The sequence below is a fragment of the Colletotrichum aenigma genome (assembly GCF_013390185.1).
Source record: "Colletotrichum aenigma strain Cg56 chromosome Unknown KSG_Cg56_contig02, whole genome shotgun sequence".
Classification (NCBI taxonomy): Eukaryota; Fungi; Ascomycota; class Sordariomycetes; order Glomerellales; family Glomerellaceae; genus Colletotrichum; species Colletotrichum aenigma.
The window spans coordinates 3,478,184-3,737,363 of NW_023500908.1; the positions used below are offsets into that span (position 1 = coordinate 3,478,184).

General features: G+C 53.1%; 79 protein-coding genes across 79 annotated transcripts; 39 read left to right on the forward strand and 40 right to left on the reverse strand.

Moving 5' to 3' along the window:
• Nucleotides 1-1,431: 1,431 nt before the first annotated feature.
• On the reverse strand, nucleotides 1,432-3,816 carry CGCA056_v002991 (uncharacterized protein; the record flags this gene model as incomplete). Its single annotated transcript, XM_037318248.1, has 3 exons — nucleotides 1,432-2,603; nucleotides 2,654-3,424; nucleotides 3,621-3,816. The coding sequence occupies 3 exons, from the start codon at nucleotides 3,814-3,816 to the stop codon at nucleotides 1,432-1,434; spliced, it is 2,139 nt and encodes a 712-aa protein (XP_037184255.1).
• Nucleotides 3,817-4,336: 520 nt separating this feature from the next.
• Nucleotides 4,337-6,559, reverse strand: CGCA056_v002992 (uncharacterized protein; the record flags this gene model as incomplete). Its single annotated transcript, XM_037318249.1, has 3 exons — nucleotides 4,337-5,462; nucleotides 5,606-6,186; nucleotides 6,344-6,559. The coding sequence occupies 3 exons, from the start codon at nucleotides 6,557-6,559 to the stop codon at nucleotides 4,337-4,339; spliced, it is 1,923 nt and encodes a 640-aa protein (XP_037184254.1).
• A 1,348-nt stretch (nucleotides 6,560-7,907) lies between these two features.
• On the forward strand, nucleotides 7,908-11,073 carry ustP-2 (Peptidase S41 family protein ustP; the record flags this gene model as incomplete). The annotated part of the gene is made up of 6 exons (XM_037318250.1): nucleotides 7,908-8,058; nucleotides 8,112-8,501; nucleotides 8,564-9,600; nucleotides 9,659-9,787; nucleotides 9,850-10,441; nucleotides 11,057-11,073. The coding sequence occupies 6 exons, from the start codon at nucleotides 7,908-7,910 to the stop codon at nucleotides 11,071-11,073; spliced, it is 2,316 nt and encodes a 771-aa protein (XP_037184253.1).
• A 56-nt stretch (nucleotides 11,074-11,129) lies between these two features.
• Nucleotides 11,130-12,302, reverse strand: CGCA056_v002994 (uncharacterized protein; the record flags this gene model as incomplete). The annotated part of the gene is made up of 3 exons (XM_037318251.1): nucleotides 11,130-11,134; nucleotides 11,211-12,065; nucleotides 12,155-12,302. The coding sequence occupies 3 exons, from the start codon at nucleotides 12,300-12,302 to the stop codon at nucleotides 11,130-11,132; spliced, it is 1,008 nt and encodes a 335-aa protein (XP_037184252.1).
• Nucleotides 12,303-12,813: 511 nt separating this feature from the next.
• On the reverse strand, nucleotides 12,814-16,742 carry SEC31 (Protein transport protein SEC31; the record flags this gene model as incomplete). Its single annotated transcript, XM_037318252.1, has 3 exons — nucleotides 12,814-12,858; nucleotides 12,913-16,477; nucleotides 16,534-16,742. 3 exons carry the CDS (start codon nucleotides 16,740-16,742, stop codon nucleotides 12,814-12,816), a joined length of 3,819 nt encoding a protein of 1,272 aa, XP_037184251.1.
• Nucleotides 16,743-17,301: 559 nt separating this feature from the next.
• Nucleotides 17,302-17,805, forward strand: Ppie (Peptidyl-prolyl cis-trans isomerase E; the record flags this gene model as incomplete). The annotated part of the gene is made up of 2 exons (XM_037318253.1): nucleotides 17,302-17,622; nucleotides 17,671-17,805. 2 exons carry the CDS (start codon nucleotides 17,302-17,304, stop codon nucleotides 17,803-17,805), a joined length of 456 nt encoding a protein of 151 aa, XP_037184250.1.
• Nucleotides 17,806-18,067: 262 nt separating this feature from the next.
• CGCA056_v002997 (uncharacterized protein) lies at nucleotides 18,068-18,579 on the reverse strand (the record flags this gene model as incomplete). The annotated part of the gene is made up of 4 exons (XM_037318254.1): nucleotides 18,068-18,201; nucleotides 18,258-18,320; nucleotides 18,436-18,451; nucleotides 18,517-18,579. 4 exons carry the CDS (start codon nucleotides 18,577-18,579, stop codon nucleotides 18,068-18,070), a joined length of 276 nt encoding a protein of 91 aa, XP_037184249.1.
• A 356-nt stretch (nucleotides 18,580-18,935) lies between these two features.
• cox12 (Cytochrome c oxidase subunit 6B) lies at nucleotides 18,936-19,467 on the forward strand (the record flags this gene model as incomplete). The annotated part of the gene is made up of 5 exons (XM_037318255.1): nucleotides 18,936-18,984; nucleotides 19,056-19,103; nucleotides 19,155-19,267; nucleotides 19,320-19,383; nucleotides 19,433-19,467. 5 exons carry the CDS (start codon nucleotides 18,936-18,938, stop codon nucleotides 19,465-19,467), a joined length of 309 nt encoding a protein of 102 aa, XP_037184258.1.
• Nucleotides 19,468-19,772: 305 nt separating this feature from the next.
• sde2 (Telomere maintenance protein SDE2) lies at nucleotides 19,773-20,639 on the reverse strand (the record flags this gene model as incomplete). Its single annotated transcript, XM_037318256.1, has 1 exon — nucleotides 19,773-20,639. One exon carries the CDS (start codon nucleotides 20,637-20,639, stop codon nucleotides 19,773-19,775), a length of 867 nt encoding a protein of 288 aa, XP_037184257.1.
• Nucleotides 20,640-21,141: 502 nt separating this feature from the next.
• CGCA056_v003000 (40S ribosomal protein S10-A) lies at nucleotides 21,142-21,824 on the forward strand (the record flags this gene model as incomplete). Its single annotated transcript, XM_037318257.1, has 3 exons — nucleotides 21,142-21,180; nucleotides 21,267-21,682; nucleotides 21,782-21,824. 3 exons carry the CDS (start codon nucleotides 21,142-21,144, stop codon nucleotides 21,822-21,824), a joined length of 498 nt encoding a protein of 165 aa, XP_037182875.1.
• Nucleotides 21,825-24,923: 3,099 nt separating this feature from the next.
• Nucleotides 24,924-26,549, forward strand: ARD1 (D-arabinitol dehydrogenase 1; the record flags this gene model as incomplete). Its single annotated transcript, XM_037318258.1, has 8 exons — nucleotides 24,924-24,958; nucleotides 25,085-25,188; nucleotides 25,265-25,413; nucleotides 25,477-25,581; nucleotides 25,650-25,853; nucleotides 25,927-26,192; nucleotides 26,245-26,342; nucleotides 26,392-26,549. The coding sequence occupies 8 exons, from the start codon at nucleotides 24,924-24,926 to the stop codon at nucleotides 26,547-26,549; spliced, it is 1,119 nt and encodes a 372-aa protein (XP_037182876.1).
• A 2,258-nt stretch (nucleotides 26,550-28,807) lies between these two features.
• Nucleotides 28,808-29,647, forward strand: CGCA056_v003002 (uncharacterized protein; the record flags this gene model as incomplete). Its single annotated transcript, XM_037318259.1, has 2 exons — nucleotides 28,808-28,887; nucleotides 28,966-29,647. The coding sequence occupies 2 exons, from the start codon at nucleotides 28,808-28,810 to the stop codon at nucleotides 29,645-29,647; spliced, it is 762 nt and encodes a 253-aa protein (XP_037182873.1).
• Nucleotides 29,648-32,478: 2,831 nt separating this feature from the next.
• On the forward strand, nucleotides 32,479-36,132 carry mug30 (putative E3 ubiquitin-protein ligase mug30; the record flags this gene model as incomplete). Its single annotated transcript, XM_037318260.1, has 2 exons — nucleotides 32,479-35,161; nucleotides 35,210-36,132. The coding sequence occupies 2 exons, from the start codon at nucleotides 32,479-32,481 to the stop codon at nucleotides 36,130-36,132; spliced, it is 3,606 nt and encodes a 1,201-aa protein (XP_037182874.1).
• A 402-nt stretch (nucleotides 36,133-36,534) lies between these two features.
• CGCA056_v003004 (uncharacterized protein) lies at nucleotides 36,535-37,353 on the reverse strand (the record flags this gene model as incomplete). Its single annotated transcript, XM_037318261.1, has 3 exons — nucleotides 36,535-36,976; nucleotides 37,060-37,166; nucleotides 37,315-37,353. 3 exons carry the CDS (start codon nucleotides 37,351-37,353, stop codon nucleotides 36,535-36,537), a joined length of 588 nt encoding a protein of 195 aa, XP_037182879.1.
• Nucleotides 37,354-37,845: 492 nt separating this feature from the next.
• CGCA056_v003005 (Genetic interactor of prohibitins 3) lies at nucleotides 37,846-39,880 on the forward strand (the record flags this gene model as incomplete). Its single annotated transcript, XM_037318262.1, has 2 exons — nucleotides 37,846-38,185; nucleotides 38,235-39,880. 2 exons carry the CDS (start codon nucleotides 37,846-37,848, stop codon nucleotides 39,878-39,880), a joined length of 1,986 nt encoding a protein of 661 aa, XP_037182880.1.
• Nucleotides 39,881-40,640: 760 nt separating this feature from the next.
• YPI1 (Type 1 phosphatases regulator YPI1) lies at nucleotides 40,641-41,221 on the forward strand (the record flags this gene model as incomplete). The annotated part of the gene is made up of 2 exons (XM_037318263.1): nucleotides 40,641-40,839; nucleotides 40,896-41,221. 2 exons carry the CDS (start codon nucleotides 40,641-40,643, stop codon nucleotides 41,219-41,221), a joined length of 525 nt encoding a protein of 174 aa, XP_037182877.1.
• A 520-nt stretch (nucleotides 41,222-41,741) lies between these two features.
• On the forward strand, nucleotides 41,742-42,728 carry CGCA056_v003007 (putative urease accessory protein ureG-like; the record flags this gene model as incomplete). Its single annotated transcript, XM_037318264.1, has 2 exons — nucleotides 41,742-41,929; nucleotides 42,089-42,728. The coding sequence occupies 2 exons, from the start codon at nucleotides 41,742-41,744 to the stop codon at nucleotides 42,726-42,728; spliced, it is 828 nt and encodes a 275-aa protein (XP_037182878.1).
• A 197-nt stretch (nucleotides 42,729-42,925) lies between these two features.
• On the reverse strand, nucleotides 42,926-45,471 carry tsr1 (Ribosome biogenesis protein tsr1; the record flags this gene model as incomplete). Its single annotated transcript, XM_037318265.1, has 2 exons — nucleotides 42,926-45,261; nucleotides 45,363-45,471. 2 exons carry the CDS (start codon nucleotides 45,469-45,471, stop codon nucleotides 42,926-42,928), a joined length of 2,445 nt encoding a protein of 814 aa, XP_037182881.1.
• A 417-nt stretch (nucleotides 45,472-45,888) lies between these two features.
• On the forward strand, nucleotides 45,889-47,620 carry utp7 (putative U3 small nucleolar RNA-associated protein 7; the record flags this gene model as incomplete). The annotated part of the gene is made up of 2 exons (XM_037318266.1): nucleotides 45,889-46,599; nucleotides 46,649-47,620. 2 exons carry the CDS (start codon nucleotides 45,889-45,891, stop codon nucleotides 47,618-47,620), a joined length of 1,683 nt encoding a protein of 560 aa, XP_037182882.1.
• A 354-nt stretch (nucleotides 47,621-47,974) lies between these two features.
• CGCA056_v003010 (Peptidyl-tRNA hydrolase 2) lies at nucleotides 47,975-48,750 on the reverse strand (the record flags this gene model as incomplete). The annotated part of the gene is made up of 2 exons (XM_037318267.1): nucleotides 47,975-48,300; nucleotides 48,369-48,750. The coding sequence occupies 2 exons, from the start codon at nucleotides 48,748-48,750 to the stop codon at nucleotides 47,975-47,977; spliced, it is 708 nt and encodes a 235-aa protein (XP_037183795.1).
• A 694-nt stretch (nucleotides 48,751-49,444) lies between these two features.
• nrk1 (Nicotinamide riboside kinase) lies at nucleotides 49,445-50,330 on the forward strand (the record flags this gene model as incomplete). Its single annotated transcript, XM_037318268.1, has 3 exons — nucleotides 49,445-49,584; nucleotides 49,637-49,742; nucleotides 49,794-50,330. The coding sequence occupies 3 exons, from the start codon at nucleotides 49,445-49,447 to the stop codon at nucleotides 50,328-50,330; spliced, it is 783 nt and encodes a 260-aa protein (XP_037183794.1).
• A 111-nt stretch (nucleotides 50,331-50,441) lies between these two features.
• On the reverse strand, nucleotides 50,442-52,657 carry gla-1-1 (Glucoamylase; the record flags this gene model as incomplete). The annotated part of the gene is made up of 6 exons (XM_037318269.1): nucleotides 50,442-51,520; nucleotides 51,584-51,715; nucleotides 51,766-51,839; nucleotides 51,890-52,037; nucleotides 52,085-52,306; nucleotides 52,363-52,657. The coding sequence occupies 6 exons, from the start codon at nucleotides 52,655-52,657 to the stop codon at nucleotides 50,442-50,444; spliced, it is 1,950 nt and encodes a 649-aa protein (XP_037183797.1).
• A 2,319-nt stretch (nucleotides 52,658-54,976) lies between these two features.
• Nucleotides 54,977-56,993, forward strand: snu66 (U4/U6.U5 tri-snRNP-associated protein snu66; the record flags this gene model as incomplete). Its single annotated transcript, XM_037318270.1, has 2 exons — nucleotides 54,977-55,802; nucleotides 55,861-56,993. 2 exons carry the CDS (start codon nucleotides 54,977-54,979, stop codon nucleotides 56,991-56,993), a joined length of 1,959 nt encoding a protein of 652 aa, XP_037183796.1.
• Nucleotides 56,994-57,275: 282 nt separating this feature from the next.
• On the reverse strand, nucleotides 57,276-57,926 carry CGCA056_v003014 (uncharacterized protein; the record flags this gene model as incomplete). Its single annotated transcript, XM_037318271.1, has 1 exon — nucleotides 57,276-57,926. The coding sequence occupies one exon, from the start codon at nucleotides 57,924-57,926 to the stop codon at nucleotides 57,276-57,278; it is 651 nt and encodes a 216-aa protein (XP_037183791.1).
• A 1,349-nt stretch (nucleotides 57,927-59,275) lies between these two features.
• CGCA056_v003015 (uncharacterized protein) lies at nucleotides 59,276-62,994 on the reverse strand (the record flags this gene model as incomplete). The annotated part of the gene is made up of 4 exons (XM_037318272.1): nucleotides 59,276-59,627; nucleotides 60,161-60,989; nucleotides 61,096-62,055; nucleotides 62,172-62,994. 4 exons carry the CDS (start codon nucleotides 62,992-62,994, stop codon nucleotides 59,276-59,278), a joined length of 2,964 nt encoding a protein of 987 aa, XP_037183790.1.
• Nucleotides 62,995-64,041: 1,047 nt separating this feature from the next.
• On the forward strand, nucleotides 64,042-65,206 carry CGCA056_v003016 (Ornithine carbamoyltransferase; the record flags this gene model as incomplete). Its single annotated transcript, XM_037318273.1, has 3 exons — nucleotides 64,042-64,371; nucleotides 64,425-65,115; nucleotides 65,166-65,206. 3 exons carry the CDS (start codon nucleotides 64,042-64,044, stop codon nucleotides 65,204-65,206), a joined length of 1,062 nt encoding a protein of 353 aa, XP_037183793.1.
• Nucleotides 65,207-65,347: 141 nt separating this feature from the next.
• CGCA056_v003017 (Acetolactate synthase small subunit) lies at nucleotides 65,348-66,351 on the reverse strand (the record flags this gene model as incomplete). The annotated part of the gene is made up of 2 exons (XM_037318274.1): nucleotides 65,348-65,528; nucleotides 65,579-66,351. The coding sequence occupies 2 exons, from the start codon at nucleotides 66,349-66,351 to the stop codon at nucleotides 65,348-65,350; spliced, it is 954 nt and encodes a 317-aa protein (XP_037183792.1).
• A 1,402-nt stretch (nucleotides 66,352-67,753) lies between these two features.
• Nucleotides 67,754-69,738, forward strand: CGCA056_v003018 (Uncharacterized protein; the record flags this gene model as incomplete). Its single annotated transcript, XM_037318275.1, has 8 exons — nucleotides 67,754-67,955; nucleotides 68,011-68,246; nucleotides 68,423-68,444; nucleotides 68,498-68,550; nucleotides 68,601-68,765; nucleotides 68,812-69,020; nucleotides 69,074-69,659; nucleotides 69,715-69,738. 8 exons carry the CDS (start codon nucleotides 67,754-67,756, stop codon nucleotides 69,736-69,738), a joined length of 1,497 nt encoding a protein of 498 aa, XP_037183799.1.
• A 1,619-nt stretch (nucleotides 69,739-71,357) lies between these two features.
• On the forward strand, nucleotides 71,358-72,391 carry TRAPPC13 (Trafficking protein particle complex subunit 13; the record flags this gene model as incomplete). The annotated part of the gene is made up of 2 exons (XM_037318276.1): nucleotides 71,358-71,428; nucleotides 71,482-72,391. The coding sequence occupies 2 exons, from the start codon at nucleotides 71,358-71,360 to the stop codon at nucleotides 72,389-72,391; spliced, it is 981 nt and encodes a 326-aa protein (XP_037183798.1).
• A 17,558-nt stretch (nucleotides 72,392-89,949) lies between these two features.
• On the forward strand, nucleotides 89,950-90,623 carry CGCA056_v003020 (uncharacterized protein; the record flags this gene model as incomplete). The annotated part of the gene is made up of 3 exons (XM_037318277.1): nucleotides 89,950-90,012; nucleotides 90,237-90,411; nucleotides 90,571-90,623. The coding sequence occupies 3 exons, from the start codon at nucleotides 89,950-89,952 to the stop codon at nucleotides 90,621-90,623; spliced, it is 291 nt and encodes a 96-aa protein (XP_037182783.1).
• A 1,292-nt stretch (nucleotides 90,624-91,915) lies between these two features.
• Nucleotides 91,916-95,478, forward strand: CGCA056_v003021 (DENN domain-containing protein; the record flags this gene model as incomplete). The annotated part of the gene is made up of 3 exons (XM_037318278.1): nucleotides 91,916-92,615; nucleotides 92,697-94,991; nucleotides 95,042-95,478. The coding sequence occupies 3 exons, from the start codon at nucleotides 91,916-91,918 to the stop codon at nucleotides 95,476-95,478; spliced, it is 3,432 nt and encodes a 1,143-aa protein (XP_037182784.1).
• A 794-nt stretch (nucleotides 95,479-96,272) lies between these two features.
• Nucleotides 96,273-97,381, reverse strand: CGCA056_v003022 (putative vesicular-fusion protein sec17-like protein; the record flags this gene model as incomplete). Its single annotated transcript, XM_037318279.1, has 4 exons — nucleotides 96,273-96,687; nucleotides 96,746-97,052; nucleotides 97,119-97,242; nucleotides 97,349-97,381. 4 exons carry the CDS (start codon nucleotides 97,379-97,381, stop codon nucleotides 96,273-96,275), a joined length of 879 nt encoding a protein of 292 aa, XP_037182785.1.
• Nucleotides 97,382-97,914: 533 nt separating this feature from the next.
• CGCA056_v003023 (Glutamyl-tRNA(Gln) amidotransferase subunit F) lies at nucleotides 97,915-98,478 on the forward strand (the record flags this gene model as incomplete). The annotated part of the gene is made up of 1 exon (XM_037318280.1): nucleotides 97,915-98,478. One exon carries the CDS (start codon nucleotides 97,915-97,917, stop codon nucleotides 98,476-98,478), a length of 564 nt encoding a protein of 187 aa, XP_037182786.1.
• A 220-nt stretch (nucleotides 98,479-98,698) lies between these two features.
• Nucleotides 98,699-101,311, reverse strand: CGCA056_v003024 (uncharacterized protein; the record flags this gene model as incomplete). Its single annotated transcript, XM_037318281.1, has 3 exons — nucleotides 98,699-99,414; nucleotides 99,465-100,313; nucleotides 100,360-101,311. The coding sequence occupies 3 exons, from the start codon at nucleotides 101,309-101,311 to the stop codon at nucleotides 98,699-98,701; spliced, it is 2,517 nt and encodes an 838-aa protein (XP_037182787.1).
• A 2,041-nt stretch (nucleotides 101,312-103,352) lies between these two features.
• Nucleotides 103,353-105,169, reverse strand: POLI (DNA polymerase iota; the record flags this gene model as incomplete). The annotated part of the gene is made up of 3 exons (XM_037318282.1): nucleotides 103,353-104,671; nucleotides 104,728-105,025; nucleotides 105,110-105,169. The coding sequence occupies 3 exons, from the start codon at nucleotides 105,167-105,169 to the stop codon at nucleotides 103,353-103,355; spliced, it is 1,677 nt and encodes a 558-aa protein (XP_037182788.1).
• A 3,285-nt stretch (nucleotides 105,170-108,454) lies between these two features.
• On the reverse strand, nucleotides 108,455-109,561 carry rhoA-0 (GTP-binding protein rhoA; the record flags this gene model as incomplete). Its single annotated transcript, XM_037318283.1, has 5 exons — nucleotides 108,455-108,613; nucleotides 108,706-108,840; nucleotides 108,927-109,124; nucleotides 109,305-109,332; nucleotides 109,494-109,561. The coding sequence occupies 5 exons, from the start codon at nucleotides 109,559-109,561 to the stop codon at nucleotides 108,455-108,457; spliced, it is 588 nt and encodes a 195-aa protein (XP_037182789.1).
• A 2,706-nt stretch (nucleotides 109,562-112,267) lies between these two features.
• Nucleotides 112,268-112,999, forward strand: CGCA056_v003027 (uncharacterized protein; the record flags this gene model as incomplete). Its single annotated transcript, XM_037318284.1, has 3 exons — nucleotides 112,268-112,417; nucleotides 112,645-112,833; nucleotides 112,961-112,999. 3 exons carry the CDS (start codon nucleotides 112,268-112,270, stop codon nucleotides 112,997-112,999), a joined length of 378 nt encoding a protein of 125 aa, XP_037182790.1.
• An 832-nt stretch (nucleotides 113,000-113,831) lies between these two features.
• Nucleotides 113,832-115,032, forward strand: CGCA056_v003028 (54S ribosomal protein L40; the record flags this gene model as incomplete). The annotated part of the gene is made up of 2 exons (XM_037318285.1): nucleotides 113,832-114,269; nucleotides 114,328-115,032. 2 exons carry the CDS (start codon nucleotides 113,832-113,834, stop codon nucleotides 115,030-115,032), a joined length of 1,143 nt encoding a protein of 380 aa, XP_037182781.1.
• A 167-nt stretch (nucleotides 115,033-115,199) lies between these two features.
• Nucleotides 115,200-119,510, reverse strand: IKI3 (Elongator complex protein 1; the record flags this gene model as incomplete). Its single annotated transcript, XM_037318286.1, has 4 exons — nucleotides 115,200-117,205; nucleotides 117,254-118,030; nucleotides 118,081-119,021; nucleotides 119,329-119,510. 4 exons carry the CDS (start codon nucleotides 119,508-119,510, stop codon nucleotides 115,200-115,202), a joined length of 3,906 nt encoding a protein of 1,301 aa, XP_037182782.1.
• Nucleotides 119,511-120,957: 1,447 nt separating this feature from the next.
• CGCA056_v003030 (uncharacterized protein) lies at nucleotides 120,958-122,088 on the forward strand (the record flags this gene model as incomplete). Its single annotated transcript, XM_037318287.1, has 1 exon — nucleotides 120,958-122,088. The coding sequence occupies one exon, from the start codon at nucleotides 120,958-120,960 to the stop codon at nucleotides 122,086-122,088; it is 1,131 nt and encodes a 376-aa protein (XP_037183724.1).
• Nucleotides 122,089-129,650: 7,562 nt separating this feature from the next.
• On the forward strand, nucleotides 129,651-130,359 carry mpr1 (Multistep phosphorelay regulator 1; the record flags this gene model as incomplete). The annotated part of the gene is made up of 3 exons (XM_037318288.1): nucleotides 129,651-129,671; nucleotides 129,757-129,929; nucleotides 130,101-130,359. The coding sequence occupies 3 exons, from the start codon at nucleotides 129,651-129,653 to the stop codon at nucleotides 130,357-130,359; spliced, it is 453 nt and encodes a 150-aa protein (XP_037183723.1).
• Nucleotides 130,360-131,701: 1,342 nt separating this feature from the next.
• Nucleotides 131,702-132,427, forward strand: CGCA056_v003032 (Uncharacterized protein; the record flags this gene model as incomplete). The annotated part of the gene is made up of 1 exon (XM_037318289.1): nucleotides 131,702-132,427. One exon carries the CDS (start codon nucleotides 131,702-131,704, stop codon nucleotides 132,425-132,427), a length of 726 nt encoding a protein of 241 aa, XP_037183722.1.
• A 1,169-nt stretch (nucleotides 132,428-133,596) lies between these two features.
• On the forward strand, nucleotides 133,597-135,177 carry CGCA056_v003033 (uncharacterized protein; the record flags this gene model as incomplete). Its single annotated transcript, XM_037318290.1, has 3 exons — nucleotides 133,597-134,386; nucleotides 134,449-134,658; nucleotides 134,717-135,177. The coding sequence occupies 3 exons, from the start codon at nucleotides 133,597-133,599 to the stop codon at nucleotides 135,175-135,177; spliced, it is 1,461 nt and encodes a 486-aa protein (XP_037183721.1).
• A 1,402-nt stretch (nucleotides 135,178-136,579) lies between these two features.
• On the reverse strand, nucleotides 136,580-137,094 carry CGCA056_v003034 (uncharacterized protein; the record flags this gene model as incomplete). The annotated part of the gene is made up of 2 exons (XM_037318291.1): nucleotides 136,580-136,669; nucleotides 136,930-137,094. 2 exons carry the CDS (start codon nucleotides 137,092-137,094, stop codon nucleotides 136,580-136,582), a joined length of 255 nt encoding a protein of 84 aa, XP_037183728.1.
• A 2,525-nt stretch (nucleotides 137,095-139,619) lies between these two features.
• On the reverse strand, nucleotides 139,620-141,878 carry HSPA12A-2 (Heat shock 70 kDa protein 12A; the record flags this gene model as incomplete). The annotated part of the gene is made up of 5 exons (XM_037318292.1): nucleotides 139,620-139,952; nucleotides 140,027-140,555; nucleotides 140,606-140,857; nucleotides 140,906-141,505; nucleotides 141,676-141,878. 5 exons carry the CDS (start codon nucleotides 141,876-141,878, stop codon nucleotides 139,620-139,622), a joined length of 1,917 nt encoding a protein of 638 aa, XP_037183727.1.
• A 4,892-nt stretch (nucleotides 141,879-146,770) lies between these two features.
• pit1 (Sporulation protein kinase pit1) lies at nucleotides 146,771-149,132 on the reverse strand (the record flags this gene model as incomplete). Its single annotated transcript, XM_037318293.1, has 2 exons — nucleotides 146,771-148,954; nucleotides 149,016-149,132. The coding sequence occupies 2 exons, from the start codon at nucleotides 149,130-149,132 to the stop codon at nucleotides 146,771-146,773; spliced, it is 2,301 nt and encodes a 766-aa protein (XP_037183726.1).
• Nucleotides 149,133-154,758: 5,626 nt separating this feature from the next.
• On the reverse strand, nucleotides 154,759-155,246 carry CGCA056_v003037 (uncharacterized protein; the record flags this gene model as incomplete). Its single annotated transcript, XM_037318294.1, has 2 exons — nucleotides 154,759-154,875; nucleotides 155,142-155,246. 2 exons carry the CDS (start codon nucleotides 155,244-155,246, stop codon nucleotides 154,759-154,761), a joined length of 222 nt encoding a protein of 73 aa, XP_037183725.1.
• Nucleotides 155,247-158,318: 3,072 nt separating this feature from the next.
• On the forward strand, nucleotides 158,319-160,803 carry ADE4 (Amidophosphoribosyltransferase; the record flags this gene model as incomplete). The annotated part of the gene is made up of 12 exons (XM_037318295.1): nucleotides 158,319-158,427; nucleotides 158,498-158,687; nucleotides 158,745-158,755; nucleotides 158,917-158,974; nucleotides 159,029-159,472; nucleotides 159,580-159,801; nucleotides 159,863-159,874; nucleotides 159,930-159,954; nucleotides 160,006-160,092; nucleotides 160,150-160,241; nucleotides 160,296-160,712; nucleotides 160,770-160,803. 12 exons carry the CDS (start codon nucleotides 158,319-158,321, stop codon nucleotides 160,801-160,803), a joined length of 1,701 nt encoding a protein of 566 aa, XP_037183720.1.
• Nucleotides 160,804-165,942: 5,139 nt separating this feature from the next.
• On the forward strand, nucleotides 165,943-167,325 carry CGCA056_v003039 (uncharacterized protein; the record flags this gene model as incomplete). The annotated part of the gene is made up of 5 exons (XM_037318296.1): nucleotides 165,943-166,034; nucleotides 166,112-166,346; nucleotides 166,404-166,565; nucleotides 166,616-167,128; nucleotides 167,185-167,325. The coding sequence occupies 5 exons, from the start codon at nucleotides 165,943-165,945 to the stop codon at nucleotides 167,323-167,325; spliced, it is 1,143 nt and encodes a 380-aa protein (XP_037183719.1).
• An 890-nt stretch (nucleotides 167,326-168,215) lies between these two features.
• Nucleotides 168,216-169,811, reverse strand: CGCA056_v003040 ([Pyruvate dehydrogenase (acetyl-transferring)] kinase; the record flags this gene model as incomplete). Its single annotated transcript, XM_037318297.1, has 4 exons — nucleotides 168,216-168,279; nucleotides 168,338-169,323; nucleotides 169,391-169,539; nucleotides 169,697-169,811. The coding sequence occupies 4 exons, from the start codon at nucleotides 169,809-169,811 to the stop codon at nucleotides 168,216-168,218; spliced, it is 1,314 nt and encodes a 437-aa protein (XP_037182720.1).
• Nucleotides 169,812-171,734: 1,923 nt separating this feature from the next.
• On the forward strand, nucleotides 171,735-172,943 carry CGCA056_v003041 (uncharacterized protein; the record flags this gene model as incomplete). The annotated part of the gene is made up of 3 exons (XM_037318298.1): nucleotides 171,735-172,538; nucleotides 172,588-172,667; nucleotides 172,718-172,943. The coding sequence occupies 3 exons, from the start codon at nucleotides 171,735-171,737 to the stop codon at nucleotides 172,941-172,943; spliced, it is 1,110 nt and encodes a 369-aa protein (XP_037182721.1).
• Nucleotides 172,944-173,327: 384 nt separating this feature from the next.
• Nucleotides 173,328-174,383, reverse strand: TOXD-1 (Protein TOXD; the record flags this gene model as incomplete). Its single annotated transcript, XM_037318299.1, has 1 exon — nucleotides 173,328-174,383. The coding sequence occupies one exon, from the start codon at nucleotides 174,381-174,383 to the stop codon at nucleotides 173,328-173,330; it is 1,056 nt and encodes a 351-aa protein (XP_037182718.1).
• A 920-nt stretch (nucleotides 174,384-175,303) lies between these two features.
• Nucleotides 175,304-176,318, forward strand: cctT-1 (Short-chain dehydrogenase cctT; the record flags this gene model as incomplete). Its single annotated transcript, XM_037318300.1, has 3 exons — nucleotides 175,304-175,341; nucleotides 175,404-175,636; nucleotides 175,690-176,318. 3 exons carry the CDS (start codon nucleotides 175,304-175,306, stop codon nucleotides 176,316-176,318), a joined length of 900 nt encoding a protein of 299 aa, XP_037182719.1.
• A 224-nt stretch (nucleotides 176,319-176,542) lies between these two features.
• On the reverse strand, nucleotides 176,543-177,967 carry CGCA056_v003044 (uncharacterized protein; the record flags this gene model as incomplete). The annotated part of the gene is made up of 1 exon (XM_037318301.1): nucleotides 176,543-177,967. One exon carries the CDS (start codon nucleotides 177,965-177,967, stop codon nucleotides 176,543-176,545), a length of 1,425 nt encoding a protein of 474 aa, XP_037182716.1.
• Nucleotides 177,968-178,784: 817 nt separating this feature from the next.
• On the reverse strand, nucleotides 178,785-181,004 carry CGCA056_v003045 (LysM domain-containing protein; the record flags this gene model as incomplete). Its single annotated transcript, XM_037318302.1, has 4 exons — nucleotides 178,785-179,127; nucleotides 179,185-179,281; nucleotides 179,376-180,778; nucleotides 180,859-181,004. 4 exons carry the CDS (start codon nucleotides 181,002-181,004, stop codon nucleotides 178,785-178,787), a joined length of 1,989 nt encoding a protein of 662 aa, XP_037182717.1.
• Nucleotides 181,005-182,255: 1,251 nt separating this feature from the next.
• Nucleotides 182,256-187,450, forward strand: CGCA056_v003046 (putative chitinase 10; the record flags this gene model as incomplete). Its single annotated transcript, XM_037318303.1, has 8 exons — nucleotides 182,256-182,270; nucleotides 182,477-182,649; nucleotides 182,702-183,130; nucleotides 183,189-183,252; nucleotides 183,308-186,422; nucleotides 186,479-186,870; nucleotides 186,933-187,157; nucleotides 187,220-187,450. The coding sequence occupies 8 exons, from the start codon at nucleotides 182,256-182,258 to the stop codon at nucleotides 187,448-187,450; spliced, it is 4,644 nt and encodes a 1,547-aa protein (XP_037182714.1).
• A 1,935-nt stretch (nucleotides 187,451-189,385) lies between these two features.
• On the forward strand, nucleotides 189,386-191,777 carry ywtG-0 (putative metabolite transport protein YwtG; the record flags this gene model as incomplete). Its single annotated transcript, XM_037318304.1, has 5 exons — nucleotides 189,386-189,782; nucleotides 189,872-190,007; nucleotides 190,062-190,312; nucleotides 190,377-190,808; nucleotides 191,065-191,777. 5 exons carry the CDS (start codon nucleotides 189,386-189,388, stop codon nucleotides 191,775-191,777), a joined length of 1,929 nt encoding a protein of 642 aa, XP_037182715.1.
• Nucleotides 191,778-192,369: 592 nt separating this feature from the next.
• On the reverse strand, nucleotides 192,370-193,203 carry CGCA056_v003048 (uncharacterized protein; the record flags this gene model as incomplete). Its single annotated transcript, XM_037318305.1, has 1 exon — nucleotides 192,370-193,203. The coding sequence occupies one exon, from the start codon at nucleotides 193,201-193,203 to the stop codon at nucleotides 192,370-192,372; it is 834 nt and encodes a 277-aa protein (XP_037182712.1).
• Nucleotides 193,204-193,853: 650 nt separating this feature from the next.
• CGCA056_v003049 (uncharacterized protein) lies at nucleotides 193,854-195,854 on the reverse strand (the record flags this gene model as incomplete). The annotated part of the gene is made up of 4 exons (XM_037318306.1): nucleotides 193,854-194,788; nucleotides 194,835-194,937; nucleotides 194,991-195,484; nucleotides 195,539-195,854. The coding sequence occupies 4 exons, from the start codon at nucleotides 195,852-195,854 to the stop codon at nucleotides 193,854-193,856; spliced, it is 1,848 nt and encodes a 615-aa protein (XP_037182713.1).
• A 2,681-nt stretch (nucleotides 195,855-198,535) lies between these two features.
• Nucleotides 198,536-200,396, reverse strand: DPL1 (Sphingosine-1-phosphate lyase; the record flags this gene model as incomplete). Its single annotated transcript, XM_037318307.1, has 3 exons — nucleotides 198,536-199,529; nucleotides 199,580-200,185; nucleotides 200,296-200,396. 3 exons carry the CDS (start codon nucleotides 200,394-200,396, stop codon nucleotides 198,536-198,538), a joined length of 1,701 nt encoding a protein of 566 aa, XP_037183658.1.
• Nucleotides 200,397-202,391: 1,995 nt separating this feature from the next.
• On the reverse strand, nucleotides 202,392-203,438 carry CGCA056_v003051 (putative alpha-1,2-galactosyltransferase; the record flags this gene model as incomplete). Its single annotated transcript, XM_037318308.1, has 3 exons — nucleotides 202,392-202,607; nucleotides 202,663-203,087; nucleotides 203,144-203,438. 3 exons carry the CDS (start codon nucleotides 203,436-203,438, stop codon nucleotides 202,392-202,394), a joined length of 936 nt encoding a protein of 311 aa, XP_037183657.1.
• A 1,146-nt stretch (nucleotides 203,439-204,584) lies between these two features.
• Nucleotides 204,585-205,562, reverse strand: march4 (E3 ubiquitin-protein ligase MARCH4; the record flags this gene model as incomplete). Its single annotated transcript, XM_037318309.1, has 1 exon — nucleotides 204,585-205,562. One exon carries the CDS (start codon nucleotides 205,560-205,562, stop codon nucleotides 204,585-204,587), a length of 978 nt encoding a protein of 325 aa, XP_037183660.1.
• A 635-nt stretch (nucleotides 205,563-206,197) lies between these two features.
• On the forward strand, nucleotides 206,198-207,265 carry pca-2 (putative proteasome subunit alpha type-2; the record flags this gene model as incomplete). Its single annotated transcript, XM_037318310.1, has 5 exons — nucleotides 206,198-206,241; nucleotides 206,291-206,310; nucleotides 206,398-206,439; nucleotides 206,498-207,094; nucleotides 207,147-207,265. The coding sequence occupies 5 exons, from the start codon at nucleotides 206,198-206,200 to the stop codon at nucleotides 207,263-207,265; spliced, it is 822 nt and encodes a 273-aa protein (XP_037183659.1).
• Nucleotides 207,266-209,861: 2,596 nt separating this feature from the next.
• On the forward strand, nucleotides 209,862-214,479 carry DCL-2 (Dicer-like protein 2; the record flags this gene model as incomplete). The annotated part of the gene is made up of 6 exons (XM_037318311.1): nucleotides 209,862-210,128; nucleotides 210,183-210,211; nucleotides 210,268-210,316; nucleotides 210,365-210,617; nucleotides 210,667-213,117; nucleotides 213,167-214,479. 6 exons carry the CDS (start codon nucleotides 209,862-209,864, stop codon nucleotides 214,477-214,479), a joined length of 4,362 nt encoding a protein of 1,453 aa, XP_037183662.1.
• Nucleotides 214,480-215,049: 570 nt separating this feature from the next.
• On the reverse strand, nucleotides 215,050-216,220 carry CGCA056_v003055 (uncharacterized protein; the record flags this gene model as incomplete). Its single annotated transcript, XM_037318312.1, has 5 exons — nucleotides 215,050-215,208; nucleotides 215,256-215,368; nucleotides 215,430-215,521; nucleotides 215,580-215,775; nucleotides 215,827-216,220. 5 exons carry the CDS (start codon nucleotides 216,218-216,220, stop codon nucleotides 215,050-215,052), a joined length of 954 nt encoding a protein of 317 aa, XP_037183661.1.
• Nucleotides 216,221-217,412: 1,192 nt separating this feature from the next.
• CGCA056_v003056 (uncharacterized protein) lies at nucleotides 217,413-218,537 on the forward strand (the record flags this gene model as incomplete). Its single annotated transcript, XM_037318313.1, has 5 exons — nucleotides 217,413-217,725; nucleotides 217,876-217,946; nucleotides 218,028-218,062; nucleotides 218,116-218,374; nucleotides 218,424-218,537. The coding sequence occupies 5 exons, from the start codon at nucleotides 217,413-217,415 to the stop codon at nucleotides 218,535-218,537; spliced, it is 792 nt and encodes a 263-aa protein (XP_037183664.1).
• Nucleotides 218,538-219,175: 638 nt separating this feature from the next.
• Nucleotides 219,176-220,427, reverse strand: CGCA056_v003057 (uncharacterized protein; the record flags this gene model as incomplete). Its single annotated transcript, XM_037318314.1, has 4 exons — nucleotides 219,176-219,711; nucleotides 219,760-219,770; nucleotides 219,843-219,860; nucleotides 219,916-220,427. The coding sequence occupies 4 exons, from the start codon at nucleotides 220,425-220,427 to the stop codon at nucleotides 219,176-219,178; spliced, it is 1,077 nt and encodes a 358-aa protein (XP_037183663.1).
• Nucleotides 220,428-221,044: 617 nt separating this feature from the next.
• On the reverse strand, nucleotides 221,045-222,244 carry CGCA056_v003058 (uncharacterized protein; the record flags this gene model as incomplete). The annotated part of the gene is made up of 5 exons (XM_037318315.1): nucleotides 221,045-221,191; nucleotides 221,242-221,521; nucleotides 221,575-221,645; nucleotides 221,715-221,779; nucleotides 221,839-222,244. The coding sequence occupies 5 exons, from the start codon at nucleotides 222,242-222,244 to the stop codon at nucleotides 221,045-221,047; spliced, it is 969 nt and encodes a 322-aa protein (XP_037183666.1).
• Nucleotides 222,245-223,489: 1,245 nt separating this feature from the next.
• Nucleotides 223,490-225,989, forward strand: sat1 (the record flags this gene model as incomplete). Its single annotated transcript, XM_037318316.1, has 2 exons — nucleotides 223,490-224,021; nucleotides 224,068-225,989. The coding sequence occupies 2 exons, from the start codon at nucleotides 223,490-223,492 to the stop codon at nucleotides 225,987-225,989; spliced, it is 2,454 nt and encodes an 817-aa protein (XP_037183665.1).
• A 956-nt stretch (nucleotides 225,990-226,945) lies between these two features.
• MAPKBP1 (Mitogen-activated protein kinase-binding protein 1) lies at nucleotides 226,946-229,948 on the reverse strand (the record flags this gene model as incomplete). The annotated part of the gene is made up of 1 exon (XM_037318317.1): nucleotides 226,946-229,948. The coding sequence occupies one exon, from the start codon at nucleotides 229,946-229,948 to the stop codon at nucleotides 226,946-226,948; it is 3,003 nt and encodes a 1,000-aa protein (XP_037182640.1).
• A 2,425-nt stretch (nucleotides 229,949-232,373) lies between these two features.
• On the reverse strand, nucleotides 232,374-234,162 carry CGCA056_v003061 (Cytochrome P450 52A13; the record flags this gene model as incomplete). Its single annotated transcript, XM_037318318.1, has 5 exons — nucleotides 232,374-232,516; nucleotides 232,577-233,277; nucleotides 233,325-233,393; nucleotides 233,450-233,927; nucleotides 233,997-234,162. The coding sequence occupies 5 exons, from the start codon at nucleotides 234,160-234,162 to the stop codon at nucleotides 232,374-232,376; spliced, it is 1,557 nt and encodes a 518-aa protein (XP_037182641.1).
• A 5,582-nt stretch (nucleotides 234,163-239,744) lies between these two features.
• On the forward strand, nucleotides 239,745-240,854 carry adh-11 (Alcohol dehydrogenase 1; the record flags this gene model as incomplete). The annotated part of the gene is made up of 2 exons (XM_037318319.1): nucleotides 239,745-239,802; nucleotides 239,854-240,854. The coding sequence occupies 2 exons, from the start codon at nucleotides 239,745-239,747 to the stop codon at nucleotides 240,852-240,854; spliced, it is 1,059 nt and encodes a 352-aa protein (XP_037182642.1).
• Nucleotides 240,855-241,625: 771 nt separating this feature from the next.
• Nucleotides 241,626-243,314, reverse strand: arp-3 (Actin-related protein 3; the record flags this gene model as incomplete). The annotated part of the gene is made up of 7 exons (XM_037318320.1): nucleotides 241,626-241,691; nucleotides 241,745-242,578; nucleotides 242,644-242,730; nucleotides 242,780-242,826; nucleotides 242,885-243,112; nucleotides 243,169-243,191; nucleotides 243,280-243,314. The coding sequence occupies 7 exons, from the start codon at nucleotides 243,312-243,314 to the stop codon at nucleotides 241,626-241,628; spliced, it is 1,320 nt and encodes a 439-aa protein (XP_037182643.1).
• A 1,074-nt stretch (nucleotides 243,315-244,388) lies between these two features.
• Nucleotides 244,389-246,246, forward strand: TASP1 (Threonine aspartase 1; the record flags this gene model as incomplete). The annotated part of the gene is made up of 3 exons (XM_037318321.1): nucleotides 244,389-244,645; nucleotides 244,690-244,889; nucleotides 244,943-246,246. 3 exons carry the CDS (start codon nucleotides 244,389-244,391, stop codon nucleotides 246,244-246,246), a joined length of 1,761 nt encoding a protein of 586 aa, XP_037182636.1.
• A 454-nt stretch (nucleotides 246,247-246,700) lies between these two features.
• On the reverse strand, nucleotides 246,701-247,789 carry tfb4 (General transcription and DNA repair factor IIH subunit tfb4; the record flags this gene model as incomplete). The annotated part of the gene is made up of 1 exon (XM_037318322.1): nucleotides 246,701-247,789. One exon carries the CDS (start codon nucleotides 247,787-247,789, stop codon nucleotides 246,701-246,703), a length of 1,089 nt encoding a protein of 362 aa, XP_037182637.1.
• A 1,930-nt stretch (nucleotides 247,790-249,719) lies between these two features.
• rng3 (Ring assembly protein 3) lies at nucleotides 249,720-251,916 on the forward strand (the record flags this gene model as incomplete). Its single annotated transcript, XM_037318323.1, has 2 exons — nucleotides 249,720-250,466; nucleotides 250,540-251,916. 2 exons carry the CDS (start codon nucleotides 249,720-249,722, stop codon nucleotides 251,914-251,916), a joined length of 2,124 nt encoding a protein of 707 aa, XP_037182638.1.
• Nucleotides 251,917-252,115: 199 nt separating this feature from the next.
• TRM2 (tRNA (uracil(54)-C(5))-methyltransferase) lies at nucleotides 252,116-252,622 on the reverse strand (the record flags this gene model as incomplete). The annotated part of the gene is made up of 1 exon (XM_037318324.1): nucleotides 252,116-252,622. One exon carries the CDS (start codon nucleotides 252,620-252,622, stop codon nucleotides 252,116-252,118), a length of 507 nt encoding a protein of 168 aa, XP_037182639.1.
• Nucleotides 252,623-254,693: 2,071 nt separating this feature from the next.
• Nucleotides 254,694-256,736, forward strand: CGCA056_v003068 (Glutathione hydrolase proenzyme; the record flags this gene model as incomplete). The annotated part of the gene is made up of 7 exons (XM_037318325.1): nucleotides 254,694-254,697; nucleotides 254,766-254,944; nucleotides 255,000-255,263; nucleotides 255,314-255,473; nucleotides 255,531-255,579; nucleotides 255,627-256,220; nucleotides 256,274-256,736. 7 exons carry the CDS (start codon nucleotides 254,694-254,696, stop codon nucleotides 256,734-256,736), a joined length of 1,713 nt encoding a protein of 570 aa, XP_037182644.1.
• Nucleotides 256,737-256,866: 130 nt separating this feature from the next.
• Nucleotides 256,867-258,672, reverse strand: alg-11 (GDP-Man:Man(3)GlcNAc(2)-PP-Dol alpha-1,2-mannosyltransferase; the record flags this gene model as incomplete). Its single annotated transcript, XM_037318326.1, has 4 exons — nucleotides 256,867-257,042; nucleotides 257,092-258,079; nucleotides 258,132-258,267; nucleotides 258,317-258,672. 4 exons carry the CDS (start codon nucleotides 258,670-258,672, stop codon nucleotides 256,867-256,869), a joined length of 1,656 nt encoding a protein of 551 aa, XP_037182645.1.
• Nucleotides 258,673-259,180: the final 508 nt, after the last annotated feature.

Sequence of the window (259,180 nt, forward strand, 5' to 3'; positions counted from 1 at the left end):
ACTCTTCACACTAAGCACGCGTCTTGATAAGCAATGTCTGAAGGCATTGGAGAACGGCGCCTGTGTCCGCCGAGCTCGTATCAACTCAGATTGGGAACCTTACCGCTTGACTCTTGATTCGCATGACTCTGCGGGTCGGCGCGCTTCCAGCTATAAGTGGAAATATGAAATACGATATTGTAGATGGGATCTTATATGCACGGTATGAAGTCGTGAACAAAATGAGATGAGCAAAAGACTTACGAGCAACCCCGCAATCAGCTTCTTTCTTCGTGACTAGACGGCGAAAACATGCTTCTCTTTTATCGCTGTGTCACTTTCATGTGCCGAGCCGCTCATAAATGCCCAGCTGCATACTCCCAGATGCTGACATTAGGATCTTGACACCCGTCGTAATGTGGCGGCGGACAGTCCCAAGGATTCGTTAACCTCAGTCACTCTTGTCTTTCCAGTCGTAATCTTGCGGCTGACACCGGTAGCCACATGCCTTCATCACCAACAGGAACGGGAGCATGAATGGTTTGGCTGCCATGGGGTTTAGTAGATTTCTTTGGTTGTTATCGTCAAGAGCAAAGTTCATCACCCCTGAAGTTTGGTCGTGGATCCATGAGTATGAGGATCGCGTCCCGCCGTCTGATCGGTCGCCGGTGAAGATGGGGTCCGATGGGAGTGTATTTGAGGGTTCATATTTCACCATGAGATCACGCAAGATTGATGCTTTTTGGCCATGTTACAGAAACTTAGGACCTTATGAAAGTTGTGTTGTCAACTGTGATGGGCTTGTGTGTCGGCCCTACGTCAGGAAGCCTCTAGAAGCCGTCCTGGTTGAGTCAATTTGCAACGATGAAGTCACGGTGCTTGGCTGTCGATATCTCTCTCTCTCTTGTGCCTATTTTCTCTAATTGATATCAGTAGTCATTTATCACAAAGCTCGTATTTATTTGTTCCCCGTCTTGGCAATAAGCCTCGATCAATTTCAACACTTACATGGGGAGTCAGTTGCACCTATTTCGACTGTTGAGGCACCTGTGGGCAGCTGCCGTAGTGATCTGTGCGCCTGGGCCGCCCAGTCGTCTTCTAACCTCGAGGACTCTGCGCCCTCCTGACTAGTTCTCCTCCATACACCAACAACCCATTTGCTACTCTGCCTCGATAACACCAATTGCAACACCCTCGTTTGGTCGGTAGAGCTACGCAAAACCGCATTTGTACGCCAGATGCCGCGTTTGCTGCGATGCGTACGCGTGTGACAGGGTGAACCCAACAGGTCGCACTGCTGGCGAACGCACATGCCCTTGGCGGCCCTCTCTCGAGCGACATTTCTAGAGGTAGCGTGGAAGAAGTAAACCACCGGTTTCTGGATTTGAGGTTTTACCTCGTATATCCCGTCCTCGACCATAAACGATGAGAGCAAATAGGAAGCCGCACGAATCATATCAGCAAGAAATCCTCCCCGGTCCTGGCGTCGAGATCGTCCCTCAACGCCTCGTCGTCTTGCCCGCAGGCCCGTCGGAATTGATTCCAATCCTCGTTGCAAATATCCCGGAACGAAACAGCACCAACTCTTGACAGATTGTTGCCGTTTCGCTCTACCAATATACCGACTCCAAAATGCTGTTCATCCACGATATCTTCGTCCTCGAGATAGTCTTTGTTTCGCAGTTTATCACCCAACCTATCGATAAAGTGCCTCGAAGCCGCCAGAAGAAGGAAACAGCAGGGGGTCTCGTTCTGTGAGGGCGCGACGTCAGGATGCGCTGCGAAAACCACTTGCTTTGCACCAGGTTCGCCAATGGTGAACTCCCACTGCCCACTCTTCGGGACGGCTCGAACGTTGCCCCTGCAAATGTGTCCCCGAAGAGCGATTGCCTTGGACCGGAGGGTCGAGGCCTCGTCCATGTTCGGCTTGTCACCCCTCACCGGGCTCTCAGTCTTAGGGCCATGGCCATGGGAACGCTTCGCTCTGGAAACGGTAAGCTTAAGTTTAGCGTCCATGTTCTTGGTCTCCTCCCGCCAGATCCTCTTATACTCGCCCTCGATCCGACCCCAGACAGCCTTCTCAAACTGGAACTCGAGATTACCCCCCTGGTGGCTCATCACTTTGTAACATCGCGGCGGGTCGTGGACTCTTGGAGGGATCTGGATCGTCCCCTGGAGACGAGTCCACGACCACGACGGGGCCTCATTCGACACGTCCGGGTAAGATGACATCCCCGGATCCGTCACCCGCCACGCGAGCTGCTCCTCGATTCGCGTCGACCACAAGCCGTACGCGTACTCCTCGCCCAGCGCGTCTCTGACAAGCTTTGCGACGCCCCATATCGCGGGGTTTCTATCGCTCGACTTCGTGAGGTTGCAGGCGGTGTAGGTGCGGACCGCGCTCTCCCAGAATTTCTCGAGAGACCCCTCGGAGGTGTCCACCAGCGGGCGGACCGTGATAGCGGCATCCTGGAGGCGTTGGCGCCAGTACCGGTCCACACCTGCTCTGGTGTCGAGGGAGGCGGGGAGCCCGTCGGGCAGGATCTCGCAGGCGGACTTGGTGGCACAGTCCCAGAATATTTGCTGGTGGCCGAACTGAATGAGACGGAGTGAGAGCATTCGCTCTTATTCCCTAGTTGTCAGATAGGTTTTATGCTTGGGAAGGGAGACATACCCTGAAAGACCCATCCGCGAGTGTAGAGATGGCATCCCAGCAGGTTCTGGTCCCAGAGGTCCGAAGGAAGGATCCTCCAGCTTCTACCGCCAAACCTCGGAGACACGCCTATCGGGATATAGCGCGTAGGGGTTACAGCAGGCGCTGGTCTTCGCCTTTGAAACAGGCCACCCATCTCGTCTTCTGACGGAGCAGCTGCTGGCCGTCGCTGTCGAAAAAGACCACCGGTGTGGTCTGGCGACACAGCCGCCGCAAGGTTACAAAAGGAGTTGCGGTACACCTTGTGCATGAGCTTCGACTCCACGTTCCAGTCGTCTTTGCTATCTTGAATGATGCAGACCGAGTCGATCCAGACATACCGCTGTTTCAATAGCCATGTTATCTTGAGCGCCTGCGCGAAGTTGACGTTGCCGCAGATGTCCTGCCCGTGAGGTGCCGTCTCCCACGGGATGCCCGTCGTGGTGAACTCCTCCATGTCCTTCTCGGTGAGCTGCACGAACTTGCCCTTTCCCCAGCAGTGGCTCAGCGTCATGTATGGCCCCTTGACGCCCATTTCCTTGGTATCGACAAGCTTAACATGTTTCGGCGGCCAGGTCTTCTCCGTGCCGACGTCGAGGACGCGTGTCGGGATGAAGTCAAGGCTGCCGTGGCGGCGTTTGCAGTTCGGGTGGTCATTGGCGCACCTACTCACCCACTCAGCCATTTGCGTCACCGATTCTTCGGAGTCTGTTCCCGCGCCCAAGCTGTTTTCGTTGGGAATGAAGCCCAGATCTGTGAAGTGCGTTCAGTTTTTGGGTATAGGGGCTTCACCAACAAGGTCGCGACATGCCTTCTTCTGGGAACAGATCGAAGCGAAGCTCCGGGAGGTCCTCGCTCTTGGCCTTTCCCTTTTCCCGGCCCGGGACCGGACGGAATGTGATTGAAAAAAAGCTGCTCGCGTCCCTCATCCGAGCAGCCTCGCGCGTACTCCATCTATACAGCGCCGGCGTCCCGTTCGCGTTATCGAACCATGACTTCAAGTCTTGCGTAGCGTGAGCCAGTCTCTCGCAGAAGACGCATCCTGATTCTGCCGCGTCCTTGAAGTCGACAAAGTCGGAGTGGTGATAACCCCAGAGTTTCTCCGACTCCAGGACGTTCCGTTGGCAGAAGTCGCAGATTCCCATGACGGGTCGCTATCAATTACTGTAAGGACTGCGCCGGCGTATGTGGTGATGTTGCTGATTGGTGAGGAGACTAGTCCGAGACGCAGACTGTTGTCTGCGAAGATGTCAGCATAGCCAACCCAAACCCTGGCCAAGCGGGGGCTGGGAACGTTTTAAAATAACGGGCTAGGATATGTGTGCGTCTGCGGGCTGACCACAGCCGCAATCAAGCTGCCTAAAAAGATCGACCACTTCCTCTAGAGACCTCCACCGTCACATGATGTTCTGACTGAACTATTCCCGGGGTGGCTACATGTGGAAAACACAGAAAACCGAGACTTCGAGTTTTAGATGAAGGTCATCAATTATGGAAAAGACTGATTTCGTACATACATAATGTACGTATCGACACTTATGTGAATTGTGTGCTATTGATATTGACATGGTTAAGCAGACAAGCTTTCTGATGAAGGAACAACGACAAGAATTATCTAATATTCTGATATCTCTGGTGATTACATACACACTCGTCATTCTCATTTCAGACGAATGCCTGAGTAGATGCTCTCGAGAGCTTCTTCTTCTTGGGGGCCGTCACATTCGCCGCGTCTGCCACTGCATCTGTAGGCATAATGACAGGCCCGGCGGAATCAAATCTGAACGCATCAGATATGACAGGAAGTTTGAACTCGGCACCACGTAGCCTCTTGAACTCCTGCCTCTTCAAAGCAGAAGACCTGAAACCTCCGTCGCTCTTTTGCGGGATGAACGGCTTCATGTTCTGATCAGACATTTGACCTTCTCGTCCACTCTTTGCGAGTTGAAAGGTCCCGCGGCGTTTCATCCCTTCGAGGCCGAACTCTACCAAGTTACATTTCTCGGCCACGTTGCCCTGCTCATCGACCCTGACACTATCAAAGTCGAGCTGTGCGTGCGCCCACCTCAGATCCTCGTGGTAGTGCCGCGCATACTCGTGGAACGCTTCGGAGTAGGCCCTGAGTGGCCGGTGGCCTAGGGGCACCATCACCACGAAACCGCAGGCCGCATGAAGCATCTCCTCGAGACTGCGGTGCGGCACGTGAGTCGGCGCCGGATCCGGCCCCGCCTTCCTCTTCACGCCGGACACGACCGGCGCTGACTGTGTTCTGAGGGGTTGCTGCCTCGCCGACGTCTTCGTCGGGTTGCGAAGGAGCCTGTCGAGGGCCTCATACGGTATGCCCAGGCCATAGTTGTAGTGCGTCACCGCCGCGATCACCTTGAATCCCAGGTCTCGCCTCTCCGGCGGCTGCTCCTCGACGCGCCTCATCCCGGCGCGGAAGAAGCTCACGATGTTGACCGGCAGGACGTCTGCCAACGGCGAGAATACGCTCTCCGCTGACTGCGCCTGGTGTTCATTGTCAAGGCGGAGACGCGCGAGGCTGACATTGCCTTCGGCCTGTTTCACGAGTTTGCCTTGTAGTTCCGTGAGAGCTTTGCCGTTTTCCGTGGCCGCGAGCTGTCGGCCCAGCCGGGAATGCGGAGGGAGCTTGTCTGGGGTTGAGCTGCCCAGACCTAGGTCTCCTTGTTCGGTCTCGAGATCGTGGTTGATGAACTGCTCGACCCGGCCGTTGTCGTTGAGGTTCAGATCAATGTGGCCATAAGGCTGGACGAAGTTGTCGGAATCGCCGCTTCACAACAGCAGCCAGCGTTAGCTTTGCTTCAGCGGTGACGTGAAGGAACAGATGTGCGTGTAGCACAATCTGGATTGTCCAAAAACCCAAAGACACAGTTCAAGGACGAAAGGACCAGGTTGACGCTGCAACTTACATACCATTTTTCGCAAGCCTCTTCATTGTACACGCAATCTTCGCAGAGAGTATATGTATTCTCGTGCTGCACCCCCTTCCCGTCACAGCTCTCGCATCCCCAAAAGAGGTTTAAACTCTCCTTCTGGCAAAAGTCGCACGTTGCTGACAGCGGAAATTCCTCGAGGCATGAGATGCGCGAGGTGAGGAACACCCTGAGCCCCCTGGTTGCCAGGTGGGACAGCTCGTCCTCGAGGAAGAGGTCAACGGCGGGGTAGCATCTATCGAAGTCGTCGATGATGAGGAACTTGTTCTCAAGCATGTCGAGGCGCAGGCAGAGCGCCTCCCGCACCAGCCGGATGCGGTGCCGGTCGCGGTGGCCGTGTTTCCAGGCCTCCAAGTACAGCTGATACTTCGCATTCGCCATGTCGCCGTCGACGTCGGCGTACTTGGCGGACAGCTGGAGGAACACGCTGGTGAGGACATCCTCGACGAAGGCGGTGCCGCTCGATGTCACGTCCGCCCCGATGAAGATGGAGGCCACGGCTTCCGTGTCTTCGTTATAACTTTCCTCCAACCTCTTCGTTACGACGGCGGACAAATTCGTCTGAGAGACAATGCAAATGGTCAGCGGGCAGATCTTAAAAACGGCGACATCTGGCACAAGTCATAAAGCCAGTCACGAGGTGATAGAAAGATCTGTGTCGCCCATGCGTGACGCGAAACTTCAACTACAACACCAATACCCGTCCCAACATGCTCACCTTGCCCGAGCCTGGTCCTCCTACGCAACGCAGCATCCACTGATACTCTGGGTTCTGCCAGCTCCCGAAGACATCGCTCTCCAGTAACCCGTTCCACAGCGGCTTCCATGTATCCGGCCCGAGCTCTGGACGTTCGCTCAACGCAGGATGCAGAACTTTGCGCTCATTGAACGGATTCCGCCTCGTAGGAGGTGTCTCTTCGCCCAGATTGTCCATTTCTGAGTGAAATTTTTACGAACGATAATTCCCGGCTTTTCTGAAGGTCGAGGGTCTGCTATTATTCCGTACCTTAGTTGGGTATACGTATCCGAATCAGCAGGGCTTCTCGAAGGTTGCAAGTTGGATTAAACTCTTGATTAGGAATGAGGGCGAAAGCCACCAGAATCAAGAAACGCCCGGGTACAACTACCGACGAATCGCACTCTTTCTCCATGACGGTAGGCACGCGGTTGCTGACTGCGGAGCATTCCGTAAGGCTACGGGTTGTGGAGGTACGAATATCCCTTGTACGGATAGTTGTTGCCTATCGCTGCGGGAGGGTGGTCACATTTCAATCCTTCATGCATGCACATACCAGGGGCTGCGCATCTCGTAAACACCAAATCCGTTAGTCTCACGAATCTTATTGCTCGCGAGAGGCTCGATGCCTTCAACCCCTGCATGTCTCATCCTTGGCTCTCTCCCGCACCTCATTCTTTTCGTCTTCATGTTCGAATGTCCTGCAGCATTGTGGAGAAAACACCAGGCAACCAGATCGGTGCTGGTAGCGCGGTATTTTTGAGTTATCTTGCAGGCTAACCGAGCCTACGAAAAATCGGCTCAGCCAGAATGGCGGGAGGGGAAGACTTTAGCTGGGCTGATTTGGCATTTTGATCCAGAATTTTCGAGGCTTCGTGCAGGTCGCCTCAGCCGCAGATCTTCCCAGCGGTGCCAAGAAGTCCGTCGAAGCCAGAATCTTACTCCTTTAGCGGCCTCAAACCATGAATTTTTCAGCACTTCATAGAAGTTGGAGGCACGGGATGCTCAACCTATCACATGGTCTGCGGCAATCGCGGGGAGACAGAGCCGTTTCATGCCACTGGCGCTACCATGTTGGCGATATCTTCAAACTCCAAACATATATGTCTGGTTGAATGGGTTGGCAAGCTGGTTGCCAGACCTTCTCCAAGAGCAACCCGGGGTGTTCACGTGGTCAGCTAAGCTTTCTTGTGGTGATGCAATGAGATGCAGCCACAAACAGGGTTGTGAGATTAACGGCCTAGACACCATGGCCCAGCCCGCCTCTTAAGTCGAGTCGGTATCAAAGCTGGTGCCTGGTCGCAAAATCGACACCCTGATCATGACAACACAGCCAGGGTGGGCTCGACAGGGGCTAACGGGCCTGGAAAGGCACATCAGCCGCAGCGTCAGCATGATCCATGGCTTGCTTGTCTTCTGATGAGGAAGAGACAGCGTGCCAGACGCTGGTGAAAAAGCTGCCACTCCCTCCACGTCGTAGGAGAGGCTCTTGAATGATGCTCTCTTGCCAAGGTCCATCCTCAACGCGCTCCATTCAACGCCCACGATGTTGCTGGGACACTTCACCGTGCTGCTGAGCCTTTGCTGCGGTCTTGCCATTGCACGTCCGTCGGCTCGACCGAGAGAACTTCCACGCCGCCAAGATGGGCCTGAGCAGACGCCCATGTGCGGACGCATCATCGATGCCGTCAACAAAGGTGAGACGAGTAGAGAGCTGCAGCGTAGGCATGGACTGTGCTGATTTAGATAGGACAACGCTACTTCTACGCCGCCGATGCGTACGAGTGCCTGACCAGTGTCCCGTTCCACGAGGCAATGGCTCTTCGCTTTATCGACTACTACAACACCACGATGCAGTTCCAGAGCACCCTAGCGTACCTCAAAGATCCGCCGGAAGGCTATCAACAGCCTGCGTTTGACCTTATGCAGGGGTTGGAAGATCTGAAGAAGAATGTTACGGCGGGCGTCTTTAAGAACCAGTACGATTTCGAGGCCACCTTACAGTACCTCGTCTACTCGGTCCATGATGCCCACGTCGATCTGTTCGCGGGCGTGCTTTCCGCCTTCTCCTTCGCCAGCCCGTGGCCTCTCGTCACGGCATCCATCGATGGGAAGGAGATCCCAAAGGTCTACTTTGCAAGTACGGATAACCAGTTCCAGCCTGTTATGACAAGCTTCTGATGGCTAACCTTGATAAAACAGGCGACGTTATTAATCGCAGGAATAACATCACCAAAGGCATTGAACCCTACATCTCCGCTGTGTCCCATATCAACGGCCGACCAGCAATGGATTTTTTGACCGATTTTGCGGCTCTACAGTCCGTGGGCATGCTTGAACCCCATGCCGATTGGAACGAACTCATGGACAGCCCGGTCCAGGACATCCATGGGGTCTACAGCATCTTCGCCGGCGAAAGCACCTTTTATCCCGGCAAGACTTTGAACTTCACATGTGAAGATCAGACAGTTTGGGAGACTTCCTGGGCCGCCATCTATAATAACCCCGAGTTCACCGGTCCCCTAACGACAGGGGGCGACTTTTATAACTTCTTCGTCCTCGGATTACTGCCTGCATCCTACGAAGAGGTCCCACTCCCAGTAGTGTTTGGAGGACAGCCCTCTGGCAATGCGTCTGTGGAAGAAGTATCAAATGTCGCCAATGGAACCGGAGAGGCCGGAGCGACCGATAACTGGAACCAGGCAAGTTACGGTGCCTTTCCGAAAGACCCAGACATCGTCCAATTCGACCTGGGTCTCTACGGTGGCGGCATCATCACTGGGTACTTCTACGATGATATATCCACCGGAGTGATCAGCATCCCCCATTTCGAACAGTACGACTGGGACTTTGGCAATTTCAGCCAGTCGCTCGCGGACTTCATGGACGGTGCTAAGGCAAGGGGACTCGCACACATCATTGTCGATGTGCAGAAGAACTATGGCGGCTCTACCGGCATCGCATTGCTACTCTTCCGGGAACTCTTCCCAGGAGTCGACCCGTTCACGGGAAGTCAGCGACGTAGCCACGAGCTGGGCAACGTTCTGGGCTCGTCCACGACAAGCATCTACGAGCGGTGGGCGGTTGGTAACGAGACGCAGAGGGATGATGCCCTGGCTCTCATGGCGGACGAGTGGGTAATCACAACAAAAGTCAACGCCGACACGGGAGTCAACTTCACCTCTTGGGAGGAGTATCAAGGTCCCAGACAGGAGAAGGATGAAAACTTCTCTCTCGTGGTAAGTCGTTGACTGGCGTGGCGCTTCGCACGTGGACTGCACTAATCGTTCATCGCAGGAAGAATATGACATCAAGAACCCGAACTTCCACGCTGCTGCACTTGACGGATGGATTCTGAATCGCTACTTGGACGAAGACGATGCGGAAAGGAAAGAAGCTGTGTGGGCCCCTGAAGATGTGGTTATCGTAAGTTCGAATGTGTCAGCCCCTTACTCAATGGTCTTTTATCTCACACCCAATCCCCCTAGCTCACCGACGGAACCTGCTCCTCCGCCTGTGCCATCTTCGTCGAACTCGCAACAACTCAGGGCGGCGCCCGGACTGTCGTCGTGGGCGGCGCGCCTAAGCCAGGCCCGATGCAAGCGGCCAGCGGAACTCGCGGCATGCGCATGTACTACAGCGACGACCTAGACATCGACATCTCGTGGGCTAGAAATCTGAACGAGACGGCAAATGCCCGTCTGCCCGCCAACAGAAACGAGACAGGCATCTACATCAACTACGCCGGCTTCAACCTCCGCGACCAGCTGCGCGAGGACGATGTCTCCACCCCTCTCCAGTTCCGCTACGCCGCGGCCGACTGCAGGTTGTACTTCACCCTCGATAACGTGTACAACATGTCGGCTCTGTGGCACGACGTCGCGCGCGCCGCCTTCGAAGACCCCGGCCTCTGCGTGGAGGGCTCGACGGGGTATACGTCCAGGACCGCCAACGGCGCGCCCAAGGCCCCTCCCAGCCGTTCTCCCGTCCGCGTACCCTCGCCGGAGTCGGCGACAGCCTTCACCACCGACTATGATCCTATTTCCTACGACGGCCTACCGGCTGGCCAGCCTAGGACAGGTAATAATGTGGAGTTGAAGGTCTGCGATCCGAACGTCCAAGGCCAATGCCCGGGCGGGCAGTGCAAGACGTTCCCTACGAGCTGCAGTGACGGACGAGTCCGGGTCAGTGTCTGTACCAACAGCTGTGCAGCGTTCTCGGTGTGTGAGGGCAACTTAAAATGCGATATGAGCAGCAGCCGGCCGACCACAGAGTCAAAACAGCAATTGGACCCGTCTGGCGATTTTGTAACTTCGTCACAAACGTTCGGGTTCTGCCCGCGTACCGACGTACAGTTATGCGGAACGAAGAACCCTGACCCAGCGGCTCAAGATACAACAACTACAAAGTCCACGGGAACCAAACGAGGCAAATTCACTCCGAAGGTAAAGGGAGGCAGTGTATGACGTGTTTGATCTCTGACTCTTCAAATGGGACTCGAAAGCTTCTTTAGCTGTCGTTCAAAAAGCGACTGCCGATCCAATAATAATAGTACGGCCATTATAGACTCACGCATAATACATTGATCTGTTCGCTTCGTGCCTCTACTTTGCTCTCCCCGATCGTGAGGCTTTGCTGCCCGGTACATTATTGTTGGAAAATTGGTAATGTGAGCAAATTAATCACTACGTTTAGACATCAAGCGTCTATAGGTTGTTGTGACCTTCCGTGACTCAAACTGCGGGCTTCAAATGTAGTATTGACCATGCTAAGCTATGGATGTTAATACCCCTCCATGGATGCCGTCCTCAACCACGGAACCAAGAGCAGATTCCGAGCACAAAAATACAGACAAGGATATCGCTCCGGACCGTGACAAAAATCTGACCATATCGCAGCAACGTCTCAGCGTACGTCTTGATATTACCCGGCAAGAATGAGACGATGGTCCAGGCGATCCCACTAGGCGGCGCGCGGCCCCTGTCGATGAAGAATCTCGTAGTCAGAAGAATAGCCTCGGCCGTAGCAAACATCCAAAAGAACACTTCCCGGCCCTTTTCCATACTATTCACATCCGTGACCGCCTCGTCGCTGCCGACGGGGTAGCTGTACGCCAGCGCGGTACGCTCGCGCTCGGCCTTGGCGCCGGTGAAAGTTGTAGAAAGAGCAATGTAGAGACCGAGAGAGATGGCGAAGACGGCGTGCAGGATGCGCCAGAGGTACGCGGAGCTGGCGTCCGCTTGCTGCTGAGGGGTCTGCATGCCGGGCATGCCAGGCATACCAGGGAATCCGGGCGGGAAACCCTGTGCTCCTGCACCACCCGGGAAACCTGGGATTCCACCAGCGCCGCCTGCGCCTGCCATCATCTGTGAAAGCATCTTCATCAAGGGGTCGTCCTCGGCGCCGGGCATGCCACCAGCGGCCGCGAACGGGTTCATGGGCGGGGGGCCTCCAGCTCCGGGGCCGGGACGGTCGAAGCCAAGCATCATCTGTCGCAGCTGATCTTCGCTCATCGAGTTGGGGTCGATAGGGGGTCCTGAAGGACGCGGGGTGGTGGCAGGCTGGTAGAAGTGTTGCGAGATGTCGATTTCCTCGGGGTCGGCGTGGTCGGCGGTCGCTGGCTTGGGCAGAGAGGGAGCTGGCGAGGCGGAGGGAGCGGGAGAATCTGCCGTCGAGGAGGCATCTGGGGATGGGACGGGATCATCTGCTTTCAATCTCAGTACGGAGTCACAGGAAAAGAGGGAACGGCAGGGAGCTCTGCAAGCTACTGCTTCAAACAGGGTCGAATAGTACCTCGCTGGAAGCCTCCACCGAGACCGGTGATCTTGTTCAATCTGGCTGTGCCGCCAGCACGAATCTTAGCTTCGCGCTTTGCCTTACGGAGGCGTGCTTGTTCTGCCGCGCGTGCTGCAGCCGCATCTTCAGGCGTCGTGTCCGCCATTTTGCTGTCGTTTGGAGTGTTTGGACGTGGGAAGGGTGAGGGTGTGACGTGTGACGTGAATGGATAATTTGGTGGTGGCACAATGACCTGCGCTTATCTTATCGGAGACAGGGCCAACTCACCAGCAACCCCTTTGAACGACGACGGTTGTACATAATAGAGTATATGAACCCATATGAAAAGCAATCGCTCTAGAACAGGAAGAAAAAAAATTGATTATCTCATGTTTAAATCACCGTGCTCTGGAAACTACATGTTCTACAGTCCTACTATCATCGTCACAGCTGCTATCTTTGTAGTCGTCTTCGTTGTCTCCGTCGTCTTTACTGTTGCCAATTTAATCCTTTGCGGGTTTAGTACGAAATGACATGAGAACGTCGAGGATCTCGTCATATTCAGGCATTTAAACACAATTTCTTCATTCGTTTTAATTCTAATGTATACGTAAAAGTTGCAACTGGCTATCATCAACTACCCATTCCTGACGCCACCAGCACTTCAATCAAGGCATTTATGGAGTGGCCTTGCTCATGCTGATCAATCGCTTGACACCCACCTGACGTTCCTGTTAGCTTTTTGATCTCATCAACATCTTCCGAGGTGTACTTACCATCCAGTTGCCGCATTCGTCAGTCTTCTCCTTCTGAATCTCAACTTGAATCTTGTGGGCCACCTCGTAGTTCTTCTCGTTGAGAGCCTCGGCCAGAGCCGCAAGCTGGTCGATAGTGTCGGGCTTGACGAGCTCCTCGTTGTTAAGGTGGTCGAACAGAAGGTTGAGACGCTTCTGGGTATCCTTGACCTGGGCGGCAAATGATGCAGGCGCCCGCGATGCCACACGCTGCATGTCTGAGTTCATGATGTCTACGAGACGCTGGGCATGGTCCGGGATGTGAGACCTATCACCAGCGGGATGCCTCGGCTTCGGCGGGAGAGCAGCTGCCTTCGGGGGAGGAGCAGTGACGATGGCAGCAGGGGGAGGTCCGCCAGCAGGGGGAGGTCCGCCAGCAGGGGGAGGTCCGCCAGCAGCGGGAGGAGGTCCCGTAGGAGGCCTGGATGCGGCGGGCGGAGGAGCAGTAGCACCCGCTGGAGGAGCCCCGTAAGGCGACGGCGTATACTGGTTCTGAGGTGTGCCCGCCTGGGGCGGCGGAGCGTACGGGTTCCTAGGAGGCGGCTGGCTACCCGGAGGTGGTGCTGATCCCATGGGTGGATGACTGATCTGAGGCTGTGCCGACGCCGCGGGGGCGTAGCGGTTAGATGGAGGGGCGCCAGACGGGGGCGGGTTGTACGGGGACGGGCCACGAGCAGCAGGCGGCGGCATCATGGAAGGCGGTGCGCCAGCCTGGGGCGGGGGAGGTGCGTATGCATTTGACGCCGCTGATGTCGGCCTAGGCGGTGCCTGGAATGCCTGAGGAGGGCCGGCAAGAGGAGACGTAACGCGAGGAGGGGCAGGTCCCTTAGGAGGAGGTGGTGGAGGAGTTGAGCCGGTGCGGCCGTAGGGGCTCTGAGGAGGAGCGCTGCCATGGGTCGCCTGGCCCGGGAAAGGGGCCGTGATGGGTGCCACGCTGGGCGTGGTCTTACGGGTAGGCACCTTGGTGACTAGAGGCACATCGTTCCAGCTCTCCTTAGGGCGGAAACTGGATGTGGGCGTTGAGTTTCGTGGAGGCGGGGGCACGGAGCCGAAGTTGCTAGGAGGTGGTCTGTAACCAGTAGGCGGCGCTCCGTATTGCTGAGCGGCCGGAGGCTGGTAAGCTTGTCCCGGCGCGTACGGTGATTGAGTGGGAGCCGGGTTGTAGTTGATGGACGGGGTAGGGGCATATGGGTTTGACGCCGCAGCCGATACAGAAGAACCAACCAAGGGGGGTCCAGGGGGAGCATAAGCGTTCGACGCTGCAGCAGGCACAGAAGAACCAGCGTAGGTAGGTCCAGCCGGAGCAACAGGCTGATAGGCCGGGGTGGCTATCGCGTTGTTCACTGCGGGAGTCTGTCCAAGACGACGGCCAGCAGCCGCAGCGGCCTTGGGGGCGGCTTGGGTAGCAGCACCCTTCTGAGTCGCAAGTCTCAGGCGGTTTCTGGAGATCTCTGCCGCGGGGTAGTTATCAGGCAACAGGTCCAGATACTTCTGCGCGACAGCAAGTTGGCCGTGAGCGGCGATGATATCGGCATACTCCGTGTACTTCTCGTACAGGGCAGACAGCTTCCAGTCCGCGCTTTGGCTCTTTTCTGTATCCTGGAACTTGGTGACTTGGCGGAAGATGGTGACCTTCTCAATGAAGTGCTGGAGAGACCGAGCATGGACAGAGAAGGTTGAATCATCACTAGGCTCCTTGACACCAGCTTGCTCAGCCTCCTCGAGCTCGTTGATCCAGATCGAGACGACCTTCTCGAGCTTGGAACCGACGAGGTAGCAGAACGAGGCATCCTTGCGAGAACCGCTTTCAAGAATGCGGTCTCCCAGAGCGTCGCAAAGATCAGGGAACTCCTTGGGGTCGGAGAAAGTGCACAGAATAGCCATTGTCTCCTTCCAGTTCTCAAGGTCCGCGTTGTACACGACATCCCACAGGTTCTTGGCGATGACAGACCCCAACAGACGGACGTAGCTAGGGACGCCATCCTTGCTGGCCAAGTAAGCAGATTGCACCTTGTCCACCAACGGCTGGCCGCCGCAGTTAGCGATCAAAAATGCATCAGCCCAGCGCTGCTCCTTCAGAGAGATTTCGGTAGCCTTGGCGAAGTTACCGAGCATCAGAGCCTTGGTGATGGACTTCTCAACCGCAGTATCGGTGTCAGCGAGGAGGTGGAAGGGGCTATCGGTCTTGGCTCCCTTGTTGGCCGACAAGTTGGACAGGAAGTCTTCGCCGTCGCCCTCGCCATCGCCCCACATGTTGTCGTCGTCCTTCGCCTCTTTCTTCTCCTCAGCGACTTCTTCGGACTTATCCTCCTCATCCTTGGAAACTCCGTTGGTGATCTCCTCCTCGGTGAAACCAAGATACTCGATGATGCGCTTTCGGGGGTTCTCGGCAGTAAGAGTCTCCATGACAAGCCAATCGGCCTTTTCCTCCTCGCTTTTGGCATCTTCCTTCCGAGACTCACAAAGGCTGACAATGTCACCAGACTGGAGGGCCTCCTCAAACTTCTCAGTTGCAGTTCCCACAGCAGTGTCGACAGCAAACTGCGAAATGGAGATCTTGGAGGTTCGCTGGGCAGCGTTTTGCTTGAAAATGATGAGCTTGCCGCCAAAGCCAAAGTTGGCACCAATCGGGCGCTCGAACCACTTGGGCGCCTTGCTCAAGGAGAAGGAAGCCTCCTGGGGCTGAGTCTGCGCGCTTGTGAAAAAGTCCTCGCCATCCAGGTTGTTTTGTGTCGCAGCCTGGGTGGTTGAGGGGTTGGTGTTCTGGAGGGTCTGAATGGCGATCTTGCCATCGAAGCCTGCAGTAGCAGACAGGTTGGCGTTCGAGGGGTTGAAGCGGGTGAGGAAAGTCCAGTTTGTAACCTCGGGGAACTCTCCATATCGGTCACCGGTCTGGGGGTTCCAGACCAAGGTCCTGTTGTCTTTGCCACAAGAAATCAACAGATCGCTGTCCTGCTGGCACCAAGACAGAGACAGAACGCCCTGCTCGTGTCCCTGAAGCGTACGCTCTGGCGCATTGGAGTTTCTGAGGTCCCACAGGAAGATGAGGGGGGCAGTGTCATCATATGTGGAGGTCAGAAGCTTGGTCGAGTTGTTGGGGTCCCAAGCGATCGCGCTGACGGGTTTCCTGTTGTTGTTGAGCGTCAGGGAGGCCTTCTTCGTCTTCAAGTCCCAGACGGTGACGAATCCACCGGATCCTCCAGTGGCCAGAATATGCGCAACCTTGCGGTTCCATGCTACGCACTCCAGGTCGTCTGAGCGAGCGGCAGCGGTGCCGAGTCTGAAGGGGTTGGAAACATCGTTGACGTCCCAGATGAAGAGCTCTCCCTTTGCGCCGGCGGTTGCGAGAATTTGAGGTCGATGGGGGTTGAACTGGAGTGACTTGATCGCACCGGAGTGCTTGGTCGTTCGGGACATGTGGGCATCGTCGTCGCCATCGATGAGCTTCTCGGCATCCCATAGGTCGAGGGAGCCATTCTCCAGAGCGCCGGCGATAATACCCCGCGGGTGGTCGGAGTCGGGAGGTCCCCAGGTGATATCGTAGAATCTAGGGATGCCCCGTGAGTGACGAACTTGGTTAGGTTGGACGTCGGCGATGCCTACCTCGAGTCGGTGTTAATGCTGGCTACCGGCTGCAGCTCAAGGCCCTGCTCTTGGTTGTCGAGGTTGAGGTCCCACAGCTCGAGCTTGGTCTCATCAGAGAAATCGGCATCGACAGCTCCTGCTCTGGTACCGGTGATCAAGAGAGGCTTAGATGGGTCGGGGGACCAGGCGAAGGCCGCGGTCCTCGGGATCTCGCGAAGGCGAACCATGGTTGCGAGAATCACTCAGTCCCCAGGACTGCACTCGGAGGGAGGGGAGAATCGTAGCAAAGAAAAGGGTCTACCAGTCGAGGCAACTCAAGCACGACTACAAAGTGGCATTGGCTGAATACAAGTAGACAAAAATCTGGAGGGGGTGGCCCAGATACAGACGTGGTGAAGAAACGCAGCCTAGCCTTGCGAGAAAGGTGGCTGTTGCCGTGGATTATGGACTGCAGGTAATAGCACGCTGGCCTCTATCCTTGGGTTATGATGCCAGATTGCAGCCCACATCCAGGTTCAAGCTCCCCCAAAACGTAGGCTCCACGTCCACCCAGGACCGTGCACCTGTCGCCTGCCTTACACTGGCATTAGAAAAATTGCGTCACGTGCATTCAGCAGAGCTCATGTCTGGCTCGGCCAATGGTGAGTGAACCAGAGCTATTGCACTGAAACCCCGCCAAACACACGAATCGCTCTCAGTGAGGCTGCTAGCCGCTTCTGAATTTCACGATAATTTGATCTTGACCGCGCCAACTTACCGAAACACCACGGAAAATAATTAGCAACGATGACGGACGCCTCGCGCTGGAAGGCCACTGTATTTGTGGGTGGCCTAGCTTCTGCAGTCACAGCCTCCAATGTTCACGACGCGTTCATACCGTTCGGTGAGATCGCAGACGTATCGCTCCCCAAGAACGACAAGCCGAACTCAACAGAGCCTCATAGAGGATTCGCCTATGTTGAGTACGAGGACGCCGAGGACGCAAAAGAAGCAATCGACAACATGGACCAGTCGGAATTTTTCGGGAGAGTCCTCAAAGTTTCAGCCGCAAAGGTACCAAAGAGTGCCGACGAAGGTCTCGGTAGCAAGAAGGCGCTTTGGGAACAAGTACGTCACCACCCGCTTGAGTCATATCGATACTGACTGCGCTCATAGGAATCATGGTTGGCTGAGAATGCTGTGAGTGAAGAGGACAGACTCGCCTCAGAGCAGGCGCAGGTTGAAGTGCGTGGGGATGACCCCATGCAGGGTCTGGAGGGGCTTGATGTCGCGGGACCGAGGCCGGAGTGAGGGGGATTTGAAGTTTGACTTGGGTCTCTTTTTTGTTTCTCTTTGGCATAGCGATGGCGTTCACACGGTTGCGAATGTACAAATGGACCTGGCCTTCTCCCCGAGACTGGGACGAGAAGCACAATTGAGAAAGGAAAATGAAAACAGCGTCTCTAGTGCCTTTGGATCTGTCTGTCGTCGTTGACATATACAAATGTTTCCCCCCTCTAATCACACATCGACACTGTGGTCAACCGTCTCCCCTCATTATCCCGTTCACCATCTAGTGGTGCTCCCTGGCCTCGGCGGCATCGGCGGCGGCCTTGTTCTGGCGCTTGATGCGGATGGTGCTGTCGGTCATGAAGTGGCGACCGATGGAGTAGGTAGCAGCGGCCAGGGCGAAACCAACGACGACACCTGGTTACGTCAACAATAGTCCGGGCTGGCATCTTCATATTCCGGGTCTGACATACCGAGGGGGATCAACTCGGGGGGGATCTGGCGGAGCTTGCGCAGTCTCTGGGAGACGGTGTGGCCTACGGCAATTCATGTCAGCGCTCGCATTCGGTGTCGCAAGGGCGGTCGCAGTCGTCGATGTTCATGTCCGATATCGTGGAAGGCTTCAATGGCTGGGGCCGGGGGTGGACATACCAACTTGGTCCTCGGCCTGAGGGAAAACGTCACAATTAGCTACGGCGGTCCGTTTGGAGACAGCGGGTTTTTTTAACATACAGGAACCGGGGACCTCATGCGCATGGTAGGGCGGAAAGCACGGAGACCGAGAGTAGGACGCATTTTGACGGTTTTTGTGTTTTTTGAGGGGAGATTTTCGGGTTTTCGGTACAGCTGAGGGAGCAGTCGTTCGCTGATCGGGATTGGATCTCGAAATGAGTGTTTAGAAGTTGAGCCGGCTACCATCAGTCTGGTCTGATGTTAGGCGGGAGCTCGGCCCACCTTTGCAATGCCTGAGGCCCGATTGGCGCATGTCAGGCATCCACACCCGTTCTCGCCCGTCACCATTCACCACCTGATTCTTGGTGCAGAAACGACCTTCAATTGATCTCACTGCAACAACACCAATCGCACGTCGCTGCCCACTCTGCTCCATCACCGAACCGACTTCCAGTCAATTGCACCTCCACGCAGTCAAAATGGCCGACGATCAGGAACTCGTTACCAAGCCCTTCAAGTTCGTCACTGGTACGTCGTGAAATATCCCTCGTCCCCCCCAGCATGGCCTGATCTTTTTCCGAGGCTAACGTAACTTGTAGCCGGTATGTGCCCTCCGACCGACCCCACGATACCCGCGATGCGACCGCGTCAATTGACATCGGCCACTATGGACGAATCCCTAACCTGAGCTTGTATAGGCACCGATGCCCGCTTCCCGAACATGAACCAGACCAAGCACTGCTGGCAGAACTACGTCGACTACCACAAGTGCATCAACGCCAAGGGCGAGGACTTCGCCCCCTGCCGCCAGGTCCGACTATCTTGAAGTGCTGCTGGAGGAATCGACAACTAACGTTTTGTAGTTCTGGCTCGGCTACCGCTCCCTCTGCCCCTCCGGCTGGTACCAGCGCTGGGATGAGCAGCGCGGTCAGTACCAAATCCCGATATCAAGGAACCTCGTGCTGACAAAGAACAGAGGCCGGCAACTTCCCCGTCAACCTGAACGCATAAGCGATATTGGAGTAGGCTGTACGCAAGTTAGACGGAGGAGCCGGGCGACTGTATTACTTCCAGATGGATTGAGACATCAAATAGAGCATCGGAGGATGTGTCGTGCGACGAGGCTAAAAGCGCACACAGGCGCTGAATGTGAATTCGTGACAGACTGTCTGTAATGCCCGTCCATTATTGTCATTTTATCAAAAACGCAAGCTCGCTGCCTTCCCGTAACTGATCTCCCGGAACTCCGTTCGCCTCCGATGGCGCAAACTCATTGCAAATATGTACTCTCAATGAAAATGAGAGAACACTTGGTTTCACTTGGCCTTTCCCTTGCCCTTAGGATCTTGCTCATCCTCATCGGAGCTCATAAACTCATCGTCTTCGTCAAAGCCGAAAAATGTTCTGGGCTTATCCTTGGAGGTCTTTGCCGGTTCTGATGGAGGCGTGGATTCCTTGGAGCTGCCGCCCTCTTCATCCTCTTCATCGCTCGTCATGGCCTCGTCCGTCTCCTCAGAGCCGGTAGACACTTGCGATGTGCCGAGCAGATTGTCCTTGTAGTTGCCAGCCTTCATCGCGGCGAGGACGGCCTCACGAGTCCTCTCATTTGCCTCTTCTTTGTCTTCGACCCACTTGCCGTCCAGCCGACCCTTGCCGCCGTTCCTGATTTCATCCTCACGCTTCTCTGACATTTCGACGATTTGCTCCCATCTTTCGCGGCGCTTCTCCTTTTCCTTCTTCTCCATCTCCGGCTTAATGGCGAGGTATTCCGCCAGAGCCTTTGCTTCAGTCACGGTGCGTAGACGTCGGCCATCCAAATTTCTGCTTGAGTTGTTGGCGTCTCCCTGGTTGCGCTTCTTCTTGGATGACATGCGACCTCCGGCAGCTCTCAGCTGGGATCCGAAACCACCCTTGCCACCACATAGCGGCAGCGACAGGCGCAGAGAGACGAAGTCATCTGATTCAGACGAGAGGAGGTCGGCAACTTGAGCTGTGGAGGACGGCGATAACTCCTTGTTTGATACAGTCGTCAAGATCAGGCGGTTTTCAGTCGCGGGCAGGCGCTCATTCAGTTGCTGGCGCAAATCCGATAGAGTAGTTGAAGAAGGCACAGGAAGCACCAAAGTTGACGGGCCTAGGCCAGCGAACGTGCTGACGAAGACGTTGATGTTCTTCACGGCCATCTCGAAGCGTTGACGTTGTTGACGTCGTGGTTGTCGGTATCGTCGATGTAATGGGGCTGCGATGTGACGAACACGCGAGGCGATGAAATGCGATGTTCACCTGGTGACGCTACGCTTATCAGCGATAAGGCCGGGGGTATGGGATTTGGCGCGGAGGGAAGAGACGGAAAAAAAGAAAGGAAAAAAGGTGGCTCAACGCTCAAGCCACAGTAGATTTCTCGGCAGCGGGGGAGGAGCACCGGCCATCGAGGGACCTCAGAGCACCAAGTACAGTGGGCAAACACCTAACCGTCCACTGGAGCGACTCGCCCAGCACGTGACAAGGCCCACCCGATCCAGCAATTGCGACCAGTGTGCCCGAAAAGACAAGTGGGGCCCACACAAACGAGGGCTTGATTTCGAAAATTCAAGAGCGACTGTCGCTGTTGTACGTTCTATATTCCTGCCACCACGACTTCACCCTTCCCAACATCGACCAGCAAGCGACCCGACAACCGCCACGATGTTGATTCCCAAGGCCGACCGCAAGAAGATCCACGAGGTTAGAATTACCATTTCGCCGGCGCGCGAGGAGAATTGCACGCCGTAAGCTCGTCGACGAGAATGCTGACGATGGAAATTTAACAGTACCTCTTCCGCGAGGGTGTCCTCGTCGCGAAGAAGGACTACAACCTCCCCAAGCACCCCGATATCGACACCAAGAACCTCTTCGTCGTCAAGGCTTGCCAGTCCCTCACCTCCCGCGGCTATGTCAAGACCCAGTTCTCTTGGCAATACTACTACTACACCCTGACCCCCGAGGGTCTCGACTACCTCCGCGAGTGGCTTCACCTCCCCGCTGAGATCGTTCCTGCCACCCACATCAAGCAGCAGCGCTCCCACGCTCCTCCCCGCGGCATGCTCGGCGAGGGCGAGCGCGAGAGAAGGCCCTTCGGCGGCCGTGGCCGTGGCGAGCGCGGTGACCGTGAGGGTGGCTACCGCCGCCGTGATGCTGGCGAGGGCGGCAAGGAGGGTGGTGCCCCTGGTGGATTCGAGCCCCAGTTGTAAGCATTCCCCCTATGCACTGGCGATTCGATCTCGCCTGGACTTTGTCGGCGCATTCCAACAATCTCGAAGACAGTCTGCTAACTGACTACTTGTAGCCGTGGTGGCTTTGGCCGTGGCCGTGGCGCTCCCCCCTCGTAAGAGGTCTCTTTCCTATCGGCTTTTACTCTCGAGACGCATTGGCAAAACAAAAAAAGGCACCGACATGTACTCTAAAAAGTGGATGGCCGGAACAGTCGCGCGTCTGTCAACGTCACAGACTACGGGGGAAACATCGTGGGAGTTTGGAGGTTAGATCCTCGGAAATCGTTTGCATCAAAAGGTCATGAATTGCAGCCTGCGGCTTGTGCTGCTTCCTCCAAACCGTGAAACGCCACAATTTGTGTCTCTTTTCTTTGCAAACGCTGTGATGAGCCAGCGGTGTCTGCCGGTCGAGCACGTGGGGGTGGTGCTGAAATCTCGAGAGGTCACGTTTGAAACCTCTGGTATGCATGTCAAGGGGAATGAATGGGAAAAGAAAAAAGAAACGAGGACTCCTGGTTTTTTTTATGGGTGTTCTCGGAGTCGGGCTGGAAACGAAAGGGATCGGTCTGGCCTTTGGGAATGTTGAGAGCGGCTCTCCTGCGGTAAGCATCGACGCCAACGCCGACGCCGACGCAGACGCACGTAGGAAATAGCTTCAGCAAGCTGCCCTCACGAATGAACGTATCGTATACTGCACTTTTTGAGACAGCCCCTGTAAAGAAGCAATGCGCGATGTAGCCGTGTGGTAGCCAACCTGCTTTGACGCCGTGAATCTGTCGCCAGCCCTGCCCAGAAGCGGCAAGTGTGGTAGAGCAGGTGTGCTCGAGTAGGAATGCCGAGGAGTGTTGGGCATGCTTCGACGAAGTGGCGGTGACTGCTGCTGAAGCTGGGCCGCTGCTGCGCGAATCTCATGACTGCCAGGTCTTCCGATGCTCTTGCAAGAGTCTCATTCGTGCCCCGCGTAAGTTCGGGAAGCGATTACCATCTCCACACCTTTATTTGCTGTCTTGTCTCAGCGAGCGAGATGCGAAAGATTGGCTTGGAAGGGACGAGGGGATGCCTTCCTCAACGCACTAACTGGTTTACCAACTGTCAACTGCTAACCTCACGTCGGGTTGCAGCATGTCTGTCTCGCCTTCCTGACCTCCCCTGCCTCCTGCTGTTTGACTTTCGTGCATGTAAACCAGTTTCCGGACACTGTTGCCTCGATACCCCCGAGCCGCGGGATGAGAAGGAGGGATGAAGATAGGGGTGGCTGTGGCTGATCCAGGAAGTATCGCCTTACTTTGCATGCAAGTCACCTCAGAGTCCTTTCCACGGCCATCTCCAATCACACACCACCTTCCAAATACACAATTGACCACCCTCCGAATACTCCGTAAGCGACGAATCTTTTTAGAACTCATTGACAAGTCGATCAGATGAACATTCAACATCATTTGCAGGCCATAGGACTTTGTGGCACAGCATAACTGCCATGGCCCGATTTAAGCTTATGAACCACTGAACCACCGAACGCAAAATTCCGCGTCGCACAAAACGGTGGAAAGTCATACCAGAGCCTCGAGATGCCATCCGTATCCGTGCCATCCCACCCGCTCGCGCCAACCCGGTACGTAAGCCAGCTCCAGGTGGAGGGAGCGTCTCCACGCCAAGGGCCGGACACGGAGAGGGCCAGCAAACCGGGGAACGGCCGGAAGAGGGCCACCACACCAGGGTAGCGCGTGGACAGAGCCAGCCTGAGGGATTGTCGCGGGCGCGGGCATGGAAGCGGCAACGCGGTCGAGGCCAGGGGGCTAGTGTGTAAGTTCAATGTCATGTGCCGTGAAGTGTCACCACGTTCTCACACTCCCTGAAGCTTACGGGAGGGTGGTTTTGTTGAGGCGAGCTGCCTGCCACTCCTCTGCTGGTCAGTCTCTCGGGGGGGATGGCGGATGTGCGAGATAAGCACCCCGCGGGCGGTGGCCAAGTGGAGCTTGCCAGTCGCAACGCAATGGAATACCAGAGGAGAAGCTTTGAGGTGGTCTTTTTTTCGCTGATGGTGGTGTCAGTTTTTCTCGCTCACTCTCTCGGAGTTGCAAATTGAGTCCAGAGGACCAGGGCCCCGTTCACCCCCTCTTTCCCTTTCCGATGCATCTTGTCCGTCTCGCGATCGTCTGACTGGCTGGAGAGCACATTGTCGACCCCATCGAGGTGGGATGAGCTGCTGCCAGACATCGGACTGCCTGGCATCTGTCGAGTGGGGTTTGGGCGCGTCGCCAGCCATTCTCGTTCTGCCCCTCACTTCATAGCTCAATGTGTTCCAAACTTCTGTTCACTTCTCCCTGCGCTCGCTGCGGCGTTACAACTGAGCTGCCCTCCGCAGTCAAGCAACCTGCCCCTCCCCAATTTTTCAAGGCCAGCAAGTTCTGGTTGCCAGTGGCAGCCCTGCTTGATGACGCCGAGTGCGCAGCTAGTGCTGGCGGGGAGCTCCCAAGGCGGGGCAACAGGGGTGAATAGCACGGTGACGGGCATTACAATGGGACTCTGCCTTGACCTTCCTTCATCCACTGTCGCCCATGCAATTCTTCCTTCACCGATTCAATGAATTGGCCAGAGTATACCGGGTCTCGCCACGGGCATGGCATGCCGCTTCGTGTATGTACTATGATCATAAGGTGGCCGGGTGGTACGTGGAGCTGGACGAGGGGCCGAAGGCGATGCATGCGCAGACGCGGAGGTGGATATGTGGATTGTGGATGCGGGATGCAGCTAGAAGGCATCCCACTACTTCTACCTCATGGCGCAAAGCGTAGGTACCACAGCATATTGGCCCTTTTACTCCAAAAAGTACATTCGGTGTAGACTGGCGAGCCTCGCCGGCTCGATCCCAGGGAGCGTCGAGATGTCGGAACCCTGAACTCAGACACGCAGACCATGGACCCTGGCTTGCCTGCCCCCTCTCCATCCCAGATGCGCCCATTCCCCGCGCTGCCCAGAACGCGGGCTTGTTGATGACGCTGCTATATAAGAAGCTGCTGCCACCTCCTCAATTACTTAGAAGTCACCTTCAAGCTCCTATTCACTGTTCCCCTCCTCTTCGGTCGTGAGCTTTTTCTGTACGTTGGTGCTCTCCTCCCCCTAGCTAGCCCTAGCCCTTCGTACTTACACGTCGATTCCAACTTCGAGCAGCTAATCTCTCCAGAAACCCAATCACAACCCAACACAGCCTTCACAATGTCGAACCTCCCCAAGCAGATGAAGGCTCTCCGGTATGCTTCTTTCCCAGATCGATGAACAGTTTCTCGAGCTCTCGACGACCCCTCGCGTCCCTTGCAGCTTGGCTCACTGAGCATCATTTTACCCCTCCATCGGCGATCGGCTGACCCCTCACCCAGATACGAGAAGCCTGAGGATTGGTCAATTGTCCAGGTTCCTCTCCCAGAGCTCCGCGAGAATGACGTTCTGGTCAAGGTTCGGGCTTGCGGTGTTTGTGGTACTGGTAAGTGGTTTTGCGCATGTCCCCCACCCCAAATGCATGGTTTTTTGGCGCCATTGAGGACCCGCGGAACTAACAGTCGGCCACAGACTTGGTAAGATTTTCTCGCCGAACCTCGAGACTCGATATTTACAGGCGTCGCAGCACATCCACGAGGGCGAGTTCATCGCCAAGTTCCCCTTGATCCCTGGCCACGAGACCGTCGGTGTTGTCGCCGCTGTTGGACCCGTACGTACCTTGCCAAAATGATTGAGCAATCCTCAAAGACTCACACTAAGACGCCACAAACAGAAAGTCAAGGACTTCAAGGTTGGCGACCGCGTCGCTGCCGACAACTCCGAGCTCTGCAATGAGTGCTTCTACTGCCGCCGCGGAGAGCTGCTGCTCTGCGAGAAGGTACGGCCCCACTTTCCCACTTACACGGCACCGGAACCCGCACACTGACATTCTTCCCACCCCTCCAGTTCGAGGCCCACGGTGTCACCATGAACGGTGGCTTCGCCGAATACTGCGCATACCCCGCAGGCAAGGTCTTCAAGATTCACAACCTCAATGATGTCGATGCCACCCTCCTCGAGCCCGCTTCCTGCGCCTGCCATGGCCTGGACAAGATCCGCCCCCGCCTGGGATCCAGCGTTCTGATGTTCGGCGCCGGTCCCACCGGTCTTGTAAGTCCGCTCGGACGGAGCTCCGTGACAACCCGGCCGAGCTTTTGTTCCTGACTTTTTGTGTGCGTGATAGATGCTTGCCCAGCTCATGCGCCACAACGGTGGCTGCAACGTCACCATCGCCGCTCCCCAGGGTCTCAAGATGGACCTCGCCAAGAGCCTCGACGCCGCCGACCACTACATTGAGCTCTCCCGCAAGGAGCCTGAGGCACAGTTCGCCCAGCTCAAGAAGGACCACCCGTACGGCTTCGACGTCGTCGTTGAGGCCACTGGTTCCGTCAAGATTCTCGAGGACGCTATTAACTACGTCCGTCGCGGCGGCAAGCTCGTCGTCTACGGGTAAGTGTCTTGGGGTGTGTTCCCTCGTTACAACTACTGACCATACGCTTAGTGTCTACTCCGACTCCGCCCGTGTCTCTTGGCCCCCTTCCAAGATCTTCGGCGACGAGATCACCATTCTCGGATCCTTCTCCGAGACCTACATGTTCCGTAAGTGTACTATCACTCTTTTCTATGAGTCCTACTAACAAAACCCCAGCCGCCACCATCGACTACCTCGACTCCGGCAAGGTCCGCACCAAGGGCATCGTCAACAAGACCTTCAAGCTCGAGCAGTTCGGCGAGGCTCTCGAGTCTATCCGCAACAAGAGCGCCATCAAGGCTGCTATCGTCTTCGACGATGCCACCGGAGTGTAAGCTTGTGCGAGTCGCATGCCACTAAGCACGAATGCATAAAACACAAGCACAGAAAAAAAACACATACGCCAAATACCATTTACCCTTCGTGGAGTGTCGTTGTTGCCCTGCTGTTGTTCACGCACGCGTTTCAAAAAAAACAAGAAAAGGTCTCTTTATCTGGCTCATCTCATAACGTTACCTTACTTAGACAAGCATCGGATCGGAGTCAGGGGCCGAGGTTGGTGGGACGGTTGTAGGGCAGGTGGGCGGGCGGGCGGGCGGTTGATGTTGTTGTTGTTGAACCGGAGGTCGTGGCGCAGTGAGGTGTTTGTTGTGAATGATTGATGATGTTGATGGAGGGGTGGGTTCATGGTTACGGGCGGTTGCGGAGTTGAGAGAGGATTCTGAAAGCTGGCGACGGTGACAAAAGTATGGTTGTTGTTAGTCTTTCATTCTATAGTCGAATGGCTCTCGAGAGAATTGATGAGCGATAAACACTGCCTGGCCAATTGTCTTGTTGATTTTATGAGAGTGATAATAGGATCTTGGTTTGTAGGCAGTTTCGTCGTCTTCGTCGTCTTCGTCGTCCCTTGTGTTGAGATCACCGTCACCAAAATTCTTACTAGTACTGCCCTCTATTACGTACGACACACGGCCCAGGGCTTAATCTGAAGTATCGGCGCCATGAACCTGTTTCTGCACCAAGCTGCCCGCACCATATCCAATGACTGTACCGATCGCCTCCCGATCGAGACCTGCTTCTGGAATTCCACTCGTAGGCCCCATCTTCCATCTCTTCTCAACATAGTGCAAAAGCACATTGCAGGCTTTCAATGGCCGTTTCCCGTCCACCCAAGCCAGATTGACTTTTTGGCCCCAAGTTCACCTTCCAAGGAACAAAAGCAAAAGATGACGAGAATCTACGCAACTCTACTCCGCATGGCAGCCATCCAGTCTTGCTGAATGCCAACACACACCCATTAAACCACCGCCCAATCTTTCCCCGCCTCGAATAGCGAAACCCCGCCATCCCTACCATAAGTCTTGCCTTACTTGCGTTGATACTGCGTGACATCGCCAATCGATGATCCTCCCGCGCCTCCTCTGGCGACGGCCATCCACCCATAGAGTTTGAACCGACGAAGAAAAGCACATGCACACAACATCTTCCAACGAAGCGTACCGAGATTCGACATGCCTTCCCCGCACAACGGGGTGCGTCACCGAAGGACCATGCATAGCCCACCCAATACGTTGGCCAAATTATGCTTCACTTCTAGCTCTCACCTATTAACCCACTTTTTTTTTCTTAAGTCAGGTCAATTCTCCCCGACGGCTGAGTTGCAGGCCGGAGATATCCATCGTATCGGTACACAGCCTCCCCCCTCAGGATGTTTCGCTCTCTCTTTTGCTCTGCCGCTGACACTGCTTCTGCTGTAAGTCTGCCGCTGAGACTGCCGCCGGCCGAGGCGCGGGTCCGGGGTTCGAGGCTGTAGAGGAGGAAGAAAGGGCGGGTAAACAACAAGCGACAATGCTTCCCGAAACGGGACGTCCGAGCGAACGTAGCAGAGGCAAGGCAAGGTTGGGCTCGTCGCCTGCTTGCTTAATGGAGTCGTAGGTGAACAGTCAGCTGTGCGAGTGCGGGTGCGGTTGCGGGTGCGGTGCGTGAGCTGGCTCCTGCCTGCCGTTGGTCGCTTGGCGGGTCTTCTCTGCCGTAATGGTGTTTCAACGCACAGGGAATTGCCGTTTGGGGATTTGGGGGAGGAGGATCTGGTAGGTGCTCGGTCGACGATCGATCTGGCCCGCCGCATAAGCGACCGGTCCCCGTTTGTTTACCTACTGCTACCGCCACATCAATATTTGTTGGATTGAATTTTTTTGGATTGTCTTCGTCCCATAATATTGCTTCCCGGGACCCTGCCTGTCTCTGTTTGGGTGGCAGGGTAGCTATGCGAAAAGCTATGCGAACCAGCGCGTTGTGGAGGTGGGTTGTTGGAGACAGACTGCAAGTTCCGAGGCACAAAGCAAGCTGTGGCAGCTTCCGGCACATGGCAGCTGAAGCTGCATGTGTTCTGGCGTCGCTGGAACAATGACCGCCACATAATTGGGATGATAGTATATAAGCTTCGTGTTCCTCTAGCTGTCTGTTTGTTCTGGAACCAAGCAATTAGCAGCAATCTCAATCAACAATCAGCAAGCACTTATACTCTATTACATCAGTCCGTCGTCATCACTCTCAAGAGCCCACATACCAACAAACAGACCAATCAATCAACATGGATGCCATTACCCAAGCTATCTTGAACCGCTCCAAGCTGGAGGTGGAGCTGATCAAGATCTCCCAGCCGACGGAGGAGTAAGCCAAATCTTCCTTCAATCGCGAAGTTCGCGTCAGATTCGTTTGTCGCGGTCGTGCTGATTATGAATTCTGCAGTTCCTTCGTCATGACCATCGAGAGCAAGGTCACGGGTACTGGACCGATGGGCGCCACCATGCAGCCCATGACCGTCGACATGATGTACAACGGCGGCGTCTTTGGCAAGCTGGACCTGCCCGAGGTCAAGACCAAGTCAAGCGGCACGCTAGTTGTTGTCACAGACCAGACTATCAAGATCATCGACCGCAACGCTTTCATGGCCTTCGTCAAGGCCATCATGTGCGACGATGAGTTGATCCTGAGACTCGACAACGGTGACTGCACGATCAAGGCGCTTGGTCTGTCAGCAAAGGTCAAGTACGCCAAGGACGTGCACATCGTGGGTATGAAGGGTCCCAAGATCGCCCAGGTCAACTCATCGCCTCGCGGCAGCGGATTTGCCAACACGATGAAGGTCTACAACCCTAGCCCGCTCGAGATTGATCACGGCATTAGCATGTTCGAGCTGCGCAACCAGGACAGCGGCGAGGTTCTGGCAGAGCTGAAGGGAGATCTAAAGATTGTCCGGGGCGAGTTCGAAGTTACAATGGAGGGCACCCTGAAGAAGGGGACCAAGCCGTCCGACAAGGCGGTGATGGTTGGTCTCGGCACACAGGAGAAGAACTGGTGCGATGAGACGATCAAGAACATCAACTGCCCGTTCTCGATAACCCCGCAATTCTCTCAGATGCTTCAGTAGATAGTCGGCGAGAGATGCCGTCGAGTAGAGACCGCTGATTTTATGAGCGAATGAGAATACGACCATTTTCAGATTCAGCGTTGTGGACTTATTGCTGTGACCGCGATCGTGATACCTGTGCCTGGCGCTCGGCCAAGCTGTCAACCAAAATCGAAATGTTAAAGAGACCGCCTATTTTTCCTGTGCTAGAGCGACTACTTTCCCTGTGGCTATACTCTAATTACTCCACCACCGTCGATATCGTCGTCGTCGTCGTCGTCGCTTCTATTGTTATCGTCGTTATCGTCGTCCTCGTCCTCGTCCTTGTCCTCATCGTCGCTATCGCTACTATCGCTTTCGATAGTAATAGTCAAGTGTACAGGAAACATAGCCGCGCAGACACAGTAAAATCAGGCGATCTCATGTTAAAACCAGGCCAACGGCCCCAGTCCGTGGCCGTGGTCATGGTCACGAGCAACAATCGGTCGCGTTGCGTTCTGTCTTTGTGCCCTCGTTCGCAAACAGCATTCACAGCCGGCGAGCATTGCGTAGTGACCTGACAGACGACGCTTGACGTCAGCGGGGAACAATCATGGCCGGGGCTCTTTGAAGCTTTCCCAACGGACGTGGAAGACCCCAGTCGACGAGCGGTGACGGGCATTTTCTGGGCTTGGGATGTTGAAAAGCATATTCGCGGGTGAGGCAGGTTGCTGAAACGGCCGAGGCAGTGTGTTGCGCGAAAGATGTCCGTAGCTGCTGGGGATGAAGTTGAAGGTGTAAGAGCAAGGACCCAATCGGCGCCAGTCATCAGGACGAAACGGGGACCCACGACAGGCAGGAGGACACTGGAGCTTGGCGCAGCTCTCGGGAAGGAATTGGGGCAAGAGGAACAAACCGGCCGTCCTCCGGCTTGCGGGGAAGTGCGACCTTGGGCCGCTAGCGTGCAGCGCACCGAGTGCTAGCGGGAGGTAAGGCGCGCCGCAGCGAGAGGCCCCCCTGCAGACGGAATTGCAGGTCTCGGCGGTGGTTTAGGTTGGGGTTGCACTGAGCGATGCCCCTCGCCGGGTTGGGGCCCGGGGGAGGACCTGCTGGGAGAATGGGACCAATGCTTGGAGCCCAGAGGATGAGGCGAAGCAACCTTCCGCAGGTCAGGTCGCCTTGAGTCCCGAAGATCCCTGCTAAGGTGGTAGACCAGGACCCTGATTAACAGAAAAAAAACATTTGAGGGTGACAAGGGGGCACGATATGGAAATTGCAGCATTTCTTATCGCTCCACAGGGTCCAGACTTTTTTTCTTCTTCCTGTCGACGTTGACAGACGCGGTTCGCGTGGTGTTTGGTGTTTCTGGAGACTCTAATTACACGAGGGTGTTTAGCAGTTCATGCGATGTATGCAAGGCGCTCCAAGAAAGGGACGGGCCTGCCCAGGCACCTCGTTAATGAGGCATCAGGGCCCCATTGTGTGTGATGTTGTTGTGGTGCTAGGGATGTGACAGGGAGGTTCATTGGGAGCTGCGCACAGCCAGCCAGCCACGCTGAGTCCCGGGGGTGGGGGGGGCGGTTGGGTAATATCTCGGCCCAGGTGTTGCGATGATTCGCTCGCCTTAGGGACCTCGCGCCCAGCATCTGAATACGAGATGATGCGCCTGGCTGGGGCACCTTACCAGAACATTTCACCTTTTTCGCCCAGCAGCAGTTAGCAGCCAGCAGGGAGTAGGCAATCCAGGGCCAACTGTGTCTTGTATCGGGAGACTGCCGCGTCTTCGGATGTCCATTGTCCAGCTCAGGACCCGGGCTGCTCTGTGTCTGATGCCCTGCACACTGCATAAAGCCGTCATCTCACGGGGGCGACTCGGACGAGGGACGGGAAGCTCGATGGAAGGACTCTGTGAGCATCGTCAGGTAGAAGAAGGAGAAGCAACAACAACACTACATCCGAATGGATGCATGCACTTAGATGCAACACACTGACTGCACTGTCACTGTCACCGTCTGGCCTGATGCCTGCGTGCGCCGCGCAAATTGTTGGCTGGGACACTAAAGGGGTCAGTTCCATTAGCTGCCCTGCCTAAGTGCTCTGGTCCTGCAGTAGCCAACAACAAACAAACGACTCCAACGATGTGTTTAAGCACTCTCTGCAGAATAAGGTCACTTGGCCGTCCGCGATGGCGCTTCTAATCATGTTATGGCCTTCAAGCTAATTCCAGCCCGTTGCAGCAATCCTGTAGCTGGCGCATCGGGAAATTCCTCCTTGCCTTTGCGCCTGCAGCAAAGATCCCTACTTGTATCGCAAACCATCTTCCTCCTGCAGAGCGGCCTGTCTCAGCCGACCTGACGATCCGACGTTGACTTACACACACAACAATATTAGACGAGACAAGAAGCAGGTGCAGAGCCTCCCTGTTGCGACCTTTGCCTGGCTATTACTACGTATTACATCCCTACTCCGCCAGCCATTTAGGAATGCCTACCGACTGAAGGCGCACATTCGGCAGCTCCAGCTCCAGCTCTTCAGCTGCTCCTCCTCCTCCCCCGTCCCGAACATCCCATCCCACTTTTACGTCCAGGTCATCTGCCTGTTGCCGTTCCACGTCTTGCCTGTGTGCGCGTGTTCCGCAGGTCAGGTCCCAGTCAGTTTGCAGTGTCCTTCCCAAGTTCCTGCCTACCTGGCTTGAATGCTTGGTTGGTTTTAACAATTTAATGAAAACCTTGCCTTCCCTGTCCTGTTTCGTTTATTCGTCCCTTCGTTTATACACCCAGCCCGCTGCGCGCATGCCGATTTGCTGCTTGCAGAGGCCCCAATGCTCCTGCCGTCGCAGACATTAGACGACGATCTGGACCTCGCCCGCAAATATGGCTCCTTGGTCGCAACGTCATGCTCCACCTCCTCGTCCTCCTCCTCTCCGTCGACCTTCAGCCGATGTTATCTCTCGGATACACAGCCCCTCCTCTTTAACTGCACCGCCTGGCCAGCTGGGACGACTGCCAGACTATGTGCTTTTGGATAATCCCCAACTGCATGCCGCCGACGAGAGCTCTTCCGAATCCGACTTCCACCCCAGACGTCCGCGTCGACCGACCCATTCCCGATCCATGAGCCACCCCTTTCCAGCGCTGTTCTCCAAAAAGAAGCGCCCTGAACCCACGACCTACGAGACCGACTCCGACTCCGATGATGCGCCCGTCATGACCAAGCCATTGGGGAACACGCAGAAAAACACACACAAGCGCGGTGGTGCCAATGGCAGCAGAGATGGCGGCAGCAGAGACTTTGCTACAGGCAACTGCATGACTTGCGGTTCCCTCGTGCGCTGGCCGCGCGACCTGAGGGTCTTCAAATGCACCGTGTGCCTCACCATTAATGACCTCCCTCCCGATCACCAAGCGAGGGCCAACGCTGGTCCCAAATGGCTTCAGCGCCCGTCCCAGGATTCAACCTCGCCCCAGAAGCAACCTCCCCGCCCTGCCGACCGATACGAGGCCAGGCCCATTTCCCTCGACCAGACTAAGAGACTGATCCGGCAATGCATTCGCAACCACTTGACGAGGGCCATTAGGAGGACCTCGAGCTTTGAAGATGAGCGCCGCGAAGTTCTCGAGAAGCACCTGGCCCCTAGCCACGCGGACAATGGCGACCGCCCATGCACCTCGCGACAAATGGGCCCCGGAGTTCACAGGCGGCAGAACAGTCACGACGACAGACCAGCCTACCTTTTCCCAGAACAGCCCACGCTGCACCCAAACCCGCAACGAGTGCCCCCACCGTCCAGATCCTTCTCCTCTTCATATCCGGAACGGCCCCCCTCCATGCGGCAACTCGCGGCCGAGGCTAGTGGACCCCGGCCGGCGGACCCGAGATGTTGGCAAGCTGATGATCCGAAGAGAATCTTCAAGCCTCTTGAGGACTACATCATGACCTGCTTCAACTCATTCCATTGTGTGAATTCGTCCTTCTTGTCTCGTCGCCCAGCCCCGGCAGTTCGGTCAGGGAGTGAGTCTGCTCAAAGACGACCCTCCCTTCCACGACCCGAGCCGAGGCATCCGGAACAGTACAGCGAGACCCCCATCATTGGCCTCGATCCTAAACTGCTTCTGCTAGGAGACTTTGCCGAGAACGGAACATGGTGGACAGGCAGTCAGAGTCAGAGTCAAAGTGGGGCACGGCATAAGAGGTCGGCTTCACATCGAATTGATGAGACGCCGTCTTTCGTCACGCCTCGCTCTGCGCAGGTCGAGTGGAACGAAGTCGCTGAATGGTATCGAACGATACTCAACGCAGCTGAGTCTTGGATGGCCGTCTATGAAGAGATGAACCGAGAGGCAGGGGCCGGTGCTGAGCCGGGGACGCCAGTACCAGACCCTTTGTCGGCCACGGAACTACGAGCTTTGGAGTCTCAGCTACTTCACGGACAGGAGCATACTCATAGAGCACTCCTGAAAGCCACGGAGAATCTGTTGAAACGACCCGGTCGCCCTATGACAGACCCCGAGGACCTGCGATTCCTCCTCATCGTCTTGGAAAACCCGCTCCTTCACGGCGAGCCAAACACTTTCCAGGGACAAGGGCGTCGGAAGGAGACAAGAAGACCGGACGTGCCCAAGCATGAAGGCTCGGCTGTGAAGACTGGACCTGTTTCGGGTCAGCATTCCGTCATCATCAAACGAATTCTAGGCTTGATATCAAACTCGTCAAACACCTGTCAGAATCATCTGATTACGTGGTTCGCACGGTATACAGAGTCCAGATTTATCAAAGCCAAAGACTTGGCCGCTGGCTTCTTGACATACAGGCTCATTCGACAGAATGAGAAGAAACAGGAAGTCAGGGTGGACATCACCGCTGGGTTGATTCCGAACATGAGTGCAGGTCACCACTCAGCCGCCTCGCTTCACGCGGCGCTTGGAACTCAAAATGCTCCATCGAAAAAGCAAAAGGAGCAACCAAAGAAGATGGTTTACAACGAAGACTGGCAGGTCAAGGCTGCCGCGCGGGTCTTGGCTCTCATATTTGCGGCCAATAACATGACGCATATCCGACGGCCAGATCAGACGGCAAGCACTTCCAGTAGCACCACCCACCGAGGCGGTATTCAGGCGCACGGGCAAATCATTCCGACGAGCGACTTTTACAACACCATGATTGACTACACCGACCTAGTGGCCGAATTCGAGGCCTGGGAATCGAAACGGGGCCGGTTTTCTTTCTGCCAGTACCCGTTCCTGTTGAGTATGTGGGCGAAGTCTCAGATTCTAGAGCATGATGCCCGCAGACAGCAAATGACCAAAGCTCGGGATGCCTTCTTTGATAGCATAATGACGCGGCGGGCTGTCACTCAGTTTCTAGTGCTCGATGTTCGAAGAGAGTGCCTTGTGGATGACAGCCTGAAGGCGGTGAGCGAAGTCATTGGAAGCGGTAGCGAAGACATCAAGAAGGGGTTGCGCATCGTTTTCAAGGGCGAGGAGGGCCTCGATGCCGGCGGTCTGAAGAAAGAATGGTTTCTACTCCTCGTCCGGGAGGTTTTTAACCCTGACCATGGTAAGTTCTGCCCTGTATCTTTCCAGAACTTGTCTGACATGTGCGTAGGCATGTTCATCTACGACGAGGACTCCCAGTTCTGCTATTTCAACCCCAACTCCTTCGAGACCTCTGACCAGTACTTCCTGGTTGGCGTCGTGATGGGTCTGGCCATCTACAACTCGACTATCCTGGACGTGGCATTGCCACCTTTCGCTTTCCGCAAGCTTCTTGCGTCTGCGCCTAGCTCTTCAACCGGGCCTTCCGCCCATCCGCGACCAAGTATGAATTACACCCTGGAGGATCTCGCAGAATACCGTCCACGACTAGCGGCGGGACTACGGCAATTGCTAGAGTTTGACGGCGATGTTGAGGAGACTTTCCAGCTCGACTTTGTTGTCGATGTTGAGAAATACGGGATCATTACTCAAGTACCTCTCTGCCCAGGCGGAGAGAGAAAGGCAGTGACCAACGCCAACAAGTGGGAGTACGTGAATCTCTATGTTCGGTACCTGCTTGAGACAGCAGTCACGCGCCAATTCGAGCCTTTCAAGCGTGGTTTCTACACTGTCTGTGGAGGCAACGCCTTGTCACTGTTCAGACCGGAAGAAATTGAATTGCTGGTGAGAGGTTCAGACACAGCACTCGACGTGGATGCTCTCAGAGGTGTGGCCGAATACGACAATTGGGGGACCAAAACTCCTGACGGTGTCGAGCCGGTCGTTGGCTGGTTTTGGGAAACCTTCAAGGAGGCGACACCAGACGAACAGAGGAAGCTGCTTTCCTTTATTACGGGCACTGATCGAGTGCCGGCAATGGGAGCTGCTCTGCTTCCCATCAAGATAACGTGTTTGGGCGAAGATGAGAACAGATATCCCATTGCTCGAACATGCTTTAACATGTTGTCCTTGCGGCGCTACGGGTCTAGGGAAAGATTGGAACAAATGTTATGGACTGCTGTCCACGAGAGCGAGGGCTTTGGACTGAAATAATTGTATCACGCGTCAACGACACAGAAATCATTAGCATCCGGAGTTACAGACAACGGCTCTGAAGCCGTCTGAGGGTATTGAAATGCATCTAGATAGGGTGGCAGCAAGATTCGCACCGGCTCGCAGCCTGTCGGGTTTCTTTTTGGTTTGGCTTTGGCCTTTTCTTGGATGTACATGGGTGTAAGCCCTCATTACCTTGTAATGAACAAAATAAGACTTTTCTTTTGTCGTCACTCCCGATCTCCATGCGTCCATAGCACAGTGACCAGAGCCGGCCCTAATGGCAGGTGTATGTCAATCATGAAGCTGTCCATGGAGCCTCCGATCCATGTAGAGATTCTTTTTGGTACATTTTGTACATGGTATTCATACATTTTCCTCCTCGCACCGTCGTTCGTGGGCTTATGCGGCAACCTCGGCACGCGCCTTGTCCAACATCGCCTTCTGCTTCTTCGCCTCCTCGCGGATCTTTGCATTGGCGACCCGATCCTTCTCTGCCTTCACGCGCAACTTCTCCACCTCTTCCATCTCCCGCAGCTCCTCTTCGGTCGGAGTTACGGGAGTGGCCTCAGCCTCGGCGATGAAGCGCTCCAGAATCTCTTCGGAGCGCTTGTCCTTGATGTCGAGCTTGACGACACGCTCGTTCTCTGTGGGTTCTGGGGCTTTGCTTCCGTCCATGGCGGAAGAGGGGTTCTGGGGTAGCGTTGCGGGGTCGATGGGTGCGCCCTTGCTGAAGTAGATGTGCATCATGGCGGCGCCCTCGTTTGTGGCTTTGCGGTTCACGATCATGGGGACGGCGGGGTTGTGGTACTTCAAGCGACGGAGCATGTTCTGCCAGAACTTTCTGTACTGCGGTATCAGCATCTGTTCGTAGGAGCCGTCCCATGCGCCGGTGAGCATGGAGGGGTGCGGTGAGGGTTGACGGACCTGGGCCCCATGTGGCCGCCTTCCATGGTCTTGGCGAACTCCATGTGTATCCTTGTGACATTGGGAGGGAGGATGGCGGCGCCGGGGCCGTGGCGTACCGAAAGGATCTGCAAGAGGTTTTCGTGTCAATTGGAGCCATCCGGGAATCGTGAATCGGGTTCTCGAGCGATCATATGTACCTTCTATTCAGACTGTTAGCTTCATGTTGAAGTCGTTTTGCGCAGGAGTAAGAATCCTCAAAATTTCAACACTTACAGCTCTGAGAGCATGCCATCTCTTTCCTACGTTGACCATCTTGGCGGCTGTCTGAGAAGTCTCCAGATATCTGACTACCCAGAGGAACTACTGCTTCACCCACTTCAGGACCTCGATCTCTTAGTCGCGTGGTCGAGATGCTGGAAAATTGCTGCGACCCTTGCGTTGAAACGGGCCGGGATTATCCGGATAAGAAAAAAAGTTGGGGTGCTTATCGCGCAAGCTTGGACCGGGATCTACAGGAATTTTTGAGCTGGGGGGTCGAATGCGAGAATCTTAGCGGGAAACACTCCAAATTCGTTAATACATGCAACTTTTTCTGGGTGATTGCTTTCCTGGACGAGTATGCATCGCGCGCTGTCGTCAAGGTGGCTTCGTAGCGCGCTGAGCATTGGCGACCGGGCCGCTCTGGCTGAGGTGCCAGTGTACCTCTGCCCAAGCCTCAGCGTAGCTAGCACGCGACACACTTTTGCGCCGGCAGATGCGCATCGAAGGCTTCCCTACAGGCAGCAAAGATGTGTGCATAACGAGATGGTCCCTGCGACCGAGCTCACGCCCGAACAAATTCTCGCGAAAACGCCGGCCGACGAGTCTGCGCACGTCCTGGCCAAGAACCTGCCCTTGATATGCAGTGGGTGCGGGGCACTCAGCCAAACGGCTGAGCCTGGACAGGCTGGTTACTACGATCTGAAAAGGAGGGCGGTACGAGAGTATGTCATCATGGAGGAAGAGAAGGCTGGGAGGGAAGCGCAAGAGGAGGACGCGGTTGTTGAAGCGGCACTGCAGAATCTGGGCGAGGAGAAGCTCAAGGAGCTGGGACTTGATCCTCGCTCTTTGCGCTATGGGGAGGAATTGGAGTCGAACAGGCCCGGTATGTGTCGCTTGGAAGCTTGAGATGGACACATGCTAACGCAACGTAGTCAAAGGACCGACGTCTTGGAGAGTGCCGCTCTGCGACCGATGCCATAGGCTCGTCCACCACCACGAGGGCGAACCCATCTACCACCCGAGCATAGACTCCCTACGCGAGACGATCGAAGAGTCGCCGTTCAAGAAGAACTACATCTACCACATCATCGATGCCGCCGACTTTCCCATGTCGTTCATCCCGAAGCTGCACATGCTCCTCGACGCCAACCTCAAGCATCGCAACCGTAGAAACAAGGCGGGCCGGTACTACAGGGATCGCATGTTCAACATAGACTTTGTCATTACCCGGTCGGATCTGCTCGCGCCACAGGCGGAGATGGTGGACAGGATGATACCGTACATGCGCGAGGTGCTGCGCCGCTCCTTGGGCAAGTTCGGAAAGCTCGTCACCCTCGGTAACGTGAGCTGTGTCAGCGCGAAGAGGGGATGGTGGACCAAGCCGCTCAAGGACAAGATTTATAAACGCGGCGGGGCTGGGTGGATGGTTGGTAAGGTCAATGTCGGGAAAAGCCAGCTGTTCGATGCTGTGTTTCCTAAGGGTACCACCGCCGACATCTCCCTGAAAACACCGATCAACATTTCCCTCTTCGCGAAAGAGGAGGACGGTCCGAATGAGCGCTACGTGACGGAAGATGTGGAAGACGACATGCGCCTGGACGAGACGTCCATGTTGCCGCCCGTTCGGCCAGAGACCAACTACCCCGAGATGCCTACGGTTTCAACTCTCCCTGGTACTACGGCATCTCCCATCCGTATACCCTTCGGCAACGGAAAAGGCGAGCTGATTGATCTTCCTGGTGTTGCTCGTTCGAACTTGGAGAACTACGTGAAGCCTGAACACAGGTCGTCCCTGGTCATGGAGTCAAGAATCAAGCCGCAGCAGCATAGCCTAAACACTAAACAGTCTCTCATCCTCGGCGGCGGTCTGATTCGCATCACCCCGAAGACTCCCGGTCTGGTCTTCCTTGCATACAACTTCACACCTCTCCCGGAACACAAGACCTCCACCGAAAAGGCCATCGAGTTCCAAGCGGAGACGCGAGAGGCGCCCCTCAAGGTGGAAAAGCTCACAATCCAAGGAACCGGCGAGACAATCAAGCTTGCCGGAACCTTCAAGCTCAACCATGATGTGACCAAGGAGCGCTCTGGCCCTCTGACTCGCAAGGAGGTTGGCAACATGAAGGTCGAGGACCTCCCGTGGCGTGTCCTGGCCACCGACATCCTCATCGAAGGCTGCGGCTGGATCGAGATCGTGGCACAGGTGCGGACGAGGCACTTGTTCGACGGGATGTCCTCCTTCCCCGAGCAATCAGAGCCGGAGTCTCTGGAGGAGACTGAACCCGAACCTGAACCTGAGGCCGTTGATCCGTTTCTCAAGATGGAGCAGGCGGCAGAGCAGCATGCTGTGTCAAAGGAAAAGCCCAAGACCGCCGCCGAGCCCGAAGAGCCGGAGCCGAATTGGCCCGTCGTCGAGGTCTATTCCCCCGAGGGCAAGTTCATTGGCGAGCGTCTTCCCATGAACGCGTGGCTGATCAACAAGCCGCCCAAGAAGGACATCAAGGCCCGTCCTCGTAAGAGTATGAAGGGTGCGAAGAAGGCGGCGAAGCAGGCCAAGAGGGCTGCTGCTGCGTCGTAGCGCTGTGTATTTGTAGCATATTCTGTACATCATCACTCCATGTACATTATCGAAGACATGAATAATGAAAGTTGATTGTATGATTGACGTGTTTGTTGGAAATGGGATGTGTGACCAAGTGACGAGAATAGAGACCATATGGGTCATAGATAGTTTGGCCGTGCCGGCATAGGAAACACAGGCGACTACATCGACTGTCTGATATCAGCAAATCTCACCATGACATCAACTGCTCTCGAAATCAGCGATTGTGTTTCCGAAATTCATTTGGCCTGCTTTCAATCCCAATGACGAATAAAAGCAACTGCTAACATACCGGCCCGGACCGTTGACACCCCCGGTTCCGGAAGTTGACGACCCGGCGTGCCATCGGGCGGCTGGACCGGGTGTACCTCCGATGTGGGGCTCCTGAATGACGTGGGGTACCATGGACTTTCAGCTGCATGCCAGAAAAATAACAAAAAAGCATCCCACCTTCTTTCGCAGGCCAATGTTCTAGAGCCTCCCCCCAACACCAATTACAAACCACGACGACCCCTGAATATCTTCGATCCTCCTCACCGCGACAGATCCACGCAGCTTTTGACTCTCGGGCACGAAACCGCAGCTACACTACGACTCAGTGCTGCAGCGCACTCTGCCATTCGACAAATTTCCGCGGGGTAATCTGGCTAAGGATTTATTGGTGCGGAACGCCTCAATTAACGGTACACGACCAACCACACACACCGACTTCTCTTTCTGTCACCACACAGCGAACATGGCGGCCGTGCAAGATCCTCAACAGCGCTCGACTCCTGGCCCGTCGCAAACGCAGACGGAGACGACGAATACCCAGAGCCGGACTGGTACGCAGGCGATCTTGCGACTAAGAGGTGCGCATGCGCCCTCCAGGCCGTCGGTGAGGTGGGCGGAGGACGTTGTCGACAACGAGGGTCTTGGACGCAAGAGTTCAAAAGGTAAGCCTGCGCGGCCTTTCTCTGCGCAATCCCAATCGCTGATAGTTTGAAAATAGTATGCTGTATCTACCACCGTCCCAAAGGTGTCGACGAATCTAGCGATGAGTCGTCTTCCGATTCCTCTTCAGACTCAGATTCCGACTCTGACGGCGGTGGCAGGAGGAGGGTACCTTCGGCCGACCACAAGGGCAAGGGGAAGAGTAACAAGAAGAAGAATCACGACTGTGACGATCATGATGGCCATAGCCATGGCAGGAAATCTGATCGCGACGGCAAACAGAAGAGAAGGCCGAGTCCCAACGCGTATGAGAGGGTGCCGAAGCCGCCCAAGCCCAGAGACGAGGCGGGCGAGGGAAGCAAGGAGCCGCAGTCAAAGGCTTGACTGAAGTGTTCATGATTACACTATTTTGCATGCATTAGTTGGCGTTGGGTTGGTTCTTATGACTTACAGGCACACCGCCCCTGGTGAGGGCGAGCGAGATTAAGAGGATACGCTAGAAGTATTCACGTAGAGGCTTCTGAGTCTACCTAGTACACGAAGTTGAGGTGGTTTACAAGGGTTCCCGCCAACATACGGGTGTAGCTTCATGAAAGATCCTATGACCTCCTGTTCCGTCTGATCGCAAATAGGCACATGGCATTATTCATGCTGGTCGCAAGGGCGACGGGCGCTGTCAGGCTATCCCCGCAGCATGGCCGGCGGCGGCCGTGGGGAAAATCGCATCCCACTTCGTCCACTGAGATAGGTACCTTTATCGATAAGCTCACTGACCCCGCGACCCTTAAACCTCCCACAACCCCTCCAGTTGAAGCTGTCCGGACGAACTCATCCTTCTTCAAGTCGTAGTATACCCAACTTTCCGCATCTCTCTTGTCTTCTGTACCATCCAATTGCACCCAACATGTCTCACACGCACTCCCACGACGGCCCTGCCGGTCACTCCCACTCCCACGACGGAGGCTTCAATGCCCAGGAGCACGGCCACTCCCATGAGATCCTCGACGGTCCTGGAAGCTACCTTGGTCGCGAAATGCCCATTGTCGAGGGCAGAACCTGGGCCGACAGAGCTTTCACCATCGGCATTGGAGGGTAAGTCAAGCTGCGCAGCTTGGGTGATTCTGGAGCTTGAAAACCGCTCAGCACCTTTCCGTTCCTGGAAATAATGATGGGACTCCTCTCCAGCCATCCACACCAATGAGCTGTTCCATTGAAATGTACAAGAGCTCGCGCGTGCTAACCAAGCTCCAGACCCGTCGGCTCCGGCAAGACTGCCCTGATGCTCGCCCTCTGCAACGCCCTCCGCGAAAAGTATAACATCGCCGCCGTCACAAACGACATCTTCACCCGCGAGGACGCCGAGTTCCTCACCCGCCACAAGGCCCTTCCCGCCCCGCGCATCCGCGCCATCGAGACCGGCGGCTGCCCTCACGCCGCCGTGCGCGAGGACATCTCTGCCAACCTCGCCGCCCTTGAGGACCTGCACCGCGAGTTCGATACCGATCTGCTGCTGATCGAGTCCGGAGGCGACAACCTGGCGGCTAATTACTCGCGCGAGCTAGCGGACTACATCATCTACGTTATCGATGTGTCTGGAGGCGACAAGATCCCCCGCAAGGGCGGCCCGGGTATCACCCAGAGTGATCTGCTGATTGTGAACAAGACGGACCTGGCGGAGATTGTCGGTGCGGACCTTGGTGTCATGGAGAGGGACGCGCGCAAGATGCGCGAGGGAGGCCCAACTGTGTTCGCGCAAGTGAAGAAGAACGTTGGCGTTGATCACATTGTCAACCTCATCATCAGCGCGTGGAAGGCTGCCGGAGCGGAGGAGCAGCGTAAGTCGGTTGGTGGACCCAGGCCGACGGAGGGACTGGACACTCTCAATGCGTAAAAAGGGGGGGGACAAGGAGCGTGGAAAGTTGATCATTCATTCGGCCTGTCGAAAGGGGGTGAAAAGTAATATGAACCTTGAACTCCGGCATTGGCATCAGGCTTGTATCTACAGCCGACGTTACTGCTAATATCTATATTTTTCCCGGAGCCTTTTTTGATATATCCATGTCATGAGCTTTTTTTTAATTTGTTCCTTCATTCCATCATCACATCACCCTCCTCGGACTGGCCAGCACCAGCCTCGAGAAGAGGTCCCTCAATGGGAATAGCGTTACGAGGCCACACACGCTTGTAAAGACTGACACCGATGGAGTCCTGCGGGTTGATGCGGCCATCGAACGTCGCCTTGAAGTATCCGTGGGTGCCAAGGGGCTCCTTGACGAAACCGCTGCGGCCGCGCTTCGTCCACAGCGGCAAAGCCTTGAACCACTCAACGTCCTCACGGTTGAAGAACATATAGCGGATCGTGACGATCTTCTTGTGGATGTGATACGGATGACCGGTGAGAATGACACGCTTGGCAATGACGCGGTTCGTCGAAGGCGGCAGAGCGGTACCCGTGGCGATGAGGGTGAGTCCGATGGTCGACTCGTTCTCCGCCTCTTCCGAGCCCTCGGCCACAGGCTCGGAGCGCTTGAAGAAGAGCACTGGCACGGCACCCCATGTGATGGGACCCATGAATGTGGCAACGGCGGACTGGCCTGGGTGAAGATACCGGCAGAACTTGTGCACGTCGTTGGGGGTGTTGCCCGGCTGGGAGAAGACGGGCTTGACAGTGAAGCGGCGAGGTCCGCACTGCACAATGAGCTCCTCCTTGGCCTTGATGGAGCGGTGGTAGTCGGCGCTGAGGTTGATGAGGTAGTTGACAGCCGTCTTCTTCTGCTCGTGGCGCAGGAGAGAGAAGAGAGTAACTGGCCGGCTTGGGTCGTAGGACTTCTCGAATGTCGTCGGAACGCCCCTGAGGTGAACGCGGACGCGCGTACCAGGAGCAACACCACCAACGAGAGCCTCGCGGGTGGTGCGGGAGCGGGAAGCCTGGTAGTCGGGGATCCGGAGCAGCTTGCGCCATTCTTCCGGCTCGAAAGCCTTGTCCTCGTCCTGAACCCACTCACTCGTGCGCAGGGACTTGAGACCTCTGTATCTTTGGAGACGCTCACGAGCGAGCACGTTGGGGTGCAGCTCGATCTCGTCGGGGAACTCCTTGTCTTCTTCGACTTCATCGCTCTTCCTGGCACGGTAGGCCGCCAGGCCCTTGGCGTCCTCCTCCTCATCAGGCTCGATGAACATTTCTGACTTGCCGCCGTATTCTGAGGGGGCAGCCTCGGTGGGCTCCTTTGGCGCGTAGCCCTCGAAGCCGTCTTCAGGGCGGGCTTCATCCTCCTCGCTGTTCTCATCCTGCATCTCGAAATCCTCCATGTCCGATCCATCGTCGGACACGTCGTCACCGAGGTACCACGCCGCTTGGTAGTTGGACGTTCCCTTGGGAACTCTGGTCTTTAGCCTGTTATTCTCCTCTCCATCGTCGTCGGAGAAGTAGTGGTGGTCGTCAAGCAACACGCCCTTCTTGATCGTGGGAGGTTCGTTGTCCTCCATCTCATCATCATCCATCACAGCGTCGGGCGCCAGCTCAGCCAGGTCATCCTGGTCTTCATCGGGGGTATCAAGAACTTTCTCCGCCTCCTCTTCCTCCACCGCCATTTCGCCCTTCTTAGTCTGCTTCGGCAAAGGCGCAGAAGTGATCTTTTCGATCTGGAATGTGCCGTAGTCGCCAAGCTGGATCAAACGGTTGGCCTTCAGGCCTCTTCCTCTCACGATACCAGTAACAACGGTCGAGTCAAGGCCCGAGTTGGGGAACTTGATCTCCTCGGCCAATAGCCAACTCCTGTCCTCGCGCCACCTGACGCCCTTCGGTGTGGTGTTGCAGAGAGAGCGCATGAGGTTGGAGCATTCTTGCCTGTTCTCCAGGCTGTAAAGCTTCTCCTGCTCAGGGTGAAAGTGGGTGATGTATGACTTGAGAGAGGCGAGAGTCGACGTCTTCTGCTTCGCCGGCTCAATCTTGTCCAAGCCGTAGACAACGGTGAAGAGCGTTGACAGACCCTGGCTCTCCAGACCACGCAGCATCAGCTCACCGAGGTCGTCCACCTCGACATCAGCCGAGAGCATGACAACCACGAAGTCGGCGACCCGAGTGGCGTCCAGAACAGCATTCAGGTCGCGCTTGAGGGGGATATACTGCAACTTCTGCTTGAAGCGGTCGACCGGAACTCGGAACGGCGTCTCCAACACCTCGACCTCGATGTCCAGACTGCTGTTCAATTGCTTGATGGCGGTCGCGGCGTTGCCGTCCTTGCACAGGGGCACAACAGCGACAGTCCTGGGGGCTCCATCTTTTCCGGCAAAAATCGACGTCTCCTCCAAATGCTCCTTGCGCTTCGCGATCTGGCGCTGCTTGGCCTGGTTTCTTCGGTCGAACTTGGACATGACTTGCTGGTGGGGTGTCTTTCGCTGGCCGCGCTCGCCTCCGAGTCTGCCTGTAGAGGGACAGTCAGTTTCTTATATGTTCTTGCGACAAAACACACCACTCGAGCGCTCCGAAGTTTTGTGCGGGGAGAAATATTGGGGATTGGCAAACCTTTGGCGGCGTCCCTCAGCGCACCCTTGGATGCATGCTTGCCTGACTTGAAGGACTTGTTGACTTGCTTGGTGGTTGGTCGATGAGAGTGACTCACCGAGGCAGACATGTTGCCGTCGCCTCCAGCCTTGAATCGAAAAGGTAATGAAGCCAGTTTGGGCGCAAGTTGCTCGCACGACGACTGAGAAAATCGGTGTGACAGCACTTAAAGCGACCCGGAGTTTGGACTCGAATTTCGGTTTTGCGCCTGTGATGGCGGGGTTGTTCAAAAAATTCCAGTGCACTTGTGTGCTATCGATAAGCCCCATTTAAAAATGTCTGCGCCAATTGGGTGCCGTCACCGACAGTGGAATGTCAGTGCGAGGAAAGAGTTCCGATAAGATAAAGAAATTTTGCTGGACCGCCCGGTACAGGGTGCAAAAGTTGCTGCTGCTGATCTCTCAATTCCGGGTCTCGCGTTTTTTATCACCCCCGTGACGGCATCTGCACGAGACACGCGCATCCGACCACGACGGCGTCGCCCAACATGGAGATCGACAGCGCAGAAACGAAGACGATATCTCGGAACAACACACACGACAATGGCGCCGTCCAGGTGAAGCAGCGTACGGCCCTCGTCCCGCGAGAGGAACGCGAGAAGCGCGAGAAGCTCGAGAGGATCCGCCGGCAGAGGGAGGCGAACAAGGCGTACGGCCGCGGCAAGAGCGTGAATGTTAAGAACATCAAGGACAAGAAGCTGCGCACCAACCTGTCGCGACTCGAGAACAAGTACCGCGATGCCGCCAACAAGGCCAAGGATGCCGAGATCCTGCTCGAGAACACCGGCGGGTTCCTCGAGGCCGAGACGGAGCTTGAGAGGACGTACAAGGTTCGCCAGGACGACATTAGCGAAGGAGTTGCTGTTTTGACGGCCCAGAAGCGCTTTGAGCTGAAGCTTGAGGAACTTGGGCCGTATCTGGGCGAGTACACTCGCAACGGAAGGGAGCTGCTGCTGGCTGGTCGCAAGGGTCACGTCGCGACGTTCGACTGGAGGGAAGGCAAGCTGGGTTGTGAGATCCAGCTTGGTGAGACGATTAGGGATGTGCGATGGCTTCACAACAACCAGTTCTTCGCTGCTGCGCAGAAGAAGTATACCTACATCTACGACAGGAATGGTGTCGAGATCCACTGCTTGAGGAAACATACGGAGGTCACGCATATGGAATTCCTTCCCTACCACTTCCTCCTCGGTACAGTAGTAAGTACAGCTGACGACTTGTTTCTCTGGACCTTGCTAATTGTCATAGGCGGCGACTGGCTGGCTCAAGTACCAGGACGTTTCCACCGGCAACATCGTCGCCGAGTATCCCACCAAACTCGGCCCTCCGACATCGTTGACCCAGAACCCTTGGAACGCCGTTCTCCATGTCGGTCATCAGAACGGTACGGTCACTTTGTGGTCGCCCAACCAGTCAGAGCCTCTCGTCAAGCTGCTGGCTCACAGAGGCCCTGTGAGGTCAATGGCCATCGACAGGGAAGGTCGCTACATGGTCTCGACCGGTCAGGACTGCAAGATGGCCGTCTGGGATATCAGAATGTTCAAGGAGGTGAACAGCTACTTCACAAGGCAACCCGCGTCATCGGTGGCCATTTCCGACACCGGTCTTACGGCTGTTGGCTGGGGAACCCAAACCAGCATCTGGAAGGATCTTTTCAACAAGAACGAGCTCGTCCAGCAGAAGGTGCAGAGCCCCTATATGGCGTGGGGTGGCGAGGGCAAGCGCATGGAGCGGGTGAGGTGGTGCCCGTTCGAGGATGTTCTCGGCATGGGTCACGATGAGGGTTTCTCGTCCATCATCGTCCCTGGCGCCGGAGAGGCCAACTTCGACGCCCTGGAGGTCAACCCATTCGAGACCGCCAAGCAGAGACAGGAGGCCGAAGTCAAGGGCCTGCTGAACAAGCTCCAGCCCGAGATGATTGCCCTGGATCCCAACTACATTGGCAACATCGACCTGAGGTCGGAGAAGCAGCGTCGGGAGGAGAAGGACTTGGACTCCAAGCCCCTGTCAATCGAAGAGGAGATCCGCAAGAGGGCGAGAGGCAAGGGCGGCGCTTTGAGCAAGTACCTGAGGAAGCAGCGCAAGAAGAACGTCTTCGACGAGAAGAGAATGAAGGTGGATGCGATCTGGGAGGAGCGACAGAAGGCGAGAGAAAGGAAGCACCAGGAGGTCGAGGCGGATCTAGGCCCGGCGCTGTCGAGATTTGCGCGCAAGGAATAATGGGCGGTCTATGTAAAAGTGAAAAGTTGGACCGGGAGTTGGTTGCATGTAAGAGGCGTTTAGGCATTTGCTCCCTTAGTGAACATGAATACCCGACAGTGGGACGATTTATTGTACCGAACACGCTCAAGATTGACTGGCAGTGATGAGTTCTTCGTGATTGAAACGTTCACCAAATTGGACTTTTTAATCATCGATGAGATAGCTAATGCCCACATGCCATGTGAAATACAATCAAGCCCATCGCCAACTTTTGTATACCGTACGCCATTACGCTCATTTCATGTATGTTCCCTGAAGTCTATGTTTCGTGCCAAGTCTTGATATCCCTATACGGATTCCTTCCATTTTCGTTTACAGCAGCTTAAGGTGGCTGGTGACCTGGTCGACAAGGCTCTTCGGCGCAGGACCGACGCCGAGCACGGTCAAGCTACCGGCCTCGATCTGCGTGCGGCCTGCGTCGGCAATGACCTCGGCGGTGATGCCCAAGCTGCGCGCCTTGCCCATGAGCTCGAGCATCTCGTTCTGGTCCTTAATCTGGACAGCAATCTTGGCCTGGCCGAGGCGCTCCCAGCGGGAAAGGATCTTGGCGGCAGCAGAAGATGGGTCGCGAGTGGCGGCCTTCGAGAGGGACTTGTAGCATGCGAGGGTCGCGTGGGAGGCTTGCGCCGCCATCTTGCCTGTAGGAACAATGGTTTGTAAGCTTCGAGATACAAGCAGGGGTCTTGCTCTTTGGGGAGGAACGTACCCTTGGTCATTCCCAGATCCGTCCTGACAACAAGCACAAGCTTGCACTCCTCGTTCGAATCAGCAAGCGGTGCCTTCTCCGGGTTCGGCTTCTTGGCCTTCTTCTCAGCAGTGTTGCGCTGGCGCAGACCATCACGGACGTCGGCGGCCTCGGCATTGGACCAGTTAGGCGCGTGATCGAGGATGGTATCGTCCTCGTCGATATCAGATTCCTCGCTCTCGATGGGATCCTCCTTGTTGGCGCGAGCTTCGGCGCGCAGCTCAGGGGAGATGAGGTAGCCGCGGATCGTGTAGACACCGAGCATGAAGCCTGAAAGGAAGGCAACGAGGGTTGTCGTGATGACGGCAGCGCTCTGCCCCGTGGTGGCGTCGTGGATGGCCATTGTTGGCGTTCTTGGTTTTCTCGAGATGGGGGAGCGACGCTGGGAGACGACGACGACGACGATGGGAGACGGGACGCTGGGAGATAACGGCGCTGGGAGACGGCGGAAAGTTGGGATGAACTTGAGCTTTTTTTGTGGGCAGATGCACTTGGAGATGCTGCTGCAGTGAACAGCGCTGTGCCTGGCCGGATGACGCACGTCAGGGGCTTGCCTGCTGCCCCGTGTGTGGCTGAAACCCCCCTGGACTACCTGGACAGCTGCCAGGGAGCCCTTCAGCGGTTGTCTCCACCGTTGAATCTCTGGCCGTGCGAGGGAGGGGTCATGGTGGGGGTTGATTCGGAGATCTGAGCTACTGCAAGTCGTAATCTTGGATGAAGACTTGGCTCTATCCATCTCCCGCTTACACATGTACGAGGCGGTCTGTCTAGACTGCGATATTTGGGTGTACCGGCGGTTACATTCACTTGGTAGGTCTTACTATTTATCTGCCAAGAGCCTTATTGTCTCTTTTCATAAGAAACCGCTTGCTTCCTCTGTCAGCAAGTCTACTGTCCGTCGTCGTTAGTATGTACACATGTCGCGTGACATAGGGAAGATAGGCGGCAAAAGATAGACAGTCTCTTCTAAATAAGTCTACGTCAGAGTGCCTTGGCTAACCGTTATCAAGATTCTCGTATCAGATAGATCCTTCACGATGAGCGAGGGCAATAACGTGGTAATAGGCCTCAGCGGCTGCTCTTCAAGCGGCAAGACGACGCTAGCTCGCTTGCTGCGAGATATTTTCCCCAACACCTTTATCCTCCACGAAGATGACTTTTACAAGCCGGAGTCTGAGTAAGTAAAATCTGATGTCTGATATCGTTATCTGACTGACATAATCCGGTAGGCTCCCCACGAAGAATGGGCTCCTCGACTGGGACTGCCCTGAGGCCATCTCAGTGCCTGACATGAATAAGGCCCTTACTCATATCCGTGAAAATGGGACATTTCCAGTGAGTTGCGATAAGAGTTGTGGCTCTCAAGTATACTTACGGTTTGAATAGCCTTTCGTAGACTCCAAGGAGGACCAAAACTCTGTCGGAAAGTGCCCAGTCTCTGATGAAAAGATTGCTGCCATGAAAGCAAGGGTCAGCCGTTGGCTGGAACCAGGCCAGCCCGGACACGCCATCTTCACCGAGGGCAAGTTGAGAGTTTGCCTTTTCGACGGCTTCCTTCTGTACTGCAAGGAAATGGAGACTACGATGAGCCTTATCGACATCAAGCTATTTCTTCTGGTCAGCCGAGCCAAGGCACAACAACGGCGCGAGGCCCGCGATGGCTATGTCACTCTGGAAGGTTTCTGGAAGGACCCGCCTGGTTATGTTGACAAGATTGTTTGGCCTAATTATGTTGAAGCGCACCAGTGGTTGTTTGAAGAGGGCAATGTGGAGGGTAGGCTGAACGAGAAGGTTTTGCAAGAAAAGGATATCAAGGCCCAGCTCGGTAAGGGTCTAGATATCGACATGGAGACGACTTTGGAATGGACCATCGAGATCATCATTACAGAACTCGAGCGGAGGGCGACAGAGAAGGCCGAGTAATAAAGTTTTACTGCTCATATACTTATTCCCGACTATGTACAGGGGTTCCGTTTGTACCTATGATCCAAACCCAAATATGCCAAGCTAGGCCGAAGTTCAAGTACACGTTGATCACTGCCAGGTATCAGACTTCGTCGCCGCTGTGGTGCACGAGGGAACGATGTAAATATGGTTAGGGTCGGCCTCCCAGGTCACAGTACCATCGCTGGCGACATTGATGTACTTGTACTGGATAGCCTGTCCGGCCTGCAGTTCGATCGTCACAGACCACACAGGGTTGGCAGACGTGTATCCTGAAGCACTAAGAGAAATAGCGCTGCCTGGGCTCCAGTTGCCAAGCTGGGCAGTGTTTCCAACAATCTTGATCGTCTGGCCGAACTGCGTGACGACTCTCTCGTTGAAAGTGACGAGCACCGAGCCGGGACAAGATGTAGCAGTTGGAGTAGGACCAGTTGTCGTTGCCGTGGGCGGCACACCAGTGCCTGGAGTCTGGTTGGCAGGGAAAGAGGTTGCGGCGGCGCTCGTATAGGAGCCAACGATGGAAGTGGCCGCGCAGGTGCCAGGAACAGAAGTAGCACTGCCAACCCAGCCAGGAGGGATGACAGCGGCACGTCTCTGGGCAGCTGTCAAAAACGCGGCGTACGACCAGGTAAGATCGTCTGCTGAGAGGGGTTGTCCGTTGCTTCGGGAGAACTGCTCGGCAAGAGAGCCATTGGTCTGGGCATATGTTGCGACCACGTTCATGAAGCCATCAGCGTAGGCGCTCACCGCATTGATCAGCGATGTGTACGTCGAGGTTCCTGATGCGTAGGTGCCAGGAGCTACAGAGCCGAGCTGGTCTCTGAAGAAGGCCAGGGAAGTCTGGGTCACCGTGATGGAGCCTTGTTGTTTCCAGACATAGAGAGCGTCGTAGAGTTGCTCGGCAGCAGCCAATGTGTTGAGATACCAGGGGTTACCGCCGTAGTAGCTATCTTCGGGATAGCGGCCGACAGCGATGGCAGCCGACTGAGCGATGCCGTTGTTGATGGTGTAGATGGTGCGGAAGGAGTCAACTACAACCTTGTGGCTAGCCAAAGCCTTGTCACTACATGGCTGGAAGGTAGCAGCATCACAGGCGGCCGCCGGGTCGAAGTTGTGGATGGAGGCCAGGATAACGTTGGCATCTCTGCCGGATCTGCCATTGCCGTTGACTGTTCGGGTTGTGTGTGTCAGTAGCCACCGCTAACGGCCGGAATTCGGGACGTTCAGCTTACTGTTGGCAACCATGAAGTTACCCGATGGAGACCAGAATCTTCCCAGGAAGCACAGAACCTGAGGAGCAATGGCATCGCAGGAGTTACAAGAAAGGCCCAATGACTTGGCAAGTGCGCTGCCCTCTACGAGAGCTGCGTCCAATGTTAGCGACGAGCAATCGATGGGCCTTAGATCTACCTACCCCGATGTTGGCTGGCAACTGTGAAGAACGAGCTTCCCTGAACCTCCTCCCAGAGATCAAAGCCGGTCTGGTTCCTAGAAGTGGATCAGCACCGAGCATAGGAGACAGCACCTTCACCTCTTACCAGTACTGAGCGACATAGTTCAGGTCATTGCGAATGACGGGCCAAAGAACAGACGAAGCGGTCGAGGAGTATCCGTTCTTAACCAACCACTTGGCGTAACCGATGATTGCGATTGCACGAAGAGCCGGCCCATCCCTCTGAGGCCGTCCTAAAAGCTGTCAGTATGTAATGTGTTTTAAAGTTTCTCTGGCGTACCCCAAGCCCCCGTGTAAGGGGTCAAATTCACTTCAAACTTGGGCTCGCCAAGGCCGGAACCGTCGCTCAAGCTTCCTGAAGGGTTCGACACACCCTGGAGGCGGGCTTGAGAGGCAATGTAATTCTGGATGTTGGTCTGCAGGTTTGCATCGTAACTGTTGGTGAAGATGTCAACCACAGCCTTGAACACGAGGCCAGCGTCTCTAGTCCAGGTGTAGAAGTCTATGAGGATTAGCTTGACTTTGCAAAAACCCTGAGGAGACCAGGCTTTCACTTACACGGAGGATCGGTCTTGTCTGGGGAGGCAATGACGATACCAGAGCTCACACCGGCTGCATGGCACCCATTGGGACCGATGTTGCAAAGCAACTGAGCAAGGGCAATTGGGGTTTCCGTGGCGATGAAGGAGTCAATATCTCTCTTCATCACACTCGCCCCAGGGTATCCGAAGATGGTCTGGGTGGCGATGGAGCCGAGAAGAAGGGCAGAAGTGAACAGCTTCATGATGGGCGGGGTGATTTCGGTTGTGTTGATTGTCAGTGCCCCTGACATGACATGTTGAAGGGCAACCATGGTGACTATATATCCCGCCGAGGGGCACGACAATGGTATCTGTCCGGGGTGGTTCGATCTGATGTGCCTTGAAGGCCCGAATGCCAGAGTATCACCGAGCTGTCAAGTTGGCCTGCATTAGCCTCTTGATCCAATATTGCCCCCTTCCAGTGCTGATCGTGGACTCATGTCGGTCAAACCATCTCAGAACCAAGTTTCGGTTCTCTCAGACCATCACCAGCGAGCCATCTTACCCAAAGCTTTGTCCCAACTGACAATATCAACCCCTTCTGCTCCCGACAGCTCCCCCAACTTCGATCGACACTCCGGCCTTGTCTATGACTTCAGTCTCGTTGGTTTCCCCTCAAATTTCGGGAGTTGTTCTGTCCTGCTGGGGGAGGGTAGCACCCAACTACGGCTCCTACGGTATCCCACAGGGCGCACGTGGGCCAGACTGCTTGCTTTTCCAAGAGTCAACTCGGCCAAGACCAAGAAATGGCGACAGGGGTTCGAATATTGTCGGCAAGCAGATCAGACAACCTTGCCGTTCGGTCCTATCCGCCAGGAACTGGAGGGTGTTATTGGTGGTTTTGTGATGACGGACAGATGAGATGAGGTTGGGGTTGCGGAGGTGGAGGAGACAAGGGCGTTTGCTCCCCCGCACAACCCCCGTCCCGAGGCCTAGTCTGATCGAATGACCAGACACGTCAAGCATGGCTTGATAGCCAAATTCGTCTTAGGGAAATACTTTAGCTTGTGCCTTGCTAACCTACACTGGTAGGTGCGAGGGAATGGAGCTGAATGACGGCGGAGGTTATAGATTTTGTGAGCGGATTTAACACCTGGTTGCACGAGCTCTGTTGAAGCTGTCACTGTGTAGTAAGTGTACATAGTACACGCCAGACCTTCCCACTAGCTCGAAGACCCAAAGTTGCGTCATTTCGGAGAATGCCTGGATGAAGACGGGACAGAGCATTATGCGACAACCTCACCATTACCGTGCAGTAGTGTCAAGCAGCATGTGTGATGGATGGCAGGGCGGAGTCTCCTGTTGATATCGGGCCGGAGGAGTTCGACACATGTGCGAACAGCTACCCCAGATCACACGGGATGCACCCCGCACCGGCCAGCTCCCACTCCTCGACCGTTCTGACGGCCGGCCGGGATACCCAGAACGGGGATCTGCGCCGTAACCGACAAACCTTGATGCCACCTGGAAGCGGAAGGGTGGGCACCCTGATGCAGGTGCAATATCCATCGCGGAATGGTCTGCTTGGATGACAGCGCCAGGCACGAATGCGCCGAGCAACTGGCCGCAGAAAAATCTGACAGCTCTGCTTGCAGCAATTTTCATGTGCTCATCGACCCTGATGTTTTGTGAAGCGTTTTGCACTTCGCGACGGGGATCTTGGTAAGGAAGGAGCAGGCGCAAAATTTGCACTTGACCAGACCGGGCAACCACATCGTGAACTTCACCTTCTGGAAGGGCATGCTCCCTCATCTATGAGCAGATGCGCTCTGGGCGCAATTACGACAGAGCATATGCTCGAGCAAGGCTCGTAATTACGATTTGGAAAGCCATGCCATTCTAGACGCCTTCCCGTCTGGAGATGGGAGGAAATCACGGTGGCGCAACAACAGCAAGCAGCAGACAGCAGTTTCGCAAAATCTGCGCCAGGACGATTACAGGAAAAATACCTACGGGTGAAAGTATTTGGGCAAGTCATGGTTTTCCCTAACCTCATTGATCGACGATCTCGGATGAAGGGGTAGGAATATGACGTCCCCAGTACAATGTTCCACCACGCTCAAGCCGAAGCGAACATGGCTTCCCAAAGACCGGTCTCTCTTGGATCTGTCGATCGGAAGATTGACATCATGAAAATTTGATGGCTCCTTTGGTGATCGAGCTGTCGCAGTAATCAACTCTAACCCGCGGACGGGAAGAGGATCGCTGGACACAGACCCGTGTTTGTTGAAGAAAGGAAAAGAGAGAGGAAAGAAAATTCGTAAGGCTGCGATATGTACTAAATTTTCGCCCCACCTTGATTAGCTAAGCGTTGTCCAGATCACTAGGGCGGGTCCGGCTGGATGAGCCGCAGACTTTTCTGGTTGGCCACGATGGGTGGGTCTTGCGCCGGTACTGGCCTCAGCATTCCCAGCCTTGCTAAGAAGGTCCGCTCCTGATGCCTTGGTGTACCCAAATAATCCCCAAGCTCTGAACCGATCTGCGAATCCACATTTCAACTTCACTGGATTGCCGCACCTCTAGCCAACGTCACCACGAGCGCGCTATTCTAATCATCCACCCATTCGGTCTATCATCCTCCCCTCGCCAAGATGGACGCCGCGACCATCGAGGAGACGAACCGCATTCGCGTGTCGCTGGGCATGAAGCCCTTGCCTGTGCCTGGCGCCGCTCCCGCACCCGCTGAATCACGACGCGACAGATCTGGTTCCGACGACGAGGAAGCACCCAGCACACTCGAAAGCCGACAGGCGCAGGCCTACGACAACTATACAAAGGTTCGCGAAGCCGAAGCTGCGAAGCGCAAACGGGAGGAACGCGCAGCCGCCCTGAAGAGGGAACGAGATACCGCCCAGCGTTTCGCATCTTTGGAAGGCAAGGGTCTTGGTGAAGAAGATGATGGAGGCGACGTCGACGCGAAGGCCTGGTTGAAGGCGCAGAAGAAGAGGCAAAAGGCTATCGAGAAAGCGAGGAAGCTGGAGGAGGAACAGGCTGCTGCTGAAGCGGCTGCACTCGCCGCAATTGAGTACACTTCCAAGGACCTGGCTGGAGTCAAGGTGGCGCACGAGCTGGACAACTTCCTCGATGGCGACGAGCAAATTTTGACCCTGAAGGACTCAACTATCGATCAAAACGAGGAGGACGGCGATGAGCTAGAGAACTTGGACCTGAAGGCACGGGAGAAGCTGCAAGAGACACTAGATTTGAAGAAAAAGAAGCCAGCGTACGACGTTCATGCGACAGCCGATGGGGCCGAGCGCGGTATCCTTCAACAATACGACGACGAGATCTACGGCAAGAAGGCGAAGAAATTCACACTCGACGGATCCGGGGCGATAGCAGAGCTGGGTGATATCTTGGGAGAGGCGTCGGAAAAGGCGAAGATGCTGAAGAGCATCAACCTAGATGATGTCGTCCGTAAGTATTGGCCCATTTATCCGCAGCAAGCGTGTGCTGAGCTAACTTTCACTTGCAGGGGACGCCCCCACTTCAGATTACATCGACATTTCCGAGATTAAGGTCAAGAAGCCCAAGAAGAAGAAGTCCAAATCAACAAGACAGAAGCCGGTTGATGAGGATGACATCTTCCCTACTGATGTGGCAGCAGCCGAGGACGATCTGATGGATGTTGATTCCGGCGCAATGGCCCTTAAGAAGAAGCGTAAAGTCGAGGATGACAACTTTGTCGACGACGAAGACCTACAGGCTTCTCTAGCAATCCAGCGCAAGAGCGCTTTGAAGAAGAGGAAGAGGACTCGCCCCGAGGATATCGCGAGGCAACTGAAAGGACAGGTCGACGAACCTGACAACGAGGCGCAAAGCGGCGGTGTGGTGATTGATGAGATTTCCGAATTTGTGTCGGCATTGAAGAAGCCTGATGAGGAGGAGGAACGCAAGCCGAAGAAGTCGAAGGCCGTCGAGGAGGCCGTCACGGCAATGGATGATTCGGATGATGAGGACCATCCCATGGGCGACGACTCACATCCAGAACGCGAGGAGTCTGTCGACAGAGCAAGAGCGGGATCTACAGACATCGCAACAACAGGAGTCGACGAGGAAAAGACGATCAACGCAGGTGTTGGCTCTGCTTTGGCTTTGCTGAGAGAGCGTGGCATCCTGAAGGATTCGCACGGCGCCGAGCTGAATATGAGCGAGAGGCAGAGAAGCGAGTTCCTGGCAGAAAAGAAGCGCATCGAAAGAGAGCAGGATGAGCGTGCCAGGATGCAACGTGAGCGCGACAGAAACAGCGGCCGCCTCGATGCCATGTCCACCCGAGATAGGGAAGAGCGTGCTCGACAAGCGAACGCACACCGCGAGTTGCAGGCGTCTCGCGCTGTCGACGAGCTTTTCAAGAAGGGATACAAGCCTAACGTCGAGCTCAAGTACGTTGACGATCACGGCAGAACTCTGGACCAGAAGGAGGCGTTCAAGCACATGAGTCACCAGTTCCACGGCAAGGGCAGCGGCAAGGGCAAGACCGACAAGCGACTCAAGAAGATTGAAGACGAGAAGCGACGCGAAGCGCAGAGCGTCCTCGACTCGAGCGAGAATGCAAACATGAGTTCGTCAGCTGCGAAACGGCGCGAGGCCGGTGTTCGATTACAATAAGCTATTGGAGTTTGGGAGGGTGATGAGGACCAGGACAAAAGGTGCATACCCTTAATATGTACAATTCCAAGATTGATCAGGTTTATTCCATGCTGACACAATTCGCAATCCTTCAGACTCCAGTTGGTGAGGTCCCGTTCTGATATTGCTCCATCCGTTTGGGTATGAGTGTACTCCTTCATTTGCGTGCCCTCTCCTTGGCCGGCTGTCTTTCAGCCGGACCTCGGCGCCAAGTGGGTCTTTGTTGTCATCGTGATTTTCTACTACTGGTGCCCCCCTCGACTATGAGTGATCTGTCAAACTTCCCCAGCAATCTTCTCTCATCCAGCCCGGTTGAGCTGTTGCATCAAACCGCGCATTTGCGATGGGCGGTTGAGCGAGGCACTCGTATTCCCTCTGAGCCTCGTCAATCAGCCTGTAAATCTCGTCCATATCATACGCCGTCCGCCTCTGCGGCAGCATTGTGACCTCACGCGGTGTCCCGCTGCTCTCAATCGCATCCGTGACCTCAAGCATGAGATCCTCCATCAAAGGTGACACGCACGGCGAGAAGTCCGACGAGATCGTCGACCTCGGACTCTCGGATTTTGTGCTGCTCTGGCTCAACTGCCGCCTCAGCGGCGTCACGTTTCTGGTCGCCGACACGGCCGCGGCGGCAGCTGACATGGCCAGCGCCTCGCTGCTCTGTGTCCGACATCTTTGCTGCAGCCTCGCACGGCGCTCTTCACGGCGGGATCTGATGATGTCCCTCACGAGGTTGCCGTGCAGCTCGCAGTCCGGGGACGCTGCGTCGTGGAAGCAGTCTTTGCGGCCGCAGCCCTGGGCGAGGGCGTCGGCGTGTGTGAGTCTTAGGTTGGGCATGCTGGGGCTCGGCCGCGCGACGGCCGCCCCGTGGGCGTTCATGTCCATGTTCATAATGCCGAGGCCGTTCATGTTGTGGTTGTGTGAGCTTCCAGTGGAAACGAGTCTTGACAATCTCCAGGAGTGTCGGCTGGAATATCGGACGGCTCCCGTTCTCTGTAGTGGTCACGCTGAGTATTCTTGTAACCCGAGATAGGTGCGCGCTAAGATGGAATGGTAAGTTGAAAAGACCAGGTCAAGAGTTTCCAGCAGCTCGGGAAGAGCGGCGGTTAATGTATGTCTTCACCTTTCGACTCCATGTAAATGCGAGCCCACGCGGCTTGCGTCGCCGATCGAAAACGAACACTTGCCTGAACCTTTTTTCCCGCTTGACCGCCGCCGCCTTTGAAGAAGGCTTGAGCCACTCCTGCGCTTCGTAACTGCTGTTCTTCTTAGCTCTCCCGTTTCAGAAGCGCGAGGCGCTGGCTGAGTCCGAGGGGAGTTGCTGCTAATCCTGGAAGCGGCGACACTAGGACAAAGGGGCCTTATGTACCATGTGGCTTTTGCTCACTTTGACGCCGCGCTGGGAATAAGTAAAGATACGGTAAAATGAAGGGAAAAGGTCCGGATGACACACGTGCGTAGAGAAAGACAGTGGAAAAAAGGGAAGCTGTTGTTGTGTAACTGTGTTCAATATAATAAGAAGTGTGTGATAAAGGAACGATGCCGAGATGTTTATGGTTCCCTGCTACTACACAACTACCAAAAACAAGAAAAAGCGCCTGACAGCCAGACAGTCCACTTGCCCCTGGTGATCGTGATGAGGAAGCGTTGTTGGTCGCCCTGCTCCCCCAGAAACCCGGGTCTGAGCCTCCCTTGGAAATTCCAGTCTTCGTCCCCTAGGCTAATCTCCAGGAAACGGTAGCTCTGCGAACCTAATTGCATGCCAATCCTGCCCACCCCGAAGGCTTTAACCCCCCAATCCTCGCAACTTGCTACCCCACGATCCTTCGATGTCTGACAAGGCCGTATCTCGGCGTTCCTTGGTTCCAGAATACGTGAAATATCGTGTCTGGACCAAGTTAGGGGGGACAACCCGGTGCCGCAATGATGTGACTAGCCCGACGTCACAATCGTGACATTCCAGGCCGCGCCAGGCACGCCACACGCCGCATCTTTCATTCCTGCAACACCAATCTTGATCCCGCGATCAAATAACTCCGTGCCCTGTCCCATCGTGGGGGCAGAAGAGGGGGGGCCAGAAGCTGGCGCCGATCATCCGTCGTTTTTCTTTCCCCCCTCCGCCATGCTTCTGTGACAGCTTTCCAACGCCCATGTCTGTGTCTGTGTTCCCGGCCAATAAGACACACGAAGAAGTAAGGAAAATTGGTATCGATACAAGGGATGGTCCGTGAGATGAAATGTCAAGACAAAAAAGAAAATCAGTCACCGCCGGCCTCCGGAGGGATCTCCTTCCCCTTGATGACCGCGTCCGCGTATGAAGCCATCTCGGCTGCCCCCGCCGAGCGCCGCGTCGCGAACCACCACGTCAACGTGACGACGAGCAGCCAGACGCCCACCCAGGTGATGACCACGCGTGGAGACCGGCGCCTGCGCGGGGCGTACGGGGAGAAGGCGGCCATTTTCCTGGTAGCTGGGATGCCTCCTAACCGTAGGCGGCCAGTTTTGACGATCTCGGCCTCGTGGCGAGATATGTTCTGATGTCCGGTTTGGGGATGGGGGAACTGGCGTGGGGTTTTCGTGATCGAAGGCTGGAAGGGCACAGCTCCAGACCTTTCGAGTTCTTTGTTGTTCTGTGATGTGGAAAATGATTGGCCGGCAATTGACAAGTCGGAACTTGTACAGCTGCTCAATCGGCCGAGAGTTTGAGGTGTGATGGGATTCTTGATTGCTTGACGAACGATGGAGGTTCAATGGTGGGACGTTGACGCCAGTTGTACACCGCACTGTGCCAATGCACTGTGATCGCCAGCAGCATTTCTCGACTGGAAACAACGGGCCTTTAATCTTGTTCCGGAGACTGGCTGACCACTTCCGCTTGTTAACGGTGTCTTCTCAACAGATCATTACCTGTTCCTCGATGAATCCGACTTCAAGAAGTATTCGGCGTCTTACTTTCAAACAGCTTGTTGCAAACATCTTGTTGATACTCAAGGGACTGATAAGTCTAGTGTGACTGCAGCCATGTGGCTCGTCTAGTACATTTTCGCGTGTGATTCACGTTTCTTTACGCTTCCTGCGCTACCGCCGCCCAATTTGTTGTTGTTGACACCCAAACGCCATAAACCCAGCCCAAAAGTACTTACAAACGAATGCTCGCCCCGATTCCCTGGCCTTCGTACCAGACCGTTTCCCTCCAATTACCTATCCGAACCGACACATTCGCGCTGGCATCGAGCTTCAAAGCGCCTCCGATCGCCTTCCTCACGGCATCATAGCCTACTGATCCCATAGACCAGTCCACAGGCAACCTCGGCGTTTCCGACGTACCTGGCGGTGCCGCAAAGGGCAGGTCGTACAATATGTGGCCGACCTTCTCTGTGTGGTTGTAGTAGGCCGTCGCGTTTACCCAATCGACGTAAATAGTGTTGTAAGTCAACGGGGATACCAAAGTGAATGTCGCCGTTGAAGACAATACGTGGAACGTCGCGTCTCTAATGAAGTGACCCCTCTTCTTTCCATCTTCCTCATCCCCGTCTCCAGGAAGGTCTAATTTGGGGGCGGCAATAGTGATGTTGAGTTTAGACAACGCCTCGCCGATGATGGGGACCGATGGCAAAGTTCCCCGGTGCGCCTTCACGTCAAATGTGACGTTGCGTCCAGAAAGATATTCAGATATTAAATCGCTGGCGATCCTGCGACCAGCGTCGCCGTGGGTTGTGGGATCCCACTTGGCCGTGACGACCATGTTGGTGTTGTTACCCCGAACAACGTTGAGGTTCTCTGCCGTGGCGCTGCCAAGAATGGTGCCATCCTTCACAATGTGAATGTTGACGTATGGCACGAAGGCAGAGTACGGCGTGGGATTTGTGATATTAACCAACGCCTCTAGCGTCAGTGACGTCTCAGAGGTGTCGATTATCTTGACGTCTCCAACCTGTGGACGAACGCTGCCGATCGCTTTGCCAGGCAAGGCTGCCAGAAGTCAGCTCTACCGTAACCAGGACTCATCGCGCTGGCAGGCAGGGACATATGAAAACAACCCACGATAAGACGAACAGCATCAAGAGCTAATACGGACGTTTTACTGGGATTTTGCCCTCAGCAGGGATGTCCTTCAGGACCAAATTCCCGAGGGCCGTGTTGACTTTGATGTCAACACCAGCCTTGACGTCAAGCATCACCTCCTTTCCGCCGAAGAGGAGCTTTTGCATGACGTCTGTCAACACGTCGCCGTCGGTAATGTTCAAAGGGGCGTTCTCGACGCGAGAGGTGATCTTAAGAAGCGGCTCCTTCTTCTTGGCGTCTTCGATCTTGGTAGAGTTGGCAGCTTGCCACTTCTCGAGGTTCAGCTCTCCGAGCTTCCTGTGCTGATACATGACGTCGGCTGTCGCTCGCATGTTGGTCACGTTGATGTCGAAATTCATCTCCTTTGGCAGACCGGCGAGAACCTGGACAGTGCCAGAAACTTTGGGGTTTCCGTCATCATCATCCGGGTCCGCCATCGGATCAGGGAGTTGAAAATTTACATCGGTAAGAGAGAAGCTCTTGATGAGGTTATCGAACCCTTGGCCGGGGAATGGCACAGGTACCATGATCTCTGACAAGATGTCTCCGACCCAGCCAGGGGTGTTAGAATCAGGAACCTTCCGCCCACGAACGTAGACAGTCGCAGCCTCGCCATGCATGTACTGGTCCAAGAACTTGTCCAATGGTGACGACTTCGAATTGGGACATACCCTCGTGAGGTCCTTGGGAAGCTCCCGGATGATACCCGATACGTTGGCGGTGACCTCGGCATGCGGTCTAATAGTGAGGGGTTCGGTGGTGGCGTCGGCCACAAGAATGTAGGGGTCAAAAGAGTTGCAGTTAGGGATGAGAACCTCGAATCCTAGCTCGGGCACATCAAGACTGATTGGATACTCATTGAACGCCGTGATGGCAACGTCGGCGCCAACGGCTGATCGTCCATCGGAATCTGGCACGTCTCGGAAGTTGAGTCTCGAGATATTGTACGTCGGCAGCGAGGGTATTTGTTTCGCTATACAAGGTATTAGTTTGGTGTGTTTAAGCAAAGATACAGCAAAGCGTGATCAATTCAAAGCAGAACTTTTTCTCCAAAATACAACGAAGCAAAGGAGCGATAGAGTGATTGACCTTCAAACGTCAAGATCTCGCTGACCGCGTGGGTTCCGAGCGGGAGGATTCCGGACTTGAGTGGGATATCGGCCTTTCCGAGCACCTTCAGCTGATCGAGCTTCCCATCCAGCCATTCGTTTGCGACTTTTCGATACGCTTCCGCATCTCCGGGCGACAACTCGGCGACAAAGTCCACCTTGGTAGTCTGACCGTCCACGATGCTGATTGAAAGCGGCGGTACCACGGCGGTGCCAAGCAAAACGTCGTTGTACTCTGGCAGGTAGACGCCGACCTTGGTCTGTTCGGTCCCAAGCGCCCTTACAATCCAAGTCGTAAACTTTCCTATCCTTCGAGAGGTGGGGTCCTGGACTCTGGACCCGTCGAGCTTGAAGTTGGCCTGCACGCGAGCCCGTACGCCATTGGTTGTGATGGACTCGAGGGAGAGATTCGTTGGCTCGACTACAGCGGCCTGCTTAGCGTATTCCTCCACTGCTGCCGGGACGAAGAAAGCCACGAGCATGATGCAGACGGCCAGCGTCGCAAGCACGACGATGGAAATGATGGAGGCCCATGGCGTGGAGCTCTTCTTCTCCTTGAGCGATGTGTGCGATGAATGCGACCCGGCGAGCGAGGCACCGGAAATGGATGGTGGCGGTTGAGGACTTCGACAGATTTCGCAACAGAAGCTCGCCTTGTCGGGGTCGTCTCGTTCGCCGTCGTATCTAGGAGTTCCAGAAGAGCCGGACAAGAGCGGCGCCGTTTCGGACATCGAAGAGTCGTCTTCCGCCTTTCCTTTGCCCTTGGGCGTCAGGAGCGGTGTTCGTTCAGTTTCGTCGGACATTGCGAATCGAGGGGGATTCTGGTTGTGTAAATGGCGGACTATCATAGGAGGATGGCCGTCATCGCCGTAAACCAGTGTTATTGGAGACAAGAAAGACTAACAAAAGGAAAAGGTTACAGAATGCAGAGGAAAAGGGCAGCTGAGTTTCCGATCTTGCCCAGGGATTCGGGATTCGTAATGGGTGATGATGTCAAATAACTTGGTTCATCCTGGGGAAGCGCAGCTGGGTTGGCAGTGCTGCTGAAGAGACAGGGCAGAGCCGAAGAGGTCACCTGAAACCAATGAGACGAGGTCTAGTCACGCTGGGTGCGTTGGCCGCAGGGAACCTTTAGGTCGAAGGGGACGGCCGAAGTGTGGATGGCCCGGGGCGGGGATGGGGATCATGTTCCCTTCTTGAGAGCTTGGATTGGAGTGCCTGACCAGCATATGCACGGCCCACCCTCCTCCTCAGGCACGCATGCGCAGGGTTGCGCAGCACCGCAACCATTTCCTCAGCCGTGTCTTGTACTGAAAATCCTCTCCACAATGCGCCGTCGAGCTGCTGACAGCTGCTGCTTCCAGCACGTATGGCATTGGCGCGTAGTTCCGGTTGCGGCCGTTTCACCGGTCCGGTCTGGGCTCCCGCATAAGCTGCCCGCTGTCAGGTCTCCGCCTGTAGCATCGCTGTGAGCCGCATCGTCGTCTGCCCTACAGCCCGCTGAATTTGCAGGGTTTGGAGAGCGATTTCGAAATTTTCGGTGTGAAGCGGTAAGAACCGCGCACTGTCTGAATGGGTCCGAGTTTGCTGCACCTGCGCGGGAAGGGCTTGTGGGGTTCATGTAGCTATCGTCTTTCATTGAAGCTATCCAACAGTGACTCAACCTTCTTTCTAAATACACCAATTGACTCCCACCGCGACTCACTGAGATCGGCAACTTACTGAGTCCGTCTTATCAGAAGCTTGCTTTAATATCTGTGGCCTCAGCATATCAGCCCGAATCCGTTCGCAGCTGTCTCAAGCTTCTATTCCTCTCACCCAGCCAGCTCGAGTCATTTGAATCACCCATCATGAGGCAATCTGCTTTCCGTGTCACCCGTCAAGCCTTCAACGGCCTCCAGAGCCGGGCTTACTCACAATCGGCCGGTCCCCGTCATCTGATGTCCATTGCGGATCTCACTCCGGCTGAGTTCGCTACCCTCGTCCGCAACGCCGCTTCCAACAAGACCGCCGTCAAGTCCGGCAATATGCCCCCGGCTCTGGCTTCAGGCCTGAAGGGCGAGACTGTTGCCATGATGTTCAGCAAGCGCAGCACTCGTACCCGTGTATCGACAGAAGCTGCCGTGGCCATGATGGGTGGCCACCCCATGTTCCTTGGCAAGGATGACATTCAGCTTGGAGTGAGAAGCACAAGTCCTTGGACCCGAGTGACACTAGACTAAATCTCGTATAGGTCAACGAGTCTCTGTATGACACCTCAAAAGTCATTTCGTCCATGACCTCCTGCATGATTGCCCGTGTTGGCCCTCACTCCGACGTCGCTGGCCTGGCTAAGGATTCCAGCGTCCCAGTCATCAACGCCCTGTCCGATGACTACCACCCTCTGCAGATTATCGCCGACTTTTTGACCATCCACGAGTCCTTCCCCGCCTCCAAGACTTCCGACAAGGCGGACCTTGGTGTGAAGGGATTGAAGGTTGCCTGGATTGGTGATTCCAACAATGTTCTCTTCGATCTCGCCATTGGATGTGTCAAGATGGGAGTTGACATCGCCGTTGCCTCTCCTACCGGCTATGGCATCCCCAACACCATGAAGGCTGTCATTTCCTCCGCTGCCAACGGAGTTTCTTCTCCCGGCAAGCTGAGCGAGACTACCATTCCTGAGGAGGCCATCAAGAACGCCGACATCCTTGTCACCGACACCTGGGTATCTATGGGTCAGGAGGCTGAGACACAGAAGCGCCTCAAGGCATTTGCTGGCTACCAGATCACCAACGACCTGGCCAAGCGTGGCGGTGCTAAGGAAGGCTGGAAGTTTATGCACTGCCTGCCTCGTCATCCTGAGGAGGTGCACGACGAAGTCTTCTACAGTGACCGGTCTCTCGTTTTCCCCGAGGCGGAGAACCGCTTGTGGGCTGCAGTTTGTGAGTATCGTGCCCTCGTCCGTACAAAATCGACACTAATAATCACGCAGCTGCGCTCGAGGGCTTCGTTGTCAACAAGGGCAAGATCTAATGGGACAGGTTTGGCGTTGCACGGTCACAGAAAAAGGCGAGGCGTTCTTCAAAAATGGTACAGATTGTGTAGTAACTTAGTAGCATTGAAAGATGGCAATACCGTTTTACCAACGCCGGATATTTCCTAAAATATTGTCTCTTAACCAGGGGGAAGCTGGCTAGCGTCAACAACCTCATCCGCCTCCTTAAGAATCGTCTCCTCGTTCGGGCCGTACAGGGGCGAACGGGGCAGGGCCATCAGGCCAGTGCGGGCGGACTCAAGTATACCGAAGGGTCCGATGAGCTTCAGGAAGGAGTCGATCCTTGTGGGCTTAGCAGAACTACGGGATTGTCAGTAAAGGCATCTTATCATGGGCAGGGGTCAACTTACATCTCTACGATACAGCTGTTAGTGCTGATATCCAGAACCTTGCCACCAAATTGGTGAGCGAAGTAGGTAATGGACTTCAAGTGCTCGTGCTTGTGGCGGAGAGCCTGGGAAGCAGCCAACTTGCTAGGATGGAAGTCCTTGGCGATCTCCTCCAAGCTTTGCGACTCGATGGCGCCCTCAGGGTGCTCAACATCGGCAGCCGTGATCTCTCGGTGGTGAGCCAACAGCTCCTCGAAGTACTCGGGTCCCAGGATGTTGATCTTGGCAAGCAGAAGCTCACGCTGGACCAGAGCAGCGCTGGTGTAGTCCAAGACGGCCCAGACGGGGACGAGATCCTCCAATTGGCGGCGGGCCTGCTCGACAACGCCGTCCTGTCCGGTCAGGACAATGGTCATGCGCGAGAGATCCTCAACCTCGGTACTGCAGACAACGAGCGAGTCGATGTTGAAGCCGCGAGCAGCCAGAATTCCGGAGACGCGGGACAGCACACCGGGCTCGTTCTGGACCAAGCAGTTGAGGATATGGCGCTTCGGGGGAGCCATCGACGGGGAGGGCGTCTCGTAGAGGATGTTGGAGACGGCGGCCTGGGCGGACCATGCCGGCGGGCTGTCGCTGACGGGGAGAGGAGCGGCGCGGCGTCGAAGTGCCTTGTATGCGATGGCCGAGGTCGAACTGCTAGAGGAGCTCCAGCGGGCGGCGGCAGCGAGCGGGACCGCTTGAGGTGCCTGGGTGGCCCTCCATAGTGAGGTGGAAAGTAGGCGACGAGACGCCATCTTCTCTGATCAATTGCGAGAACAACCAATTGCTCTCGTGATCAGGAAAAAAAGACGAAGCTCTCAGCCTGAACTTGAGTATGAGCTCGGGGTTCAATGGCCGGACAGATAACGGACTGACTCACCGTGTGTCAAGTTCCACTGGGAAAATTTGAGGAGAATTTGGGGGTGATAGATCGGAGGCAAGTCGGAGGCAGGGAAGCAGGCCGTTCGCAGGGGTCGTGGAGCACGGATCAGCTACCGACAGGGGTCTTCACCGAGCGAGTGGGAACGCAGCATCGCGGGGTCGGTTGAGGGTGCGGGGTTACATCCTACACTGTGTCGGAAGCTGACCTGTGGTAGGGGCTGCATAGTAATCCGTTCGTCAAATAAGTGTCCGGTTTGTGTTCAGTCTTTGATGCAACCATGGGTCGAGTGTGCACGATGCTCTTCTAATCATGTGGTTGACGGACAAACAAAAAAGGGGCTCCGTGGGTCATGACTCTCTCCTCAACTAGATCTCCAGACTTACCGTCTAGATGCATGAACTAGCATTGACATGGCCTTGGGAAGTCCTGAAGCATCGTATCTGATGGTCAGCGGAACAGTGCACCGCTCGCACTGAGTTCTCCTTCCTGAAGTGCACCATGACTCATGCTGACCATTCTTGGTAGTCAAGAGGATTGGGCCATCATAGAGGAAAGACTCAATTGAGAACATCAAATCTTGATGTCTAGTGTTCTGCTGGGAGTAGCGTCGATGCTTAGCGGGCGTTCGTCCCACTTGCCGATTGCCAACCGGACCGAAGTCGGCGCTGGTGCATGTCTGTCACTGGTTTAAGAGCAGTAAATGTCGACTCCAATGGCCAAGGCTGGTCACAAAGCCTAACGATCAAGAGGTAATGTTTTGCTAGTGGTCCCTTGACTGGGCTCATTTCTATTATCGCCGGGCAACTGAATAAATAAGGTATTGGGCCATGAGTGCAGACGACGATAGAGGCTACAATCGAACACCTTACTCTGACATCAACATTTTCTGCTTGTTCTGTCACTAAATCAGTGAAAATGGTGTCATCCAGAATTCCATGCGGAACATTTCTTTCGTCAGCAATGTCTCATTTATTTTCGTGGCTCGTACCTAAAATGACTGTCAACTACATCTGACAACTCTTTAAGAGCCGCCAGGGACGGCAGGGACCGTGATGAAGTTGCGACCGGCTAACGCACAGACCAAGCCACTGCACGTTGGCCTGTCCATCTCGTAAGGCTCCACCTCCAAAGAGCTTCAAACCTCGTAAAATTTCCGAGTCGTCCTTTTTCACGAACAACTGACTGGCGTCTATCGCGTTGTTTACGCGTGTTGCCAGGACAAATCCTTACATCCTTCACCGCAAGCAACGGTATTACCGCATCGACATATCACAATGGACGACACCGAGCGACGTTCCGCCAAGCGCTCGCGCTTCGACCAGACTGAACCTGAGCCGCGCAAGGCTTCGAGATTCGATCGTCGCTCCCGATCTCCTCCCGCAAAGCGCCCGGAATCTGGCAGAGATCGCAGCCCGATTGCGAATAACCCTGCGACGGAGCCCAAAAAGTCGCCCGTGGACGCCGCTGCCGCGGCCGGTACGCGACCACTCTTCTCTTTATGAACCTTGACGAAAGACTAACCAGCCACCAGCTGCTGCCGCTGCGCGCATCAACGCGCAACTCCAAGCGAAGAAGGGCATCCAACACGTCGATGTCCCCCCGATCAAGACCGCGACTCCCGAAATCAAAACAGAGGATGGATCACCGGACCCGGCCAACATGATCAATGGCGAGATGTACATTGCCGACGGAGACTACATCAAGGACATCGAAGTCAACGACCTCCGCAACAGATACCTCCTGACCAAGGGGTCGACTCAGAAGATGGTAAATACTCCTGTGCAAAAACCACTGATCATATTTCCTTCCCAGGTTTCGCCTCGGGCGCATTCCGCTTCCCTTCCTATCCATTGATTTGTGTCGAGATCATCCTGCTTACCAGCACGATAGCTCACACAGATCACCCCTCTTTGGCACCTGCTGACTCCATTTGCTTGATTTAGATCAAAGAAGAGACTGGTGCTGGTACGCAACGCCTCCCAATTTACGTCGTTAGGAACGAAAATTGACTTTGAAAGATGTTACTACCCGAGGAAGCTACTATCCCGACAAGAGCATGGCAACGGCTGCGGTCAGTCCCGTTACCACTGTCTACCAGTTCATTCGCTAACGATGGTCCAGAATCCCCCCTTGTACCTTCACGTGACGAGTACATCAAAGACGGGTCTCGAGCAAGCTGTGGCCAAGATTGAGGAACTCATGAAACAGGAACTCCCGGCATTGGTCGACGAGCGCCGTTTTCGTCGTCGTGACCAAGAGCAGGTCGAGAGAGATGAATACGGTCGTGTACGTATGACCTGACGATTAGGTTCCATTGGCTAATGTTCCGCAGCGCAAATGGCCCGAGGAGAAGATCCCCATTGGCTTGGAGTCGGTCCCCGGCTTCAACCTGCGTGCTCAGGTTGTTGGACACGGCGGTGCTTATGTCAAGCATATCCAGCAGGAAACCCAGTGCCGTGTGCAAATCAAGGGCCGCGGTTCTGGATACTTGGAGGCTGCCACTAACCGTGAGAGCGACGAGGACATGTATCTGCATGTGGCGTGAGTAGCCGCCGACCCCCCGCTCATCGAGAATTCCGCTAATCAACTTACAGTGGACCTGATCCGAAAATGGTCGAGAAGGCCAAGGAGCTCTGCGAAGACTTGATCGCCAACGTCAAGGATCAGTACGAGGAGTTCAAGAGCAGGCCTCCCCGTGGATACGGCGATCGCGGCGGCTATGGAGATCGCGGCGGCGGCTATGGCGACCGTTCGCGGAACCACGATGGTGGACACGGCGGACATGGCGGCGGCTACCAGGGCTATGGCGGCGGCGGCTACAACTCTGGACACGGAGGACACGGCGGCCATGGTAGTCACGGTGCTGGACAGTCAGCCAGCCCAGCTCCTGGCGGCTCTAACAGCCCTGCCGCTGGAGCCGACTATGCTGCTCAGTATGCCCAATACTACGGTGGACAGGACCCCTATGCTGCTTATGGTGGTTACGCCGCGTACGTCCAGATGTACCAGCAATACTACGCCGCTGCGCAACAGCAAACGCAAGGTTCACCCGCGCCTCCTGGAGCCTCGCCGCCTCCGCCCCCGAGCGAGGCTGCTCCTCCCCCACCTCCTCCGCCAAGCTCTGCTCCTCCGCCCCCTCCTCCCTCGGGCTCTCCCCCGGGAACCGGAGGCTATGGTGCAGTAAGTTCTGTCCGTATTACACCTGACAATGAGATTGCAAACTGACATGAGCAAGGTGCCTCCCCCTCCCGGTCTATAGGAAATAAGGCATAAGGATGGCGTAAGAAGTGTCGATTTTAAGATTGAAATCCGTCCGACAGGGCCCGGTAGTGCCCTACTGAATGGGATACCGCTGGGTACAGGGCTGGTGTAGTTGGACGCGCGTTAAATTGTACATGATCATACAGGTAAAATAATAGGAATAACCAATGCATTCGAAACAGGATACGCCCCTGATACAATATACGTGCTTCCCTCTGTTCCGGAACGCGTGGGATATTCACGCTCTGTAAAACAGGACGACGCCTCTGTTGACGATTGTAGTATGGATTTGATGCTTGATGCTTGATGTGTTGCCTTGCTCGTATGACATGCGTGCTGTCGTTTTAGGCTTCCTTGGCTTAGTGCTTAATGTCTACATTGACAGCCGTATGTCAATGGGATATGGAGGAACATGGCTTAGCGACCGATCTCAGGAGAGGTAAGAATTACAAAAAGCAAAAGCTCGGGAGCGGATTTGAACCTCGACCCTGCGAAATCAGCATTCGGGTTTCATACCAAGTTCTCACTAACGGACCAGAGCGTTATACCTCTAGGCCACTTGGCCTATCATCGGGCTTGGTTGACGTGAATGAAGCTGGAGTTGAACCAAAAGGCAGCCGCAACCCAGTGGGTAGTGGATAGCTCAGGAGACTGCTCCTTCCTCCTCAATGTTGGACATATCGAGCTGGTCACAGTCCTTCCATGATCAAGGCATCCCGGCAGCGATCAACAGCTCCAAGTCTTCTACCATGAGCTTCAAACAATATGACACTGTATTGTACCGCCCTCTTCCTCCTCTGCTTGCATTATACTCATACGGCTGTGTTGCTATAGACCATACTAGCAGCAAGTCAAATAGTGCGATCATCAACTAACCAGATCAAAGCCTCGTGCGTATAAAAAGTGCGAAACTCGGTGGAAGAGTTACATTCAGATTAGACGGTTTTCAGGTGGTGTACTCTCAATAAACGGGTTGGATCCTCAACGTAAGTGACAGGCAGCGTCTGCGACTTTGAAACCCCACACAGCTCCAGATCAGCTGGGAGCGAGTGAAGCGAAAGAAACCCGATTCTTGATCACTCACTCCATATAAAGTTAAAAGGTACCTGGGGGGTTGGTTATTTGGGATGGGCAAGTAGCTCATGCAAAGTCCACTAGAGCGGTCTATCATTCCTCCTCTTCCTTCCTTTGTAAATCCCACGAAGCTCCGATGACAGCATATTTCAGTTGAACGTGATGAAACTAGCATAATGAGCCAAGCCGCAGAATTTCAAATTAGAACGGAATTTCCTCATCAAATTTTTTGGGTTGATATTCATTCTCATGCCGACCTCGTGTTATAAGCGACCACCTATCGACGTCAGACATGGAGTTTACTCCGATCACAGTGCGCCTCGCACCAATCCACAGCGAACCACACCGAACGCGGGGAAGCTCCGCCGAAGGGAAAGGGACCACGCGCACATCGTCCTTATCGATAACGGAACATCGGGGACAGGGGCCCACTACAGCTCCGTCATTCCAATTCCACAGACGATCCACGTCTTGTCTCCAAGTCGCATCGTCCTTGTCTCTGATATCACCAACCCAAAGTCGACTCCCTCCGGCCTGGTCAACATGAGCCACCAAAGATACCCCTCCCACGATCCTCTGAAGGAGCCTCACTCCGTTTCCCTCAAAGTCCTCAGGTGCGCATCACATCGAATGACAAAACAACCACACATCTGACACGCGACGATAGGCTCTCCCGCCCGTCACTAGTAATCCAGCACCCGATCCGCCCGCCTCTCACGCCCTCCCACGTCCCCGCAGCCCCGGCCCCGGCCTCGCTCGCCTACGACACCACCGCCGCGACGAACCCCGCCCCCTTCCTCCTCTCCCCGATCCTCAACCTGCCCCTGAGCTTCGGCTCCGCCTACGTCGGCGAGGTCTTCAGCTGCACCCTCTGCGCGAACCACGACACGCTCGAGCCGCCGCCGGGCACGAAGCGCAAGGTCATCCGCGATGTGCGCATCGAGGCCGAGATGAAGACGCCCGGGCAGGGCGGCGCGGTGCAGAAGCTGGAGCTCACGCCCGCAGACCCAGCGGCCGATGCTGCGGAGGGCAAGGGCACCGACCTCGAGCCCGGGGAGACGCTCCAGCGGATTGTCAACTTCGACCTGAAGGAGGAGGGCAACCACGTCCTCGCGGTGACGGTGAGCTACTACGAGGCCACGGAGACGTCGGGCAAGACGCGCACGTTCCGGAAGCTGTACCAGTTCATCTGCAAGTCTTCGCTCATCGTGCGCACGAAGATCGGCCCGCTGGCGCCGGGCAAGAACGGCGGTGCTCGGAAGTGGGTTCTCGAGGCGCAGCTGGAGAACTGCTCCGAGGACGTCATCCAGCTGGAAAAGGTGCTGATCGACCTGGAGGAGGGGCTGGGGTACACGGACTGCAACTGGGAAGAGGGCGGCGGCGTGGCACGGCCGGTGCTGCACCCCGGGGAGGTGGAGCAGGTGTGCTTTGTGGTCACCGAGGCAGACGGGGCCCACGCCGAGCCCGGAGAAGACGGCAGGATCATGTTCGGGGTGCTGGGTATCGGGTGGAGAGGGGAAATGGGAAACAGGGGCTTCCTGTCGACGGGCAAGTTGGGCACGCGGCACGTAGCGTGACGCGAGGCTGCGGAATCACGTTGAAGCCTTTATTTCGGTTGAGGCGGCCTCAAGGGGGGCTCGCGGCCGTTCCAGAGACAGCCGCACAGGTTGGACGTCACGTACGCGGGAGGCGGGCAGGCTGGGCCGCGCAGCCGGGCGGGCTTGTTTCTGTGCGTGGAAGGGCGGCTTCTGAGACCCGTGCTCTGTCGAGCTGAGAAAATCTCATCGGCCCGGCTGTTCAGATTGTTGCTGCTGAGAAGTGGGAAATATTTGCACGGTTGCCAGCTGTCTAACCGTCGGCGTCCGGGGCGAGCGTCGCGTCGTGTATGCAGAAGCACGTCGGGCTGATCCCTTTGCGCATGGGAAGGAGGAGGGAGTCAGGACGAAGACCCTGAAGGTCAAACACGATGGCGTCGGCGAAGGATTTCTCGCAATAAGGTGGGAGACGAAGGCATTGCGAGCAGAGAGCAAAAGCCACCAAATACCATGATATCTCCGAACCACAAGCACTTCTCATCGCGCTCAGATGCGCCACCGAATCTGCACCAACGTGCCATTACCTCCTGAATCCCTGAGACGTGCCAAAAATGTCAAGAGTGGCTGAAGAGTGACAGCTCTAGATCCAGTAGTGCATCCCAGATCTCAAAACTCTAACGGGCGCCCTGAGACTACCGACAAACGTTTCCTTAGCCCCAGTTCATCGGTTTCCAGGATCGCCCTTCATCCAGTTTCGGTCCTTTTACGTACGGGAATAGGGGCCGCAAAGGCAACTCACAGCCGCGGCTGCACCAAAGCACCTCACTGGCATGAGCAACGAGACTCCCAGACGACGAGTTATCACGTTGCACACAATATGTATAGGCTAATGGGACCTGCAGCGTGGAAGCTGTCGTGCCCTCCGTCCGAAACGGGAATCTGGTTCTGCAGCCCGTGTAGTCTGCAGCCGCCTTGCATGAGAGGGATCGACACCTGGCTTCATCGAAATCAATTTGTCCCCCCGATACGACCGAGCCGTTGTCGAGGATTGATTGGGGGTAGAATTGGTTGGGTGGTTGGAAGGCCAAGGACAAACCCCTTGGACCATCTCGCAGGGGAGAAAAAGCAATGAGCAGGAAAGCCGTCGGGTTTGACTTCTCCATTCTAGGATGGGCCTGCTGAAATTGATCTAAGCAACGGCCGCTCCGCGGAGGTTTGTACGCGATCTTGGTGTTAGCCGTCGACGACAGTGCTAGATCTCAGCTATGAGACTAGCGTGGAGGACTCAGGCCACTTGAGCTAACATGACGCAGACCGGTGCGGAACTGCCTGCAAGACGTGGAGTCTGAATGTGTTGTGAGCTGAGAGGACAAGGTCAAATAGATGCCAAAGGGCATTCGGATGGCTTCGTGGCCACGAGCTGGATTCTCAGCCCGCATGTCAGGTACAGCAGCCTCTCGTGTTAAACGTCCAGAGTAGCCAAATCCGGCGAGATGATGAGTTGCCATCGCGTGTCAGGGGCAAATGCAGATAGGCCAGGCCGACAGGTACCAGCTATTCTGTATCCCGTAAGGTGGCATGCGGCATGGTTTAAATCGGTATGTAGGCGAGATCTGAAACAAAGGCTTCTTCATAACTTTTCTGGCTGGCTACAGAATAGGAGTCTGCAGTGGCTGACCTTCCCGTGGAGCCGTCCCAAGGTTACTGGATAGAATCCTGTCCAAGGGGGCCAAGCAGCAAGGCATCTGTGTTCCTACCCAACAGACTACTTGAGTGGACTAAGATTCTCCGAAAAAGTGCGCCGGCGGTGATGCGGGTCTGAGGGAATGAACCCTTTAGGCTTCGTGGATTACTCCAGGTTCTGGGGTCGAGCAATCGACTCACCCAAGAAGAAATTCCCCAAAGATTTTACATGGGGCACCTGGCATACCGAGCATTTGAGATTTTGAGTGGCATCGTGGGCAATTGCCGGTGTTGCTTTTTGGCGCTGATGACGACTGTCCCAGTTCCGCGACGGGTTCCCGGCGGCGGAAATGGCCAGTGAGCGGCGAGCAGTGCGCACCAAGAACCACCCACAGACAGTTGAAGCTATGCGCCGATCCTGGTCCGTCATGTTCGACATCTCGGGCTCACGATCGGCCATGGGCCGTGATATCAGGCGTCTTAAGACTGGGACGATCTTTTTCTCTGTGCGCTAGCAGGGGCTGATTTTGGAAGATTTTCTGCTCTGTGTCCCGTTCTGGCAGCCGTGTCGGGGAGCAAGGGCTCAACTGATTTTCTGTCGAATATCAGGAAATACCTGGTTGCCCGGCATGCCTGGGAACGCTGGGAGGCCGGCGGAGCGGGTGAAGAGCCATTCACGGCGAGGAGGCTCGGGCAGGTTACCGTTGACGGGCCCTTTTGAAACATACGAATGCATGCTAAGCCAGGCCCTCACATTAGAGCCATGCGGGCCATGTCGGTCGACAAGCAGGTACGGCAAGGAGGATGATTTTGATAGATGCCGCCTCGGGGCGAAGTGCATCTGGCGGAAGCGAGCGGTGGGATGCAGACCGCCTCTGATGCTTGCTCGATTGCATGGCTAGTTTAGCTGCTGGCTGCTTGCTTGCTTGCTTGCCTGCCTGCCTGCCTGGTCTAGCCGGCCGGCTCGCTGTTCGACGACCCATTCGTATTCATTGGATTGTGGTAAAGCGCTTCATCTTCTGCAGCCAACCCCATGGGTTATGTATGAAGCGTGGGAGGGCAGCGAATTTACCCACCGAGGGGAAAGGGTGTGAAGCAATGCGCCCAACGACCCCTGAACTCGATGCATGGTTGGCTGGTCGACTTGGAACTGATTGACCGGGTTGGCAAAGAACTCTGGCTTCTGTTGAGTTCGTGAGGCGGGATGAACAGGTCCTAGCAAAGCGTTTGGATCTGTTTGCTTGGGCGGGAGAGGCAAGATTGGCGTCTAAAAGACGAAATGAATCGTCAGGCAGGTCCCGCTGACAGGGAAGGGCAGGATTGAATCGCGGCTGAGGGTCGATACGATGATTGTTCAAGTAAGTGTCGACATCACAATCTGGAAGGCGGCGGGCTTGTGGGGGCCCAACCCCACTGAAGGAATATTGCTCAAGGGGTCTTTTTCCTGTGGTTTATTCCGAGGGAATTGTATCTCGTAGATTCTTTCATGTCGGAGCCAGCGAGTGGAGGGCCAAGCGCCAGGTCGCGGCTATTCGGGTCCAAAGGGCAGTTCCCTGACTCTGACCTCAGCTGTGATGGATGCATGCCAGAAGCAACCGTATCTTTTCGTGTCGCCCGCAACGACTCGTCACCGATGTGCCGGGCGGCTTGGCTGGAGGCTTCATCGGATGCGGAGGTGGGTTAGGAAGGAGGAAGGGAGAAAAAAAAAATCTTTTCCTCTTCTGTTGTGGTGTGTGAGAGATAATAGCAGGCGTGAGGTTGTGTACGTAGGCTTTGAGCAAACGCAAGCCAGGATTCGTTCCTCGTGGGAGAAATGCTTCTTGCTGCGTCGTACACGTGCGTTGGCGGAGGAGAGGTGTGTCTGCAAAAGGGATGGGATGCGGCCCAAGGCCAGTCCAGTAAGGTTGCTTTGCAGGCACGTCGCATTGGGGAGGAGGGCCCGGAAGGACTGGGTCTTGGGATAGATGTGTGTCTTGTCATTGGGCAGATCTAGCTCAGCATTACCTGTACAGATGCATGTGTGTTACTCGGTCCCCAGCAGCAAGGGGAAGTTGGCCAAGGACGATGTGATGCCTTCATGCTAGGTACTGCGTAGGTAGGAGTAGAGCGGGCATCAGGCGGCAGTGGGGAAAAAAAGCAAGTGAGGGGAAGAGCGATTTACAGCTTCCTTAGAGTCTATATATAAGGTTAGAATTACACACCCTATATAAGTCTAAAGGCCTATGCACTAAGGTGGTATAGAGGTTAAGTCTGAAACTAGTAGATCTTACTTAAATAGCTAAGTAAAAAAATTAGTTTTAATACTTAGTTAGAAATATTTAGAAAATCCTCTTTGAATTAACTAGAAATAATTTAAGATTAGTTGTCATATTTACTAACTAAGTCTTAGAAATAATCTATTTCTATTTTTTTTAATAATATATCTCCTATTTAATATTTCTTTTATTATTATTATAAATTTTTATAAAATAACAAACTTTAATATTTAATATAACTCTTATAATATTAGAAATATTTCTTAATTATTTCTTATTATAATACTTTCTAATTATTAAAATTCTAAATAGTTTGAATAATATATTAATAATTTAAATAATCGAAAAGTTAAGTTATTATTACTACTAAAAAGCTATATTATTGTTATTATAACTTTAATACTAAAAGTTTCTACTATATTATATAAAACAATTTCTCTATATTTAGTATTCTTATTTAATAATTTCTAAAAATATAAATAATCTTCTTTAAATACTTTTAAGAAATATATTATTAATAATTATAAAATTAAAATTACTTTCTCTTATGATAATATTTTAAAAAGTATTACTAATTATAAGATAAATAATATATTTTTCTTAAATTATTTTTATTTTAATCATATATTAACTTTAGTAATTCTAAACTCCTGTTATAATATAAACTTCTGTATAGTTAATATTAATATTTTACTAAATACCTCTTCTAAAATAAAAGTAATTATTAAAAATTATTATATCTTTCATATCTTTATTTTAAAGAATAATATAATAAATAAAGATATTTTATTTATTATAATTTATGATTATAGTTTTAATTATTATAGTTTATAATTATAATATAAATTATATTTTATAATATAAATTATATCTTATAATATAATTATTCATTTAATTACATATTAAATTATTTCTTTCTTTTTATTTTGTAATATAATTTATTAATTATGTTAATTAGAACTATTATGGTATATCTCTTTCTTTTATATATAATTAAATATTTATTAATATTTGAGATTGTTATTTTGTATTATGATATTAATATATTTTTAACTAAATATTATATTATATTTACAATTATAACATAGCTATTTTTATAGAAATATTATAATAAGATTAATTTTATATATAAATATAATTTTAGAAATATTATATAAGTATTTTAATTTATATTCTCTATTAATTAAAACAAGTAATAGTAAAGCTTTATATATTTCTATTAATAAATGAACTTCTACATAAAGTAAATAAATAAATATTTTACCTAAATAAATTAATATAATAATATTAATACTAGGTATATAATATGAAGCTAGGTTTTTATTATATAAACATATATATTATTCTTTTACATATACTTATATTTATATTAATGAAAACTTTTATCTTTGTTATATAATATGATTTAATTTTAGGATAATATTAAAAAATAGTGATTATCTATTTAAACTATGTATCAATTTATTTAATTAACTTACATTGTATTTTTTAAATAGTATTCTTATTATATAAAATTAATTTATATTATATAATATTAATATAAATTATATTATTATTTTGAAAATAAAAAACAAATTCATAATGTTTTAAATTTCTTGTTAATAATAATGATTATTAAATATACAATATTAAATATTAGTAATAATAATAATGATAGCTTTTAATAATGTAAATGTTTTAAATATATATATTTATAAATATTTTTAAACATAAAAGATAATATAATTCTGAATATAATTAATAATAATAATAATAACTATAAATTACTATTTTATACAACTTGTTATAAGAATAAATTTAGTATTAAATTTAATAAAAAGTAAATTTATAATAAAGATTTCAATTATTTAAATTTTATAATTTTAAATTTAGATAAACTAATAATATTTATTATATAAATTTATAACATTTATTATGTAAAATAAAAATAATATATTTACTATTTTTATAAATACATACTTTTATTCTGTATAAAAGAGACTATTATAAAATAAAGCTAAAAAAACTATATTTAAGAATTCTTTTAAATTAAAATCAATCATAATAATAATAATAGAATAAAGAAATATTTATTAAAAGAATAAAGAATCTAATAATAAATATATTAAGCTTATATATAAATAATAATAATATTTATAATATAAAACTTTTCTATATATATAAACTTAATATATTAACAAGATATATTGTATATTATATAATTAATAAATTAGAAATTATATTATATAATTTAAATATATTAAATTATTTATAACATAAAACGTTTCATCTTACTTTCTATATATATAATAACCCTTTTTATATTTTTATATTTTCATAAAATGTATTATGGAGTAGAAAATAATATATAACTTAAGGTTAATCATATAACAATATAAAATAATATATATTATTATAAAACTAAAAGTCTTAAAATTAAAAAAACTAAATACTTCAATAAATTAAAGTTATACATTAAATTATGAATTTAATAAAGATAAAACATAAAATATATAACTAAAAAGAAGCTTTATAGTCTTAAAATATTAAACCTTTAAAAAGTATCTTTATTTTTAGCATAGAAAGCTTTTGAAAAATATACATATTTATTTTAAAGATATTAATAATAATAAAATATTACAAATAATAGTAGTAGTAGTAGTAAAAAAATAATAATAATATTTAACTCACTTTTATTAATAATATACATTTATTATAGTATTAATTATACTAATTATACTTTATATAATTAATCATTATATAAAGTATTAGCCTTTATAATTAATGCTATAATTATGACTATTACTTTTAATATAGTTAATATTATTAATAGTATTATTATAAATATAATTAATATAATATAATATTTATTACTAATAATACCTTACTAGCTAGGTAGTTTTATAAGATTAATACTAATTAGTAGTTAACTTTATGATTACTACTATATAATATATTAATTAACTATAGATTAATAAAGTTTTAGAAGAAGTAGTTTTATTAATATTTATTTAGATCTATTTTATTAATAAAATAGTTATAACTTTAAAAGAATAGTTCATTTTACTTAAGTTACTCTAAACGTATTTATTTATAACTTTTAAAAAAAGTATATTAATATTAATTTTACTAATACTAATAAAATTAAGTAATATCTCTTTATAATATTATTAATAATAAAATTATACTAATAGCTTTTATAGCTTCTAATTGTATACTTAATAGAAGTAGTTATAATACAACTTAAGAAATAATTTATTTTATTTAGAACGTTTTTAATAATTACTTTTACTTTTTACCTGGAAAGTATCTATTATATATTTAATTCTTAATATTAGTATTAACTTATTAACTTATAATTAATAATAAAGCTAATTATTTATTTTATTTTTATCTATTTTATTTAAGTTTTTATCTGTTTAGAAGTAGAGTTTTTATATTATATAAATAAATAAAAATTTATTTTACTTTTAATTACTTTTCACTATTCTTTTCTCTATTAAGTTAAGATTAATAACTTTAAGTTCATTTAGTAATAACTATTTATATATATATATATATATATATTATATAATATATTTTACTATAAGACTTTCTTATTATTTAACTACTAAATACTAACTACTAACTACTACTTATAAAAGAACATTTTATAAGCCTCTAGCTGTTCACTATGACTTTTACTTATTTAGAGCGATAGACTTTTTAACTTTATACCTCTTAATAACATATATAGCTTTTAGTTATATAATTACAACCTAATAACCTCTTAAGTCTCTAACTACTTCTTTTAACCTCAGCTATACTTATATATATATATAACCTTATAACCTTTAACTTTACTTTAATAATAATGTAGTTTAAAGTTACTTAATTACTAATTATTAAACTATTAACCTATCCTCTTTTTAATATATTACTTATACTACTACTAAATACTATCTCTATTACTATTTTGCTATTTCTATTTATTACTATTATTATCTTCTTATTTAATTAAGTTAGCTAATATTTTTATAATAGCTATACTATTATTAATAACGCTCTTTCTATTAGTTAGTATAAAGTATACTTACTAATAAGCTTTATTAAGCTTAAGATTAAGCTAATTCTATTTTAGTATTATAAAAAGCTTATATAAAGAAGGGCTACTTTTTAAGATAACTAGAAATATATATAGCTTCTATATAGAGGTATATAAACCTATTATCTATTACTTTAATTATAGTATAAAGAAGGTTCTTTTTAGAAGTATTTATAAAAGCTCTAGCTATAGCTACTTTAATAATGTACTATTAATTAATTAAAAAGTATTTATTAAATTGAAAAGCTTTATTTATTATATAGATATTATTTTATATAGTAATACTTTTAGCTATTTTACTTATAAAAAGGTATACTTTATAGAAGGTTAATATTCTTACATATCTCTTATAGTATAGATATTCTAAAGGATTTATTATAGGTTATAAAGTAAAGAAGAAGAAGAGGAATAAATATAAAGCTTTATATATAGTAGAGCTTTTTATACTTTTAGCTATAAAAACCTCTTATAATAACTTATTTAGTTAAGAAGTTATCTATATTTAATAATATTAATAGTACTTTACTGAAAGGTTTAGTAAAGCTATTATTAGCTAAGCTAGAAAAGCCTTAGTAACCTTTTTAACCTTAATATAATTAGTTTTACTATATATAGCGCTACTAGTTTTATGCTATATAGCTAACGCTATTACTATTCTATTAGTATATTTAGCTAAAGTATATATTTAACTTTATATAGTAATATTTAGAAGGTTTACTTACTAATAGGAATATATAAAGTTTCTATACTATTTTCTTTAATTAGTAGAAAGTATAAGTTAAAATGCTTATATAGTATTTCTAGAATTAAGCTTATATATAGGGTGAATTTTATTATAGTCTTTTTATAGGGGGGCTGCATTATAACTATAAACTTAATTATAAATTTATTTTAAAAATAAGCTTTACAAAGTTATAATTTATTATTATTATTATTATTATTATTATTATTATTATTATTATTATTATTATTATTATTATTATTATTATTATTATTATTATTATTATTATTATTATTATTATTATTATTATTATTATTATTATTATTATTATTATTATTATTATTATTATTATTATTATTATTATTATTATTATTATTATTATTATTATTATTATTATTATTATTATTATTATTATTATTATTATTATTATTATTATTATTATTATTATTATTTATAATATTATATATATAGTTATTATTACTTTTAATAAGAAGTTACAAGAAATATAAATTATTTCTTTTCGCCTTTATAGTAATAATATATAATCTTTGTTAATATTATATAAAATAAGTTATTTCTGTATAATAGAAGTAATACTTAAAGAATCTAACTTAAATTAACTAAACAGATTAATACTTAATTTAAATATATAATGAATATCTTTTAGTATTATTTTATTGTTATTAAGATATATTATTAAATTACTTTTTTATATAGAAATAAGAGTTTTAATTTCTCTCTAGTTTATTATTTTATTTATTTTATAAGGTTTTTAATCAAGTTATAATTATTAACTAAATAAATAGTAGCTATAATATTAATACAAGAATGAACTATAATTTTATTCTTATTCTTATAACTCTTTATTTTTCTTTTTTCTTTAATAATAAACTAATTAATTAAATAACGTAAAGAAGAATTATTAATATTATTTATAATATTAGTAAAAGTAGTATAGCTTATATTCTTAAAACGAATATCTTTTTCTTCTTTATTAGAAAATAAATCTATTAAATCTATAGAACTTTTAAGATTATTAATAGATATATGAGAGGTTATATTATCTATAGTAGTTATATTAACTATTTATTTTTCTTTATTTTTAATATTAATAGTATTAATAGAGTGTGTTTTCTACTAACTAGATATTCTTTTAAGATATAAAAGAGTATAGTTTTCTTTAATATATTTTATTCTTTTATAGTTTTTAAAATATAAACTTTTCTATTTTTTTAAAGTCTTTGATTAATTTTATTTTTATTTTTATTATTTTTATTTCCTTAGGTTTAATTTTATTTTTTATTTTTCTTATTACTTTTAATAGTAATATTATTAACTACCTCTTTATTACTTCTTTTTTATATTTATCTATAAAACTAATATATAAAAAGTTTAAGTTATAAATAGAAAAGTTAATCCTAAAAAATTAAGTTATAGAATTTATAAAGGTTTTATAAATTTTATTTAGATTATTAAATATATAAGCTATAACTACTTAATTTAATAGTTTAAATTAATTATAAAATAACTTATTTGTAAGTTTTTTTATTTTATTCATATAATCTTCTATAATATTAAGATTATTTAAAAAATATTTAAAACCTCTTAATAAGTTAAAAACGTATTTATAAAACCTATAGGTTTATATAAAGTTTTCAAATACTTTTAAACTATATAGATATTAAAATTATGTTTTATAACTTTAAAAAGCTTATTATTATACAATAACTGTATAGCTTAAAGCTTTATAGTTTTTATCTTTATTAATAGAAGAAATAAAGTTAATAAAGTTTATAGTAATATCCTTACTATGTAGTAAAGTTTTAATATATATAGTTTATATTTTATAATTCTTAAAGTTTATAAACTTAACGAACTAAACCTTAAGATTAGCTATTATTATTTTAATAGAGTATAATATATAATTATAGGCTTTGTAAAAGATAAATAATAGTAAAGTTATGTATTAGAAAGCTATTATATATAAAATATAGTAGTTCTTATAATAATAGAAACTAAACTAAGAGTAAACTAAAAGATGGTTTAAAAAGATAATCTAAAACATATAAGTTAAATAAAGTTATAATATAAAACCATTTATTTAAAGAAGGATTAATAGAAATATAATTAATTTATCTAAGATTTATTATATAAATATATAAGAAGTATATCGTATAGAACTAAATTATTAGTCTAGCTAATATATTGAATTCTATAAAAGTAATATAAATGAAAAGCATTTAAAAGATTAATTTTTAGTATATATAATTTTTAAACAGAAATAAAGCTTTATAAATAAATAGAAGAGAAATAAAGAAATAAAAAGAACAGAGGTTATCTCTAAACTAAGTTTATAACTTATTAATATAAATATAAATACATATAAAAGTATAACATATGTACTTATATAATATAAAGTTATAAATAAGTTTATATTATAATAAAAAGTAATAATCTTAAGTGTTTATAAGTATTTAATTATATTAATAATAATAAGAGAAGTAATATATTATAATAATTTATATTATTACAATTAGTAAGTTATATCTTTTAGTAGGGAAAATAAAGAGAAAAATAACTTAAAATATAATATACTAAACTACTAATTATATAAAGTATTTATATAACTATATATATTATATAAATATTATTATAGTTATAAGTTATAATAAATAGAGTATTTTTATGTAAAGTTTTATACTTTAAACCTTAGTTTATTTTATAAAAAATATTAAAGTAAATTAAGTATTCTTATTCTTCTTATATTATTATTACTATTATAAGAGAATGTTATATATTAGCAGTTTAGTTAACCTATATAAATAGGTATTACAGTCCATTTTATACTTTTTTTTATAATATTAAAACCTAATAGCAGCATTTTAACCTATATTTAATTTTAACAAAGCAAATAAATAAGTCTTAATATAATTAGTTATTAACGCTTAGCTTAACTTATTTCTAATAAAAGAGAGTAAATAGATAAATAGTAGAGCAATAAAACATACTAATAAAAGCGTTATTTATAATATAGCTAAAGCTTAGCAATAGCTTAAACCTATACTTAAAGATATAAACTTAATAATATAACTCTTTATATAGCTAAAAAGGTTCTTATAGCTATAATATAAAAACTTAACTGCTATTTTAAATAAAGCCTTAAGCTTATTTCTTATATCCTCTTATATGTATAATAACTATAATATCTTTCCCCTTTATTATAATTACATATAAACTAAATAAAGTTACTTTAGATAACTTAATTTATAAAACTAAAACGAGTAAAATTAAAGGCTTTAAGTATAGCGACTTTCTCTATACTAATAAGAAAACTTTATTTAAATTCACTTAGAAATACTTACTTAAGATAGCTAATAAGTATGAGATTTTAAAGTTATATAGTTTTAAGGTTAATATAGGGATAGTTAAGGCTATTAATAATAATCTTAATACTTATAAATACGTTATAGACTTCTTTAAGATAGCTAAGGCGGCCTAAAGGCTTGTATATTAGTAAGTTAGAAAGGGTGAATATGTTAAGAGTATAGCTAATAGTAGCAGGGCTCTTTTCATATTAAGATTGTGCAGCAGGGCAGAAGATGTTATCTAAACAGCGCGATAATATAGAGGCTTTAGGGCCCCTGCGCTTAGCGGAGCAGCGTAGACGTCTAAACGGCGGAGGAGATAATAAAGGGTAGGTGCAGCTTAGAGGAGCCTTAGGAGATAAAGGAGACTGATAGAGATAGAGGCAGCTAGAGAAAGATAGTTAACTTAGCTTATTATGATGTTTGAAGTTAGAGAAGTGTAGAGGTGAAAAAGATATTTAAGTCTGAATTATAGTTATATAACTTAAAGGTTATTAGTAGAGGGTGAAAAGATTAGTTTAGCTTTTATAGTTAATATTAATTAAATTTCACAATATAAAGCTAGTAGCTTAGAGAATATTATATATTAATAAAAATATATATAATAGAGGTAAATATAGCTTTTAGCTTAGAATTCTTAAAACTTTAAGCGTTAATATCTTTTCTTGAAGTATTAGCTAAAGCTTTTAATAATACTTTATTTTTAATTAAAAATAATACTAAGTATATTAGATCTATAAATAAACTTCTATTTAACGTTAATTATATATTTATAATATAGAATACTAAGAATAACTTAAAACATATATTAATATATTTTTATTATTTTATTATTTATATAGTATTATATTAGGGGGAGTATTTTATTAAATTAGAAATAATTCAGAAATATCTCAGCTACAAACTCCTACTTTTCTCTAATATATAGCTATATTGAGCTTAAATAATCTTATAGTATTTAGCCTATAAACATATTTATAATTTATATTAATTATAAATACCTTTATAATATAAAATATCTACTATATTACTCATTTATAGAAATAATTAATAATAATATAGTTTAAATATAATTAGAATAAATATTAAATATATTAAAATTATAATAGTATAAAGAAAAAAGGGATTCTATATATAAGATTACTTATTTTATTTTTTTATTTACTGTAAAGTAAGTATAATTATATAAATATCTTAAAAGAATATCAAGATTTACTATTTTTAGATAATATATTAAAAGTAGTTAAGATTATAAAGCTTTTATTAATATCTATTATTAATTACTTATAAAACTCTATAATATATTCTTTTAATTTTATTACAGTTCAAAAATAAGTTTATAATTATTAATATATTTAAACTAAATATAGAAATAAAGCTTATACTTAATATCATATTAAGTTTATTAATATATAAGATAATATATATTAAACTATTTGTAATTAAAAAAGTATTTTTATTATAAGTAATAGAAAGTATATAAGTATATATATATATTATAAAATATAATTATAATATATAGTATAATTTTTAGGTTTTATAGAATGAAGAACTTATAATAGATAAAGCATTTAACTAATTATATTTAAATAACTAGACTTTAATAAGTCTAATTATATATTAGTTATTTTTATAGATTACTTATAAACATAAAGTATTTCTAGTTTATAATTACTTTCTCTGGAAGTTTAGTTTTATAGAATATTAACGTTATAATATCTCAATATAATTAGTATTTAAAAAGAATTAATATAAAGTAATATTTCTTTTAATTTTAAACTATAATATTATTTAAATATATAATTACTTACTACTAAATACTAATAATAAACTAAGTTATAATTAATAGATATATTATACATAACCTTTAGGATAAATTTATTTTATATTTGTTTCTATTATTTATAAAATAAAGCTATATATTCTACTTAAATTAATTTATAATTACTTTTTATTAAAATATTTATATATTACCTATAGTATCTTTTATATATATTAAACTAAATATGAAATACTTTAGAAATATTTCTATATTAATCCTATTTATACTATAATATACTTCTCTATTATTATTATTATAACTTTGTTTTAAATACTATAACTTATATTTTAAAGTATAATATTATTATATTGTAAATAAAATCTTAGTACTATAAATATTAATATACTTTTCTACTTATATAATCTTAATTTATATATTATATAAACATATCTTTAAGAGTATAACAAATTACATCAAACTTATTTATCTTTTTTTATATTTAATATTCAATTATGTATTAAAACTTAATAATCTCTTTTATAAAGAAAGCTTCTATTAAAAAATTAAACTACTCCTTTTGAAGATATTATTCAGTATTTTAAAATATTAAATAAATAACTAATATTCTTTATAATCATTATACTTTATATAAAGAGATTATTATTTTATATAACTAAAGAATAGCTAATAATTATTAGTTTAATAAGTATAATAAATATATCTAAAAGTAGCTATTATTATTTATTAATAAAAATTTAAAAAGAGAAATAAGGGCTGCTAGCTTTATATCATGAAATTTGACTGGTATTAACTGCAAAAGCTAGACTAGTCCCCTCGCCCTCTGCTAACGACCTTCAGGTCACATGACTGTAGTTCAGACTTAGACATCTTCTTCACCTCCACGCTCCTCTATCAGTCAGACTTCGAACATCACAACGAGCTAAGTTAACCGTCTTCCTCTAGCCGCCTCTATCTCTAAGTCTCCTCCGCCGTTCGGACGTCTGCGCCATGAGCTCTGCTAGGCATGGCGGCCCCGAGGCCTCCATGCCGTCGCGCCGTCAGATAACATCTTCCGCCCTGCCGCGCAGTCTCAACAGCCCTGCCGCTATCAGCTATACTCTCAATATAAGCAGATTCACCCTTCTTAACTTACTAACCGATTAAGCCGCCTTAGCTATCTTAAGGAAGCCTGTAAAGTAATCATAGGTATTAAGATTATTATTAATAGCCTTAACTATATCTATATTAATTTTAAAGCTATATAACTCTAATATATCGCTTTTATTAGCTATCTTAAGTAAGTATTTCTAAGTGAATTTAAAGAGAGTTTTCTTCTTAGTAAAAAAAAGGTTACTACATTTAGAGCTTTTAATTTTATTAATATTAGTTTTATAGATTAAGTCGTTTAATATAGCTTTATTTAGCTTATATAAAGTTATAATAAGTAAGGAAAATAGGAAAGTTATTATCGTTACTATATATATAAGAGGATATAAAGAATAAGCTTAAAGCCTTATTTAAAATAATAGTTAAGTTTTTATATTATAGCTATAAAAACACTTTAAGCTATAGTAGTAAAAAGTTATATTATTAAGTTTATACCCTTAAGTATAGGTTTAAGCTATTATTAAGCTCTTACTATATTATAAACGACGCTTTTATGAATAATAGTATTATAAATAACGTTCTTATTAATACGTTTTACTACTTTGCTACCTATTTACTTATTTTCTTCTACTAGGGATAAGTTAAGCTAAGTATTAATAACTAGTTATACTAAGATTTATTTATTTATTTTATTGAGATTAAGCATAAGTCAAAATGCTGCTATTAGGTTTCAGTACTATGAAAAAAAGTATAGAGTGAACTGTGATACCTACTTATATAGGTTAACTAGACTACTAATATAAAAAGAGAAATAAATTAATAATTATATTATATTACACAATTATTTTTAAATTAATATTAAATCTATTTTAAAACTAAGATATAATATAATATTTCTTAAATCATTCTAAACTTTATTCATGATAAATAAATTTCTAAATTTATTTATAAGTTTATTAAAAATAGATATAATAATTTATTCTTAAATTTTAAAATAGTTATTATATATTAGTAAATCTATTATCTCTAATAATAATTTTTAAAAAAGTAGGATTTATTAATATAGAAAAATAAATATATTTAATTTAATTTAAAAATATTTCTTATGATACTAATAACTTTTAAAGTTACTTTTTAGTTAAAATATTTTAATATCTACTTCAAGTATTTATTATTATATAAGCTATATAATACTATTTATTATAATTAAATAGATAATATAGGGTGAGATCTATTAGTTTTAGACTTAACCTCTATACTACCTTAGTATGTAGGCCTTTAGACTTATATAGGGTGTGTGATTCTGACCTTATGTGTATTGTCCTTTGTTGTCGCCTTGAGACTTGATGAGGGGTATATTCCGTGATCAGTAACTATGTCTTATTGGAGCTGGAAAGAAGGACCCCCCGAGGAGTGGGAGTGGATAAGCTGCCTTCGCTGATGGACATAGCCGGAGAAGGAGAAAGAGGGCATGTGGACGAAGCCCACTCACTCAGCTTCTCTGTCTTTTGGAGACGGGAAGCATTGCATTTGACGACCCCGTGAGAAATGGGAGAACCTGGACGCCGGAAGGCATTCGACTGATGGGGATGTGGAAAACCCGATGGTGGGCCAGTTGTACAGAAAGGGTCTGGCTTGCGCAGTGGGTGACACCCATTGTCATGGAGTGGCAGAATGGAAGCAACAACTGTGGACGACAGTGGACGACAGAAGTGTGGACGGCAGAAGTGTGAACGACAGTGGGCAAGCCGGAGGGAGGAAGATGGTGTTGTGGAGCGCTCGCTCACGGCGGTTGCCAGTTGATCGACATGCAAATGCCCGCGACCGTGTTAGTGGTCCAGGGGAAGCCGTCCAGGGACCTGATTGATTGTCGCTGTCCATTCTGGGGTCGTCGATGCCTACTGGGCACTTCCCTGGCACACTAATTCAGGGACCACAGGGGCCTTTTTCGGTGGCCTCGGGGTTAGGAGGTGGATGGTCTGTCTTTCGGTTCAGGAGAGCACATGGACACCACCACTAATTTGGTAATACGCAAGTGTTGGTTGATAGATCCGGTGAGTGAACGAGAAGCTTCAATTCCATCTTCGAGAAGGGAAAAGATGGGCAGAGAGCACGAGCATCGAAAGCCAAGATTGCTGCGGACGGACGGGGACTGGCATGGCACGGAGCACACTCAATGACACGAAGCGAACCTCCTGATAGAAGAAGCCCCCGGGCATGGAGTGGGATGGGATGGACAGGCAGATGCCACTGACAGCGGAAAGCAACTATCTGACCGGCCCTGGGGGTCGGGGTCTGTCTGGTAAGGCCGTGGTACGCTGGCAGCAGCTGAAGCAAATCCAAAGACACAGGGCAGAACTGAACAGAGGTCCGTCGCCGCCGCGGGACACGGCAACGGGAATCGAGAGACATCTAGCCATGGCGTCTTACTGCATATGCCATTTCTTCTTCCCTCCTTGTGAGATTCATATCTCGAAGAAGAAACTCGAACATGTCGCTAAGAAACACGTCAGTTATCCGTCAGGCCGGTTCAACATCGTCTGAGGCATGTGTCCCCTATCCGAACAGACTAGCTCAGGGTTCTCGAGAGACACTGCTGGAAGATGGAATGACGAAGATGAGGCACCTCTGCATTCCAGCCGGAATGACGGCGGACAAACCGAGGACAGTCCCGCCAAAACAGCCCTACTGGCTGTATCACAGCACTGTAAGTAAGGCATCGGGCCACCTGTATCCGGACGGCGTATCGTTATGTGCTAGGTAATATAGGCATCGTAAACAGGGGTAGACGTTGTGCAAGGTAGCTTAGGGAATGGATTCAAGTGTCGTGCTCTGGTGCACAGCATCGAAGGCGCCGCCAGACTCCAGCGACACTTTGAATCACCTTATTCCTTGGAAGTTGAGCTCGAATCGACGTCTCATCGGGCCCAGAGTTCGTCCTGCCTGCAGCAGCTTTCTCCCACCTTCCCACATCGCTCTGTGGTCCCCGACGCCCCTTGCCCCGGCCGGTCGAGCTGCTTTTCTCACTTCTGGAGGCTGGCTCTGGAGGCTGACTGCTTACACTGCACTGCACTGCGCTGCACTGTATTGCAACTGGCAACTCCAAGTCCGGGGCATCAGGAGCAGTGTCAACACTTGACAGTAGGTAACTGTAAGGTAGGTACCTACCAGGGGAAGTGTGAATGGCACCCAGTATCCGTACTCCGTACCTTAGGGTTAGGTAGGTAATGTGAAAGGGAAAGGAGCCAGGTCCCGCTTCTCCCACACCACCACCACCCCCCCTCCCCCCCTCTCCAAACCACACGCCACCTCCTCTAGGGCCTCCTGGGACCTCCACGCGTAGCGGCAACCACGAATGAAGGCGCCTGGTGCTTGGTGCTTGTCCCTTTTCACTCTCGCGTTGAGCCCGATCACCATATTAGCTTCCCATTCTGTCCAAAGCCATCCCATGTCGTTGCTCGCCGTTTGTTGTCCGTTGCGTTGCCGCTGCCGCTTCCTCGTTGTCCGTACCTGACCCTAAGAGAAGAGAAAACGACGCCTTGGGGGGACTGAAAAGAAAGATAGAAATCCAGAACTGCGCGTGGCTTGTAGACTGCCTGGCTGTTTTTGTTTTCCTCTCCTCCGTCCGCGTCTCTATCGTTTTCTAGCCTTTCCTGTTGGTCCGCCTCACTCGCCAATCTCCTATCAGTCTGTTTCTTTCTTTTTTGGAGGCTCTGCGTCTGTTCTTCTGTCACCGCCGAAAAAATAAAAAGTAAACCGAAAGGGACGGGAAACAAGTTTGGGCCAGGCACAAGAGGAGAAAAAAAAACAGCCTCGCCCTCCTCGCTCGCTGTTGCCCGTTATCTTTGACCGACCGAAACCCAACCAACCTAAACTTGATCTGTCGACCTGGCTGACGCCTCTCCTGTCTCGTCACTTCCTCACAACACACTCGTCTTCCACACAAACACCACCGCCAAACAATCAACACTCTCCCCCATACCTCCACTCCTTTGGCGGCTTCTCCTTCTTGTTGTTAATTCGCTCTTGCGTTGCGACCTCCGACCATCCGGACGGTTTTTCTATTCTTCAATCACCATCAACCGCCCGCCCGCCGTCTTCAACATCCTTCACGCCGTCTCAGCACCCCTCCTCCCCCGATCCCGATTCGATCCATTACCTCCGGCTTCCCTGCTCGACTTGCCCCCTTTTGCTCCGCCGCTGGCCTGCTCGCTCTGTCGCTGTCGCTGTCGCTGGTCGTCGCATTTTTCCCTGGTTCGTGCGTTCACCGCCTTCTGTCTCCTCTCCCTCTTCTCCAATCCTGGATGGAGACCTTCGGGCGTCCATAGCTAAACGAGCCGATTCCCTACAGTCATCGCCTGAGACTTTTTCTTAGAAACCTCCCGGATCCTGGCACCCCTGCCCTGTCCTGTCCGCCCACCGCAGTACTACCCAACTACCTCCCCAGTCCTTGACTGACCAGTCAACCGCCCAAGGGACCCCGAGACCCTCTCGCGATTAAAAGCCCGGGCCAGCCCCGTGCAAAGCAACGAGACGAGGGAAAAAATACACTCGCCGGCCAAACTTATCGCCCTATCGCCATAAGGCTGGTCACCAGCAAGTGACATGTCATGGACAGCTCCTCGACGCCGCTCGCCGACTACTTCTGGATCGCCGGCGTAGAGTCCATCTCCTACAATGACCCTACCCCGCAGCCGCCCCAGTCCAACCTCGAGTCCATCATCGTCGAGGACAGCGAACAAGAGGACAGCGATAGCGATGTGAACGCCACTCCGAGCAAGCGCGTTGCCCGCCACTCGAGACAGAACTCGGGCGGCCGCACCTCTAATGGCCGCTTTTCCATCCATACCCTCGACGAGGTTGACGGGAACACGAGGAGCAACCGAAGTAGCGCTACGATCCGACCCTCTCAGCTCAACCAGGTCGCTGCCAATGGCACCAGCAGCCCTCCGGGCACCGGTTTCAACGGCCTCAATGGCTTGAACGGACTGAATGGCCTCAACGGCGAAATCCCCCCATTCATAGAGGGTTTCGACTTTGACAAGGCCCTCCTCAAGTTCGCTGCCGAACGGGAGAATTTCCTCGAGGATTTGTCCTTCAGTGCTGGAGCCAAGGCGCAGGCCAGACCTATGGTGAACCCGAGAGCCGAGCGTATCAAGGCCGATGAGGGTGATATGAGCGGTCGAAGAAGCCCTCTCCGGAGTATCGAGAGGAGCATCAAGGGAAGCATCCGCCGCAAGATGAGTTTTAGGGACATGAACAGCATGCGCAAGCAACCCACCACACCGCGAGCGAGCACGCCAGGTGCCGGTACGATTCCCCGCCAAGGTCCATCCTCCTTTACTACGCAAGCCTCAAGTCCTCAACGGCCTACTAACACGTTGGAACCAGCTTCAATTAGGACTTCCAAGCGCTTGAGCAACTACAACTCTGTCATTCCTCCCCCGGAGCCCCTTAACACAGATCCAGACATGCATCCCCTCAAGAGGCGTTTCGAGCCCGTGTTGCTAGACAGGTACCCTGCCAAGGATGCGACCGACGAGGTCAGCCGCCGTGGAAAGTTTCCTGACTACGTCCCCATGTTTGCCTTCCCCAACGACATCCAGATCGTGTCTTCGGACGACCGACCCCGTTCCACCTGGCACGGTTTCACGATGACATCGGACGACAACTCCAAGATCTATGGTATCACCATCATTATCTGGACTGCGATAACATCTGAGGTTGCAGACGAGGTGGAGAAGCGATGCGAGCAGTGGCGGCAGAGTCACATGTCCAACGAGGAGCGGGAGTTGGCAGCCAGTCTTGGTGTGCGGCTCGCGGCTGAACGTGCGCATTTGTCACAGCTGCTCGCGAAGCTGCCGACGATTCCTTCCGGATCGTCAGCCCGTGATACTCTGGATGACCAAATCAGTGCTGTGGAGGAGAAGATCAGTCTCATGACAGAAATGTTGAGACCATTGCGTCACGGTGCTGCATCCAAGATTGACGGGTTGACTGCTGGCGAGAGCGGTCTCTGGGCCCCCAGAGCCTACGGCATCTTGGGCAGAGATGTCACAAGAATGTCGTTCTGGAAGGAGTGGTTGCGCGCCATTGTGGTGCCTATGACTGATGGAGCAATCCTGCGAGTCCCGCCAAGCTCTCCCAAGGTTGGCCGTTGGCAACCGCTGGAGCGCTACGTCGTCAATCTGTGCACTGAGGCGTTCAGCCCTTTGAGCTCTAAGACACAGGTTGAGCTCGGCGTGCGCGAATTGCGAATGTACTGTCGCAAGGAAGCCACGAACGAGATTCCTGGGGCAAGAACCATCGACATCTATGCCCTGTTTCGATGTCTTTCTATGGAGAACATCGTTGCCCTCTTCGAATACGCCATGTCCGAATCTCGTATCATCTTCATCTCTTCCCACACTGGCATGCTTCACTTGGCGTGCCATGCATTGGCGAATCTGTTGTATCCCCTTAAGTGGGCGAGCATCTTTATTCCCGTGCTTCCTGCGCGTCTTCTCTCTGCGCTAGACGCGCCCTGCCCCTACATTGTCGGCATCGAGAGACGCTACGAGAAGATTGAGTTGCCGGACGATGACTATGTGCTGGTGGACTTGGACATGGACACGATTGATGCGACCACCCAGCCTGTACGCTTGCCCCGCCAGCACCGCCGCAAGCTTCTCTCGTTGCTTCATGTGGCCGCACCCCACCACATTCGGTATGGAGTGACTGTTGGTCCTCCGCCGTATGCCATGGAGTCATTCCCCTACGACGCCTTCTCTGCAGAAAACGATACGCTCTTCAACTCAAGCGTCAGCTCTAGCTCGCTTGGCAAGTGGGTTACACAGAACTCCTCGTCATTTGGCGAACCGGAACCGCCCAACTCCGTGCGCCCTCCCATCTTCAATGCTTTCCTGCATTCGAGGGGTGACCACGGCAAGTCCGACCGCCCTGATACGAGCAAGTCCGGAAAGACCAGTCCGCAGTCATCGGTTTCGCCGGTTTCTATGAACTTCCCACCGATGCCGACCACCCCAGTCTCACGGAGTGACTCTGGCTTCGCTCAGACCCTAAGAGAAAAGAAGTCTGGCCATTTCGACGAGAAGTCCCGCCGCAGCTCGTCTTTCGGCATGGACAAGCACCCGCCTCTCCATCGACCAAGCCTGCCGTTCCTGAACGGACACAACCCGAGCATGTCAGTCTCTGCCATCTCGGTTGACTCGCAGTCGTCGTACGGCGGATATGCTCCTTCGACCTACGCGCAGTCCACCATTGCGGCCTCCACCATCATGCCCAATATGTTGATCCAGCCTGTGAGGAACACTGAGACGACCATGTGGGTTGAAGGTCACTGCTTCAACTGGATTGCCCACGATTCATCGTCCACTTGTACTGTCTGCGATGAAAGATCTGAGGGTGACGGTATCTATAAGTGCTCTCATTGCGGTGGATTCGCCCACAGTCGCTGTCTGGGACACGTTTCGATCGTCTGCAGCGAAGCGTTCCATCCTGATCGCGTCCGGGCAGCTTTTGTCCGTTGCCTCGCTAGCTTGCTGTACACGTACAGAAAGCATCTCGGACGCCCCTCCAGGGAACAGAAGAGCAACGGCCAGCTTTACGCCTTTGACATGGATGGTTACATCAAGAGTCTCCCGTACGACCAACAACCGTACGCTACCATGTTGCGGGAAACCCAAGGTATGTGTTTCGGCATCAAATTCGCGTTGCTTGTCACTAACGGCCTTTAGCATTTAACGAGTTCATCCATGAGCGTGAGACTAACTCTGCTACCCACGCGTCCATTCGTCTGTTTGACGAGATCATCATGGCCAAGAAGGCCAGAGGCCGTCCCACACTGACGTCTGGACTGTCCCGTCTGTCGACCATTCGCATGTCACATGGCGCATCGAGCAACGCTTCGGGTTTTGCTGCGCCTGCGAAGCTCAAGATCCCCACTTACCTGGGCGACACCTCTGACCACATGTGGCGAACTGCTTCGGTACCAGTACCCAACGCCAAGTTTCCGGGCGAGTACCGGACCGTCGTCACTCGGATTCCCACCAAGCTAGACCCCGCCCTCATGAGGGAGCCGCGTGCTATTCAGGGTGTCCCGCGACCCGAGCAACGCAGAGGCGGCCTCCTGCGCAAGATGGTGCCTAGCATGGTGGGCAGCCCGCCAAAGTAAAGGGTCAGCGATGACGCAGGCCAGGCCACCACGCCGGTCACGATTTGACGACCAACTCACTTTCTGCTTCTGGAGCTGTACGATAGGGAGACTGTATGTTTAATAAATGACCGGAGGCAGAACTGTACAAAATTCACAAACGGCATAAGGGGGGAGTCCGGGGATAAAAGAGGCCAGGGGGTCTCACCAGAAGTTGTCCTTTTTTCAGTTTTTTTGCCGAGTCTTTGTTGCTTTTTCCCCAGTTGCGAGCAGGAATTTGGATTCCGAAGCCATTTCCGGATAATTGCATTGTTGTCGAGCAGGAAATTGCGATCGAGCAAGCAAATAGGTAGAGAGAAAGCATTGGTGAGCGGGAGGGATTTTTTGCAAGGTTGCCATTGCAGACGACGGTCCTGACATGGTTGACTTTTTACACGCAATTAGAGCCAAGAGACGAAACAATGAGAATACACACAAGACCTTCCAGGTCGACTGTACATGATGTTTCACAATACCTGGTGATAGATGGCCTCTCTCTGTGTGTGTATCAATGAGGATTGGTTGGATGTGGATTCTATTCAAACGAAAACTACCATGACGGTTCTTCTTTGGTGTCGTTGTATGACCCTCCAGGGACCTGCTCACTGCATGAAGCGTTATTCACGCACATCATGCCTCACCCTCCGAACACATGTATCCGGAGCCTGTTGTACCTCCGCTCTCAACGTTCGATATAATAGCATTTGACCACCCTGCCAGCAACCCTTAACCCAAAAAAAAAAAAGAGAGTAACTCCCATTACAACAACAAACTTCTTAAGCAAACTCGTCCTCGGGCTCCTCGATGGTGTTCTTGACCCGGACAAGCATCGTCGTCTTCCACTTGTCGAGCTTGCTGACCTGGTCGTACTGGAACAGCTTGTCGGTGAACTCCTCCTGGTTGCCCGCCTCGACGGCCGCCAGCAGGTCGTTGAGGAGCATCGCCTCACGCTGCTGGGCGAAGCCGGGGTCCATGTCGGTGTACTTCTCGACGGCGCGGCGGGCGGCGACCATGTCGCCAGACGCCAGGTGGCAGATGCCGGCGCGGAGGAAGTAGTCCTTGACCGAGTACTTCATCAGGTTGTTGTTGATGGAGGCCGCCGCGACCTTTTCGTAGTTCTCAATGCCCTTGTAGTAGTCGCCCTCGAGGGACGCGACGTCTGCTACCTTGAGCCAGAGCTTGTTCGCGAGCCTATTTTCGTTCAAGTCAGCAGCTTTCCTTCGCAGCGATCTAGGCGAATGGGACTTACGCAGCAGCATTGTCTCCCTCGTACCACCCCGCAGCAGCCTCGTACGCCTCGAGAGCCCTCTTGGAATCACCCAGCTCCACCTCGAATAGCTCGCCCAGCGCCTCCTTGTGTCCCGCCGCGCGGCGGAAGTTGCCCTTGGCGCAGTACTGGTTCACGGCGACGTCGAGGCAGCGGACGGCGGCTTCGGGATCCTCCTTACGGTAGGCCTTGAAGGCGTCGACGAGGGTATTGGCGGCGTCGTCGGGCTCCTTGAGGTTGTTGGTCTGGACCTGAGCCGCCTTCTCGAATGCTTGGCCGGCCTCGCGGTCTGGTCACATTCGTCAGCGCCGTTCCTTGGGTCGCAGAGCATACTGATGGGCGGGACAATACTGACTGAGCTTTTGCATCTTGAAGGCGTTCGCGGCCTGGATGTACAGATCCGCCGCATTCTGGTACTTCTCCTCGCGGCCGCCGAAGAAGCTGAAGCCGCCGCCGGCGCTCGACAGCGTCTTGTCTGCCTGTGTTCCTCTCCGTTAACGCTATGCCCCTACTGCTGTTCGCCCACGGGCGGGTCATCGTCACTCTGGCGACGCCTTCCGGGGGAGACGCATGCATCAAACGCACCTTCTGCAGCAGAGCCCGCGGGTCCTGAGCCATGATTGCGAAGGAAATCAACAATCTACGGCAATCGTACTGTCGATGGAAGAACTCTCGGAGGGATCGGAAGTCGGGGTTGGGTTCGATTTAAATGGGATGCGAGCGAGCCGGAAAGGACAGGTCGCAAGGGTGCAGAGACGGACGGTGTGTGATGTTGTTGCGTAAGGAGGTTTCGAGGTGTTGCGTGCGCTGGCATCAGCGTCAAGTGTTGCAGCAGCCGAACGACTCCCCCTCTGCCTTACCCGACCTGAACAGCACGTCTCGCCCACTCAGCGCAGCGAACTATGACGCGGGGCACTGTGGCTTAGAAAGACGCTATCAGTGGCTTGGTGGGGGGTTGCCTGGGGGTACCTCCGACAAGGTACTGGGTCGTTTGCACCGAGCACCGACTGAGCTCCAGATTAATTCTCCAGAGCCTCGAAGCTACTTTGACTTCATGCCATACGGTCCTTGACGAATTGCCACGTTTTCCCGCGAGCTACCCAAAAGACCACGTACAGCATCTGGATTCGATTCGTCAGACAAAGCACACGATGCGCTCCCTCTGCACGCGCTGCAGCGCCGTCCTCCGCCATCAGCGCGCATTCACCACATCCGCTGCCCGGCCCTCAGCGCAAAAGTCAATTCAACAAGTCCTCGCCCAGCCGACGTGGTCTGTTGCGTCTCTCTTGCCAAAGTCAGACGATGCGAAACCAACAGCGGAGGAGCCAATCACTCGATCGAAACTGCATCATCTCCTGCGGCTTTCCGCCCTACCACTGCCCGAAACCGAAGCAGAGGAGGCAGCTATGCTCCGCACCCTACACTCACAGCTTCACTTTGTGCGGGATGTACAGAGCGTCGATACCTCAGGCGTCGAGCCTCTGCGCTCGCTACGTGACGAGACGACCGAAGGCATAGCAGAAGCAACGATAGGATTGCAGCAATTATCGGAAGCCCTAGGAAAGGAGGTCCGCTTCGGCCACAAGAAACGACCAAAGAGGCAGCGTGGAAACAAGGTTGACACCAAAGGCGTCGAGGACTGGAACCCCTTGGGGACGGCGTCCAGGACGGCCGGCAAATACTTTGTCGTTCAAAGCAAGAAGGAGGAGTCATGATACCCACAATACAACATGCACGGTGAGAAGCGTTGATAGACAAATTTGCATTTCTCGTTTCTCGTGTTGTTACTACAGTATACTTCGTCGACTCCTCCTGTAACAAAGCTAACCTTGTAGTAAGCATGATGCCAATATCCACGCCTTTCCGCCCCCGTAACCATGCCATTTTTATAACGATGTCTCTACCGATCATCCCAGCTAAGATGCTTCCCGTAGCCTAATCCTGGATCTTCATCTTGCTCATTCTCGACTCGAGCTTGGCGTCGTTCTTGTGCTTGACCTCCTCCTGAATCTGGACGGCCTCCTTGTCCGGGTCGACATAGGTGGGCTTCTGGCTCTTGTCTCGGCCGTACTTCTCGTCCATGAGGTGGAGTGTCTCCTCATCCCTCGCGATCTGGGCATAATCGAGGTCCTCCCAGCCAATGTTCTTGAGAATGGTGCCAATCATGTATTGGTATCTCAGGTGGCCGCTAACCATGTTGCTCACGTCGTAATTTTCGACACCGTCTGCGCCCTGGATCGGTTGCAGTCCTGCGACGCCGAACTGCAGATTGGATGTGCGGTATAAGAAACCAAGAATGTAGTCATTCTCCGAGTAGACGTTGACCAGTCTACCGGCGACGACGCTCTTCAGCGCAAGCCAAACGCGGCTCTCAGATGGAGCCGGCGTGCCAATCATGACGACCGACTCAATGAGGCCGAATTGTCGACGCTCAGCAAGGACCATCAAGCAGGTGTAGATAGCGCGGGCAGCCAGACTGTAGCCGATGAGGCTGACGGGTCTGTCGCCTTGGACCTTCCGGCTGATGGCTTCAGCCAATATCATGCCAACCTTCTCGGCTCGGACCATACCGACACTCCAGGGGTTGTCGATGACCTTGCTGACCTTGAGAAGGCCGATCGGCCACATGGCCGACATGAGACTGGCAAAGACTATGAAGGTCAGCACTTTATACTGGTTACTTGACGCGGGCAAGACTTACTAGTACGCGTGATGATTTCCTTCTTGGCAACACTCCAGGCGGTACTCTTGATGACAGTCTCGAGCGAGTTACCCATATTCATCAGGTTGGCGACCTCCCATCTGACGGCGTACACCTCGCCTTGGTGGCCGACGCAACGCCAGGGATTGACAACGTCTTCCTTCTGGGTCAGCCAGCCACTGAGGGCGAGAACAACACGGAGGCGTCGGTCCTTGGGCGGGATCTCCTTGGCGTCGCGATACTCATCCTTCATCTCACCATGCAGCGGCAAGAATGCGAAGTCGGCGACATCTTTGGCGTATTGGTCCATCATCTTGGACGTCTGACGTGCGCCGTAGATGCCGAACAAGCTGCCGACGACAACACCACTGGAGGAGAGAGTTCCAAGCAGACCAGCTGCCGCCGTAGATCCCAATCCAACACCACCCATGACGGTGCCGATGCCAGCAGCGACCAAAGGAGCAGCCAGACCGCCAGTCACGCCAATGATGGCAGCGCCCGCAGCTCCGGCGAGGCCGACCTTCCAGCGTCTAGTATTCTTGTTCTCTGCCGCCTTTTCCTCGACGACCTCCTCGGCATTTACCTCTGAGACGGTCTTGCCGAGACCACGAGCGACGCGGACCTCATCCTCCTGAAAAGTGCGGAGAGTCAGATGGAGCGAGGATGTGAGGCTCATCATGAAAACGCGGGAGAAGGCGGTGTACTGCTCCAGAGATAGCAAGAGCAGGAGAACTGTGTGAAGGACGAGCTTGCGACGCTCAACAGGAAGGGAAGACAGGGTTGTGGAAATCGGAGGGAATCGCCGCATGAGCCAGGGGTCGGTCTCAGGCTGACGGCTAGCCGGCGGGCCTGCAGCTTGTTAGTAAAGACTATGAAGTGAGGCGTTCGAACTCACCTCCGGTCTTGACACTGAGGTTGCCGCCTCTACCGCGTCGGCGCGGCGTGCCACGACCTCCTTGCGGTGCACCACGATCGCCGCGAGCGCCACGGGATCCGCGACCACCTCGACCACCACGGGCGGCAGGGGCCTCGGCAGCGTCAGGGTCTTTGACCGAGATGTCCTTGACGCGGAGCAAGACGTTGCCCTGCCACTTGGTGAAGACGACGAGACACTCCTTCTTGAGCTCCTGCAGCTGGGGCGTCATGGCCTCCTTTTCCTCCTTCTCGACAATCTCGTGGGCCTTAGCGTACGTCTTACTGGCACCGTCTCCGCCAGATGATGAGGTGGGATTCTCCTTGCCGGCGAGTTGGGGCTGTGGTTGGGGAGAGGGAGTGGGCTTGGAGCCTCTGCCCTTGAGCAGTGAAAGCGACAGCCATGAGTGCTGGGGGTTCTCGGTAGATGCCGGTGTGATGGGAGGGGAATGGAAGATGTTGCTGATTTGATCCTTCATGTTGTCCAAAACGTCAGAGACCAGCTTGATGATCTCGTTCTTCTCCTCGAGAGAGAAGACGCCGGTGAGGTCGGTTTGGGTGCGGCGGCGTTGGCCGTGGGGGCGTCGTGAGCCGCCCATGGTGTCTTCGTTGTCAGGGTCTCGTTCCCAGTTGCCGTCTTCTTCTTCCCAGGAGCAAATAGAAGATGTGTCCAAGTGCTCCTCGTCAGAGTAAGTGTAGTTGTATTGGTCGTCGTCGTAGTCGTTGGACGAGTGTGGGTAAGTGTTGATGTTGGGGTCAGGGTCAGATGGTTGCGAGGTGGCAGAAGGAGGAGGGGCATCTGTGTTTGTACTCCTGGGGTCGTTGTGCGATGGCAGCGACGAAGCTGCCTCCTGCTTCTTTTGCACGGCAGGCGTGTCTGCCTCCCCCGTGGCAGGTACTGCCGGGGAAGGCGAAGCTGAGCGGGTGGTTTCCATATCGGGCGATTTCTCGAACGGTCCCTTCCTCAAGCAACTAATACGGTAGGCAACACCCAGAGGTGGGAAGGAGCAAGGACGGCACCTCACCTTACCAACGATACCGCACAGGGGCTACAGGGCGAATGGAAGGACCGGTTCCAGATTACGATAGAGTACAGATGACTATAATTGGGAACCACAAGCTGAGGGTGGCGGTGACTTGAAATGAGATACTGGACTTTCTCTGGCTGTTGGGGTGATTTCGTTTCAGGCCGTACCCATCACGAACGGGGTAGCAAACACTGGGCAGGACAGGAACAGGAACACGGGAAGGGAAACGTGCGAGCAACGAGTAACGGGGACATGAGCTCTGTTTGTAGTTGCGGCTTCCCGTGCTGCGCTGCGTCGCTGAGACTAGTCCAGCGGCCCCTGACGTCAGCTGTCATGTTGCACGCAGACAGCATTTCTGGCGTAAGGTACAGTACGCGGTTACCGCATCAGTGCAGTGTTCAGGGTCGCTGACGCTGTTTCCGGGGTAGGTACCGATCTTATCGATAACCGCCCCCAGTGGTCTGTGGAGGTGACGCCGAGCGGGTCTTTCTGTGCGCTGTGCGTCGTCTGATTGGCGCCTACCGCCTGCAACGTCTCTCCCCGAGCCACCTTCCGCGGATGCTTGCAGGCGCTAATGCAAGGATGGGCCGCCCTTTTCTGGAAGCTCCAGCTCCCCCTAGCTTTACACCGGCAGGAATGGAGAGCTAGACCCGGTCGAGTGGTTGTGTCCCATCCCGTTTGACACCGCCCCCCCGTTGTACCGCTGTCAACTCTATTTTTGTCGATATCGGTGTATTCAGATGAAGTCGGAAGCAACGCGATTCGGCCGTATCTGCTTCTTGTTCGTTGTGATATGCATATATCCCTCACCGGGAGGATAGACGGGTACAGATCCCTGTCAAGTCTGTTTGTACCTTTGCCGCGTCCTAGAATCTGTCCCAGGTTGTGCTCGTCTTTGCGAGGAATATCTTTGCAGCAACGTCCTGGGCAATCAAGACAGTCGACAAGGTCTCTTTGTAATTAACAGGTAGGTAGTCAACGGCCATTGTTCAAGAATTATTGGCCATCAAAATAGGAAGGTAAGGCAGTCTGGCGTCAGTTAGGATAGACCAGGCCAAGAACGATTGTTCGGAGATTTCCTGGTGATGCTACGTAGTCACGAGACGACGAACAGTTCATATTACAGGAAAGGACTGCCAATTATCTCATCAACAGAGTCGAAACAAATGGAACTGGATGTGCCCAGTATGTTACAGCATATATACCAGCTGAAATACAGAGATCATGATTATCTCCCCAAGCCTGGGTTCCGAATCCAGAACCAGACTTCTTTCTTTCATTTTCACCCGCCCTCCACGCGATGCCTACACTTGTTTTTATAGTCTTGAAAGACCAAAACGGTTCTTGTTTTGGGCCGCAAACTGACCAACAGTCTCGAACCTCAACGGCTTGCATCGACCTTGCCGCTCCAACCCGGAACGCCCCCCAAGGACCATATAAACCTGATTGCCGGCATGATGCGCAAACGGACACGGACGAGTCCATGCATCAGCTCCACCCGCCGCAAAACCGCACAGCATTCAACGTCGCAGAGCCATGGCTCAAATCGTCGATCGCTTCTTCAACTGCCTCAGGAGGTACCGCCGTCTGCTCGGGAGACGACATCAACCGCAACACAACGAGGATGCGACCAAAGACAACTCGATCGAAATGGCAGACCTCGAACCTGCAGACGATATCCCGCTCATCACCGTCCACGACCCTGACAATAGAACTCTCAGCATAAGATCCGCAGATCTTGTAAGCAACCCTCCGTCGATGAGACCTATGAAAAGTAATAGAGCCAAGTGCCCGAAGTGTCTGACTTTGCCCAAACAAAGGTAAGGACCTGCAAATAAGACTCTCGCCATCAACGCCAAGTCCGCGCTCAATGACACATGTTAGGCTAGAAGCAAGAAGAAATAAGTTGCGATGAGTATAGGATCATAATACGCTTTCTGTTGTGGCATTAGTCCCCCAGGTCATGATACCGAGCATGGGCAGCCAGGGCAAAAGGGGGTATGCAATGTCCGCATAAAGGACACCGTGCCGTCTCCTCGTTATCCTCCCACGAGTCTCCGGTCCCAAAATCCATCAACTCCGCCTCCTCGAATTCATCGTCTGAAACAGGCTGCTCGTCTTCAACGATTGCGGTATCGATCCTCCACTGCCGCAGCACGTCGTCCTGCCGCTTGAACATGACGGAGATGTCCCGCCCAACACCAGGGCCGGCCTCGCTTCCGCTGGCAGCCATATTGGCGACACAGACATTCATGAGTTGCAAGTTCCACTTGTGATTCGCAGGGTGGAATTTCTTCATCGTCGGGAGGAGGATTTCGGTTACGAGTCGCTCAGCGATGGACTCTGGGGTATCTTTGAGGTTGAAGATGAAGTTGGGGAGGGGCTGAGAGCGAGATATGCGTTGAAAGTTGGGCGCCGCGTCGGTTGGCCAGGATCGAATGGAAAGACGGAGCGTTTTCGGGTGGGCGATCCATCGCTGGCCTCCTGGATCTAGAGAGGAGTCGTCCGTCAACAAGTCTGTCCGCATCCGTCTCACAAGAGATGCGGAAATCTTCCGTAGCTCGTTCTCAATCTGCACCATATTCTCCAAACCCTTGAAAGTGTCTTCAATGCTGATTTGAGACGGGATGTCGCTGGCGTCCTTCACCTCGGTGTCGTCAACGCCGTGCAAGAGCCCCCATACCCGTTCTCCGACACCGCGTTCCGAGCCAGGTCCGCCAAGCAGCTTCTCCAAAAAGTCCGCTGCCGTGTCTGGATGAAGTCGAACGTCGCGTACCTTCAACGGCGACGTCTCCCTGTCCGCGTCGTCCGGACCAGGTTGCGTCGAGAGATAATGTGATTCCAGCATCCGCGACGTCCTGAACCCGATTCCCGGCACCTTTCTGACCGAGTGCGCGTCCATGAAATCCTCGATCACAGAGTCCGTAAGGGACATCAAAGTCGTCTGGTTTCGCGGCTTGTGAACGCTTCCCGCCAGCTTGCTCAGCAGCTTATTTGTCGACACTCCCACCGACGCGGTGAAACCAAAATCCTCCTCTAGCTTCAACCGCAGATAGTAAGCCAGATGGCTTGCTAGGAGAAGCCGCACGTACTTCGGGTCGTCGAGATCTCCTGTCTCGGGGACAGGTCCGTAGACACACCCAGCAACACTAGTCAAGTCACAGACGAACCCCTTTTCAGGATCCTGCCTCGACAAATGGAAGAACGACTCCGACAGAGACACTTTGTTTAGACAAAACATGTTGTACTGGATGATGTCCGTAACATCTGCAGTCGTCAGCAAAAAAACACCCTTGCACCGGACAAAGAGGCAACACACCCACCCATGAAGACCTCGTCAAACCCCAACCTCTCCACCTTGCCACACCACGAGAAGCCTCTGAGGAACGCAAAGAGCGTCTTGCTCATGTCTCGGAATGGCGTCAGATCTTCGCCCTCGATGATGACAAGATCGGGACATATCTTCTTGGCGTCCGTGATGAACATGAGCTTCTTCACGCCCCGCCGGCGGGCGACGTAGTTGCACGTCGCGAGGATGTTCTTCTGCTTCACGCCCAGCGGCAGGGCCTTCAGCTTCGGATCCCGATTCTCCAGCACCGATGCGTAAAAGCAGTCGTAGTCCTGGCGCCGGCGTTAGCAGTGAAATAGGGCATGGCTGGTATCTTGACTAAGTGAGGTCCGTGAACGACTTCAGAGCAGACATACAAAGTGGAGAATGGTTCGGTCATCCTTCCTCCTCGGCGCCCTTTTCCTGGGCAATTCCATCGTGATGTTCAATCTTCTTCGTCAAAAGAAGACAAGAATTGATGAGTCAGTAGATGAACCCTCCCCATCGCCAGCCCATGCGGCGTTGCTCCGTGTGTCGTCAACGGCACTGCCTACCGGGATGGGATGGAATGTAACGGGCGGAAAGGCAACTGGACCCGCGCGCAACGGTCGCTTATCTTTCGCACCGAGTCACCCGACCGACAGGCCACGCCGGCGACCGCTTCCGAAGGACAAGGAATACCTAATGTGTAAGGTAGGTAGGTAGGTACCTCGGGTTACCATTTAAGCCAGTTACTGCAAGGCTTACGCAGGCCACGCTACTTTGGCACTGGACGTCGCTGCTGCGCAATTCAAAGGATGAACCCTCCTGAGTGGGGGGTAAACCAGCAGCAGGAGCAGTTTATTCCTCCGAAAGCGAGACGGCGCCGAGGAGCGGGTTTGTTCGCCGCAGAAGATATCCATTCTCCCTCCACCAACCACTCCCGGCGCATCGTTCTGCGTTCTGCGCGTCGTTTCCGCGCATCCTGCAAAGCGCTCTTTCCAGCCAAAAAGGGCCCTTATCGTCCACATGTCGCCATCTGTTTCACAGCTCGCCTTACTTTGCCATACCTCACCTCTAAGAACGTGACCATCTGTCTCTGATACTGCACTTACTGCAACCTCCAGTCCGACACAAACCATACGCCATCTGAATCTGCCTGCTTTCTGGTGCTGCTGCCCGCCGCCTGAACTTCACGCTACCGCATCACACCCACACACCAACCCACGTCCCGCCCGCTCACCACACTTTCATCCCTCGCTCGCTTGCCCTCTCCAAGGCCCATCCCGAACGTACCACAACTACCCAAGACCGCCGCGAAAGTCGAACCGCACTGAGGGGCGTGAAGTCAAACCTCCCACGTAGCCACGCAGTAGCCCACCACCTAACCAACTAAACCACCTGGTTCCCCCCCTCCAGCCAACGAGAAGCCCTCCATCTCGCATGACGGTTCCTTACCCAGCCCGTCCGTAAGCTCATCATGCTCCCATGCCATTGCCTGTTGCCCACACCCCCAAACCCACCCCCTCCACTCTAAGAGACACTTTCACAAGGAGGGTCAGTTCTACAGCGCGTAGTGTGTGTAGTCTATGCCATAGTTCTGCGTTGGTCACAGGCATGCAAAAAATAACGCCAACCAGCCCACGGCCGCCTCGTGCGGCGATGGAGCAAAAGTAGGCGAGAGACGAGAAGAAGAGGAGGGGGTCAAGGACTAGAATAAAAAGAACCCCGCTTTCCGTCTACTTCACATTCCCAAGCTCGCACCCTCTCTCTCTCTCTTCCACACTCAAACCGCCTCACACCACCAAGAACAACGCCAGTCCGTCTCGTAAGAAAAGACATCCAAACTACCTATCCACTACACAACCGCAAACATGCAGCCTCTCACCAACGCCCACACCTCCGCCTGCCCCAAGTGCGGCGCCCAAACTGCCTCGTCCTCCAAGACCTGCTCATCCTGCGGAGCTGTAAGCCTCCCCTCTCTCACACGCCTTCCCTCATTTTGCCTCGCCCAGAGCCGCGTTCAGCCTCTCCCTCAGCTCTCCCTTCCTCCCAACTCCCGTCTGACTCCATCTCACTAACAACTCACCCTCCTCAGACCTGCCCCGCCTAAGGCAGCAGCATCAACATACCCAACCACATCACCTGACTTGGGAGGAGCTGAAGATGAAATGACTGGAACGTATGGACGAAGGAGCATGGGACGATGAGAAACGCAAAGTTGAACGACCCCTCACATTCTTTCAGAAATGACTTGATGTTGTTATTCGACGCACGGGCAGAGGAGAGCACGACGGATTAGGAACGGGATTCACTCTTCTGAAACGATCAAACTCTAGCTTATCTCAATGGTAGCTCTCACCTCAATAGCCAGCCAGCCAACTAGAGAGAGACAGAGGGAGCGAGAAAGAGGGAAAGGCAGGGCCATAGAGACAATAGGCACAAGACGGTCCGTCGTCGCCTTCACCAGTCCTCCCAGGCAACCTTGATCTCTCACATGAGGAGAACCCAAATCAAATAAAATACCCCCATACTCATCCATGAGGCATCTGTCCGGCCTCAAAAGATCCCAAGTCGCGTGTGATGGTGTTTGCTGCTTGCTGCCCACGGAACAGGGCCGTCCCCTTTACCAAGAGGCGGGGCATCGTAATCAACGTGACACCGCCGTCTAACCTTGCAACCACGGCTACCCCAAGAAAGCCCCAAGTCTTCACTTTCCCTTACCGGCACTCGCTGCCCTATCTTTAGAACGACGACTGTCATGTGGTTATAGATCGGGACATCAAGTACACCAAACTCTAAACAGCGGGCTCCTTTCCCAATAACATATGCGACTATCTTGCGTGTTGCTTTGGTTACCTTACACGGTCCATCGCGACTCCGCGTTCTGAAAGTGATGGTGCCTGACAAACCCCGTGTTTTCATCCCATCTTTGAGGATCTCTGACACGTGAGTATGACGGCTATGACGGAATCTTGGGCCATGGACGCGGACGAATCACTTCTTGGTTGAGCTGGAAGTAGAGCGGAGGACGCCATGTCATCAAGAGGGAATACCACAAGTGAGTTATCAAAGACCTGGATTGAGAGAATCGACAAGAGAGAAGAAGAAGCGGCCCAAAAACAACATGTCCATCTCCGCCATCTAAAGCTGCGAGGCGTCAAAAGAGAAAAAACACGACAAGATTTATGATGTAGCCGGGCTTCGTCGCGACACTTCGGCTAAGACGCACCATTCCCACAGCTTAAAAATCAACCATTGCCATTCCGCCGTTCCGAAAGTCACCAAATGACTCACTGTTCATATCGTCACCTGGCAGCCGGCGGTCACGCCAGCCACTGGGCCCTTTCCTCCCCATTGACCAAAGAGAGAAGAGCCAACCCGCGGTTGAACTCGGCCTCCCTCGCAGCTTCTTATCGGAGTCATGGCTAGCTGTTGCTTCTCCCAGTCACCGTTCGGCAGGGAAAGAAAATAGATTCAGTAAAAGAACCCCGAAGAACCAGACACGGTGACACGCCGACCAATGTGCCAGGTTTGTTATGAGACACAATGATTGAGCAAAACTCCAAATTCCGAGAACCTATGCAGGCAGATATTGCCCCCGCCTTCCAGACCGCCACCACAAACCCTCTCTCATCCGAAGAATTGGGAAAAGACAATGGTGACCGGGAACTTGATGATTACAAATGGGGGTGAGGTCGAAGAGGGAGAAAGGGTTTTGGGATGTTCGCCCAGAGGGGTATTTAGAGAACCATGCACTTGTGCTTCTTGCCGCTGCTCCGGCTGCGGGAAAGCAGAGCAGCGCGGGTAGCGTGCTCGAACACCTCGCGGACACCCTCGTTCGTCTTGGCCGAGCACTCGAGGTACTTGTAGGCGCCAATCTTCTTGCGGACCTCCTCACCCTGTAGAGATGATTAGCATGTTTCGATGGATATGTTGGGAGTTGGCCGGCGTAGAGATGCCTGAGGCGAACTGAACGGGCGGATAAGCTTACCTCCTCAGGGGAGACGGGCTTTTGGCTGGTCTTGCGCAGCTCTTCAATCGTCTTGGAGTCATAGCGGAGATCTTTCTTGCAGCCGACGAGAATGATAGGAAGGCCCTGGCAGAAATGCAGAACCTCGGAGATCCACTACAGGAAGAGGAGCACGTGTTAGCGATAATCGCTTATCGGGACGCGACCCGTGTATTGGTAGACAAGGGGTAAAAAAATCGTACCTTCTCCTGAACGTTGTCCAGGGAGTCGGGAGAGTCGACGGCGAAGCAAATCAAAATGACGTGGGAGTCGGGGTAAGAAAGGGGGCGAAGACGGTCGTAATCCTCCTGGCCAGCCGTATCCCAAAGGGCCAGCTCAACGTGCTTGCCATCAACCTCGACATCGGCGACGTAGTTCTCGAAGACGGTGGGGACGTAGACCTGAATTAGTTGTCAGAAGATTTCGGGATCGGAAATGGATTGATGAAAGGCGGGTGCTGCATCGCTTGGCGAAGTCGTGCTGGTTGAAGCGGTGATGGAACAACGCTGCATCTCGGCCAGGTCTTGTCGGGGAAACAGGAGGCGGAAGCCGCATCGGCTGTCGTGAGGAGATGATCTTACCTCGGGGAAAGTGCCCTTAGAGAAGACACTGCTTGATGTCAGCGCGATGATGACTAGAGTGGATGCAAAAAGGAGAGGTGCATCGTTTTGGGGTTTCCCGTCGGCGATGCGACGATGATTGATGATGCTCGCTGGGGCCTCGCGAAAGGCGGCGAGAGGGAGACAGAGGCTGGAGGGAAGGACACTCACATCAACAAGCAGGTTTTACCGCAGGCACCGTCGCCGACGATGACGAGCTTTCGGCGGATCTCAGCCATGATGTCTGTTGTTTATATGTGAGAGAGTGGACGTTGGAGGTCGGATTGAGTTGGAGGCGGAGAAGATGGAGAAGGAAGAGCTGCGTCGGAAGGGGGAATCTGAAGGTGGAAGAGAATGGGATGGGTAGAAGTAAGGTACGGCGTGGTAGTAACGGGTGGAGTTCACTTGACGACGACGTGCAAGCAGTGCAGCAGGGCAGGCGCAGGCACAACAGGCAGGCTTGTGTGTTGGGGAAGGGGGGGGCGTGTCAGAAGAGGGACTGGAGGGAAAAGAAGGCAGAGCAGATGGGACGGGGGCCAGAGAGACCAGCAGAGCAGAGCAGAGACAGAGAGCGAGAGAAGGATTGTGAGTGAGAGCGAGGCGGCGGCGGGAGCAGCAGTGGCCAGTGCTAGTACGATGGAAGTGCCAGCAGTCAGCGACAGCAGCAGCAGCAGCAACAGCAGCGGCGCCGGAGAGGGAGACAAAGATGCGGGTGGGAGGGATTAGGGGGAGGCCTAAGGTAACAATCCAGGGTGCAGGCGCAGGCTTAGGTAGTGCTAATGAAGGAACGGCTGGGCTGGTAAGGCAGGTACCTACCTAGGTATGTAGTAGGTCAGTAGGTAGGCAAGGGAAGGAAGGTACGGCAACCGCAGGCAAGGCAGGCAGGCAGCGGTCGGTACCGGGCCTCGTGGTGCAGATGCAGGCAGGTGCAGCAGGCGGCGAAGTGGTCTGGGCTTCTTGTCTTTTTCTTTTTCTGATCGTTTCTTACCTAGAGACGGGAGACTTGACCACTTGCTCACCCTTTATGCGGTCGGATTGATTTATGATGAAGCTGGAAGCAATAACACTGAGATACTTCGTAGCCAGTTGATCAGCTGGACAAACGTAAAGTATCTTAAATCCGTTCTGCGTAATGCGCCGCAACAGACCAGGAAAGCAAAGGTGCGGAGCGGAGCCTGAAGTGCTGATAGCGTGGTCCCTGGTGTTAGGTTGATGCAGACGGGATGCAGCGACGCAGTAGACGGTGTGTACCGGGCTGTGCTGTGCGTATTTGGCAATTAGTGGTGTGGCCTTCTCAGCTGAAATAACCAGCGACGATAACAGTGACGGGACTGAGTTCAAAAGAACTCACTCGTTGACTGGCTGTGCCGGCCAGTGAATGGACTTCACACCTCAGGACCGACAGACGGGGCTGGCCGGCCGGTTGAGTGTGATGAGGGAGCCGGGCTGGGTGTCCTTGTTTTTTTTTTTCCCAGGTAGTTTTTTTTTTTCTTCCTCCTGCTTACGACAAGAGGTATACTTTTGCTGCGATAGCCATACAATCAGTACTTGCGTTGCCCCGGTTGGCAGGTGAGTGCGCGCGTGTCCTTATTATTAAGGTAGGGAGTCGGGAAGGCGGTGTCCTGAGGCAGCCAAACAAGGCGAATTGAAATGCGACTTGGATGGAAGGGGCCGTTACGGATACAGGGGGCGGGGTGGCTTCTGGGGGTTCCCTCACCTCTCAATTGGGTGGCGACTTGCACCAGAGAGCCCCTGTCTTGCTGGCCTTGTGGGAATCTCGTCCACTAAGCGACACCCGATATGCACAATGACGGCCTGCCTATGGATGCCCGTTCTGAAGAGGGAGAGTGAGAGATCTTATCACAGGCCCGGAGCTTTTGCTGTCGTTTGAAGATTATGTCTGCAAAGCGCGTTTTTGTTGTTGATCTAGTCTGGAGGAAAAGGAGAGACGGACTTGCGTCAGAAGCCGCGGTGGTGCGTTAAGACGGCCAGGGACCTGCTGCTGGTCGTGATCTCCAAGCTCGGGTCTGGATCTCCAAGGCAGGGCAAGTGTCAATGTTGGTCGGAGCTGTTGTGACTGGCAATTCGGATAGTGGGCCTCCAATGAAGGGAAACAGTGACGAACAAAGCACCTTTAAATGCCGAGCTGACCTTGGTCTCTGGTCTCAGATGTACCCAAGTATCGCAGACCTTCATCTTCCAACGGATCTTCCTCGGCCATCGCCCCGTCTGTCCTATTCCTTTGATTTGATCAAGGTCTTTCACTGTCAATCCTCCAGGCACAGACACGATACACCGGCCCAGGACTGACTGACGACTAACATATCCAAGCAAGAATCCCGACGGTAAGGTACGGACAACACAAGAACCCCGTATCGTTCGCCGGGATCATGACGCGAGGTACTTTGTTGTCCTATGCCTCGACGTCGACCCCTTTTGCGCTGATGTTCGTCTAGGTCAGTGTCGCCTCTGCTGAAGCATATACCGCAGAGTGCATCTCGGGGAACCGGCCAAGATCGCTGCCTTCAGGGTCCAAGCTTGGGCTGAAACCAGATGTACGGGGGCTCAGTCAGATTATCATTCATGGCCGCCATGAGAGTCAAGGACGAACAGTCATCTGTTAGGACCGTCAAGCAAACGTTCGACGACAGCAGCAACAGCCCCAGCCGCAGCTTCAGCCCGGAAACTAACACTGCTTCCTGAGGGAGTCTAGCTCGTCTGACCAGAGACCTACTAGCCTGATCTCACTTCCTTCCAGACGAGGCGAAGCCATTGGGACGTTCGTACGTCGAACTAGCCGGCAACTCATGTTTTTCTATTGCCATGCTTCACGTATCTGTGATCAATACTTAACCAAGTCACCGCCAAGACATCATGGCGAGCGGCGATACGCTGCCCCAGACAATTCTGTGGCCTCGTTTGCCTGCAGACCCCTCCAGCTAGAGATGGAGAGAAAAGCCTTAGCTTGCACAAGCTCCAAGCTACGCTGGTATGCTCCAGCCATTCGTGCATATGCACCCACATGGAGGGACGTGGAAGTCCAGGAGGAGAGGTCATCGGGTCCGTATCTGCTGCCTTCTGCACAGATAAAGCCAGTACGTATCGTTCGAATGACGCCTTGCTGAATGCTCCTGGCGCCGTCACGCACTGAGGCGGTAAAAGTCCTGGATCTAGGACTCAATCCCTGCCAACTGGCAGCTGTGCCACACGCCCGTACCTTAAACTTTCCAGGGACTGTGCGCCGACTGGAGACTTGGCTGATGGACTGCTGCGCTGCGCGTTTGTGACTGACGTACCACTGACCGCGACTTTGAATATCAAGGGCCGCTCTAGCAAACCAACATCGTCCGAGAATGCCGTCGCCTGTTATACTGTGCAACGGCGACTGCACTCCCTGCCGGCCTTCTTTTTCAATGTAGCTACGGAATTTGTTTGGAGTCGCCGTCGTCTTCTCTTTCACAAGGAGCAGCCGTACCGGTTTGAGGCTGGGAATCGACAACAGCAAAAGATGGTGTGCACATGTCTCGCCCTTGAGCCGCTTCACATACGGTCTTCACCAGCTGGCAAGGGGCACTGCATCGACCGGCACCTTGGTGTCAATTCCTTGCTATACGAACCATGTCCTCTGACAATCTCAGCGTTTGATAATGGGATCACCGAGTAAAGATGCCCGATAAATCCGAGGTGCCCATTTCGAGGCCCATTTCGAGTCAACAAATGGATGCGATCACGAGTTGCCATCGGCACGACTAGACAACGTTCCAACTCAACAACCCGTCCACTATCTTTCTTGTTGCCGACTAGCCTTTCCCATGACTATTTTTGGTTTGTTCTTGAGGGATCATCGTACATCCTGCATGATGGCCCCGTCAACCTGGATAGCCATGAGATGCTTTCAACGAACTTATGCGGCATCAACCACGGAAATTGCAAGACGAGAACACATTCAGAAGAGTTCAATTCGTACCTCATCTCTTTTGAGAGCCGGGTCGAAACATGTCGAGTCCCCGTTGAAGTAGCCTCCGGAGCGAGCACCGACGAACACGCGCGCTGGGATAGAATCCCACCCAGCCAAGTGTTGGGCCATCTCCCCTGGGCCGGGGGATTAGGGGGTGTCGCCAATTCGTCCATCAACCCATCCTTGACACCGAGCAAATGGGACAGTGACAACCTTGGAAAGCGGAGTCAAACCTAGCTGGGCACCTCAGAAGAGATCCGGAGCATCGGCGCTACCATTTATCCGTGAACAGCCCCGTTTCCAGCGTGGCCCCGGTCCGGCGCCAGCTGCAGGGGTCCTGGAAGCTACCGGCCCGTCTGAAATTTCCAAATCACCAATTCGAGGGCCGTCAATAGCACCACCACGGCCGCCGCTCTTCGAACGCCCCCAGCGATCACCGCCAAAGCGCCCAGGGACCTCGATGAATTTGGTGGCATCATCTTGAACCGAACTACGAGACCTTCGAGAGTCTAATAGGCGGCGGGCCCCGACCGCCCCCCTCCTCGCCCACGATGCAGAAACTAATCAAGCGCACGAGACAGGCCGAAAAGGTCCTCGCGAAAAAGATGAAGAAGCGCCAGGGCTACGAGATAACCGATCAGAGGCAGCAGCGCTTCAGGGAACAGCGCCAGCAACTGGACGAGCTCAACGACGATATCAGGACCTCCCGCCTCATCCGCCAGGAGAAATGGAGTATGGGCACTATAGCACCGCGCCGCGACCTCTTACCCGAATGGGGCGCTTCGGAGGTCAATCGCAACAGTCGCCAGACCGGTCTCAAATTCAGCGAGATCGAAAATCGGTGCAGTTGGGCCGGGGGTGTCAACCAACTCTGCCTCAAACCCAAGGACCGCGTCGTCCTCCTCGACGGCCCCGAGAAGGGCAAGATTGATCGCATCGAGAGCATTGACAAGTCGACGGGTACCGTAATGCTGGAGAACATTGCCAAGGTACGGAGGAGGCAGTTGCCCTTTTCTGGGGCGAAGAAGAGAAGCTAACATCCACCAGATGACCATCGCCGTCTCCGAGAACTTCCAAAAAGCCATAGATGCGCCCCCCACGCAAAACGCTCCGTTAGCCGTTCCCATCTCGTCCATCCGCCTCGTCCACCCAATCAAAGATCCCATAACTGGCTCGACCGGCGACGTAATCATCCGCCAACTCCGTAGCTACAAACCCCGCAAGTTGCCGAACGGGTCATTCTACTTCCAGCGCCAGATTCCGGGCTACAACATGATTATCCCCTGGCCCGAGGCAGATGAACCCAACCTTGAGGAGTACAGAGTCGATACTAAGAGCGAGCAAGTCAGTGAAGAGACCTTCGTTCCAACCCTCCTTCGCACGCCGATGCCGGAAACTGTCATCGACGAGCTGCGCAACAAGTACTCGAAATTCCGCACCCGCCACGAGGAAGACTACATCCTCAAGAAGGAGGTCGAGGAGATGCAGAAGAAGGCGAGCAAGAGGCTGACACCGGACGCCGCCGCCACCATCCGCACGCCGCTGCAGGAATTCAACACCCAGCAGCGTCTGGCCCGCCGTGCTCGCGGACAACCCGAGCTGACGGAGGAGATGCTCGAGAAGATTGGCGAGGTTATTGCGAAGAACAAGGCGAGAACGTTGAACGCTGCCGGCATGTCCGAGGTTGCGCCAGTCCCGGAAGCCGCCGTCCCGGAAACACCCACGGCGGAAAGCCATCCGCCGCCTCAATAAGGGGAATGCCACGATGTGAGACGTCGGGAAACGGGGCGTTATGTATGAACAAGCAAAGTAAAATCTCAAATGTGCAATTTTGTACTTTTAGTAGACCCAAAAAGCCGCGTCTATCTCTGCCAAAGAAGTTTTGTGTATATCGCGTCTAAGCTTCTAAACCCCTGAATCTACGATCCCAACAGCGTCAGCTTCTGGAACGCCCCGAGGACGGGCGGTTCGAGCTTCTTCGCCCTCGCGTCGAGATGCTCCTGCAGGACGGCATCCGCTCCGGAGGGAATCCACATCTCCCCGTCGGGACCCATGACGGCCTCGGCCTCGGTCTCCTCCTTGACGTTGAACACCTCCCTGACAGCCGCCTTGCACCCCTCAACGACCTCCGCCATGAGCACCTCCACCGCTCTCGCGCGCTCCGTCATGCCCCGCCGCACCAGCGCGAACACGAGCCTGCCGACCTCGTCCTTGGCCCCGCCCTCCACGCGCTCGACGAGGCGGCGGACGCTGTTGACGAGGTACTCCTCCTCGTACACCGTGCCCTTGCGGCCGCGCGCGCGCTTCTTCTCCTCGCGCTTGCGGTTCTTGCTGGTCGCGCGCGACACCCCCGTGCCGAGCGTGCCCACGCTGCCGTCCTTGCCGGTGTACCGCGTGAACAAGCTCGCGTTGGTGCTCATCCGCGAGCTGGCCGCGACGGAGACGTCGTCGGGGATGTCGCCATGCCCGCCGGGCCGCTCGCCCTCGTAGAAGGCCAGCGGGTCCTCGGCCGCCTTCTTGCGGAGCTCCGCCACGCGGGGCACCTGCGCGAGAAGCTGCGACTTGCAGTCGGCGAGGAACTCGGTGCTGCTGCTGAGCGCCTCGACGAGGCCGGAGTCGAAGACCGTAGGGAGCAGATCCGGGCGGCGGTCGCGGGCGATGAGGCGGAGGGCCTCGGCGAAGTGGTACCCCTTGCAGAGGCACTTGACCGCCGTCTCGAGGGCGGAGAGGTAGTCTGCGTGGATCGTGGCCGCGGCGGCGTACTCCTTACCCTCCCACAGTGCCTCGGCGAGTGTTGATGCGAGTTCTGTGAAGGCGTCCTCCGACGGCGGAGGGGTCTGTTGCTGTGCCGCAAAGAGACACTCGCGCCAGCATGTCACGCCGGCGGCGCGGTAGCAGCTTGTCGCCTTGGAGAAGTTTTGCAGGGTCTCGTAGGCGAGACCCGCGTCGCGGTACTTGGAGTTCGACTCGAGGTGGCTTGCATACAGGCCGGTGAGGGTCTGGTGACGCGCCTGATCGTACCGGTACAAGCCCAAAGCCTCTTGGTAGAGCGAGTGCTTGACGACGTAGTTTTGGAGCTCTTCGAACGCGTTCAAGGCCTTGAGGTGGGAAAGAGCCTTGGCCCTGCGGTCGAGGTGGTCGTCGATCTCAAACTTGCGGCGCAGGTCCGGAAGTTTGTGCAGGTTCTGGATAAAGGGGAGGTACTCCCTCGGATCACGCTGAGATTGCTGAGCAACGAGCAGAGCGAGGTCGAGGTTGTACAGGCCCAAGGCGTTGTCGTAGAGGCGGTTGACGTCGACGAGGAAGCAAATGTGCTCGACGGCGCGCTCGGCGAGCTTCTCGTCCTCTTGCATGAGCTCCGACACAAGGGTAAGTCCATCGTCGAGCGCTGGTGGGTCTTTGCAGACATGGGCTGTGATGGTGTTCTGGAGGTTTGTAGCCTTCTTGGAAGCCAGGCTCTTGAGGATCGCGTCGCAGATCTTGTTGACCTTGGATCTTGACGACTTTGTGGCGGGCTCTGGCTCTGACGACCTCGGGGAGCGCTTCGTGTCTTTGTACATTGTTTGAGTGACGTCTTCCTCCCTCAGTGATGACAGGAAGAGATCAATGTAGCTAATGTCTTTGAGCTGCTCAAGGAAAAGACCAACGTTGGAAAGAAACTGGCTTGGTTGGTGGTCGTAAAGGATGTTCATGTCGACTCTCTGTGTGCGGCAGAAAGCGAAGGCTCTGCCGTAGTTCTTTTCGTCTACGAGTTGCCTGATACCAGCAACGACCATAGCACGGGGGTAGATAGTCTCGAGGTTTCCTCTCGGCATCTGGAGGACCAGATTCATGTTGGTAGGAGTGGCTGTGATCAGACGAGCGCCACGCTCAATGCTTCGGCATCTCTCGTCAATCTCCGGGTCGTCCCCGGGAACCTCCATTTCTGTAGATCGTCAGCAACGGTAGCATTGATATCACGGCGATGACATACCCTCTGGGTCCACCAAGTGTACAAACTTAAGAAAGTGATTGCTGGTTGTGAAGATGATATGCGCCGGGGTGACGGCGAACGAGGTAACATTCTTGGCCAGTTGCTTAGAATTGGCGTAGAGGTGACCATTCCTGGCCATGCCCAGAGCCACAGGCCTACCGTTGATGCCCCTCACCTCGCACCATGGAAGCTGGGTTGAGAGCTGTGTCCCAAGCAGCTCAGGGGCTTGTTGACTGGACAGCCTGTACAGCTTGCCTGAACGATCCTGAGCGATGGCTTCAACCCCTGAATCGCCTTCGTAGCTGAAGATAGATGCTATGGTCTCCGTGGGCTTCAGCTGAGTGGTGTTGGTGAGACTCAGTCCCGATGCCTTAACAGCGTAGGTCTCGACCTTGAGGCCCTCTGCAGATGCCAGAATTTGGCACTCCGTCTTTGACGAGAAGGCCACTTGGAGCGGGACTCCAGCCGCATCAAAGACAACCTTGGCCAGCTCCTTGGGACGTATTGACCTGCCCCCCTTCGTCTGCCACTGAAAGATGTCCAGTCCCTTGCGGTGCAGCACCGCCATCAGCGAGTTGCTAGGATCAAACGCGACATCAACGACGCTCGCAGGGAACTCCGGCTCAGCCCATGCCATGGGCGGCGGCACATTCGCCGTCCGGAAAGGGGTGAGCTTGACCGTTTGCCCGTCGATCACGGCGACTGATCCGTGGTCGTTCGGGGGGCTCAAGGAGCCGCGGGCCACGGTGAAGATATACTCGGCAAAGTTCACCCCACCTGATTTATAGTCAACGTCACGAACTTCAGAACCGAAGAGGCTATCATACCTATTGTCGCGGCAGCGAAACGAAGCGGCTTCTCGGGATGCCAAGAGAGCCCGGAAAACTCGGACGCCAATGGCAGCTCCTGTTTGAGATACCAGTGATAGTTGCCCATCGTCCATAGCTGTATCCTGTCTTTCAAGATGACAGCCAGAACGGTAGAGTCAGAGTTCCACTCGAGCCGGATCTTCTTATGCTCGCTCAGGGGTCCGTCGGCGTTGCGGAGCGTGAACTGCCCATGCCTCAGACCGTTCCTCTCAAAGAACACGACGTCAGTTTTCTCGGGCAGTCGCTGAATGCCAGCAATCAAATTGCCCGACGGCCTCCAGCTGAGACTGCCTTCAAGGTGATCCACGGGCTCGCTGACACTGTCAAGCACACCCTCGCGCGAGAAGACTCTCACGACTCTCCTCGCGCCGCCAGCGGTCGAGTTGATGGCGACATATGCGCCGTCACCCCTCCAGCTGACAGCCGCGCTCCCGTCTTCATTCACACTCGGCAGTCCCTCGTCGACCTTTTCAGGAATCGTCGGGTCACGAAGCGCCTTGGCACCCTTGCCCTGGAACTGCGTCTCCTTCTTGCCCCATCCAACAGAGACATGCTTCGACAGCTTCAGGTCCTCCGCGGTCATCTCGACGTCGGCAATAGGATCGAACGTCCTGCCCATGAAGACAGCATTTCCCTCCTTGGTCACGACAACGAGCAGCTCCTCGTCAGGGGACCATCCCGCAGCAGCGATGCCGGCGTCAATGGAGCCGACAATCTCAATCTGAACATCGCCAGCGCCGCTGAAGCCATCATCCTCCTGGACCGTGACTATGTCACCCCCCTCGAGGATAATACATGTCGTCAGGGTATCGCTGAAGTGGTGGATGCTGACAACCCTGTCCGCGGGCAGGTCCGGGCTCGGGCTCGGCGCATCCCAGCTCGCAACGACGTGTGATTTACTGCCGATGCCATGTTAGTCAAAAGTCCGCCACCGCTTCACACACGTGTAGTGCACAGTCCGAAGCCACTCGTAGCCATGTCAGCTTGAACAATCACAGCTACAGCCACATGACCGCCGCCCGAGACCCTGGTGATATAAGTCTAGGAGCTTGGGTGAAATAAACCGTCAAACGATCAACCATAGTGAAACAGGGAAAACCGGTTGCAACGTTAAACATAGAAACAACGCTAAGAAACTAGGTAATGGAGGGTAGGGGGGAAGGGGGCAAGGAGAGGCATAGACAGAGATGAAAAATGGCGCCACACATTTGCTGCTGTTGCTGGTGGTCCGACAGCCTCACCAGCTCAATGGTGGCTTTCGCCTCGGTCGGCCCAGTGGTGCAGAGCACCTCGTCTTTGGCGGGGTCCCAGCATGCCGAGGTGACGGCAGCCGCCGACGGTGACTCTGGCAGCCAGGCGCCGTATCGAATGTTGCGCAGGTTCCGCATATCGTCTTTTCCTCACTCTGGCTCGTGAGTCTCGGCTCTTGTGATTCCTCGGCCGATTGCGGTTATGTCCGCAGTGTCATCGGTGGTGGTGGTGGTGGTCGGGTTGTGAAGCAAGTGAGTGAGTGAGTGAGTCGTTGCGTTCGTGAGTGTGTCCCGCCTTCACCTCTGGTACTGCAACTTTTTTTTCCCCCTTGACCCCCCTCCGTTGCCTCACTTGCTGAAAATCTCATATGCGCCGTCGCGGCCCATACGCGGGCACACTAAGAGGCCCCTCGCCCTAACATTGGTAGCGCCGCACGCCGTCAGGTACCTGAGTACCTTGGCGGGGCCCAAGCTCGCCCTCTGCTTCGGCGGCGGGCGGGCGCTTCAAGCAGCGCGGCGGATTGGGTATCCCGGAATAAGGGGGGCAAGCCCGCCTCCGCCCGCCGCAAGCCACACGCCTCCGCGCTTGCCCACAGCTTCAGTTGAGGATTGCCTCGTCTCTGCTACACTTGTCGTCGCCTCTTCCATGTTTTTTTCTCTTCTCCTTCCAGATTCTTGTTAGGACGACACACAAAGTAGACTAGCAATCCCAGAGCTGTTCAGCAAGCTCCACGGAGTTTCTCGTAACGGCCATTTCCGATTCATTTTCTTCCATATTGACGGGGGGAAAAAGGGCATAAACTCTGATAAATCATTTGCTTGTTCCATCGTTGTACGGCCACTGCAAAAAGGTAACAGCCGGGCCGCTGCGAGACCCTAAACACCACCTGACAAAACACCGCTTGCATGAACAGCGTCTCGCAACATGGTGCTAGAGTCAGCCCATACCAGAGTGAACAACAGGCGACCAAGGCCTAGAACTACAGCGCAAAGACCTCCGTAACGTAGAGAGGTTGCATGACGGGAGGAAGGATATGCAGTACTGCGTAGGGGAGGGGGCCGAAGAAGCAGACCGGCACTCATCCGCATAGCATTACCCGAGCGCATTCGCCAGTCGGCTTGTACCTACGTAATCATGCATCCAATCACCGCCCTCCCCGCAGGACCCGGCCAGCAAATCACAGCCCTGGAAGCCGATCGTCTCCTCCCTCCTCGGCCAAAAGTCTGGCTGCCCCGGATTTTGCCATTAGCGCATGCAAAAAAGCCATGTCCCCGGGCGTAGCTCTCTCTGCTGCAACAGACTGTGCTGTCCCGTCAATGGCCGAGCCGGTCGACTCCCTTTCCATTCCTCAACAAGCTTTCCTGGTGCTTCCCAACCATTTTCCCATATAACCTGAAGCGAAACCACCCGAACTCCTATCCTGCATATACACATCTGTCACCAGAACCAACGACCCATTTAGACCCTTGCTTTGCGTCTCCCCAGTCGTCATCTGGCTAACCAATTCGCGCCCACTCATCCATACTTTTACACAACCTACCTTACCTGCCAGACCACAGGCCTGATACAAAGCAGCACCAGAAAATGGAGGAGGCATATAAGCAGTACGCGAATCAGGCGCGTCGGAAGAACCGCTCCAGCACAAACCTGAACCACCTCTCCCTCGCCCCCTTCACCTCGAGGCTGCCGATGCAAGACGACGATGCCCTGCCCGACCATCTCGCCTCGCCAGCCCACAGCACCTCTTATCTGCAGGGCAAATCCGCACCCACGACGCCGGGCCTTCTGACCCGCTCACCCGCTCGCTCAAACTCCCACGTCCGCCGCGCCTCCGTACCGCACGCCGAGCTCACCAAGAGCAAGTCCGCAACGCACCTGGCCCCCGCCGCCAACGACCGCAAAGCCCACTACCGAAAGTCCCTCTCGGGCACCACATCTCCTACTGTCCGCCGCCGCAAGGATGACTTCTCCGCCAGAGACCCCAATGACAGCGATTGGCTCCTGCGGACCGGCGCGCTCATCAGCAACGAGAGCCGCGAGTTCAAGGGCCAGGCGTGGCTCGTGTCGAGAGAGAGCTCCACGAGCTTGACTGGCATAAGGGACGCGGAAGACGAGGCTTTCGAGAGGGAATTAGCTCGCGAGCGGGAGCTGGCTAGTCGTCGCGGCAGCCGGCGTGGCAGCCTTGCAGATATGGACGGAGCTTACACCCATTCCGCACGTCCGAGTCGTCCTGGAAGTCGGTCAGCTAGCAGGGCGGGCACCAGAAGCCAGATGTTGACTCCCATGGAGCGACACTCTGACGAAGGATATTTTCCCCGTCACCATGACAGTGACGAGCTCGTCCCCGGGCCCGATTTTGTCAATCTGGACGAGAAGCTCGAAGCCTTCGACTTTGACACGACTCAAGATGACGAAGCTGCCGTCAGGAGACTTGTCAAGGGGGAGAGGGCTGGTGCCGCTTCGTGGGTGGGAAATATCCTGGGATGGCCGCTGTTCGCGGTTGAAGAAAATGAGGAAGAGTCGGACGACGAAGACATGGACGGTGATTTTGGACATGAAATCGACGAGGCGCAGGAGCTCCGCTCGTGGTCAGCACGGCATTTTGAGGGCGTGCCCAACGCCCCGGAAGAGCGGATTCCGCCCCCAAAGGCTAACGAGGGTGGTTGGCAGGATGCGGCATGGTTGCTCAGTGTGGCCACCAAAGTCTTGTTGTAAGTGGACAATGGTAGTGGGGAGGGAAAAAAACTAGGTGTCTCCACGAAAAGAATGCCTGCCAAGGGGTCTTTCGGCCGCCCTTTGGGAGAACGGTGATGTGGGTATCACGACAGCCCTAGCAGTTGGCAGGACTGGGAGCATCACCGTTAGACTATTTGAGAACCCCGACAGCCGAATCTGCAGGGTATGTTTGTTAATGTTTACTGGGCCCCACGTTACGTTTTTGCCGGATCCTTCCAAAAGTTGAATATACCGCGAGAAGCAATATTTACCACGTCTCGGAGCCATCTGCTCGTGGGCCATGTTGTCTGCCCCTCGTCACTCGGGAATGCTGCTGCTGCCCACGTCCCCTCCCTAATGATTCCTCGTGCAGATTGCGGCGCAAACGTTCCTTCTTCCATGATCGGCGCTGCGAGATGGAATCAATAGCACCCTTCTCATAGAAGAACCACCTGCCTGTTTCAGTAAACAGACATGTACAACCTCAGCTGCGCGATGGAACGAAGCTCGCTCTTCGTCCTTCCGGCCAAGAGGCTATAAACCACGTGATCACTTACACCAGCAGGCGGAGCTGGTGACGTCTGGTCCGTTTTCAGCCGTATCAACCACGGCCTTGAGAATGCTGCCCGTCAAATTATCCGGCCGGGCAGAATGTTTGCTTTTCTTCGGGCGTCTAGAAAAAAATAGAGAAAAAGTCTAATGCGAAACGGCGGCTCTCGACCAACGGAAAGGTGCGGATTTCATCTGAACCATCGTCTCGAAGCCCCCAGAGGGCCATGATAGCCGGCCAAGCCGGCGCAGGGAGGCTACTCGCACGGCAGGATCAAAAAAACAGGTTTTGGGAGTGTCACCTCGCACTTGCATGCAGCTTCGGCGGGAACCTCGTGTTGTCCGCGCAAACTGCCTCGAGAGACGGTGAAGGACACAGTCGGGGAGGAGCAGGTCGCCTCGCGATCGCCCAATACCTGTCGCTCGTGTGAGCCACGCCCGTGGATCAACGTTTCCGCCGCGATATCGTACCGTCTGGCCGTTCCGCAGACCACGGTTTTCAAAGTTGCTTGACCGATATATGCCCCTTGTCATTCGGACGGATGCCGACCGCCAGAGTGGAGCCAGAATTAAGCCGTAAAGCGGGGGGCGAGTGAGCATGAATTTACTGCGTACAACAGACAAATCGGCTCCGGCTGTCATCTGGTGTCCACCCGCGATGAGATCTGGAGGCCAGCAGAGGTTTGCTTTAACCTCCCTCAGAACCTACAGTAAGCTTTGTGATTCCGAGCCGCATGCTCCCCGAATGAAACTCGTCGGTGATTGCCACAGGCAGGCTCTTGTAATGCTCAGACTCTGAACGCGCTAACGCCTTCGTCATGGAATCCATTATTCAAGGTCCCGAATACCGGAGCCAATCCTCTGGCTGAGGCCTCGCGCCAAAGCTCTGAAGAAGCTGGTGGTAAAGATGTCACCGTACATTAGCCATTGGCTGTGCGATATCGAGCTTTCCTCCACTGATGCGACGATCGAGGTTTGACGAGAAAGAGTCAAAGAAGCTGTCACTTCGGTAATTCTTCTTCACCTCGTTTCTGGCTCCCTTCCTTACTGAGCCGTACTGCCATCCTAGCGGACTTGGCGCATGCGTGACACCCAAGTTCAGCCGAACCAATCATCAGACGAATCGAAGCGGCTGCGCTCCCGTCCTGTTGTTCACAGAAGGTCGAAAATGCTCTGGAAGGTGCGGAGCGATATGTCTTGGATCCCAGAGCATGGGCGAGCGGGCGACTAAGATGGGCCTGGTGGTGGTGGTGGTGGGACCGACGAAGCCCGTGGAGATGAAGTTCTCAGTTAGCGGCATGCCGATTTCCGGCCTACCGCATCTGTAACCCGACCGTCAGGAGTGGATCTCCGTAAAACACGGAGCCTGCCACGTTACGGTCCCGCCCTGCCGGATTCTTTGGCGTTGGTGAGGTCGCAGAGTTACCTAGCTTCGAGCGGCTGAGCTCCAGCATGAACTAGGAGAGACCACGCCCATACTCCGAAGCCGCTGAACCACCGGAACAGGTTTCTGTCGCCAGAAAATGTTCTCTCCGCCACACTGGACTCGCAATCAGCCAGACGACAGCCGCGAGAATGCGGCGGCGGCGACGGCGGCAGGCTGTGAGGTGGTGGTGGTTAGTGGCAGCCGTCGGCGTGGACCACAGACGGTTATGACCCAAAACGGAAGCGTCCAGCAGCCAATACGCCCTGGTCCTTGCATAGCCTGCGGTGCGACCCACCGATGACGTTCAGGCGCGTTATGACGTCTGGGAAGAAACTAACTCCAACCCCCCAGAGTGCATATGCAAGGAGCCCCACCTCACCACCAGTTAACCACCTCGACGGAACCCCATCACGGAGAGCATGGTGGACAACACCACCACACCGGCCACACAGCGCACGAAAATCCTTTTTTCCTTTGCTGAAAAGAATCTGGAAGTGGGGTGACAACCGTCGGCCGAGAGAGTCTAGCCTCCATCGACGAGCTCCAACAAGTTGATTCTGCAGCGGTGTGGGACGGTATTTCACCAAGCTTTCCCTGTCAACTGTACTGCGCCGGTGGCATTGGGTGGCATGTCAGCATGGCCAAGCGTCTTGAATCAGGAACGGATCGTCGAAAGGCATTTGGGGACGGGGGTTAGGACCCTGCATTCCGCCGTTGCTGGCCCATCCAGTTGCCTCTTTTTCGCTCCCCGATCTCTGCCTCCCGCGGCTGCCCTTAACTTGGTTTCGACCCCTCCTACCATGCCTGGGGCTTCCTATCGGTGTGGAGTGGTGAACCATTGGCATCGTGAGTTTCCAGACGCAATAGTTGAGCAAGTATCGTCAATTTACCACAGCTCCAGCGAGGGTCTTTGATGGGTGACTGGAGTGTATCGAGACATTGCCTATGGATCGTCCAATTTGCGCCCGTACTCCGTTGACTGGCCACGTCTGCTAGTCAGGGGCTGGCTGAAGGAGGGGTTTGACTGACGGGGCCAGTGACGACCAACTCCTGGAGCTATGGCTGGGAATCAGACCTCAGAGCTCACTTACTAAGTACTGGCTTTGCTTTTCCGACGCAATCTCTAGGAAGCTTGCGTAGCCTTGCGCCAAATCTGCCGTCAGGTCACTCTTGATAGGACGTGGCAGAGAAGAGGCGGATAGAAATTCAATAAACGACCGGCAGTAGGTGAAACAAAAGGTAAACCTCAAGATGAGACGGAAGTGAGATTCAAAGTCGGTGAGTGCCCGCTTGGAAGCAAGCAGAGACCAAGCTGCGCCAGGTTGCCGAGAGGAAGTCGAAGGAAGGCAGCGGAAGATGCTGATCATAACCTATTCATGACTGCGGCGCGAGAGATGCTATCTAGCTTGCCATGCAGGGCGGCGCTTTCGCATCGTCCAGGATCCTGGCGACCTGGCACAGTCGCAAGGAGGGCCCGGCAGACGGAGGGGTAGGTAGCGTGGTTGTCCTGTGTCGGTGCTCAGACTTACTGTATGTGTCCGTAAGGCAGTATGGATATCCTCAACCAGAGGACGGAACCACGTTCGGTCTAGAAGGTTTCCGAGGGAGGTGGAAAACGACGGCGGGTAGGTAACAGCGGTGCGTGTCTATCAGCTGTGGTGCTGTCGGTCAAATGACAAGTGATCCGGCGTGTTCGGATTGAATCCTGACAGCTGGAGGCGCTGAGCCAGGCGCTGTCATGACGCGAACCTGGTTTATTTCCTGCGAAAGTTGGTAAGTGTGGGAACTGTCAATGGTCTAGACTCTGTAATAGAGCGCCGAGAACGCCCGTGGTAAGACGTTGTGAGAACGTGCGTGGTTGATCAGGGCTGATCGTCGGGACTCACCTACTGGTGCGAATGCGGTCGACGTACGGATATTGCATGGAGAAAAGAAATCAGAGGCCGGCAGAGGTAGCCGGGACGCAAGTGACAGAAAGCCAAGAGTTGGAGGGAGGGGTCGGGTACTTGTAGGAGATGCACTGTGAATGGATTTGCTTCTGTTCCTCAATTGATAACACAAAAGAGCTCGCGATTGTGGAAGAGAAGACCATTTCAGACGGTTCCAAAGGTGCCTAGGGAAGGCACGGGCGAACTGCAGGACTGTCAAGGCCGGAAGAGCCTCACCTTAAACTTGAGGCAGGCAGGTAGAAGGCAGGTTGGTTCGTTCCTTCCGTTTAGCTACTTACTTGACGGTCGTCGGTGAAGAAGAAGATTCCCCCTCAGGACAGGCGTGCCTTGTCCCGGCGGGTTACAAAGGGCGTCCCTAGCTCATGGACGAGTGACCAGAGATGCTGCATCGAAGGAAGACAATGACACGATGAGCCCCGTACGTAGGGGGATGCCAGACGCGTTAAAGGTGCTAGCAGGCTCTGCCCCAGCAGTATTCGGTTACCTTATCCACCTTGGGTTCCTTGCCTTAGTTGGGCTGCTGCAGCGGCAAGCTAAGAAGGTGCCTGCTTGGATGCTTGGCCCGAAGGATAAGGTACTCGTCGTTCAGATACTCCCGTCTCCCGTAGCTCGGTAAGATACGGCGGTCACTTCAGTCGGAGCTGTTCTTCCAGTCGTCAAAGTGTTTGCATGCTGCTAGTTGCTGCGTCTGTTGTGTGTTGACGGAGGCGCCCGGACGGACCCTGAAAGACAAGGGCTATGAATGATGCATCTCTGGCGACGCTTCCATCAGTTGATTAAGTGTGAGGTCAGGTCGGCGCGCCTAGAACTCGTGCGGTGGATATCCAGCCTCCTCCTTCCCTCTCGTACATACGGCGGTAGCTCCCAGCTCCCAGCTCCCAGCAGCATCAAGCTCCCTCCCAGTCCAGCATCTCCCGACCCGAGATTTGGCGGCCGCCAGACCTCGCGGCGCACTGGCTGGGTCATCGCTGCCTTCCGTACGGTGATGCTCGACTCGCTATTTCGTCCGCCTTGCTTTTTTGGCTTTGAGTTCCTCTGGTATATCTCGTCTCAACCAGTCTGGAATGTCCTTTTAAGCCAGGACAGCGTCTCTGTGATCTAAACGGATGCGGTCGAGGACGTTGGTCACACTTTCCTGCTGCTTACTCTGCTGTACTCCCCCGTCAATCTGCAGTGCTGTGACCAGCGTCAAGTGTACATGCCTCTGCCTGTGTCCGCCGTCTCTCTTGTCAGCGGTCCTCGTCTCCATCCACCTAGTATTTGAGCCACCTTACTCACTACCGTTCAAACCTCGCACCTCCTCCTGCCGCAGCGTTCCTCATACCAACGAGGGAGAGACACGAATAAAAAGACAGCAACCGCATCCGCCAACATTCCTACCTCCCGACCTACTTACGCCGTGTCTTCCTTACCCAGGTACCTTGCCTACATCCATACCTTACCTACCTACTCACGCCCACTCAGGTACCACATACCTTACCCGGACGAAGGCCCTGCAGAAAAAGGTGACCCAATCCCGCCGTATCATCGCTTGACCCTGACTTTCGTCCCCCCCGCTCCTTCCCCCTCCACTCCTTCGTCACCACGACCCCTCCACCGTCCGCCCCTCCTCTTGGGCAGTACAACGTCTGCCCGCAGCAACGTCCCACCCAGGCCTCGCAGCAACATTTCCGGCATCAGTAAGGGTCGTCCGCTGCCGCAAGAGCAGGGGAAGAAGCAAAAGCACCGCAACCAGGACAAGGACAAGGACAAGGACCAAAACTACCACAGCATCAGCATCAGTAGTTGCAGCAGCAGCAGCAGCAGCAGCAGCAGCAGCGCGCTTCCTCTCCAGACCCGTCGGCTCCCAAGGCTTGTCATCCGGCTTAGTTGGACTCGTGAGCCTGTCTCACTGAACTTCACCTCAACTCACCGTACCTACTTTACCGACGCATCTCAGTTGCTCACATCGTCCTCACCTGGCGCCTGACACCTGGCGCGCGTTTCCCAGCCGGAAGGTAAGGTCGCACGCATCTCTGCCTGCCCCCTCAGCACCCAGCACCCAGCACCCAGCACCCAGCACCCAGCACCCAGCACCCAGCACCCAGCACCCAGCACCTGCACCTGCAGCAGCTCCAACACCAAGACTCCCCAACCAAAATCGCGCTAGGGATCACTCCCAGATTTGCCCTTTGCCTTTTTGAGAGATCATCTCCCCTCCTCTCGTGCCCCGGTCCTACTGCCCCGGCCGTCACGCCTTCCGCTTCTAATCAGCCGTCCAGGGCCCTCTCGACCCTGGCGTCTGGTGTACCTTTTATTTTACCTCAATTCAGGCGCTCAACGGCACTCGCTCAACCCGCCTGCCCATTCACCTCTCACCTCTCACCTCCCAGTGACCTTGACCTTGATCCTCATCTTCGTCCTGGAGGTGAGGGTGGCTGCCGCAACTGGATACCCTAGACGACGCTTCTTATTGCTCTTGTCGTCGTCGCGTGCCGTATTGCTACACTTGACATTTCGGGAGATTTCTCTTTTGTCAACCCTGAACGCTTCTTTTTTTTGCTCGCCTCCCTGATACACATTATAGTCACCTCACCCTCGCCCGCATACTTCTTACATCACTTCTTCAACCTCACCTAACAGCCGCATCTCTCAGGTTCCTTCACCTTAATTCAGCTGCAACCTCCTCGCGCCTAAGCAAAAGCCGAAGACGAACTACAAACCCTGCCGCTACTTGATCTTCCTTTTCCAGAAGGTACAGACAGTCCTGTCCTCTCCCGTCGTGGGCCGTCTCGCTCCTAACCCAGCAAGTCCAGGTACTTCGCAGTCACCAACGCAACCCCACCACGCAGTTCTTCCCCTCCAAACAGTCCACCTACCCACATCACTCACTGCATCCCCCGCCGAAAAATTATTAGACACCTCGGAAGCCCTACCTGCCTTTTTGCCTACCTTACACCTTGCCTCGCCTTACCTTAGCAGAGCAGACAAACTCGTCTTATATGCGCACCCGACCAGAATCGGACCCGACTTCCAGCTTACCCTTTCCTACTCTAGCTCGCCCAAACAACTGCTCGCTGTATCCAATCCTCACTCCCGGACCCTATTCATCGTTCATCTGTAAGTAATTTGTCGTGCCCTTCTCTCCCTCTTTCGCTTGCTTCTGCGGCGGCTGTTTTGCCTCTGCGTTGTCCCCTTCCTCCCCTCCATCCGAATACCCACACTCAGCTGCACATGCCCTTGTTGCGGTATATCTCATTCATCATCACCCGCAGCTCCAACAATCATTGATGCTGCTTTCCCTTACCCGGCACAAAAGAAACCAAATCATACCCAGCATTACCCTTCCTCGCCTCCAGGGACCGGGCGCAGATATTCCCAAGCTTTCATTCCCATCCCGCAATCCACATCACACCACACATATCTATCCATCGTGGGATCCACCCTTGGACTGAACCTCCTTGCTTGCCTCGGGCTCTCTAACCAAATCTTCGCTTCAGTAGCTCCTCCGTGTCTCCGTGCTGCCACCAGTCACACTTGAGTGTCACTCTCGGTCACTCTTACCCCTCTAGAGCCTTTATCCGCTCTGTTGTCAACTCCTGCCTGATCACCAAACAAAAAAGAAACCAGTCTAACAAAATAAACACAAATCGCCAAAAATGCCTGCCTCTGAGGACAAAGTACGTGAGCAACCATCAAAGAAAAATATGTTGTGGTCATGCGGCGGTTTGGACTGTGAGGGCTAACGTGGGGTGTTGGGCACAGAGCGATGACGGTCCCCTCAGCACCACCGACTTTGGCGACGCGATTGACTCGGTCACCTTCGGTCAGATCCTGGAGATGGACGACAGCGAGGATGATCGCGAATTCAGCCAGTCAATCGTCTTTGGCTTCTTCGAGCAAGCAGAAGAAACTTTTGAGTCGATGGACTCGGCTTTGTGAGTCGCATCATCACCGCCCGCCCTCACCTTTTGCCCCCCACTACCCATCCTTTCCCCCTCTTCTTCGTTTAGCCCCCTCTTACCCGCGGCCCAACGGTTTTCCGTGGGCCTTGGGCTGGTCCAAATATGCTCCTGGACAGCGCTGACTCTCATCTCTTGTCAATGCAGAGAGGAAAAGGACCTCGAGAAGTTGTCGCAATTGGGTCACTTCCTCAAGGGCTCATCGGCCACGCTCGGCCTCGTCAAGGTTAGAGACAGTTGCGAGAAGATCCAGCGTTACGGCAAGAAGGAGAACGAGGATGGCACCCCGGAGAAGGATGAGGAGCTGTGCCTGGAACGCATTACCGAGACGCTCAAGGCGCTTAAGACGGAGTACGAGGACGCCGAGAAGGTTCTAAAGAAGTTCTACAACACCACCGACGCCTAAAGCCGACGTACGACTCCCAACGACGTCGCGCTCCATGTCGCGGAATCAGCCGCACCGTCTCCAGCATTAGAAACGATGGCTGCGACGACGGCAAGGACGTGGAACAAAAGGGACTGTCTTGCCCTTCCCGAAGAGACCTACAGCTCTTCGACCCATCTTGGACCTTGGATGCTTTGCTCGCGAACCTACTTCTCCTCATACCCCTCCCCTACGTTTACGTTTCTGAATCATGAAGAAAAAAAAATGGAATTTTTGCATGGAAACCTGGACTTGATCTGCGCGGAAGGCCCTCAACACTGCTGGGGGCAGCCGAAAGAATAGTCGGATGGCCGAGGTAGTCTACTGGAACAACAAGAAGGTTCTAAATACCTGTTCCCTGGGTTGTTCCATCTGCGCCTACTATAGTCCCCAATCAACAGCATGCATATTGCGGTCTTTACCACTTCTGCTGGATAGATGGGCAGCAGCATAAGTTGTGTTTTGATAGGCAATGCAAGGCGTTTTGGCCGATATCAATAGGCCGTCATCCACACAGACAATGAAGACGCGTCATGAAAATATCCAACTGGGTCAAACACGAAAGAAGTTCAAACCGATAAAAAGGAATCCCATTGACATCTTTTTGTTGGCATTAGACAGCATTAGACATATCAGGTTTGAATACTGATTGCTTCGCCAGAGCCCTAGCCACAGGGGTTTCGCTGACTACAGGCTTCCATCCCGAGTTCCAAGTGCGGGCAGCGGGGAACCCGCCAAAATTCTTCCGAGCGTCACCTTTCAGCCTTGACCGGACTGACATCATCGCGAGCTGTGACGAAGCCCAGACGAAAGATCGACAAATTGACGCCATAGCCTGATTCTGGTACGTCTCGACGTTTCTCCAAACTTATGGGGCCCTTCCGAGCGGTCGGTTCTGTGGCTGTGCGGCTACGAGGGAGACAGCTGCCTCCCCAAGCCCAGCGGCCAGCCTACCGGCCGAGTTTCTCTGTCTTTTGCTATGGCAACTACCGTTGCCACAGATCGTGATCTCTTGCTTCCCCGGGAGTCGCAGATGGAAACTGCACGGTCGACTAGGGACGCCAGTCTTCGGCCCGGGCCGTCGGGAGGCTCTTGCTGTCTCCGTTGACGGACCCTCGATTCTGTCTTGTCACTTTCTCTAACATGGTTAGCAGATTCCGGACGTTATCTACGCAAAAGCCCATGAGCATCGTTGGATCGGTCATAAGGTTCTGAGACGTCCAACTACGCGAGGCAGTCAACATTGCACCGAAACCTGCAGAGAGTCTCTCAGGCGCCAAGATCATAGTCATACTCCCTGACCACATCGGCCTCGACATTCGCAATGCCTCCTCGACCTCCTCCACGCACTTCACCCACGCACTTCCTGTGCATACCCCTCGTTACCGCCTCTTCCCGGTCTCAGCTGTCCAAAAGCCTGGCATCCTTTAAAGCAGATGTCACTAGCCCAGACAGCTTCGCCATCCCTTCAGACGCCGTCCGTCCCCTCGGCACCCTCCACCTTACCCTCGGTGTGATGAGCTTCCCCAAGAACGAAGGCGTCGAGAAGGCCGTCGAAGTACTTCAATCGCTGAAGCCGCGCGAGATTCTATCAACCGTCAAGCCCCTATCCTCCATCACTCCCTTGGCCGGGCCAGCCTCCTCGACCCCTGAGAAGCCTCTCTCCCTCACCCTCCGTGGTCTCCATTCCATCCAGCCCGCTCAGAAAGCCACGGTCCTGTACGCGCCGCCGATCGACCCCGACGGTGTCTTCCGTGGCTTTTGCGGGAAGCTGAGGGGAGTTTTCCAGGAGGCCGAGGTGATGGACAAGGAAGACCGGCCGTTGCTATTGCACGCCACCATCGTGAACACCATCTACGTCAAGGGCAGCAGGGGCAAGAAGGGGCCGAGGATGACCATCGATGCGAGAGATATACTTGACCGGTACGATGACTACGTGTGGATGGAGGACGTGCCGGTGGAAAAGATTGCCATCTGTCGTATGGGGGCCAAGCAGATTGAGGGTGTAGACGATCAGGAATACGAGGTTGAGGCCGAGATCGACTTTTAGGGACGAGATATGGTTCTGGACGAATATCTAGAGGCAGTATACCTCCTCGACTAGCTATATGCCTAACGGACTCATATAAGGAGAAGGTCTTAGGGGCACACCCGAGTTGAACTAGTCGTAGACGGGGTACTTCAGGCAAACTGATATCGCCATGTCGGCGCCATCAGGTCCCGTTGCAGAAGCAGGGTGCTTTGGGGCAGCAACGGCAGCGTTACGCCAGATTCGACCTCTATTTCTAATCTGTGTACACACAGTTCGAGATATGTTGCAAGCAGCCTACGTGTAATACCTGAATGGAGGGAGTGAGTGCCCAAGACCGATCCAAAACACATGATTGCTGTATGTAACCTTGGCAAGGTAACAAACACCGCTTCCAGGCAATGGCAGGAAGACCTGAGAGCAGCATCATTTCCACTCCCAGGGCAACATACTGTAAAATCTTCTCATCTCGGCCCCTGCCATTGTCCCTCCATGTCTCTCTGTGGTGCTTCAGATGAACCGCCAGGATCCTCCAAAGGAGATTGCAGTGAAGCTGCAGGGGTCTGAATGGACGTGCATCACCACAGGGCTCCCTAGGCCACCTAACCGCACCGCCAGCCCCCACGACTGTCAGCCCCGAGCACGCGGCCACAAGCCGCCGGGCCGCTAAAAATACGGCCCCGGCGGGGTCCAGTCACGGCACGCTCTACCTGGGTTACAGACGCTGGAGCCCCCAACTCAGCGAGCGTCCCCGCTCTCGCCCCCAACACGACGGACGAATACGCATGCCCCCCCCGTCAAGGTCTGCCTTACCTAAACCCACTGTGTAGCGACCTCCGCCGGTTGCTTGCGACGACACTCTCCAGCTCAGCTCAGCTCAGCCCGACACGAGAGACAGAGGGATACACAGAGTGAGATCTCTCCTCTCTCGCCATTTAAGAGGGCAGGCGCCAGACGACTTTTGCCTCCTGCAGGCACCCGACGAAGTTCTCCTCCCCTCAACCATCGTGGCCGCTCTCCCCTCCCCCCACCTCTAGGCAACAAACGAAAGCTCCAAGCGGGGGGATAGAGAGACAATCCTCCTCCCCCTCCATCGCGAACTCCCCCGCCCTTCGACTTCCTACACAACATGCAGCAGCACCGCATCCGAAGCCGCATGCTCCTCCTCCCCCTTCTGTCCCGCCGTTCCCATGACGAAAGATAAGAAGCTGCTCCGGATGTCCGACAAGCGCCGCCCCGGCGGCAGTGTCAGCAGCACGAGCGGCGGCAGTAATACCGGGAGCGGTAGCAGCAACAACACCACGGGAGGCTCGACTGCTGGATCGAAAGGAGGATCGAACACACACTCGCTACACACGACGAGCTCGCGGAGCCCCGGCTCAGGCACCGCGGCGAGCATCATCGCGCCGCCGCCCCGCGCACACCATGCGCCCACGAGCTCAGCTGTGCCCGACGAGGGCAGCAGCTCCCGCGAGTCAGGGAAAGATGCAAAGGATAAGGAGTCCAGGTCAACAAAAGATACCCCCAGCACAGGAACCGCTGCCAACACCAGCAGCGGTAGCAGCAGCAGCAGTACGACATTACTTAAAGACAAGGATGCTCGTATAGCGAAGCTCGAGCGCGAGCTCGAGATAATGGAACAAGAGTTCACGAGGGAACTCGACAAGCTCTCCCAGGCTGAGAGCGAAACGGCGGTCTACTGGCAGGCGAAGCACAGCGAGCTGAACGAGCAGTTCCTGCGAGCCGACGCGGATCTCAGGATACTGAGGCAGGAGGCTGAGCACCGCGATGCGGACCGCGACGCCTTGCGACGAGAGGTCGGAGAGCTGAGGGCGCAGGTCAGGGGGTTGAAGGAGTTTGTGAGCACGAGCACGCGGACGAACGGGCAGACGTCCGACGAGGTCTTTTGCGAAGGGATGATGAGGCTGGGCAACGGCTTGCAGAACTGGATTATTGTCCACTTTCGGAGGGCGAAGCTAGGTGTGTTTCTTTCCCCTTTACAAGCCATGCGACTTGAGAGCGTGGAGTCTGACCGAGCGCAGATGTCGCTGCCGCCAGCGAAGAGATACGCGATGAGCTGGGTCGTTTAGTACCCATGTACGCGGACCTGGAGACATCGGCAAAGGTGCACATGCTGCAGTCCATCGTGTCGCGGATTCTCATGGATGTCATCTTTGAGAACTGCTTCTTCGGGTTGCCCAAAGAGCAGGCGGACAAGTTTAGGGCGATGGAGGAGACCTTGTCTAGCTACGGTTCGTCACTTGCCGCTGGCCGGATCCATCCAACGAGGTGCTGACAAAAGAGCTTTAGTGGACGACGCGGAAGCACTCAACAACTGGCGGTCCTCGACGCTGGCGCTTTTCCAGCGCGAGGCGGAGACGAAGATGCAGGCAGAAACAGCGGCATCGACAGACGGCGTCGTCGCCCGCGTAAACGGCATCCTCGACGCCGTCACCGACGCCAAGGCCACCGAAGCCCGCGACACGGCCCTCCGGACCCTAGTCGGCAGCGCGGTGGACCTGTCGCGGCAGCTCGCGGTCCAAAAAGCCGTCTTCCGGATCCACATGCCCGACATCGTCCCGGACCAGGAGACCAAGTTCGACCCCGCAACCATGGAGGACATTGGCGGTGAGGATGAGGAAGCTCTCGCGGGGCGCAACATTTCTTGCATCACCTTCCCTGGCGTCATCAAGCGCGGGGACGAGAACGGCGGGCACATGCAATACCAGAATATCATTGCCAAGGCTAGGGTACTTTGTAGTCCCGAATGATGATGAAGAAGCTGTAGCCACCCACCATCCCTTTTGGCGTATATCGTCCAATCCTCCTCCATAATGATGATGATACTCATGGCCCACGTTTACGCACCGGCGCCCATGACAGAAAGTGCACATTTGTAGCCCGTCTGCCGTTATCATCCTTGCCCTCCTCTATAAGTCTTTGCCGCCGGCGAACACCCCCTCCACACCTAGCATTCATATGACGACTTACCGCTTCTCCCCCCTTGTCTCCCGCCGCGGCCTAAGCCGACGCCGTTGCCGCATTTCGTATCCCATCCATCACAAACTCACAGCTTCCCAAACACCCATGGGCGGGTGGGATAACGACCCCGGTATGGCCGACCAATCGACGCGGGTTCCCACCCCAAGAGACATGCAGCGCCAGCGACTTGCAGCTCCCACGCCCGAATCCACAAGAATGAGTGTGGAGAGGGGTTGGTGGTAGAGACGGATGTCCCTCTTCTCTCCCTACAGCACCACCTCACCTGTCGATCCAACCTGGATCCTTCCCCCGACTGTTCGCCAGTGGAGGGCGAGGGTGAACGAAGAAGGATTCCATGCGGCTCTGCAACTTTGCAGAGCGATCCTTCCGGGTCTATGGCACCCCCCAAAGCTTGCAGGCTCTTCGCGTCACCTACCACGTTGTGCCCAAGGCGACTGCAGCACCTGATACTCGTGGGTTTTCAGGTGAGAGTCAGCCATGCGATTCCAACCGCAAGTGAAGGCATACACTATTGGAATCCACCGCCTAAAAAAAAGACAAATTTTCGAGCCACGTTCGCTCATGGAAGGGATTCCCTTGGTTCGATGTTAGCAATTCGACCCCTTTTTTTTTTAAATCATTGCTCCAGTCTGTGAGGGAGACTTCTCCCGGCGTTCCGTCATGTATCACCGCAGGCGCCGCGCAGCAGCTCGCTTGCTCTGTTTCTACCAACAAACCCCCGCTCTGCCTGTCTCTCTTTCCACCCTGGCAACTGCCCATACACATGTACACCGCATATCGGGTGGCTCACGCAACTATTCTCCTGGACCAATTCGGGGAAGATGCCCTTGACGAGAGCTCGGGCGACCCCCGTGCGGGTTTCTCTGTACAACATCAAGGGACTGTGCATTTGGAGATCCTTAGCCCTATGCTGTCACAAGTGCAGCTGATCGGACGGCAGCTCCGAAGGTCCATTGACCGTCCACAAGATCGTCGATCTTTCTGCGGCGGGCACAAGCTCGGAGACGACATCAGGCCGAGACGAACACCTTCCTCGAAGACGATCGCGGACCAAGGCCAAAGCCATGTCTGCTGACACTCATCTTTCGACATTGGTGAGTCAACGATACCGGCCGTGGGAGCTGATGCTGGCTTAGGAGGTGGTGTGGATAGCCAGCTAGTCCGCTGCTGCTATCCGTCCCGAAGGGTGAGGGTTCGTGCCGATGGCCATGATTCGCATTCGGAAGGCCGCCGGCGAGGGGGTTGCAAGCCGCTTAGGTCCTTGGTGCACGTAAGATTCCGGCCCATAAAGACTGACGCGTAACCGAAATCCAACAACGCAGAGGAGAAGACGAGACTTCCTCCCTCTTTTCCTCGTTCCTTTCTCTCCATTATTGTTGAGCTGGATCGTTCAGGAGCTAACCCTCATCTGCCCGTTGAAAGCTGGAACTTTGTTATAGGGATCGAAGTGCAGGCACTTGGCTGCAGCATCCATCCCCTGTGAACATCCACTTCAGTCTTCCGGCATATTCCCCACCCACCCAGCTTGAGTACCATCCTCTCTCGTCTTCGTGTCTCTCGTTGTCTCTTCGGTCTTCGCGTTTTCGCCCGTCGCGTCGACCCTCGGAGGTGGGACTCGTTGGCTTCCATATTGTATGGATGGAGTTGGTGAGCTCCTCGCCAGTTCCCTTCTGAAGGCGTAACATATCTGACGTTGTACAAGGCTCATCTCGTCAGCGGCAGCAAACATTCGTTTTACTTCAGCGTTGATCCAACCTTTTCACCATGGAGAGACACAATTTCGGATACGGGTATCCGTATCCCTCCGCAGATCGTGACTCTACTCCTCGCTATGTTCCTCGAGCAGGGTCCACGTCCGTGACGTCTTCCACTTCTTGGCAGTCCAGCTCTGGCGGCAGCAACGATAGCGGCTATACCTATTCGTCGGAATCTTCTGGACAATACAACAGTTATCGCATGCCCGACAGCTACTCTGTATCGACTGCTCCGTCGAGCTTCACGGCGCTGAGTACTATGCAGCAGCAACTCAATGGGCAAACGACAACCATATCAAGCCCACGCCGGCTTGGTTGTGAATTCAAAGCCTGGACGGGCTGTCAGCGGTCGTTCGGACTTGAAGAGGACGAAATTGGCCAGTGGATACGTCATGTTGAGGATGACCATCTTGGGCGAAATTACCCAAGTCGTTGTATTTGCTGGTTCTGCGATGATGTCGAATTCCGCACCGAACTGCCCCATGATCCCGGCATGAACTTCGAGTACAGGATGAAGCACATCGCAGACCACGTCTTGGAAGGATTCCATTTCGATAGCAGGAGACCCGACTTCCATTTCCTTGACCATGTGTACAGCATAGGACTGATATCGCCCGAGGCATTCGCGCTAGCCAAGGGGCAGAGTGAGGGGCCGGCAGCACCAGCGGGTGTGCATCCGTCAGGCTTCAGACCAGCGGCGCGACAATCAAGGCCCGAAGCAGTGGTGTACGTGTCGAACAGTAGTCGGCGACGACAGAGAGATACCCGTCGTCATGCCTAAGAGGTATGTCGAACGTCTGGTGGCCAGTGTCGTTGTTCCGGGATGTGGGTAGGTGCGCTTGCTTGGATCTCGGAGCGGGCCGGTGTCGATCACTGAGCGGGGGGAGCCGGCAGTCTCCCGATTTGTCTGTCTTTGGAGGTGTTGGTGCGAACCACAGTTCATCTGGTTTCCTTTCGGTTGATAAGCTTTTCCATTCCTCATCATCTCGTCACGCTACACAAGGCACTTCGTGCACCTCGGACGAAGGCAGTTGCAGAGGCCCTCGGGCCTGCCTGCCTGTCTGACTGCCCCCCATGATGAATGCTCAGTCTTGTATACCTAGAGTCAGAAGACCTCCGCGAGGCCGCAGAGGAGGACGAGTGCATCAAGGCAAGGCACAGGCTAGGTGTAAGGCTGACTGGTGGTGATCCCGAGCGATGGTCGATAGCGAGGTCGAGAGCGAAGTCGAGCAGCAGGGGACTCCCTCGGTGTTCTGGAGGAGATGACCCCTCTTCCGGTGTGGCGAGGGCCACGAGGGTCCGAATTCGCGATGGCCACGCTTTCCTTTGTGAGATGCTTGGTACAAGTTTGGGCGAGTAAGTTATGGGTTCAGGACGTTTTTGTTTCGCGTGAAATTGGAGGACATGCGTCGTTCGTTGCGGGGAGGATCATGTGCTTCCCTGGTAGGCAACAACGTGCACAAGGACCTTTCTCTACCGCATTCACTGCAGGGGTTTCTCTTTCCGGCTTCGTCTATGCTTTTAGTTTCGAATGGGGAAAGAAGGAAGGTGGCCGCTCTCCACTTTGGTCAGCGCAACCTCAGATGATAACAGACATACATAGGAACCAGACCTTCTATAGCACAACGTTGGCGACAATAAGTTTATGATGAATATTTGGCATTTTGGCATTACTGCGCTGCAGGTTTTCTTGACTGCTCAGGCATCAGGCTTGAGTAAGAGGTGTCCGTCCACACGTCACTTTATGTGTTGTGTCGGTTTGCCCAACACTCCCGATCACTTCGCCTTGCTATGAATCTTTCGCCAGGAGCCAATTATCGCAGCAGCTAGATTTTCGATGGAGTCTCCCCCCCAATAGGCTTACTCCCATCCAAAACAGGGCTGTGGCGAGATGCGTGGCTCCCGACCTTTTTTCCCAACCACTGACTTACATGCTGCGCATGCACAGCCTCACTCGGCCCGCGCGAACGTCAAGTCCAGCTGAGCGACGAGAACTCAGACACGAGGATATTGGTCCGGCGTCTCCGCTCAGGTAGTATCACCGTTGGCGTCGTAGAATGGGAATGTGATGTGAAAGAAGAAAATGTGACCGTTGAGCATGTCACAGAACATGTATTATGCAAGGTCGTCCGGGGTATTCGCCCTGTGAAATCCCAGAGCTGCTGTTGTTAGGCCTCGTTTTCGGGATTGGTTGGCATTGTAAAGTTGCCATCTATTCCCAACAAGGAGAGGAGGAGCACTGGCGGATGCATGTATCGGACGCGTCAATTGTGGCACAATGTGCTTCTTGCTTGGCGAGATATTGTGTTCTCGAGACTGGGTCCTCACGAATTATATATAACAAAAGGGAGGCTTCAACCAACGAGGTCGTCATTTCGAATCTCTTTCATGCCGAAACGCCCTCGTGCGAAATGCCTCTTTCGCGCCAATTACCCTTCATTATGTCTCATTCACCCTCAGTGGAACTCGGCGTCGACACGGCCATACCTGACGCCGTCCACCTTCAGCTCAAATCCCAGACCAGCACTGTCGACAATCATCTCCAGTGTAAAGTCAAGATTGTCAAACTCCACGCCTCGTGTTGTTGTTAACCTTGTGAACAAGCTTCGTGGCACTGCTGCAAGATCTGTTGTGAGTGTGCATACGTGTATGAGGTCACGAGTGTATGCTGAGGGCGGTTCGTCTGCTTCGCATGCAATTAGATCATCTGTCACCGTAAGGGACTGCCCAGGGCGGAAGTTTCGAGTATAGTGGAATGCGATAGGCTCCTGAGGTGATATTGCCTCGCCCTGCAATCGCATGTCGGTCAGTCGTCGTCCCCTCGGAGGTATGCTAAACACAGGGCCATAGAATTCAGACTTACCTTCGCAATGTGCCACTGCATGCGATCCGACACCATCCACCGCTCCCACAGTGGCGACCAGTACCGCTCGCTGACCGAGTGTTTCTCTTCGTCGTACACGGTTGCATATGATGTGCCGTAGTGGTACCGGGCTTTTCTCGATATCACCATGTTGCCCTCGAGTCCTCGCAGAACTGCTCCACGCACAACAGCCGTCCAGGCATACACAGGCTGCATCACTTCGATGGAAGCAGTCTCTTGCAGTGTGGTCATGGTTCCATGAGTCGGCCGTTCGGTGTAAGGTGGTGGTGCCGCGCTGTTGAAATGCGACTTCAGTCTCCTGTAGAGGTAGTCGCTCTGGCCGAACCCTCCGACTAACACGATCCCAGACACGACGCCGCCCGCTTGGCGAATCCCATCTACCTGGCCCTGGACAAGATCGCAGACCTCTTTGACTACGGGCTCAAATATTTCTTTGATCTCGGCGGCCGTCATGATCATAAATCCGCAGTCCAACCCGGCCTCCTCGTCGTCTGGTAACCCAGGGAATCTTGCCCAAGTCAGAATATTCCCCTTTGCGAGTGTGCGAAGTAAACTTACGGTACGTTGACCTCTTGGTGCTCATCTTCGTTGAAGTTCCGCTTCACAAACTCTTCGAAATATCTGAGGCCCATCTGCCATGTTTTCTGTTTCTTGTGCATCATCTCGTCAAACCGGGTATGGCCGAGCTTGTTCTTCACGTGCTCTTCGAATCTGTAGTTTAAGAATGCGCTTCCGCAAAGACCACCAGTTCCCACGGCAGACTCTTCGACCTTGAGCGGCTTGAGTGAAATAATTTTGTAGGCGATCAGACTACGGTCGTCAGCAATGTTTGCGTGTACTCGTCCGCGCAAGCCTTACTCGACAGTTCCGCCACCAGCATCGCAGACAATGAAGTTGTCGCCAACATTTAGGTGGTTTGGTTGGATGGCCTTCAGCGTGTAGACGGCCGCGGCTTCGGGTTCGCTGATCATTTGGATCTCCGACATGGACCCCATGCCGGCTCGTTCGGCGGCTTGCAAAGTCGTGTTCTTCGCCGCGTCTGACCACACCGCTGGACAGGTCAGGACGAACTCGACCTTGGTGGAAGCCATGAAGGATTCGCCGTATCTTCGAGTCAGGGTGTCTATTGTGTGCTTGTAGACTTGTGTGAGATAGTCGCTAACGGCATCAAGGACGTTCTTGTTGTAGCGTTTGAGCTGCGCCGCCGTTTCCAGTGGGCTCACGTAGAAAGGTAACTTCTGTGAGCGGTCAAGGAATAGTTTGATACACCGAAGGCGGGATTCCTCTGGCTTGAACTGGAAGCCCCATTTCACATTAGGTTTTGTGCCTTCGGGGGCATTCTGAGGAAAGTCATAGCTGATCTCGGTGGGCACCTTGTCCGAGGTGATGCCATTGCCGCCGGGCCATGTCTTGATGATTTCGACATCGTCTGGTGTTGACGTGTAGACGGCGGCGACGCTGAGCTGAAGTCAGCCAAAGTGACTAGGGCCAGGCACGACTGCCAGTGCAATGATGGTGTGGGTAGGTCACCGCGAATGAGAGGAAGCATCACGAAAGTGAAAGGGTGCAAATAAAGAAGAAGACATCTCATGAACATCATGACGGGCGTCGAGGCGTGTGCGACTCACCCTGAGAAAGTGGTACCAAAATCGACGCCAACAATCAGTCGATCGGCCGGGCCGAACAGCTCGCGTGGAGGAGCCTGTCGTTGCGGAGGGCCATTGACGGCTTCGGTGGAGGAGTTGGGCGTGAAGCTGGTGAAGTAGCTGCTCCGGCTCGCTTGGTTCCGTAGACTGCTCGAGGCCGGCCGGAGGGGAAGATTGAAGCTCATGGCGGCAGTACCAGATCTGGATATCTGCTCACACCCATAATCCGCACGACGGGACCAGCGGCAGAGACAAAGCGAGCGGGACAAGCCCTCGCATGCGACCCTTGGCGAACCGGCTGGAAAGATGGATCAAGGCGATACGTCGACGTTTCGTGATGTTGCGCAAAAAGCAAGAGTGCAGATCGTCTCTTCAGAACAGCAAGGCTACGGGACCATGATCGTGGGGGGAAGACGGTGGAGGAGGGGTCCGGTGGGAGGTGGGCGGTTTGGTGGCAGAAAAAAAGGAGGGAAAAGTGACAAGTTGAAGACGGCTTCGGGCCTGGAGCAAAGAGCAACGGCAACCGCCGACGATGACGACAAGTAACGACAGAAGGTCGGTTTCGACAGATACGAAGTCGGCTTGAGCCACGTCTGAAGTTTGGAAACGCGGTTTGGTGAGTAGAGTATTCTGCTGCCTAACGGATTTCCTGGTTTCCTTGGGATGAAGGAATGATGGCAGAAGACAGCGCTGGCTGGTCGAGCGTGTGAGCGTGTACCAGCAACGTACCCTGACGCTGCCAGGTGGTTGTTGGTGGTGGTGGTGGTGAACCGTAGGAGGGGACGTCGGAGCGTCAGGCAGAGCAGCAGCAGCGCGGGAGGAGCCAGTGCTGGGCAGGACACGGAACAGGCAGGCAAACACTGCCCCACGTCTCTACTAGTGTACCTTACCTCACGCCGCCTGTTAAGAGTTGGGTTGAGTTCCTACCTAAGGTAGGCTGAAGGGCGAGTGCTTCCTTCCTGCTGGCTGGGCTGTGAGTGTTTGAAGGCTGGAGCTGGTGCGCCTGAGGTAGAGGCTACTTGCTGTATCCGTACTGGCGCTGCGCTGATGAGGCGCAGGGCGAGCAGGGAAGGTTGGGGAAGGTCACTTTGACAAAGTACCGTGCCGATAAATGGCTGAGGTAAGCCACCACCAACTGGCCGATGATGCTCTTCACTGCAGGTGAGTGAGATGCAGTGCTGCAACCTGACTGGGCTGGACAGGAGGGGAGGGGAACATGCATCATCACGTGATGCCGCCGACTACAACAAGAAGGCACCTTCGGCCGGCAAACAACCTACGCTCGACTCGCCCGGCGGCCGGGAAATCTCCCGAGGCGCATTCTTGGCGTGTGTCTCGCTTGCAAAAGGGCCAACGTACCTATCTATCGTCGTCACTCATCACCTCAAAATGCCCGGGCACAGGAGTCTTTCCAGCATCTCGTCCGTCTTTAAATATCGCAGAACGCGTAGCCCATGACGAGCAACAGTCTCGTATTCCCATGCCAAGACACGCTGGAATACACTGACAGCTGTCGCTCCCTCGACAGTGCGCCGATTGCGTCCTCGTACAGACGCACGAAGGAAGAGGAGCCTATACAGTGGAGCTGCTTCGAAGCTCGGGCTTCAATGCCGAAAGACACGGGGCCGACGCCTTAGCAAGCAATCGCTCAGGCACCGGGCAGCTCCATCGAGTGGTTCAGTCACGTAACACCGGTGGAGCAGAAAGACTCGTCTTGCCAAGGCAGGACTCACCAGTCACCACCAACCTCGCAAATTTCAATCGTCTGTCTACGCAAGCGGCTTTCGTAGCAGAAGGAGCAGTTGCCATTGATCTTCATCTGGTTGTCCAAGCGAACTTGCTCAGAACGGCCAATCATCAAAGCCCTATCGTAACAAGTACCCACCAGCCAACGGCTATCAACCCATAAAAAGAATTTGCGACTAGGAGGAATCGAACTTCCATCTGCTCGGAACCAGTTGAGAGGCCACAACGAGCTATTCTAACCGTTAAACTACAGTCGCTTTTCGATGTTGAGGCTACTCCGTATTGTGGGATATGGACTTCCCGACTCAGGGCATGGAAGTGGACAACCCACATCCAGGGCTCAGATGGGTCTCGCTAGCTTTAATCCTGCAGTAAAAGACCAAGTGGGACTTTGCCCGCTAGAAGTGCTCAACTGGCTAAGGTTGAATAGACTTCCGGCGAATAGTGTCAAAGAAGTGACTGACCCGTTGGATGTCTGGATGTCTAGTGTCTAGGTTCTACTGACTGCAGCTGGCTTGTCTGCCTAGAGGGCACTGACTAGCAACCCCGGGCAGAACAGACGCCGGTATTGTTGTTCAGCAAACTTGCGTGAGACCCATGAGACTGAAGTATCACTGAAGGCAGATCTGCACAGACTTAGTGACCATGGCCCTGCTTGCCTGTGCCAGTTCTCAACGTTCATAGCATCCGACACTTACACGTTGCCATGATCCTCGTCGCCCCCCTGAGTCTCAGTTTCGTCAATCTTATCCGCTCTCTACTTGTCGACTCAGCCACTACGATCGTGTATTTGCTATGGCTGTTTTCTCTCTGAGCCATACTTACATTCATTTCGTCGGTAAAACCCCGTTCTTCCTTAATGTAAACATATTGTCTATGCATCGCGGTCTTCGTTGTACTTGCTTCACTTGCTCTGAAAGTGAACATGAACACAGTAAAGGTTGAACAGCATGCACCTCAAGGTACTTACTGAAGAACTATAGAAAGCCGATTACTCCTCCTAGCATCTTGTGAGTTGAGAATTCGAGACCCAGCGATGACCCAGCAAAGCGTAGTCTGGGCCTCACATACAACAAGCTCGTTCTCGTCTTCCGGCCTAGCTGCAAGGTCCCGAAGGGTTGAAATTACAGGCCGGGACGAATCATGTGCTACTAGCCGTTCGTAGTGCAACCTCAATCTCGAGGTAGTTATCCGTATATCGGCTGGAAATCGCGACATATCCTTTCTCACACACACACAACTAGTGGGGATTGGGAAAAAGCTGCTCGCATGTACCTGGCCGGTGTATCTGTGACGTGTATTCATCCCGACCCGTTACATGTCAAAATGGCTAGATGGAACCAAATCCAACCCATCTGAACCCCGAAATGCTCAATCGTCTTGTCTTCATGGTCCTCCCAGAACTGTCAAGTGGCTTAGTGGCTTGCCCGAGCGTTCTCACAGCCTGGACACAAGGAGAGAAGATCAAGCACGTCAAGAAAAGGAAAGAAAAGAAAGGAAGCATGGAAGCAAGCGAATCCTCGGTATTTAAACACTGACCGAAGACAGTCTCGGTCCGAGCCGAACTAATCAAGTCCTTCAACACAACACAGTTGACGCGAAATCCAAGACAGCCTCACGACATCTCACCCTTCCTTTTGCATCACCCGCCAGAAGAAAGCATCTTCGGTTTGACCACAACCAACTACATCATCCTCCTCCAGAATAAGAACTAAACCGCCGTCTCGCAGCCCACCTCACATACACCAAGTCTCAAGCCGCTCGACAAATCGACACAACAAACTCACCCGGCTCAAACGTTTAATCAAAAGCAAACTCCTCTTCTCCCGAAAACACAACCCTATTCTTTCCGAGAGACATTCCCGCCAAAAAGCAAGAGACATCTCGGAACCACCCGCGGAAGGAGGCTGAGACCCCTCTCAGCCACAAGAACTCCCACCGATCCCACCCCCCCTTTCCTCCGTGTCCGCCTCACCTTCAGCATCAACGACTACATCATACCAAAGACCCAATCACCCTTTTCAAAAACTCCACAATGATCGTTTTCCGTCATCCCAACGCAGAAGAAACCTCCCGTTTCTTCTCTCATTCTCAATCCTGTTCGTGGGGCCATCTGAACCAACACGGCCACGCCCGCCCGTCGCCCGAAGTCTCCATCCTCCGGCCCCCAAAACCGGCCGCAGCAAACCTGGCCCGCCCGCCCGATCCTCCCGCCCCGTTCGTTTCCTCCGCCACGTTACAACACAGCTAACTACAGCTACACAAATCCTCCTGCATCCCGCGCGCGCGCTCTCACATGCAAGGACCATGCAGCAATCTAAATCCAGCGTCTAATTTCGTCTGAACCATGCCCTCAGCTTCATGCAGGCACCCGGCGGTCGGCGCTGACAATCTCTCAGCGGCCATCCCAGTATTGTGATTAAGCTTCACATCATGATTGCAAAAGAGAGGAAACGGTAGATGGGGGTCATGACAGTGGATAATCTCTTGGATGCCACCTATTATGTAAATAAGTTTGCGAGACTTTGAAAATCGTCCGCCTACATACAGTCCTGTCCTTCTGACAAGGTTCTTTTTGTTTTCCCCCGCCTCATCCGCGAAACCAAATAATAAAGAGTGTTTTCCAAGCAGCGAACCGCTGCTGGACTCAACACCGCCGTAAGTAGCTATAGACAGATACCCTTGTGTATACCATTTGCGTGGGGTATGCCCCTTGCGGTCCGCGTATGTGAGAAATATCCGTCAGGGCAATCTTTGGCCACATGGCTTTCCTTTCCCCGAATCTTCTGACGTGTCCAGCCCGCAGAGAATCTAGAAAATATCGTGCCTTTGTTTGCCTCCCTTAAAACAGAGAAAGATGTGTGACCATTGTTGTATTCCCTAACCATATCTTTTCCCTCCCAATCCCTTGGACCGTGTTCTCTTTGTTGTACCAGATTGGGAGACTGCCACTCCTTGCCCGCGTGAGCCCTTGAAAACAAAAGAAATGTTGTCTTTGGTCGAGGGCGCCATCGGCTGCCCCGTCAGTCTATAGTATCGGGTATTTCGAAACAGATGAGTTGATAAACAGCAGAAGGAAATTGTGATGTGCGCGATAGCGAACGCAATGCCGCCTTGTGGTATCGAAGATATCGTAGAATAATCGAAATGCCACCCTGCTCCCAAACATTTGGGTGAAAGAAAATCGAAATCCGGTGTGAACATCGTCTTCGTCTTATGACGAGATTGATACGCCGGCCAACGCCAAACACCAGGCCCATGCATGTGAATACACAAGAAACTTTTGAGATGAAATCCCCGCGGCCCTCTCAGACAGCCTGCCAGTTGTCACCTAGAATCGGTTGCTGGCAGCCCAGATGCTTGCCGATGCCGAAGCAGCCCATTCGCTTTCCTCATACGGAGGCGTGGGCCACTTGTACTGGCTCTCAGCGCCGTGTGACTTCTTCAGGTCCAGTGGTTTGGGGGTGACTGCCTCGTGGTTCTCACCGAAGAGAACGCCGTTGCCGTTGGCTGAAGGTGACGGAGTGGGGTACGGGTTTGCCATCGCGAGGTTGTTGGCCATGTGTGACTTTCCGTCCTTCTCGAGGCGCTTCATGGCTCGGTGTGTTGAGTTCAGAACCTCGTCCAGCAACTCGTCCTCCTCATCGGGCGCGTCGTAGTGCTGGACGCCTTGAACCGCCTGTGACCTGCGCGTGCGACTGGAGATGGGGCCGGTTCCACGAGCAGCACCCATGAGGTTGTCCACACAGCGCGGCTGGTGCTGCGGCAGTGAGTGGTGCCTCTTCAGGGTGCTGTTGGGAGTGATCAGGTGTGCAGGGGGAACGGGCGCGTGGTCGCGGTTTTGCTGAACCTCTCTCAAAGCCTTGTCGAGCGGCTCGTAGATTTCGGCGGGCTTCGGCGGGGGAGTGGGCGTGTTGTCAATCACCATGGATGACCTGTTGCTGTTCCAGGGACCACAGCCGGCTTGAGCCTCGACATCATCGGAGTTCGGAGACATGGGGGCCTGGTGACGACCAGAAAAGCGGCGGGCACGTTTCCTGAGGTGGGAGAAGAAGCTCTCCTTATGGCCGTTGGGGGGCGAGGCGAGACCGCCGTTGCCGTTCAGGGCTCGCTCAGCTTGCTGACGGTGGATTTCGGCGTAATGGTTAGTGCTGGACGCAACCGACAACTGCCTGCCAATCTTCTTCTTCTCCTCAGCCTGGAGGTGGCGTTGGTTGCCGTTGGCGTACGAGTCGTTGTATCCGTTGCTGGCCTGGGCAGTAACGGCATCGGAGAGAGGGGAGATCGGCCGGATCGTGGGCAGTATCGGCATGGGGGCAACGTTTGACGGGCCATTTGTCCAGGTCGTGCGCTTGGACTGAGCAGGGCGGGTCTTGGCAACGGGAACTTCGTTGGTTGTCTGCGAAGGCACGGGGGAGGGTCTCGGGGTTGAGTCCTTGGAAACCGTTTGAGCGACGGCAACTTCTGCACTTTCTGAGCGACCGATGAGCGACTTTCTGAACCACGACGGCTTAGAAGCCGTGGGAGTCGACGAGTTCGAGTCCTTGCCGCGGCTGATGTCGGATTGCTTGCGACCGAGGATTCTCGAGGCGGATGACTTGGGCCGCAGAGGGTCAACGGCGTCAACGAAGTACTCGTGGGCAATGGCCTGTGTCGATGTCGGGCGCGTCTTGGGATCCCACATCAAGCACCACGTAACGAAATGGCTCAGGGAAGCAGGCCACTGCGGCGCCTGCAAGATCGTGTCCATGGCGTGGGGTGCCATCTTAGGGAATGAGAAACCCAACTTGCCGGCCAGTCTGGTACCTTCTCTCCACTCACCGCCGCCAACACGAGCTCCCTGCTTGTTGTACCAGTTTCCGGGGCTACCCATAATTTCACACACTCTCCAAACCTGATCGACTTCGTTACCACCAGGGAACAGAGGCTTCAATGTGGCGATCTCGACGGCCATGGCGCCGACTGCCCAAATGTCGACGGGTGCTGAGTACTCGCCGGCACGCAGGAGTACTTCGGGGGCACGGTACCATCTCGTCGAAACGTACGTCGTGTAGGGCAGCTTGGAGTGGGTTTCGCGGGCAAGACCAAAATCGGCAATCTTGACGGTGTAGTTCGGGGGAGTGGAGGGAGGCGTGACGAGGGCGGAATACCTGCGGAAGGAACCGACGGTGTCTTGGTGAGAAGAAGTGGACACCAGAATGTTCTCGGGCTTGATGTCGCGATGGAAAAAGTGGTGGGCGTGGATGTGTTCAAGACCTTGCATAATCTGGAAAAGAATGCTCTTGACACTGGCGTTGTCAAGACACTTGTGGTCGCGAGCCTTCATCAATTGGTACAGGTTACCCTCCATGTACTCCATGGCAATATGCAGCTTCTTGCTGTAAGGGTCGAGGAAAATGTCAAGTGCGGGAACAAGGTGAGCGTGGTGAGGAAGGGTCTTCAAGAAGACGACCTCACGAAGCTCTAAGCATGGGGTGAAGGACTCAAAGGTCTTCTTCATGGTTTTGATGGCGACCTAGAAATGCAATCGTTACCATTTCTGCTGCAAGAACGAAGATCCATCTGCAGGTACTTACCACCGTACCGCGACGAGCCACGCTAGCACCTGCGCTACGGACTCTGGCGAGAACGACGCTGCCAAAACTACCATCGCCAATCTCCTTGAGAACCTCAAATCGATCTTCGAGAGCCATGTTGTTGGCAGAATGAGATGACGACCCTCGATGGGTCAAATCGTGTGCGACCGTCATTTTGTCTGTGTGCGTGGGGGGATATGATCGTTGAGTCCAGTCAAGATCCTCGTGATGACGGTGTTTCTGAGGCGAGTCAGCTGGTCAGGGCCGCTTCGTAGGCGTCTTAGCCTAGACCGTACCAATGCTGTGCCTGCTTAGGAGGAGCTCTGTGCAAGAGCAAGATGCGAGTTCTGTAGCATTCAGACCGGTCTGATTTTCGAGTCGATGTTGTATGGTATGCTGTTGTATGTAGAGTAGTTGGTGGTGGAGGTGGATTGTTGTAGATGTTGTAGAGTAAGGAAATGGTTCGCGAGTGTTGTTTGTGGGTGATGGTTGGAACCGTAGAAGTTGGATATAGAAAAGGCGCGAAGGGAAGTGACTGGGATAAACCAAGAGAGCGAAACCAGATGAAGGAGAGGAGACTCGAGAGGGACGAGCAAAGTCAGGAGGTGGTCGATATTATTAAAAGGGCCAGGTAAGGGTCCAGGGGTGGGAATGGAGCTAGAACCAGTCGATCGGGGATGGATCCTCAGGCGTGGATGTTCAGAGGGTACGATATTCTTGGAGGCGTGGGTCGAGATTGCGATGATGAGGAAGCAACCCTAGGAGAGGAGGGATTGGCGACGGGGACAAGGTCGACGTCGTTTCCTTGCACTGTTGGTTGTCCTTGAGGAGCGCGGTATCCGTATGCTTGATGTCGAGATTGAAATTGAGATTGAGCATGAAGGCAGGAGCGAGATGTTGTATGTGCGATGTGCTTGGGTGCATACACTGCCGGTGCAGGTGCTGGTGCATGTACCTGGTTGTGGAGACGCAGTCCGACCAGAGCGTTAGGCGACGGGTGATGCTTGCACTAAGGTATCCGTCTTTTGGCGGGGAGCAGCTGTGTCGCAGAAGAGCGTTAATTAAAAAAAAAAAAAAAAAAATTGAGGGTAGACCAGGAGGGGCAGGTTCAAGGAAAGAGAGTGTGCGAGAGGGAAGCGAGAAGGGAGAGGGCGGGCGAGGGAGGCCGTGAGAGCGAGCGAGAGGCAGACCAGCAGAGAGGACTGGGATGGGGATGGGCGGCGATGGGTACGGGTGTGTGCTTGGAGAGCGGCGAGCCAGAGAGAAGAGAGGCCGGGAGTGAGAGAGACGAAGGACAGCGAGAGATGGAAACCCACTTACGATCCAGCGAGAGTGATTCACCGTGGGCCGCGTCGGGATGGGCGAAGGACGAGGGCCTGAAGCGAGGGCGAGGGAGGGCAATGAGAGAAAGAGAGGTCGATTGATTGACTGAACGGTTGATAAAATGGAGCGAGGAGCCGGCCACTATGCCATCGACGACTCGAAGGTGACCGGGGCCCGTTCTTAGCATGAATGAATGAATCTGGGGGGGTGAGAAAACCAGAGAGGAAGCGTAGGGGAAGGCACGGAGCTGTCGTCGATAGGGGCCCAATTTCGCTAATGATCCCGGGGGGCGGGCAGTCGTGCTTTTTTTTTTTTTTTTTTCTCTTCCTGCCCTCCTTCTCTCCTGTCCGTCTCTGCCCTTTTACTTTGGCGGGCGAGGGCCAATTTGCGCTGGGGGTGGGTGGATGGTGGGCAAGTCTTGTCCAGGGGAGGGGGGCGTGGTCTGGGTGTCTGGTCTAGGAGTCTGGGACCTGGCAAGCCTGTGAGACAAGGGTCAGGATGTCTGGAAAGTGAAGTGACTGCGAGAGAGTGAGAGAGTGAGAAGGTGTGTGTATGTGCGCGCGCGTGTTCCAGAGAGGGGTACCTTTTCCCCTTGCCGGTGCTGCGAGCTACAAGCTCTCACTGCGAGAGTCTGTAAGTACCTTTTTTTTTTTTTTTTTTTTTTTTTCCGTGTGTGAGTCTGCACAGCGTCGCAGACAGAACAAGAAATAAAAATGAGATAAAAACGATTATGGTGGGATGCAGGGCCGACCTTGGTAAGATTACCCAGGTATGTTCGGACGTTGGTTCAGGCGTCTGTCTTCTCGCCCGCCGTGTGTAGTGTGAGTTCGATGTGGTGTGCAATGGCGTACTACGCGTAGTGCAGCTCGTTCGGTTTTGCTAATGCAAATTTCAACAGGAACAAGTTCAAAGTTTGGGGATCGCTGCGGCATAGATTGGCTTTATTGAATTATAATCCTGCTGGTTTCCCGCCGTCAGCGAGCTGTCTGTTGTGTCTGTTCCTTCGTCTCCGACATAGCGACACTCATCGTGCCCACTCCCGCACCTCTCTGTTCCTCTTGATTGACGGACGGTTGGACGGGACGACGAGGGTGCTCATGCATTTGCAGCTCCTCTCCCCAAGTCCAGTCCAATCCAAGTTGACGGGACGTGACTTGATGGGGCGGCGTCGCTGCTTGATGAACTGGCACAACCCGACTGAGTATCGACGTCCGGGGCGGTCGGCAGTGATGGCCCAGAAACGCTGCCTCGACTGCCCGAAAGAGCTTGGTCTGCGTCCCCATCAGTCACTCGCCCAGAGATCATGTACCTGTTCAAGGCACCATGCAATGTGCTGTACGGATACTGCGTTGCCATCGACATGGGATAACGCGTTGCAGATTGCAACGCGCAGCACCAGTAGCTTCATCGGCAACATCAGCAAAAATTAGAGACCGCGCCAGGCAGTGCGCTGCGGATGCGCAGGCACAGCGCAGCAGGCGGTGGCAACCGGTCTTTCTGTCAGCATCATCAACAACATCAAAACAGAACTGCATCAACACTAGAGGAAGGAATGACATGATGCACCGCCAAAAGACTCGGTCCGTCAGCCCAGGCGAGGGGAACGAACGGACCGCGGGTCACGACGCGACTAGGGACGGGGGGGCACGAGCTGTTGACGCCGTTGGACGAGGCTTCTGACCGGCGTGCTGGGGTTAATTCGCAAGCTGGGATTGGTGTATATTTGGGCGAGGTGCGTGCAAGAAAATGTGCGCAGCAATGCGTGCTGTGTTGTCTCTTGTGTTGACTTGTGTTTGGCCGGCCGTGATATGCCAACACAACAGCCGACAGGGAAAGTGCAAGCTGAACCAATGCATTCATCTGGCCCTTATCCGCACCGCTGTTTACCGCATACCTCGCCACAAATACTGCCTTGCAGACACCCGACACCGTTCCTGACGGTTCGCACAGGGCATGACGGAGTACCCTCTGGAGATGGACCCCGTCCAGGGAATCCTGCAGCCCTATTCGAGGAGCTTTGCTGGAGACCAGCCGGGACGGGGGTCGTCGCCTGGTGAATGATGCGCTCCAGGAAACGGCTGGTATTTTGTGCGTAGGTACTCCGTACGGATCACTGCTTACGGTTATGCCTCGTCGTGACATGCACTGTCAATACTGATGATGTTGCGTCTGGGGCTGGCATACGTACGCCGTCTGTCCGTCCCTTTTGATTGACGGGTATGTGAGGAGACCCTTGAGAACTTAGCAACGTCCGAGGCAGGGGACCAGGAGGAGAACAATGCTGCCGAGCACAAGGTGACGGGCCACTGGGATGTAGCAGGCACGAAGGCCATCCAGCCTTGCCGTGGGAGACGAGACGACGCAGTTTCCATGCCGTCTGTGAGCAGGCCGGCTCTGCGAGCAGAAACCAGCCAGAGGCAGCCCTGAGTCCTGCAGAAAGGCTGTCAGTGTCAGGTTGGCCGCTGTTCAGCGCATAAAGCCCCGTTTCCACCTCACACAATACGAAGGCCAGGAGAAAAGGGGGACCTGGCCTGGTGCAGTGAACTTGCTGCTCATCACCAATGCGCTGGGCCGGGGAGTCGCTGACGGCGGGAATGATCAGAGGGGTCCCGTCCGAATTCCAGCACGGTCGTGGATCGAAAAGTCGGCCAGTGTCAATGTGCACCTCCCCTCCCGACGTTTCCATCCCCTAAATTGTCATATCAAGCCATGGAACTGAGCCAAGTGAGTGTTTCTGGTGATTGATGTTCGCAGCATTGCAATCACATCAACGAAGGCCAGAAAGATTGGGAAAAAGGGGGTCGAACACTCGGGGAAGGTGGAAAGTGGATGCAGCTCATGTCCGTCCGTTTGGTGCTGGGTAGGTTCGGCGCGTTCTCCATCCTGATGTGTTTGCTTGTTCCATTGGTACGTACTGCTTCATCTTGGAAGCACGCGGCGTTGACGCGACCAAGCCGCGCTCAGGGCCCAGGAGCTCAAGAACCAGAGTTGAACTTGAGCTGTTGCAGTTGCAGTTGCAGTTTCCAACCAAGTATTGCGTCGATAACCTGAGCTAGAGCTGGAAGAGAGTAGCTAGCTTTCTGCCCCCGTATTCCAGAGCCACTGGCGACGAGCTAGAGACACAAGACAGTACGTACCCCCAGTTACTTTCCCAGTCGGTGCTCACCATTGAGAGGCGGCTGGCACGACGAATGCAAAAGAGGGAAAAAGCAAGGGGATGATGGAAATTGACCACGCCAGCCAGTCGATCAGCCGGGGACCCGGCGCCACTTCTGAGGCCTAAAGCCTGAGGCCAATAAGCCGGAGCCCAACCTTTGATGTTGGAGGTCGGGAGCGTGGGACGGTGGAACTGACGCCACAAACTACCAGCGGCACCAAGTTATTTCTGCCTGGCGGTATAAAATGCCAGTTTGCTCGCTCGTCTTTATGCATTCACAGCATGGCATGGCATAACATAGCATGAAGAGGCGACCACAAATCCATGATGGTGTGCCCTCTGGTTTTGAATGTGCGTCTGCAGCCGCCAGAAACCGAGAAACCGTAGCAAACGCCCTTTAAGGCCGTTTATGCCGGGCCCGTGTGCCCGACTAATGGCAGCCTTGCTTGGATGTTCAGGTACCGGAGGACATCTTTCCCATTCGGTACGCAGCGAGGTAGTCGGTACGGGCGGTACCTGGCTACCCTTGCATTGGGGGTGGTAGCTACTCAATGGGCAGCTGCCGCATCAGCACCGTCGGCATCGGTGGATGCTTGGTGCCAGGGCCCAGGGGCAGAGAAGGCGAATGGAAGCATCCGAATGGTGGGGAGTGACATGAAGAGGAGTCGGTCGTCGGCGACCCAGCCTTCGGGGCCCAGAAGAGACAGAGTACCGTAGCGTCCGTCGCAGAGCCATTGTAGCAGCCGCGATAGCAGCAGAATAACCGCGAAACGAGCTTGGTGTTCCCCGTTCACAGTGACGACCGGGACCTGAGATGCTGGCATGGCTGGCGCGGACATGGGAACAAATCTCCTGGTGATGTATCCGCGGGTATTGCAAAGAACGTGGCCTGCGAATACCATTTCGTCGCCGGGGGAAAACGTGGAAGTCCACCCTACAGGCTGGGACTGGCGCCGCAGTAATCGTGTTAGCGTTTATGGTCGCTCACGCCGTTTCATGTCCCGCCAGCAGGCCCTAGATTAGACCTCAGACATGCCCGAGATCTCGAATGAACCTGTCCACAGTTTGTCACCTCGGAGGAAAAGAGAAAAAAATAAAAATCAAACGTCCTCAAGACCTTGAAGCGGAGCACATACTTTATTGGTACCCGCTGCTTGTTCTTGCCATCTCTTTATCGCAATTCACGTTACGACGTTGCCTGTGCTGCTGCAACCTTGGCTCGGGGCCTGCGGAACGGCCCTGATGAGCCTTGCCTCGAGGTTTTTACTGGCCGTTGATGGTGCATTGCAGTGAAAGATGACGGTGATGCTGTAGCGTAGGAAGTGGTGCCGGGGAGCGCGTCCGGGTCTGAGCCATAGCAAATCCGCCTCTTGTCTCATCCTACAAGAGGAGCGAGATCGGGTCCGGCTCGTCATGAGGAGCAGATGTGTGAAGATCCGAAGTCCATCGCCGGTGCGGGACGTCACATACTGAAATCAGCCGAAACGGTGGTCGCTGAAGGCCTCGGTGAATGGCACCAGCTGGATTCCTACGTCGTCGTCGACAGACGAAAGTCTGAAAAGGTAGCGACTTGCCAGAGGAGTCGCGTCACAGTGGGCACGGGCATTACTGAGGAACAAGACAGTGACAAGAAAAACAGGCCTTACTGCGTAGAACTGGACCCAGGCCCGGTGGCTCCTTCGCACCACATCCCAGGCCAACAAGGGCGTCGATTTGCTGTTGGCGACGCGGAAGGCGGGAGAGCCCAGCATTCCCAGCTACTTGGTGTTAACTTGATCACCCAGGGACCATGATGAAACACGGCGGGGAGGTTTGCGGGCAGCGGGAGGAGCAGTCAGTCTTCGTACCTGCCTTAGAGCGACGACGATAGACTGGATGATGATGACATGCCATGACGAGGTTACCTTGGTCGGTCGGCAAGTCAGGTCGGATCAAGTCAAAGTTGAGTCAAGGCAGGTCGGCAGGTCGGGTGCCTTCCATCTGGCACACATGATGGAAAGCGCTGCCGAAGGATTCTCACGGTAAGGTCGGTAGCTGCTCTTCCATCTAACCTGAAGGGGCAATGGGCTGCTGTGGACAGGAGCAGATTCCAAGTTCTTGTGAGGTCCCGGGTGTCGAGCTGCCAGTCAGTACCTTCCTCCGGGCCTCTGGGCCTGGGAAGGACAGAGCAGGGATTGGGGAAGGTGCTTCCAAGCTCCTGCCATTTGAGAAGCCACCAACCACGTCCATCGCCTTCCTTGGGAGGTGCGGATACAGCGAACGAATATGTGACTTCACCAAGTCCCAAATGTCAATGAAGTTTGAGCCTGATGTCGCAGTGTAGCTGTGAAGTCAATCTCGTCTGTCCTCCAATCGAAGTCACAGGCCGCTCGCTTCATATGAGACGACTAGCCTCGCTTTCTTTTCTCCGAATGCCAGACGGCGACATGGACGCCACGAGCCGATGGGAAATCCCCCCGACCACGGGCAAAAGCAGAAACTGTATTTGCGGCCGAGGCAACGTGGGAATGGGTTCGCCAAGAAGAGGGTCGACACCCAACCTCAACAACAGCCCTGTGCCGCAGGTGCTGTCGATTCGTCGAATGCCTCGAAGCTCAATCAAGCTCGTCCCGAACACGGGGAGCCGGAACAGAGGATGGAGCTATTCCCCCTTCCCGCCCCTCGCCTCGCCGCCGTCTCCTCCTTTCGTCCCGCCGGGATTGTAATTTTCTGGAACACGGGGCATTCGTGATGATTTGGGAAATCTCACCGGTGACCATGCCAACCGACGGGGCAGAGATGCAAAGACGGACCTGCTCCCGCTCCCATTTTGACGCGATGACAAAAAGTCCAAACCAGCAGCTTGTCGCAACGTGACAATCAGTGGAGTGGCCCGACCCCGAAAGATACACTGCAATCCGCCGCAACCTACCGAGAATTATGATCGATTTTGCCTGGGGCCCATCAGTGGAAGACGTCTGGAACATGTTATTGCATGCACCTTCTGCAACAGACCCCCGTCTTCCCCCTCTCTGATGCTTCTGCGAGATTTCTGATCGTCCAGAGCCACAAGACAACCGGGCTTAGAGCTTGGGCTAGCTTGTCGTCTGGCTGGGCTTGACGTTGTTTGGGACGATCTGACTCCATTCTCGGGTGTTAAGTTGGATACATACTTTATGCCCTGATTTGGCTTGATGTCACTAATATGCATGATGGGAATCAGGGTGTCAAGGTGATGGCAGCAACACCAACGACTGTTGAAGCAAGCAGAACCACCCTCCAAGCGTGTTGCAGCGCCGTAACGCCCTCTGGCTGCCGCTCGCTGCCTCTCGCTCAAAGCAGCTTGTCCTCTCTCCATCCCAGGGAAATGATGTTTGCTGACCCCCGCCCACCGAATACCCTTTTTCATCCAGTTCCCCCCCCCCTTTCCCCCTCACCTGATTCCACGGGTCTTTCCTTAGATTAGAGCCCAAATAGGATCCGGCATCCTTGAAATGGAGCTTTGATGAAGGAAGACGGTGATCGACAAGCCACGAGGGACGTGAACGTTAGACACCACATCCAACACGCTTCCACCAAGCTGTTTCGCGGATCCACTGAATGCATAAGCTCAACGATGCACAAATCTCTATCCCAGTATCCGAGCATCATTTCTATGGAATTATCCGGGTTCTTTGGCTCAAACGGTTGCTTAGTCTTTTCATAATGCCTTCTTTGATACAGCTGCTTGATAAATAGGCACGGAACTTAGGCCTGTGTTGGAGACCTCCTTGCAGGAAAGCCAGCAAGTCTTGGATGGCCCTGTTTTGATAGAGGTGCTGTCATAAGGGCCTTGCGTTACCTCTCCCGTTCTTGGGTGGATGTGAGGGTGGTGGCATCGCAAGGGCGATGTCTCTGGTGTCGCCAGCCTTACTGAGATATCTAAGCCGTCGTCAGCTTTACTGCCCCTTGCCTCGATAGTTGCCTCGATGCGGCCTCTTTCCTGCGATCTGATGACTCGACCAGTTGATCTGAGACTTGCATACAAGTGGCAGGTCATGACAGCATTTCACCCACACTCCAGCCCTGCCGCCGAGCAAGATGGTGGTTCGGTCCGACACTCTTATCTTTAGAGAGCATATGTCACAGGGCCATTCATCTTCAATACCTGCATCAACAGTGCCCCTTTGCTCTTCCGGCCACTAATACGTCTTCTTTGCATGGCCGATAACTCCAAACGTCCTGCTCGCGCAGCCATTGGTGGCTGCATCCTCAGACGCAAGTCTTTTCCAGCCTAGCATCGCTGTACCACGTGGCAACCATCACATGGACCTGCCCTTTCCTGCGCGCCCCTTGTAGTCGAAGTCCGGAATGCATCGGTTTTTAAGAACTGCTGGTAACCGGCCGCCAGCCAGCGACCCGGGCCCGATAAGACGGGCTGGCTAATCGATAAGGTTGCTTCGTCTCTTTGTTCGGGACGTTAAGGTAGCTGGGACCCTTAAAGTTTCCGATCGCCAACCGTTTGGGAGCGCCGATAACCGGCCCCACTTTATTTTGTGTGCGCTTGTCCGTGTGCCGCGCAGGAATTTTCGACCGTCGCGACGTCTTCTCTCTTGTTTTCCCTTTCCCTCTTGGAGCTGTATCGTTCCCTCGCAAGAGCTTTTCTTCCCAGACAAGCCCTCGCGAGCTCCTTCTCGACCGTCGAAGTGAATCGCAGACCTCGACGTTTTTGAATTCACCCGTCCGAATCGCCGTCCCCCACGTTTTCGAGCGAGCAACCCCCAGCGTGGACCCTGTTCCGCTGCTAAAATACCCCGCCATCGGATACCCCGCCGAAGCTATCACGACCACCCGAACTCGACAAAATGTGTGGAATCAGTGGCATTTGCATGGGTCATTATGACCGTGACGACGAAGACGGTTCTTGCGACGCCGCTCAGGACCTCCACGAGTCCCTTTACTACCTGCAGCACCGTCGGTTCCCTCCTTCTCAACCGACTGGCTTGCCCCACGGTCATGAAACTGACATGAGTGATCGCAACAGGTGGTCAGGACGCGGCAGGAATCGCCGTCTGTTCCGAAGGCGGAAGGATATACTCGTGCAAGGACAACGGAATGGCCTCGAAAGTGTTCAACGACGGCAAGAGAGTCGTCGATCTCCACGGTTGGATGGGAATCTCTCACCTGAGATACCCCACGGCGGGAAGCTCGAGCAAGGCGGAAGCGCAGCCATTGTGAGTTTCCATGAATACGAACGAGGTCAAGCTATTTCTAACTTCATGCGCCTACAGCTACGTCAACTGTAAGATTGGAAACGACATGAAGTTGCGAACTTTGCTAACCTCACTCGCCAACAGCTCCGTAAATCACCCCCTCCCGATCAATCTGTTTCCCAGTCTCGACTATCCCCCTCTTCACAATGCAAACTCACTCCGGATGCCTCGGGACATCTGCTGACATCAGCAAGGTATGGAATTTGCTTGTCGCACAATGGCAACCTGATCAACGCCGCTGAGCTTCGGTAAGTATTCGCACATTTGATGGAGATGATGTAGTCATGCTTACGCCTCGAAAGTGAATATCTCGACAAGACGGCGCACCGCCACGTCAACACCAGCTCCGACTCCGAACTCATGCTGTCCATCTTCGCCAACGAACTCAACGAGACCGGAAAGGCCCGTATCAACGAGATTGATCTCTTCAGTGCGCTTGAGCGCACTTACAAGCGCTGCCGCGGCGCATGGGCTGCTGTTGTCATGATTGCCGGCTATGGCATCTGCGGCTTCAGAGATCCCGATGGCATCAGACCTTTGGTGTGGGGCCGCCGGCCCTCTGCTACTCTGGAGGGAGCTTACGATTACATGCTGGCCTCCGAGTCTGTCGCCCTCCGCCAGCTGGGCTTCCGGGACATCACAAACGTCCTGCCAGGCCAGGCCGTCCTCTTCAAGAAGGGGTCGACCCCTGTGTTGACGCAAATTCAGGAGCCTGCTGGATATACGCCGGATGTCTTTGAATATGTGTAAGTGATTGTATTTCTGCTTATCCTTGGGGCTTGTTTGCCTCCAGGGCACTGCTGCCCCACCCTGCGGGCTGTGGAAGGAAACCAAGGAGCTGACTCAGTACCAGCTACTTTGCGCGCCCAGACAGCGAGATCGACGGTATCTCTGTTCACAAGTCAAGAGAAAACCAGGGCATCAAGCTGGCAGACAAGATCAAAAGAACGCTTGGTGAAGAGGCCCTGAAGGAAATTGATGTTGTCATTCCTATCCCAGAAACATCAAACACGGCAGCTGCAGCCCTGGCAACAAGACTTAACAAGCCCTTCTCCAGCGGTTTTGTGAAAAACAGGTATATTCCTTCTTTCCATGTTGAATTCGCAATAGAGTTGATGCTGACAAGGGCGAATTAGATATGTCTTTAGGTATGTGAACTTACGAACAGAGCAATCAAGCATGGGCTGACAAGGGGACAATAAGAACCTTCATTATGCCTGGTCAAAGCGTATGTCAACCATTTTGAGCTGGGGTTTGAAGCAGAACTGACATCCAATAGGTCCGGCAAAAGAGCGTGCGGCGCAAGCTTAGCACTATTGAATCAGAGTTCAAGGACAAGTGTGTGTTGTTGGTAGATGACAGTATTGTATGTCCAGCGGTCGTCTTCCACTCAAGACAATGCTGATGTGTTGGGTCCCCACAGGTGCGAGGAACCACTAGTCAGGAGATTGTCCTCATGGCCCGTGAAGCCGGTGCCAAGAAGGTCATTTTCTCCAGCTCAAGCCCAGAGATTCTGTAAGGCTCAACGTTGGTCTCACCAGTTGAAAAACACACTAAGAGATTGGACAGGCATGAGCATCTCTACGGCATCGACCTGGCGAGCAAGAAGGACCTTATTGCCCACGGAAAGACCACCGACGAGATCGCAGCGCACATCGGCGCCGACAAGGTCATCTACCAGGACCTCAAAGACCTCATCGCTGCCTGCGCCGAGCTGTCTCCCCGCGATCCCACGACGCAGAACTTCGAAGTCGGTGTCTTCAACGGCTGCTACGTCACCCCCATCCCCGAGGGCTACCTGGAGCATCTCAGCGAACTCCGCAGTGGCAACAAGAAGCGGAAGCATCGGGGACCGCTTGTAGCCAGCAGCGGCCCCACGCTCGACGCCCCCGCGGATGCCCCTGCTGCGAAGGCGGCCAACATCAATGGACTGGCTTCCCGTGCACGCGCTGAGCCGCGGTCTCCTGGAAGGAGCGCAGACATTGGGTACGTTGATTCTTGGCCTCGTTATCGCCTTGGTGCATGTCTAACATTGAATGGCAGAATCCACAACGTCGCAGGTGAAGAGGAAAACTAGACAGGAAGATGCTCACGCATAACCACTTGGAATAGAGCAGAGATGGTCATACAACAAAACAAAAAATAGACGAGGCGTTGCGGAAGGTAGGGAATCATCGTTTGCATTATCGCCTCTGAGGAATGAGTCGCTTGGAGTACTATTCCCGCTTGGTCTGGCATCTACGACAGCTGCACACGATCATGTTGCACATAGCCCATAGAGAGTGACGAGAATTGACCATCTCGCGTTGGCTTTCTGCTCCACTTCTTTGTTTCGACTATCAACGTCCCGATAATGGCATGCCAGCAGAGGATGGCCTGCATAAAACCACGAAATACTCGGTTTGATTCATATGTGAAGGCCGCAAGGATCCCAGCATGGCCGTAGGAGAGGGGACCCCACATGAGCATAGGCGTTATGTTATGCGTGAGAAGCACCGGAGTCTCTTTCTAAGCCAAGTCGGCGCCGCAACGGGCACAACGGTGCAGAACGGTGGTGGAACACGTTGGCGCCCAACACTATCGACCAACGGACCAACGCCGTCGCCGTCGAGGATCGCTCGAGATCGGAGCGTTTAGGCCGTCGGTCGACTCCTCTCGTTCCCACTGCTGAACCCAGCGTCGCAAGCCGTGGTGTAGCGGCGCACGGCTCTCTCGTCCCGCGATTCATATTTCAGCCTTCATCCCAGGCCGGCCCATGAAGCGGAACCTGCTCCAAAAAGAAAATCATTCAACCGGGGCGCGGGCTTCGAAGGAGAGAGCAGCCAGCCAACCGGCACATCCGCGGTGCAAGCGCATTTGGAATGACAGCCAAAGGTGGGGTTCCTGGGACAGGGAAACGTATGTGCAGAAATACGGACCGGCGAGATGAGAAGTGAGGGAAGCCAAAAAAGTTATCATCCACCACCCCTGGTGATTCGTGAAGTTGAGTGCATGACAAGGGGACCTGCAAAATGACCAGCGTCGGGGATCTCTGGTGCCCATCTTCCAGCCTTGGCGCAGCGGCACAAGAAAGAAAATAGCAGGAACGGCGGTAGCTCTCCATTTTGACGCCCCCATCGGCTGCTTCGACCTGGTCCGCGGGCCCTTCTGCGTCCGGTCAAGACCAATAAATCACCCAGTCGAGGAGGATCTCGTCCAGGGCGGCTGGCCTTCTTGGACGGTTGTTTGGGCGGTCATGGGCATGAGCTTGAGCAAGGGGGGTGCCTACCTAGCAGGTGAGGCGGCATAGGCATGGCGCTGTCCTGTGCTGGGTTCATGGCTGGCGGCGCTATGCAAAGCTCAGGAGCGGCTTTATGCTTCTAGGTAGCCTCTTGGTAGAGGTCCCTTGGGTTTGCCCGCCGGTTCCCCGCGCCTCGAGTATAGGAAGATATGCCGCCAAATTGCCCATGCGACGCGTGCATCAGCGCCCAAAATGCTGACGGGCAACCGCATGAGTTTGCGAAAGTTCAGGCGGGTGATTTTCCAATTCCCCAGATGCACTCGGTGCCGCGTTTTGGACCGTGTTTCCAGGGTCCTCCGGAGGTTAACCACCTTCCATCAACTGAGGTTGTGGCCACACCATCACGGCAAATTGACACCACCAAATCTTGCCCCTCCTCACCACCCTACCCTGTTCCGCTGAGACACAAACAACCATGCCGTTTGAATATGTTGGGGGCTGGTTTAATATGCCCTGCCGCCTTCGAATATTACCGTTACAAGGGGGGAGTGCTCAGAGCTATGGCCCTCGTTTTCGATTACAACTGAAGGCAAAGAAAGAGGTGGACTCTGGGTCGGTTCTGTTTCCACCCCCTTTTTTCCGCAATGGGGGGACGTGCGTGCGTGCTGCCGGGCTTCTCTGCGTCTCGTGGAAACAGCCAGGGCCCCAATTCGAAGGGTGCGCATGGGCTGCGACGACGCGTAAACGAGTTTTTCTGGAAGCTCTTGGCCGTGCTTCCACGGCCGAGGGTCGATGCGAACCCCTGCCGTCTCAAAGTCCGCTCCCGAGAAGTCTTTTGCTCCGGGCCTCGGGTCTCTCTTCTGGCCCCCGCCTTCCCTTCGAGTCTGACAGCTTGTATCCGCCGCCGCACGCTTCACAGGTGTCACTCTAATGCGAGGCATTCTGCACGGCTGTATTTGAGACGGAGGCGAGCCCGGGCTGACACTCCGTTCCTTCGGGTCGGACCTGACAGACACTATCGAGCAGGAGGAGGAGCCTGGAGGAGGGGCAGCTCTTTGGCGGCCTGCCGATCTTGGTTTGGCACGAAGACGGACGATGGCAATGGGCAATTTCGGGGTTTGGAAAGAGAATGGCTGGATACCTATGGGTGTGTGATCTCATAAGAGAGGTGGGTATCTCTTTTTTGCCAAAGATGCATGGGTCTTGATCAGGCTGCTGACTCGGCGGAGATTCACGATGTCGTGCTGCCGTTGCCGCATGCATCTGTGCATATTACATACCTGCCTGCCTTACCTGGGTCTGCGGTCTGCACTGCACGGCCAGAGAGGAACAGAGTTCTGACTATTCCCTCGTTTCTCGTTTTCCCATCCTGTGGCGGATTGCACATGTCAGGACCCCTGAGGCTTCGACGGAAATTTTCCCTCACTGTTCGTGCTGCGGCTTTCCTGCACTGCACCCACCACCCACTTGGACGCTAGACGTTGGGAAAGAATGCTGGTGTGTTTGACAGGGGGAGGGAGGGAATTTTCGCAACCGCGTGCCAGCCAGCCTGCCAGCCAGCCAGCCATCTCCGAAGGTGTCTGATGGGTGTGGTTCGTTGTCGTGAGTTACCACGAAGTTGGAACCGCCGATCCGGAGCCGCCGTGAGGTCCCGTGTGGGAACATGTTCCCTCATGTTCCTGATCCGCGAGGCTTGCTGGGACCCTTTGTAGGTTTTTCCCCGGCGGACCACAAGCCGTTTTCCGCGATACCCTCCCAGCCCAGCCTGGAATTGGTGTTTTGGGCGCGCGTGTCCGCAGCGGCGGCGGCGGCGGCCGTAGGGTAGCATCTGGGATGGAATGTTCCTTTAGCACGTGTTGTCAGCTGTTCAGAGTTCTCGGGGGCCATGTTTCGCGCGCCGGTGTACACGAGATGAGCTGATCTCGTTTCTGAATCGCCCTTCGCCCGTGAGATGGCACTTTGTTGGGAAAAAAGGGAAATCGATGGTGCAGGTCACTGTCCCCGGTGAGTTCTAGCGTGTGGGGTTTTTTGTCTGCTGTTTCTGAAGATCCTCTCCGGTGAGAAGACCCATGTTGGTGAACCCCCCGGGACGCAGTGGGATTTCTTTATGGAATATTGACTGCATCCACCGTCGACTGGACAACGGGTAATCACGCTAAATTTGCAGTGTTGCATAAGGATTGAGTTATTCGGGGGTAGATATGCAGGCACGCCTGAGCATTCCAGCCCGTTGGTTGTGGGATCCGCCTGTGCATGAGGCTCAAGTGGACATCGACTACACTGTCGTCTCCGGAGATGGCCCTGGTTGTTCCAGAGCTAGACGACTAAGACGGGAGCGGCTTACAAGGTCACGGCTTCTTCTTCGCCACGCTTGAGGTTTAGATATGCTCTTCGGGAGCTTGAGGTTGAGACTTGGGCATTTGGTACCAATACCAAGCGCTCGACATCAACCGCAACGAGATGGTGTCAGACGGCCAGGGAAACGAAGCTACCTGTTTTGGTTGTGCTATGGCAGCCATTTTTCTGAAGCTCGGTATTCTTCGTTATCTCTAACGTTGTCGCTATTGCCGTTTCTGTCGTCGTCCTCTGTCGTCGTCTCTGTCGTCGTCGCTATCACCTCTATTATTGTCACTATCTTTATTGTTGTTATTGTTGCTGCTGTTGTGATCGTTTCTGCCGTTATTGCTATCCCTACTTTTGTCAACTCCCTCAGCCTTAACTTACGTTTGAATATGCGTTTCATACTTATATACTTACATAGAAGTAAGATAGGCAGTCCTATGAAATAATCGAATCAAGAGTCATATAGAGATACACATAAGGATCAGAACGACATCGAAAGTTGAGAATATACGGCGCTATGAAGATTATATTACTCCAGAAGTAATGTTCTTGGATAGGACTCTCTACCCTTACCATCAACAGCAAGCACCATTAGTGGAAGTTGCCGGTACATGCTAGTCTGACTAGCTCTACAAATGACCTCTGGGTAATGGAATAGACGTTAGCTGCATATGGCAGCTTTCCCATGCTCAGACTGGGTGAAGGCTGTAAGACATGTTAACCAGTAACTTTGAAGCTTTCAGTATCACGGCATTCTTGTTTGAACATGGGACAGTCCTATGGTGATATTTGTGAAATGCTGCTCATCACCAATTAATTTGAGCCCGACTGAAGTAGGGACTCTCGTTGCCTATCATTGTGCAAACGGCCTCAGGCTTGAAGAAAGGGCAGTTGACTGAGCGTGACAAGGCACTTCTTTCTTTCTATCTGCTCGGGGAACCAAGGTGAAACCTTCTCGATTTTCTGGAAAGAGAACGGGAAAGCACCTGCCTCCTTTGATTCAGGTGGTCTTGCTCGTGGGCTTCTGCCTCCACGGTCTATTTAATCCCCATCTTTCTCCCACACTCGCCTTCTGCAGCCTCAGACTTTCTCCTCTTCACCCACTACACAAGACGCGACTTTTTCTTCTTTCAACATCCATTCCTAAGGTACCTTGGACATAGCCTTGACCTACCTACCCACAAACAACACACTACCTACCTACCTCCTCGCTGCCCAGGTAAAAAGGCCAGATACTGCCAGCACCCCTTGACCCCTTCCATAACCTTCCTCTCAGACTCGAAGAACCGACTCGTCCAACCAGCTTCCTCGCAGAACCGAGTCCCTCACCGGGCAACGCGCTCCTGCTTCCTTTTCTCCTGCCCCTCTGCTTCTTGAGTCTGAACTGGTTCTTCCCCCTCTTCACACCCCGCCATCAACAGGCCTACCACGCTCGATTCTTCCTTCCTTTCTCTGTCTCCTTCCCATACCAAATCTCTTCGAGGTTCCTTCCCTCGGTTACGGTCTTCAAGCCACAGCTTTAAATTCGCCGCACTCACCCAGCCAAATTCCCTTTCCTTTCCCTCTCGCCACATCCACACAGACATCGCGCAAACACTTCACATCTGCGCAACAATACCTTCTTCATTGCCACCCTGCATCTCTACCTCAGCCATGTCTTCCTACACTTTGCCTGAGGAGCTCCGCCGTGTTCGCCAGCCTGGCCAGTCCAGACCTGGCAACAGTGCAAAGAAAATGCCTGAAAGGTAGGAAACCGCCCCCGCATGCCTCGTCTCGACACAGCAGCACGACATTTGTTCACAGGCTGACACCAGGTTCACAGCTTTCGTTGCGATCTTGGTGGCGAGTGGCGCCCTTGGGGTGCCTTCTCCAAACGCCAGCAGAAGCTTGTCACGGACAGACTCTCTCGTGGCGCCAACATCAATGCCGCCAACACGGGGATGATCTGCCGGCAGCACTCTGGCGAACCTGTCAAGGAGATCCAGTGTGAAGGGCCGTGCAACAAAATTCGTATTCTGGACGACTTCTCCAAGAACAACCGTACCAACGGAGTTAACGTCAGTTATCCTGGAAATTCCTTGCTCTCCATAGAACCATTCTGACTTTCTTTCAAGATCTGCAAGCATTGCCAGCACTGGACGAACACCCAGGAGCCTGGGTATGCCCCCTGGGCAGCTCCCGAGCAAACGCTGGACCCCGTCGAAAAGCTGGATGACTTCGAGGGTCGTCTCCCAACTGAGCCGTCCGAGATATTCAACTTCCACCAAGACGATCAGGTGAGGTTTCCGAGCCAGGGTAATATTGTCCCGCTGACCATATGTGCTAGCCTCTTGCTCCTATCACTGGCACTGATGGTGTCACTGCTCTCAATGGCTACCCCATCAGCACGGCCAACTCCTCAGTCACCCCGGACTACCGTCCCGTTGCTCGCGGCGCCGACACGGAGAGTGTCACCTCTTCAGTTCGTGGCGCCGAGTCCGTGGTTTCGGCCGATACCAATCGGTCTCGCCTGGAAGAGCTGGACAACGGCATGGCCGCACTCTGGTTCAAGAATGCTCAAGAGGCTCAGCAGAAGCCGAAGCCCCAGCCCCAGTCTCAGCCTCAGTCTGCCGCTGTCACATTCAACGCCTGGGACTCGACTGGTCGTCAACATGCAGTGAACAAGACCCCAACCATTCGGTCTGGTGGCTCTTCGGTCATGGGAGCGGCGGCATCCGCCCAGACAACACGCCAAGTTGCCCCGCGGAACAATGCCCAAGCCAACAACGTCTTCCGCGGACAAAGCCGTCCCCAGACCATGGGAGGTCAGCCCAAGAAGAGCGGCTTCGGTTCCGCTCCAGTAAGTGCTAATACTCATTTCGACATATGCTCGGTGGTCGCTGACGTTTTTCGCAGGACAGACAGGGAGACCGTAAGCAGCTGTCCGGCAAGGAGCATCAAAATAGGCAGAGAACTCTGCCGCAGCAGCAGCAGCAGCAGCGCATCATCCAAGGTCCTTACCAGGATGAAGACGATGAGGACGAGACATCTGACTAGGTCGTGCTTATCCTCGGTTCGGCTGCGCTTTCTCTTCTCCTTCCTTTTCTCTTTTCTCTTGTCTTCTAGCTTGGAGTGAGCACAGCATCTTGACGAAACACTCGAGAGGTCTGCCGGGGTTACCGGGGAATGTTATTTTGCTCTTTTGGAAGGGGTTCGGTCGATACAGGAGGCCGGCGGGCCAACAGGCCCAGCCCTAAAGCTACCACCATAGTTAGGTAGCATAATGCACAGGAATTGCAGATGGACAGAATCGTCTCTAGTGAATGCACGCAATCATGTATTCCAACAAGTTCAACGACAGAAGAGGCGGTATAAGAAAGACACGAAGACGCCACCGCCATCCGGTCTCGGTGGTATGAATGCGGCCTGTCCCTATTTACCCCGAAGACCATTCCCAGCCGGGGTTTGTTCTTTTAAAATGCCCTCCCAATCGTCATATCCAAAAAGTAAAGTATTGTGTGTGTGTGTGTGTGTGTGTGTGCCATACATCTCGTAGCATTGCTACGAGCACTCGCAAGCAGGGAATTCCAAACCAAGCACGCTGTTGGTTTACATTGCTTCGGCCGTCCTGACCCCGGCGTCAGTGATTGCATGCCAACCCAGCTCTTTTCTACCCTCGAGGAGGCAAATTTGAGAGTGAGTTGGGCACACAATCAAGGTGGCCAGGCAGGAAGCAGCCACTAAATCATATTGCCCAGAAGTTCTTACAGGTCGCTGTCACGCTTGTAAAACCCTGGATTGGCGTCGCCGCCCCGGTTCATCATCTCTTGGGCGTCGCCGACTTGCCGACGTTCCGTGATCTCGCGATCCTTGAGCCTCTTGTGCAAACTATACCTCAGCCCCAGCGTCAATCCTCGAGCATTCCTATCCCTCATGACTGCTGGTCCCTATTGCAGGGGTTCTGATGAGCTGGACAGGCGGTTGAGGTGGAGGTACACATCAGTGCCGTATCTGGTGCAGAGCGTTAGTCGGTCCATACATGATTTGAAGCATGTCGCAAGCAACTCACCCCTCCATGCTAATAAGCTTCAGGTCGCCGCCAAAGTACCGCGCATACAGACGCGAGATGGGCAGGCCATATCCAAAGCCAGCCATCGGCGCCTTGAAATCGCTCTTATCGAAGTCCGGGTCCAGGTTCGGTGTCCTGTCCACGGTGGTGTACATGTAGGTCCAGACCAGGGGAATGGCGCTTCTGGGGATGCCGCCGCCCTCGTCCGAGATCTTGATGGTGATGTCCTCTTTTCCTTCCGCGACAATGACCTTCGTCACAGGGAACTCCTGCTTGTCCTGGCCGTGCGTCTCGACGACGGCGCGGAGAGAGTTCTTCAGGGTCTCGAAAAGCATGTGCGACAAGTGTCCTGGCACATACATGAAGTTAATGTTCGGGTTGCACACAAGCTGGATCTTGGGGGCCTCGAAGAGCCCGTAGTGATCCTCGCAAACGAAGCGCGCGTTTTCGATGGCTTCTTGAGCCAGGTCCTGGACATTCGTCTTTGTGCAGATGATACCGACGTAAGTGGGGTCGCGGTGGTGGCTCTGGTCAGTCAAGGCGATGTGCTGACCGATGAGCATACGGATGCCTATGCGCGACATGTAGAAGCGATCGAGGAACGACTGAATGTTGTTGTCAATCTGCATGCGCTGTCGCTTGCGCTTATACTCCAGAATACCTTGCGCCATGGTCGTCACAACGCCATCGTGTCTCCTCTTGATGCCGTGGAGGGCTTTTGCAAATCTTTCGTTGTACAGCCGAAGCTCGGCGGGCCAGTCTCCGGTGTCGTCCACCATGGCGAAGTATCTCCGTGCGGCGACGGCCTTTTGCTTGTTGAAGCCATTGCCGTTGTTGGTCTGCGGCAGAGATGCGTATTGCCCCTCTTCGATACTCGGATTTCTTGTCGCCTCAGAGAGTAGAGCCTTGCCATAAGTTTTGCTCGGCCTCAACAGTCTTTCCTTTGTGCTTCTATCCAAATCGGGTCGTGGCAGTTGTGTGAGTTCCTAAAAACGACCGGACGTCAGTGAGTCATGTTCCGTCATGCGTCATGCAAGCAGAGCCTCGACGTACCTCGAACGACTGTGCGTACCAATCTTGCACACGCCTTACAGAAGGCATATCGTTGAGACCATCGGGAAGCTCGTCGAGTTCTTGAACGCGGTGGGCCAGGCGAATTGGTAGTTCCTCGGCGAGGAACTGCGATGCACGGAACAGAGTTCCTGGAGAGAGGCAGGTGGTCAGCGAGAAGGTCAAACGGCACCGGACGAGGCTGATAGGATTGGCGCATCGCGAGTGAAAGCAGGCGGCGCATGCGGAAGCCGCAAAAGGCGAGGCATGAGGCTGATGGAGCGACTGGGAGGGGAGGGATAGACGTACCAACGGATGGCCTCTCACCAAACTGGACCATCTGCCTCAAGCTCACGCCAGTCGCCGGGAAACTGGCGTAATGCCTGATGGTGTCCATCAACTTGTCCGTCTTCTTCCACGACATGTTGGGCGACTATTGAGGGACCGGTGATTGACTGGTATTCCGGAAGTTCGAGTTGAGGCGACCCCGCGGGAGCGAGCTGGTCAGGGCCTTTACCGAGGCTTTGATATGACGCAGGGCAACATGGAACCTGGCAGGCACGGCAGAGAGGGTCGATGTCGAGGGTTTGGTCTCCAAGAAGTGAAAATGGACGAGGACTTCTAGTGCTGCATTGTCAATTGGGGATAATGACAGAGGTCGCGTGCGAGCAGCGCTACTCGAAAAGGTGTTTCGAGTAGGTTATTTCTGGCAATGAGGATGGAGACGGAGCAGCGGCGGGATGTTGCGAGAGAGCTTTGGAGTGCAGTGCCGGGAACAGCCAGAGCAAGGCCGCGGCCGGGCCAGGAACTTTCTCTCCACTGAGGAGACTGGGCCGGCAAAGGTACGCTGCTACTTTCCCCGACTCGGCGTCATAGGCCCCTGCGGAGGTCGTTCGATGGTAGCGCGATACATGTGTGGGTTAGCCGACTTGGAGAGGTGCGCTTCGAAACAAGTCCCCGGTGGTGCCCGCTCGTCAGTGTTTAGCCCGGGGTTTTGTTTTTTTTCGATTCTCAAAGCCTCCGAGCAGAGAGAGCCTCTTGTCTATATTTACTCGATGTTGACTCCTGGTTTCACAGTCAGGGTTGTTGAGCAGGTGGTTGTCAAGTGTACTTTGGTAACACTCGGAACTGCCAAGAGCTTCAGCTTCAGCCGTCTGCGGATTTGGAACCTCAGAGTCAGTGTCAGCCAGACTGGTAGGTAGACACTGTAGCATGGGAGATACACTGAACAACCGACTGAGGTGGTGTGGAAAAAGGTGCCTGAAAGTGATGGTCACCCCAAAGCCTCAAAGTGCAAGTAAGCTTGACACATGTGACCGGCAGAAGGGAAGTTGACCGCCAAAGTACCGCACTAGCAATTTACGTCGCACGCGACCCGTCCACTGAACCGACGGCCGTCGTGGAGGGGTTCTCGTTGAGCAGCACGCAGCAGCTACTGCTGCTTTCCCCGTGTCCTTCCTGGTAGCCGAACAAAAAAAAAAAAAAGGCTGCCCGTGGGCGGGATGGCTGACTGTCCGCCCCTTCCCTTCCCCCACATCACACAATGCAACGCAACACAACTGCGAGCTCGATGCAGCGGCAGCCTCAATGCCGCTCAGACCGCCCCCGCCCGCCGCAGAATCCCGGTCCCCGTCCCTCCCGTCCTCCTGCCTCGCCCAGTGCCAGTGTGTGTGGTCTCCCCTTCCCTCGATGTCCCCTCCAGCGTCTCCAAGTCTCCAAGACCTGCCCTTGGCTAGGCACTGAGGATGTGGGCAGCTCCTGCCAGCTCAGTGTCCACGTCCCCCCTGCGGTCACATGCATGGCGCCACAATTCTTCAAGCTTGCCCAGCCAGTCACAGCCCTTCGCTTGCCGACTCCAGCCTTCACCAGCCCCCGACACGAACTGAACGCCTCTCATCGCGTCCAACGCGCCAGAGACAAAGGAGCCAGACTCTCACTCGAATGCATTGGTTGGCTTCCTGACCGACACACCTCATCACACCTTACCGCAGCTAACCTGCAGCTACCAACCCCAAAATTCAGATTCCCATTCACAGCCAAGCGCCCGCGCACACAATTCGGCCTCTCGGAACCCATTCGGAAATACTACACTAAGTAACTACCTACCTACGGATTGATACCTGACTCTGGGCGATTGGTAGCGTAGCTCTCCCGCTTTGTCACCCGTTGCGCATGCAGCCCTGACCCGACTCGGGACTCATAGTCGCATTGCTTCCCTCTAATCGCGTCAACCTACTCCTTTGATCATCCTCCCTCCAAAAGAGGACTCGGGAGGAGGCTAAAGACCCGTTTTTTTGGTTGGCCAGTCGCCGCCCAAAGCACTCCCAAAACACTTCAATGCACAGCTATGCCGGACGTCAGGTCGGATTCGGGGCTGGGCCTACGTTTTATCGACTTGAACGACAATGAGGACGACAACAGTCCATGCAAAGGTCTGAGGCGTCTGAGAAGCCATGACCGTGCCGTCAAACTACCGCCTCCTTCGACGCCGCACGTTGCCACGCCTAAACCCTCCTCACCGCAAGCCTCATCGCCCTCTCTGCCTTCAACTCTGAGTTTCCGCGGCTTCTCACCGCTGTCACCGCCGCGCAAACAGTTTTCCACCACCAGCCAGCAATTCTCGACGCCAGTCGCTAAGAGCCCCTTGGCCCGGTCCTGGACTGAAGACGACCTCACGGCATCCGTTCATTCAGACGAAAATGGCACCCAGACCACCAGAGACACTCTTGGGCTAGTCCAGCGACTCAATGAATTAGCGGAAAAGCTGCTGGCGGGCGAGGAAGTGCCGGACACCAGCGTTAGCGCCATGCATGGCAAGCTTGACGAGATCGAAGGTGTCATGACTGGCGAGGTTCATGTGGCTCAAGAGACACCCCAAGGCAAGCCTAAGACGTGGCCGGCGGTTGAGCAGATTGAGCAAGAGCATGAATCTCTGTGGACCTCACCTTCACCGTCATGGTTTCGCTCTGGACTATCGGATATCTCACCCTCATGGCGGAGCTCATTCAGAAGAGACACCCCTTCTCCTGAACCTACCATCGAGAAAAAACCCGCTGTCGACGCTTTCCGCATCGCATCTGAGGCGGCCAAGCTCAACATCGAATTGGAAACCCTCATGACGAACCTCAAGGCCCGACAAGAGGAATCGGAGGTGAGAATCAAGTAGATGACTCATAAGACGGTAACTGACAATTGTCCAGCATATCCACCAGCTACTTGTCACCCGCGCAGAACGCGCAGCACAACGCATCATTTTTCTTCAGTCAAGAGTCCGGAATTTGTATGTGTCCCAGCGTGCAGCAACCCAGCACTATTACTGACTCATCGCAGGGAAGAAGAGCTTCAAGAAAACGACTCGGAGCTCACTTACCTTCGTCTGGGTCTCAAGGCTATTGAAGTACAGCTACCCTTGGATGTTGATCCCGACCTCAACCAAAGTATTCTGAACTGGAAGGCCGACTGGACTGCCCTCAAACGAAAACGCGCCAAGAACAAGAGCTATGATCGCTCGGCTTACAGCACACCTCTCGGCACACCGATACGACCCCCGCGATGACCCCCTTCCCAGACTTGTTTTTACCCTTCTGCTTTCTTTCAAGCGTGACGAATTAAAGACATGAATGAGTGATGAAGCCACAAAAGCATCGAGTACGGTTACGGACTGAGCATAGAGCATGGTGTTTGGGGAACAACGGATACCCTGTCCAGCAAGCGAGCGAGCGAGCGAGCAAGCAAGCAAGAAGTTTTCGCATTTCTTTAGGGTCTTTTACGTCTTTACTACAGACAGAATTATGGATACTCAAAAGTCACGAATCCAGTTATTATTCGTTGGCTCCGGCTTTCCGAGTCAATTTCATTCTCAATATGCTTGGAAACCTTGATGCTTGTGACAAGATGAAAAGTGTGCTTTTGGGCCGACGGAGCTAACCAGCCAGGCTACCTAGATATGATACACCAACTTCGTGCCGCTGACTTTGCCCTCCCTGACGAGATCGAGACCCTTGAGTACGCCGCCGAGACCACTCCCACCCTCATCCACAGTCGGCTTGTGAGGCACAATCTTTCCCTCCGCCAGCAGTTTCTCCGTATTCGCCACAAACTTCTTTGCAAATTCCAGGTCCGCCGGATCCGCCGGCAACGAAAGTGGTCCGAACTGAAACGCCTCTCCAATGGCGGAATACGCCAGCTTCAGCTTCAGTGTCACTTTGTCGTTGATCGCCGACACGAGCTCCTCCGGCACGAACCGAAGGGCGGAGTAGACGCCGCCTGCCTCGCCAAAGGCGTTGACGCAGATCTTGGCGGTCGCTTCTGTGGAGATGCAGTCGAGCACGTTCTTCAGCTGTCCAGCGCCGGCGTGCTTCTTGATGTCCTCGACGACGGTGTCGGAATGGTAATCCAGGACGACATCGGCGCCCAGCTTCTTGAGGTAGTCAAAGTTGTGAGCCGAAGCCGTCGTGATGACGAAGAGGCCGGCGAGCTTGGCGTACTGGATAGCCAGCGATCCCGTCGCCGTGCTGCCGCCGTAGACGAGGACCGGCACCTTCTCCGTGGCGGGGCTGTCGAGGTAAGGCACGTCGAGGCTCTGGAAGAGGGCTTGGCCTGCGGTAACCACGCCGAGGCCGAGCGTTGCGGCCTCCTCGAAGCTAACACTTTTCGGGATGCGCAGCTGCAGGTCCGCCTTAACCGTGATGTATTCCGCAAACGTGCCGTCCTCGTGGTGGAGGGCGTTGGAGCCGTGGGCGAACCCGGCGACGCGGTCCCCCTTTTTGAAAGCCTTGCTGGCCTTGGGGCCGACCTCCTTGACGGTGCCGGCGTAGTCACAACCAACGCGTGCGCCTACGGGTGCGAAAGTGTCAATGTGCAGGACGTCGGTGGGGTTCAGGGCGACGGCTGCGACTTTGACGATGAGGTAGTCCTCTCTGAGCTTGGGGATGGGGGCCTCGACGATTTCGGCCTTCCCCGGGCCTTGGATGACGATGGAGTGGTTTCCAGACATATTGGGCAGATGTTGTTTGCTCTTGAACGAAATGTGTGAATGGTCTTGTTGGTGCAAATGAGAGAGCTTGAAGGAGCCGACGAGGCTTGACTTATATCCTTGCTCGTCACTTACACAGGTTCCTTTCCGTGGGCTGCTTTGCACCAGACCATGTTACCAAAGCGTTGAACTTAGTATAGCCTTCGCCCGATTGGATCAGAGTTCATCTCCAGATGTCGTGATGTTGAGATAGACAACGCTGACAAGGAATAGAAGGTGTATCATGGATGGAACGATATGGACGACCATGACAAAGACGACACTGACAGCAACAACGACACAGACACCGGAGATATTTACAACAGACAAGCCGAATGCAAGGATAAGGAATGTGTGGATGATATCGATAGGACAAAAGACGGGTCATTTCTATGCCGCAACCCGGGCGTTGGACGGCAGCTAGACCGATCCGGCAGCCCAAGACCCACCCCGTCGGTGGTCGGTGCATCCTGCTGAACGGCCCCACCATAGTTGGGATGATTATTAAACATCCTCGAACATCCAAGTCACCTCGGCCGGAACGAAATGAAGCTTAAATTCATCAACAGCCGTTGCTTTTGGCGTCTCAATTAGGTTCTTACAAATCAAGTGAAGCATATCTTCCTGACGAATACGCGTATATGACTACGGAGATCACTAATACGATTCGAATGCCACGGTACGCTCCATGCGGTGATGGTGATGTTCACAAATTCGCAAGCAAGAGGCATAGATGAAGAAGAACTGACAATATCAATCATTCCAAATCATCATGTGCTCAACAATACTTAAGCGGAGGCTGTTGTCCACTGACAACAGGTAATACCACACACAACCGAAGCAGAGTTGAGATCTCAAAACTTCAGACTCACTTTTGAGCATTAACATTGAATAATCTGGTCATGGCAGGCTCAAAGCAAAGAACCATCCTCATCTCTGGGTATGAAAAATACTTGAAGGTCACTTTGAGAACAGTGATACTGACACTGGTAACCCTGATAGATGCACCGAAGGAGGTGCCGGCAATGCTCTGGCGCTCGCATTCGCCGCCGCGGGTCTTCGAGTCTTCGCAACCGCCCGTTCACTCAAGTCTATGAAGAATCTGCAGGGGCAAAAGAACATTGAGACTTTCACGCTCGATGTGACGAGTCAAGACAGCATCGACAACATCAAGGCTGAGATCTCAAATCTAACCGGCGGCACTTTGGATATCCTCTACAACAACGCCGGTGCTCGTACGTCTCATTATCCTTTTCCCCTTCCATACGTACTAAAGAATAGCTATCAGTGTACGAGTCACCCGCAATCGAAGCAGACTCCGATCGCGTCCGGAAAATGTTCGACGCCAACGTCTTCGGCCTGTTCGACATGGTGACGGCTTTCACACCCCTCCTTCTCGCCGCAGTGCCCACCTCCAGCACGCCCCCCACAATCGTCAACGTTGCCTCCGTCCTCGCACGCCTTCCGGGACCCTTCACATCCGGCTACAACGCCAGTAAAGCCGCCGTAGCGTCGTACTCAGACACCCTCCGCCTCGAGGTCAGCCCCCTCGGCCTCAAGGTATTGACGGTGTACATGGGCGAGGTCTCGACGGCCATCATCCAGGCGGACAATGTTAAGTTCGCGCCGGACAGCGTGTACGCCGACACGGAGGCCAAGATCAGGGAGCGGAGCGCCACGCACGAGAAGACCACGATGAAGCCCGAAGAGTTTGCACGCCAGGTCGTGCCGGAGGTGTTGAGCGCCAAGAGCCCCTATGTCTGGAAGGGCACGAATGCCTTCATAGTCTGGCTGCTGAATGCTTTTGGGCCCAGGACAGTGTTTGACAGTACCATGAATGGCGCTTCTGGGCTGAGTGACCAGACTATCAGGAAGAAGATATTCCAGAGGGGGCAGGACAAGTTGAAGAGTGCCTAGGCCGAGACATTGGAATTGTCATGGGCGTCCAAGTTCATGAATGAATGTAGGAGGGATTTCAGTTTGTTGGCAGATAATGTGTTTCTTTACACTTCATTGTTTCACTAGACTAACTGCTAAGAGCATGGCGAGTTTACATCTGTAATAGACATTCTAGCGAATTGAGTAGCATCAAGACGGCAAGTCTACTCGCTGTTGACATACTCACAAATCTATACCATTCTTCAAACACCAGTTCCAGATGATCCGACTGGCTTGGGTCCCATCATAACTCGTGGTGGCTGGGCTCTCATAGCGCTGCCCACAAACCTGTCCACGCTCCAGCTCCGCGCTTCGTCGTCCTTGGTAGAGACGAAGGCATAGTGTTTGCTTTTATGAGCGGCCTCCCAGAGTTTTGCCATCGGGTACTCATTCTCATGGAAGCGCCGTGCCTCGTAAAACTTGTTGACAAGTTGCTGCAGTCGAACACGCATGTAGCCTCTGTAGCCGCTGGCTGGCTCTGTCGAGGTCGATCCCTCGGTGGCGACAGCAGGGGCAAGTGTCTCCTTCGATTCATCGTAATCAGGCTCGACTGCCCAAACCCACATGTCGTCGACCAGTCCACTTCCAGAGACGACTGAATCCGCGCTGTCTTTGTCCACAACCACAAACACATTCTGGAGGATGCCGTCCGTCAAACCGCCACGTTCAGCCTGCGTGCTTGTGGTGTCGGTTTCCCGTTCCTGCCTCTGCCTCTTAGGCGCTCGGTCTCGAATGGAATTGAAATATTCACGCAGTTTCTGAAACTTCGCAGCGCGTTCGTCGTCGGTCTTCTCATCATTACCCTCCTTTTCTCTGCCGACGTCCTCGTTATTCTTCTCGTCCTTTGTGTCATCGTCTGCAGGGATGTTCGCGGGCCACTGAAGCCTTTGCAATCTCCACATGTTGTTGATGGCACTGCTCCCTGCCCCGATCGCATCTCGACCATGGAAGAAAATCCCGTCTCGACGGCACATATAGTCCTCAACGTCTTCGTCGTCGGCAAATGCTTCAGGATCGACAAAAATGCCATATCCCCAATGCTTCTCGCCCTTTTCCTCATCCCATAGGCGCCTCACCCAGGGAGCCGCCCTGGCCAGAATAGACCTTTCGGCTTCTTGCTTCTGCCTCGCCCTCCACGCCTCGTTCTCGCGCCGCCAGTGCTCAGCAAAGGCATTTTCGATAGCCTTCTCCTCGTTTTCCGCGTACAGCGGATGCCGCACCGTCTTGAGGCGTTTGTCAGCTTCATTGAACTCTTCCTCGGAAACACGGTGGGGCCCGGATATCAGTCCGTGAGCCAAGGTCACCTCGTGCTCTTCGTCAGACGAGATTTCCAGCCAGTAGCGGTTCTTGAGCAAGGCGACTTCAGTCGCAGACAGCTGTGCTGGGGTCTCTGCCGCGCGCTTGAGTAGGTCCTCCTTACTGAGTGTGGACGACTTTGCAATGTTGGCAGCTTGAGTGTCAGGATCCGGGAAATCGAGAATACGCCGCTGGTCTTGGGCAGCGAGTGTCGGGGAGCCTTCATCTTGAGATGATATGGATTTCTCCCATTCCGAGAAAGATTGGATCAGGTCATCCGCGTTGTCGAGCTTGCGGATGACCCGCATGAAAGATCGGATTTGGTTGTCCATGACCGTAGGTGGTGTGAATAACACCAGGTAGCGACTGAGAGCGGCTCGATGTGCTCAATGATCTGAACAGCGGAGAAATAATCATGGAATTGTTCCATGTCGTAGATGTAAGCTGGCAAACAAAAGGTCCCTTGAGGCGCTCGACTGAAGAGCAGTGAGCCCGGTGCCGCTATCCCTGCAGCCTGCAGGTGCCGATGTACTACGCGGCCGCTATATTAGTTCGCCGAGAGGGTGTGATTTGCCCCGCCGTTAGCGTCCTGTATGGGGCCATGGGTACCTAACGCTAGTGGAAACCTCCCTGAACATCCCCGGGAATAACCTGTTGGCCGTCGAGCGTATTTTGCTGCCTAGTCCGTCCCCTCTTCGACCCTGCCACCAACCGCATGGTTCGGGGAGCAGAGACTGACTATTATGCCTACTTTGTCATCATACCTGCTTTAAACGAAATAAGTCATGTTGTGACTAGAGAGGTCCGTCTATGTAAGACATAGTATGTCATATAAAGCTAGTAATACGTAGAAACCACGACGACGACGACGACGAGAGACGACGACAAGAGACGACGACGAAAATGACAGAGATAAAGACAACAAGAGCGGCAGGTAAAGGGTCAATAATAAAGACTATGGAAATATAGCCGTAATAGTACAAGAAGAATGATGTCCAAGAGAAGGCACTAATATGTACCCAGAAATATCAACAACATGGAGAGCTTCGTAGTTAATGCCAGTGTCAATGACCAAAGGTCCAACTCGATGAGCCTCTGAAACTTCAATGGTCTTAAAACGATTCAATCGCAACACAGAGACGTGACCGCTTATGAACACTCGTTGGACTCAGTTCCTATGCAGTAAGCATAGTCTGCCAACAGCCCTTGACACTCACCGGCCGTCGTGTTCACCGCTGGATTCATCTGATAGAAGCAGGCAAGAGAGATACCGGCGTTATTCGCCATGTCAGCACAGTAGACGTTCTCTGACTGAAGAACCCAGTCATTACAGTCATCAGGAATTCCTGTTTGCGTAGGACCTGGGGCGGTGGCGGACGGCGCGCTTGTAGTCGTCGCCGTGGCAGTGTTGATCGCCGTTGCTGTTGCAGTCGCCAATGCTGTTGTGTCTGTACTGGTTCCTTGCGCCATACATATGTAGTCGCCGGCAATACTGGGGAAATACAAGTCAGCGGTCAGTCTTCTCTTTCCCATGACCAAGTTGACTTACAGGCCGGAGCAATCTGTCTTCACATCTGGATTCCAGGCATACAGATTATCAACTGAGAATCCCCAACGATCTGCAATGTCGGCGCACGTGTCGTTTGCTATAAGCAGAAAGGTTAGCTGAGGAGCTTAAAAGGGGTAACCCATAGTGAAACCATGCGTGGTCAGGTTGTAGCAATTACACGTGAGACTTACCAACAACGAAGTAGAAGTCGGTACATCCTGCGACCATTCCACTTTGGTAAGGAGTCGGCGTCGGGTTGTAGCTGGTGACTGTCACGGGGTATGCTGGTACAGAGCTGACGGTGTAAGAGACCCAAGTCGTCGAGTTGCTTGCGCCTGTCGTCTTGCCAGTGGTGTTGACTGGCGGGAATGTCCACGCCTCGATTGTAGAATACGTGGTGGCGTAGCAGCTCTCCGGAGCCGTGGTAGTCCCGCCAATACAGGGATTCGCCGAAGTCGAGCTGCCCCCATAGCCGGCATAGGTCGAAATGTCACCCACTGGCTGTACGCAGTAGCTGTAGTCTAAGTACAAGTTGTTGCAAGAGGTACTGTTGATCTCTGGGTTGAGGAAGTAGAAATCTGCCAGCGAGATGCTGTATATCTGCGTGATAGAGGCGCATGTATCGTCGTCAGCAACCTGATAGTACTTGCTACAGTTGGTGTTGGTGCCCTCGACGACATTGGTCGGCACAGGGGCTGTTGTCGCCGTTGCTGCCGCCCCTGTCGCCGAGACTACCGGCGTCTCCCCGGGGTACGTGACGCATATCTGGTTCCCGACGAGAAGTTCGAGATTCTCACAACCGTTACTGATATCAATGTTCCACGACACCAATTGGGCAATGGAGAACGTCCCATTAGACGCCTCGGCCAGGTCCCAGCATGTATCGTTCTGTTGCACCGTGTACACTTCACAGGTGTGAGGCATACAAAGCGAGGTGCCAGCTGAGGGGAAGTCGGTGCAGCCGGCCTCCAAGTTGTTGAAGTATAGTAATTCGCTGGTAGATACTTGTTGGGAAACGCTTATGGAGTGACAGTCATCACCTGCTTGAACTGTGTAGTTGCTCACGCAGGAGTTGGAAGGCGTGGCAGAGGCTGTTGTTGTTGTTGCTGTAGCCGTGGCTGTAGCATTAACGTAAAGAGGTGTTGGCGATGTAATGGGATAGCCAGTGGCCTGGCAAGACGAGGTCATGGATGAAAAGTTGGATGCCAGCTCATCATCGTAGACCATGGCACTGCCCAGCTGGATCTGGTATGTTCCGAGGACGCAGTCGCTGCAGACTTCGTCAGATGCGTTTCCGCTGGCCCAAGAGTCGAAGATTGGCTGGCAAAAGTCTCCTGTGCTCGCGTCACGTCGACATGTGTAATTGTATGCCCAAATTAATACATCGACCGTGGCAGTGATGGGATAGGTCATCCCCTCAAGCACCATGGTGTCCGAGGAACACGCATCTGCCTGAGCAATGCGTTGTGACTCAAGCGACTGAAGACAGTCCGAGTTGCAGAGTTCCGTCAAGTCATCGCTGCTGGGGAAGTAGCCGCCAAAAGCAATGCTCGGAAGATTTCTGTCACAGGTGACTTCGGTCGTGAATGTTGCACTGCGATTATAAGATTGTCAGTAAAGTCTCTTGTTGTAGGACTCGAATTGGTAGTGATACAATAGACCGGAGAGACTTACTTGCAGCTACTTGAGATGTTGGCTGGCGCAGGTAGGGAGACTGAAATGCTCGTTTGCGAACTGTTACTGCCAACAAAGACTTGTCCGGAGACCAAGTGAAGCAGGCAGGCGCCCGTTGCCAGCAAAGAGTATCCAAAAGAGGTCATTGTAGCCTGAACAAAACTCGAGAAGATGTTCAGCAACTACACGTCAATTGAGGTGGGAAACTTCCTCATCCCATCATAAACGTGAATGACAGAATAGGCACAACTCAACGTCCCAGGCACCGGCGAGGGCCTTGCCGTGATGGCCACACATATGTTGCATCGCGCGAAGGCATGATTCCTGGCAACCGCATCAAGCGGCAGCGTGAGCTGCAGTCAGGCTTGTAAGAGCAGAATGGAGCCTCATTTCGGCGCCAAGTCGGGAGGATTCATATGTTGGTTCGTCCCGCAGCTGGCCTTACGCGGCATCGTTCGTGACCGGGGTTGTTGACCCTGTTCGAGTAAGCACTTGTCTAGGTTGGGAGCGGGACGCGTGCATTCAAGCTTCTTCCCCTGGTCTGTCTCCACATTCCCCGTCTGCAGTTGAGCGGTCCATCACGGCTTAGAACAGACAACAAGATGAAGTTAAATTGAAGCTTCCTTTCTCCGGGGCGGATCGGGAGATATTGACGGCAATCCTGTATAAGTGTGATGCCTAGACGCCGGCCAGCCGGGCTTCCTGCAATCTTCTCCTGCTAGATATCCACACACATGCATGCATTCAGGGCTGGTTCCTGACCAGGCTGCAACTAAACAGTGCAACACCCGAGAAGCATCACCTGAGCCTGAAGCGGATCCCTGAAAGGGACTTTGGTTGTGTCTATGGATGTCGGGCCATTTCAGCTCAGGTGTTATGGGTCCTAGCCGAGGAACCGCGTCGCATGAAAGATGTTGTTACCTATTACTACTTGATATCCTTCAAGATAGTATTTGCAATGTTCTCTTGGCTGGAATAGCTGTGTCTCTCCCTCCAGCTTTCTTACACTCTTTTCTAGTAACGGTAGTAAGATGGCCTCTCCAACGTTGAGATCGGCCTCGGCGTCGTTATTCCTTTTACCACTACTGTTTGCTATTTTTTTTTTGTGCTTTCAGACAACTCAAACGCAAAACTTGAAACTACAACCCACCAGGTTGTCTCAAGCAGAGATGTCTTCAACCTCGAGTCGAATGATTTCAACTTGCCCTACAATATAAGTCAGCTGCGTCGCAGAGCCGACGACGACACGACGACCTGCAAGAAAGGTACAAAGTGCAAGACAGTCGCATGCTGCGGTTCCTTTCAAGGAACAGACGATGGCATCTGCGGTTTTGGCCCGGACTTTTGCGGCGACGACTGTGACTCTCAGTGCGATGCCAAAGCTGAGTGTGGGCAATATGCCGAAGTACCTGGTAAGTATCTTCTCTTAGCCTCAAATCATACCTCTTCATAAACGAGGAGCGCCTTGTCAATGACGTTCGGAGTATTTTGGTGTTCCTCATCTTAGTGATACTGGATCTGACTTGCGTCTTCAGGAACAACGTGCCCTCTTAATGTCTGCTGCAGTCAATACGGCTTTTGTGGAAGTACGTCGGAATTCTGCGATGACAAGTGCCAGTCCAACTGCGTGCTGGACCCGCAAGTTCCTTCTGGAGGCTCCAGCAAGAAAGTTCTTGACAACAAAGTCATTGGCTACTACGAAGCTTGGTCTGCCCGAAGGTCCTGCAGAGCCTTCCCGCCCAGTGGCATTCCCATTGACGGGTTGACACACGTCAACTTCGCCTTTGCCTAGTGAGATACCATTCCTCTTCGCTGTAAAACTTGACTAACTCTCTTGTCAAAGCATCGATCCAGATACACTCCTGGTCACAACCATGGATTCAGCAACACCTGAAAGCCTGTTCGTGCAGACAACCGCTATCAAAGACCTTAAGTCCCTCAGTTCCGAGCTCGAAGTGTGGGTGTCCATCGGTGGGTGGACGTTCTCGGACAACGACACGTCCACACAAACCGTGTTTCCAGACATTGCGGGAGATGACGACAAGAGGCAGAAGTTTGCAGACAACCTCGTGTCCTTCATGACGCGTTACGGATTCGATGGCGTTGACCTAGACTGGGAATACCCTGGCGCTGGTGATCGTGGTGGTTCCGAGGTAGACACAGACAACTACGTTCTGCTCCTGAAGACGCTGCGGGAGACCTTTCAAGCATCGCCGCGCGGTGACTATGGTCTCTCATTTACCATCCCAAGTTCGTATTGGTACTTGAAGTGGTAAGTCAGGATACGACTGGGCGTACTTCGGTTACGAACTCCACTAACATGTCACCAGGTTCGACGTTCCCAGTATGCTCAAGTACGCAGATTGGACTAACATCATGACATACGATCTTCACGTAAGTCACAACCAGAAGGAATTGTGTGGCATTTGACCTAACAACATTGTCTCAGGGTGTATGGGATGCCAACAACCCCATTGGAAACATTGTTCAGGCCCACACGAACCTAACGGAGATCAAGCTGGCGGCCGACCTGTTGTGGCGTAATGATGTGCCCCCTGGCCAAGTTGTTCTCGGTCTCGGCTTCTATGGTCGATCCTTTCAGCTGAAGGATACCGACTGCACCAAGCCGGGTTGCGCTTTCAGCGGGCCTGCCAAAGCCGGTGACTGCACGAATTCGGCGGGCACACTGGCCTACTTTGAGATCATGGATATTATTGCGGACCAAGATCCCAAGGTCGTTTACGACAAGGCGGCCGCGGCCAACTACATTGTGTACGGTGACGACAAGGACATGTGGGTTAGCTACGACGACAACACAACCTTTGCCCAGAAGGTCGACTGGGCTAACGAGGTCGGCCTTGGCGGTGTCATGATATGGAGCGTCGATCAAGACGATACATCCTTCTCGGCACTCGAGGGCCTGTTGGGAGAATCGCTGCCATCCTTCTCGCTGAATCTGGAACGCGCATCAGTAGCCAAGACGGCTGAATGGGCATCTGTCAATGGTCAGGCTTGCAAGGTCAGCGACTGCGTGAGCCAGTACGAGGTTGCTCCCTCGGGCTGGGCAACTGCGCCCAACGGCAAGTTCAGAGATACTTGTGGCAGTGATATTCACGGCTACATGTACAAGCACGTCTACTGCCCGACGAATGCCATGCCCCAGTCGTGTACCTGGCGCGGCTCTGGATCGTGTCATGGACAGTGCCATGCAGGGGAGACCACGATCACTCACAGCTCTCGGGGCAGCCAGTACTGTCTAGCACCCGGGAAGCAAGCCTTCTGTTGCGAGAGCAATACGTGGGCTAGCTATGTCGATGGATGCGCCTGGGCTGACGGCTGCGGTGACTGCCCGGCCGACTCCCCCTACGAAGTCAGCTCGCGGAGCATCTATAAGGCCGTCTTTTCATCGTGTAAGCAGAAGTTTTGCTGCCCTTACGACTTCCAGAACTGTCACTGGGTCGGCAAGGGCACGTGTGACGACAATGAGTGCTCGTCTACCGATGTCGAGGTGGCCCTGGATCCTTCGGGCGACACTGGATCTCTCTGCGCAGGCGGTCTTAGTTCGAGGCAAAAGCCGCTCTGCTGCAACACCCCGGATAACGTCAATCCATTCCTCCCTGTCGACCTTGAAGACTTGTTCCCAACGTTGCCGCCTACCAGCGACGTGCCGGTCTTTGAGTTGCAGCCTCTCTCGTACACCGCTGGAGATGTGGCCGACAATGACGACGCTACGGTGGCAGCCTTCCTGTTCGTCGTCATCGATGGACCGTCAGGTACCGTCTCGAACCTGGACAAGCGTGAGGGAGGCTCTCATTTGCAGTTCCTGACCCGCGGATCACACCATGGACAAGAAGTTCAGTCGACCTACTTCGTTTGCATGGACGATTCGGCCAAGAGTAACTGTGACGACATGCACTTGGGCGGTCTCGAGGGCACAGTTCTGCGTATGCCTGATAACATGGGCTTCGGCAAGTATGCTGTAGCTCATGCAGTACGAGAGACGACACATGACGTCCCCGACAAGCTCATCAAAAGGGGAGCCCCAGTTAATGCCAAAGTCATGGAACTCGAGTACAGTTATGACTTCTCGCGGGTGGCCAAGAGGGACTCTGGCGACATATACTTCCGAGTTGACTACTCTGACACCCACAAGTACTATGAGCAAGTAGTCGAAGCAGCGGCTGCCAAGAGGAAGCGTGATGATGCCGATGGGCACCCCCTTGAGTCGCGCTTCTGGAGCAAGTTGTCTTCGGTTTGGAAAACCATCATCGAGGGTATTCGAACCACTGCATACAACGAGAACACTCAGCCGGCTATCAAGAAGAGCGACTTCACCTCCTTGATCTATGGCAATGATGGCAGTGACAACGATTGCGAGGACGACGGCTTCCTCAAGATCAGCCTGTCAGGTTCCATGAGTAACAAGATGCGTTTCGGTTTTACGCTCGTGGGAACCATCTCGCCGAAACTGTCAGTCGAGGAGGCGTACGGGTACTTTGACTCTGACCTGTTGATGTCGGCGACATTGTCTTTTGACGGCAAGGGCGTGCTCGACATTAACAGCGGCGACGGTGTAGCGCGCGACATGTTCTCGAGCGCCATCACCAACTTCGAGGCCTCGCAGCCAGGCATCGTGTCCTTCTCACCATCGCTCAACTGTGAGGTGTCATTAAGGGGTTCCGGCGCTATTGACGCTCAGTTTGACGTCGACTTCGAGCTGGCGTCGTCCGAGACGTTGCGCACGAATGCACCGCCGGGGCTTGGAGACTTCTCCGGGGCCGTGAAGGACAAGAGAATCAGCAATGCTGCCACTGGATATCTGTCTGTCCCCGATGGCTCTGCTAGTAGCACAAAAAGAGCAACTGGCGGGTCCTTCAACTCCATCTTCGCCATGAACATGGTCCTGGAGACTACCATGACGCTCAAGCTCTTCGGTTACGAGACGTCACTGGAGAACGCTGGTGCCAAGTTCACTTCGCGGCTGGTTCACGCCATCAACATCGTCGATGATGTGGGCACAGGGTCCCCTGGAATCATCGATGCGCCTCAGGCCGCGTCCGCCGATGTGGTCCAGACAGGGACCATCCAATCTGGGTGGGATGACGGGACCACGCACAACATAGGCAGCGTGGCGAGTCCTGCCGTCGTCCTCACCGGTGGCGAAGAGCCTCCTGAGCGCGAGGCACCCAATATCAACGGATATGCTGTCTTCGGCGACAAGTCTTTCATGGGGTGTAGCGACAACAGTACGACCGCAGAACTAATTTGCTATTACAACTTCTTTGTTGATAACAGCACTGATGACGACGACACCGACTTGAAGCGCAGAGGTTTCGCCGGGTTGGATTTGACCTTCAAACCAGAGCATCTCGGTGACCTCAGCGAACGTGAGAAGGCACACTTCAGACGCCTGGACGAGCGAGCTGCTGGTCCTAGTGGAGGGTCAACTGAGGACTATCCGATATTGGATGCCAACGCTAACGGGGGTACCGCCGATGGCTTCAATTTCCAGTTTCCAACCTATCCCAACGGCAACAACGGAGACGCCCTCGATGCTGAGACTGGTAAGTTTGTATGGCCCGAAATGGGATGAGAACAGAGACTGACATCGATCAACTAGGTCGCAACGAACGGTGGAGTATCGCCAATCCCAACGACTGTGAGGACACCTCCGCTACCAGTGCTGGCGTCCAAGGCGTGAACTATCAGACGGTAGAGTCGGATCACGTAGACGACCGATCCATCTTCCCGAATCATGCCGCCCAGTTCTTCCAGACTGGACAGCTCGACATGGCTGACAATGAGCCGGGCCTGTCCACGATCTATCAGAGCCAGAACAGTCTCTTCAGCTTCGCCAATCTGTTCAACTACTTTGCCCACGACTACCGGCTTTGGGTACCAGCTAGCGTCGAGGCAGACCCGCCGGCAGGTTCGGCCGCCGAGGCTGTGGCTGATGCCTATGGATCATCAAGCAACCCGGATGTCATGGTCAATCTGGCAAGAGCCCTCAACGTGAGTGGTTTTGAAATCATATGCTTTGGACCATTTTGCTGACTTGGAAACCCGTCACGCAGTCGTTGAAGGGACGAATGTACACGACCGAAGGCCAGGGCGTCAGCGATGACAATTGGAACACGTGGATGAACAATCCAAGTCTCGCCAACGCCGAAGACGCCCTGTCGTCAATCCGTGCTGTTTTCGCCATGTGGAATTACATGAACGGCATTGCACAGTATCGAACGGACTTGTTTGATGGCCGACGGGACGCGTTGGCCGTCTTCGACAACCTGTACGCCAGGGTAAGAACTTTGACCCCTCTTCAAAGAAAGGAAGATCGCGACTGACCTTTTCCCACTAACAGACGTTCCCCAATCGGCCTGAGCGACTCGTAACGCTCGTCGACGAGTTCCAGCCGTTATGGAACCAGCGCGCCGTCAATTTCTCCCGGCGTTATGTCACCGCTCGCCTGGATTCCATGGAAAACACTTACAGGAACCTGCAGGGCACACATGCCGCCCTGGCTGCCAATGTAATTAGCGCCATCACCCGCATGAGGGCAAGAATCCAGACGGAGATTGTATTAGCGGTATAGAGGACCACTGGGGTAAATCCGCAGATTTAACATGTATAACTTGAAATAATATGTACCGATAATTGCTGTTGACTTCCACTGGCGATGATGTTGACGGCAGGAGGAGTAGTGTGACGAGTCGGCGACGGGTTCCCTTATGCAAGGTGCCCCACTATACTTAAGACCCCTGGCGGTGCGGCGGTCCTAATATGACGTAATAAGCACGATACTTCCCTAGGACCAACAAAGGAATAGTCAGCTATTGGCTACCTATGTGTGTTTGGCTTTCAATGTGAGGCATCGTTCGTTAGTGGAACAACTCTTTTGTCTTTTGCAACGACATGGAGTTGGACGTAGTTGCTGCAGCGCCGTTGAATGGGGCCTGTTAACCTTCTTCAATGGAGACCCTAATTAGTCTTAAGCTTTAGCGCGTAGCTACCTAGTCTCTCACCTTGTGGACGAGTAACACTATGACCCAAAAGTCAATCGAATAGTCCAGACCTGGACATATCTTACTTGAAGGATTTTTATTGGACCTTTGATCATGAGTCCTGCTAACCAGGTAGAATGGTAGAAGCCTTTTTGTTGCTGCCGCACTTGGCGTCTCTGTCGTCCCTGTCGTCCCCGTCGTCTCCGTCGTCTCTATTGTCCCCGTCGCCCTTATCATTTCTATTGTTCCTACTGCCTCTAGTGCCTTCATACGAATATTCGAACTCAATTGTTTAGGCTTCCAAATACCACTTAAAAGCTCTTCATTAGCAGATTTCCTGATCAATCTTCCCGCATCCATCTTGAAAATGCTAAGATGATTGAAATGATGTCAATAGGTCCAACAGAAGCCAAGCAATACGGCACAACGCAGCCGTGGCAGGATCATTTAGCGCTTTCTGGGCACTGCGACAAGACGGCAGGCAACTCTTGACTTCTCTGGGCGTGCCTTGGACCCATGTGAAGAGCCCCTTCCATGTGACGCCAGAGATGGTCCGATGATGGCACTGCGCATCTTGCCGTGAGGTCGCTTATTGGATGGCTTTCGGGGAGGGTTGGAGGAGGGGTAAGCGAGCCGGGGTTCGTTGAAGTTGCAGGGGATGATGAGCGTGATTGTGTCGTCGTCCAAATCCTTCCATGTAAGGGTTCGGAAGAAAACATGGGTATGATCGACATCGGTTCGGTCAGAAAAGCATATTGTTTGGTTGTAAGTGTTGGTCTGAATGTCGTTGTGTCGGGATGGAGGTGAAGGCGGCTGGTGGAGATGACGTTGAATATGCAAGGGTCTGGACCCGTCTTGGTGAATGCTTGAATGGTGGTCCCTGTTGGTGGTCATCCAGGCGCCGGGGATTGATGCTTGGGTGACCCTGTCAGAGCTGTGTGTAAGTGAGTTGGTAAGAATACCCGAGTGATCTGAATGCGCCGCAAACCCCCCACATGGACCTCTGAATAACTGCAAATATCAATTGACAGAGCAATGACGTCGTTCAAAATCCTTCAAACGCAGCCTGCCGGGCTCCCTGTCGACTGAACCCCAGTCTATCTCGTCTCCGGCCAGTCTGAAGCAGTCATTCCTGGGAGTTCTGTCCCACCCCCGCGATCGATCGTCCCTCCTCTTCCCCAGACCATCCACAAGCACTACCGTGTTAGCTTTCCATTCCATTGGCGCCGTCTTCGTTCGTAGTTAGACAGGAAAGTCTCTGCCAGGTGCCTTTTACATGGTTGCTCCTATGAAATAGACTTCTTGGCAGCGTGTGAATACTTAAGAGGCCAAGCAATCCCCAAGGCGGGAGGCGTACTTGGCTCTCTTGGAATATCAATCCTTTTTCTCCTCACATCAAATCATCTCGATAACTATTGGTGTTGCCCAGCTTATCCATAAATCGTTCTCGCTTGGCATCGCATCCCCAACATATCAGAGTGCGAGTCCCAACCTTCTCCCGTGAACACCCCGCTCTCGTCTCCGATATGGCTTCGGACCCGAAGCGAGAGAAGATCGGTGACCGGCCATCCTCGGACCGGTCCGAGGCTGAGTTCACTCACATGGATCACCCCGGAAGAGCCTCCGAGGCTACGGCCGTTGATAAGGAAGAACAGAAACGGCTAGAGGCTTCTCAAAAGCTGGAGAATCCTATTGGTGGCTTTACTCCTGAGCAACTCGGTCGCATGGGTGAAGAATATTGCGAGAAGCATGGCATCACAGACGAGGCGGACGTGAGAGCGTTCCGCCTTGGCGCCATGATCGCTGGAAATATGAGCAAGTACGACACGATGAGAGAGCTGACGGCCCAAGAGCGGGCTGTTCTTGACGGAGAGACTACACACAAATGGCGTAACCCGAAGATGCTTTACGCTGTTGTTGCGAGTAAGTATAACCCATTTATCACGAGAAGTTTCTTGGCTTCCCAACAGTTTGTCTCTCGCTTGCTGCTTCCTGACTTATACTTAACACAGTCTGCTCTTTCTGTGCCGTCGTTCAGGGCATGGACGAGACGGTCGTCAACGGGGCTCAGTCTTTCTATAAGAAGCAGTTTGGAATCGGGGGCGAGACTGAGCGGGATACCTGGCTACTCGGTCTCGTGAACTCAGCGTGAGTGCCTTTTCGGCTCGCTTGGAGGAAGACCCATCTGACATTGGATATTAGGCCGTACCTTTGCTGTGCCTTAATCGGCTGTTGGCTTACAGAGCCCATGAACAAGGCTTTCGGACGTCGAGGAACCGTATTCATCTCATGTGCCATCAGCGCAGTCACTTGCTTCGGTCAAGCCTTCGCCAATTCCTGGTACACCATGTTCATCGCACGTTTTCTCCTTGGTTTAGGCATCGGACCGAAGTCGGCGACCACGCCCATCTTTGCCGCCGAGACAGCTCCAAAGTCAATCAGGGGGGCACTCAGTAAGTATTCGAACTTATGAAACTAAGTTGCCATAATGTAAATAAGGGCTAACTCATAAGTCAGCCATGCAATGGCAGCTTTTTACGGCCGTGGGAATTGCCGGAGGTTACGGCGCCGACTTGGCCTTATACTATGTCCCAGACCGCAGCGGCATTACCGGACTCAACTGGAGGTTGATGATGGGTTCAGCTGGGGTCCCAGCAGTTATTGTTTGCGCGTGTTGCTACCTCATCCCGGAATCTCCCCGATGGTACATCTCAAAGGACCGCCACGTTGACGCATACAAATCAATGTGCCAGCTCAGATTCGAAAAGGTCCAGGCCGCCAGAGATCTCTTTTACGCCAACGCCCTACTTGAAGCGGAGAAAGAAACACAAGTCATTGGAAAGTCTAACCGTATTCTCGAACTATTCACCCGAATACGCAATAGAAACGCCATGACGGCGTCGCAAATCGTTATGTTCATGCAGCAATTTTGTGGGGTAAATGTCGTTGGTAAGTCTTTATTTTATTATAAACATATTATTTATGTGTTGCTGAACCCAAAACTATTTTTATTGATTTATTACGATTTTGTTTCGATTTTCTAGGGCTGTTTTGCGTTGCGGGGTTTTGTGGGGGTCATGTTGATAGCTTCGGCTGCTCACCACGCCTTTGTTGAACGAACCAAGCCTTTCCCGGACACAGTTCCTTTACGAAACAAAATCTCGCATTTAAAAATAAGTTCAGCATAAGACTGACTCTTTCAAAGCATACTACAGCACTGAGATCTTTCTATCTGCTTCGTTCTCAGAGTTGAGTGCGCTCTCAGCATCTCTGGGCTTCGGTATCATCAACGCCGTATTCGCGATTCCGGCCTTCTATACTATCGATACATTCGGGAGAAGGAATCTGCTTCTAAGTACCTTCCCTCTGATGGCGTTGTGCCTGTTCTTCACCGGCTTCTCGTTCTTCATAGAGACAAACCCGGCACGCGTCGCCTGCATCGCAACCGGCATCTACCTATTCGGCATGGTATACTCTCCAGGACTTGGTCCTGTCCCGTTCACCGTTTCGGCAGAATCGTATCCACTGTACATTCGTCCTCTTGGAATGTCTCTGGCAACAGCTACGACATGGTTCTTCAACTTCGTTCTGGCTGTTACTTGGCCCTCTTTGCAGACAGCCTTCACCCCTCAGGGGGCTTTCAGTTGGTATGCTTGCTGGAATATCATTGGATTCTTCCTTGTTCTTTTCTTTCTCCCTGAAACCAAGGGTAAGACTCTCGAGGAGCTGGATGCTGTATTCAGTGTACCGACAAGAAAGTTCGCGCGCTACGGACTAGCGCAGTTCTTCTACTTTTGGAAGCGGCACATCTTCAGGCAAGATGTGGGTCCCCCTGCTGTTCCGCACAATAATGCGGTTCAGTATCATAAGAATACTTTCGAGCAGGAGAAGCAGAAGGACGCCACGGCTCGTGTATAATGGAATGTTCGAAACATCTGAGTTCTGACGTTCTTTGAACCCTTATTCAACCGAGATATATGAGATGTAAGATAACAATCATGTAATTGTAGTGAGGGTCAATAGTTGTGGGAGAGGATGAATGAGAAAAGTAATGAACCATGATTCGAAACCTCAAGCTTGACGTATGTCAAGGTGGGTCTGTGAACACATTGAGTCAGTTAGAAAGTTTAAAGAAAACCTTGGGGCAAGGGGAAGATTAGTCCAACCTAACTTAGAAAGTAAAATTTGATGAATGCGGTCAGTTGATACATGAAGAGCCGGTATTCGTTCCCGTAGTGCTCACTGTCACTTGCACGTCGTGACCGGCCCCACCACCGGCCCCACGCCGTTCGGGCGGCCGGCGCATGCGAATTATGGGGCACCCCACACCCTGCAATACCTAATCAGCAACTCAGCCAGCATTCATGCTACCAATGTGGCTCGAAATCCTCATCTGCCTGACAAGGGTCAGCGTACAGCAACCTTCATTTTCTCCGTTGCGATCATTTGAGGACTTATCGCGCCGCATCAAGACTACAATCAGGAATGAGACCAGTAAAATTCACGAAGGCTACAACTCATCATGCTGAATCAACGGCTCCCAAGGCCTCCTCTTCTCCCCGGCGTTAAACTTCATATACTGCTCATGCCAGCCACCCCAACTCGACGACATGATATCCCAATACTGCACCAGCTCCTCACAACTCACAAGCATCCACCGATAATCCGGGTTCCTCCAATAATCCCTCTTCCACTTGAGCACATAGCTGTCGCTGCCCTCAACATTCATCGCCTTCACCAAGACCTTGTGCTCCGCCTGCTCTCGCGACCCGTTCTTCAGCTGAGTGTAGACGCGGAACGACTCCAGGCACTCCGCATCCGCATACAGCGGAAACCTGGAGAGAACATATTCGTCAAAGTACTTGCTCGGGGCGATATCTGAGTAAACACCGTGAGCCCTGACATTGGGTCGGTCGCGCCATGTCGCAAATCGTGTTCTAACATGCTCAATCGAGGCGCCCCTCAAGTCAGTACCCTCGATGACAAAGAGACGAAAATGAGGATGCCATTCATGGCCTTCATCATATTCATCGATGCTCTCATTGGCTCTTTTGCGGATGTACTCCACGTATCGGTCCCAAAGATTGTTATCGTCGTATGTCGTCCTGAAAAGGTAGAATCCCCAGTGATCGTTCCCAGCGCTTGTTGTAGTCTCCAGTGTCGGTAATGAGGCTTTTGGCACCCCAGTCTCTTCTACCTCAGCGTTGTAGGCTGTGAGAGGTACGGTAAAATTGGAAGAGGTTTGCGTCTTAGTGGGCGAAGGCGGAGATGTTGCTGGTTCCACGCAGAGAACTGGTGTGACGCCCGCCAACAGAATAAGAACCGCGTACGAGAGCCAATGCATTGCTGCTTTCTGGCCATTCGACAGCTATTCCTGAGCAAACGTAACCCTTCTACCAGGCCCGTGAAGTGGGATCCCGAGATGATTAATATCACCAGCCGCAAACCTTGAGGTACACTGATTCTGCCCACGACGACAAAATACCATAATTAGCTGAAGCACTAGTCAAACAAAAGAAAACTCCATATTTCAGTTCCCACCAGGAGGAGGACCGGTGGGACAGACCGGAGGGAAGGTCGAAGCCTCACTGCGGCATCCTCCGATAAACGCACTCGGCCCCTTACAACTTGGACGCGCAACGGACAAATCAGAAAATGGACAGGCCAATGCCTCGGCGAAGTGTATCGTGACAAGATGTCAACTAGTCAAAAGTCAACTTGAGCGATGCGGTTCGGCGAATGGTCCGAGAGACGAAATAACTTTTCACTTTGACAGGACCTATCCCCAATCGAGAAAGGACATCATCCCACCGATAATTTTCCAACAACGCGGACCCTTTCCCAAATACAAACCCGCGAATGACAGCAAGGCAATGAAACGGCATAAACAAAACGATCCAAAACGGAAATGAAAATGCGTTAGCCATCAAAGTCATCAATCATAACCGCCCAAGATACCCTTCTCAATTCCAAATTGTAAGACGAACGCTTCAATCAACGGAACGAACGCGAAGAGCTTGCATCGAGTGATCCCCGCCCCGAGCGACTGTACATATCCTCCCATGTCGGTCCCCGGTCCCCTCCGATGCTTCTCCTCCCGAGCTCAGGCGACCTCGGCGATTCATCCCTATCATCGCCCTTATCCCTGCCAGAGTAAACGCCGTAGTTCCCCTCGCCGCCCCTGACATCTGAGGAGAGCGAGGAGGAAAAGTGCGAGGACGACGACGACGGCACCTGTGAGATCGCGGGGAGCGATGCGCTGTACCGGTTGACGGGCGGCGGGCTGCGACGGCGCTGCGAGGAGCTGCTACCAGAGTGTCGTCCCATCGGCGGCGGGGACAGGTCTCGGTGTCTGGGCACGGAGGCGCCCGCGTCCGAGTTGGCCCGGGGGAGCCGTGCGGGCTGGGGGTTTGTGCCCCTGTCGTACGTCCTCGAGCGCTGCTGCGCCATCAGGTTGGGACGTTTTCTGTCGTCGAATGAGCGCCGGGAGTGGATGTTTGCCTCGGCGGGCCTGTTGTCGGAGGGGCTCGGCCTCGAGCGGGGGATGGACGGGAGAGGGGGCGCGGCGTCTTCCAGGCAGTCCAGCATGGCCTCGTCGAGGATCGAGCGGGTCTTTTTGTCGTGATGCTCGGGAAAAAGGTGTCTGGATAATTGCTTCGGAAGCCTCTCTGCTTTGCCGTCTACCAGGGGTCCGTCTGCGTTGATGGGGAGGGAGGACATGATGGCGTGGAGGCGGCGAGCTTCGGTGTCGGGATAGGCGAGGATGTTGCTGACCATCCACTTTGCGAAGCCGATGGGTGTAAGGGCAGGTACGTTAGGCTTGGATTTAGGATTTGCTGTGCTTTGGACGAGGTGGTATTGGCAGTCCAAGTCTTGGTAGAGGTATTCGATTCTTTCGAGGGCATCTTTTGAGCGGGAGCGGAAGATGTCTGCGACGTATTAGAGAGGTGATGGTCTTGTTGAAGAGGTTCTTACCTTCGTATTGGAATCTCTCGGGTTCTATCTTGTACTTCGTGTACAGGCACAGCATCTTCTCAGGGGTAACGACAAGAGTTTCAGGAGGGCTGAAATCTGCAATCTGAAGGTTGTCAGTAACTGCCAACTCCTATTGTGAGCACCTTTTAACAGTACCATATAGCTTGCCAAGCCCCTGAGTACAGAGTTCAGCCGTTGAGTACCATACCCCTCCAAATCAAACAAGACACCCCAAGCCTTGTCTACACTGCTCAACTCAACCCGACCCGGACTAGGGGCAGTCGGGGACACAGCCTCCGGCTCGATGCGAGTTTGGCAGTGAATCACCGGTGGCCCACGGTTTCTGAAGCGAACAGCCCTCTGCTGAGGACTGATGGGCGGTGTCGCCTCGGGCTCAGACACCGACGGCGGCACGTAGGCCGGGGGAGGTGCGAGATGAGGAGCCGGGTTCACCTTCGCGCCGATGACTTCCGGGCTTCGCTCCCTTGGAGACGAGATTTTGGAATTGATCGTGTCGACCACTGATGGGGGCGGGCTGGGATACGCCGGCGTGAAGACGGGGTTCTGGTTGGATAGGGGCGGGAACCGGAATGCGTCGATAGGGGTTCCAGTCTCGCTGTTCTTGAGATGCACCACCTGGGCTGCTTGAACTATACCGCCTATTAGCAAGACTGAAACGGCAATCGACGACAAGAGAGACTCACCCTCTTCCTTGATAATCTTTCTCAACTCCTCCATCATATCGGACGACATGCTGCCCATACTCTCACGTGTCCTTGACATGAGAGGAGACGGTATGTTGATGTTGATGGCTGCTGCCGGTCGAGCATCCCCCTCGCCGGGTCCATGGCCCTCTTTTTGTTCTCCCCAAGTGTACTCTGCCGGCTCCCGTCCAGGAGATAGCGGCGAGAGCTCCTCGGACTCCGGGTCGTCGGGGTGCTGGTCCCGCGGCAGGGCCCAGTTGGTGTTGGTGTCCAGTCTCGGCCGGACCGCCTCCCCTGCTGGCGCGTTGCTGGTCATGACTTGCCTCTAGTTGATACGTCGTATGCAGACTTGATGCGAACTCCCGGGACTGTACCTAGATCATTGTGCGAGACAAACGGGCATGAAACAATGATTGGATTGTTGAGGCGACAGAGGGCAGCAGAAAGCGGCTGCGGCAGTTTTCTCAAGGCACCAACGAGAAAAGGCACAATTTGCGACAAGCAGACAAACAAAAGACGGAGAGAGGGAAACCCGGAAACGAGATAAACGTTGGGTGTAGTTATAAGCCCATGCCTCTCTCGGTCAAGAATGCAACACCGAGTACGGCTGTCCCTAATTAGGCCATGACATCTATACACCACCCACCACCGCCACCCCTCGCGTCAGGTGGGCTTGATAAGAGGCGTACACGATATGTGTATATGTATTAATGAGGGGAGACGATCACAGCGGCCGGGGGGAAGGGAGGGACACACAAGGCATGGGTTGCAAATTGCCGTTGCGGAAAACTGCATTTTCAAGAAAACGTCAGCAAATGTGGTGTTCGACCCCTCACAGATACCTCAGCCATGGCCATGCAGCAAAGCAGGCTGTGTTGGTGTTTCTTCGTCGGCTCGCACAAAGTAGCCGGGCGTAGAACGCCACACAGGAGTTGCCTTCTTTTCTTCACTTCTTCGACATTGCCGTGGGACCGGCTGGTCGTCCCTCTCTCGCTCTCCAACTCAGCCGATCCTTGTCTGATTGGGCAGCAAAATTACACTTTTTGAGGACGTACGCGGGGCCATCAGCCAATTCGACGGTGCCGCCCAGAGCGGTGGAATTGAAGAATGGCTTGGTATGCGTCCCCCCCCCCGCAAGCCGGGTTTCTCGGGAGGAGGCTTCTCCCGAGGACGCTTTTTTATCTTCTTCCTTTTTTCTTTTTTTTCTTTTTTTTTCTTCTTTTTTTTTCCTTATATATCCAGTTAAATATCTAGTATAGTTAATTACCTAATAAACACATTTAATCTACGTATATAACTCTATTTTATTAAAAGTCTCTTAAAATAGAAAATTAAACTTAAAGAAATAAGTAGATATAATAATAATAAAACTTAAAGTACTTTTATAATAATACATTTTTATACCTCTATATTTTCTAATAGATTATATAAACTTAAAAAAGTTAATTTAATAGAAAAAACTATTTTTAATTTTATTGTTTTAATACTAACTTCTAAAGTAATAATTTAAACTACATATAAATATATGTATTTTTTAGAAAGAGATTAGAGAGTTAATATTATTAAATATTCTTTATAAAAATAATTTAAAAGTTATTAGAAATTATTAAAATATTTTAGTTAAATCTAGATAATACTATATAAATTTCAAATAAGTTTTATGTCATATTTTTTAAAGAATTTAATTTAAACTTGATAATATAATAATAGTAAATATATAATTATTTAACTATAAAAATCTATTTTTATATTTTTAGATATAAAATAATATTAAATAACTTAATAATTCCTATTAGAGAAATATATAAAGTATATGTAATTTAAGCTATATTTTAATAAAAATATAAAAATATGGAATAAAAAATAAATTTAATAAGTTTATTACTTATAATAGAAATCTAAAGTATATTATTATAGAGGGAATAGGTTATAGTAGAAGTTTAATAATATTAAATATTTATAAATATATAGGGTTAATTATATATTAAATATAGTTCATAGATATACCTATAGTTAGTTTTAAATACCTTAAAAGGTAACATAAATATATAAGTATATGTAATGACTCCCTTTCCCCCGAAGGGGCGCTCCCGAGGACGCGATGGAGCGTTTTCCCGATTTTGAGGCCAGAAAGGGACAGCCGGGGAGGGTGGGTGGCCTCTGTTGAGACGAACTAACTTTGCCCATCTCCTCACTCCTGTTTCGAGCTGCTCGAACGGTGCGCCCAGTCTGCTGCTTCAGTCCTGGAATATCCAGCTGCGTCAGACAACAAAAAAGTCAGGAGACATGCATGTTTGCTGGCCGGCAGTGTGGGCCGGTAGTCAGGTCAGCGTATCTCATCTCTCATGTTCCTTTGAAGTTGGCGACGTGCCACCGCAGCGTCCGATAAGACAGCAAGCCCTGAGTTGAGATGCAGTTTGGAGCAACACCTCAGCTTCGATGGTGGTGGGCGTGCCACATGGGATTTGCAGAGGGACAAAGATGATATCATGCAGGATCCCGGCAGTCATTGGCCCGTCACCTTTCCGGGTGTGCCGGTAAGGCGCCCACCGAAATGATGGTTCGCCTGTTCGGCGTGGCTTTCCCCTGTCCCGGGCCCGATCTCGCTTCAAGGTTTGTTGGGACCGTGGCACGCGCCGTCGCTGTCGGAGGCGCCATCGGAGCGGCCCTTATGAGACATGCCAGCTGCCCTCTTGGCATCCCGACTGGTTGATGTCGAGGAACCGGGACTAAGTGATCGCCTCCGGTCTCGTGGCTCGAACCGGTGGGGATACCCGGTACTGTCCAAGCAACAAGTCAAGTTTAAGCGGCCACGTGAGCCACTTCCTCCTCATCGATGAGCTTCCTTCAGATCAAAAGTGCAAAGTAATAGTGCAACATCGGTGAAGCTGGTATGATGCCGATGAAAGATTTGTCACCCAATTATGTCACTGGAGCTTTAACTCCTGACCGATATCAATGCTCGCCATCTAATGCACTTACACCAGTCCCATTCCCTTATGCTTTGTACAACAAATCCAAAAAGCCATTGGCTAAGTCAACAACCACACTCTTGTTGGGCAGAGATCCAGCAACTCCGTAGAGAGCCGCCGAGTCGCCGACCGCCTTACCCTTTACACCCTTGCCCTCAACCGCGCGCACTCTCTCCTTCTCCTTCTCGGCCTCCACGACGGCCTCCAGATCAGTAAGAAGCTTCTCGTAAACCTTGGTGATGGGCAAGGTAACAGCGACATGGATAGCAGGAGGGTTTTGCAGGGCGTTCAGGTGCCACCCCTTCTCAGACATGCCGTCGGCAATATCGTAAACGTTGAGGTTCTTGGCGGTGAAGGCGACGACGGACACGAGGGGCTTGCCGAGGATCTCGAGCTCGTTGTCCAGCACCGGGGTCTCGCGGATCTTCTCCACGATCTTCTTGGCCGTACCGACGATCTTGACACAAGCGTCGACGTAACCAGCCTCACCGACTTTCATCAAACTGGCCCAGCAACCGGCAATCAGGGCACCTGGACGCGAGCCCGCCATACCAGGGGAACCGTAGACGCCGCCAGACCAATCCGGTGAAACGTAGTATTGGTACTTGCGGAGTTCACCCGACCTGTACAGGACAGTCGAGTTGCCCTTGGGAGCGAAACCATACTTGTGGGTGTCGCAGCTAATGCTGGTGACACCCTTCAGACGGAAGTCAAACAGCTCAGTCTCGAAACCGGCCTTGTCCAGGAACGGCACCATGAAGGAACCCAGACAGCAGTCGACGTGCAAGCACAGCTTCTTCTTGAAGGCAAGTTTGGACAGAGTGCTGATGTCATCGATGATACCGTGGGGGAAGTTCGGGGCAGAGCCAACCAGAAGGATCGTGTTGCTGTTGATCAGACGGGAAACAGCGCGGACGTCGACCTGGTAATTGGGCGCTGGGCATGCAACGTAGTGAATCTTGATCTTGAAGTAGTCGCCGGCCTTGCGGAAGGCAGTGTGTGCGGTCTCGGGCAGAATCCTGCCGTGTGTCAGTGCGGGCGTCAAGGCAGAGTCTGGAGAGGGACGTACATTTCAGGCTCTGTGATACCCTTCTCGTGATAGCCTCTTTGGCGCGCGCTCAAGCATGCCGAGAGGATACTGTCAGTACCACCGCTGGTGGTAGCACCGGCAGCGCCGGGAGGAGCGTTGAACATGGCCAGGACCATAGAAACGACCTCGGCTTCCATCTTCCTCACGCCAGGGAAGACGTCCGGATGAATCGGGTTCGCAACCGTGAACTTGCCAAAAGCCTCGGTTTGCAGCTTCAGAAGCTCGTCCTCGCCGTGGTAGACGGCACCCGAGACGTATCCATCCTCCCATCTCGTGTGGTCCAGGTTCGCCAGTGCATCCAGCTCCTTCTTGATGTCCTCGTCTGACATGCCTTCCTTGGGGAGTGTGAGGTATCGGGTCAGGTCCTTGGGGATCATCTTGCTCTGCAGCTTCGCCATGGTCTCGTTGACCTGCTTCTGGACCTGGCCGCGCACGCCGGGAGCGCGCAGGAAGTAGCCGTAGAGGACGCGGCGGATGTCAATGTACAGCTCGACGATGCTGCCGATCAGGCCGCGGCCCTTGAGCTTGAGGAAAGTTTTGCGCGTCCATCGCCAGACGAAGAGGAAGAAAATGATGTTGCGCAGCCTGCAGACCGAAGAAAGCGGGAGTTCCGTGGTTAGCCTCGGCTGACATGATCTGCCGGCAACGACGAATCGCGCGGCAGGAACACAGATCAGAAGGAATTGGCGGCTTACAAGTCGAGGTTCAGGACCAGCAGCGGATTGGCTTGTCTGGTGCGCTTGACGTGTTGCAAGCTCTCGCGCAAGCTGGCGGGAATACGGGAGCTGCCGGGCATGTTGACCACCTGTTGCTTGAAGCTCGGCGCAGTGGAGAGACTCGATGTTCGCGACGAGTGACGACGACGAATGGAACGGGAACGGGGGCGGGAACAGCCAAGGCCTATGGGGGTGGATGCGAAACCCGGTTATATATAAACGGAGAAAAGAACGGACGACGAATGGGGAAGGGCGCAAAAAAAGAATTGGAGACGTAATTAGTAGGTGGGAATTGAGGAGTAAGGAGGAGGAACAGCAGGAGGAGGGCCGGATGTTTAAGCAACACGACTGCAAAAGATGTGCATCACCTCCGCTACGCCGGCGCACCCAAAGTGACCTAGAACGCGGCGTAGAACACCCAACACCGTGAATCCCAGCCCTCGAGTCCAGAAAAAATCGTGGGGCATGGCGTCTTCTTGATTATTTCTTAGCGCGAAAACCCCTGTTGCTGCAGCTGAGGCACAGCTGGGTCGCCCCCTTCTTTTCCCAGGTCTGGGGGTTTATTGCCGCCATCCGGGCAATCACATGCGCCGTGACAGGCCAGAGGGGCCCTGCTTTCTACGGCGTCCGCGTCCGCTGGCCGTTCTTACTGCGTAATAGTGGCGGTATCACTCCTTCAGGCAAGTCGCCTACGACTTGAACACCGCAAACCCAAGGCAATGGAACCTCGGAATGGGAGAGCGAACTTGGGCCCGCACTTCCAAAGACCATAGACTGCAACGTTAGGTATCGACGGAATGGCAGCAATGGGAAAGTGGACCGCGGCCGACGATGAACACCACCTCCATCCCGAACGGGGCATTCATCACCGCGCTGCCTGCCTGCCTGCCATCTTATCAGATACGTCACAATGGCCAACACGAGCCGAACACCTGCGAAACTCGGCCGATTGGGCAGTCTATCCGATGCCTGCATGACTTTTTGTCGAGATCGCCTGCAACTCTACCCCTCACTACCCCTCGTTGCCGAAAGATGCGCCCTCCCTATTTCTCAACGCGCTGGGATGTCTCTGGGGAAAGTGATACAACAACCGTTATCCGTCAGAGACACCACGAACCGGTGCGCGCGGGCAGGCCGGAGGGACGGGCCCATCGCGGCGGGGCACCGGGTCCGCGGACGCCCGTCAACCGGGGTTCACAGTCCCCGAATGCGACTGCCGCTTATCAACCGTGGCGTTTGACACAACGGCATGTAGGCGTCCGCCTCGAACTCATTGTAAGTGCATGAGAAGTGCCGATCATGCAAGAGTGACAACCCTCCTTCAGATTTTTGACCTAGTGATTAAGCGAGTGCATCCGAGGACTCGTTGGTGGAGAGGCTCGACTCAAAAAAAAAAGTCCGTCCTTCGCCATGACCACGTCACATCGCCATCCACGTCTGAGAGATCCAAGCGGATCCCATGCGCGCAGCCCGGGTCCTCTCGATCTTAGCGTATGCCAACCTTGCAGCTAGATCAAGACCTCAACCTGTTAATGGCCTTTCTCTGATTGGCTCGATCCCACTCAACCTTCCCTGTCCAACTCGTACTGTCGAGGCATGTCACTGTTCGCAAGGCTGTTCGAGCAAGCCTCGGTGGGGACTTTCGTCCAGATCCGCCCAAGATCACCGCTCTTGAAGGATGCCCAGCCGCTTCAACGTGGGGATAAAGTCCGTATTAGCATCCGCGCCTCGGCAGGCTTGCCAACAACATCTATCAACATGATATATAACACACAGCAAGACTCGAGCCTCCGGTCATCAGCGAGTCGTCATCTGAAACAGAGAAACCAAAATGGAAAACATGACATCGCAACATGAACTGGCTCATGCAACCGGGCGAGCCTCCGAAGCCCCCAAGCCTCTCAGTCAAGTAATCCCCAATAAATATGCCTCGTGGAAAATAAAAGCTCCGCAGCCCATAGTAAACGCCCTCTTCCGTCTTGTACACTTCAAAAATGTCGAGTTCATGCTTCCCGGAACGAAAACGCCTGGAGTTCTTCCATGCCTAGACCCCTTTTCCCGTTTTTTCTTTCGGTTTATGCTTTAAACGCAGCATGCCACTTTGTGTTGTATGTCTCAAGTTCCTTGTCGCAAGCTCGGTCTCCAGACTTGGTGCAGCCGGCGGCGCGCACGACAAGATCGCCGTCCACGAACATCTCGCCCTTGTCGTATCTATTGTATGAATTGAACGTCTTCTGAGGTACAATCGCTAGTCGAGAAAGAATAGTCGGGTGCCATTGAACAATGTGTTCCTGTAACTACTTGTCAGTACGATGACCACTTGCGACGCAGGTATAAGCAACTTACCAAAGCGTGTCCCTCAGCCTTCTGAAAATTGTAAGACCGGTATAGAGGGTCGAACCACGTGTCAATGAAAAACTTCGCCCACTCTCCGTTCCGGACGAAGAAGCTCCCCGCAGACAGACCCTCTCTGTCTTGCGTCAGGACGAAGTCGATGTCGTTGCCCTTCAAGTGAGGGAACGTCTTGATGATGCTGTCGGGGGGCACGACCGGGTGGTCCTTGATCATCAAACTCTCAATCTTGTCCGCCTTTAGAAAAAGCCTCTCTAGAGATTGGGTATTCATGATGTACGAATCCTGGTCAAGATACCAGAACCAGCTCGCCTCGGGATACTTCGTGATCGCGTGCCTCAGAGACACAACTTTGTTCCATGACGCCGGGGAACCTTTGAGATCGTAGTCGCCAACCTTCGTGAACATCACTTCGTAGCCTGCGCGGGGACCATCAGTGGGTGTACTACCTCAGGAATTATGTTTTCAAACATACCATGCAAGTCCGCATACTGTTTTCTGTTATCACGAATGCTCGCCAGGTAGTTCTTTTCGTACGTCGTCTCGTCCAGATTCGTGACAATCACCACAGGGGGGTTGCCCGATGGTGCGCGGGGCGCGCTGCTGGTCTTGAAGGCTCCGGAGAGAAGGTAGATGAAGCCAAGGAATGCGAGTGCACCGACGGCGATGACCTTTGTCCTGCTCCTTCGAAGAATCGGTGGTATCCTCGACGATCTCGCCCTGAAGGGTGGCGGATTAGAACTCTTTCGTGGAGGGTATGCGAAGTGCATTGTGTCGGATTAGTCGATTATGGGAAGGATGGGTCGCAGAGTTTCGCAATCGAGCGGATGCGCTGTCTGCAAGACCTGCGCAAAACGTCGTCGGCTTGGTTGGTGAGAACAAAGGTCGTCGGGATGCAAATTCCGCGGGTTTCGAACACGAGACTGTAGGCTGACTGGCGCCCGTTGCGACTAGAGTCTTGGGGACGAAGGAAAGGAGGGAGAAGTCAACGAGTGTCGAGGGTCGTAGAGCGATCGTAGGGCGTCATTCAAAGTGTCGCATAACGTCAAGGACTTGGGCAGTCGGGGCGACACCTTGGAGAGCACAGATATCGAAAAGCGGTGGTTCGTACAAGGGGTAACGGCGAGCGACCAAAGAGTAATGGCTGCTGAACACGAACTCGATGGCATCGTTTCGTTTAATTCAGGTCCACTCAGTGAGCATGAGATCTAGCTCATTGACAGGGACAGGCACTGATTGGCTCGCTCGGGGAGAATATGATCCGTGTAGTGATCCCCTGAGGCCCGTGCCCTGCTTGCTCAGGGTCGCAGCGGCGGCCCCCACGGTCCCAAGGGGGTCGGCCTGCATTTGCGGGGTGAGATGACGCGGTTCAAGCTTACTGAGATGCCTGGCTGTCATCCCAAGTCGTGTTGTAGCAATGATTTTCATAATTTGAACGGGAAACACATGATGATTCAGTGTCCTTTCACTGTATTTCATAGACGGGACAGATATGCTTGAAAATAATCTCTTTTGGTCAAGTAAAATAGTCGTCAATGCCTGCAGCGACAATGCGAATCGTGTATCAGTTTGCGCGTTTGGCAACCCAAAGGAATCGACAAGGCCAATTCAAATGAATCGACGACGAGGTCGAGGGTAGCCATCAGCTGGATTCGAGTCGACAAAACGCCAACTACTTGAAAACAACCTGATGTCGTCCGAATGTCCAAAGTGAATCTGGCCAAAACGGCCAGAAACAAGAACATGTCGGGGACTTAATCTCCGCACACAGACTAGTTGACACGATATGGAAGAGAATCTTCGAGGCAACTTAAGAGTGTGCGGGTGAGTGTACTCATGAGAACATGCAGACGTATCAAGCGGAATCTGTTCAAAAAACAACAGCCGTTGTATTGTCCATAAGCATCCGTCCTACGTTAGTCCTTCTTCGTTTCTTCGTCGTCGTCGTCATCGTCACCACCCACGTCAAAAACCCGGTCGCTCGCCTTTTGAAGCGCGGAAGCACTGAATGCCCTCACGGCTTTCCACACACCCCACATAAAGGTGACGGCACCAATAATGACGAGCCCGATGTTGATGTTCTCAACTCGCGCGCGTCCTGTTCCCCCACGGCGTCCGGTCGAGCCAAGAAGACCGCTAGATCGAATATTCCACCACTGCCACGGCGTCATAGCAAGGAGAGATTTTAAGAAGCCGAGGAGACCGAGGGAGAAGAACCCCTTGAGGAAGTGTTCGAGCCATGTTCCAGGCTCTTCCGATTCCGGCTCGTGAAGCGCTTCAATGTCGTCCAACACATTCGCGACCGTGTCAGCGATTGTGCCCATCGGATCACTCCACAGGTTCAAAATGGGGTCGGCGATGAACCCGAGGAGGAAGACCGAGAAGATGAAAATGAGTATGGTCAGTAGAATCTGCGCATAGGCGCTCGATAGACGGTTTGCCCACGAAAGCCGCTCAAGTTTGTACTGATAGCCACAGGTCGGGCATGAGAAGAAGTTCCGATTGGCAGTCGAATCAGCGTATCTCCAAGCCTGCAAGCAACCCTCGTGAACGTAACGTTGAGACCCCTTGCACTTGCATGGTGAGATGAGTCGTCCACACTCAGGGTCGTCAGACTTGTAGGTCGGCCGCGGTGGTGCGTTCATAAATCCGCTCATAACCCCAGGTTCTTCAAAGGTAGGATGAACAACGTCGAAGCAGATGCGACATACTCGCGGGCCATAGTATCTTTGCTTGGGCTGAGACTCGGGCTGTGGCTGTTCCTCCGTGGTCTTCTTCTCGTTCTGGCCCTCAAAGTTGCTAGAATGCGACGCTTCGGCTGCGTCGGCTTTCGCGTGGCCTCGCTCTCTGGGGAGGTCAGACGGCCAACTCCACTGAGGCGTGGCCGACTCCATCGCGGCGACAACGACGAAAGATGTGACTAGGATTGAATAACTTTGCGCCGGCAATGCGCGGGATGATGTCTGGGTTGTGAGATTGCAGCGGGCAACAAACAGGTAGAAATGAAACGATGCAGGGAAATGCTCAGAGCGTTGGTGCTTGCAGTCGTGGGATTGGTGTTTCGCTTGGCTCGAGTGAACCCCAGACAGCACCTACATGGCAGGAAGGAAGAAAGCGATACACCAGGCCATCTGTCCTTTCGAAGATGGCGCCAAGCTCTTGGGTTTTCCTGGACGAGAAAGGCCGTCAACTGAGTGTGTAGCAGGCGTAGAGAAAAGAATATTCCAGCACCACTTTATTCTGAGCTGGCTTCGGCTGGTCATAGCTTCCGTGCCTTTTTGATTATGTCAGCTGGATTAAAGCCGTTCTTGCCCGGATCAACACCCCGACCGGCCAAGTCACGTGCCTCCACTTCCCCAGGCGGCGAGCGGACGGTTGGCAGCTTGACGCGGCGCGAGTTGCCTAGGAGGGAGAGCTTCATAGCTCCGACAGCCTCACCTCGTTTGACCGCAGCCAATCCATCTTCCATCCTCCCCGTCAACACCACCCTCGAAAACACACATCGACTGTACAATTCAACAGTCAAGCCATGGCCGACCGCTACTCCTTCTCCCTGACGACGTTCTCGCCCAGGTGAGCTGCTCGATCCACTGTGTGACGTCTACATGCTAACTTGGTGCAGCGGCAAGCTGGTTCAGATCGGTACGCTGAGATCCTACCCCTCCATTGATTGCAGTTCTAGCGTCAATTTGATCAAGTATGCTCGAGACGGAGCTGATTGAAAATTAGAGTATGCTTTGAACGCCGTCAACCAGGGTGTTACCGCCCTTGGTATCAAAGGCAAGCTTACCTGCCCCTCCTTCCCTAAGCCCATGCTAACCCCACGAAGCCACCAACGGCATCGTCCTCGCGACCGAGAAGAAGTCTTCATCCCCGCTCGCCGACCCCAGCTCGCTGTCCAAGATTAGCCTCGTCACCCCGAACATCGGCATGGTCTACTCCGGCATGGGCCCCGACTACAGAATATTGGTGGACAAGGCCCGCAAGGTTTCGCACACCGGCTACAAGCGCATCTACAACGAGTACCCCCCCACGCGGATATTGGTGCAGGACGTCGCTCGTGTGATGCAGGAGGCAACTCAATCTGGTGGTGTCCGTCCCTACGGTGTCAGCTTGCTCATCGCTGGCTGGGATGAGGGTATCCTGCCCGAGGACGAGGCCGAGGCCCAGGAGGGCGAGGAGAAGAAGGCCACCGGCAAGACTGGTGGTACTCTGAAGGGAGGACCCATGCTGTACCAGGTTGATCCTTCTGGCAGCTACTTCCCCTGGAAGGCGACGGCTATTGGCAAGAGCGCCACTTCAGCCAAGACGTTCTTGGAAAAGAGATACACGGAGGGCTTGGAGCTTGAGGACGCCGTGCACATTGCGCTGCTTACGCTCAAGGAGACCATTGAGGGAGAGATGAACGGAGAGACCATCGAGATTGGTAAGCTGAAAAGCGCTTGCGGCGAGTGATGAAGTATCTGACCCTTTTACAGGTATCGTTGGACCCCCGGCGGACCATCTGCTCGGCATTGACGGCGTTGAGGGTGCCAAGGGCCCCCGATTCAGGAAGCTCAGTCCTCAGGAGATTGAGGATTATCTCACGAACTTGTAATGCACGTCTTGACTTTATGGGTCTTACCCTTGTATCATAGAACAGCATAGAGACACGGGAGCAAAGAGGACCTCCGGGCTCTAGAATCAATGGATGACCTGCGCAATGACCACACATTACGAGACTAAAATGCCTGTGAGTGCCCTCGTTTCAACAATCCCAACTCAAACGCCCGCAGGACGGGTTCCAGACAAACAGTGATTTATGAAGAACGTTCTAGTCTCATCCAGGCGATCCGGCTGTCAAATAGCTCTAAGGAGAAGCTTAGGTTGAGGCAGACGCACCTCCTCAGGCACCAGCTTACGCTGACTGCCGATTGCCGAGTCGACCGCCTTTCTTTCCTGCAGGACTATTGCCCGGCTGATAGCATCTGAAACCACCGGTAGCTGTGCCGCATCGATGCAGAGGACGAATTGTTCACCTGATGGCCCAATGTAGGAAATGACGGCATTTGGAGAAGATGGTCATTCGTAACCTGCCTAACGGCAGGCAGATGACACAAGTTGACGGCCGTCTATGAATGTCTAGACCGATCAGGGTCCAGTCAACCACCCCTGCAAGCATGGTCGTCGTGCATTGTGGTTGCAACTTGCAGGAGGGTGACACAGGCCAGTAAGCTCAACTTCACCCAATCCACCCTCCATGTCGGACTCTTATTTGTTTATGAGGCCTGCCTTGAAGCGCAAAACTGCATGCGACGGGCACCTTGAGAAAAGAATCATACCAACGGCCCTGCATTTGCAGGTTCTTTTGAAGGCGCTCTACAGGCATGACCCAGTTATTGCTGTACTTCGCCGCGCTGCTAATGTACAAATCCAGGAGAGGGGTAACATCCCGCGTCTTGGTTCCTAATTGCATCGGCTCCGAGACGGCTTCATGACAACAGGTGGCTGGATGGAAGCCTGAAGGCAACGGTGTCTTGAAGAAGAAACCAAGAACGAACGCATGTGCTGCAGCACAACCTTGGCTGCGTTATCTCTGGTGTCGCCATCGTTGTTGCCTTGTGTCGGCGAACTCAAAAATGTGTTGGCCTCAAGAGTCAGCAAGACGCAAGCCAAGTGCCGGGACATATTGGGAAGTCGGCCAGGCAGTTCTCGGGGTTCCGGACGTTTAAGGCCGTATTTTTGTTCGGCAGCGGACCCGACTGGGCATGGCCCAAAGCCGGGGTGGAGGCGGGTGATTGTGGACTAGTATAGAACCCAGTCAGCGGCAATACCGTCCGAACGTGAACCGCCAGAGTGGTGCTGCCGATGGTGTGTCTCGGCGGTGTTCTTGGAGCCTGGACAGAATACTACGCAGTAGGTACTGAGTTGAAGCTTGACAGGTACCTTGTGTTTTTTGTGCAACACGAGTTCCCCGAAACCACGGGGTAAGCTTGCCGGGGTTTGTTGTCAGATTCGTAGTTTCTTTCCTCCGAACCACATCATCGATGGATCCTGCCAGTGTTGCCGGGTCGGTACCCAAGCCTGACTCTACGAGAAGAATAATCCCCGTGCCGCAGGGAATTTCGCCTTTTCCTGCTTACGATCCTTAACAACGTGCCGGCAGCATATCGTGCGCCAGGAGTCACAAGTGGTGATTTTTGAGTCTTGCGAGCCCGCCTCATTTCCCAAATGCTCCATTATCTGCATCATGATTCACCTTCGTTATTTTCTCCCTGGCGAAGGAGCCCAAGCAAAGCTTCCCGCGCGGTTATGTTCAGTATGACACCGTCTCTCAACCTACCGCCGTGCGTAAGTGATTGCGAAAACGACCACGTCCTCAACAACAGCAGCAGAATGGTGGGCCTCCTGCAGGACTCGGAGGACACAAATACGCGCAGCGCGAGTGGATTGCGAGTGCAATTCCAAGGTCTTGCTGTTTATTCCACTTCCGCTACTGAATCACAGTCGCGGCCGCTCCGTCGACGCATGGCGCCAAAAGGTCGGGAATATCTGACCTTGAGACTCTGACTCTCTGTACCAGGCACCATCGCCTTGGGTTGCTGCCCACCCATCCTCTCCGACCCTGGTCCTTCTGCCAACACGCAAGCGCTTGCGCTGTTGCAACCAGACTCGCGGCACCATCCACAATTTTTTTGCATTTTCCACGACCAAGTCAGCATTTGTCGTCAGGCAGTCGTCGCCAATTGTATCTCAGTTACGCCCGGCTTGAATGATTGACATCTGCCTTGCTATCTACTTCCCGTCGCACATGCAAGAACAGGAAGGGCATCGTCAACACACCACCACCCATCGCAACCCTGCACCTCACCGCACTGCACTGCATTTCACTGCGTCCCACGAACCCATTCGGGCCCCGCACCACCCAACTGCTTAGGATTCCTCTACATGGCTAGGTTGCCCTTTTTGAGCCGCGTCATTTTAACCTTACACCCGATTCTCCCCCATTGACTCACGCCGTCCACCCCGCTGCCGGGGTTTGTCTCGTCATCGTACCTGGGTACCGTACGCTAGCCACGCTGCCGTGGAGCTTGGCTCGAGTCGTCGCCCGGGAAGTACCTCGCATCCCAGGACTCGACTCTAGCCACAGGACTGAGGACTTTCCGGGTCCCTGGTCAAGTCACACCAGTTCGTACCACCGTTGCACCGTGGTAATGGCTGACTATTCCCAATCATCTTCCGGCGACGGCACCGATCCATCAGAGGATGACCTGCACTCTGATGTCCCGGCCCCGGGGCCTCTTAACCAAGATGACATCTCTGCTTCCGCCTCCGCCTCCTCCTCCGAGGAGTTGTTCCTGGACAATGAGGCTGCATTGTCTCCAGATGAGACCGCCTCAGGCACTCAGGTCATCATGAATTCGAGGGCTTACCAACTCGAAATGTTTGCCGAAAGCATGAGGCAAAACATTATTGTAGCTGTAAGTCTCTCCAAATAGCCAATTATTACTTAATAGATTCTAAGGCCTTATCAGATGGATACTGGGAGTGGCAAGACTCAAGTGTAAGTCCGGATCCAACTCCAAAACACCTGGTAACATGGTGCTGACCAGAGTTCAGTGCTGTGTTGCGAATAAAAGCAGAATTGGAGAGAACAGCAACCGAACAAGTTCGTAACTCCCAGACTAGTCTGTATCAACTAAGCTAATCAATGCAGGTTGTCTGGTTTCTCGCTCCAACCGTGTCACTATGTGCACAGCAATTGGCAGTGCTCAAGTCTCAGATTCCCGCTGTCCAGATCAAGTTCTTGAGCGGCGACGACAATGTCGACTCATGGTCGGATCAGGCAGTATGGGATGCTGTACTATTGAATGTGCGCATAGTTGTGTCGACGTACCAAATCTTGCTAGACGCCTTGTCTCATGCATTTGTACGGATGGAAAGGTTGTCTCTGATTGTGTTTGACGAAGGTATACAACCCAAATCTACCCTTCACCTCAACAGCTAACATGTCCATAGCTCACAACTGCGTCGGCAAGTCTCCGGGGAGCAAAATCATGACCAACTTCTACCACCCACATAAGCGCGACGAGCGACGAGTGCCTCATATTATGGGGTTGACGGCTAGCCCAACATTCGGATCAAAGGTCGAGAGCATCAATGTCCTCGAGTCAACGCTGGACGCCGTCTGCAAGACTCCTACAATGCACCGCGATGATCTTCTTGCTTGCGTCAAGAAGCCAGAGTTATCCTTCGTCGAATTCCTCCCCAAGCCCGACTACAGAACCCCCAAGAGTTTACAAACTCTGAGGAATGCGATCCAAAACCTCGACATCTCGGAGGATCCGTTCGTTCTTCACCTGCAAGCCGAAGGCACCGATCGCAGCAAGCGGGAGCTCTTTGCGGTTCTTGAAAGTCATGATACCTACGTACACAACCAAATGACTTCTTTTGGTCGCCAAGCGAATCAGATCTGTCGAGAACTGGGGCCATGGGCTGCTGAATACTACATCTGGGAAGTCATTACCAGATTCGACTCAGCGGTACGTTCACAGAGTAGATGGTTGGAAGCCTGGAAAGAAGACGAGAAGAGGTACCTTGGCAAGATCCTCGGCCAGATCGAGTGCCGTCGCCCGTCACCGACTGAGATCAGTCGCGATGTTCTTTCGGAAAAGGTTTTCATCCTTATTGAGCAGTTGTTCCAGGATAAGGTGGACATCACTGGAATTGTGTTTGCCAAGGAGCGAGCCACTGTAGCCGTGCTGGGTCATTTGCTTACATCGCATGAAGCTTTGCGGGCTAAGTACCGGGTCGGCGCAATGATGGGCACATCGCAGTACCAGGCAAGAAAACGAGATATCTGGGACCTCTCTCGGACAGAAGACCTGCAGTCACTACACCAATTCCGATCCGGAAAGATCAATTTGTTGATTGCAACCAGCGTCCTCGAGGAAGGCATCGATGTTCCGGCCTGCAACTTGGTGATCTGTTTTGACAGACCACCAAACCTCAAATCCTTCATCCAAAGACGCGGACGAGCACGAATGCGTGACTCCAAGCTATTAATGCTACTCGATCGCTCTGAGACTTTCTCTCAAGAATGGGAGTCCATGGAGGCCGAGATGAAGCGGCAGTATGAACAACAAGAGCGGGAGCTCGAGCATTTGCAGCAGATTGAAGAGGCGGAGGAACTGGCAGAGATGCAGTTTAACGTTGAGACAACGGGCGCGCTCTTGGATCTCGACAACGCGAAATCACATCTTGATCATTTTTGCCGAATCCTGTCTCCTGGGGAGTTTATCGACTGGCGTCCCGACTACATTTTGAAGAAGCTTGACAACACGGATGCTCCTGATCTGAGGTATACGGTTGTTCTTCCAAGCTACCTTCCCGCCGAAGTACGATCTGCCGAAAGCGAATCAACGTGGAAGTCTGAAAAGAACGCGATGAAAGACGCCGCATTTCAGGCCTACGTAGCTCTTTATCGGGCAGGCCTCGTCAACGACAATCTTCTGCCCTTCAAGCCAGAGGACTTTGTTCCGGGAGTCGACAAGAGGGCTGCTGTTCTCCAGGTGAACGGTCTTTTGAATGCTTGGGATAGTGTGGCCAACGCGTGGAAACGTGGAGACCCCCTGAGGGCAACCCAGATTCTGCTGAAAGATGCAAATGGGGATGTCCATACAGAGTACGAAATGGTGCTTCCCACTTGGATCCCCGGGCTGCGGACGATGCCACTTTATCTCGACTACCACACGACATGGTCAGTCGAATTTGGTGATCAGCTTCCCATCGAGGAGCCTGAGAACGGAGACCATACTGCTGTACTTCTCGCCTTGCCTTACGGCCATCGCTGGTTGTCGAGTCCGCTTCAGCAGGTAATCAGGTTTAGCGCAGTTGGTGCCGAACTTTCTCTGGATAGTATTGGAACGAAGCATTTTGTGCCAGGGGAGATGTCTGCACACGACCTCACCTGCTTCGTTCGAGACGACACTGGATGCCCATACCTTTACGAAGGCATAATCGACAATAAGCCGACGCCCGATCTGGTGTCAAAGACATTCTATGGGTTCGAAAAAGCCCCTCAAGACGTTCCATATCTCACCCTCACGAAGTGGTCTCGACGATCAGACTTTCTTCACCGGCCACAGAGCGACCCCTCCCAAGCCCCGAGTAACCCAAAGCCTTACTCGCGTGTATACCCGGTTCCGATGGCAAAGGTTGATGCTATACCGGCGAAGTACGCATATTTCGGAGTGCTTATCCCATCCATTCTGCATCGGATCGAAACATGCCTTGTGGCCAAGGAACTCTCAACGACACTGTTGAGACCGCTCGCCATCGACGACTGGTCCCTGGTTCACACAGCCATCAGTGCTGGAAGTGCTGCTGAGCCTACCAACTATGAGAGGCTCGAGTTTCTCGGCGACTCGATCCTGAAATTCTCTGCTACAATCAACGTGGCCGCTTTGAGTATGTGGACATTCAAGCAAACCCCCGGCAGAAGGCTGACATATCGCAGATCCCTACTGGCCAGAACGGCTACTCTCCTTTAAGAAGGACAGCATCGTCGCCAACTCAACGCTCTGCAAGGCTGCAATCAAGCACGGCCTGGACCGTTTTATTCTGACGAAACCGTTCACGGGACAAAAATGGCGCCCGATCTACGTTGAAGACGTGCTCAAGCGCGGTGAAGATACGTCTACTAGAAGGATTTCCACCAAGACTCTCGCCGATATTGTCGAGGCACTTATTGGGGCTTCGATGATTGACGGCGGTGAAGACGGTGGCCTAAGCAAGGCACTGGACTGCATGTCCATATTCCTGCAACAGATCAAGTGGAGAAGAATAGATGACTGCAGACAGCTGCTGTACGACATCGCTCCCGACAATGTCGAGCTGCCCTCAACCTTGAAGCCGCTGGAAGAGCTGATCGGCTACGAGTTCGACAAGAAGTCTCTCCTGATCCAGTCCATGACGCACGCGTCGAGCAACTTTGGCAACCCCCTCGGCTGCCTCGAGCGCCTGGAGTTCATCGGGGACGCCGTCCTCGACTACATCATCGTCAACCGCCTCTTCTCCATCCGGCCGCACCTCTCGCACCAGTCGATGCATCTCCTCAAAACGGCAGTCGTCAACGGCGACTTCCTCGGCTTCCTATCCCTCGAGCAGTCCGTCGAGCAGGAAGAGGTCGTCATCGGCGAGATCCGTGACAAGGTGCCCGAACTCAAGCGCTCTCGCTTCACCCTGCCGCTATGGAAGTTCATGCGCCACCAGTCCTCGGCCGTCGGCCTCGAGCAGATCAACATTGAGAAACGGCACGCCGAGATGCGCGGGCCCATCATCGACGCCATGGAGCACGGCGCGACGTACCCCTGGGCCCTGCTCGCGCGCCTGCAGCTGAGGAAGTTCTACTCGGACATTTTCGAGTCGCTCCTCGGCGCGGTGTGGGTCGACGCCGGGGACATGAAGGTCTGCGAGCAGGTCGTCGAGCGGTTCGGCATCCTGGGCTGTCTGGACCGCATCCTCCGCGACGGTGTGCATTGTCTTCATCCCAAGGAGGAGCTGGGCCATCTCGCCGATAAGGAGAGCGTGCAGTACGTTCTGAGCTACAAGGAGCTGGAGAACAGGGAGCGAGAACTCTCTTGCAAGGTCATGGTCGGCACCCGCTGCGTCGTCGATGTCGATAAGGGTGTTACCAAGGACGAGGTCAAGGTCAAGGCCGCAGAGGCGGCGGTGCGCATTCTCAAGGCGGAAAAGATGCAAAAGATGGCGGCACAAAAGGACCCTGACGGGGACACGGCGATGGGCATCGAGAACGACGATGCTGACTAGTGGTCGGCGCCATCAGACGAGGAGCTCATCGAACAATCCGAAAAGTTTAAAGATTCCAAGTTTCAAGAAGAGAAATGGGAGTATGGATACAAAAGTACGCGCATGGAAATGAAGGGCTAGACTATGAAAAGTAATTCTTTGTCTTGGGCGTCTGGTATGATAGGGCATTTCCTACCCTGTAGAGGATACGTAGACATTGAAAAGTGAAAGACAAAGCTAGGAGAGGGTATATCTGGTTCCACCACTAAACTCCTGATGAAAGGAGGAAAACACCATCGTCAACATCGTAACCGTGAAGTAATGAGTACTAGCGCCTCCGCCCACGGAAGATATGTCAAATCTTGCGCCTAAGAAGTCATGCAACGAAGTCGCCCTCGAAAAAGCAAAACGAAAAAAAGAAAAGAAAACAGCGCCGCAAGTCCCCGTTGTCAAGGCGGGTGTCAAAGTCAGGAGAGAAAACTATGCAACAGTGTTGCTCCGAAGAGACGATTCATCGTCAGAGTCACTGTCAGAGCTCGACCCGTCGGACTCGCTGTCAGAGCCCAATTCATCGAGCTCCGGTGGTGGCTTCTAGTCATCCGTGAGATCGATCGCCTCGTGCTTGTCGTCGATTCTGACTTTCTTCCACTCGCGCTTAGTTGGCTCTTCGGCCAGATCGTAATACTCGGCAAACTCGCGTTTGATGACGGCCCTGGGCTCCCGCTTAAGGGTTGGTGACCAACGATGATGCTTCATGTATGTTAGTCAGGCTCGATGGGTTGCTTGAGAAAACAAACGTTAATGTCCTCGAGTCGCTCTGCAGCCAACCGGCGGATCTCCGCTTCGGACAGGGCGTTGATTCCTTCAGGAGTGGGAGACCGGGGGATCACCAGCTCCTTGTGGAGAGCATCTGTTCCAAGGTTAGTTTTGCGACATCCCAACCACAACAACAGACAACTAGCCTCGACTACGGTATTTGAAAGAAAACGCCGCCAACGGTTCTCGGGGATAGAAATCAACTGAGACGGTGCTTGTCTGTGGAATGAGTCCGCCATCAGAGTATCTGTAACTCATCAGCATCAATCATCCAAAAGACGAAATAGAGCTCGCGGACAACTCACGCAGTCCCATGCGACACAGCCCGACCCTTCAACGCCTTCTCGGCAACCTCAAAGTCCCTATCGCGGGTCGGCCGATGCGATCTGTGAGTGGGCCGATTCTCCCTGACGGAGCAGCCGTAGACGTAAACCTTGATCAGACCTATGCGCTTGAAGTCCTCAATGTCTCTTGCCACGCGATCCTTCCCCGCGTCATCAACTGCGCATACCATTAGCTTTGCGCGCGCATTGGCGCAGCGAGACAACGTACTAGTCGTAATTTTGGAAAACTTGAATTTCCTCATAGAATCCATACCGGAGTGTGCCGACGTATGGCGCGTGCCTGCTACACGGTGCGTCCATACCGGTGAACCGGGGGGGTACCGAGCGGATTCCCAGAGGCAACTATCCATCTGGGCGCTGTCGATGGACAAGTAGATTCCAAGGGCATCGTACATGGACAGCTGTCCGTAGGTGTTATCGAGGTGGTAGACAACTGAGAATGGCGAGTCATCTTTGGACTCAATGTACTTGAAGCAGCGATTGGTCGCACGTCTATTGTTCTTGTCCTCGGCGGGGCCGTCCTCGTCGTTGTACTCTTGGGCCTCGACGTCGTTGACCTCGATGGTAACCTTGATGCCGGGGAGCTCGTTGAGGACCGCCATCGTTGCTGATGGAAGAATGGAAAAGGCTCCGAAACTTAGAAAACCAGCTTTACTGTGAATTCCGACGGGCAAGGAGATGCAGTTTGATGTGTAAGGCTGAGGTTGATGGCACAAACACGTGTGGAAAGGACGTTGAGGTAGTTCACAGTGTGAAGTGGAAGATGAGGCAGCTGAAAAGGGCAATCCGAGCAGGCGTTGGGATGCGCCTGCCCTCTGATTGGTTCATTTGCCTAGAGAGTGGGTCTGAACCAATTGCATCGACTGCGTCCTAGTACATGCTGGTTCGCCATCGTCCGCCAAACCTTGAGAGCCTTTATTGCCAGTCTCTTAGTTTTGAGAGCCGAACCCGCAATCTTTCTAATATTTGGACATCTATGGTCAGGAAAACAGACTGTCTTCGCGAAATCCATCTTGAGTAGCGCTGGGTACTTGCATAGGTATGTAGCACTCATTAATACAACAAGGAACTGCAAGTCTTGAAAGCAGAATTTGTTACGTATGATCTTTCTTAATATAATGAATATATACATATATATATACATATCACAGTGTCTCCAACATTCGGCATTGCGGGGGGTTAAGCAACTTCGTGAACAGAAAACGAACTTGTGAAAGGAGACATGTAAACGTGGCGAGATGTGTTGGCCCGCAAGTCGGTCTCCAATTCGGTGAGGAACAACTCATTGTAAGGGATGCCTGCAGAAACACTCTACTAATCTTGCTTCTGAACTACAGTCCTGGGTTGCAACCAATCTTTCACTCGTTCGTCGAAACGTTGCAACATCTTGCACAAAGGGCAGGTTACCAAACTTATTGCAATGGTGACTTGCCTGACTCAAAGTGCTGAAGCTTTACAGGGAGGAGGAGCATTTACCTGATATCTTCTTTTATGTTCTTGCTCAGGTGGGAAGTTTCTAGCTGTCGCTCGTCAGACAGGGGTTTCGGCAAGGGCAAATGCAAACGACAGGAGCCAGGCCGCTCTTTCCCTTTGGAAAATTTGACTTGGCACCTTCCACGTTACCTCTCTTCTACTGCATCAATTTCGCGCGTCATTTTCTCATTTCCGATTTCTGCAACCTGCCGTGCAGTCAATCTATTCTGGGCCTTGGTCATCCTTCATTCCGGCTTTTCACAGTGTAGGTCTCGACCAGCGATTCTCCAGGCGACTTCCTCCTGCCACTCAGCACTCGCGATGGTTGTCATCGAGGATCTTCCCCAGATCAGGGTCGCTGTCCGCATCACTGGCTCGGATAGCGATTGTGTCGAATATGACGATCCAGATCCTCCAATCACACCGTCAGTTGGTGGCACTGCACAACACTCCGTCGCAAAGATCATCCAAAGCGAAGACGATGCGGAATTCTTCGTACACTACCGTATCGATAACAGTTTGGGTTGGTATGGTGGCAACAAGGGTCTGGCAGTGGCCTGCTACATCGATGGCAAGCGCATGGGTTCAAAAGCTGCGATGGAGAAACATCTGCGAAATGGGTCTATCCACGGACGTATAACTGGAGTGGCTGTTCCTTCAGTTAGACCTGGGAAGATAACAATGAAGAACTTCAAGTTCTCAAAAATCACCAGAGGCAATTGCTCCCCTGTTTTATTTCTTTTCATCTTGCATCCATGGAATTTGGCTCACATCAGTAACGCAGTTGAGAACCGCAAGGACAAGCTCAAGGAAGATATGGAAGCCGCCAAGCATCTAGGGGTTATCGAAGTTGTTGTGTGTCGCATGGTTTATCTAGGACCATCTCAGTTTCGAGCACAAAGCGTCAATTTCTAATCGGAGCTGGCCAAAAAAAAGGCTCTTATCAAGAGCACCGTGACACATGGTACCTCGTATGACCCCTTCTCAGCACAGTTTTCGACTCCTCCTTACTCACAACGCGCAGTTTTACCGAGGGAAAAGACGTCGAACCGCCTGAAAGTTTTGTTACCAAGTATCCAGACGGAAATCGGCTCATTGCTCGGTATTTTTTCAGGTACAAGTCCGGCCCCATTCTCGAAAACGAAGGCATCATCCAGCGTGACGATTTGCCGGAGACTTCCGTACCTCCTCGGCTCTCGCCATTGCATGATAACCTCACCATCGATGATCTGTCCCAGGAAAAGATCAGGCGGCTGGCCCAGGAGCGTCTCGACGATCTTAATGTGAGTTTTAACCTTGAAGAGGACCAGTCTGTTACTGACGAAGCTCTAGACCGTGAAACGAGAGGAGAAAGTCAAGAGAGAAGGTAGCCCACACCCCGACATGCGACCAAGCAAGGTCTACAAGGTGGATTCTGATGGTGCGATTGACCTCACGGATGAGTGAACCCAATATACGATAGGCGCAACATTGTTACATAGCGGGGGGCGTTTCCTCATTGTGGGGTGCAACTGGGTCACATTTGCTGTTTGCTATGGGTGATCATGGCTTATAAGAACAGAGGGCGAAAAGGAACAGAATGTCGTTGCACTGCTGGCTTTGTCAAATAACTCCTGGGATCAGACCCCTTGTATCAGACCCGTATTTTTTTCAATTCATCTCCTGGGCCCTCAACAACTCCCACATCGAGTCAAGGTCTGCCTGATACGCATGAGAAATACCATCAACGAAAGGCAGGTTATAGCAGATATAAGATGAGGCATCGTGGGAGATGTTGCAAGCCCGAATTGACCATTTCAAAAGGCAATATTGAAAGTGCCGGGAGGGGGAAGATTGCATCAGCTCGATACCTTCTCTTGGCGCCTTAAGCTGCACTATTCTATTACTCCGTCGAAAAGGATAGCGGCCGGATATGAATCTTCTACTGGAATAACAGCCCAATGAAGTAACTTGAAAAATGCCGCGCCGTGTCGCATTAAACCTACAAAGCAATTTGTTCCGCCCCCCCTCTTCCTACAACCGCTCTTGAGAGCCCAGACAGGCTGACTTCTTGTCTTATGGAACACATCTCACTCCCCAAGTTCTTAATCGACGTCATTGAGGCCAGTCAATGGACCAGCCGGAGTATAGAACCGTGGCTCCTGTTGCTGGGCGCGGGAATCATCAGTAGGTTCTCCATATTCCAAAGCCATAATCTTGCTCGGCTGGAGAGGAGACTCGTCCCCAAACGCCGAGTGGGCGCTTCTCTTTCGCGAGGTCACGATGTCACTGACATCGGTAGACTGAAACGAGACACCCTCGTCCTCAAGATCGTGATATATCGACTGTACGTCCACCTTCTTTCGTATGTTAGACAGAGGTTCGAGAGGAGCATACGCTTGGTCAAGCATCTGCTCGTTACTATCGTCTTCGAAGAGGGTCATTCTCGTGTCATGAGGCAGGCCTAGCGGTTTCGGAGTCGGTTTCGGGACCGGCGAGGAGAAGAATTTCATTAAATCCTCGTCTTCGGATTGCTCGCTTTTCGTAGCAAGCATTGCCATGCGCTCTGGGTGCATTTGCGTGTCACCGAAGTCCATCAGATCCTTTTCCTTCTCGGCTTTCACCCGGACTGGTATGGTAACTAAGTACATCGTTAGCATAATTTAGGACCCAACTTTGAAAGACTTACCATATCTGAAGCTGAATCGTCCAATGGGGCATTCCTAGTTCAACCGTTGGACCTGATAGGTTTCAACATCCCTCTTGTAATACCTCTCGCCAGTGGACAAGCTGCATTGTGAATTAGCTGGAGCTTTCGGAAACACCAAATTTGGACGAATGGTACCTGATACCACGGAAGAGCTCCTCCATGGGCAGGTAATCCGACAGTTCGTCTTTCTCCGGAGGGCCAAGAAGCTTCACTAGGAAGAACTCCACACGGATCAAGCCGGTCGTAGGACCTTCTCCGTCTTCAACGCCTTTGAATTGAAACTTTCGCAGCCGCGAGGTCTCGCCCACGCTCCAATCCACAATCCCTTGGTAATTGAGTGGCAGCGAGACTGAAGTCTTGGCAGTGCTGAAGCCGTTCTGACTAACGAGTCGGCGCAGAACCTCCAATCCGTCCATTTGAATCAATATCATGATACCGCGGTCAGCATGGTCGACGAGCCGGCGGAAAGTATCACTGAGACGGATGTTGACGGAGAATTCGCCCCGTTCTTCGACTTCGATTAACCGGTAACAGCTGTAGGGTGCGTCATGATCGGTATTTACCAAGGTGTCCTCAAGCTCTATCGCATCTCTGCCGTTTACTTCAATGGAGACGTCAGCTTCGAGGTGCAGACTGAGGCCGACCATGATGCATTGAACGTCTTGCTGTAGATTCGAAAGCTGTCTCGAGACACGAATTTCTTGACGGGGTGTTTGTGGTGTCTGCAAGGTTGTCGATGTCAATGACGGGAAGAATTAGTCTTAGTGTGAAAGGAAAGTGTGCAGCGGGGGTTGGAAGGGGAAGATGGCACCGTGGTAGGAGCGCATGGGCAGGTGCCTGCTTGGGTCGTCTCGTAAACCCATCAAGTTACGATAGTTGTGGAAAGTGCTGGTGGCAAACCGCACTTTTTGGACTTCAGAAAAATTAGCTTTTCATCGTCATATTAGGGGATCAATATTCAATATTGGAAAGTACTTCAAATTCATCTAACTACTGCTAAAACGACTCTTGATCATTAATCGACCGCCGGACGGGTTTTCCGTCCACATAAACTCTTAAGCCATCTCATGAAGGAAATCCTTTCCATCATCGTACGAAAGAAACGTTCTTAAATGCCAAATCGACTTCGAAATTCCCCATGCCGGCCTCGGATAACCTGCCTGTATTAAGTCCGGAACCACGGGTCGAGGAGTTTCTTGCAATATCCATAGAGGTCACCCTCCAAAGATGACAGAAGTCCTGCAGTCCAAAGCTTTCCAAAGCTTCAGAAATCATCGGTGAGATCTATAGCCTCTTGGCCTGTTCCCATCTTGATGATCTTGTAGGGACGAGCAGGCGGGCTGTAATCTTGGGTAAGGTCGCAATAGTCATCGTAGCTGCGCTTCTTGGAGGATCCACACAATTTCTGATCCTGAAAGTAACGTGAGCGCCAAAGCCTCCTAGTCAATACCAAACGCTTACCCTGAGCTGCCTCAAGCGATCACGCGCAAGCCTCTCGATTTCGTCTTGATGTAGCTCCTCGAATCTAGGCAAGTCGGGCTCTTCGAACCGAACCGACTTCTGAGGAGACGTTGCCTCCGGGCTAGGTGTTCTTGGAACGATTTCTTCAATCCTGAGAGCGTTCAGATCCCGGTATTTGAATGTGTACGTAGCCAACAACGGGCCGCTGCGAATCCGCTCGAATGCTGCTCTCTGTTCTCGGCGCGGCGGCCGCAAAGGCGCCTCGTAGGGTGAAGCAAAGCTAGAAAGACTGTAATTAGTAGGGAACACAAAGGAGTTGGAGAATGAACTTACGAGGTACCGTGTGAGATGGGACGGCCCTTCAACGCCTCTTCGGGAATATCAAACGTATCATACCGCGGCTCCTAGCGCGAAATGGGCGCATCTTGTTTGAACGTCCGATGAGGAATTCCAGAGAACCTGCCCAGCCTGACCTTCACTTCGATCGTTCCGAGATCACAAGCGCGACGGAACTCCTGAGTCGAGGCATCCGCATCATCTATTCACAGTGTTAGCAAAGCCCTCACACTAAACACGATGATTTGAAGGACCACATACTCGTGGTGATGGATTCGAACTGGAAATCTCTCTGAACCAATGCAGAGCGAGTTTCGTTAGGGTGTCTCTTTCCCTTAAAGGCGAAGTGCCATATACGGTGAAAGAAGTCGTCGCTGTGGCAGAAACGTTTGCCCATGAATTGACCGTCAATGAAGAGGAAGAACATGAGTCCACAATCTCCATAGATCCAAGGATCCAGTGACATATCGTCCATGATATTGATGTGAACGGCAAACTCAACTCCATTCTGGCTCTCGATGTAGTTGCGGGAGCATCTTTCAAAGTCCTCGAAGTATCGGTCGCGCAACTGGTACCCGTAAGGGTCGGGGTATTCATCTGCGTCTCTGAAGGATGTTCTGAGACGAACAGATACCTTAACGGCAGGCAAGGTGTCGATGACCGCCATCTTGCGAAGTAGTCCCTGGTAGTCGAGGAGAAATGGTCCGCCCAGCCGAAAGGGTCGAATATGAACAAAATCGTAGACAAAGTGGTGATCAAGTCATCATCCCCGGGCGACAGGAGAGGAAGGGGAAAGGAGGAACAGAAATAGCTGGTGGATAGAATAATGATGGGAAGGGAACATAGAGAAGGTTGATGATGGCAGAGATGATGGAGGAAAGTATGAGAGATAGAGACGAAAGAAAGAGGTGGACTGCGAGAAGGAAGGCAGGACGTCGGTTATGGGTGTTTGGAGGGGATAAAGATGCGTCGTCGGCGGAAAGACAGAGAAAGGAGAATCCGACAGGTGCTTTGGGCCACAAATTCCTCAAATGAGGCAACTGCTGCCCTTGGGGGAAGTCGTAATTGCCCGCCTCGTTCGGCCGACCTTCCGCGCTTGCAATCGTGGATTTGGGGAAGGAAAGCCTTACTGGGCAGGCACCCCTTATTTACGTAAGGTACTCTCCACTAGTTTAGCAAGACTGACTATTTTGTGTGTAGCGAACATTCTCCCTGACAGCCTGATGTAGTTCTACCGTTGTTGCCAGTTCGCCTCTGCTGTCGTTGTCTATGCACATATAGATACGGCCGATACTAATGAAGTTGGCACTTGGAAATATAGCTGCGGAAACACAGAAACATATCAGGTTCAGAAGTGGGGGGAAAGAGTTAATTGGATCAACAGTAGAGTTTAGACACAAAAATGCCAGCATTTGAAAGTGATTGAGGCCGTTGACGATGTCGCTATGATTGCTAGACTTGGGGGTGTAAGTGAGACCCAACGGCGTTGACGTGCCGAGGTACGTACCGAAGTGCCAAAAAGCCACCCGCTGCGACATCATCAGTGGATCCCCGTGCTGATGTAAGGCCGATGGTACCGCAGCCGGAGCGTACCTTAAAGCACCTTGACGCTACGAGTACCTGAAGGGAAACGGGGAACGTGGATCCAACCCCTGCAGCGCGACCCAAAGGGGAGCCCCGTCCGACTCGCAGCGACACCACCTGGAGCTAGCTTGCTCAACCTCCCGTCTCCCGCCAACCTGGAAGCCCATGACGCTCAATGCACCTCTCAGGACTCTTTGTCCATCTCTAGTCCACGCCGGCAGACGCGATGATGGTTGATGCCAGACATGTAATGTCCCGCTGATTCGTTGCAACACCAATCCGTCTTTCCCCTCTCCTCTCGTCTCCTCTCCGCTGGAGGAGCGCCATCATGTCTCCCGAGGCCTCCAGCAACAGCAACATCCGAGTCTTTATCCGCTGGCACGACCAGACTGTCTTCGCTGGCGAGGAGATCAAATGCACCATTACTTTTAAGAATATCGCTCGCGACTCCAGTCAACAACGCCAGTCCCAACTGCTCACTCCCACCGACCGCCCAAGGCACGCCTCGCCCTTACTGAGGGCCAAGTCAAACGCTGGATTAACCCCGCCGAACTCTGCTAAGACACGCGGTCATCGATCAGCCCTCTCTCTCAACGTACCGGCTGCTCAAGCACGAAAGCGATCAGGCTCTGTTCCATGGCCGTCGCCCCTCACTCCTAATGCTGCCGAACATCGCGGCAACGGCCATCAAAAATCCGTCTCGATAGTGTCGATCGGCTCTACGAGCACCATCGCCGACGAAACTCAAAGCAATGCTAGCTCAACCAAGTCGCAACGGCCCGGCCGCGGCCATGCGCGCGCCTCGAGTCTCCAGATTGTCCCTCGCGGAGCTGCTCTGGGACTGGCAGGACCTCACTCTGGTAAGCCTCTCTATCGCGACTGATACACTATTTCTGACTTGCCCAGCCTCCCCCAGACACATAAGCTCGCCCTTGTTTAACTCGACATCCGCCTCCGACACACCTCCTGCGACCTCCCGATCCTCGACGTTTCCCAATGCGCAGAGTGCTGTTGGCTCACAACGCCCAATGAGGTCTCCCAATAACGCGCTGTCTGAATTTCGATTCCCGATGGTCCAGTCACCGCTCTCCGAATCGACGACCACTCCATTGACAGCGAACCACGATGGCCTCTTGAGCCCAAATACCGATGCTTCCTCTGGCACAGCCGTGCGACCCAAGGAGGGCATTCCTACAATTATCAACGAACACACAGCCCCAGCCATGCGAATACTGTCCACGACAAACATGGGCGGAGGCACGCCACGGAGCAGCGGAGAGTTCTACTCCATGAGCAATAATTCAACAGAAACTCTGGCTTCGGAGTACCCATCACAGCCCACAAGAGGACCTATGCGACCACCACACTTTAGGCGGCCATCAAACCTGGCGCACAACCCGAAGTTGCCGGAATCGTTAATGATGGGTTACGCGCAAATCCAAGGCTCATTCACGCTTGACGGGTCGCTTATCAATATTGGCCCTTTTGAACAAGTCAAGCGGAAAGCCGTTGTCGGCGGTCAAGGTGGTGGTGTCATCGGAGTGGAACCTTCGAAACGGGATAGTGGGCTGCTTCGAAGTTTCGGCTGGGGGAGTATTAGCAACTCAATTGGCGAGCTGCTCGGAGGTGGTGAGTTGAGCAGCATCAAGGACATGCGCGGCATCGCCAGTTCCAAGTCTGTTCCTTTGCTCTCAACACCTCAGTCCATCCTGTTCGTGGACCTCAACTTGGCCCCAGGCGAGCACAAGGCCTTTGAGTACTCTTTCCAGCTTCCTAAAGGGTTGCCACCGACACATAAGGGCAAAGCGGTGAAAATCTCCTATAGTCTGGTTATCGGCACGCAGCGGGCCGGCGGCTCGAAAGAGCAACAAGTGCGATCTGTGGAAATCCCTTTTAGGGTGCTCGGCAGCGTGAACAGTTATGGCGAGATTCTGGGTCATGACCTCATGAACCCGTATATTATACTTCGTGACCAGGCGAAGATCAAGACAGTGGACAAGCTGACGACACTCGGCGAACTCAAGAAGCTCAAGGCGACGAAGCCGGACACTTCGACCATCAACGACTTCCTTTCTTACGTAGACGAACTCATTTCAAGACCACGCGATGGTTCTAGCACGGGCTTACTTTCCCCCACGGCGTATCCTGGCTCGCGACGGTCATCGGCGTTCGAGGACGCGACGACCGCGACAGAAGCCATCAACATGGCCATCATGCGCAGCAACATTACTTCGGAGGGCCAGCAGAGCCCAAATCGCTTCGAGATTGCCCGCAACGGGCAGCGTGTAGGCGTCATGATGCTTACGCGACCGTCTTACCGCCTGGGCGAAGTCGTCACCATGGCCATCGACTTCACGGACGCCGATATTCCCTGCTATGCCGTTCACTCATGTCTAGAGTCCGCCGAGCGAATCGAGCCTCACCTCGCCATCCGCTCAGAAGCGTCTATTCATCGAGTAACGCGAAGGATCCACGTCGCGGCATCGGAAGCAACCCTCTACAACCGGCGGATGGTTTTCACCCCAACAATCCCCATTAACGCGACCCCCGAATTTGTCACCACCGGCGTGTCCCTGGAGTGGAAGATCCGCGTAGAGTTCGTCGTCCCGAGTCAGGAAACGGAACTCGAGCGGGAGTCACCAAGTACCCACCCCTTGCTAGAGGAGATCTCCCGCGATGAGAAGGGCGGGTTGGTGCTCGTGGCCGTAGAGAACCTAGCATGCGAGAGCTTTGAGGTGGCCGTACCGTTGCGGGTGTATGGTGCCGTCGCAACGGGCCTGGAGAGGCTAGAGAGGGATGAGGCATCTGAAGAGGGTCTCGTCGTCTAAGCTCTCTCATGATTATGGGCCCAAGAGACGTCGGACATGTAGAACAGGCAGAAAAGAAAAAAGAGACCGCCGAGGCGTTCGTTGGATAGACAAAGCTTATCTTCTTTTTTTTTTTTCCTTCTCTGTTTTTGGAACACGGCACCCCTATCGAATACAGATTTCAGGAGGCAACTAGTCGTGTTGGGGCGCGGGAGAAAGACCCTCATTTTCCATCTTCTTTTGCTTCAACTTATCTGTACATGAGACGCAATACGACATTGCCCCAGTCCGGGCTTTTCCTGACTGAGATGACATGACTACCATGACCTCTTCTGGTGTGTCTTTGGGTCTACTGTTTCGAATGAGACTTGCGGTGAAGAGGACAAGGATCACGATGTCACAAAAACAAAATGTCAAAAGTCTCAAAAAGCGGAAACCTTCCCGCCTGTAGTATTTCTGTCGCAAGTAGATGTGCGCGATCCAGAAGTGAGGATGTAAAACAAACAAGAAGTAGGCCCAGGACGCGATATCAGCATCCAATTGCCGCCCCGGCTCCCACCCTTCCAATGGCTCCATCCGCTATCCAGCCAGCCAACCCCTCCAACGTCGTTCGCGTGTCCCTTTATGAGAAGATAGAAAACTCCAGGCTCCAATTCGCCCCCTTCTTCAGGATAGCCGTCTCCAATGACGGATGTTCTGTTGTTGTCTTTGGCTTCTGTGTTGCCAAGAGTGCAGTAACTTTTCGCAAGGATAAAAAGGAAATAAAAAGTCGCTGTGCTGTGTTGAGAGTCGCAAAAGAAACAATGTGCCAACAAGTCAAAAAGGGGGAAACTCGTCCGCCCTTATTACCCCCCAAGTCCAAGTATGGACTTCTCCTAGGATACCTTTCCTAGCCAAACGCCGCTGTCCTCATTCAGATAACTCCGTATGCCCGGCAGGTGTTGTACAGCAGTAGAAAAAAAACTACAACGAGTGTGTTATGATAGTGATGCGGTCGAAATCGTCTCGCCTCCAGCTGTGCTGGGTCGGTCGAGCACCATTTCGATCTCGCGCTCCTCGGTGGGAGTTTGTACGTCTCGGATCTCCTTGTCTTGAAAAGTCCGTCGGAGCTTCTCGTCCAGCATCGAAGCCAGACGCTCCTCGTACTGATCTAAGAGACCGCTGATAAGAGCGGTGTCGTGGGTTCTGATAGCTCGGTCGCCAAGAGCAGCGGCGGTCATGCGGAGCTCTTGGTCGAGCTCAGTCAGAGAGTCTTGGCTCAGGGGCTCTGTCGAAGAGAGCTTCTTTCTATACGCCCTCAGCGTGCGACAAGCTTGTTCTGTGGCCATGCCAAGGCTGCCAAATCCACGCAGGTTAGGCGAGCTCTTCTTTGGCGGCAGGCCCAGAGACGGCAGCGAGGGACGCCTGGATGCCCTTGACCTCGGGCTCACTGGTGGACTACCACTTCCCGATGATCGACGAGAAGGCGTATCCTCAGCGATAGACGGGCTGTTTGCCGCGCCTTTTGGCGTGCTGACGCTCGTATTCAGCGCATAACGTGACGTCCGGCGTTGAACACTTCTCGGTGATCGACGTCCACCGTTGGCGGAAGATGGTCGCTGGAATTCAGCCAGCTCCGCCTTAGAGAGCACGCGTCTCAACGGTGGCCTGGAAGATGTCGATGCATCCTTCATTGGCGACGGATCTCGGCTACCGGATGCGGGTGAGGCGTCCACCTCCATCCCCCAGACCATGACGGTGCCGTCAAGTCCGATGCTGATCACTCTCTGATTGCCATCATCATCCTCGGTCAAAGCTACACCACTGATAGACTCGGTGTGGCCCCATTCTCTGTCCAGAAAATGACCCGACTGAGCATCATAGACGCGCACAGACTTGTCTGTGTTGGATATGCCCAGCAGGAAATTGCCGTCTTTGCCTGAGGACTGGCTATAGATGAGAGAATCCATGATTGCAGTCTCCGATTGCCCCTCGTCGAGGCATTTGAAGGAATTTAGGAGCTTGCCGCTGGAAAGATCGTAATGACATATCGACCGGTCAAGCATGGAGACAAATGCAGTCTTTTCGTCTTGGCTGAGGGCAAATGAGGTGGGCGATGCTTTGAGAGTGACGGTGCGCGCCGAGAGAGCAGCGATCTCCTCAGGCTCTCCCTCTTTGCAGACGATGTCATGAATTTGTAGAGTTCTGTCCATGGAACAAGTGAGAATGCGGTCTTCGGAGGGGATCAAGGTCTGCACGACCTTGGCCGCGAACTCGAGCGTCTGGACATGCTGGAACTCTCCTGTCGAGAGGCGATGGAATAACTGGGCCGTGCGATCCCTACCGCAAGTCGCCAACAGGAACTTGGAGTCATCTTCGTAGATACTGATGTTTTGGCAGTCTGAGGAATGGGCCTTGGTCTCGAGAAGACATTCCTGAGTTGCCAAGTCTATGATCCTGAGCACTCCAAACCTGTCGGCGGCTGCAAGCATCTTCCCAGCCCTGCTGGCCCGAACCACGCTGAGTTGGTTTCCGACCGGGTCCATCCCAACCTCAGGGATCACCTGTTCAATGGGAACTTCAAGTGAGAACTTGACCTTGCCTTTCATGTCCCAGAAGATAACGGTCCCAGATGCGGACCAAGTAAAGAAGTCCGCACCCTGATCGTTGGGCTTTGGCATGGCTTGAATTCCCAGAATCGGGTCCTGGTGGCCAGGAATAGGGATGTGCGATGGATCCTCTTCGGTCTGTCCAGGAAGGTAGCTCGAGCTCCAAATATCAATGGAGTGTTTTTCGTCAATTGTGACGAGGTTTTCCGTCAGGAAACCCATCGCAGTCAAGCCAGCCGGTGCGGTGCTTTTGGAAAGTACAGCGTCTGGGAGACTGTCCAGAACCGCTCTTATGCTCAGCGTCGCAAATTCGCCTCCCTTTCCCGATACGTAGGCGGTTGCATGCCTGATGGTAATCGATGTGACTGGAAAATCCACATTGAAGGACCGGACGAGCTTCGACTGCTTCCCGTCGTCTTCCACCATGCAGATGTCGCCAGCCTCGGAGCAGATAATAATGTTCGTCTCGTCGACCACCGCCGCGCAGGTGAAAGAGGCCTCCAATAGCGACCCAAGCAGTACGTTACGGCCATTAAGGGTTTTCTGTGGCGGTTGAGGCGTCGAACTGACCTCGCTGAATTTGGTTTTCAACGGTGAAGTGGACGCCTCCTCTACCCGCCAAATCTTGATATGTCTTACACCAAGTGTGACAAGATTGTTGCCCATCCACACCATTCCTTTGATGGTAGATGTGCATTTGTTCTGCTGGTACAGCTTGGCTGCACCTGTGCGAGGATCGATCCTCCAGATGAAGAGGAAACCGTCGGTTGAAGCGCCCAGAGAAGCCAGCCAGCGGGTGTCAGAAGACCATGCGACGGCATTGACACCAAACCCATGCTCACTGATTGACACTAGCGGCACGTCGGAGGATGAGTCCTCCAAGTTGAAGATGAGCACCCGCGGCGCATATCCAGTCTCTCCTACAGCCAAGTACCTCCCATCGCGGCTCAGCGCCAAGCATGTCGCCGCCTTGATGCGCTCACGACTTGTCCATGTGTTCGAAGACGTCGGGGAGACAGACCAGTCGGCAGGTTCCCTTGCGACTCTGTTCCTGCTGTCGTTTGCCTTTGGCGTGGAAGAAGAAGGCGAGCCGTGGGACAGCGGTGTGCAGCCGTGGACCGCTGAGGCAGTTGGGCGGGCTCGGTAGAAGCGCTGGGCATACTGTTCACCGTCGACATCGACGACGACTACGGCGCCGCCTGCGATGTAGGCAAAGGAGGAGTTCACAGTGTCGAAGCCGGTGGGCGAGGCGCAGGTTGTGCCGACAACTCGCTTGAGAGAGAGGCGGGACTCGTGGGGCAGGCGACCTCGGAGGGGGGATCGAGGCGGGCGCTGGAGGTATGGGGAGTTTCCCGGCGTCAATTTGAGCCGGTTCTGGGGAGTTGCGCTCATTGTGTTGCCATTGGCCCGTGAACGTCGCTGGAATGTGTGGCTACGAGGTGCAAGAGTACGGCGCAGACTGGACGCTGCTAGTTTTTGTAGACGATCAAGAATAGGAAGAAGGAGCGTAAGTCGGTCGATCGGTCGGTTTGCGTCTCGAGAGGCCAGGAAGAGGAGACAGAGCTGCCGTAGGGAAGTCGCGAGCGGTGTAACCAAAAAGAAGAGGGAGAAGGAAAAAGGTCGTTATCGATGGTCTAGGTTTACGATGCAAAGCTAGAAAGGAAGTCAGCTTTTTCTGCAGCGTTAATGTCCTTCGCAAACTCAATTGCGTGAGACAATCGATTGTGCATGACAACAGGCAGGCACGTACAGTGACATCAGGCTGGGCCAAATCCCCAAGTTCCTGCAGATATTAAGGCAAAGTAGGTATCCGGGCGTGAAGGAGAAGGGAAAAGAGAAGCGCGACGTGATGTGCGATATGCCGAAGGTAAGGAGGATTGCTGATGGACGGTTTTCAAGGTCTGGTCAGGGTTGGAGCCAGTTGGGCAAAGAATCCTGCCGGGAAGCCCTGGTCTGGGGGACGCACCTTCACCTGCTGGGTTGGAGAGGTGGTGGTGGTGGTGGTGGTGGTGTAGCGCGGGCTGGCTGCGGCGGCGGCGGTGGTTGATGGAGGTGCTGGAGGACCGCCTGTTGGTCGAAGCCACGGAAGCTGCCCTGAAGAGTGTGAGTGGCTCTTCAGCTCAGCACACCTGCAGTGTGACGGGCAAGCAGGAACCCCCTGTGAATCATCCAGCTTACCGGTGAGCGGGGGGGTCACCACTGCTCTTTTCTGAACCCACCCTGTCCGTTTTCTTCCCAAAACGGCGATGCAAGCCCACATTGAAGTCCACAAATCCACCACGCACAGCAGCCGGGAGGGGTGTCGAAGGCGGTCTGGCTGCGGCAGTCCAATCACGTCGCTTCCCCTCATCAAACACGTTCGAAGATGGGGGGGTCGCTGTCAGAAAATCTCCAGCAGACCGACCGTTTTTCTGCAGTGACGCCGTACGCAGGCTGAAGAACTAACACCACCCGCGTTGATGCAACAACAGAACAAAGAACTGCCCAAGCTCGTCAGTTTCACATCGTCACTGAAGAAACCAGCCTCGGCCAACTGAGGTCACCAATGCTGAAAACGACGGCAGTGATTTCCACCACATCCTAGTCCGTCAAGACCGTCATCTCCCCCCCAAGAGGCCCAAGCAGCAGCAAGCATCAAGCATAACCTCACTTCGTCATACCCATCGCCAAAGTGGCTTCAGGTGGGAAAAAACCCTACAGCGCCATCACCGGATCTCTTTCCACCCCTGGCCTCCCAAAAAAGCAATATGCCAGACGTCAGTGAGCGGTCAACTAAACAGCTCTGCAGACAATGCACAGGCAGGGGTTCACGTTATTCTTTTCCGTGGGAAGAAATAAGCAAAGAAAAGGAGCCCTGAGCGCCGCGCTCGGAATCCGGACCCTGACATGTTTGACAGCGGCGCTCCCTGGCCTTCAACGCAAAGATACGTGCCGCCTTCACCTTTCTTGCTCTTCACCCGCCACCAGTCTTGTTTGCCCGCTTCTTAGCGGCATCGTCGACCGTGCGCCCGCCTAGACCGGGGGTTGACGACTCGGTCGCGAAATGAGCTCCTGCATGGGGTCCCTGTTTGCGCTTTCTCTGCTTCTTTCTGTGCCCTCTCAGTCTTCTCCCCCGCCGTGACGGTTGATCTGCTGCATGTTGGATCCAATCGTCTGTTCTCCGGGTCGGCTAACCGTGGTAAACAATGCCATCGCCTGCCCTAGCCTCCGGTGGGCTTGTAGCTCTCGATTTCCCGGCGGCGTTGCTTGTGTATTCATGTGTGGTGTCATCGTTCGACACGTCTAAAATGAAGAGCTCAGCCCGTTGACGCGGTTTCCACGCGTATTGTCAGCGACTTGAAGTTCTACTAAACCACTAGCTATCTCTAGTCGTTCGGAGGTTTTCGCCAGCCACATTTACTAGCTATCACTGGTAACCGAGCAGATACGATGGATGGACATGAAGTCAGTCTGTTCCAGCAACCAATGGCCGGCCTGCCCCTGAACAACACAACAGGCCCACGAGGCTGCACATGACAGGCATCGCAGATCTACAAGGCGAACAACACGCAGATCGTCATATTCAATCTTGAAACCTTATATTCCATTTATCCATGGAGAAAATACTACCTGCCCATCGTTATCCAGTCATCGATCAAACTATCGATCCCATTATCCTTGTGAAGGCTTGACGGACCGTCACCTCCTTATCAAAAGGCCTCCCCTTCCAACGCAGATTCCGAACAGATCCAGTGCCGGTAACATCGCGTCTGTAGTTTTCTCTTTCCACAGGTCTCCCCGATTTCAGGGGTTTGTGTCTCTTCAGCACGCCTCCCGCTTACGCCATCTCACCATCGACCGCCTCGCGGAGCGCAATCGGCACGCCGTGTCCTGGCGCGCCCACAATCTCCGCCTTGAGCACCTGCTCGCTCCAATTGCCCCTGTACTCGAGCCTGTCGTACTTTTGCAAAAATAGCACCACTGCCGCACGGCAACGGTTAGCTTCTGCTGTGGTGGGGGGTAGGTTCGCAGCAAACTCACATGTGTAAGCCATCTCCGTCATGGCAAAGTTCTGTCCTACGCAGATTCTCGGCCCGCCGTTGAACGGCACGTACTGCCACGGCTTCGGCGTCCAGTTCTCCCACCTCTCGGGGCTGTAGATGGCCGGGTCCGCGAACGTCTCCGACACCTCGGGGTACAGGTCCCGCCTCCTCTGCATGGCCAGCGTGCTGTAGACGACGGAGTCGCCTTCCAGTACAGCAATATCGGGGCCTCCGTTTTGCCCGGGCAGGGTCGTCGTGGTCAGTGCTGAGCGCACGTTGAACGGTACTGCCGGGTACAGACGCAGCGTCTCGTTGAGGCAGTTTGTCAAGTACTTCATGTTCTTCAGGTCTTCGTACGTAGGTTGCTTCTTTGGTCCAACTGCGGAGAGAACCTCATTGCGAAGCTTGGCAAAGGTAGCAGGGTAGCGGGAGAGCTCGTAGACTGTCCAGGAGAGCGTCGCAGCGGTAGTGTCGCGTCCGGCGAGCAGAATGGCGATGAGCTGGTCTCGGATGATCTTGGGGTCGCGGGTGAAGCGGGCAATGTTGTGCAGGAAAGTGAAGTCCTTGTCCGACTTCGACAGCTTCTCGAGCTCGTCAGGGGGAAGCGCGAGTGCCTCCTCGATGAAGGGAACCACGAACTCCTCAATGACTCGGATGCCACGCTTGTACTTGCCATGGGGAAGAATGGACTCGAAGGGGCTGGAATTTTTAGTCAAGCCTAAGACTACTGGAAGTTTCTTGCTTACGCCATGATGGTGTAGAACATCTGGTAGCTCTGCACTTCGTTGAAGGCGTGGGCGAAGTGATGCTTCGGGCTGTTCGGGTCGTGTCAGTCGCACCTCGCAAACCTAGACAGAACATGGAAACTTACTTGCTCAAGCTGTTGACGCTGTGTCCCAGCAAAAAGTCGGTCGTGACATCCAACGTCATGCGGTAGAACAAGTCCATGATATCAAAGGTCACACCGGAAGCAGGGAACCTGGCCATCATGGCCTTGGACCACTTATCGAAGATGGCGAGATCGCTGACTCTATCCTTGATGAACATGGGCCTGATCAACGACCGGTTGTCCTGCCATGTCTTTCCATCGGTCGTGAAAATGCTATCGCCGAGGAACGGTGACCAGACCTGGTGGAACATCGGGCCCTTGCCAAAGTCCGCAAACTTCGACGTCAGGACCGTCTTAATGTGCTCCGGTTCCTTGGTAATCAGGAACCGCAGCTTTCCGGTGAAGCCAATCTCAATGGTGTTGGGAGACTCCTTGGTGGCGACATTGTAGAGCGAGTTGAACCCCTCGAGGAGCTGATGTCTGAGCTGATACTGTCCAATACGCAGAAAGACTGGGATGGCTTTTTGGTGTTAGTCGGTTGGTGATCGCCAACAACAGGAGCGGGGAAGCTCCTGGAGTTCGTGCCTACCAGTTACGGGGTTGGAGGCAATGACTGGTGCCCTGACACCGCCGCTCCTCTTAATCAGGTACTCGATTCTGACTCTGTAAAAGACGAGGAGAAGGACGTATGCCCCAAACACGTAGCCCGCGACGTGAAGGGGATTAGCGGTCGTCAAGCTCTCGAGCAAACCCATCTTTGGCTTAGGGCAGGAAAATCGAAGCTCCCTGTCTTGTCTCGATCGTTTGACAGGTGTGGCTTCTCCGGAAAAGAAGGGAATTTGAACTGGGAAATCGAATAAGAAATGGAATGGCAGATTCAGAACAATGATATTTCGATGTCAGTCACCACACACTACTACTGCTGCAAAACGCTCGACCGCCAGCTTGGACAGGAGGCAGGAGTAACATCGTCTTAACTGAACCCGTTTCAACCATCACCGAGCGGCACATGTGAAGGCTGCCTGCTCAGACCGCGGCTAGGTTCGACCCTCCGAACTTGGGGTATGCCTCCCATTCGTTTCGTTTGGAGGCCGCTGGTCATCGCCAGAAGGGACGCATACGATTGGGCCGCTCGACCTTGGTGTATGCATCGCCATCGTAGCGTTCCCTACACGGGCCATCTTTGCCAGGGGTATGCCATGTAGCTTTCGCCGTCTCAATGTGACGGATATTCTAGGCTCGCCCGTCAGTTCCGCGACACACAAGAGACTTTGAGACCTTTTGCTGAGCTGTACAGACCTACTCCTACAGTAGTAAGAAGGCGGGGGGCCGCCAAGTCCCCGCATGACGGAGATGGTGCGTGCCATTCGTGTTTAAAAGGCATCCGATGCGAGCTCAGATCACTTGTATTGTTTGCATTGTCGCCTGTGCGTGCGACCCGCTCCCTGAACAGTATGCTCTTCGTCAAACAGGTAGAAAGAACAGTTGAAGTTTGCAAAAAACTGGGCTCAGATTGGCGTTGGATGATTATTGAACAATCCTAGAATGGAAATAGCAAAAGGACAGGACCGACCGTGGTTCGAACACGGGGCCTAGAGATAACTGCGTAGAACTGCAATCTCTCGCTCTACCACTGAGCTATCGATCCAATTCTTATTGGTCGCTCAGCCGGATTTGTCATATAAGTACCCTGCAGAATGGGCTTGGCTTTTCCTCAGGACGCTAGCAGGCTCCACAGCGCGGGAGATCGCAGCCAGGTTCATCTTCAGGAGCCAGTCGGCGATTGTCTTCGTGAGTGCCAAGTTACATCAGGGAGATGGCAAAGCTTTTGTTCCGCTTACGCAGTCGACCGCGCGGTTATGCGTGGATGGCGACTCAACCTTACTTCACGTTTGACAATCCCTCGCCTCCTCGGTTCAGCCAATCCGCTGGGCTCAGCCGCCACTGTCGAATGAAGTATATTTCAGCTCAGGCGGTCTTGTGTGAAGCTGGGGCGTGTCACAGCTTGTTCCTGTTCGAGCATTGCTTCCATCCTTCAGCTTGACATCAGCCCCTACACATGTCACAATCTTTCGCTAATAACTTTGTTACAACCGTCAACGTAGGCTAGCTCAGCTCAGGCTGCAAGACCGAGTGGTCTTGCCGAAACACATCATAGGATGATGGGCATCAAGTCCAAGTGCAAGGTCACGCACAGCCCTTTAAGGGTTCATCCATTGGAAATGGTGCCTGGAGTACTTGAGACGAAGGAATTCGCCATGCCGATAAGGGGATGACAGCGTCTCATCGTGTTTGCAAGTAGGCGCGGACGGCAACATTTGGGTCTGATCAGCGCTGGCCTCCTTCCAGTCTTAGTAAGTGCAGGAGGCCCCGAAGAAAAGTAATCTGAATCGTGATGTTCAACCAGTCCCCCCAGGATAGTGGTAAGCCTGCTAGGAAGAGGAATTATCGCGCACCCCGGAGATTGAATCGGAGGAATGATTGTGCTCAGAACGTCCGTAAAGTTGGCGAAGACAAGAGCCGAGAAAACCTGACGAGGCGGGGTTCAGTCCGACGTAGGTTGCAATGCATGGTCTTTTCGACTCTCTGGCACTTTTCGTTGGTTGGATAACGACGCAGACAGAAGGTCGTTGGGTCAGATTTCTGGAGCCTCTGGCAGGAGACGCAGGCGATGCGGCTCGGGTTTTGGGCGGGTTGGTGAAAGCAGCTTCGGTTGGATATTACCACCTCCGCATGTTCTGAAGCACCCGCAATTTTGGTTCAAGCGGGCCATGCCATTCTCCCCAGATTCTCATCTACCTCCTGCTTCTTGGAGGCGAAGAGTCTTCCGTTGTTCCGGGATGTTCCTGGAGTATAGTTGCCGATCCGGGCAACACAGGTGGCCGAAACCCCCAGCGTGCCGGCAAGAGCAGCAAGCAATCCTCCGCTCGTCCATGAAGCCGCCGCACTACCGGATCCGGGGATCAACCTGGCAGGCGTGCGCCACCCACACAGTACAGAGCGTCGAGTGTTGGGGTTCGAGGGAGTGCGGCCAAAGTTGAGTGCTGCAATGGACATTGACCGAGGGTTCCAAGGTGCAGGAGCTTTCCCCGCAAAGCTGGAGACGTCAGGGAGGGTGGTTGGTTGGGGGTCGCACGCTGAGCAAGATGGGATCAACTGCTTGCGTGTGAGAGTTGGCTATTCATAGGGTGTGATGCGGGGAAGCATAGATGGGGGAGCGTTTGAGAATCGCGGGGCCCCATCCGTAGCCGCCACGATTGTGGGTGACTGTGTCAGACACGGTGGTGGTTTTCTGCGTCAGGAGGCCGGCTGTGAAGCTCCCTTCGAGCGAAGATGTGGAGGCCCGGCCTCATTATTGGGGAATGCTGGCGGTCTTCTCGTGCGTAGCGTAGCGTCGTGGAGAGCTGCGGGCGAGGCGGGATAGGCAGGCAGCCGGCATGACGGCCTAGCCATCGCACTGTGCCGCGAGTGGTGCGTGGGATGGAGAATGTATGTGGGGGAAGCTTTGCAAGATACTGGGGTAGCAACAATTAGCTCGCGGTTCTGGTGTCTATCATTTGGCAGATTGCCAGGTTGAGTCGTGTTTTGCGTCGTGTTGGGCTCGGTTTGCGAGGTGCATGATCCGCAGGCCCCTCTGGACGAACGGAGATGAAGGCCTTTGAAGCTATTCGCAGCCACCTCCCTGCGACGTCGGACTAAGACTTCTGCGGTTGCTGTGCCTTAGTCAAGGTCCACAGGATGGAGGGGTCCATATTGACGACGTCGTTGGGAAAAGCACACGTCTCAGTCGTATGGGGGTTGCGTTACTTTTGGCCGAGAAATGCCTGCCTGGGTTGCTTGCGGGCCTTTATTCTGAGTATCCAGACAGATACGAGGTATTATTAGTATGTATCCATGAGATGCTCCAGACGGGGCAGATTCATCGAGATGCGGCCGGTATCCGCTGATACCGAGTCACTGTCAATCCTCGAGCTGCTGTGGTCGAGTGGACAGACGTTTGGCAAGTTGAAAAGTGACGGCAGAGCGGAACAACGGGACGGGAGGCATGAGTCGGGCCCTGGAACGGTAGACGGCGTCAGCGACGGTTCGGTGGTGTGCGGCGTGGGCGCGGGTGGTGCTATGGAATAGTGGCGTTATGTCGTCGTTAGCGGTTAGGCGTGTAGATGCCGAGAGATTGCGGCGACTGCCAACACCAATCGGCGCTGGGAACCCTGTAAAAGATCCCCACTAGAGCTCGATCAACGCCTGTAATGGCCTAGGGCGGCGAAGGAATGGAACCTCAGGGCAGGGATTGCAGCGAGGAAAGGCGGCTTCCGATGTTGTCTACTCGGGACAGTTCAAGGAGAGGGAAGCTTGGTTTCCACGTTAGAGGGGTCTTTTCCACGAGCAGCCGTGGTGATGATGATTGAGTAGGTAGGTGAGGTGATTTGGTTTAGGGGAGCGGGCAGGTGCACCTCAGACGATAAGACAAGGAAAGAGGACCCAGGAACATGGGCCTGGCACTTTCCACAATCGGGAATGGGCTTTGCGTGGTGCTGTTTCTGCTCTGCTGTGGCGCCGACAGCGAATGGCATTGGGCGCATCTCATTCGTCCCATCTGGTGATTCTCCATCCCCAACCCAGCAGGTCTCATGCTTTTCTGGGTGTTCTTCGGCCCTACGGCGCAATTTTTTATTTATGGGATTTCTGAGCAGCATCCATGACCACGTCTCACGACGACAATCTCTCTCCGACGAAACGACGAGAAAGATGGGCACCGCTCGCTGTCTTGCTCGCCGCCACTTTCGGCCTCGTCTCTGTGGACTGTCGTCACTCCAGCGATATCAGATCAGATCAGATCAGGCCGACGATCCAGAGTTGGTACATGACACGCCTCGGAGAAGAAGGGTGTAAGTGACGGTGTGACAGCTACCCAGACCAGAGAACAAACACCTGCCAACAAAACCCAACCCGACCTGTCGGCGACGGCCGCCCACCTCGCTACGGCATCATTGTCCCCGAGAACAGGACCACCAGCATGGTCTGCGGCCAATGGGTCCACCTCCCACGCTCATGGCCGCAGCTGGCCACTCTCCACCCGCCATTCGGCCTCTGCAGTGTCTCCAGTGCTTCGACGTCAACCACGAGCTGTCAGGTGGAGTTTTCGGTTCCTTCGACCATCCCCCGTTGCATCCGTCCCAACGACCCAACTCAATCATGGAAGCTTGCAGACTCAAACTTCCTTCTCCCCACGTCGTCTATCCTGACGCATGTCGTCTGCCACAGACACCATGATCCCGGTCCAGGGTCCATGGGGGTGAAGAACCAAAGTCTGGAATCGCCTGTCGTCCGCCGTCTGGTCTCTGCTCCTCCGGGAAACGTACTGTCGCCTCAGATGTACCTTCATCATGGAAGCACTGTGTTGATGACAGTCCCCCAAACCAATCAGACACAGATGCCGCCCTTCTTCAGTCTGCCGCTTGTCCTTAATGCGCGCGGGGCAACGTGTTTCCCGTTGTACCTAGCTTCCATCCTTCCAAGGCAAGGCAAGGGAGCGCAACCTAGAACGCTGAACCCCCCGTCCCGGTGGAGCGAGATCAACTGCAAGCGCAGGCCTGCTGCAGGAAAGCCAGCAGTAGCAGTGCCTGCCTTCCTTACCTACTCCAATTCCAACAATTCCCCAACCCTCAGCGACTGCGATTGCGACTCTCGCTTCTCCAACAATGCCTCAACCTGATTGACGTGCGGTGATCCGGCCCACGTCCGCCCGGCCTTGGCTTGGCCCTTGGGGTGTGTCTCGAACTCTGCTGCCACTGTGAGGGGTAAAAGCTCCGTTGACTGCGGTTCCTGGCCTGTCGTCAACATCATACGTTTTTTGCTCTAGCCTTGTCCAGTGGATGCCCAGTCGGCCCTGATACGACATCCACATCCTCACCTCACTTCCAGCTGCTCGTCTGCCTACCTTACCTTAGACGACACCTTTTTCTGCGGATACGCCGTGCGCTTGACAGACGTACCTGTGTACTCTTTGCCAATTCAGTCAACCCATCCATCCATCCTGACGACGCGAACCACCCGCCGCACCGAGCTCCCCCTACCTTACGGGATACCTCATACCATGCTATCCCTACACCTCACTTACACGCCTAGTCCTGGTCGAGGTCGAGATGTTGCTCCCATCTCTATAAAAGGTCCTCCTCGCCAGTCCATTGATCCGGTCTGATCAAATCAAGCGATCCAAGCTCAACAGTCTTCCATCTCACATACTCAACATCTACTTCCGTCTTAGAACAGGTAGATCCCAGATTCGTCTCTTCTCCAGACCTTTCACAACTCAAACCACCCCAACACAATCATAATGGCCACTGAAGTCCCAACCGAGCAATGGGCTCAAGTCATTGAGAAGACCGGAGGACGTATGTAACATCTTGATCACCTAGCATTGACTGGTCTTTAACACATAGCAGCCGCCGTCTACAAGAAGATTCCCGTCCAGAAGCCCGGTCCCGATGAGGTTCTCATCAACGTCAAGTACTCTGGTGTCTGCCACACCGATCTGCACGCCATGATGGGCGACTGGCCCCTCGACACCAAGATGCCCCTGGTCGGTGGCCACGAGGGTGCTGGTGTTGTCGTCGCCCGCGGCGAGCTCGTCAAGGATGTCGAGATTGGTGACCACGCCGGTATCAAGTGGCTCAACGGCTCTTGCTTGTCCTGCACCTTCTGCCAGGCCGCCGATGAGCCTCTCTGCCAGCACGCCCTCCTCTCCGGCTACACGGTCGATGGCAGCTTCCAGCAATACGCCATCGCCAAGGCCGCCCACGTTGCCCGCATCCCCAAGGATGTCAGCCTCGAGGCCGTCGCCCCCGTTCTCTGCGCCGGTATCACCGTCTACAAGGGACTGAAGGAGTCCGGTGTCCGCGCCGGCCAGTGGGTCGCCATCGTCGGTGCCGGCGGTGGTCTCGGCTCCCTCGCCCTGCAGTACGCCAAGGCCATGGGCATCCACACTGTCGCCATTGACGGCGGCGCCGAGAAGGCCGAGATGTGCAAGAAGCTCGGCGCAACCGCGTTTGTCGACTTCACCACCTCGAGCAACCTCGTCGAGGATGTCAAGAAGGCGACTCCCGAGGGCCTCGGCCCCCACGCCGTCATCCTGCTCGCCGTCAGCGAGAAGCCCTTCCAGCAGGCCTCAGAGTATGTCCGCTCCCGCGGCACCGTTGTCTGCATCGGCCTGCCCGCCAACGCCTACCTCAAGGCCCCCGTCTTCGACACCGTCATCCGCATGATCAACATCAAGGGCTCCTACGTCGGCAACCGCAAGGACACCGCCGAGGCCCTCGACTTCTTCCATCGCGGCCTCATCAACGCCCCCTACAAGGTTGTCGGCCTGAGCCAGCTGAACGACGTCTACGAAATGATGAAGAAGGGCGCCATCGCCGGCCGCTACGTCGTCGACAACAGCAAATAAGCGGCTAGCTTCACGGGACGCAGATAATTGAACAAAATGTTTCGAGAGGAGTCAACTGAACTCAACAAAAAGGGGGTGTCTCCAGCGGGCGGGCGGCGGCGGTCGGTTATGTTTCCTCGGTGGTTGGGGTGATGAGCTTTGTTGGTTTGTTTTCATAAGGATACCTACTTGGGAGGGAGTTCAGCGTGTATGATATGCTTCTCATTCATACCTTTACTGGGAATGAGTAATGATCAATTTGGATTAAGCCATACTGGAAGCCGCGTGATGAGCTTTTGGACATGATCAAATGGTCCTGGTGCACCTCGAGTCTGACTCGAAGTCGAAAGACCCCAATTAACTTCTAGCCTGCAGTCTGGGGAGAGAATAGAGTTGCGGGGTGACTTTAAGGAGGCCGTTGTCTTTTTTCTGTGTCTGTTGTTATTGTACGTGAGGTCGTACTCGAGACCACTGGGGCCGAGATAAGGCAGACCCCAAAGTAGTCGCTGTGGCACAGGCACAAAGGATATATCCTTAAGAAAACTCGGGGAAGCTAGACAGGAACTCAAATTGGCTGATCGCGGGTCTCTGATAACTCGCAGTTGAGACGGCTACAATGTCTACAGCTAAACCCAAAAACATATAAAGCAGACACATTGATACACGCTCGCGCATAAAGGATTGCATGACTGATGGTCATGATTTGAATTCTCGTTAAGTAGTAGGAGGAGTGCTAGGAGTAGCTTTTTTGTGGACACCTGAATCGCAGTCTCTATGTTATTCGCCCAACATTTATGAACCACCAGGGCCACCCAGGAGTGCAAATCGTCTAACAATGCTGGGACCGTATTCTTGGTACTGTGAACGAAGTCAGAAGACATTTTCGTAACGATCAACCAGAGTTTACTCACCTCAGCCTTGGTGTGGCAGTAAGAGCGGAACTCGGGAGTCTGGCCCAGCAAGCTGCCACCGAACCAGGGACCGTGTCTCTGCCTCTTGTGGGTAATGACCTGCACCTCCAAACCGCCAGACTTGGCACCGCCACTACGGACCTCGCTGGCTCGGATGCGCGCGTCAACCAGTTGCTTGATATCTCTCTGCAGGCGGCGGCCAAAATCCTTGTACAGGGTGGAACCACCAGAGAGGACGATGTTCTTGTACAGACCACGGCGAACGTCAATGGGGGAGGACTGGATGACGTTGTCGACAACAGTGGGGAGAGGCGTCAGGAAGTCGGAGCTGTAGATCTCCGGGTTGAAAAAGATCTCGGGGGCAAGGAAACGCTCGTATCCGACGTCAACGGAGACCTGACGGCCACCAGGCTGGATTACAGGGTGCTTAATGAAGCGTGTGGGGTCGCGGTCGTAGCGGGAGAACTCCTTGACAATATCGGGACACACATAGCAGTGCTCCTCCTTGATCTCCTGGGCCGTCTTCAATGACGAATCCGGCTCGCCTCTGTCACGAAGCAGCGACTGGACGAAGTAGGTCAGGTCGCGACCGGCGATGGGAATCGACTTGATGGAGGATCCAATAACGTATCCCTCGGCAACAGGGATGACGTGGGTGACACCGTCACCAGAGTCGATAACCGTTCCGGTCAGAGAACGATCGTGAACCTTGGAGGACGTCCAAGAGGCGGCAAGGGCAAGCACGGCCTGGACGGCTATATAGAGACCGGCGCAGTTGAAGGACTCGAAGAAGATCTCGGCCGTGTTCTCGCGGTTCTCGGGAGGGTTCAGGGGCTAAGTCAAGGTCAGCCAGACTGTGCAACTCGGGCAAGAGAGAATGTGTTTGAATCGTGCCGTACAGGTTCGGTGAGAAGGAAGAAATGGTCTTCGGGTTCTACGCGCAGGTACTTGAAGATAGAGTTGGACCAGAAGCGCTCCATGTGATCCTGAGTGCCGTTAGTATCCCGTTCTCGTGCGGTTACGTAAAGTCCATACCCAGTTCTCTATTTGACCGTGTCGGATGGGGTAGTGAAGACCGTAGCCTAGAGTATCGGTGAGCAGGCTGCTGCACATTCCTTCGTCGTCGCCGTGTGCACTGACCTGGTCCTCCTGACGCAGCAATTGCCTCATCACCGATGAAGAAGTCCAAATCCTCAGTTCCTCGCTTCGAGTTCAAGTGTCCACCAGGGCCTGCACCACCGGTCAAGAAGGACGGCTTGTTGGCAACGGCTGGGCGGCCAGAACCAGTTCCTCCACTGCCGGCAGCGGGACCTTTCGTCGCAATGGCGGTCGGGAACACGAAGGACGGGGAGTCGTTTCCGGCGAAACCTGATCATAGTGTCAGAGCTATTAATCGAAAGGGGATCGATTCGCAATTGGCATACCGAGCTTCGAGAATCCCGTGCCGCTGTTGATGAGCTGTTAGCTGGTGATGACCTTACTGACGTCTGCCTCGGGGGATGCGGGGCGGGGCAGGGTGACATTGGTTGACTTACTTGTCCATGACAACGGCAGGCGTTTGGTTCGCCATGTTGGATGTAATTGAGGTTTGCTCGGCTAAAGTCTAGCCCAGATGCAGCACCAGGTTGTGGGAGGATGGACCGGGACGTCGTCGATGCACTCGTGATGCTGATTACGACGTATGTCCAATGTGGTCGGAAATGTGTGCCTTGTCACCGATCAAGCTCCCAACATGCGGCTGTGCATCAGAGGTGGTGGATTCTCCAGCCATGGTGAGGTCGGTGCCCCACCCATCCCCACCAGGCACCCCAGGTCGAGCTGGCAGGACTGTGCTAAGTGGTGCTTTGACTGTATAAACTTACTGTAATGACTTAGGTAAGCACCCGCCTGCTCCTTCTCCAAGCAACGCTAGTCCTCCATGCTGGGAAAGGCCATCCCCATTTCCAAGTTGCGGTTGTGCAAAACGCGTTGGTATGCACGGGTAGCTATCGCGGGAGTTAGATGTCATACATGCGATCTGAGTCACGGAGGCTGTTGTGTCGTTATTCAGGCATCTTCAACCAGTCCTTGAGTGCTCAAATCAGGCAACTTCGCAGTTCCATTTCCAACGGGCCTGCCTGCATATAACCTATGTTAGCCAGGAGCTTGGGGGGCCCCGGCATCATCACCTACTTTCCCTGTCTAAGCTGAGCAGGCGAAAGCTTCTGAGCCAGTCTGCCACTTCCAAACATCAAGCTGTTTGGTCTACGGGAAGCCCCCAGCCTTCTACGCACCTGCAGCCGAAAGCTCTAGCATTGAGTTATTTTACCGCCGATCTGTCTTTGTCGCTTCCCCCATCTTCACACATCTACCACATCTTCTCTCTCGGGAGACTGATGGTCGGTTCCGGGCTGCCTACCATCAGCATTCACATCCAGCAGACCCTTCTTTTTTGAGCCTCTACTTGGACTTCTTGTCGTTAGAACGCTGGCTGCTTTCGATTTGCATGCTTGCTCATTCATTTACTTCGGTCCATTAAACAACAGGCTATCTAGCTATTACGGTCGTTTTCAACGGTCCAGATAATATCGACTAAGACCCAGTATTCCCATCAGAATACCTGTATGCCGGCCAAGCTTCCGCAGCTGGGCTGAACTGCCGTGGAATGGAAGCCCTTGATGCTATTGCCAGGCGAGCCACGCTAGACACCACCACAGGCACGGCCACGGATCTTTTGAGCAACGACCACCATCTCCTTCAGGCAGATCCCGAAGTGCAGACAATTGGCGGCACAGATGGCACAGTCGATCGAGTATTGAAGCGGATACATAAGCCAAGATTCCCTGGAGCCATCTTTATCCATGCCGGAGCGGGCTTCCACAGCCATCAGAATGAGAGAGTTCACCTGGAGGCTTGCAGCAAGTAAGTCATTCCTCCTAGGCCTTTTTGCTTGACTAACCAGATAGTGCTGCCGCAATGGGAATGAAGTTCTTGAAGTCCGGTGCCTCGGCTACGGAAGCTGTTGAAATTGCCCTGCGCGTTCTCGAAGACAAAGAAATCACGAATGCTGGCTACGGCTCGAATCTCTCGATGGACGGTACTGTCGAATGTGATGCCACCGTCGTCGATTACCTCGGAAGAAGCGGTGCTTGTGGCGCCGTGCCAAGTAAGTATATATTGAACGAGTGCGGCAAGGTCAGGACTAATGATGCACTCAAGACGTCCGAAATCCCATCTGCCTTGCCAAGTTGATTTTGGACAAAAGCAACCAGCCACTTTCCCTGAGACGAGTTCCGCCCAATATCCTCGTCGGCGAGGGTGCCAAGAATTTTGCTCAGGAGCACGGCATGCAGCCAGTCCACAACGACTACCTAGTCTCCAAGAACGCCAGAGACCGATTTCTTCGATGGCAAGAGGACCTCAAGCGAGCTGAGGAGAAATCGAAGCAAGGCATGCCTCGAGGACCAGCCAACGACACATCTGATGTCGCCCATCAGTATGAAACCATCCCGGTGCCTGGCTCTCCGCGAACAACCAAAGTGTTGCAACGGGATCATGCTAGCGCTATCTTTACCGGTACATGGAACGAAGGCCAACCTGACTCCCCGCATCGAGGCTCCCCGGCGCTGGAGCAGGGCCTCAGCCAACCTCTAGACAATTCTGTACTGGCGAATCCCCGAAGTTTGCCGCAACGCCAAGGCATAGAAAGAGCACCTCTGAGCTACATCGGCGCTTCCTTGCCATCTTCCAATAAGTCTCGCACTCAGTTATTGCAAGAGAGAGGCCTTCCGTCGAGCGATGGGGACTACCTCAACCAGGGAGACCGTGATGGCACATACTCCCCTCTATGGTCTGACGGAGCCAAACATGTCAGCACTGTTGCGCAGCTGCAGGCATGTCGTCCTCGTGGTATTAAGAGACCGTTCTCTGCTGCTGAACTCGAGGAGGAGGATATCATCACTGACACTGTGGGTGCAATCGCGATCGACGAAAAGGGTCGGATTGCGGCAGGTTCATCATCTGGTGGCATCGGAATGAAGCACCGGGGGCGCATAGGCCCTGCTGCTTTGGTGGGCATCGGAACGGCCGTCGTGCCCTGTGACCCAAATGACCCGGATGGAGTCAGCGTTGCAACCGTAACGAGTGGCACTGGTGAGCACATGGCCACGACAATGGCGTCTCAGCGATGTGCAGAGCGCATCTACGGCAACACCCGCAGGGGACCAAACGGAAGAGACGTGGAAGAATGGGACGAAGACGCGATCATGGAGTCCTTCATCACAAACGACTTCATGGGACATCCCGGCGTCAGAAACTGCAACTCGGTTGGGGCGATCGGCGTGATGACGGTGAAGAAAACGCGGACGGGCTACTATTTGTACTTCGCGCACAACACCGACTCCTTCGCGCTCGCCTCAATGGGCGGCTCAGACAAGGAACCTGTATGCGTCATGTCCCGCCTGGGGGAGTCAGCTCAGGTCACGCGAGGTGCTCGACGGATTCGGGTTGACCCAGGATCTTGAGGGCGCACTTTGTTTCACACCATTTTTGGATTGGCATTCAGTGACACTGGCCAACATGATCGGGGAACGAGGAGTGGCGGTTGTTTTGCGTCCAGGACGCTGAGCCAGGTTGGCGAGAGCATCCCCAGACCGGATGAGATATGCCGGCTCTCGCAGTGATATTTAGTAGTGATACCCCTTCACGCATTATGCTTAGCTCCTAGAGCGCTACTGGCATGAATTTCAGACAATCGCCTAGAGAGTTTGCATTCAGTCACTTGCAAATGCACCAGAGTATGATGTGAGCCAATAAGGCCGGCTGATGATTGATGTATAAGGCTGATACCGAACCGCCGTCTTTCCAAACGCCAAATCTACCTGTCCTGGAGCTCAGGATCTGTGCCTGCTCAGCTTGATCCTGTCCTGAGCAACTTCTTGATTTTACATGGCCCAAGCGGGCATTCGTGATATATCATTACGCTGGCCGTGGTGTTCCCCCAGGAGTACCCGTCTCCTCCCTGATGTTGCCGTTTGCCAGTACCTTCTTCTTCTTTTTCTTCCTCCGCGGGACAACAGCGGGCTTAGCGCCGTAGCTCCCGAGAGAGAGCTTGGTGCCGCACGTCAGGCACTCGGAGTTTTCAGGCACGTCGCAGAAGATGCTGAGGCAGATACTGCATACGAAGCCGGTGTCTACCACGCGGCCGTGGCAGAAGCATGCGGCGCGGAAGTCGACTGTGTGGTGCGTGGGTGGGATCAGGGAGGATCTAGCCTCGGCGTCGGCAGAGTACGCGAACATGAGGTAGCTCAGTAGACCCCTAGGACTGGCTGCCTGCATGAAAGTTCCGTCGGTGATGTAGCTCGCTTGCTGGAGGAATGTTGCGTCTCCAGAGAGGGCGAGGGTGTCAATGGGAATCTGGGAGTGCGCCGCCGCGAAGACAGCGTTCATCGTGGGTATGTACTGCACCGGCTCGGAGTCGGAGACAGAGAGGATGAAGATGCGTGCATGAAGGCGCGTGAGGGCGGAGGAGGTCGCGCGGGTGGCTTCCGGTGTCTTGTTTGTCTCGTTGAGCGCCATGGAGGCCTTGTTGATGTATGACAGAGCCAGCGTGAGCGCGCCTGACAGCTGGGTTGTTGTACAGGAGAGGTCGGCTTCGGTGGTCTGATTGATGACTTCGCGTATCGCTCCGAGGACCGCCTTCTCGATCTGCGCGAACTGGGGGTACTTGTTGGCGTTGGACTTGTTCGGGGTCGGCGCAAAGGCGTCTGCCATGTCGACGTCCTCAGACGCGCCGTTCGTCGAGGCCGCCTTGGGCTCGGACTTTGTGGGGTAGAGCCATACTGCGCGGTTGCTGTGGGATGCGATTATGGCGACCTGGTTGGCGTTGCTGAAGGCGAGGTGGGCGTTGACGAAAACGAGGATGCTTGCGATGGCTTTGGAGAGGGGGAGGACATCGTTGAGAGCGGCCCAGGCGCGGGGGTTCGTGTCGATGACGATGGAGAGGAGCGAGGGGGTCGTCTCGTGGGAGGAGACCTCGTAGTGGTCGGAGGCGTCGACGTTATTCATGTTGAGGAAGGGCTATGGCGATGGCCTCGTCGGCTGGCGGCCAGGTCGCGGGTAGGTGTCACCGGCGGAGCAGCATGTGTGTGATGTGTGGTATTGGTAATGGTATTGGGGGATAGACCCCTTGGTCAATTGGACCCTTTCAACCCTACCCTACGTCTTCGAGAGGGAAGACTGAACCAGGTCTCTTGGCGCGGTATCACCAAAAAGGGCAGGGCGAGAGGTAGGGGTTTGTGTGAGGTAAGGTGATGCAACTAAGCTTGCTTCACTTTCAGAAATAACTGACGACGGAGCTGCTGGCTGGTCTGTGCACGGCCGACGCCATGGAACAGGCAAGCGCGGTTATTGGATGGCACCCACGGGCAAGGGCTCCGGGGAACAGGCTCCGAAGGTCCAGCAGGGCAGCGGGCTGAGGACGGAGGTGCACACTGCACTGCACTGCACTGCACGCCTAACTACCTGGCAGCACGCGGGATGCGTCACAGGGACCCGGGGATCTCACTGGACATCCATTCCGTATCTGGTGAGATTTACTGCGGCTAGTAGGTAATTGGGAAGTGAGGTCATTGCAGCAAACAAGGGGAAGATCTGGAGCGATCATGCACAATTCCTGGGAACAGATGCTGGGTATGCTAGCGTTTGACCAATTTACTGCGCCAGAGCATAAAGCCACCCTCCATAGGTAGTGCCTGGTGAATAGAGATTGCGACTCGACTCGCCATCTCGCTGAAATACCTACCTAGGCTACGTGCTGCGTACAGGCAGGGTGGGAAGCGCTCGAGGCGCGGTCTGGCGTGGGGGCGCGTTAAGTGGTGTAGGGGCGTGACGGCGGGCTGAGGCAATGATGGTTGGTGTGCATGGTGCATTCAAGCATTCTGCCCCGCCCGTCTACACGCAGCTGCATCTTGTTGGCCGGACTCTATCAGGATGTACCTGCTTGACTAGTCAGCCGGCCAAGAGGGGCTGGAAGGGCTCAGCAGAGTGAGCCGAGTGGTGTTCATGCACTTGGGGTTGTCTCTCTGCAGACGGGAGGAAGGGATGCAGGTATGAAGATAAAGTTGAGGTGGGATGATGGAGGGAGAGTGCGGAAGCCGAGCGGTGTAACTGTTGAGTTTGGGTTCTGGAGCTGGTTGGGAAGAGTGAGAGTTTGGTTTGGACTGGTCCCCTGTGATGCAACCACAAAGCACGGCGCCGGTATGAGCTTGAGTGCTAGAGTGCGTGCTTGGGGTGCTTGAGGTGCTTGGTGTATGTGCTGGTGCCCTGCATGTTGCGTTGCGAATGGGGGCCAAGGAGGGGCACCCGTGGCACCTAAAAAAGGAAACGGCGACGAGGGACGAGGATGAGACCTGACGTTGAACAGCTTGACACCCGCCGCATCCTGCCAACGGTGTTCCATTCAACAGGTGAGGTCAGAGGGAGGTCGAGCATCAGACGCAGGTCTGTCTGGGTCTAGTTAGGTCTGGCTGGCACTTTCTGTCATCTTGCGTGTACGTACCCGGCGTGTTCTGTGGCTAAACTTGCCCATCAACGTAACTGCCTCCATGCTAGCTGGTAGCACTGGCCAGTAGCAAGTCTCAGAGTTGTGAAACCCCTTGGGCTCATCTTCCTGCCTTTTTTCTTATCTCAGCAATTGACCGACCAAGCCTCCTCCACGCATCTGTCATCGCCGCACCCTGTGACCATCAGACCGCGCCGCAAAGTCCGCCGCCGCCCCTAAGCTTCCAAAGTCAAGGTAAAGGTACAAATATTGACTACCGCCCCATCCCGTCTCCTTCTAGACTTTTTCTTCCGTCCCGGGTCTGTCCTCACCTACCCACCACCAGACTTGGAATACCCTAAAATATACATATCTACCTTATACCCTACACCAAGTACCTCTGCTCAACCATTTTCCCAGTTGAGCCACGCACACACACACACAGCACATCATCAAATGGCTGCCGTCACCCACGCCTCCGCTCCCAAGACGGAGCCCTCGAGAGAGGATGAGACCCTGCTGGTCCTTGCGCGATTAATGGAGGGCGGCAAGGAAGACGACGAGACCATCCGCGACCTGGACCAGCTTACCAAGCTGTTGAATGACGACCTCCAGCTCATCCAGGCCAAGACATCCGCACCCACGATATGCAAACTCATCGACAGCGACTGCGTCGACACCATCTTGGCATACCTCGACATGAGACAGCCAGAGATCGTCCGCGCACACGCCATCGTGGCCACCTCCGCCTATCTCAAGGCCGCCGGTGACGATGGTGCCAAGAAGCTCTCGGGCTTCTTTTTCGACAAGGTCAAGAGGGGCACTTACGATGACTACATTGTCGCCTTCTGCGTTGCTGCTTCAGCCTTCCCCATCGTCCCGGATCTGACAGCCGAGCTGTTCCTCAGCGAGGGCTTCCTCAGCTCCCTGGGCCCCCTGATGAGGAGGAAGTGGAAGAGCCGCAAGGTCGAGACCGCCTGTCTGGAGATGCTCAACGCCGCCTGCATGAACTCGCAGTGCCGTGACGCAGTGAACAAGTACTGCACCGAGTGGCTGGAAGAGGTTGTCGACCAGGACCCCGACCAGATTGCCAAGGAGATGCAGCAAGATCCCGAGTACGCCGTCCAGGAGGGCTCCGTCGCCATGCGGAGACACTCGGAGCAGGTCCAAAACTTGGCAGCCGTCATCCTGGCAAAACTGAGGGTATGGTATTCAGACCTTTCAACAACCGGACTTGAAGCCGTCCAATCTAGATCTGACTGACTTCAGAATGAAGGCGGTGCCCCCGGCGCCGGCGCTGAATGAGGAGGGGCAAGGGAAGATTTCACCGGCAATCACTACCATCGAAGACCTTTCAACGAGATTCACATCAATGCTCCTGAGCGACGACGACCATGGAGATCAACATTCAATCGAAGGCCTGGCGTACGCATCGATCCAGCCAGCCATCAAAGAGAAGCTTGCGGGAAACCCAAATTTCCTGAAGAAGCTGGTCAAGAAGCTGGCGGACGCCCCGCCAAAGTCTCCCTTGACCTATGGAGCGCTCAGTATCTTGGTGAATATCACTAGATACCAACCTAAGCTGTCTGAGGAGGACAAGAAGATGAACCAGCTGAAGGCATACGCAGCTGCAGCTGGCAAGGGCGCTGGGCCTGATCCCCTCAACGACGACGACCATGTCACAGAACGGTGCAAGCGTGTCTTTGAGGCTGGCGTCACCCCGGTCCTGGTCACGCACAGCAAGTTTGGTTCACCTGCGTCACTTTCTCTCACTGTCGCTATCATTTATTCCCTATCAGTTACAACCTCTTTGCGTGGAAATCTGGCACAGCAAGGCGCTGTGAAACTACTCCTCATGGCGTGGGCCACACTTCCAGAGACTGAGGCCGCAGGAAGGCGGACAGCCGCTCAGGCTCTGGCGCGAATTCTTATCAGCACCAACCCGGCTCTTGTGTTCGGCGGCAGCCGCTCCAATCCTCAAGCTTCAGCTATCAGACCGCTTGTTTCCATCATTCCCCCGGACCCCGCAGCTGAGCACCGAGACCTGCTTCCAACTTTTGAAGCGCTCATGGCACTTACTAACCTCGCATCGACTGACGATCTTGACACTAGAAGAGCCATTATCCGCGTAGCCTGGCCACAGATTGAAGACCAATTGCTTTGCTCAAACGCGCGCGTATCGAAGGCTGCCGTCGAACTCATCTGCAACCTCGTACAAGCGGTCGAAGGCTTGGCGCTGTATGCCGACGGTAGCCCCCAGGCAAAGGGCCGCATGCACATTCTCCTTGCACTAGCCGACGCAGAGGACGAGGGCACACGCAGCGCTGCTGGTGGCGCTCTCGCCGCCCTCACAGGGCACGAGAACGTTGTACAAGCCATTGTGGACCGTGAGCGAGGAGTCAAGGTTGTCCTCGACATGTGCGCGGATGACAACGAGGACCTGCGTCACCGGGCTGGTTTCATTATTTACAACATGGTGGCTGCCGAGGGTGCACCTGGGGCTAACGCCCGCAAGAAGATTATCGAGGAGGGCGGTCTTGAGGTTCTCAAGGAGGCGGCCAAGAAGAGCCGTCGGGCGGAGGTTCTCGAGGTTCTCGTTCAGGCGTTGAAGATTCTGCTCGAGGATACCAATAACAGGGCATTGGAGGGTTAGAGGTCCGCATCTCTTTTGTACAAGATCCTGATACATGAGGTAGAAGGCAAAGACCTAAACCACGATAAACAAAAAAGACGGACTAGAGTTTCCTGAAATAAATGCAATCACCTCCCCGGGTGGCCTGGTACTTTTTATTCTACATTACGGAATGACGATGGTATCTTGTGTGTACTTTTTGTCTACCTTTTGACCTTGTTTACGCATCCTTTTCCACCCTGTTCAACACCGCCACGCCCTCGACGTGTCCCGTCTGCGGGAAGAAGTCGAATCCCACCAGGCTCTCAATCTCGTACTTTGTGCCGTCGCCCCCGTCGCCGCGCACAAGCACGCCGACGTCGCGCGCCTGCGTGTGCACGTTGCAGCTCACGTAGACGACCCGCCTCGGCCCGTGGCGCAGCAGCTGGCTCAAGAAGTCGTTATCGCAGCCCTTGCGCGGGGGATCGATCACGACGACCGTCTCGTCCGCGGGGTACGTCACGTGCTTGAACAGCTCCGGGGCGTCGGCGGCCATGAAGTTGCACTGCTCCTCGGGGAGGCCGTTGAGCTTTGCGTTCTTGCGGGCGTACTCGATCGAGTCCTTGGCGATGTCGATGCCGGTGCTGCCCTTGAAGAGCGAGGCGAGCGTGATGGTGAAGAGGCCGGAGCCCGAGTAGGCGTCGATGAGGTACTTTATGCGGTCGCGGTTGGGGCCCGCGGGCGGCATGACGTGCTGGCGGATGTAGTCTGTGAACTTTGGCAGGATGGAGTTGTTGTTTTGGAAGAAGGAGTTGGCCGGGTTCGTGAAGATGAAGTCGTCAATGTACTCGCTCGACATGGCGCCCGTGGCTTCCGAGATGCACGTCTTGATGTCGACATGGGTGTCTGTCTCGACGCGGACCGCATCTTCAGGGAGCTCGGCGGGCGGATGCTCTGCGCCGATTTTGGGGTACCGCGTGGTGTTCTCGCGGAGGAGAATCGTGGCGCCCTTGGTGTAGTTGCCAAAGTCGCGGGCGATCCTCGCGCGCTCGCGCTTCATGCCCAGCCGTACGGCGTCCGTTCCGATAGGACAGTCCTCGATGTCCAGCACGATTCTCCTGCCCTTGGCGTTGAAGCCCACCTCGGGGACCTTCTCGAGCGCCTTCCTGGGCCTGCCCTTCTTGTGGAAACCAGGGGGGCCGTCGAAGTGAGGGGTGAGCTTGGTGCGGTAGTTGTACTGCAGGGGGCTGCCGATGGTGTCCCTGATGGTCGGGACCAGCTCGGGCGGCAGCTGCGAGAAGTTCTTGTACGCCTTCTCGACGATGGTGCGCTTGTGGGCGAGCTGGGTGTCGTAGTCGAGCATCTGGAACTGGCAGCCGGAGCAGGTGGAGAAGTATTTGCAGTTGATCCGGGAGTCGTCGCGCAGGGGACCGGGCGTGATCACTGACAGGAAGTCGGCGACGGAGTAGTTTTCCTCACGGACGTGGCGGACGACTTTGATCTTTGCGATGTCGCCAGGGGCCACGAAGGGTACGACATAGACTTGTGGGGAGTGAGGCTGCACCGCGAGACCGTCACCCGTGGAAGAGAGCTCCTTCACCTCCACCTCGATCTCGGTGAAGAGGTCAGGGAGCGGTATTTGAGGTTTCTCGACTGCGCCATCCTCGCCCTCCTTCGCCTCGGTCTCAGGGAACAAGTCCTTTCGTGAGGCGATGAGCGCTTGCACATCCGCCGCCAAGACCTCTTCCGACGATCCCTCCGTGATGTTCCTCTCACGCTTCGATTTCCTCTGCTTAGGATCCCTCCTTCCGCCACCCTGGCCCTGGAATTGGCGCTTGCCGTTCTGCTTGAAGTTGCCGTTCTTGTTCTGCCATTTCTGTCCTCCCTGGGGTTTTGAGGCGCCGTCCTGGGCGGGTTGCGCCGCGGGCTGTGGCTGCTGAGCCGCCTCTGTTGTCGACATGGCTCTAAGTGTGAAGGCCGCGGGGATGCGGCGGTCGGCTGTGAGGTGGAAGCTAGTGAGGGCCGGGCGGAGTGAAGATGAATTGAGTCTCGGGAGCAACCGAAGATGCAAACCCATGAGCCAGGTTCGGTGAAAGTTTTTTTGGGTGACTGTCTGTAACCGTTGGGGTACACTCAATCCGATTTTTTCAAGCAATAAGTAATAGTCTAGTGAGAGTGGGACAGACTCTCTGGATGCGTTGTTGTGGCAGCACCCTTTTGCAGCCAAAATTCAATGTACTGCGACATTCAATAAGTTGAAGCTTGTGACTTGTGAGAAAAAGTTATCACCGTCTGAAGTTGCTGAGAATTACTTAATTTGCCTACGCCTGATTGGTCGCCAGTGTGGAGCCGCGCCAGGTGATCGTTATCATGCGTCCCCCAGGTCCCAAGGTGCAGGTGTGGCAGCTTAGCTTCCCTTATCAGTAAGCCCGGGGGTGGTGGATCCCCGCGGCGGCGTCCCGAGACCTTGTGAGCGTCTCTGCTGGGGCACTTTCGCAATCGACATAAGTCATGGCGCTTTCCCACTCCCTGCCCACCCCCGAACACGGAATGGGGGGCGCAGAGAGAGGAGACTTGAGCTCGCCATCGCACCCAACCTTTTTTTTCTCCGTGTTGTGATTTGGCGGGAGGTTCGGTAGACTGTTTATGTTTTCTTAGACAGCCAGACAGTTCGGAGAGACAACAATACTTTGGACAGCTGAAGACGTAGAAGTCTTCCCTTTTTCGGCTTATCAGTCTTCGGCGTTTGCGCCGATAGGCTCTCGGAGCTTCCGTCCGGTCTTGAAGACTCACTGACCTCCGTGTCTGTTCACTTCAACATGAGTGAGTTCGTCCCAACCCGTGGGATCAGCCCTTTTTGGGAGCATGTTCATACTGACTATGTAAACCAGGGTCATCTCTCTCATTTCGGTGTTTCTATGCCTCTTTGCTGGCTCTGGTCGAGTTGCGGCTTGTGTCGGCTGCCGCGATACCGGAATTCGTCTTTGACCCTAACGGCGGCGACACGGGCGCAGTTGCGAGCGAGTCTGTGGAATGCAGCAGGATAGGACGCGATCTCATCGCGCGTGGCGTACGTTCAGTTTGCCGGAGGCTTGTAGAAGGATGATGCTGACTGGCTTTCATAGGGCAATGCCGTAGACGCCTTGGTCGGCACGACCTTTTGCGTGGGAACTGTGGGCATGTACCACTCGGGAATTGGCGGTGGCGGTTTCGTTGTCATCAGGGACTCGGACGGAAACTATGAGTCTGTTGATTTCAGGGAGTCGGCGCCCGCTGCTGCATTCCAGGACATGTACAAGGGTAACGTCCAGGGGAGTGTGTACGGAGGCCTGGCTGTGGGCGTGCCGAGCGAAGTTCGTGGTTTGGAATACATCCACAAGAAGTACGGCGTAAGTTTGGTTCTTGGGGTACTGTGAAACTTCACCTAACGAATGTGCAGTCTCTTCCATGGAAGACGGTTGTAACTCCGGCGGCCCTGTTAGCCAAGGGTGGATTCCGAGTCTCGGAGGACTTGGTCAGATATATGGCTTCAGCTATCGAGAACCAGAAGAACTTCCTTGTCGAGGATCCTGTCTGGGCCGAAGAGTTTGCTCCTGATGGTAACTAACGCCTGAAGCTTCTCAAATGGTGTTCACAGTCAGCTAACAGCGGGATAGGAACGCTTCTCAAGCTCGACGACATCATCTATCGCAAGAGATATGGAGCGTAAGTAGTTCATAATCTACGAAACCAACTACATCTAACACGACTAGTACGCTCGCCAAGATCGCCGAGGAAGGCCCTGAAGCCTTCTACAGCGGACCCATCGCCGAGTCGATGGTCGCCACGGTCCGCGCCACAAACGGCACAATGACCCTCGACGACCTGCAATCCTACAAGGTCATCACCCGCCAGTCCCTGAACATCACCTACCGCGGCTACCGCCTGACATCTATCGGTTCTCCCGCCAGCGGTGCTGTAGCCCTCAACACGCTCAAGATCATGGAGCAATTCGACCCCTCGGAGAGCGACGACGTGACCCTCGGCGTGCATCGTTTCGATGAGGCTATGCGCTTTGCCTACGGCGCACGCTCTCTCCTCGGCGATCCAGACTTTGTGGCGGGAATCGGACCGTACGAGGACGCTCTCATCGACGAGGCAACGGCCAAGAGCATGCGAGGACGCATCCTCGACAACCAGACGCAGCCGGTGGAAAAGTACGACCCCCACGGAATGTACTCCAGCGAAGGCTTCGGAACCTCGCACATCGTGACCGCAGACAAGTCAGGCATGGCCACGTCACTCACGACCACCGTGAACCTGCTCTTCGGCGCCCAGATCATGGACCCGCTGTCCGGAGTCATCCTGTACGTCCCACTACTGACCCCTTTCCAGCCCTTACTCCGACTAACGTCCCCAGGAACAACGAAATGAACGACTTCTCCATCCCCGGCGTCCGGAACGCCTTCGGCTTCGAGCCGTCCCCCGCGAACTTTGTCCGCGCAAACAAGCGGCCCCTCTCGTCCATCACGCCCATCATCGTCGAGAATCCCGACGGAAAGCTCTACGTCACCGTCGGCGCGGCCGGCGGCTCCCGCATCATCAGCTCCACGGCGCAGGTCACCTGGCACGTTCTTGAGCACGGCCAGACCATGAAGCAGGCCCTCCGCGAGCCGAGACTACACGACCAGCTCATGCCCAACACCGTCACCTTTGAGTATCCCTTCGATAACGACACCGTTGCCAGCATGATCGACAAGGGCCACGTCGTCACTTGGGTTCCCGAGGGCCGCAGCGCGGTGCAGGGCATCAAGTTTGAAGATGGTGTCTTTGAAGCGGCCAGCGAGCCGCGGCAGAAGAACAGCGGCGCGTTTACTGTCTAGATGCATGACATGATGATGTAGACCGTTTTCTTATTCTAGAAACGTTTTCCATGTTTATTGAGGTGTCTGAAGGAAAGGGGTATCCTCGAGTCTATCGGTACATATAGAGATACAACTAAGAGCAATGCATTTAGGGCGTCATAGCCACGAGCTTTTCCATCTGGGCGATCCACTTCTTATCAAATTCTGTCTCAGTGAATCGCTTGGCTGACTGTCGTGCTCTGAGGCGGATAGGAAGCGTGTCCTTGATGGAAAGGGCCTTCTCGTAGCCTTCTGCGAATTCTTTGACGTTGGTGGCATGGAAACCTGCAGTCCTGTTAGCTAGCACACCCAAAGGTCACAAAGAGTCACTAACCAGTAGGTTGGCCATCGACTTCGACCACAATATCAAGCTTGGGACCTCCACTGTCGTGAACAACAGAGATGAGACCCGCAGCCTGGTACTCAACCACGCCAATGCCAAAGTGCTCATTCCACATGCCATTCACGCCCACAGACGCCCTGCGCAGCCAGTCCAAGATCTCAGGCCAGGACGCATCCAAGTGAAACTCAACTCTGTCCTTAATATTGAGCTCATTGACAAGGAGGCGCAGCGTATACACCCTCTTGGAATCATGGTCATCCCTAACACTACCGATCAGGACCAGCTTCGCGTCCCTGGCGGCTTCTGTGTTAGTCTTGAGAAACTCGGCAAAGGACTGAATGATGAGTTGATGGTTCTTCTCAGGGCGGAACTGAGCAATGTAGACCATGGCCTTCTCCCGCTTCTTCTCACTGGCTTCGGATACCTCCACAGCTTCCTCGAGCTCCTCAACGGCGCAAGGGGGGTAGTTGACCTCAATCGGGTTGGTGCGATGTCTGGCCTGGCGATGCGGACCCCAGAGCTTCTGGACATGGCCCTGCGTCCAAGTCGAATTCGTCATCACAATGTCAACAGTGGATCCAACGCGGGAATACAGCGCTGCAAACAGTCGCCAGTAGGTCTTTTTGACCGTGCCCCGCAGGCCAACGCCTTTGCCGGCGTTGACACCTTGCGTTCCGGTTGTAGATTTGGGGTCGAGTGATTCCAGCATATCGGTCGAAATAGTCGGGTAGTGCACGTATGCGCAGGTGGGTACTTTGTGGAAGAGGAGCTTGCACAATCCCAGAGCGAAAGCGTAGCCCATGGTGTCAATGAAGATATCGGGAACCAACAGCTGAAAGGCGTCCCACGCCAGGATCATTGAGCCCAATGACTGGCCAAGGAGCGTGAAGTGAGGCCACGTCGAGGCCAGGACGAGGTGTCTCGTGCTCAGGTAGCAGAAGTTGATGGTCGGGGAGTGGAGGTCGATGTTGAACCGAGTCTGAGACACTGTGTGAGTGCGGAAAGAGGGGATGGATATTGGAGGCACAAACCTTGACACGCGCGAGCATGGACTGCTTATTCATTTCGTGGTCGCCAGTGTAGACGACGCAGAGAGCGTTCGGGTATCTTTCCTGGGTGGTCTTGATCGCGGCCCAGAGGACTCGCTCTCCGCCGCCTCCAGCGTTGCTGCGTCTTGTTAGTCGCCGCCTTTCACTTTCTTCTAAGGTCGACGCACCAAAAAGGATGGAAAAAGCCGACTATCCCGGTCCAGTTGGCGTCCTTTTCTCCTCCAGTAGAGCTTCCAGATGATTGTGCCTGCACATTGGTCTTATTGGATACCGATCGAGCTTGGGAGAAAGCCTGCTGCTCGGCAGTCATAAGCTCGAGAAGCTGGGCCCGTCTCCCCTCCGTCTTCTTGCGCAAATACCAGCCCAACAGCGAGCCGATGCCTCGCATCAGCATAGGAATCATGATGTAGGTCGCAAGCGGGGTGATGGCGATGATCGGTACAACAACGTAGGCGAGGGTCCACGGATCGAGGCCGAACGAGAAGGGCTTCTGCCCAGACGGCGCTGAGCAGGTTTCTGGCATCGGAGTCGACCAAGAGGGTGAGAGTGGACGAGGATTGAGCTTGCTATGCTGCGTCATGACCGGATTTCGTTTGTACCAAAAGGCAGTCGGGGGCGAAAGGCGCTGCGGTGAAGTCCAGCAGCATTAGCATGCCCATTGACGTTGGTGGGATGTTCAAGGGACAAGATGGGATGGGACTTGAAATGGCCAGGTTGTACTGCAAGCTAGAAATGGGGCGGGGGGAGCTGCAGCGCTGCACATGGGGGGCGGCACACCTTCCCGCGTGTAAGGTAGGTACCTCACAGTGGAACCCCGCAAGGGTCCAGGTCTTTTCCGTCCCGATACAGTGCACTAGCTGGGCTGAGGGCGCCAAACTGGAATTGGCCAACCAGCCGGCGGCGCACGAAATTGAGCAGTACTGAGGAGGTACGTACTTGATTGGTGGGTGCTTTACCTAAGAAACTGATTTGCTTCACTCTCTCAGTCTCGAGCCTCACCCAATCCCTCCCGGCACCGCACCAGCCTTCGT